The sequence below is a fragment of the Pogoniulus pusillus genome, chromosome 35, assembly GCF_015220805.1.
Source record: "Pogoniulus pusillus isolate bPogPus1 chromosome 35, bPogPus1.pri, whole genome shotgun sequence".
Lineage (NCBI taxonomy): Eukaryota > Metazoa > Chordata > Aves > Piciformes > Lybiidae > Pogoniulus > Pogoniulus pusillus.
Window position 1 is genome coordinate 11399041 of NC_087298.1, and position 283291 is coordinate 11682331.

The 283291-nt window shown below is 53.6% G+C and overlaps 1 protein-coding gene across 2 annotated transcripts; it reads right to left on the reverse strand.

Moving 5' to 3' along the window:
- Positions 1-42355: 42355 nt before the first annotated feature.
- On the reverse strand, positions 42356-199768 carry RXRA (retinoid X receptor alpha). 2 transcript variants are annotated; one of them, XM_064171014.1, is made up of 10 exons: positions 199313-199762; positions 89889-90154; positions 82439-82589; positions 81622-81801; positions 67057-67226; positions 60035-60164; positions 54309-54441; positions 52338-52429; positions 50234-50339; positions 42356-45315 (listed from the first exon to the last, which is right to left on the reverse strand). In XM_064171014.1, the coding sequence occupies exons 1-10, from the start codon at positions 199338-199340 to the stop codon at positions 45168-45170; spliced, it is 1404 nt and encodes a 467-aa protein (XP_064027084.1). In that variant the 5' UTR covers positions 199341-199762; the 3' UTR covers positions 42356-45167. The 2 variants fall into 2 exon arrangements, with proteins under 2 accessions (XP_064027084.1, XP_064027085.1); XM_064171015.1 differs by lacking the exons at positions 42356-45315; positions 50234-50339; positions 52338-52429; positions 54309-54441 and adding an exon at positions 59614-59909 and having other exon boundaries at positions 199313-199768.
- Between the last annotated feature and the right edge of the window lie 83523 nt (positions 199769-283291).

Sequence of the window (283291 nt, forward strand, 5' to 3'; positions counted from 1 at the left end):
CAGCTCTTCCTCTCAAACATGAGCCACGGTGAAAGAAAACCCTGGGAAGCTTCTCAGCAGCACCCACTGCTGCTGCTGGGCACAACCCCCCCTCCCCCAGCACCACCATCCATCAGCCAGATCCTCTCCAGGCCTGTGGCCAAACCAGCCCCACAGCTTTGCTTCCCCTCAGCCATTTCTCAGCCTTAAGTGGGCTTTTGAAAAGGAAAAAGTGAGAAATGAGCTGAGAGCACTGGGACTGCACAGCCTGTCCTGCAGGGCCAGATGTGGGAGTTCTCCCTGCCAAACTCCTTGCTGGCTTCTTCCCCCCAGCATCCTCTTCTTGGAGGATGCTTCCAGAGGCTCCTCAAGGTGTGAGCCTGTCACACTTTCGGTTTTTTCCCTTTCCAGGGTGTCAAAGAGCCCAGGAGAAGAGTGAGTTTCAGTTCAACAGTCCCACAAGGGTAATCCAGAGCCATCACACAGCACCTTCAAAGCTCTCACCTGGTCAAGCCAAGGAGGAGTGATGCTGAGGCTGCTCTTCACCAAACAAGGACTCAGCATTTTCCCTGCTGTTTTGTGGGGCAGTTCTTCCCAGATTTTGGAGCTGGAATTCAGCTCACAGCAGCAATGGCAGAGCTTAGCTCCATCACAGCTTCCACACAGGAACCATCTGTGTACTCACCAGCAAGCAGCCGAGGCCACAGAAGGATGTGATGGGGTTTGGGGCCTTCACTCCATGGGTATTGAGGGGCTGGAGAGGGTCCAGAGAAGGGCAACAAAGTTGAGGAAGGGTCTGGTGAACATATCTGGAGAGGAGCAGCTAAGGGAGCTGGGGGTGTGCAGCCTGGAGAAGAGAAGGCTCAGGGCAGACCTCATTGCTCTCTACAGCTCCCTGAAAGGAGGTTGGGGTGAAGTGGGGTTGGTCTCTTCTCCCTGGTATCAGCTGATGGAGAGGAAATGGCCTGAGATGTTGCCAGAGGAGGTTTAAGCTGCATATTAGGAACAAATTCTTTGCTGCAGGAGTGGTCAGGGATTGGCACAGGCTGCCCAGGGAGGTGCTGGAGTCCACATCCCTGGAAGTGTTCAAGAAACCTGTGGCCATGGCACTTAGGGCCATGGCTTAGTGGCCATGGTGGGGCTGGGTTGATGGTTGGACTGGGTGAGCTTGGAGGGCTTCTCCAGCTGGAAGAATTCTGTGATTCTGTGTCCAGGAGGGAAGGCTTTGCATGGGCAAAGGCTAAGGGGCAGGAAAAGCTCATCCCGGCGGGGAGGACATGGTACTTTAGGACACAGTTTAGTGACCATGATGGTCTTGGGTTGGTGGTTGGCCTTGATCTTTGAGGGTATTTTCTAACCTTAATGAGTCTATAAATTATAGAGAGAGATAGAGGTGGTGGATGGAGAGATAGAGATGGTGGATGGAGAGACAGAGGTGGTGGATGGAGAGATAGAGATGGTGGATGGAGAGATAGAGGTGATGGATGGAGAAATAGAGATGGTGGATGGAGAGATAGAGATGGTGGATGGAGAGATAGAGATGGTGGATGGAGAGACAGAGGTGGTGGATGGAGAGATAGAGATGGTGGATGGAGAGATAGAGATGGTGGATGGAGAGATAGAGGTGGTGGATGGAGAGATAGAGATGGTGGATGGAGAGACAGAGGTGGTGGATGGAGAGACAGAGGTGGTGGATGGAGAGATAGAGATGGTGGATGGAGAGATAGAGGTGATGGATGGAGAAATAGAGATGGTGGATGGAGAGATAGAGATGGTGGAGTCCCCATCCCTAGAGGGATTCATGTAAGGTGTGGACATGGCACTTTAGGACACAGTTTAGTGGCCATGGTGGTGTTGGGTTGATGCTTGGCCTTGACCTTTGAGGGTATTTTCGAACCTTACTGAGTCTATAAAAGAGAGAAAGAGGTGGAGAGAGGGAGAGCAGGGCAGGAAAAAGAGGCTGGAGGAGGTGTGAGAGCAGCAGGCAGACACAAAGCCCCAACCTCGAGGCTGCAGCAGGCAAACATTTTGCCTCTCCTTTCCCTCTCCAGGATCACAGACTCTTGCTGGCTGCTTGCTGGGGAAAAGTCCTCATCAAAGATAATTAGCTGAGAGGGGGTTTGCTGCAGAGGGTTGCTGCAGAGGGTTTGCTTCCCCCTCTGGTTTCTTATGGCTGGGCTACGCTGTGTTGCTGTTGGCAGGAGGGCTGCTGGCTGTGGTGGAGCTCACATGTGCAGCAGGGACTGACTCATGAGATCTGGACTGAGTGGTTCAGGCTGCCTTTAAAATGGCTCAAGGAGAACATTCCCTTCTGCTGAGGCACAGCCCTGGTCACTGTGTCTCCCCAGCAGCCCACAGCAGCACCCCAGGCAGGAGCAAGGCTCGGGAAGCTCTCATCTGAGCACATGCCTGACTGGCAGAGCTGTGGGTGGGGAGCTCAGAGGGATTGGCCTGCTCCTGAGCATCCTGCACTGAGGGGATGCTGGGGGATAGGATGATGAGGGAGCAGAAGCCTGCAGCACTGGGTCCTCACTCAAATGTCCTCTGCCAGCTCCCAGCATGGTGCCCTGTCAGAGGATGGTCATGAAGTGGCTCAGAGTGGCACAGAGGCTCACAGGATGGCAGGGGTTGGAAGGGACCCAAAGAGAGCATCCAGTCCAACCCCCCTGCCACAGCAGGACCACACAATCCAGCTCAGGGCACACAGGAACACATCCAGACAGGCCTGGAAAGGCTCCACAGAAGGAGACTCCACAGCCTCTCTGGGCAGCCTGTGCCAGGGCTCTGGGACCCTTCCAGGCAAGAAGTTCCCCCTTGTGTTGAGCTGCAACCTCCTGTGCTGCAGCTTCCATCCATTGCTGCTTGTCCTGTCCCAGGCAGCAGTGAGCAGAGCCTGTGCCCCCCTCCTGACCCCCAGCCCTCAGATAGTTATAGACATTGATTCAATCCCCTCTCAGTCTTCTCCTCCCCAGACTAAGCAGCCCCAGGGCCCTCAGCCTCTCCTCCCCAGGCAGTGCTCCAGTCCCCTCCTCATCCTCGTAGCCCTCCCTTGGACCCTCTCCAGCAGATCCCTGTCCCTCTTCACCTGGGGATCAGATTTCCCTTTTCAGAGCAAGCCCCATGGGGATCCCTCCCTCAGTGCTTCCCTGCAGTCAGGTCCTGGTCCCCCAGGAGCCAGCTGCTCTCTGTGTGCACAGCCCCAGCCGCAGCCTGCCCTGCTCTGTGGGTTGTTTAATGATGTTGCTTCCTCCAGCTCTTGGCGTGCTCTGAGTGCTTGCTTTGAACTAGCAAGTGCCAAGAGTGCTGGAGGCTCCCTGGGTGAAAAAGCCACCCCTAAGGAGCCACATCCCCTGATGGTCAGGGCTGCTTAGTTTGGAACACAGAAGGCTCCCAGGTGACCTTCTTGTGGCCTTGCAGGACCTGAAGGGGGCTACAAGAAAGCTGGAGAGGGACTTTCTAGGCTGTCTGGGGGTGACAGGACTGGGGAGAATGGAGCAAAGCTGGAAATGGGGAGATTCACAATGGATGTTAGGAAGAAGTTGTTCAGCATGAGGGTGGTGAGAGCCTGGGAGAGGTTGCCCAGGGAGGTGTTGTTAGTCTCATCCCTGGAGGTGTTTAAGGCCAGGCTGGCTGAGGCTGTGTGCAGCCTGCTCTAGTGTGAGGTGTCCCTGGGCATGGCAGGGGGGTTGGAACTGGATGACCACTGTGGTGCCTTCCAACCCTGACTGATTCTATGAGTCTGTGTCCCTGGCTGTGGCTTTCCCTGGAGCCAAGGGCCAGCCCAGGGGCTGGGCTGCAGCTCTGGGAAGTGTGTAGGAGTTCAGGAGTTCAGCCATGGCCGAGGTGAAACATCTCCAATCCCCAAGACCAGCCTGGAGACAGCCTTGTCCCAGCCACTGGCTTCTCTTTCAAGTCAAACTCCCACGAGTGGATAACAGACCTGGAGCTGACCAGCTCCAGACAGGATCTGCACTGAGCTCAGCTGACAGCCAGACCCAGCATCCCACAGCCTCCATCTCCTTTGCTTTAATAACGTTTTATTCCAGAAATCAAAGAGCTGCAGGGACCCAGCAGCAGCTTTGGATATTTACTGGCAAGCACTGACCTCCATCTCTGCATCTCTCTTTCCCTTTGCTTCCCAATTTTCCACAGCTTCCCAGCCTGCAGCTCCCAGCAGCTCCCAGAGACCCCGAGTGGCTCCAAGCTACATTGCAAGCAGGCAAAGAGCCTGCTAACTACAGAGTGTTCAGCTAGAGGACAGCCTAACCTCTTGTCCTTGTCCTTAAGAAGTCCTGGCTTGTCTCTAATCAGCCCCTCATGTGCCTGCAGGATCCCTGGATATTTATACATCTGGGATTCCAGCTTGCAGGGATGTAATAAAAGGAGAAAGAGGGGGAAAAAGCCTCTTCCTCAAAAGTCAGCCTTTAATAGCAGCTCTTCCTGGGGCAGAAATCCCTTTTTGTCCCTCTTTATGCAGGGTCCCTTTGTGTCCTGGTTGTGCCCCCTTGCAGAGGATGCTCTGCTCAGAGCAAGCAGAGTTCAGGGTGCTCGGATGGCTCTGGCAGGGGCTGATTTTGGGGGTGCACTGCCCACTGGGAGGTCCTGCCCCAAGTGTGGGGCTCTTGCCAGCTTCTGCTGAGCAGCTCAGAAGTGCTCAGGGTTGCAAGGGTGAGCAGAGGCAGTGCCTGCATGGAGGGGCACAGAGCTGACAGAGCAGGGCTGCAAGGGTTGGAGCTCCTCTTCTGTAAGGACAGGCTGGGGAAGTTGAGGCTGCTTGGCCAGCAGAAGGCTCCAGGGGAGAGCTCAGAGCAGTCTTCTAGTACCTGAAGGGCCAGGAAGGCCAAGGGGATCCTGGGGGGCATTAAGCAGAGTGTGTCCAGCAGATCAGGGGAGGTTCTCCTCCACTCTGCTCTGCCCTGCTGAGACCTCATCCTGAGTGCTGCCTTCAGGTTTGGGCTTCCCAGTTGAAGGGGACAGGGATCTGCTGGAGAGAGCCCAAGAGAGGTCTATGAGGATGAGGAGGGGACTGGAGCACTGCCTGGTGAGGAGAGGCTGAGGGCCCTGGGGCTGCTTAGGCTGGAGAAGAGAAGACTGAGAGGGGATTGAATCAATGTCTGTAACTATCTGAGGGCTGGGGGTCAGGAGGGGGGGACAGGCTCTGCTCACTGCTGCCTGGGATAGGACAAGCAGCAATGGATGGAAGCTGCAGCACAGGAGGTTGCAGCTCAGCACAAGGGGGAACTTCTTGCCTGGAAGGGTCCCAGAGCCCTGGCACAGGCTGCCCAGAGAGGTTGTGGAGTCTCCTTCTGTGGAGCCTTTGCAGGCCTGTCTGGATGTGTTCCTGTGTGCCCTGAGCTAGATTGTGTGGTCCTGCTGTGGCAGGGGGCTTGGACTGGATGTTCTCTTTGGGTCCCTTCCAACCCCTGACATCTGTGAGCCTGTGAAGGGGGCTACAGGATTGCTGGAGAGGGATTGCTTGTTAGGGCTTGTAGTGGCAGGACAAGGGGCAATGATTTTACTCTAAATCAGGGGAGGTTCAGGAAGAAATTCTTTACTCTGAGGGTGGTGAGAGGGTGGAATAGGTTGCCCAGAGAAGCTGTGCACACCTCATCCCCAGAAGTGTTTAGGACCAGGCTGGATGAGGCTTTGAGCAGCCTGGTTTAGTGTCCCTGCCCATCGCAGGGGGATTGGAACTGGATGATCTTGAAGGTCCCTTCCAACTCAAGCCATGCTGTGATTCTCACTACCAACCTCTCCAAGTTCCCAGCCTAGCTTTCTGCAAACACAGTGCTCAGGCCATCACCTTGTCTGCACTGCTATCCACCCTCCTGAGCCTTCCCCATCTTGGAGAGCCAAGCAACAGAGTCAGCACAACCCTAGGAGCCATCAGCCACCCTGCACCATTCTGTCTTGGGGCTGGGTTGGCAGCCAGGGGCTCAGACACAGCCTGAACCTGCCATCTAGTGTTTTCCTCCCAGCTCCAGCTGCCAGAGCCTGCAGCAAGCAGCAAAGCTCACCCCCAGGGTTTGGGTTTGCTGCAAGGCAGGAAGAGCAGTAACAGCAATCTCAAATGGTTAACCCCACACAGCTTCCACAGCTCTCCACTGTCATCTGCTGTCTGTGTCTTCAAAAGCCAGCAGGGAGGTGGAAACCCCAATGTGATGTGGATGTGATGGGGACATCTCAGAGAGACATCTCCCACCATAGTCAAAGCTGTCAGCAGTCCCTGGGGGCTCTGGTTCCACACAACACTTAGGAAGGCTATGAGGATGATGAAGGCACTGGAGCACTGCCTGGTGAGGAGAGGCTGAGGGACCTGGGGCTGCTTAGGCTGGGGAGGAGAAGACTGAGAGGGGATTGAATCAATGTCTATAACTATCTGAGGGCTGGGGGTCAGGAGGGGGGCACAGGCTCTGCTCACTGCTGCCTGGGACAGGACAAGCAGCAATGGATGGAAGCTGCAGCACAGGAGGTTCCAGCTCAACACAAGGGGGAACTTCTTGCCTGGAAGGGTCCCAGAGCCCTGGCACAGGCTGCCCAGAGAGGTTGTGGAGTCTCCTCCTCTGGAGCCTTTGCAGGCCTGTCTGGATGTGTTCCTGTGTGCCCTGAGCTGCATTGGATGGTGCTGCTGTGGCAGGGGGCTTGGACTGGATGCTCTCTTTGGGTCCCTTCCAACCCTTGCCATTCTGTGAGCCTCTGGTAAGAGGCACAACCTAAAAGGTGCAACTTGAGGCCAGCTGTGAGAGGCCTTTTCTTCTGGAGGAGTGGGATTCTTTGTAATGGAGTTCCCCAGATGATCTTAGGGGTTTTTCCCACCAGCATTTTGATGCTTAAGTGAAGTCAGTGCCCTGTGTTGGGGTTCAGCAGAGGCAGATCTCACAGCCCACTGTAAGCAGCACAGAGAAGCCTGAAGGTAATTAAGGCTCTAACAACAAACGCTGGGCTTGGGTTTAACCTGCCAAGGAAAACCTCCTTCAGAACATCCCCACTGAGGTAGAAAATGCTGAGCAAACCTGAAATGAAAGGGGGAAAAAAAGAAAAGAAAAGGGAAACAAAAAGAAGTGATGGAGCTTTTCATTTCCTAGACTGATTTATGCTCTCCAGACAGCAGCCCAGGCTGGCACTGACAGCTTCATGCTGAGCTCCTCATGCTGCCTTCCCTACCTCACCATACCTGCAGGTGGGAAGGAAATTTGGTACACCATGGGGGGGAGGAAATTAGAAGGAGGGAGGAAATATTTCTCTCTGAGAGTTTGTTTTCTTTGGTCAATACAGGGAAGGATTTTTAGCTCCTTGTTTCATCTCTCAGCTCCCTTCCCAGCCATCAGAAGGAGAAGCTGAAGCTGTGGGGTGAGAGAGACATTGAAACCTTTCTCCTGATTTCAGCTGAGCAGGTGAGCAAAGATGGGCTTGGGGATGCAGGAGTGAATTAGCTGATGAAATCTGAGTCCTGAAGACCTTGAGTGGATGTTTTAATTGGGTTAAAAAGAGGGAGCCAGGAGCTTTAAAGCTCTTTCTGAGCTAAGTGCGCTAAGCTACGGAGCACTCAGGGGTGCTCTGATGGAGCTCCAGACCCAAGGGACCATCTGAGGAGGAAAGGTTTATGGGAGTGGATGGTGGAGAAGGAGAAAAGGAGGAGGAGAAGGAGAAAAGAAGAAGGAAGAGAAGGAGGAAAAGGTTAATGGGAAGGAGGAGAAGGTGGGGGGAAAGGTGAATGGGAAGGAGAAGGAGGAGAAGGAGAAGAAGAAGGAGAAGGAGGCAAAGGAGAAGAAGGAGGAGGAAAAGGTGAATGGGAAGGAGGAGAAGGAGAAGGAGGTGGAGGTGAAGGAGAAGGAGAAGCAGGAGGAGGAGGAGGAGGAAACGGAGGAGAATAAGGAGGAGGAGGAGGAAAAGGAGGAGGGAGAGGCAGTAGAAGCACAGAGGTAGCAGTGGGGGTTTCTCTGGAGCAAAAGTGTCTCCAGGGAGACCTTCTGGCTCTCTACAGCTCCCTGAAAGGAGGTTGGAGTGAGGTGGGGGTAGGTCTCTTCTCCTTAATTGCAAGTGGTAGGATGAGGGGAAATGGCCTCAAATTGCACCAGGGGAGGTTTAGGTTGGACTTCTCCCCTGAAAAGGCTGCCAAACACTGGCACCAAGGAGGGGGCTGAATCCCCACCCCTGGAGGCAATTAGTAGGGGCAGAGCTGTGGTGCTGAGGGCCATGGTTTAGCAGCAGCTTTGGACGAGTTAGAGAACGGTTGGGCTGAGTGATCTTGAAGGTACTTTCCCAACCAAAGCTGTGATTCTGTGATGTGGCTGACAAGGACCAGCAGCTCCAGCTCCCAGCCCTCCCCAGCTGACTTGGGGAGCTCAGCCAGGCGTGTTGTGCCCTGCCCTCTCCTTCACCCTATCTGCCTAATATCCATTCATGATTTAGGATTAGTCCTGGCTTCAAACTGAGGCTGGAGCTGTAACATGAGCTGCAGGAGCTCTGGGTAACAGCCTGTCTGAAGAATAGCAGGGAAGGAACAATATTTTCTTCAGATGGAGATCAGGGAAGCACAGGCAGGCACTGAGAGAGGGTCTGAGGGGGGTTGAGCATCTCCCATCCAACACCCAACTGATGGAAACCAGCGTGGCTCAAGATCTCTTCTGGGCACAAAGGATGTTTGGATAGGAGAATCCCTTACAAAGAGGAGCTAGAGGAGGCTGGCTGAGAGCTCTTGAATTCTTATTTGTACTTTTGCCTCCCCCTAAGGCTGTCAGTGAAGCATCTGAGGCTGCTGAGAGCATCTTGTGCAGGGTGTTTGAGGTGTATTGTCCCAAGGCTTAACCTGCATCTCCACAAACATGGCAGGAGAGGCTATTTACTGTCACCACTGAAAAAACCTTGTAAATGGTCCCAGACATCATCCCATGGGCAGTGCTAACAGGTTGGAAAGGTCAGGCTGGTAAAAACATATACACAGGAGAGCTGAGGTGTGAATTGGCTGCACGGATTGCATGTGAAAAGAGGATGTTCATCCAGCAGTCACCTTGGCAGCACAAAGCAGAGACAAGAGTCAGACTGTGCTGCAAAGGAGAGCTCACATAGAATCATGGAACCAAGCAGGCTGGAAGAGAGCTCCAAGTTCAGCCAGCACAACCTAGCACCCAGCCCTGCCCAACCAACCACACCATGGCACTAAGTGCCCCAGCCAGGCTTGGCTTCAACACCTCCAGCCACAAAGACTCCACCACGTCCCTGGGCAGCCCATTCCAGTGCCAATCACTCTCTCTGACAACAACTTCCTCCTAACATCCAGCCTGAACCTGCCCTGGCACAGCTTGAGGCTGTGTCCCCTTCTTCTGTTGCTGGCTGCCTGGCAGCAGAGCCCAACCCCACCTGGCTACAGCCTCCCTGCAGGCAGCTGCAGACAGCAATGAGCTCTGCCCTGAGCCTCCTCTGCTGCAGGCTGCATCCCCCCAGCTCTCTCAGCCTCTCCTCACAGGGCTCTGCTCCAGGCCCCTCCCCAGCCTTGCTGCCCTTCTCCAAACACCTTCCAGCACCTCAACATCTCTCTTCAATTCAGAAGCCCAGAACTGGACACAGCACTCCAGGGGTGTCCTGAGCAGTGCTGAGCACAGGGGCAGAAGAACCTCCCTTGTCCTGCTGCCCACACTGCTCCTGAGCCAGCCCAGGATGCCATTGGCTCTGCTGCCCACCTGGGCACTGCTGCCTCCTCTGCAGCTCCTCTCTCCCAGCACCCCCAGCTCCCTCTCTGCCTGGCTGCTCTCAGCCACTCTGTCCCCAGCCTGTAGCACTGCTTGGGGTTGTTGTAGCCAAAGTGTAGAACCCTGCACTTGGCCTTGTTCAGTCTCATCCCAAGGCACATCCTGGATTCTTCTCCTTCTGCTCAGTGCTCTGCACAGTGAAGCTTGCCCACATCCCATGTGCTCTGCTCACCCTGTTCCCCTGGAGATGTTGTGTATGGAGCAGCAGGGACCCAGAGCCTGCACAGGGCTTGGGTCACCAAAGATGATCCTCATGTCCCTCCCTCTGAGAGGATTTTGTGTGTGTCCATGGTGGTGTTGGGTTGATGGTTGGCCCAAACAAAACAATTCCATGATTCCATGAAATCCAACTCCAAGCTGTTAATGCCTCCACATCTCCAGTCCTGAGGCATTTGCTTTCCAGGAACTTTTGTTGTTCCCAGTGTGTGTGGAGATTAACTTTTGGCTTTGATAACCCATTAAAGCAGCAAAAATGTTGCTGTCCTTCACTAAGGCCAGAGGCTGAATCATAGAGTCCCAGACTGGTTTGGGTTGGAAGAGACCTTTAAAGCTCATCCAGTCCAACCTCCCTGCAGTCATCATAAATATCTGCAACTAGAGCAGGTTGCTCAGAGCTCCAAACCTGACCTGGAATGCTTCTAAGGTTAGGGCATCTACCCCCCCAGTCATGGTGGTACCAGCCTCTCCTCAAGCACAGATGGCAGAAAACAGAGGGTGAGTTCCACCTTGGAGTGCTTCCCACCACCACCTCCTTCCCACCACCACCTCCTTCCCACCATCACCTCCTTCTCATCACCACCTCCTTCCTTCCCATCACCACTTCCTTCCCATCACCACCTCCTTCCTTCCCATCACCACTTCCTTCCCATCACCACCTCCTTCCTTCCCATCACCACCTTCTTCCCATCACCACCTCCTTCTCATCACCACCTCCTTCCTTCCCATCACCACTTCCTTCCCATCACCACCTCCTTCCTTCCCATCACCACTTCCTTCCCATCACCACCTCCTTCCTTCCCATCACCACCTCCTTCCCATCACCACCTCCTTCCTTCCCACCACCACCTCCTTCCTTCCCATCACCACCTCCTTCCCATCACCGCCTCCTTCCTTCCCATCACCTCACCCCCTGCCCCCAGCAGCAGCCTGCACCCTCTAGGACCCCAATATCTGACTGAGAGAGAGCTGCAGGGACTGGGCAGGTGTGAGCAGGAGCAAGGGCTCTGTTTCCATGGGAGGCTTTGGCTGTGCAGTAACCAAAGACTGTGCCATCACCAGGGGCTGTGCAGTAACCAGGAGCTGTGCCATCAACAGGGGCTGTGCCATCAGCAGGGGCTGTGCCAGAATCAAGGGCTGTGTCTTCAGTAGTGGTGAGCTGAGGAATTCCAGCCAAGCATTTTTTTTCTGAGCTTCAGCAGCCAAAAGATTAGGAAATGTCCTCAAATATCCTCTTTTCCATTTTTTTTCCTCCTCCTCCAGCCAAACCTCCTGGAGGATTTCCTCTGCCCTGGTTTCTGATGAGCAAACACACACACACCACCACCCCCTGCTTGAAAAGAGATTCTCATGGGGCCAGTCCAGCAGCATCCATTTCCTCCTTGGTGTTCAAGGCAGAGATAGGCACAGAATCACAGCGTGCTAGGGGGTGGAAGGGACCTCTGGAGATCATCGAGTCCAACCCCCCTGCCAAAGGAGGTTCCACCTAGGGCAGGCTGCACAGGAACATATCCAGGCAGGTTTTGGAAGTCTCCAGAGAAGGAGATCACAGAATCACACAGAATCACAGAGCCAGGCAGGTTGGCAAAGCCCCTCAGGAGCACCAAGTCCAACCTGGAACCCTGCTCTACAACATTCCCCTTGCTCTAAGCACCACATCCAAACCACCCTGAAACACAGCCAGGCTGGGGGACTCCACCACCTCCCTGGGCAGCTCATGCCAGTCCCTGACCACTCTCTCCATGAAAAACTTCTTCATAATGTCCAATCTAAACCTCCCCAGCCTCAGCTTGAGGCCATTCCCCCTTCTTCTGTCTCCAACTGCCTGTGAGCAGAGCCCAGCAGCAGCCTCTCCACAAGGACCCTGCAGGTAGCTGTAGACAGCAATGAGGTCTCCCCTCAGCCTCCTCCTGTTCAAACTAACCAGCCCCAGCTGTTTAGATGCCCACCCAGACCATGTCCCTTCCACCACCATCCCCTGCCCCACGGGGAGATGACACCTGGAGGCTGATGGGTACCTAACCAGCCCCAGCTGTTTAGATGCCCACCCAGACCATGTCCCTTCCACCACCATCCCCTGCCCCACGGGGAGATGACACCTGGAGGCTGATGGGCACCTAACCAGCCCCAGCTGTTTAGATGCCCACCCAGACCATGTCCCTTCCACCACCATCCCCTGCCCCACGGGGAGATGACACCTGGAGGCTGATGGGCACCTAACCAGCCCCAGCTGTTTAGATGCCCACCCAGATCATGTCCCTTCCACCACCATCCCCTGCCCCACGGAGAGATGACACCTGAAGGCTGTGGGCACCTTGCACCAGGATAACTGCCCTGCTGCTGCCCTGTGAGTGGTGCCCAGCATTGGCTCTCTCAAAAGCTACTGCTCCAGAAGACTCAGGATCACTCAAGCTTTGGTTAATGAAAGCAAGTCCCTGACATGTCCTCACATCAGCTGCTTAATGAGGCTTGCTGGGGGCTGGAGCTGGTCAGGAAGAGAAAGAAAGGACACACAGCAACCCCAGATTGTCTTTTATTAGCAGCCAAGGAGGGACCTGCACTCAGTCATCACCTCCCCCAGCACCAGCAATGGTGCCTCTGAGCATCTCCTTTTGGCATGGGATGTCCTCCTCCTCATTCCCACATTGGATTTCTTCCTGTGGGAATTAGGGAGGGATGGAGATAGATAGATAGATAGATAGATAGATAGATAGATAGATAGATAGATAGATAGATATAATTTTCACTCTTCCCAAGCCTATTTTATGCCAGTTTAAGCCTGGTCAGCTGAAGGCCCAGCTCTCCTGCAGCCTCCTGCTTCAGCAAGTGCATTAAATCTGACAGCAACATCTTTATCCTTTCAAGTGGCTCTAGCCCAGCGCTGGGCTCCAGGCTCCAAACAAAGCAAGCACATCCAAACCCTCCCCAGACTGACCCAGGGGTTCAAGGCAAGGTCAGCTGGAAATTGGCTGAAAAGAGGAGCCCTCAGAGTTGCTGAACTGGAATCAGCAGCTCCTGCTTCTACCCCTCTCACCAGCTGGCCTCCCCAAAAGCAACTGTTCCCTTGATAGAGAGAGCAGGAAGAGCCCAGCCTGGGATGTGTCTCAGCTGGGAGTGACCCAGCCCCAGCTCTGTCCTTGGGGATTTGGGGGCTGGTGGCAGAAGAGGACTCGCAGGGCAGAGGAGGTTTATCTGGAGAGATACAGGAGGCATTTCCTCTTCTCCCAAGGGATGCACAAAGCACCACCAAGGCTAGGAAAGCAGGAAGCAAAAGGCCCATGAGGATCCTGCCTCCTCCTGATTCAGAAGGCTAAATGAAACACCAGAAACTGAGCTTTTGCTTTTGCTTTCTTCTTTTTCTTCTTCTCTTTTTTCTCTTTTTATTTTTAAGGTTTTTTTTTCCTTCTTTTCCTTCTTTTTCTTTTTTCTTCTTCTCTTTTTCTCTTTTTCTTATTTTCTTTTCCTTCCCTTCTTTTTCCTCTTTTTTCCTTTTTCTTCATTTTTTTCTTCTTTTTCTTCTTTTCCTTCCCTTCTTTTTCTTCTTTTTTCCTTTTTCTTCATTTTTTTCCTTCTTTTTTCTTCTTTTCCTTCCCTTCTTTTTCCTTTTTCTTAATTTTCTTCTTCTTTTGATTTTTCTTTTATTTTCCTTCTTCTTTTTCTTTTTACTTCTTCTTTTTATTTTAATTTTTCTTCTTTTTATTTTTCTTCTTCTATTTATTTTTTATTTTTAATTTTCTTTTCCTTTTTCTTTTTTCTTCTTTTTTTTTTTTTTTTTTTTTTTTTTGGCCTTGTTCCTTTTCCTTTGGAATTTTAGTTTTAATTTATATTTTATTTCTTTTTTTTTCTTTTTATTCCTCTTTTTATCTCTTTTTACCTTTTTCTTTCCCTTTTCTCCTTCTCTTTTCCTTTTTATTTTCATTTTTCTTTTTCTTTTTCTTTCCCTTTTTCTTTCTTTTTCTTATTCTCATTTCCTTTCTCATTCTTTTTTTTATTCCTTTCTCTTTCTCTTTTTCTTTCCCTATTTATTTCTTTTTCTTATTTTATTTTCCTTTTTCTAATCCTTTCTATTTTTATTTTCATTTATTTTTTTCCTTTTTACTTCTCTTTTTCTTTCCCTTTCTCATTCTCTTTTCCTTTTTCTTTTCCATTCTCTTTTCCATTTTATTTTCCATTCTCTTTGCCTTTTTCTTTTCCATTATCTTTTTCTTTTCCATTTTATTTTCCTTTCTCTTTCTATTTTTCTTTCCCCTTTTCTTTCATTTTCTTTCCTTTTCTCATTCTCTTTTTCTTTTCCATTTTCTTTTCCTTTTTCTTTTCCATTTTATTTTCCTTTCTCTTTCTATTTTTCTTTCCCCTTTTCTTTCATTTTCTTTCCCTTTCTCATTCTCTTTTCCTTTTTCTTTTCCATTCCCTTTTCCACTTTCTTTTCCATTCTCTTTTCCTTTTTCTTTTCCATTTTCTTTTCCTTTCTCTTTCTATTTTTCTTTCCCCTTTTCTTTCATTTTCTTTCTCTTTCTCATTCTCTTTCTATTTTCCATTTTCTTTTCCTTTTTCTTTCTCTCTCCCTATTTTTTTTAAGCAGCCAGCAGACCTTTCATATTTTCCCACTGACATCATCCAACATGGTTTGAATCTACAGTGACTGCTAAAGCCTCAAAGGCATAATTGCAGTTGCCTTAGGAAAGTGAACTCATCTGCTGTTCCCAAGATCCCCTCCCCCTTGCCTTTTTTTCCCCCTTCCTTTTTTTCTTTTTCATTCTTTTTCTTTCTCTCTCTCTTTTTTTTTCTCCCCTTCCTCTCTCCCCTCCTTTTTAGTATTTCTCATTCAGCTTCCAGATGTTTCCTGAGGGGAAAAAAAACATGAAGTAGAATGAGAAGCAAAGCGAGGCAAGAGGAGGGTGCTGGAGTGGAAAAAGGCCACGTGGCAGTGGCCAAAGGATGGGAGCAGAGAAAGCCACAGCCCTCATTCAGAGCAGCCTGGTGGCCTTCCAGCTGCTGGACCTTACTACCTTCAGGTCTGACACTGAACTATGCCCTCCCACCCCATCTTACCCCATCCCAGTCCCACCAGCAGCTGGCCCAACCTCTCCATCACCCCACAGCCTGGGGGTCCTGAGCAGAGTGAGGGGTGCTGGGCACCAACAGATCCCCTGGACAGATTGAACCTTCCCATTTGGGAAACCCCAGAGCCATGTAGGACTTGTGGCAACCTGCAGCCCAAGCTCTTCACCTGCCTGCCCACCCTGTGTTGAAGTGGTGACTCCTGACAGATCCTTCAGCAGCCCCTCCCTGAGCTCTGAGCACTTTCAGGACTCTCTTTAACCACCACTTGCATAGGTTGCTGATGCCTCTGTGGAGGTGCTTCCACCTACCCATAGCCCATGGGCTTGGGACTTGAGTTTGCACTTAAGAGCACCTCACACTAGGAGAGTCCAAGCACTGGAGGCATCCAAGCCCCACTGACTTTCATGTGTGATGGAGGGTAAAGAATTGATGACTGTGTTGGAGCATCAAATGGCCTGTTAGAGGCAGAGCCCTGCAGGGTGGCACTGGAAGAGCTCCCCTGTCTCTGCAGACAGCCTCACCACGAGCAGAAATGCTCAGCCTGTGATTTAGGAAGCACAGCCTAGGCATGGTTTCAATTAGGGCTGTGATTTACTGAGCCAGCTTGAAGAAGGGTAACACAAAGTCCAAAGGAGGTGGCTGAAACCCTCCCCTCTCCCTGCAGAGCTCCTTTTCCTTGGGGAAAGGGCAGAAGGAGTCACACCCTGCTGAAAATGCCTCTTCCCTCCTGCACAATCCCTGCTGTGCCACGACCAGGAAAATCCCTGGGCTCAGAGGATCAGGGCTAAGTCCCATCAGTGGGGCAGGCTGTGCTAACCCCACCTCATGCCTCTCCTTGTCCTGCAGTGGAGTGAGCTCAGTCTCCAAGGAGGGCAGGGAGTGCTGGTTGTGGTAGCCAGACCAGCCTTGCCTGCCTGCCAGACCAGTGGAGAGTTCCAGTCTGTAGTCATCTCCTTCCCTTTCAGCTGCCAGAGCAAAGGATGCAGCAGCAGCCTCAGCACCAGCCCCTTGCAGCCCAGAGACTGCTGCAGCCTCAGGAGACCTCCACAATGACACCACTTGGAACTAGATGATCTTTAAGGTCCCTTCCAACCCAAACCACTCAAAGATTCTGTGATTTACTTGCTCAGTGGACCCAGCAAAGTTGTAAGAGGATGAGGCAGGTACAAAACTGCCAGAAATGAATCAAGCTCTTCCCAGGGGCTGGAGAGAACTAGTAGCAGGAGTGGGTGGGAAGGGATGCAGCCAGCCAAGATTTGTGGAGAGTCTGGGTCAAATGCATCTCTGAGTCAACTGAAAGCCCTCAAAATTAAGTTGAACCTAAGTGTCTTCAGAGCACCAAACTCCTGAGAGTGAGGGGGTGGCTTCCAGCCTCCTGTTGGGAGTACAAATACAGCTTGTCCAAACCCATTCCAGATGTTTTGCCCTATCCAGATGTCCTCTCCTTGCTGGAGAGGAGGGAGGAACCATAGCTGCATCTCCCTGGGTGTACTGCTGAGTGAGTTTAGGCATGACAGTGAGTGCAGTGCATCCCATCTGCCTGCTCAGAACAGGCAGCAGCTGAAAAGGCTGTGCAAGTTTGCTCTGTGCCTCCCCAGTGCAGGCACCGAAAGGGTTAAATGCAATCTGCATGGGAACCCAACTGCTTCGTAGAGAGCCAAGGCCTGGGAGGGTTTGTGCTCCAGCACAGGCTGTGTTTGAAGAACCTTCTCTACCCTCGGCACACAGTTTACCATTCCCAGTGGAACAGAAATCCAGCTCCACCCAGGACAAGAATGAGACATGGCTGGAAGAGAAGGAAATTTGGCCCCTGAAAGGCTCTCTTGAGTTTCTAGATAGTCTGTACTGCTCCTCAGCCCAGGCCAACCAGATGTTACTATTGCAGGATATTGCCTGGCTCCACACCAAAGCCTCCCTGTCTGCATCACTGGCCACGGTCAAGAGATGCTCTGGGTTCTGCTCCAGAGAACTGATCAAGACTGACACCCCCCCCCCGAAACGGGCATCTCAGCCCCCCTCATAAGGCACCCACTCAGCTGCAGCCTGCAAACCCCATCCAATACCCCCCAGCACAGCAGCTGGCGAGGTCAGGCAGTGAAATAAAGGAAGGAAAAAAGCCAGAGAGAGAAGGAAAGAGACAGAACACGTCTGGAATTCGGGTCAGGGAGCGGCAGAGTCACAGAGGCAGCATTTGTAAAGCCTTGCACAACCTCCCTGCCTTACAGTGGGACTTGGGTTTGGCAGCGGTTTTCACCTCAGATCCCCCTCCCGCCGTCCTGCTGCTCGGGACGGGCGCTCACGCAGACACTCGTGGGTGCTTCCTGGCCACTGCCGATCCCTCAAGGCAGGGACCGGAGAGAAAAGAGAAAGAAAGGAGCGACTTTGGGGGAGCCCCGAACGATGGCAGGGGGTGGAGGGATGCAGCCCGGGCGGCGGGAGGGGGCGCTAGGACCCTGTCGTCAAGCCCGGGCGCAGCCAATGAGAGGCCGCAGTGGCGGGGGCTGAGCGGTGCTACGGCGCCACCTGGTGGGCACGGCCAGGAGCGACAAGCGGCACCTCCGGACCCCCGCCTGCGGCACCGAGCCGGGCAGGGAGCGGCTTCGGCTGCCTTCAACCACTTCCACCACCCCGGGGGCAGAGCCACAGCCCAGAGGGCTTCCTGGGCTTCAGTGGTTGGGGGGGGTGAGGGTTTTCTGAGGCCTCAATGGTTTGCAAGCTAAAATTTGCTCGCATCCGTGCGGTGCAGGAGCGGAGTTCAGGGGAGTTCTTTCGGCTTTGTGCTCTTCCTACACCCGATGGGAGCCTCAGGTCCCACGTTGCAAGGTTTTGATTCCGCATATGAAGCTATCGTCTTGTTAGCAAGCCACAGGCTTCCTCCACTCCTCCCCAGAGCTGCTCTGCAGCCGCTGCAAGTTCAGACCTGCTCGCACCAGGAAACGAAGTTGGTCAAGAGCAGCATCCTGAGACTTCCAGAGAAACCAGCCCGCAGCCCATCCTGCTCCCCCACGCTGCTTTCCATACCCTTATCCTCTCCAGATCATGCAAATCGTGTAGCCGAGGCAGACCCAGGGAGGTTCCCTTCCCTTGTGACGCCAAGCTGATCTGCTGGATTTTTTTCTTCCAGGCTGAATGGTTGGGTTTGGGTTTGTGTTGTTTTTTTTCCCATGGGAAAAAGAGAAGTGTTGTTCACTGAGCAGGAGTGCAAAGAGCAGCCCTCTCTCCCCCAGAGTCACAGAATAGTAGAGATGCTGAAGTTTAAGAGACCTTTGGCATCACCAAGTCCAGCTGCTCGCTCAGAGCTCGCAAACCCACCCTAGCATCTAAGCCACTGCCCCTAAACCACATCCCTCAGCACCACAGCCATGAGTCTTTTCAACACCTCCGTGGATGATGACTCCACCACCTCCCTGGCCAGCTTGTTCCAATGCCTTTCTGTGAAGAAGTTTTACCCAGTATCAATCCTGGCACTACAAGTGGCAGAAACCTGTAGCCAGGTGGGGTTGGGCTCTGCTGCCAGGCACCCAGCAACAGAACAAGGGGACATAGCCTCAAGCTGTGCCAGGGCAGGTTCAGGCTGGATGTTAGGAGGAAGCTGTTGTCAGAGAGAGTGATTGGCATTGGAATGGGCTGCCCAGGGAGGTGGTGGAGTCTTTGTGGCTGGAGGTGTTGAAGCCAATTCTGGCTGGGGCACTTAGTGCCATGGTGTGGTTGGTTGGGCAGGGCTGGGTGCTAGGTTGTGCTGGCTGAGCTTGGAGCTCTCTTCCAACCTGCCTGATTCTATGATTCCATGAAACCAAATCTCTGTGGTGGACTAAATTCATCAGCACCAAAGTCAGAGAAGAGTCAGAGAGTGGTGAGGTTTGGAAGGGACCTCTGGAGATCATCCACACCAACCCTCCTCAGGAGAATGGAGACCATTAGTGTAATTCAGAGCTGTTGGAGGGGGGAAAGAAAGACAAACACAGCTTCAGCTGTGAAATCCTCCAGGTGAGAGAGATTTAGGTCTACCCGTGGGGAGGTGAATGGTGAAACTGCACTTCTGAGCTCTCAGTCTGGAGTTTGGCTGCACACAAGCTGCAACCAGTGAGAATTTGATGGAAGGGAGTGGAATATGCTGAATGTTCCAGCAGATGAAGAGTGAAGAGACAGAGGCACCCATGAGGAGGCTGATCACAGATCTTGCTCCTCTACATAGGCTGTTTAAATCAGCAGAAATAGGGAGTTGCCATTTGAGGGAAAGAAGATGAGGTCAGAAAGGAGGATTCTGAACTGAAGAAGTGATTTTTGGGGTGAGAAGTAAGTGGCCTGGGAGGAAAAGAATTCCCTCAGGCTGCAGGAAAGATGGAGGCTGGCAAAGAGCTGGAGATGAAGGAGCTGCGTGGGGATGCTCGGGGAGCACAGGGGGGAGCATGTGAGCCAGTGTGAGGGGAGGAGGTCAGGTCTGGCTGAGCGTCCAGAGCCACCCAGAGCTGTCCTTTGCTCTGTCTCAGGGTCAGTGCTCCACAGACCTTGTGCTGGTTTCTACCTAGATGGAGAAGTGAGGGGCTCCTCTCTCTGCTCCAGTTCCTCCTCAGACCCCTTGCCCTGGGGAGGTAAAGGTTGGGAGGTGACTGCTGGGGAGCAGCCCTGGGGAGAGGGAGCTGGGAGTGCTGGGGGAGAGCATCCATGGCACAGCAATGTGTCCTGGTGGCCAAGAGGGCCAAGGGGATCCTGGGGGGCATTAAGCAGAGTGTGCCCAGCAGATCAAGGGAGGTTCTCCTCCACTCTACTCTGCCCTGGTGAGACCTCATCTTGAGTACTGCCTTCAGGTTTGGGCTCCCCAGTTAAAGGGGGCAGGGATCTGCTGGAGAGGGTCCAAGGGAGGGCTATGAGGATGATGAGGGGACTGGAGCACTGCCTGGTGAGGAGAGGCTGAGGGCCCTGGGGCTGCTTAGGCTGGAGAAGAGAAGACTGAGAGGGGATTGAATCAATGTCTATAACTATCTGAGGGCTGGGGGTCAGGAGGGGGGGACAGGCTCTGCTCACTGCTGCCTGGGATAGGACAAGCAGCAATGGATGGAAGCTGCAGCACAGGAGGTTGCAGCTCAACTCAAGGGGGAACTTCTTGCCTGGAAGGGTCCCAGAGCCCTGGCACAGGCTGCCCAGAGAGATTGTGGAGTCTCCTCCTCTGGAGCTTTTCAAGGATGTGTTCCTATGTCCCCTGAGCTGGATTGTGTGGTCCTGCTGTGGCAGGGGGCTTGGACTGGAAGCTCTCTTTGGGTCCCTTCTAACCCCTAACATCCTGTGAGCCTGGGATCCTGTGCCCTGGCTTTCTGCCCAGATGCTCTTCCAAGTCCTCAACCTTCAGGTCACTGCCCATGTGTCCTGCCTGTCCCTGGACTCCCTCTGCCTTGCAGGCCAAGTGGAGAACTACTCCAGAGAGACAGACATAGCAAGTACCACCCCCAAAATCCCTCAGGCAGAGTCTGAGCCCTGCAGACCTCCCTGTGCTGTGCCAGAGGACATGTATTTAGGAGCCAGCTCTCTGAACCATGGCTTCTTATGATGATGCTTGAGTTGAGGCTGTGGAATTAGCCTTCAGCCTTTAGTTTAGTTCCTTAGGAGCTGAGTTTTGACTTTTCTAACCACTTCTCTAAAACCCTATAAATAAATCCCATTCTGTGCTCTTGAGTCAACATTAGCCTAAACCCCACCCTGCTTAGAGCTCCTGTCAGGCAAGTGAGGCAGCCTTGATAACTGGAGAGAGAGAGATTTATAAAGGCACCATATGGGAGCTTGTCTAAGAGTTGTAACTGATCAGTGAGCAGCAGAAATACTGCATGAAAGCCTCAAAGGTTCAGCTCCTTGGAGGGCCCTGCAAGTGCAGCAGCTCTGCTGTTCACTGCATCCCAAAGGCTGCAGCAAATCACCATTCTCATCCCCAAAGCTCTCTGAGGGGCTTCTGCTCCTTCTCCCCCTGGAGCAGCAGTGCTGCTCACTCCAGGACTTGGATTGATCCAAGGAAAGCAGAGCTGGGCTGTGTAGGTGCAGCTGTTCAGCTGCCAAAGCTTTTTGTTTTCTTAGGGCTCCAGGAAGAACTCCTGGCCTGGGATCTGTCTAGACACTGCAGGCAGGTATCAGGCAGGGGTTGTTTTCGTGGCAATAGCTCTGAGTGCTGACAGCCAGTCCCAGGTGAACAGGGAGTGGAGGAGAGGCATAGAATCATAGAATGATAGAATCAGGCAGGGTTGGAAGGCACTACAAGGATCAGCCAGTTCCAACCCCCCTGCCATGCACAGGGACACCCTAGCCTAGAGCAGGCTGCACACAGCCTCAGCCAGCCTGGCCTCAAACACCTCCAGCCATGGGGCCTCAACCACCTCCCTGGGCAACCCATTCATAGAATGTTACAGAATCATAGAATCAGACAGGTTGGCAGAGAGCTCCAAGCTCAGCCAGCACAGCCTAGCACCCAGCCCTGCCCAACCAACCACACCATGGCACTAAGTGCCCCAGCCAGGCTTGGCTGCAACACCTCCAGCCACAAAGACTCCACCACCTCCCTGGGCAGCCCATTCCAATGCCAATCACTCTCTCTGACAACAACTTCCTCCTAACATCCAGCCTGAACCTGCCCTGGCACAGCTTCAGGCTGTGTCCCCTTGTTCTGTTGCTGCTTGCCTGGCAGCAGAGCCCAACCCCACCTGGCTACAGCCTCCCTGCAGGCAGCTGCAGACAGCAATGAGCTCTGCCCTGAGCCTCCTCTGCTGCAGGCTGCACACCCCCAGCTCCCTCAGCCTCTCCTCACAGGGCTGTGCTCCAGGCCCCTCCCCAGCCTTGCTGACCTTCTCCAAACACCTTCCAGCACCTCAACATCTCTCTTGAATTGAGGAGCCCAGAACTGGACACAGCACTCAAGGTGTGTCCTGAGCAGCGCTGAGCACAGGGGCAGAAGAACCTCCCTTGTCAAGAACTTCCTCCTAACATCCAGCCTACACCTCCCCTGGCACAACTTGAGGCTGTGTCCCCTTCTTTTGTTGCCTTTTGCCTGGCAGAAGACCCCAACCCCACCTGGCTACAACCTCCTTTCAGGTCTGTCCACAAAACCTCCTCCTTCCAGACCTGAGGCTGGAACCAGCTTAGAAGAGTGCAATAAAATCCTCTCTTTTGAGCCCATAGTGGCAGTGCAGAGCAGCAGGCAGCATCCTGCACACCTCAGACAGGAGCTGTTGAGTTAATTAGAAACGTCCATTTGATACCCAGCCTGAGCAGGAGGGTGGAGGGGGGGGGTTGGGGGTGGGGTGGGGGGAATGCCTGCATGCCTCTGAGGTTTAATAATTGATTTGTAATTTATTTGCCCATTAATTCTCCCCCTCTCAGAGCACAGCCAGGAGCCGGCGCAGCTCTCGTCCATCATCCTGCACACCAGCAGCAGTCCCTGCTCCCAGCCAGCTGTCAGGGGGACAGGCTGGGGCCTCCTGCAGCCTGGAATTAGTTACTTACTTCAGAAGCTGCTTTATTATTATTATTATTATTAGTAGTAGTAGTAGTATTCCTCTCCAGGAGCCTGCCTGCCTCTTGAGGAAGATAAACAAAGGGTTTATTTCATGCAGGCTCAGGCCATGTGTCATAGAATGATGGAATCAGGCAGGGTTGGAAGAGAGCACAAGGAGCTGCCAGTGCCAACCCCCCTGCCATGCCCAGGGACACCCTACCCTAGAGCAGGCTGCACACAGCCTCAGCCAGCCTGGCCTCAAACACCTCCAGCCATGGGGCCTCAACCACCTCCCTGGGCAACCCATTCCAGCCTCTCACCACTCTCCTGCTCAACAACTTCCTCCTCACCTCCAGACTCACTCTCCCCACCTCCACCTTTGCTCCATTCCCCCCACTCCTGACACTCCCTCACAGCCTCAGAAGTCCCTCCCCAGCTTTTTTGGAGCCCCCTTCAGATGCTGGAAGGCCACAAGAAGGTCCCCTGGGAGCCTCCTCTGCTCCAGCCTGCACAGCCCCAACTCTTTCAGTCTGTGCTCACAGCAGAGCTGCTGCAGCCTCTGAGCATCTTCCTGGCCCTGCTCTGGACACTCTCCAGCACATCTCCAATTGTCCCAGGGGCTCCAGAGGTGGATGCAGCACTCCAGGTGGGGTCTCAGCAGAGCAGAGCAGAGCAGAGGGGCAGAATCCCCTCCCTGGCCCTGCTGGCCACACTGCTGCTGCTGCAGCCCAGGCTCTGCTTGGCTTTCTGGGCTGCAAGTGCACACTGCTGGCTCCTGCTGAGCTTCTCCTCCAGCAGCACCCCCAAGTCCCTCTCCTCAGAGCTGCTCTCCAGCCTGGCACTGCCCAGCCTGGATCTGTGCTTGGCATTGCTTTGACCTAGCTGCAGGACCTTGCCCTTGGTCTTGTTGAACCTCCTGAGCTTGGCTTGTCAGCAAACACTCCCCCAGCACACACACATACACTACCACCACCACTACCTCCAGCTCCAGCTCCAGCTCCAGCAATTATTGATTGGCCTTGCATGAGGTTTGCCTGTTCAAGGTAAAATGTTTTGGCTGTTGCAGGCATCCTGCTTCCAAGGCTCCATTCCTGGTGGTGCAGGATCGGGGCTGACCCAGCTGCTGGGAGCAGGTTTGGATTCAAACAGAGGTTGCAGCACTTTTCCCTCACTGTCACCAAGGATTAAAACGGGGGGGGGGGGGGGGGGGGGGGAGGGAAAGAAAGGGATTTCAGGGGGGTGCCCATTCCCAGCTAATCAGGGAGAAAATGTTTGTAGTCAACTGCTCCTTTCTGTGGCCACAGGCCCAGGAGGTTGCAGGCTCACTGCTGTGTGCTCTCATGCCTTGGTTTTGCCATATGTTTTCTGAATCTTCAGGGCTGGGTCTGAGTCATAGTTTTCAAAGCTGTTTTCTGCAAAGCAGATTAGAAACCTTCACTGTTTTCCAGAAGAAAGCAGTTATCCCAGATGTCTGGGAGATCCTGAGGTCCTGGAAGCCAGCAAGAGCTCTCATGGGCTGGTGGACACTGAGATATCCAGGAGCAAGCAGGACAAAGGAGCAAAATGCCAGCAGGATGGAGAAGGGACCAGCTGGCAAGTGGGAAAGGACCTGGAACAGTCAAGGTGGACATTTGACAGAGGTGAGGATCACACTGGTGATAGAGACATGCAGCTCACACTCTTGCTGGGGAGGAGAGCACTCTGCTCCTACCCAGTGCTGCAGGGCAGAGGCAAGCATCTCCCCTCCTATCTCAGCAGCCTTTGCCCTGTTCCTACTGGCCTGGAAAATTCTGGCTGGGAGAAATTGCTGCCATGATAGCATCGAGGAGTGAGTAGGATCAGGGTAGGAGTGGAAACTCCCCACATGGGCATGGCAGAAGCCAGGCAAAGCCTCCCCTCCCCGAGGAAGGCTGGGAAGCCCAGAGAGGGTTTTGGCAGGAACAAGCTCACAGAAGCAGCCAATCTCCATGTGTGAAGCCTCCCATCGAGCTGCTGCTATAAATAAGGCTGAGGGATTGATTGCCATAAATCATACCCCTGCTGACATGCCAAGCTCTCATCAGCAGCAGGGATGCTCCTGTGGCTGGTTGTTCTCCCTTGGCAGGGGCAGGAGGGAGATTAGTCACTCCTTGTGCTTCCTGAAACCTCCTCCTCTCTCCCCCACAAGAGGCTGGCTTGAAGAGAAGGAAGGATTTGAAGCTCCTGGTGAAAAGGGCTGTGACAGGTCATAATCACTGAGCTCCTCAGATTTGTAGGCTCAAACCTGCCTGCTCCCAGGGGGAGTGTTGCCATCAGCAAGGTTTCTGCTGATTCTGGGCAGGAGAAAATGAGTTTCCAAATCATCTTCCTTTGAGGTGAAAAGCCTCATCCCTACCGTGGCACGGAGACTGGATGGGAAGCTGAGCGAAGCTGTGGTGTCTGCTCCCACCAGAGCTGGCTTCACCCTTGGCCACAGCCTGACCTGGTGCAGCAAACACTCCAGGTGAGAGCCCTGGAGCAGGATTAGTCCTCCTGTGCTCTGCTTGCATGCAGCACCTGGAGAATGATGCTCCTCAACAGCACAGAACCCCCCCAAAGCTCTCCACAGAGGCACAGCAGGGCTTAGTGGCTACAGCCTGGAGCTGAACAAAGGAATCATGGAATGGTTAAGGTTGGAGGGGACCTCAAGGCTCAGCCAGTTCCAACCCCTTGCCATAGGCAGGGACACCTCCAACTCAAGGCCTCATCCAACCTGGTCCTGAACATCTCCAGGGAGGTTGTGGTGTACAGAAGCACAGAATGTGATCATAGAATGGTTTGGGTTGGAGGGAGCCTTGAAGATGGTAGAATCAGAATGGTCTGGGTTGGAATGGAGCTTGAAGATCATAGAACCATAGAATGGTTTGTGTTGGAAGGGACCTTGAAGATCCTAGAATCAGAATGGTCTGGGTTGGAAGGGAGCTTGAAGATCATGCAACCATAGAATGGTTTGTGTTGGAAGGGACCTTGAAGATCATAGAATCAAAGTGGTCTGGCTTGGAAGGGAGCTTGAAGATCATAGAACCATAGAATGGTCTGGGTTGGAAGGGTGCTTGAAGATCATAGAATCAGAATGGTCTGGCTTGGAAGGAGTCTTGAATATCATAGACCACAGAATGGTTTGTGTTGGAAGGGATCTTGAAGATCCTAGAATCAGAATGGTCTGGTTTGGAAGGAGCCTTGAAGATCCTAGAATCAGAATGGTCTGGTTTGGAAGGACCCTTGAAGATCATAGAATCAGAATGGTTTGTGTTGGAAGGGACCTTGAAGATCATAGAATCAGAATGGTCTGGTTTGGAAGGACCCTTGAAGATCATAGAATCAGAATGGTTTGTGTTGGAAGGGACCTTGAAGATCCTAGAATCAGAATGGTCTGGGTTGGAAGGAGCCTCCAAAGGTCATTTATTCCAAGCCCTCCTGCCAGAGCAGGCTCACCTAGAGCAGGTTGCACAGGACAACCTGGGAGCCCTTTCAAACCTTTTCCCACAGACTTCCTTTTCTTCAAGTTCAAACCATTCTGGGTTGAAATCCTTCTCCTCTTTGCCATGCTGCAGGAAGCTTGCTCCTGGCTGGATATTTTCAGACCTGAGAAATGTCACCCTCAGCTGCCTTGGGCACATGTAAGTACTGCAAGGAACAACCCATATAGACATCCTGTCAATAGCACCAGCCTCAGATGGACTCCCTGCAGCCCTGGCAGAGTAAATTACAGCCTTCACCCCACCACACACACACCCCACCTGGCTGCTTATTATTGGCTTTCAACTTTATTGCCTCTTAAGGTAAAATGGTTCAAGTGACAACAGCAAATAGCCAGCCACAAATTGTCTCTCCTCTTGGCCTTTCTCCTGCTGCTCAGCTGGCTGAGAGGTTTGCAGAGCCCCCAACAGCCAGCCAAGGATGCTGGAAGAGGCTGTGTGCATCCAGGAGGCTTCTCTAAATCCCACCCATCCCTTCTGCCTGCAGGCAGGAAGGGGCCAAGGAAGGACACAGCAGTTGGTCCCATTCCACCCTCTCACACCAGCACAAACTCCTCCTGTGTGGGAGCATCTCATATTGTTAACAAATAGACTCAAGGTTAGTGAACCTTATTGATGAATGAGGTTAATGACTCTTATTAATGGATCTTATTAATGAACTAAAGGGCCACGAGGATGAGCAGAGGGCTGGAGGTGCTCTGCTCTGAGGAGAGACTGAGGGAGTTGGGGCTGTGCAGGCTGGAGAGGAGAAGGCTGCCAGGGGACCTTACTGTGGCCTTCCAGGATCTTAAAGGGGCTACAAGAAAGATGAGAAGGGACTTTCAAGGCTGTCAGGGAGTGATAGAACTGGGGGGAATGGAGCAAAGCTGGAGGTGGGGAAAGTGAGGTTGGAGGTGAGGAGGAAGTTGTTGAGCAGGAGAGTGGGGAGAGGCTGGAATGGGTTGTCCAGGGAGGTGGTTGAGGTCCCATGGCTGGAGGTGTTTGAGGCCAGGCTGGCTGAGGCTGTGTGCAGCCTGCTCTAGGGTAGGGTGTCCCTGGGCATGGCAGGGGGGTTGGAACTGGCTGCTCCTTGTGGTCCCTTCCAACCCTGCCTGGTTCTAGGATTCTATGATTAATTAACACTGGAACAGGTTGCCCAGAGAGGCCTCATCCCTGGAGACATTCACAGTCAGATGTGATGGAGGCCTGCTGGATGCAAGAGGGGTTGGGCAAGATGCCCTTCAAGGGTCCTTTCAGCCCAGTGCACTCTGTGGTTCTGTGTATTTAGAGACCAGAGAGCCCACAGCTGGCTGGATCCTGGGAATGGCTCTACACAAGGGGAATGTTTCATGTGATTCATCCCTTGCCAGCACCGCAGGTCAGCCCCTGAGACCCACCCAGGTCACTCCTTGTGTTGAGCTGGAACCTCCTGTGCTGCAGCTTCCATCCATTGCTCCTTGTCCTGTCCCAAGGAGCAAGGGAGCAGAGCCTGTCCCCCCCTTCCTGACCCCCAGCCCTCAGATAGTTATAGACATTGATTCAATCCCCTCTCAGTCTTCTCTTCTCCAGACTAAGCAGCCCCAGGCCCCTCAGCCTCTCCTCACCAGGCAGTGCTCCAGTCCCCTCATCATCCTCATAGCCCTCCCTTGGACTCTCTCCAGCAGATCCCTGTCCCTCTTCAACTGGGGATTTAGAGGCAGCACTGAAGATGCTGAAGGCAGCACTCAAGATGAGATCTCTGCAGAGGTAGAGTAGAGGCAGATGAGAACTTCCCTAGATCAGCAGGTGGAGCCCAGATTGCCCCAGGCAGGGGTTAATCCGTGGGGTCTTTGGGGAGCCACCCCCACCCCCCCTGCAGAGAGCAGGAACAGTGCACAGCACGTTCTTTGCCATAAGGAGGGAAACATTTCTGGAGCAGGAATAGACAGGCCAGAGCAAGCTTTTCTCATCCAACAGGAGTCTGACAGGAGGATCTGGTTTCAGAGGATTAGGTCATGTCTTTGGATTGCCCAGGAACTCACAGCCTGCTGCTGCTGCTCAGGCAGCAGACTGGGAGGGGAGGCAGATGGATGGGGATGGCCACGGACACACAGGAGCAGCCCTCCCCACCTGGCCCTGCTCAGTCTCCTCACTCCATCTCTGTGTGTGGGCAGGGAATGGAGCAGGGCTGGAACAGGGGTGGAAAAATGATGGAGCAGAGATGAGGTAAGGATGGGGCAGGGATGGAGTGAGGATGGAAAAGGGATGGAGGAGAGATGAGACAAGGATGGGGCAGAGGTGGAGTGAGGATGGAAAAGGGAAGGAGCAGAGATGAGACAAGGATGGGGCAGAGGTGGAGTGAGGATGGAAAAGGGATGGAGCAGAGATGAGGCAAGCATGGGGCAGAGGTGGAGTGAGGATGGAAAAGGGAAGGAGCAGAGATGAGACAAGCATGGGGCAGAGGTGGAGTGAGGATGGAAAAGGGATGGAGCAGAGATGAGGCAAGCATGGGGCAGGGATGGGGCAGAGAACATGCAAGGATGGGGTAGGGATGGAGCAGGGACAAAACTAGGGTGAGGCAAGAATAGGGCAGGGATGGAGTCAGGATGGAAGAGGGATGGAGCAGAGATGAGGCAAGCATGGGGCAGGGATGGAGTGAAGATGGAAAAGGGATGGAGCCGAGATGAGGCAAAGATGGGGCAGGGATGAAGCAGAGATAGGGTACAGAACATGCAAGCATGGGGCAGGATTGTTAGAGCAGGTCCAGAGAGGGACACAGCAATGATACAAAGGCTGGAAACTCTCTGCTGTGAAGCCAGGCTGAGAGGGATGTTCAGTCTGAAGAAGAGAAGGCTCTGGGCAGAACTTCTGGTGGTCTTTCAGTGCTTAAAGGGCTGAGCAGAAAGGTGGGGACAGACTTTTAGCAAGAGCTGTTATGACAGGTCAAAGGGTGATGGATTTAGCCTGGAGAGAAGAAAGAAATTTATCTACACTGAGGGTGATGAGATTCTGGCCCAAGCTGCCCAGAAAGATGAGACCTGCCCCATCCCTGATCCCATTCCAGATGAGGTGGTCTGGGGTTTACAGCAACCTGCTCTAGTTGCAGGTGTCCCTGCTGACTGCAGTGGAGTTGGCCTAGAAGAGCTTTAATAATCACAGAATCAACCAGGTTGGATTGGAAGAGAGCTCCAAGCTCAGCCAGCACAACCTAGCACCCAGTCCTGCCCAACCAACCAGACCATGGCACTAAGTGCCCCAGCCAGCCTTGGCTTCAACACCTCCAGCCACAAAGACTCCACCACCTCCCTGGGCAGCCCATTCCAATGCCAATCACTCTCTCTGACAACAACTTCCTAACAACACCCAGCCTAGACCTGCCCTGGCACAGCTTGAGGCTGTGTCTCCTTCTTCTGTTGCTGGCTGCCTGGCAGCAGAGCCCAACCCCACCTGGCTACAGCCTCCCTGCAGGCAGCTGCAGGCAGCAATGAGCTCTGCCCTGAGCCTCCTCTGCTGCAGGCTGCATCCCCCCAGCTCCCTCAGCCTCTCCTCACAGGGCTCTGCTCCAGGCCCCTCCCCAGCCTTGCTGCCCTTCTCCAAACACCTTCCAGCACCTCAACATCTCTCTTGAATTGAGGAGCCCAGAACTGGATACAGCACTCCAGGTGTGGCCTGAGCAGTGCTGAGCACAGGGGCAGAAGAACCTCCCTTGTGCTGCTGCCCACACTGCTCCTGAGCCAGCCCAGGATGCCTCTGGCTCTGCTGCCCACCTGGGCACAGGTTCCTTCTGTTCTATGATTCTAAGTGGAAGCTTCTTGAGCTCCCAGAAGGGGACAGGGAGCCCCAAGAGCAGGCTCCAGCCTGCAAAGCTGACAAGCAGAGAGGCTCATGAGGGTGGTGGGAAGCTGCAGTGGGTGGACAGGGCTGGGTGGAAGCACCCTCCCCACTCTGCCCCTGCATCTCTTGGCTGCCCTTGAGCCAAGCAATTCCCCCCTCCTCCTTTCTCCTTCTCCCCTGCCTCCCTGGTGAGCTCACCCAAGGCAGCCCCCAGCACGGTGAAGGACGTGGCTGTGTTTATGACAAGGTAGGAGGCTTTTATGTCCTAAATTAAAAGGCCCAGCCAAAATGAACACCAAGAGCTGTGTCCTCAGGAATCACAATGACTCAAACACAAGCTTTTTAGAAGGAAATAAATTAAATGACTTGGCTGAATCACTCATTGAGCTCTTCTACCTTTCCCAGCCTCCTCTTGCATCTTCATTTCATTTTCTCCAGCTCAATACCCACCAGAAAAGAAAGGCAGGAGGGAAAAAAAAAACCCAAACAACAACCACCCAAACCTTCTGATACAACTCCAGTGAATTTCCATCTGACCCTCTCCTTGGGTTTGAGGTTGAGTGTTGAGTGAATGAGCTTTAAAAGCATCTTTTCATTTAGTCTTCCACAAAGCAGAAAGGAGGTGGGGGGGGGGGGGGGGGGGGGGGGGGAAGGCAAAGCAGGCAGCCAAGAATCATACCTCACTTTGTCAGTAGAAAAACAAGATGTGGGCTTAGTGGAATTGAGTCTCCTTGGAGCAGGGGATGGAAAATCTTGCCTGTGAAGCCAAACAAGGTTTCATTGCCAGTGGTGGAAGGGAGAGAGGTGAATATTTTTGTGGCTAGGAGTTCTCGCCTGTGCCTTGGGATCCCAAGATCCCAGGTTTAGGCGAGGCTTTGCTTTAAGCATCTCCTTAACCCTTTGTGGTGGACTCAGGCAGGGGCTTGTGTCTCCTGTAGGAAAAGATGGGTGGAAGGAGTCGGGGTTTAGGTGGTGGGCTGGTGACTGGGGCAGCTGGGCACAGCAGGGGAGTGCAGAGCCAGGAGGGAAATGGCAGGGGCAGGGCAGAAGTGGCAGGGGCAGGGCAGAAGTGGCAGGGGCAGGGCAGAAGTGGCAGGGGCAGGGTAGAAATGGCAGGGGCAGATCAGAAGTGGCAGGGGCAGGGTAGGAATGGCAGGGGCAGGGCAGAAGTTTCAGGGTCAGGGTAGAAATGGCAGGGGCAGGGCAGAAGTGGCAGGGGCAGGGCAGAAGTTTCAGGGTCAGGGTAGAAATGGCAGGGGCAGGGCAGAAGTGGCAGGGGCAGGGCAGAAGTGGCAGGGGCAGGGTAGAAATGGCAGGGTCAGGGCAGAAGTGGCAGGGGCAGGGCAGAAGTGGCAGGGGCAGGGCAGAAGTTTCAGGGTCAGGGTAGAAATGGCAGGGGCAGGGCAGAAGTGGCAGGGGCAGGGCAGAAGTTTCAGGGTCAGGGTAGAAATGGCAGGGTCAGGGCAGAAGTGGCAGGGGCAGGGCAGAAGTGGCAGGGGCAGGGCAGAAGTTTCAGGGTCAGGGTAGAAATGGCAGGGGCAGGGCAGAAGTTTCAGGGTCAGGGTAGAAATGGCAGGGTCAGGGCAGAAGTGGCAGGGGCAGGGCAGAAGTTTCAAGGTCAGGGTAGAAAATTCAGGGTCAGGGCAGAAATTTCAAGGTCAGGGCAGAAATTCTGGGGTCAGGACAAAAATTTCAGAGTCAAGATAGAACTTCCAGAGCCAGGACAAAAATGTCATAGTCAGAATAGACCTTTGAGGGTCAGGATAGACCTTTGAAAGTCAGGACAGAGCTTTGAGAGTTGGGATTGAGATTTCAGAGTCAAGATACAACTTTCAGGGTCAAGACAGATATCTCAGAGTCAGGATAGAATTTCCAGTCCCAAGGCAGAAATTGCAGAGCAGGGACAGAGATTTCAGAGCCAGGACAAGGAAGAGGGAAGGAAATGAAAGTGACCAACAATGAAGCAGCTTTGAGGGACAGAAAGCTGATCAGCAGCCAGGCTGGGGGAAAGGCTTCAGGTCCATGCACAGCTCCAGGGACTTCACAGCCTTCCAGGAGGCTGTCAAAAGTGAGCAAGAAACCAAGGGGATGTGGAGCTGGACAGCTGGAGAAGGATCAGGGCAGGGGGAGAAGGACCAGAGGAGAGGGAGAAGGACCCAGGCAAAGGGAGGTGGAGCTGGGCAGTCAGAGAAGGACTCGGGCAGGGGGAGAAGGACCAGAAGAGAGGGAGAAGGACCCAGGCAAAGGGATGTGGAGCTGAGCAGTTGGAGAAGGACTCGGGCAGGGGGAGAAGGACCAGAGGAGAGGGAGAAGGACCCAGGCAAAGGGAGGTGGAGCTGGGCAGTCGGAGAAGGACTCGGGCAGGGGGAGAAGGACCAGAGGAAAGGGAGAAAGACCCAGGCAAAGGGAGGTGGAGCTGGGCAGTCGGAGAAGGACTCGGGCAGGGGGAGAAGGACCAGAGGAGAGGGAGAAGGACCCAGGCAAAGGGAGGTGGAGCTGGGCAGTCGGAGAAGGACTCGGGCAGGCGGAGAAGGACCAGAAGAGAGGGAGAAGGACCCAGGCAACGGGAGGTGGAGCTGAGCAGTCAGAGAAGGACCCGGGCAGAGGGAGATGGAATCGGGCAAGGGCAGATGGAGTGGGGCAGTGGAGGAGGAAGCCCGGGCAAGGCGAGAGGGCCCCGGGCAGGGCTCGCTGCGGTCGGGAGGTGGCAGCAGCACTTTGCTCTTGGCTCGGACGGGCCACGCCGGACCCTCGGGGCTGCCCCAGGCGCGGTCGTGTCCCTCCCGTCCCGGGTCTGGGCATTATCCTGGCTCCTGGAGCTGCTGGCTCGCAGCCTGCTCTAAATTCAGCCTCTCTTCTTCAGCCTCCTGCCTTCCACGCTCACTCCCAGCAGATGAACCACCTCGGGATCTCTATCCAGCTCAAAGTCCCAGCAGGATAACGCCTGGAGCTCCAGCAGCCGTTGCCCCGGGGAGCTGGGGATGGAGAGAGAAGCACCTAGGGCAAGGGAAGGTGCTCAGCTGGGTCTTCAGGGGTGGCCTCGCTGCCTGGAGCCCCAAATGGTGGCTGCCTTTGGAAGCCAGCTCCTCCCAGCTGCCTGTGTGTTGGTCTCTAAGTGCCCCCAGCTGCTGCCCGTGGGCAGGGCAAGTGGAGGCAGCCTGGGGCACCCCCGGGGGTGGGCATCTCTATGGCTTGGTGATGCCATGGAGAGATGACACTTGGAAAATGCGATGCTGAAGGCCAAGGTGCCCTTTGTGGCCCCAGAGAAGGGGGGGGAGGGCTGAAAGGCTGCCCTGACCCCGGCCCCTGGGGCCAGTTGGGGTGAAAAGGCTACTTGAGAGAGGTCAGGAGGAGAAAACTTAACCTGCTTTGCTTTGGCAATTATGAAGTGACAAATTACCAGCCAAAGAGCTCATCTGTCTGTATTTATTTGTAGAGCCCCTCCTGGCTGCAGACACAAGGCACAGAGAGGCCCAGGATCACAGCCCTTCTCCTAAGGACGTCCAAACACTCTGCTGACACCTCACTCCATCTCTGTCAGCACTGGGGATGCACAGACATGAAATGGCCAGCCTGGTGCCACTGAGCAAGAGGCATTTCCAGGAGACAGCCCTCTTCCTCTCCTCTCCCTCTTCCTCTCCTCTCCCTCTTCACCTCCTCTCTCCTCTCCTCTCCTCTCCTCTCCTCTCCTCTCCTCTCCTCTCCTCTCCTCTCCTCTCCTCTCCTCTCCTCTCCTCTCCTCTCCTCTCCTCTCCTCTCCTCTCCTCTCCTCTCCTCTCCTCTCCTCTCCTCTCCTCTCCTCTCCTCTCCTCTCCTCTCCTCTCCTCTCCTCTCCTCTCCTCTCCTCTCCTCTCCTCTCCCATCCCACCCGACGTTTTGCAGGGGAAGACGAAGTCCCCTCCTGACTCCACACCTCCACCAGCTCCAGGTTTAAGGAACCCTGGTACAGGGAAGCTCCTGACAAAGCAGGGATCTCTGGAGCCCTCTGTGTGTGCCATCCCCGAGCTCCACATCTCCGTGCCGCTCCCGGGGCAAGGGCGAATCCTGCGCAGAGCCAGCCCCGAGACACAACAAAAGCCCTAAGCCATTGCGTGTGAGAGAGCTTTAACTGCAGCACAACCACCCTCTGCTATCAGGGAATCAGGACAGGAGTCAAAACAGGCACTTTGATCCCTGCAGAAGCTGGAGAAACAGCAATGAGTTGGCCAAGGTACAAACCTCCTCCTCCCTTCCCGGCAGTAAAGGAAGGGGACCAAAGCCTTGCCCCAGAGCTGGGTTTGGGGAGGGAGGGGGGGGCTGGGGGAAAACCTTCTTGGGATTAAGGTGTGTGGGGGGGTTGGACACAGCAACAAGCACAGCAGAAATCACTCACAAGAGGGAAAAAAGAAAAGTAGGAAGATTCAGTAGCCAGCTTGGCTTTGACTTCTTGCTGTTATTAGCATCTTTATATATAGAAGCAACCCCAATTTTATAGAGGATAGAAGCAAATATAGAAGCCAAGTGTGGGTTTGGAGCCAGCGAGCAGCAGGAACCCAGCCAGCCCCTAGGGCCAGGACAAGCATCCCAGCAAGCTCCCCCCTCCCCCATGGATCTTGGCTCCTTCCAGCCTGAGAGATGAGAGAGGAAAGAAAAAACCCAACAATAACAACCCAAACCCCAAACCAAACAACAACAAAAAACACCCCAAACCCAACAACCAAGCCTCAGGAAGGGAGGTCAATATTTACTCTCCAAACACAAACTGCTGCCTGGAGGTTAACAAGACACAGAACCACCCTTTGCCAGCCTGGTTGCTCCCAATCCCTGGGGTATCCTTAAGCTGAGCTAGGGTGGGGTGCACCAGTAGGGCCAGCCTCACTTTTGGGGAGCAGCAGGTTGGTGATGAGATGTCTAAAACACCTCCCCCCCCCACACACACACACACTCCATACCCCTTTGCCCTCCACCAGCCACCTCCCAGGGCGTCCCAAATGAACCAATCCATTGTGGCCAAGTAGCCAAGAGCCAAATCGTCGCTAACCGAATTGAGACTCTGATTTTTCCTGCTCTGTTTGCCCAGCTCTGAGGCAGCCAGGGGAGGATTTATCTGCTCTGTAAACCCAACAGCAAGTTCGAGCTTGTTTGTACCTGGCAACAAACCCAGGTTAAGCTAAGGCCAGCGCTAACGGCTCCTGTTCCCCAGCTGGCTGCACTGGAGCTCCCCAGCACCTCCCCATGCAGCAATGATCCTGCAGCCAGACACCCATGGGATTCCAGGAGGGATGAGGAGGGGGACTCTGCAGCCTGGAGAAGAGAAGGCTTGGAGGAGACCTTGGAGTGGCCTTCCAGGATCTGAAGGGGGCTCCAGGAAGGCTGGAGAGGGACTATTGACAAGGTCTGGGAATGGCAGGAGGAGGAATGAGTTTGAAGTGGCAGAGGGGAGATTGAAAGTGGATGTTAGGAAGAAGTTGCTTGCAGTGAGATTGGTGAGACACTGGCACAGGTTGAGGGTGCTGAGACACTGGCACAGGTTGAGGGTGCTGAGACACTGGCACAGGTTGAGGGTGCTGAGACACTGGCACAGGTTGAGGGTGGTGAGACACTGGCACAGGTTGCCCAGGGAGGTTGTGGAGCACAGAATTTTTTCTTCCTCTTTTTCATTATGTCTTTTTTTTTCCCATTATTTCTTCTTATTTTTTCATTATTTCTTCTTTTTTCCCATTAGTTCTTCTTTTTCTTTCCATTATTTCTTCCTTTTTTTATTATTTCTTCTTTTTTCATTCTTTTTTTTCCCATTACTTCTTTTTCTTTCCATTTTTTCTTCTTTTTCATTATTTCTTCCTTTTCTTTCCAATATTTCTCCTTTTTATTTCCATTATTTCTTCCTTGTTTTCAGTTTTTCTTCCTTTTTTCATTGTCTTCTTTTTTCCTATTATTTCTATTTTTATTATTTCTTTTTTATTACTATTTCTTCCTTTTCCCCCATTATTTCTTCTTCTTTTTTTTCCCATTATTTCTTCTTTTTCTTTCCATTATTTCTTCTATTATTTCTTCCTTTTCTTTCCAGTATTTCTCCTTTATTATTATCTCTTCCTTTTTTTTTCCATTAGTTGTTCTTTTTATTTCCATTATTTCTTCCTTTTTTTCATTATTTCTTCTTTTTTCATTCTTTTTTCCCCATTACTTCTTTTTCTTTCCATTGTTTCTTCTTTTTCATTATTTCTTCCTTTTCTTTCCAATATTTCTCCTTTTAATTTCCATTATTTCTTCCTTGTTTTCATTTTTTCTTCCTTTTTTCATTGTCTTCTTTTTTTCCATTATTTCTATTATTCAGTATTTCTTTTTTATTACTATTTCTTCCTTTTCCATTATTTCTTCTTTTTTTTCCATTATTTCTTCTTTTTTTTCCATTATTTCTTCTTTTTCTTTCCATTTCTTCTTTTTTATTATTTCTTCCTTTTCTTTCCAATATTTCTCCTTTATTATTATTTCTTCCTTTTTTAAAATTATTTCTTCTTTTTCTTTCCATTGTCTCTTCTTTTTTTAATTATTATTTCTTCCTTTCCCCCATTATTTCTTCTTCTTTTTTTTCCATTATTTCTTCTTTTTTTTCTTTTTTAAATTATTTCTTTTTCTTTCCACTATTTCTTCTTTTTTTGTTATTTCTTCTTTTTTATTATCTCTTCCTTTTCTTTCCAATTTCTCCTTTTCCTTCCAATATTTCTTTTTTCATTATTTCTTTTTCTTTCCATTATTTCTTCATTTTTATTATTTCTTCCTTTTCTTTCCAATATTTCTTCCTTTTTTTATTATTTCTATTATTATTTCTTCCCTTTCCCCATTATTTCTTCTTTTTTTCATTATTTCCTCCATTTTTCCATTATTTCTTCTTTTTCTTTCCAGTGTTTCTTCCTTTTTTTTCATTATTTCTTTTCCTTTCCATCATTTCTTCTTTTTTATTATTTCTTCCTTTTCTTTCCAATATTTCTTCCTTTTTTTCATTATTTCTATTATTATTTCTTCCCTTTCCCCATTATTTCTTCTTTTTTTCATTATTTCCTCCATTTTTCCATTATTTCTTCTTTTTCTTTCCAGTGTTTCTTCCTTTTTTTTCATTATTTCTTTTCCTTTCCATCATTTCTTCTTTTTTATTATTTCTTCCTTTTCTTTCCAATATTTCTTCCTTTTTTTCATTATTTCTATTATTATTTCTTCCCTTTCCCCATTATTTCTTCTTTTTTTCATTATTTCCTCCATTTTTCCATTATTTCTTCTTTTTCTTTCCAGTGTTTCTTCCTTTTTTTTCATTATTTCTTTTCCTTTCCATCATTTCTTCTTTTTTATTATTTCTTTCTTTTCTTTCCATTATTTCTTCTTTTTCTTTCCATTATTTCTTCTCTTTCCATCATTTCTTCCCTTTTTTCATTATGTCTTCTATTTCCTCATTATTTCTTCTTTATTTTTTTCATTCTTTCTCCTTTTTTCCCCCCCTTTATTTCCCCCCCTCCCCCAATTCTGCTACAATCATCAAAATATGGCATTTCCAGCAGCAATTTTCTCTTTCTCTCTCTCTTTTCTTGTTTTCTCTCTCCATTTTGGTTGTTTTTTACAGTGGACAATAATACAGGGCAGTGATTTCACAGTAAAACAGGCCTGCAGGAACACCAGATACATGTGACAAAGACACCCCCACCCCACTCCCAACCCAACCCAACCTCTCCCTCATCTTCCTCTTAACCCACCAAAAAAAAATGGTTTTGGGAAGTTGGAGGGGGGGAAAAAAGAGGGGGGGGAAAACCAAACAACAAACCAAAAGCAAATAAAAATGCTCATTCCAAATAAAAATGATCTTAAAAGAGGCTCCATAGGAAGCCTTTAAAACAGCCCAAAGTCTCTCTCTCTCTCTCCCCTCCAGATTCCCCGTCCCTGTGGCTCATTTTCTTCCAGAAAGAAAGAGGAAGAAAAACAAACAAACAAAAAAAAATTCCAAACCCCTCAAGCAAAACAACAAAACCAAACCCAAATAATAGAGAAAGTTTATAACAATCTCTGGAGGAGAAACAAAACCAAACCCAGAAAGCAAAGAACAAAAAATAGCCAAGAATACAGAAAGGAGAAAAATCCCATTTGTACAAAAATAGATTTTTAACTTTATTGAGGCTTTAGAGGTTTTTTTTTTCTTTTTTTATTTTTTTTTTTTTTTTATTCTGTCATTCTGAATTTTAATGTTTGGGGTTTTTGTGTCTGTTTGTGTCTGTCTGATTGCTTTTAATCTCTGCATCCCATAGCCAAGGCATCCATCGCTAAGTGTTGGGAATTGCTAAAGCTATTTAGAGTTGGATTGGGTGTTTTTATTAACTCAAAACCACCTCTTGCTTGAAATTTATATGGGAAAAAAAAAGGAGAAAAAAAAAGGGAAAAAAAAAGAAGGAGGAAAAAATGAAAAATAAAAAAAATGAAGGGAAAAAAAAAGAATCAAAAACAAGAAGAAAAATCAAGAGGGAAAAAAAGAGAAGAAAAAAATAGGAGGAAAAGAAAAAGTGAGACAAAAAAAGAGAAGAGAGTCAAACCCAAGAAGAAAAATAAAGAGGAAAAAAAAGAAGAAGAAAAATAGGAGAAAAAAAAAAGAAAAAGAAAAAAATGAAGGGGGAAAAAAGAGTCAAAAACAAGAAGAAAAATCAAGAGAAGAAAAATAGAAGAAAAAATTAGGAGGAAAAGAAAATGAAAAAAATAAGGAAAAAAAAGAATCAAAATCAAGAAGAAAAATAGAGGGGAAAAAAAGAAGGAAAAAATAGGAGAAAAAAATAAAAAGAAAAGAAAGAAATGAAGGGGAAAAAAAAAAACAAGAAGGAAAATCAAGATAAAAAAAGAGAAGAAAAATTAGGAGGAAAAGAAAATGAAAAAAATAAGGGAAAAAAAGAGAATCAAAATCAAGAAGAAAAATAGAGGGAAAAAAAAAGAAGAAAAAACTAGGAGAAAAATGAAAAAAAGAAGAAAAAAAGAGAATAAAAACCAAGAAGAAAAATCAAGAGAGGGAAAAAAAAAAAAAGAAAAAACTAGGAGAAAAAAATAAGAAAATAAGAAAAAAAAAGTATCAAAACCAAAAAGAAAAATTAAGAGAAAATAAAAAAAAGAAGAGAAAAAAAGGAGAGGGGAAAAAAAAAACACCCAAGAAAAATGAGATTAAAATTAAAAAGTAAATAAGAAGGAAAAAAAGATACTAAGAAAAAAATGGAAGAAAATAAAAAAGAAGGCAAAAATTAAAAGAAAAAAGAACAAGAAGAAAAAATGGAAAAGGAAGAAAAAATGAAAAGAAAAAATTAAAAAGAATAAGAAGAAAAAAATGAAAAGAAAAAAGAAAATAACAAGAAGAAAAAAATAAAAGGTAAAAGAAGAAAAAAGCAAAAAAAGAACAAGAAAAATGAAAAAAAAAGAAAAGCTAAAAAGAAAAGAAAAAAGAACAAGAAAAAATGAAAATAAAAAAAGAAGAAGAAAAGAAAAAATAACAAGAAGTAAAAAAAAAGGAATAAGAAAAAGTGAAAAGAAGAAAGAAAAGAACAAAAGGAAAAAAAAGAAAGAACAAGAAGGAAAAAATGAAAAGAAAAAAGAAGTAAAAAAAGAAAATAACAAGGAGGAAAAAAATGAAAATAACAAGAAGGAAAACAAAAGAAAAAATAAAAAGAGTAAGAAGAAAAAAAAGATAATTAAAAAAAATCAACATAATAAAAAAAGCAATAAAAAGCCAAAAAGAAAGAAGGAAAAAAAAAAGGCATCTGAAAATAGATGCAGTTCCTTTGTTTTGAGGAATAAAGATGCAGGTTTGGCATCTGCCAGGTTGGAAAGGGTTTGGGACACGATGGACTTTGCTTACAAGAAGCAACAATGACAACAGCAACAAAATAAAGAAAAGGAAAGAGAACCAAAACTTAAAAAGAAACAAAATTAAGATAATGATCATTAAAATGAACCAAAAAAAAAGAGAAAAGAAAGAATTGAAGCAAAAAAGAAGCCCAGGAGAAGTCTGCAACTGCCACGGTTAGAATCTCTGTACATGTGAGTGAGGCTACCTATAGTGGCCATATCTACAGTACATACAATGTACATGCACACAGAGGGAGCTGCCAAGAGCAGGGCCACTGATGGGGACAGCATCAGCTCTTGAGCCACCAGCTCCAACCCTTTCCCTGCCCAGCAGCTGAACCCCACCAGGGATGCTCCAGTGCTTGGCCCCAGTGAACTCCGGGGTTGGGGTGAGGATGGGCAAATGCTGGTGAAGCCACTGGGGAGCTCAGGGCATGCTGCAAGCTCCTTACACCCACTGGTGCTGGGAGGATGTTTGTGAAGCCACTGAGGAGCCCAGGGCATGCTGCAAGCTCCTTACACCCATTGGTGCTGGGAGGATGTTTGTGAAGCCACTGGGGAGCCCAGGGCATGCTGCAAGCTCCTTACACCCATTGGTGCTGGGAGGATGTTTCTGAAGCCACTGGGGAGCTCAGGGCATGCTGCAAGTTCCTTGCACCCATTGGTGCTGGGAGGATGTTTGTGAAGCCACTGGGGAGCTCAGGGCATGCTGCAAGCTCACTACACCCATTGGTGCTGGGAGGATGTTTGTGAAGCCACTGGGCAGCTCAGGGCATGCTGCAAGCTCCTTACAACCACTGGTGCTGGGCAAATGAAGATCTTTCACTCATAGCTCCACATCTTGACTCCCACCCAGCAGCAGTGTTCAGCTCTTGGGTCTGGATGGACACTCAGGAAGCTTGGTGTGAGCTCCTGACACCTATGGGTGCTGGGAGGATGCCTGTGAAGCCAGCAGGGAGCTCAGAGGATGATGCAAGCTCCTTACACCCACTGGTGCTGGGAGGATGTTTGTGAGACCACCAGGGAGCTCAGGGCATACTGCAAGCTCCTTACATCAACAGGTGATGGGAAGATGCTTGTGAAGCCACCAGGGAGCTCAGAGGATGCTGCAAGCTCCTTACACCTATTGGTGCTGGGAAGATGCTTGTGAAGCCACCAGGGAGCTTAGAGGAAGCTGCAAGCTCCTTATACCCATATGTGATGGTGGGGATGAAGGTCTTTTACTCACAGCTCCACAACTTGGCTCCCACCCAGCAGCAGTGCTCAGCTCCTGGGTGCAGAGGGATGCTCAGGAAGCTTGCTGTGAGCTCTACACCCACAGATACTGGGCAGATGAAGGTCCTTTGCCCTGAGCTCCACATCTTGGCTCCCACCTGGCAGCAGTGCTCAGCTCTTTAGGTGTGGATGGATGCCCAGGAAGCTTCAGCATCCTCCAAAGGTGTCCCACATGGGCACGCTGGGTTCAGCTGGGGTTGAGTTGGAGCTTGGGGGAGAAGGCAAAGAAGAGCATCCAGGGTGGCAGGCAGCTGGCTGAAAAGCTGATGTTTGTGCTATCTTTAGACAATTAAAGATTGTCCCAGCAATAAAACAAAAGGGAAAGGAACCCACAACATAAAAAAAAGGATAAACATCATAATGAAGAAAAAGAATCACCCTAATCAAACCAGAGTGTTGCAGGAGTACTAAGACCTGCTTAAATCCAAGTCCTACCCCTCTAACAAATAATGTGCCTCCTTTTACCCTCTTTGACCCATCTCTCCCCTCTTCAAATGAGCATTTTGAGAAGCAGTTGTGATGAGGACCCCAAAAACCAAACCCAAACCATAAAGTTAAAATAGTCCAAAGTGTAGAAGAACTGAAAGAGTCAAAGTCATGCTTTAAGGCTGCTGTGGCAGATGTGACTGGATGCACAAAAGCTCTTTTTACCCCTTCAGCTGAGGAGGGTTGGGCTGGTGATGTTGGAGGTGTGGGGAGGGTTGGGCTGGGCTCTAGGGGTCTGCTGGCATCCTGAAATCCCCAATGTGGCTGCCACAGGACATGAGAAGAGCTCTGTTGAAAGCTGAGCTGCAGCAAGGTGGAGGTTCCCTCCACACCCTGCCCAAAGCTGAAAGCCCAGGGCAGTGCTCAGCCTTTCACCAAATCCCTCAGCTCAGGGAATGGATTGAGGATCCAGCAGGGAAACTGAGGCATGGAGCCCAAGCAGCCTGCCTGAGAGCAGCTGGACCTCAGAGTCTTGCCCTCTGCACCATGCTACTTCTTGGGGCCATCTCCTTTGTTTGTGGCATTCCATTTCATTCAGGTTTTTATGAGGTGAGATGGGATGGGATGGGCTGGGATGAAGTGGGACAATGGGATGGCCATGAGATGGATGGAATGGAGTAAGATGGCATCATGGCATGGCATGAGATGGTGACAGAGCATGGCATAGGACTGCACGAGATGGATGGGACTGGGAGGTGTCCCTGCCTATTTGGGGGGGTGGAACTGGATGATCTTTGAGTACCTTTCTAACCTAAACCATTCTATGATTCTATGAATGAGATAGGATGAGGATGGGATGGGATGGGATGGGATGGGATGGGATGGGATGGGATGGGATGGGATGGGATGGGATGGGAGCTCCTGCACTGCAGCCTATCAGTGCCCAGGGCTGCAGCTCACCAGCCCACAGCCCTTCCAAGCCACCACAGCTCAACACTCAGCACCAAGCAGCCTCTTCCAAGCCATCAATCAGGAAAAAGTGCTTCCACCCAACAGAGGACATCAGATTTATTCCAGTGCACTCTCCATCAACTCTCCCCCAAGCCACCCTCCTCTTCTCCAGCAAGTGAGCTCCAGGCTCCTTCCCAAGGGGGGCTTCCAGTTGCCTGTGGGCTGCTTCGGCTCTGGGTTGAGCTCCAGGTTGCTGGGAGCGAACAAGCAACCTCCCTGCAAGCCCCCTACCTCCTGTGCCAGGCTGAGGCTGGCAAGGAACAGGCTGCTCGTGTTTACTGGCAGCCTTTGCAGATTTCATCTCTCCTGCCTCGTGTTCTTGGCAAAATCTTGCAGGGTGAAGCTGTTTAATAATATTTTCGGCGGCGTGCAGGCTGCTGGGGAAACACAGCCAAAACAGTTCCCTGCCTCGGTGCATTTGCCACTTCAGGCCAGCCTAAGGGGAAGTGCTGACCTGAAATCCTCAGTCCCTCCCTCCCCCACCCCCTTTTCTGTAGCAGTGAGGTGGCCTGGTTCAGTGCAAGGGGATGGAGATGGGCACGGGAGCTGCCGAGCAGGGTGGCGATGAGCTGGTGAGAACTCTGTCCCTTCCAAAAGTGAGGTTTGGAGAGGGGTAGGCATGGGCCATCGACCTTGGTGATACTGTGATACTGTGATACTGTGACCTCCAGGCACAAAGGAGGTGGCTGAAGAGCCAGCTACGAACCCACTCGTGAGGAGCAAGGAGAGGAATCCCATCAGGACCTGTTTGAAAGCACAGAAGGCAACAAAGTGCTGGCCCCCAGGCAACTGCAGGCACCCACCCCACGGTGTGTTCAGGACAGTCCATCCTGCCAAGGGGGGACAAACCCCTCCCCACAGCCCTCACTCCTCCCTCTGCTCTTTCTCCAACTCCTCTTCTGTTTTTTTGGTAGGGCTCTGGAGACAGCTGATGAGGGTGAGGTGGGAAGCTGAAGGGGAAACATTCCCTGATCTCATCTCCCTGGAGATTCCCATCCCACGGAGAGTGAGCACATTCCTGGGACTCTGTCCCAAATCCCCAAAGGCCTCTCCATCTCCCTGCTGTCTATCCCCAGGCTCAAGGAAAGGACCATGCTAAGGCCAAGGTGCTTTAGGTGCTCTCAGCATCCCAGTTAGGGCAGGGAAGGAGGTGCACACTCTCCACACGGGCAGGGGGTGCTGCCACATCACCCCACCCAGCCAGGACCTCTCAGCCTCCACATCCCTGCTCAGAGCAGGAGATTCACAGGCAGGGGGGAACCCTGCTCTTGCTTTACCACTCATTAAAAGCCACAATTACCAAGCCTGGCCAAGCACTCCCACTAATTGTTGCCTTGCAGTGCTTTGCACGGCAGTTGCTGAATCAACAGGAGCAGGCTCCGGGGCGAGCAGAAAACCTCATGTGAGGAGAGGGCTTGTTGGCCCCACTGGTACCCAGGGCTGTTGTGTGCACACCATGCAGGTGCTGAGACCATCGAGCCCACTCCAGCAACTGGAAATGCTCCTCCAGCCTCCAGGTCAGGATCAAGAACCAAGAAGGAGCCACTGCTGGAAGCTGGAAGTGAAGCCAGCAGCTTGCACTGCTCCAGCGCTGGAAGCAGAAGCAGGCTCTGGAGGATCAGCTGGGCCAAGCCTCATGAGCAGGACCATACTGGGATGCTGGATGCAGTGCTGAGGGCAGGGGTCCCCAGTAAGACCCTGCAAAGTGGAGGGAGGGCCACGTTGAGTCCCTGGCAGCCTTAAAGCAAGCTCCAGCTGGCTCGTGTCCACGCAGGCAGCTCCACAGCAGGCGCAGGAGGCATCTTGGGGAAGAGCAGCGATGCCCCAGCTGCCCAAAGAGCATCTTCCAGGTTCTGCTGCCCCTCTCTGCAGGGAGGGTGAGGCAGTGCCCCAGCATCCCGTGCCACCAATCACCTCCTTATTGGCGGGGCAGGGGGGTGGTGGTGTGGTGTGGGTGGGATTCAGGTCCATCCCAAATCCTCTGCTTGGAATGGAAAGGAGAAGGCTCTGCACAGCCAGGGGTGACTCACTGGTGGGGCACGGGCTGGGTGGTGGCCTCTCCCTCCAGGATGGAACTACCCAGACTACTGAGAACAGTTAGAAACCAAAAATAGAATTATTTGTTTTTGTTTTGTTTTGGTTTTTTTTTCCTTGCTTTTTCTCTTTTCTTTTTTTTTTTATCCTCTTTTTTTTTGTGTGTGTGTGAGAGGTTTTTTCTTTTTTTTTTTTCTCTTCCTTTCTTCTCTTGTTTCACAAAAAATAACCAAACAAATCTCCATCCTCTTGAAAATGGCCAGCTGCAAATCCAGCGAGTTCCAACCACTCCCCAGCAGCTTGTCCAAACCCCCACACACTGCCCCAAGGGCTTAGGACCATCCCTTGGGCTCCCCACCCCACCCTCCCCCTCCCCACCAAAAAAAAAACCCAACAAGGTGGGGATGTAGATGTGTGGGTGGGTGGGGAGGGTGATGCCAAGCCCAACCAGCAGCTCACCCCAAACCTGATGGCAGGGCAGGGGGGGCTGGGGCAGGCAGGGGGCAAGCTCTCTCCGCTCCCACTTGTCTACATCTAGCGCAGGGAACCAGCGAGCAGGTCTTGAGATGCAGCAGTGACAGCAAACTGGACAAGGGTGAAGGCGACGAGGGGGGGAGGGGGGTGAGGATGGCACGGGGTTGGGAGGGGTGGGGGAGGTCGCCCCTCGCCGGGTGGTGCCCTCCAGCACTGGGGAGAGAAGAAAGGAGGGATGGGGCTGGGGGTGGGCAGCAGAGGAAAGCAGAGGGAGGGCTTCCCCTCCCCCTTCCGTGAGCCCCCGGCCGGGCGAGGGACTGACCCAGCAGCAGTTCCCTAAGTCATTTGGTGAGGTGCTTCCAGCATTTCCATCAGGAAGGTGTCGATGGGTGTGTCACCTATTAGCTTGAAGAAGAAGAGGTGCTCCAGGCATTTCAGGCCGATGGACCGCAGGGCTGGGAGGCGCAGCAAGAGCTTTGCAAACCTGGGAGGTGAGAGACAGGACACAGGTCAGTGCTCCCCTCCCTGCCACGCACACTCCTTCCCCCCAGCCTCCAAAGCGTCTGTGGCTGCTCCTGCTCAGAAGGGCTTTTGCTACAGCCAGAGCTGTGCAGAGAAACCACAGGGTCCCTTCGGTTGGAGAAGACCTTAAGGTCACCAAGTCCAACCACTTTGGAGCTCCAGCTACAAAACCATGGCCCCTGGCACCACATCTCTGCAGCTTTAAACACCCCCCAGGCACAGGGATTTAGTCACCTCCCTGGGCAGCCTGTGCCAGTCTTTGAGAGCTCTTTCAGTCAAGAAGTTCCCTCTAATCACACAAGGAACCAGGTGGGAAAAGACCTCTGAGATCAGGGAGTCCAACCTAGCAGCTAACACCTTCTCATTAGCTAACCCATGGCACTGAGTGCCTCATGCAGCCTCCTCTTGAACACCTCCAGGCACAAAGACTCCACCACCTCCCCGGGCAGCCCATTCCAATGCCAATCACTCTTTCCATGAAGAACTTCTTCCTGCAGCCTGAACCTGCCCTGGCACAGCTTGAGGCTGTGTCCTCTTGCTCTGTCCCTGGCAGAGGAGATCAACCCCCCCCACCCCCGGGCTACAACTTCTTTTCAGGTAGTTTATATCCAAACCTAAACCTCCTCTGGTGCCACCTGAGAGGCCCTTGGCTCAGCAGTGCCCCTTTCCCTGCAGGCAGGCACTGGGCACCTCTCAGGCAGCTCCAACCAGCCAGCACTTGGGCTGCTGAGCCCAAGTTGCAGGAAGCCAACTGGCAGCCAGGCTGGAGGCACTTTGGGGGTGATCCAATGGAAGGAGATGCAAAAGCTGGCAGAAGTGCTACAAGCAAGCCGGGACACAGGGTCCTTCCCTTCCCCCTGCCCAATGTGGGGCTCTCAGGAGCCCCAAGCAGAACAAAAGCTCTTTCTCTCCTGCCTGGCCTGCCCAGTGGAGACACTTGTCAGGTCACACCTTGCATGATGGCTTCACAGCCAGGCAGGGGAGAGCCAGGGGGGCTGGGGAGAGCTGACAGCTGGCTGTGGGGAAGCAGACCAGCCCAAGGGCCAACCAGTCACACTGGGAAAGGGCTGCTGCGTGCTGCACTCTGAGGGCACCGGGAGGCAGTGGAGCCAGAAGAGAGCCACCAGCTCCTCGGAGGGTGCTGTGGAAGCAGCCCCATGGTATCCTCACCCTGCTTACCCACGCCCCAGGGTGCGGGCAGCAAGCCCAGGAGCCGTGGGATGGATGTTTTAAACTGGGGGAAAGGCCTTGCAGTGGTCAGCAGCAGGTTTGTTTGGTTTTCCTGCTGCACAATCGGGGCTTGAACATCAGCAAAGGCTGAAGGAACCCAGGGAGTAGGGGACTGTCTAGAAAACAGAGAGAGAGAGACACACACAGAGCACAGGCACACAGCTATTTCACATGCACACTCTCTTCTCTCTCCCTGTTGGCTTTATTTTCTTCTGCTGAGCTGGCGAGAATGGTGGGAGCCCAGCCAGGAAAAACAAATCAGTCCCTACCATCCCATTCAGGAAGTTTCACTTTAAACCAAACCAGATGATGGCTCCAGCCCTTGGATGTGTTTAACTGTGAGATAACCAGCCTGCAGCAGGGCAGAGAGCAGCCCCCGACTGCCCCACGGCTGCTGCGTGTGGCACGTAGGCACCTGGCAGGGGGGCTGGGGCAGGGCAGCGTGGGTGGGCTCTTCCCAGCAATGCCTCCAGCCACCTGGGTGCTGCAGGGAAGCTCCCTGTTGGTGTTGGCACTGTGCTCTCAAGCTCGGGATGGCTGAGGACTGGGCTGAAGGGACCTTCAAAAGTCATCTAGTCCAACCCCCTCTGCAGTAATCCTAATGCTCTGGGGAAGAGGAATCAGCCTGAGAGTTGGTCTCACAAACCAGCCCTGCTCTGGGCACTGCATCCCCTTCCTCACTGCAAAGTCAAACACACTCAGTGCTGCCTTCAGCCCCAGAGGCTGCCGTCGGCCCCAGTGGTTATCTTCAATCCCAGTGGTTACCTTCACCCCCAATGCTGCCTTCACCCTCAGTGGTACCTTCAGCCCCAGTGGTACCTTCCACCCCAATGCTACCTTCATCCCCAGTCTCAGTGATAACCTTCAACCTCAATGCTGCTTTCTATCTCAGTGGTGCCTTCAACCCCAATGCTACCTTCACCCTCAGTGGTACCTTCAGCCCCAGTGGTACCTTCAACCCCAATGCTGCTTTCACCCTCAGTGGTGCCTTCAACCCCAATGATGCCTTCACCCTCAGTGGTACCTTCAGCCCCAGTGGTACCTTCAAACCCCAATGCTGTCTTCACCCCCAGTGGTACCTTCAGCCTCAGTGATACCAATGCTGCTTTCACCCCCAGTGGTACCTTCAGTCTCAGTGATACCAATGCTGCTTTCACCCCCAGTGGTACCTTCAGTCTCAGTGATACCAATGCTGCTTTCACCCCCAGTGGTACCTTCAGTCTCAGTGATACCAATGCTGCTTTCACCCCCAGTGGTACCTTCAGTCTCAGTGATACCTTCAACCCCAATGTTGCTTTCACCCTCAGTGGTACCTTCAGCCCCAGTGGTACCTTCAACTCCAATGCTGTCTTCAGTCTCAGTGATACCTTCAACCCCAATGCTGCTTTCATCCTCAGTGGTACCTTCAACCCCAATGCTGCCTTCAACCTACCTCTCCCTGCCACGTGCCAGCCATGAACACCCAAGAAACCCCTCAATGGAGCATCTGTTTTAATCTGCCAGCACACTGGTACCCAAGGGGAGGGGAAAAACAAGTCCAACATTACATCTCAATGTATTACAGTCTTGAGCTGTGCCAGGGGAGGTCTAGGCTGGATGTCAGGAGGAAGTTCCTGGCAGAGAGAGTGATTGGCATTGGAATGGGCTGCCCAGGGAGGTGGTGGAGTGGCTGTGGCTGGAGGTGTTGAAGCCAAGGCTGGCTGGGGCACTTAGTGCCATGGTCTGGTTGGTTGGGCAGGGCTGGGTGCTAGGTTGGGCTGGCTGAGCTTGGAGCTCTCTTCCAACTTGGTTAATTCTATTCTATCTATTCTATTCTATCCTATCCTACCCTATCCTATTCCATCCTATCCTACCCTACCCTATCCTATCCTACCCTATTCTATCCTATTCTATTCTATCCTATCCTACCCTACCCTATTCTCTCCTACCCTAACTTATTCTATCCTATCTTACTCTACTCTATCCTATCCTATTCTATCTTACCCTACCCTATCCTATTCTATCCTGTCCTACCCTATCCTAGGGCATGATCATAAAGCCAGAGACCCATTTTGATTGGAAGAGCCCTTTAAGACCACCGAGTCCAGAACTGCCAGATCACCACTAAACCATGGCCCTCAGCACCACATCTCCACAGCTCTGAAACCTTTCCAGGGCTGGGGACTCCACCACTGCCTTGGGCAGCCTGATCCAGGGTTTGACAACCCTTTGGAGGGGGCAAAGTGCTGTGCCCACCGCATCCACTGCTGCAGAAACCATCCTTTCTTCCACTCCACCCTCCAGCCAGGCAAACCTGGGAATGCAGGTGAGATGCAAATCCCAGTTGCTGGGACTGGTTTTTCCCAACATTCCCAGCTCAGCAGCAGTGTGCACCAGCAGCAGCTCCCAGTGCTTTGCTTGGCTGCTCAAAGGGCTGTCAGTCACTCAACTGGCAGTTGCCAGCTTCAGGCTGTAACTGGGAAAATGCGCCCACTCAGCTCTGGAACAGTCCAGGAAAGCATTCCTAATTCCCCCTCCCATTCCCAGCTGGATTGGGGGAGGAGGGGAGGGGAGAAAAGAGCATCAATTGAGGCTTTCACTTCCCAGCAATGATGCTCATCTGCCACCGAAAATTAACTCCGTGTGTGTCTTGTTTGTGCTGTGGTTTGCTGGCCGTGGTTGCCAGAGGGGAAATGATACCCCCTGCCCCCAGCTGCTCAGCCCACTGCTCAGCCCATGCCACAGGGGGCTCCCTGGGGCTCCTCAGGGCTCCCTGCAGCTCCTCAGGGCTCCTCCAGGTTCCTTAGGGCTCCTCAGGGCAGCTCTTTGGGGTTCCTTGGGATAATACTGGGCTCCTCTGAGCTCCTTAGGGCTTTCTGGGGCTCCTCAGGGCAGCTCTTTGGGGCTCCTTGGGATAATATAGGGCTCCTCTGAGCTACTTGGGGCTTCCTGGTGCCTTCTGGAGCTCCTTGGGGCCCCTTAGGGCTCCTCAGGGCTCCTCCAGGTTCCTTAGGGTTCCTCAGGGCAGCTCTTTGGGGCTCCTCGTGATAATATAAGGGTCCTCTGAGCTACTTGGGGCTTTCTGGGGCTCCTCAGGGCAGCTCTTTGGGGTTCCTTGGGATAATATAGGGCTCCTCTGAGCTCCTTGGGGCTTCTTGGTGCCTTCTGGAGCTCCTTAGGGCTCCTCAGGGCAGCTCTTTGGAGTTCCTTGGGATAATAAAGGACTCCTCTGAGCTCCTTGGGGCTTCCTGGTGCCTTCTGGAGCTCCATGGGGCCCCTTAGGGCTCCTCAGGGCTCCTCCAGGTTCCTTAGGGTTCCTCAGGGCAGCTCTTTGGGGCTCCTTGGGATAATATAAGGCTACTCTGAGCTCCTTAGGGCTTTCTGGGGCTCCTTAGAACAGCTCTTTGGGATCCCTGGGATAATATAGGGCTCCTCTGAGCAACTTGGGGCTTCTTGGTGCCTTCTGGGGCTCCTTAGGGCAGCTCTTTGGAATTCCTTGGGATAATAAAGGACTCCTCTGAGCTCCTTGGGGCTTCTTGGTGCCTTCTGGGGCTCCTTGGGGCTCCTCAGAGCAGCTCTTTGGGGCACCTTGGGATACTATAAAACTCCTCTGAGCTCCTTGGGGCTTCCTGGGGCTTTGTGGGGCTCCCAGGAGAAGAGCAGAGGCTCACCTGCCAGGCTGGTCAGGGTATTTGTGTTTGCAGTATGCCTCTAGGGACGCGTACACCTTCTCCCGCAGCGCCTCCACCTCAGCTGGGTTGGAGAGACCTTTGGAGTCTGAAAGGCAACAAAAGAACCATCAACCAAAAAGCCATTTTCCAAACATCCCTCCCAGTCTTCCCCCACCCCCCAAGGCTTTCCAGGTAGGCAAGGACCTCCCTGTCCACTCCATCAGCCCTCTCCATCCCTTCCCAGCACCACCAAAGCAGGGCACGGTGTGGGTGCAGGGTACCTAACACCCCTCTTGGGGAGCATCCAAGCCCTGAGAGGTTCACTAGATCCATCATACCCCAAACCTCAACAGTTTGGGCTCATTCCATTGGTCACAGACCTCGATTTAAAGGGTTTCATTTCCCCTCAGGTGCTGAGCTTGTGAGATTTCTCCCTCCAGCACAGGCTAAGTGGAAAGCCTCAGGGCAGCTCCCTCCTGACCTGGTTTTGGTAGTAGGTGAAAGGGACACTCAAACTATCAATATCCCCAAGCACAGGCACCACAGGAACTTCTCCAGATTCTCTTTCTTTTGCCATAAATGGCTCATCCCAAATTACACACAATAAATTACTGCTGGTTGCAAGTAGTGAAGGGGAGAGGAGAGGGGAGGGAAGAAAAGCCAAGCAGAAAAACAAATCTAAGAAGGAGCAATAAACTCTGGCCTGGCTTTGGTGGGAAAGGCCAGAGAGAGAGCTGAGCTTGGGCACAAACCATGCTCCTGTGAGAGCAGGGAAGGCAAAGGGTGGCTGCAGATGTGGAGGTCTGACCTTGGCCTGAGCAGCTCTAAAATCTAGAGAACCCCTTCAATATTGCTGCACAGGCTGGGGGGGCTCCTTCCTGCTGCAGCAAGGTTTTGCTGCCTGAAACACCAGAGACAACTCCTGGCACTGAACCACCTTCTTCTTCATCTTCTCTTGGGCAGCTGGGGCCAAGAAGGGGATGCAAGTGGTGTGAAACCTCCTGGAGTCTGTAAAACTAAGCAAGCTGCAGACCAAAAAATGAAGTTCTTGTGTATTTTATGAGCATGTTTGATGCCTTTTGCCCTCTCCAGGTCTGTTTTTTTTTCCCCAGAAGCACAGTTAATAAAAGTCTTTGGATGGTGAGGTCAGGAAAGAGAGGACCACAAGCTCCAGGCTCCAGGTTTGCTCTAAGCCATACTCTGGGACTGCTAAATGATTTTTTTTGCTCTTGTTCAGAGACAACAGCCTGAAGCAGCTCAGCTTTGCTTTTTACAGGGTTGGCTGAAGCACTGTCAATAGGAAAGCCCAAAGCCCCTCAAGCTCAGCAGAGAACTGAGCTCATCAGCAGGAGTCAGCTTCCCAAGCAGCATTTTCCACCTCCTCGGGTGATGGCAGCCAAGTCCTGGCCAAGGCTGAGCCCTGCAGGGAGCTGTATTTTGGACCATGAAACTGTGCAAAGGAGTTGTTCAGTCTGGAGAGGAGAAGGCTTCCAGGTGACCTTATTGCGACCTTGCAGGATCCTAAGGGGGCTACAAAAAAGCTGGGGAGGGATTTGTTAGCCTCTCAGGGAGTGATAGGGCTGGGGGCAATGGAGCAAAGCTGGAAATGGGGAGAGTGAGAGTGGATGTGAGGAAGAAGTTCTTCAGCATGAGGGTGGTGAGAGCCTGGAAGGGGTTGCCCAAGGAGGCAATGGAAGCCTCATCCCTGGAGGTGTCTAAGGTCAGGCTGGATGAGGCTGTGGGCAAGCTGATCTAGTGTGAGGTGTCCCTGGGCACGGCAGGGGGCTGGAACTGGTTGCTCCTCGTGGTGCCTTCCAGCCCTGACTGACTCTGTGAAAATACCTCCTGAAAAGGGAGGCTTAGAGAACAACCCTGGGCAGGGACCAGACCCACCTCTGACCTGCAAAGGACACGCTGGAAGGCAGCAGAGGCACTGAGCAGCACTTAGGCTGACTTCCATTCTTGCCTCTCCTCCTTCTTGCCCTGTCCTCAGGGGGTTAGGTGCCCCTGGTTGTTTTCAAGGGAGCTTTACTAGGTGAGCAAAGGAGCCAGCAGGACACAACATCAGGCAGGAGAGGAGTGGAGAGAAGGTAAGAGCATGTACCAGGGTTGAAGAGGACAATGGCTCGCAGGCAGCCTAGCTCTGTCTTGTCCATCTGCATGTCTCGCATTTTTGACACCAGTTCTGTCAGTACTCTGCAAAGGACACACAAATCACAGGCAATCAGCAGTCAGAAGGTAGGGGTAGGGAAGGGGAAACCACCACCCAGGTGTTAGCTCCAGTGCAGGGATGATGAAGGGCCATGGGACACTGCTTTGCTCAGCCCAGCTCGAAGATATGCCCTCATTTTCCTCCTGTATCAAAAAATAGCTCATTAGGAACATCAAGAGCTCCTGTGGGGTGCAGGAGGCAGCAGAAAGAATTGGCTCTGTGCATTCATTCAGCAAGAGGAAGGCTTTGGGCACCTGAGAAAGCTGCCTAAAAATAACAAAGCACTACAAAGCAAAACCCCTGCACAAACACAACCCAACAGGTACCTAAAAGCAATTTCCTCTGCTGGTAGTTTTTATGGCTCCCTCTGCTCCTCCTGCAGGTGCTGCTCTCGAAATGATTTTCCCACTGATTGCTCTGTTTGGAGCCTGTTAGATCCTGCACCTAAACCATGATCTTGCACTTTGTGACCTCATAGGAAGCCAAATGATGTCACCCAGGTGCAAAGGACAACTTTCTCTCCAAGCTAACCACAAACCACCACACCAAGCCCAAAGAAAGAGGTGATTTGGTTTCAATGAAGTCACCTCCAGATGAGGCTGGGGCAGAGGAATGAGAGATTTCAGTGGTGCCCGGAGCCACACTGTGTGTCAAAGCCCCCTGAGATGTCTGGTTTGAAAACACTTTCCCCAAAGCAGGAGATTAAAGAGCCCTGGGGATCCCCATGTGGAAGCTGCTGGGTATTTTGGGGGCTTTTTCATCATGCAAATAAAATCACGGCTTGGTCCAATTAGAGATGAAAAGGAGGAAAGGAGCAGCCTCCTCGTAACATTAGAAGGCATCTGGAGCCCATGAAAGGGGGCTTTGATTTGCCCTTTCCCTGGCTATTTTGGGCTGTGGGTTTCTGCAGGTTTAAGAGGAAGGGAATTCATGTCCTGCAGTAAGGGCTAGGATGTTTCCATGCACGTGGTGTGATGGACATGCCTCAGCCCAGGCTCCTCCAGCCGTGAGCCCAACACGTCTCCATCCAGCACCTCAAGTAGGTGGCAATGAGGGTGACAGGAGAGAGGTCAGTGTAGAGACAAAGAGTTGGGGAAGGCTAGACAAGGTGGCTTGAGGTGTGTTACCATCCATCATCCATCCATGCCTCCATCCATCCCCCATTCACATCCATCTTCATCCATCTACCCATCCATCCTCCATCTTCCATTCATCCTCCATCCATCCATCTTCCATCCATCCTCGAGCATACATCTACCCATCCATCCTCCATCCATCCATCACCCATCTTCCATTCATCCTCTATCCATCCATCCATCCATCCATCCATCCATCCATCCATCCATCCATCCATCTATCTTCCATCCATCCTTGAGCATACATCTACCCATCCATCCTCAGTCCATCCATCCATCCATCCATTCCCCATCTTCCATTCATCCTCCATCCATCCATCCATCTTCCATCCATCCTTGAGCATACATCTACCCATCCATCCTCCATCCATCCATCTCCCATCCTCCATCCATTTATCACCCATTTTCCATCCATCATCCATCCAACTATCACCATCCATCTTCCATCCTCCATCCATCCACCCATCACCCATCCATCTACCCATCCATCCATCACCCATCTTCCATTCATCCTCCATCCATCCTCCATCCTTCCATCCATTCATCTACCCACCCATCCATCTTTCATCCATCATCCAACCTCCATCCATCATCCCATCACCCATCCATCTACCTATCCATCCATCTTCCATCCACCCATCCTCCATCCATCCCCCATCCTCCATCCATCCATCCTCCATTCTGCATCCACCCAGCCCCTGCCCCCAGCCTCCCTGCCCGTGCCCACCTGTCGAAGATGGCTCCGACGCCAGCGCTGTGGGCGCTGTTCCGGTGCACGTGGAGCCCAGTGGCCAGCAGGATCCCATCCTTCACGGCTATGGAGCGGTGGGAGAAGGAGGCAATTAGGAGCTCATTCCACCCTGGGGAGGAGAAAAGAACCAGGTTAGAGCCAAGGAATGCTAAGGGAGGTTTGGGACTCAGTGATGCCACCTCCCTGGTGCTTAGAAAGAGAGGAGGAGGTCACTCGAGAGCCACTTTTGCTTCAGTAACGTGGCTGGGAGTGGGAAGGGAGTCAGGAGCCAATCCTGTCATGGATGTCAAGGGAAGGGGAAGAAAGTGTTAAGGAGCAAATGTCCTACAAATATAACAGTAGTAAGGGAAGCAGCTTCCTCCATGAACCTTGCAGGCACCAGAGCAAACACCTCCCTGGAGGTGCTCAAGACCAGGCTGGCTGAGGCCTCGAGCAGCCAAGCCTAGGTGAGAGATGTCCCTGCCCATGGTGGGCAGGTTGGATGATGGCTGATCTCTCTGCCCTGCTTCTCTCACCATGAACCTCTCAGTGAGTGTGGAGCTCTACATTCCCCTTCTGACCTCCCACTCCCTGCCTCTGAGCAATTAAACAACCTCTTAAAGCTTTCTATCAGCTAATTGGGTTCATTGTCAAGCCATAATGAGGCACAAAAGTTCATTCACCATTATTCTGTGTAAACTGGGACCATGGGAACTCTGGCTTGCAGGTTGCTGCTTCTGTTGGTGCTCAAGGATATGATGGAGTAGCAGCCCTGGTGGAGTTAATCATAGAATCGTTAAGGTTGGAAAAGGCCTCTAAGATCACTGAGCCCAACCTTCAACCTAACACCTCCATGACCACTAAACCATGTCCCCAGGTGCCATGGCCACACACTTCTCAAACACCTCCAAGGATAGGGACTCCCTGAGCAGGCTGTTCCAATCCCTGCACCAAAGTGTTCCTCATCTCCAGCCTAAACCTCTCCTGGCACACAATTTCAGGCCATTTCCTCTCCTAACCTGGTACTAGGGAGGAGAGAACAACTCCCACCTCACCTCAGCCTCCTTTCAGGGAGCTGTGGAGAGCAATGAGGTCTCCTCCCAGCCTCCTCTTCTCCAGACTTTATTCCCTCAGCTGCTCCTCCCCAGCCCTGTTCTTCAGACCTTTCACCAGCTTCATTGCCTCAACAACTTGTGGCCAGGAGGGGCAATGCCATTCTGGGGTGGATTGGAAGGGCTGCGGTTAGTAGGTCGAGAGAGGTTCTCTGCCCCTCTACTCTGCCCTGCTGAGGCCACATCTGCAGTGCTGTGTCCAGTTCTGGGCCTCCCAGTTCAAGAGGGACACAGAACTGCTGGAGAGAGTCCAGCACAGAGATGCTGAAGGGAGTGGAACAGCTCTGTTAGGAGCAGAGCCTGAGGGAGCTGGGGCTGTGCTGCTGGGAGAGAGGAGACTGAGAGGGGACCTCAGCAGTGGTTATCAATGTGGGCAGATGAGTGGCAGGAGGCTGCAGCCAGGCTCTGCTAGGGGATGCCAGTGCCAGCACAAGGGGCAATGGTGGAAGCTGAGGCAGAGGAAGCTTCGTTTAGACAGAAGGAGGAATTTTTCCCACTGTGAGGGTGACAGAGCCTGGCACAGGCTGCCCAGGGGAGCTGTGGAGTCTCCCTCTCTGGAGATATTCAAACCCTGCCTGGATGTGTTCCTGTGTGATCTGCTCTGGGTGCTGCTGCTTTGGCAGGGGGGTTGGACTGGATGAACTTTGCAGGTCCCTTCCAGCCCCTGACATTCTGGGACGCTGTGTAGAACTGTTGGGAAATTTGCAGGGTGAACATTTGGGTGACTTTCAGCCAGGAACAATATCTTCAGTACCACAAGATGAGCTCTTCTGCAACACTTCCACCATGTGGCTCATTTACCCAGCCTGAAAACATCCTGGGCTGCAGCACAGCTTGGCAAGGTGCAGAACCATCAGGACATTTGATGTTATTTTCTTTCCCCAGGCTGGAACAGTGACACAACAACAACAACAACAACATCATCATCCTTCAGCTCCTCTCCTGCCAGCCAAGCTTGTCTTTTCTCCCTGGCTGGAAGAAATACAAGGTCCATGTGTGCTGTATTTACCTGCTCTTGCAGGGGATGGGTTGTGCCATCAGAAATGTTGACAAGGAATAAAGTTCACTCTTTCCTAAGTGGCCACAGGATGTTTCCACCCCTCTCACAGGAACATTTATTTGGCTATTTACTGGGCGAGACCTGGCACTTGCAGAGGAATTGCAACACTGTGAAACCCAAGGAGGATGGAGGAGAAGACATGGAAGTGCACCAGGAGCCTGCAGCAACTCTGCCCTGTGCTTCTAGGGCACCTCTCCAGACCCCACCTGGAGTACTGCATCCAGCTCTGGAGCCCCTGGGACAAGAGGGATGTGGAGATGCTGGAGTGTGTCCAGAGCAGGGCCAGGAGGATGCTCAGAGGCTGCAGCAGCTCTGCTGTGAGCACAGCCTGAAAGAGTTGGGGCTGTGCAGGCTGGAGCAGAGGAGGCTCCTAGGGGACCTTCTTGTGGCCTTCCAGCATCTGAAGGGGGCTACAAAGAAGCTGGGGAAGGACTTTTGAGGCTGTGAGGGAGTGTCAGGAGTGGGGGGAATGGAGCAAAGGTGGAGGTGGGGAGAGTGAGGCTGGAGGTGAGGAGGAAGTTGTTGAGCAAGAGAGTGGTGAGAGGCTGGAATGGGTTGCCCAGGGAGGTGGTTGAGGCCCCATGGCTGGAGGTGTTTGAGGCCAGGCTGGCTGAGGCTGTGTGCAGCCTGCTCTAGGGTAGGGTGTCCCTGGGCATGGCAGGGGGGTTGGAACTGGCTGCTCCTTGTGGTGCCTTCCAACCCTGACTGATTCCATCATTCTCTCTCAGAGCCAGACCCACACAGAGGTGCAGCTGGTGCCTCCTGCCAGCCATCACACACAGACCCACAGCAGCTCAACACACAACCTCCTCATGCAGCTCCAACCAAAGCTGGCTCACAATGTCCCTTCATGGCTTTCACAGCTCTGCTGGCACCCAAGACCCATGGCTCTGCACAGCCCCAGGGGTGCCCAATCCAGCCTCCAGCTTGCCACGAATACAATGAAGTAATGAGGTTCCCAGATGCCACCAACATCTCTGCTGGGCTTATTCCAGCTAAGGAGTGATGGATTAATCAGCATCCTCCAGCTGAATGACTCCCATTTAGAGCTGGGATGTTTTAGCTCAAAGGAGGAACCTATTTCTCCCTAATGCATCCTCAAAGAGCTGTTGAGATAAAGAGGCAAGGGAAAATTAGGAATGATGACAAGCAGGAAATCTGAGCTGGAGATCAAACAAGTCTCCCCAAAGAGTTCTGCACTTCAACCCAAGCTCTGGAGAAGCAGAGCAGATATGTTTGACTCTTGGGACTCCCTGATGGTGGCTGCAGGCTGTGGGGATGCTTTGGGGTGGGGGAGGGCACCTGGCAGCACAGTAACCATCTTGTTAATCCATCTCAGCACCAGCTTTGCCCACCAGCCCTCTAGAAGGAAGTGCAGCTGCAGAGATGTGGTGCTCAGCACCCTTGGTAGAGATGCTGAAGGTTGAAGGAGGTTCTCCTGCCCCTCTACTCTGCCCTAGTGAGGCCTCATCTGGAATACTGGGTCCAGTTCTGGGCTCTCCAGTTCAAGAGAGAAAGGGAACTGCTGGAGAGAGCCTAGAGGAGGTTACAAAGCTACTGAAGGACCTGGAGCAGCTCTGTGAGGAGCAAAGGCTGAGAGCCTGCAGAAGAGGAGCCTCAGAGGGGAGCTGAGCAATGCTCAGCAAGAGCTAAAGGGTAGGGGGCAGGAATCCTGTCAGTAATCTCCAGTGACAGGACATGAGCAATGAGCACAAACTGGAACCCAGGAGGTTCCACTTGAGCAGGTGGAGAAAGTTCTTTGGTGTGAAGGTTCTGGAGGCCTGGAGCAGGCTGCCCAGAGAGGTTGTGGAGCCTACTTCTTTGGAGAGCTTCCAATCCCCATGTGGGCATTGTGATCGTGGGCAAGCTGCTGGGAGTGCCCTGCTTTAGCAGGGGGGATGGACTGGATGATCTCCAGAGGTCCTTTCCAACCCCCACACCATTTAGTGATCCTGAGAAAACATCAGGTTTTGGTCCTGCCTCAGCCAGAGCCAGCTTGGGAACAAGGAAACCCAGGGCAAACAGGCTTAAAAAGTTTGGTTTCCTTCTCTTCCAAACATCTCAGGGAGGGAAGATTTTTACATGATGCAGGATGAGAGCAAAGCTGCTGCCAGCCCACCCAGCCCTGCTCCTCCACAGCTGCGTGCTCCACTTAATTCTGCCTCCAAGGATGCATGACTGAACCTGAGTGATGCTGGTAGCTAAATTTTAATACTTCAATATTTCATGGGCAGCTGTTCTCAGCAGGCTGCTCTCCCCCACTCAATAATAGATAAAGCCACTGGTTAAAAAGACTTGGGGGAGGTTATCTGAGGCCCCAGTGGAGATGACTGGAGCAGGCAAGCCCATTGGAACCACTCCAGAGGCTCAGCCCACCTCACGGCCATGAGATCAGAGCCAACAGGGAATCTGCAGCCCCCTCTCTTTCCCCATGGAGTGGCCTCTGCAGGAGGCTAGCTTGGAGCTGGGTCACAAGGGGCACCACCAGCAGAAAGGAGAGAACATCAGGTCAGAAAGCCTCCAGGTCAGCTTTCCTCTAAAGAGAAAGGCAAACCTTGAGCTGCTGCTGTGGCTTTTGTTTCCCCTTCCCTTCAGTACTGCGAGGAGTGGAGGTTGGTGTCTCCTATTGCCAAGCAGGTCGCTGGGTGCCACCAACAGCTACCAAAAGCCCCCTCCCAGTCTCACCTGGCACGTGGAGCCTGTCACTTATGGGAAGCCACTTTACCTGTCCCACTGTCCCCTTCCTTTAAGGGGTTAGCATCAAGCCAAAGCCCTTGGAAGCACTTAGCTGACGACAGGAGCTACGCAAAGAGCTTCATGCAGAGATGTGACGCTGAGGGACACACTTAAGAACCAAGCTTGGTAGAATTTGATGACCTTCAAGGTCTTTCTCAAGCAAAATGCTTCTGTGACTCTATGATTGCATGCCTGAAAAGCAGCTTTATTGCCCCTGCTCTTCATTTCTTGCCCTCCCTGGTCTCTGTGCACAACCTGCCAGCAGCAAGGGCTCGGATTTATTCGGTGGAAGAAGAATCCTTTCCACAGCTAAACTGCTTTTCACTTCCCACAGCATCTGCTCCTGCAGACCTCCTGCCACACAAGGAAATTTAAAAGGAGCCCAGAGAAAATGTGATTTTCATCTTGGTGGGTGGGAGAGGGAGGGCAATGTAGTTCTCTCCCCTCCCTGGTTTTAATTACCATCAAACGTTCCAGCGCGAGGAAATTTCACGGAGACCCAAACCCAAACCTCAGCCTGGGAGGAAGGCAGTGTGGAACTCCTTTGGTGCCAAACACCCAGCACCACATCTCCAAGCACCTCACACTCATCAGGCTGGGGCCATTTTTTGCTGCTGTTGAGCTGATTGGCAGCTGGTGCAACGTTTTGGATCTCGTGCCGCAACGCATCCCTCGGGGGCTTTTTAAACTCTGTTGAGCAATTGAATTATCAGAGGCTATTACTCAGAATCAGTTAGCAGCTTGCAAGTGGCTGGGGCCTAAATCTAAGTGGAATACACAGTGATGGAGCCCACGTGGGGCTGGCTCTCACTCACCTGCTCTGAGCAAGATGACCTGGTCATCCAGAGGCAGCTCGGAGAAATGAGGGATCCTCTTGGCCCACTCCACCAGGGTGAAGAGCTGTTTGTCTGCTGCCTGGCAGATGTTTGTCACTGGGTCGTTGGGCTGCAAAGGCAGGAAGAGGTCAAAAAGGTTCAGAGAAGCACAGAATCAAGCAGGTTGGAAGAGAGCTCCAAGCTCAGCCAGCACAACCTAGCACCCAGCCCTGCCCAACCAACCACACCATGGCACTAAGTGCCCCAGCCAGCCTTGGCTTCAACACCTCCAGCCACAAAGACTCCACCACCTCCCTGGGCAGCCCATTCCAATGCCAATCACTCTCTCTGACAACAACTTCCTAACAACATCCAGCCTAGACCTACCCTGGCACAGCTTGAGACTCTGTCCCCTTGTTGCCTGGCAGCAGAGCCCAACCCCACCTGGCTACAACCTCCCTTCAAGTAGTTGTAGACAGCAATGAGGTCACCCCTGAGCCTCTTCCAGAGAAGGCAGAGAAAGACTGAGAGGCTGGAAGAGCAGCTGAAGGAGTTTGCTGCCTCCCCAAGCTGGGAGACCCCCAGAAACAGCCATTACCAGTCCCAGGGAAAGCAAGTGACTTGGTTTCTCCACCATGTAGTTTAAATGCATTTGAACCAGCTTCACAATGGGTACCAGGAGTGCTGTGACCCCAACATCCATCAGCCTGACTGAGGACATCAGCCCAGGGAAGGCTCCTGCACCCATGCTGCACACACATCCCCTGTGCCAGCACCTCCCAGCTCCATAAAGCAGCACCAGAGGGGGCATGGGGGGGGGGGGGGGGGGGGGGGGGAAGGAGAGGAAAAAACTCCTTCCTTTGAAATATTATCCAGTAACAAAAACCATCTGCTCTGCAGGAGGACAGTCAGCCTAAACACACCAAATCCCTGTTTAAAGGAACTGCTAACAGCTCAAGTGGGCTTGTGATTAGGAACTGGAAGAGCCTATCTAACCCTGACAAAGACAAACCTTGCTAGTCCAAGTGTGTAGAGAGGGTTTGCCTCTCTGGACAGGGATCTATGAGCTCCTCTACAGATCCCACCATAATCCCTGCTGATGCCTACCAGCTCTGACTGCACAATTATCTTTCTGCCATGTCCTTAAAAGAGCAGTTTCCAACTGGGAGGAGGAGCATTTACCTCACCCCTGGCTTGCAGGGGGATGTGTGAATTCAAGAGGCAGAGCAGGCACCAACACCAGCCTAACCTCCTCCTCCTCCTGCAAGTCTCAGTTTCAGCAGGACAAGGCCATTCCTCACTAGGAGCTGGCTGCAAAGTCCCCTCCCAGGCTGGGCTGCCCAGGACCATGCTGCTACCATCCCTCACAGCCATGCCTCAGACCCCTCTCCAGTCCCCTCCCCTGTTCCCTGGCAGCAAACACAAACTCTGTGCCTCAGTGATCAATGTCTCCTACTCTCCAGGCTTAAAATAACCAGCATCTGGCAAGCCCTGGGGCCTTCAGAGTATTTTCACCTGTTGCCTGCAGAGATGGATGGGAAGGGGCTCATGTTCAGCAGCCCTGCTGAGGAGCATCGTTCTGGGGATCGTCCCTCCTTGCTCTGCCTGACCCCAGCAGCTCCTCAAGGGGTGCAAGGACAGAGAAGTCTCACCCCAAGGGAGCTGAGGGTCTTCCCAGAAGAAGGAGATGTGAGCAGAGACCAGGCTTTTCTCCAAGAGAGGGAGATAAGACAGGATTTCCTCCTGGCAGCAGGAAAAACCCAATCAGGGTGTGAGGAGGGGCTCTGCAGGGTGAAGTGTTTCACTGGAAAGCAGGGAACATCAGCATTCAGAGCAGGGGGAGAAGGGACACGTGTGGCTCAGGCTGTGGGAACACCACCAACTTCAAATCATCCCAGTTTGGTCAGCAAGCTGGAGCAGCCAGCTGGAGAAGCTGGTATCCTGGCTTCTGTAAAGCAGGATGGGGATGGAGTGGCACACAGCTCATGGGAGACCCCAAGCTCCAGCAGAACCTGGCCCACACAGCAACAAGTGCCTGCACAGCCCCATGGAAGGGGCATTTGGGGAAAGACCATAGAATCAGGCAGGGTTGGAAGGGAGCACAAGGAGCAGCCAGTTCCAGACCCCCTGCCATGCCCAGGGACACCCTACCCTAGAGCAGGCTGCACACAGCCTCAGCCAGCCTGGCCTCAAACACCTCCAGGGATGGGGCCTCAACTACCTCCCTGGGCAGCCCATTCAAGTGCCAAGTTTGACAAAGTTTTTAGCAGGAGTGGCTTCTGGGTAGGTTGTTACCAGCCAATGGAGAGGGACTGCTCATGAGGGTGTCTAGGGACAGGCCAAAGGGGGAATGGTTTGAAGCTGAGGCAGTGCAGGGTCAGAGTGGAGCTGAAGGAGAAGTTCTTCAGTATGGGGAGTGGTGAGACTCTGGAACAGGCTGCCCAGGAAAGCTGTGGCTGCCTCCTCCCTGGGGGTGTTCAAGGCCAGGCTGGATGAGGCACTTAGTGCCATGGTCTAGTTGACTGGCTAGGGCTGGGTGCTAGGTTGGACTGGATGATCATAGAATCACAGAATCAGCCAGGTTGGAAAAGACCTTCAAGCTCAGCCAGCCCAACCTAGCACCCAGCCCTGCCCAACCAACCAGACCATGGCACTAAGTGCCCCAGCCAGGCTTGGCTGCAACACCTCCAGCCACAAAGACTCCACCACCTCCCTGGGCAGCCCATTCCAATGCCAATCACTCTCTCTGACAACAACTTCCTCCCAACACCCAGCCTAGACCTCCCCTGGCACAGCTTGAGACTGGATGTCTTGGAAGTCTCTTCCAACCTGGTTGATTCTATGATTCTAAACCTTGAGCAGCCAAGTCCCTGCCTACGGGGGGAAAGGGGTTTAGAGTAGATGACCTCTGAGACTCCTCCCAACTTGATCCACTCTAGGATTCTATCATCTTGTCCTGATGCAGCAAGCCTTGTTCCAGGTCCCCCAGCCCAACTGGCTCACTGCTGCTCTGCAGGCAGCACAAGCTGTACCCAGCCTGCACAGAAAGCCTCAGCCAGGGACCCAGCTTTTAATTACACCTCAGATGGCAGTTCCTGGAACCACCACGGTGCTTCCTGGCAGAAGTTAATCAGGGGAGCTTGAGAGGCAGCTGAAAGTATCATGCCTGCAGCTGAAAGAGCTGTTTCCAGGCGTGGGGGTTGGGGGGAGGAGGGAATCTGCAAAGTGCTTCTAGAAAGCCTCCCCGTGCAGGGGGTAAGCAAATCCCCTCCCGCAGCAAATAGCAAGGGCACAGTGCCGGAGTGTGACAGGATGAAAGGACACACAGGCACCTGATCCTGCTGGAAAACCAGAGCTTGGAGACCTCTTCCAGAAAATGGTGACTTGAAACCAGCAGCTCAAAGGCCAATTAAGAGCTAATGGGGATAAGAGCTCTCAGTTACAGGCTTTGCCTTTCAGTGGCCAGGAGCCCATCCGAGGTGGTGCTTACACTGCTGGAGCCCAGCTGCACGGCTGCTGGGGGCACAGGGCAGGGGCAAACTCATCCTCCTGCCTTCATCCTGCTGCCCAAGGGCTGCCAAGGAGAAGTGGTGGAGTCTCCTCCTCTGGAGACTTTCAAACCCCACCTGGACACGTTGGTGTGTGGCCTGCCCTAGGTGATCCTGCTTTGGCAGGGTGGGGGTTAGACTTGCTGATGTCCAGAGGCCCCTTCCAGCCCCCAGCCTGCTGGGATTGTGTGATTCTGTGGTTAGCAAGGGGCTGGAAGAGGCTCTGACGTTGATCAGGCTTAAAAAAAATCCTTGAGGGGAGCTGCAGCCAGCATTGTGCTGAGTGGGAAACAAACCCCAGAGAGGGAGCTGAAATAAATGGCTTGGTCTGGCACTGCATCTCCTCAGCCTCTCGGAGCAAATTGAAAGCTGGTTCCTGCATAATTCAGCGTGCATTACCCTGAACAGGGATGTGTGCTGCATCTAAATAGAAGCAGGAGGCTTGTTGAAATGCCCCATTATTGTCAAGCAGCTTCTGTCGGGGAGGTGACATTTGTAGCAGGTTTAGCAGATGTATGAGATCAGCAGCTGGCAGTGACGAGGCCACCGGATGAGGAGAGGGAAGACAGAGGAGCTGCCCTCCTCCCAGCCCTCCCCAGAGAGCCCTGTGATGGAAGGGCAGACAAATGCAGTCCCTCATAGACACCAGGTACAAAACAATCTGTTTCCTATTAGCCTGCTCTGTTGGGTGCTTTTATTTGTGGCCCTGCACCAAACACTGCTGGGGAGTTGCAGTTCTCGCAGGGACATTCGTTACAGGGAGGGTGGTGAGACACTGGCACAGGCTGCCCAGGGAGGTTGTGGGCACTGCTGCTACAGCAGGGATATCTTCAACTACATCAGAGCCCCAAACGACCTGACCTGGGATGGTTCCAGGATCATAGAATCAGTCAGGGTTGGAAGGGACCACAAAGATCGCCTAGTTCCAGCCCCCCCCTGCCACGGGCAGGGACACCTCACACTAGATCAGGTTGCTCAGTCAGGGTTGGAAGGGGCCACAAGGATCATTTAGTTCCAGCCCCCCCTGCCATGCCCAGGGACACCTCACACTAGAGCAGGCTGCACACAGCCTCAGCCAGCCTGGCATTAAACACCTCCAGGGATGAGGCTTCCACCATCTCCCTGGGCAACCCCTTCCAGGCTCTCACCACCCTCACGCTGAAGAACTTTCTCCTAACATCCAATCTGAATCTACCCACTTTGGCTTTGTTCCATTCCCCCCAGTCCTATCACTACCTGACACCCTAAAAAGTCCCTCCCCAGCTTTCCTGTAGGATCCCTTCAGATACTCAAAGGCAACAAGAAGGTTGCCTCAGAACTTTCTCTTCTCCAGACTGAACAGCCCCAACTCTCTCAGCCTGTCCTCACAGGAGAGGTGCTCCAGCCAGATCTTCAACTACATCAGAGCCCCACACAACCTGACTCAAGGATTTGGTGCAGTAGTGGCCATGGTAGAGTTAGGTAATGGTTGGACTTGATGATCTTAAAGGCCTTTTCCAGCCACAGTGATGCTGGACTGGGCTGGGAGTGAGGTGTGTGTGACAAGAGCTGGCTGAAGGTGGAGGTGGTTTGCAGTGGTGAGTTAAGGTCCCAACCAAACCAGGAGGTTTAACACATATCATGGAATCATAGAATCAGGCAGGTTGGCAGAGAGCTCCAAGCTCAGCCAGCACAACCTAGCACCCAGCCCTGCCCAATCAACCAGACCATGGCACTAAGTGCCCCAGCCAGCCTTGGCTTCAACACCTCCAGGCATGGTGACTCCATCACCTCCCTGGGCAGCCCATTCCAATGCCAATCACTCTCTCATCCTCCAGGATGAGGGACAAGGATTTGAAACTGGATCATGTTCAGGTTGAACCTTAGGAGGAAGTTCTTTACAACAGGGGTGGTGAAATACTGGAACAGGTTGCCCAGGGATGTGGTTGAGGCCCCATCCCTGGAGACATTCAAGATCAGATTTAATGTGGCCTTGGGCAGCCTGATCTCGCTGGAAGTGTCCCTGCTGACTGCAGGGGGCTCGGACAGGATGACTTTGGAAGGTGCTTTCCAGCCCAGTGCAATCTGTGAAGCTGTGAATGGGGTTGTCTGCCACCTCTCTGGGCACCCTGGGCCAGTTTCTCACCACCCTCTCTAACTCCAGCTTTAAAAGGGGAAGGAACTTGAAAGCAAACTTCTCAGCAAACTTGCCCAGGTGCTATCTTGCCCGGAGCCAAGCAGCTCTATCGTTCTGCATCTGAAAAGTCACACCCACCTTTTACAGCTCTTATCTCTCTGCACTTCAACCACACAAGGCTGTTTACCGGCTTGATTGGACTCTGAGCTCTTCAGAGCAGGGTGTCCTCCTGCCTTTTAGCACTAAGGGCTGTTAACTGCAAGAAGATCTTTCTGGGAGCCTTTCTAATTCCTCCTCACGCTGTCTGTCCCTTCCCTGCAGCTGTGAGACAGCAAAGCAGCAGTGCTGGTGGTGGAGCAGGGGAAGAGGGATTTGTTTGCACAGAATCCCAGCGTGGTTTGAGTTGGAAGAGACTTTCAAGACCATTTATTTCCAACCCCCCAGCCATGGGCAGGGACACCTTCCACTAGAAGAGGCTGCTCAAAGCCTCACTCAGCCTGGTCTTAAACACTTCCAGGGGTGAGGTGTCCCAGGTGAAGAGGGACAGGGATCTGCTGAGGAGAGTCCAAGGGAGGGCTATGAGGATGATGAGGGGACTGGAGCACTGCTTGATGAGGAGAGGCTGAGGGACCTGGGGCTGCTTAGTCTGGAGAAGAGAAGACTGAGAGGGGATTGAATCAATGTCTGTAACTATCTGAGGGCTGGGGATCAGGAGGGGGGGACAGGCTCTGCTCACTGCTGCCTGGGACGGGACAAGCAGCAATGGATGGAAGCTGCAGCACAGGAGGTTGCAGCTCAGCACAAGGGGAACTTCTTGCCTGGAAGGGTCCCAGAGCCCTGGCACAGGCTGCACAGAGAGGTTGTGGAGTCTCCTTGTGTGGAGCCTTTGCAGGCCTGTCTGAATGTGTTCCTGTGTGCCCTGAGCTAGATTGTGTGGTCCTGCTGTGGCAGGGGGGTTGGATTCAATGATCTCCTCGGGTCCCTTCCAGCCCTAACATCCTGTGAGCCTGTGAACTCCTGTGAGCAGCCTGTTCCAGTGTCTCACCACCCTCATAGTAAATAACTTCTTCCTGATGCCCAGTCTAACTCTGCCCTGCTCTAGTGTGAAACCACTGCCCCTATGCTAAGCTCACACATGGTACCCACAGCAGAAGTTGCACTTCTGAGCTCTACTCTTTTCCCATGAGATATCTGCAGAGCAGGTTGGACTGGATGACCTTTGGAGGTCCCTTCCAAGCCAGAGCACTTGATGACTCTCTGAAGCCCTCTCTGCCCTGCGCCAGGTGAAGCCTGACGTGCCCAGCACCATCCCTGCTGCCCCAGGTGCCCAGGCTGGGGTTGGGGCCAAGGTCCCTTACCGAGCTCGGCGTCAGGCCCATGTTTGCCTCAATGTATGTCTCTGTCTTTGGCTCCACTGCCAGCTCAGCTTCCAAGATCTTCTCCACGGGCATGTCCTCGTTGGCGCTGCTTGTGGACTCCACCTCGTTCTCGTTGCGGTCCTTCCCCCGCTGCCTCTCCTCCTGCACAGCTGCAAGGGGACAGAGAAGGGACAGTGTGACTCTAGGGCTCCTGGCCACAGTGTCACAGGCTGAGCTGGGACCCTGCTGGAGTCATGAAGACCTAAAGCATCCTCAGACCTCATCTGATGTCTTGTCCTCCAACCCAACCCTTCCACCAGTATGGTCGGTGAGCCTTCAGCGTGGATAGTCCAGGAAGGTTTGGGGGAAGCCATTGAGAAGCTTTGGCCTGGGAGAGCTGCTCCATGTGTGCTGCTGTGGGAGCAGGGCAAGGGAAGCTCCCACTCAGACCTGGCCTCTGCTGGGAAACTGCCCTTTGGTCCTGGAAACCAAAAGGTTAAAGACAAGTGAGGAAAAGCAAAGGAGGCAGCACCAGGGGAGAAGGAAATGAATGGGTGAGAAGAGACAACAGAAAGAAAAGAGAACTTGAGTCACTTTGAAGCAGTCAGCCCAAAGTTCAACCACCTTCTGGGGCTCTTTAATGCTGAACATCAACAGAGGTCATCTGGTCCCCTGCTCCAGCAGCGATGCTGGAGGCTGCAGGGCAGAAGGGTGGTACCGTGGGACAGGAGCTGGGGCAGGGATGTGCCTGCAGACACTCTATGCAAACCACCCATCCTGTCTTTGTCTGTGGGCAACTTCTGAACAGACAGGAGAGACCTGTCCCAAAGCCTGTGTGGCAGGAGTAACCATGCCAGAAGCATGTCACATGCTGATGAGTTAAGGTCTGAGCGGGACCCAGATGAAAAGCAGCTATTAGATGCTAACGTTGCTATTCATCAGCCTCCTTTGAAACCAGCAGCAGGTTTTCCCCCACACCTGGAAAGCAGCTGTGTGCAGGCAGCTACACCCCTGACTTTCTCAGCCATACCCTAAAAAAATCACAACCTCTTCCACTGTTTTCCCACAGGATGTTTCAGCAGCCCAGGCTGGCTGAGAACAGCCCAAACAGCAGGAGTTGGAGCCATAGAACCACACAAATGTTGAGCTTGGAGGAGACCTTTGAGATCATCAAGTCCAACCACTCACAGTCCCACCACTACTGCTGAGCCACCACCACTAAACCATGTCCCAGAGCACCATGGCCACAGGTTTCTTGAGCCCCTCCAGGGATGGGCACTCTGCCACCTCCCTGGGCAGCCTGTGCCAATCCCTGACCACTCTTGAAGCAAAGGAATTGTTCCTAATTTCCAACCTAACCCTTCCCTGGCACAATTTCAGGCCATGTCCTCTCCTATCATCTCATACTAGGGAGAAGAGATCCACCCTCACCTCACTCCAACCTTTCAGGGAGCTGTCTCCCCTCAGCCTCTTCTTCTCCAGGCTAAACAACCTCAGCTCCTTCAGCTGCTCCTCACCAGATCCTTCATCAACTTTGCTGCCCTTCTTGTCCTGTCACTTGCTGCACATAAGAGACTGGCCCTCAACTCAACCTCCTTTAAGGTAGTTGTAGAAGGTGATGAGGTCTCCTCTCACCTCACTCTCAGTGAGTTTCCATCACTGCTCATGAAAGACAGGGAGGCTGTAGCCAGGTGGGGTTGGGCTCTGCTGCCAGGCAGCCAGCAACAGAAGAAGGGGACACAGCCTCAAGTTGTGCCAGGGCAGGTCTAAGCTGGATGTTGTCAGGAAGTTGTTGTCAGAGAGAGTGATTGGCATTGGAATGGGCTGCCCAGGGAGGTGGTGGAGTGGCTGTGGCTGGAGATGTTGAAGCCAAGCCTGGCTGGGGCACTTAGTGCCATGGTCTGGTTGGTTGGGCAGGGCTGGGTGCTAGGTTGTGCTGGCTGAGCTTGGAGCTCTCTGCCAACCTGCCTGATTCTCTGAGTCCTCCATAGACACTGATGCCATTAACCCAGCTCTGGGGCTGGTTTCCACCACTTACCCTCCCCTCCTGCAACAGCCTCAGTGTTTGCTCCACCTCAACAGTGCTCAGGCTCTAAAACCAAGATGGTTTGGGTTGGTTGTTGTTGCAAACTGCTCTCAAGTTTCCAGGCTGCAGAAGCTCCACAGGACCAGGCCAACCTTTTCTGCTTGGTCTGCCAGAGCCAGGGAGAGTTCTGCTGTCAGTCCTCAGATTTGGCTGGTGGCTTTTGTCCACCTGGTGCTGAATCTTCCCTTCACTTCTTCAAGCCAACATAAAATCCTCTTTAAATCTTCCCTCCCCCTTCCACTCCACTCTTTCAATCATCAAAAATAATACCCCAAAATTGTTGCTTAATGCCAACCCTTCTTCAACAGCCCAGATGCATCACTGCTCCTTTGGGAGCATTAGGAGAGATAAAACACCTCCTAAAGAAGAGAAAAGCCAAAGAGAAAAGCAGAGCCCTGGACAAATGGGATCTTAGAAAGTGACTCAAATGCCAAAGGCCTGATGCAAAGCCACAGCAGGTGCCAAGGATAAAGGTGCAAAGTGTGGCTGCTTGCTCTGAGATCAACCACCCCCACCACTGGGACCACTCTTCCAGGAAGCTTTGTTAGTCCAAAACACACAGAAGGGGAGGGGTGGAAGGGACCTCTGGAGATGAGCCAGAACAAACCCTGTGCTGAAGCAGGGCACCCACAGCAGCAGCCTGCCCAGGGGCACAATGCCCAGCTGGGTCTGGAAGCTCTCCACACAAGGAGACTCCACAACCCCTCTGGGCAGCCTCCTCCAGGCCTCCTGCACCCTCAAACCAAACAAGTTTTTCCTCATGGAAACACCTCCAGGGACAGGGACTCCACCAGCTCCCTGGGCAGCCTGTGCCAATCTCTCACCACTCTTGAAGCAAAGGAAATTTTTCCTCATTTCCAACAGGTGGAACCCTCCTGAGTTCCAGTTTGTGCCCACTGCCTCTTGTCCTGTCCCTGGGCACCACTGACAAGAGTCTGGCCCCATTTTCTTGCCCCCCACCCTTTAGCTCTTCAGCAGAGCCCCTCTGGGGCTGCTCTTCTGCAGGCTCTGAGCCTTTGCTCACTACAGAGATGCTCCAGGCTCCTCAGCATCTTTGTAGCCTTCACTTCACTCTTTCCAGCAGTTCCCTGCTCCTCTAGAACTGGGGAGGCCAGAACTGGCCTGAGTACTCAGAGAACATTATCTGCTCTGCTACTCCTACTCATCAGACCCCACCTGCAGTCCTGGGTGCAGTTCTGGAGCCCCCAACACAAGCAGGACATGGAAGTGTTGGAGCCAGCCCAGAGGAGGCCACCAAGATGCTGAGAGGGCTGCAGCAGCTCTGCTGTGAGCACAGGCTGAGAGAGTTGGGGCTGTGCAGCCTGGAGAAGAGAAGGCTTGGAGGAGACCTTGGAGTGGCCTTGCAGGATGTGAAGGGGGCTCCAGGAGGGCTGGGGAGGGACTATTGACAAAGGCTTGGAACGCCAGGAGGAGGAGGAATGGGTTTGAAGTGGCAGAGGGGAGGTTGAAAGTGGATGTTAGGAAGAAGTTGTTTGCAGTGAGGGTGGTGAGACACTGGCACAGGTTGCCCAGGGAGGTTGTGGAGCACAGAAGCACAGAATGGGATCAAAGAGCTTGGAGCTCTCTTCCAACCTGCCTGATTCTATGAATTCCATTCTAGGAAAGTCTCTAAGAGCTTCTTAGCAGACTCCTCCAGGTCTCTGATCTCCACTGCCAGAAGCCAGGTGGTAGACACCTACAGTTTGCTTCAGTTAGGATTTGCCCAGCCCTGCTGAGGACCTGACAAGCTGCTGCTCCTTCTTAGCAGAGCTGCTGAGGGACACGTGGCCATTTCAGCAAAGAATGGGGACTGTGTTTCTTGTTTCTAGGAGAAAAGAGCAGGTGGGGTAGTGGGAAGGAAAGAAGGAGCAAGGACCTGAATAAATCAGCTGGGACCTTTGTGTGAAGGGAAAACTTCAGCAGTTAGGAGAACACTCACCAGAAACTGGACACTAGGAACAAGAACTTTGCTATGAGGGTGGTGGGACACTGGAGCAGGTTGCCCACAGAGATGGTGGAAGCACCATCCCTGGAGACATCCAGGCTTGATGGAGCAACATGACCTAGTTGGGCACATCCCTGCTGACTGCAGGGATGAGCTTTGAAGGTCCCTTCTAACCCAATGGATTCTATGATAAAGACCTCAGATCTTATCCCTGGAGTCCACTCCCCTACACTCACTGAGGATCAGTCAAATAAGCCAGGGTGGAGGTGGTCAAAAAAACCCCAAAGCCTTTTTACAGAGAGTGTATGATTTGGGAGCTGAGTTTGAGGAGTAAGAAGAACACTCACCAGAAACTGGGCACTAGGAACAAGCTCTTTGCTATGAGGGTGGTGGGACACTGGAGCAGGTTGCCCAGGTAGTAGAAGAACCATCCCTGGAGACACCCAGGATTGATAGGGCTCTGAGCAATGTGATATAGTTCAGCATATCCTTGCTGACTGCAGGGATGAGCTTTGAAGGTCCCTTCTAACCCAATGGATTCTATGATAAAGACCTCAGATCTTATCCCTGGAGTCCACTCCCTTACACCCACTGGGGATCAGTCCAATAAGCCATGGTGGAGGTGGCCACAAAACCCCAAAGCCTTTTCACAGAGAGTGTTTGATTTGGGAGCTGAGTTTCCTTGTGGCTTTGGTGGAGGTTTTAATAAGAAGGGGGGAAAAAAAAAACCAACAACCCAACAACCAAAAACTAAACCAAAAGAGAGAGAATTACAAAGGTGGCAGCTGCATGGCAGCTGGCCTGGTGACAGGGAAATGGGAATACCTTGTTCCTCTTGGCTTCCCAGAAGTCTTGTGTGCCAGGATGGATGCTGTTCCATCCCTGGAATACAGGAAAATTTACAGACAGACATCATTAGAGCATTTGGGTCTGGTTGCTTCTGTTGGGTTTTTCTCTCCAATGGGCTAAAGACACAAAACCAGAGGGGTTCTGTGGCTGCTCCTCCAACCCAGGTCCTCCCCTGGGGGCACAGCCAATGTGTAGCCCAAAAAAAGAAAAGAGAAAAGGAGAAGTATTCTCAGGTCCAGGGAGGCCACAGGATGATGCTTCTCCCTCCTGTCTTACACATGGGCTGAGCACAGGGCACAGAGGAGCAATTGGTTCCAACTCAAGGGGCTTGGTTCTGCTGCTGTCTCCCTTCTCTTGCCCATCATTGATGCCCTCTGCTGCCCTTCTGCTAGATGGGTGGGTATGGAGTTTCTGTCCAAGGGGACTTTGGGAAGAGGATGAAACTCCAGAGTGCCTGTGATAAAAAGGCACTTGTGAGTGTCACCTATGAGAGCCTTTCCAAACCTCAGGTGGGGACTCTTCACCTTTCCTGCAATGAGATGGCAGTAAGGAGGTGAAGAGCTGGAGAAGACATCCCCACTGCTGCTCACCAAGGGGAGAGAAGGGCTGGCAAGGGTTCTGCAAGACCACCATGACCCTCCCATCTCCCATCACACTCAATTATTGCCTCAGCAGATGGTTTCATCCAGACAAACCAACAAGAGCAGCCCATGGCCTTGTCCTGTTCCACCTCTCCACTCAGCCCACAAGGTGTTAGATGCAATCTGCTCTTTGGACCATGCTGTTCCCACCACTGCTAAGGGGTTTGTTTTTTAGTCATGAGGGTGGCAGAGCATTTGATCAGCTCAGATGCAGGAGGTGAGCTTGCTGCAACCCAGAAATCATTCTCCTGCCAGGCAGAGCATCCCCAAGCTGAGATCATCTTCCCCATGCTCTCCTCTCTGCCTCGAAGGCTGTGCCAATGCTTCTGGTTTGCTTCAAGGAGACTTTGCATGGCCCAGAGGTTTGTTTTTTTCTGGGCTGATTTTCTTAACAGAAGGGAAACATTTTAAACCTTGTAAATCCACTTGAGGAGAGTGGGGGGGGAGAAGAGAAAAGAAAAGATAGATGTTGTAGTCAGAGCTGTGAGAGGCAGCCCCACCTCCGCCAGCGATGTCTCAGCAGAGCCAAGGACAGAAGCCTGTGTTTTCCATGGCACCTGATGAAGAAGCTCTTGGGTTATTCTGCTTGATTTGGCCTGTACTTGCCTAAGGCTGCTTGCTGTCATCTCTCATCTCCAGCTTCTCCAGCCCATCTGCACCTCCCCAGGCCATGGTACAACAAGGTGTGGAGCCCAAGGTTGCCAGGGCCAGTTCTCGGTGGCCTCTTTTGCCTTGAAGGTTTTTGTCCTGTGGATTGCAGCTGAGCCTCAGCTGCCCAGGTCCAAGGGATGATGTGCAAAAATGCCAGCTCCATCCCCTGCTGGTGTGCACCCCAACACTGGCCACCTTGCCTTCATGGTGCAGTATCTGAAGGCTTCATATGCAGGTCTGAATCCACTGCAAAGTGAGCAACCAACCTAGGTCAGATGCCCAAAGCAACCAGTGTGGGCAGCTGAGGTGCAGGAAGGAGCTTCCCAGCAAGATGGTCCTGAGGCTCTGGGGAGGACTTGGAGGACCACAGGCTCACAGGATGTTAGGGGTTGGAAGGGACCCAAGGGGATCACTGAGTCAAAGATCACATTCTGTGCTTCTGTGCTCCACAACCTCCCTGGGCAACCTGTGCCAGTGTCTCAGCACCCTCAACCTGTGCCAGTGTCTCAGCACCCTCAACATGTGCCAGAGTCTCACCACCCTCAACCTATGACAGTCTCTCACCACCCTCACTGCAAACAACTTTTTCCTAACATCCACTTTCAATCTCCCCTCTGCCACTTCAAACCCATTTCTCCTCCTCCTGCCATTCCAAGCCCTTGCCAGTAGTCCCTCCCCAGCCTTCCTGGAGCCCCCTTCAGATCCTGCAAGGCCACTCCAAGGTCTCCTCCAAGCCTTCTCTTCTCCAGGCTGCACAGCCCCAACTCTCTCAGCCTGTGCTCACAGCAGAGCTGCTGCAGCCCTCTCAGCATCTTGGTGGCCTCCTCTGGACTGGCTCCAACACTTCCATGTCCTGCTTGTGCTGGGGGCTGCAGAACTGCACACAGTAGAAGATCAGATCCAACCCCCCTGCCAGAGCAAAGTCACCCAGGGCAGGTCACACATCCAGATGGGGCTTGAAAACCTACAGAGAAGGAGACTCCACAACAGTATCACAGTATCATCAGGGCTGGAAGAGACCTCACAGATCATCAAGTCCAACCCTTTAGCACAGAGCTCAAGGCCAGACCATGGCACCAAGTGCCACGTCCAGTCCTGCCTTGAACAGCTCCAGGGACGGCGACTCCACCACCTCCCCGGGCAGCCCATTCCAGTGTCCAATGACTCTCTCAGGGAAGAACTTTCTCCTCACCTCCAGCCTAAATCTCCCCTGGCACAGCCTGAGGCTGTGTCCTCTTGTTCTGGTGCTGGCCACCTGAGAGAAGAGAGCAACCTCCTCCTGGCCACAACCTCCCCTCAGGTAGTTGTAGACACCTCTCTGGGCAGCCTGCTCCATGTCTCTGCCACCCTGACAGCAGAGAAGACTCTCCTCAGGCTGAAGTGGAAGCTCCTGGGTTGCAGCTTGTGCCCACAGCCTCTCTGCCAGGACACCACAGAGGAGATGCAGGTCCCCTGGAGCCAGCCCGGCTCAGGCAGGGAGCCGCTGACGCCCGGAGGCAGCGCCGGGGGCCGGGGAGGCAGGAGGCAGAGCGGGGCCAGGGCTGCTGCGTTCCCAAGGGCTGCTCCCTGCGAGCCAGCCAAGGGAGCATGAGAAAGGGCTCCTGGTGGAATTTCCTGCTCGCTCTGCGAGCTGCCCCGGCTGCCAGCAGCGCTGGGGCCAGGACCTCCTCACGCCACACAGCGATGTGCTGCCAGGGCAGGGACACTGCTGACCCCCCCCCCGGGACACCAGCAGCACTGCAGCCCAGCTGCATTCACCCCCAAACCCGGGGGGGTTTGCTTCCACAGGACCGAGAAAAGCTTAGGTTGGAAGGGAGCTCAAAGCTCATCCAGTTCCAGTCTCAAGTTGTGGCAGGGCAGGTCTAGGCTGGATGTTGTTAGGAAGTTGTTGTCAGAGAGAGTGATTGGCATTGGAATGGGCTGCCCAGGGAGGTGGTGGAGTTGCTGTCCCTGGAGGTGTTGCAGCCAAGCCTGGCTGGGGCACTTAGTGCCATGGTCTGGTTGGTTGGGCAGGGCTGGGTGCTAGGTTGTGCTGGTTGAGCTTGGAGCTCTCTTCCAACCTGCCTGATTCTGTGATTCTATAAGGACAAGGATAAAGCTCCTGGCTGGCAATGTGGGTGGGCAGCAGCAGTGAGCTGGGATGGATTCATTGGGAAGGAGACCTTCATTTTCCCAAATCAGGTGGATAACACAGGAGAAACTCAAGAGCTGCTCAAGAATCAAAGTTCAGCAAGATCCAACCTCACTTCCAGGTCTAGGACAACAATAAGACACCTCCAGACCAGTCACAGGAGGGGGACACCTCCAGACCAGCCACAGGAGGGGGACACCTCCAGACCAGCCACAGGAGGGGGACACCTCCAGACCTGCCTGCCACAGGAGGGGGACACCTCCAGACCTGCCTGCCACAGGAGGGGGACACCTCCAGACCTGCCTGCCACAGGAGGGGGACACCTCCAGACCTGCCTGCCACAGGAGGGGGACACCTCCAGACCTGCCTGCCACAGGAGGGGGACACCTCCAGACCTGCCTGCCACAGGAGGGGGACACCTCCAGACCTGCCTGCCACAGGAGGGGGACACCTCCAGACCTGCCTGCCACAGGAGGGGGACACCTCCAGACCTGCCTGCCACAGGAGGGGGACACCTCCAGACCTGCCTGCCACAGGAGGGGGACACCTCCAGACCTGCCTGCCACAGGAGGGGGACACCTCCAGACCTGCCTGCCACAGGAGGGGGACACCTCCAGACCTGCCTGCCACAGCAGAGGGACACCTCCAGACCTGCCTGCCACAGCAGAGGGACACCTCCAGACCTGCCTGCCACAGCAGAGGGACACCTCCAGACCTGCCTGCCACAGCAGAGGGACACCTCCAGACCTGCCTGCCACAGCAGAGGGACACCTCCAGACCTGCCTGCCACAGCAGAGGGACACCTCCAGACCTGCCTGCCACAGCAGAGGGACACCTCCAGACCTGCCTGCCACAGCAGAGGGACACCTCCAGACCTGCCACAGCAGAGGGACACCTCCAGACCTGCCACAGCAGAGGGACACCTCCAGACCTGCCACAACGCACTGAATTTTCAGGTTTACAACAAGAGAGAGCCTTTATCTGGGGACCTGGGGAGGGACCACCTGAGGATGACAACCCAGACACCTCCTGCACCAGCTTTCTGCCCTGCTCCAGAGCCTCTCCTGGGTGCAGTGCCAGCACCAGAAGCTGGTAGCAAGCAGCACTCGAGAGCTCTTGTGGAGTGACAAAGATCCCATCTGTCACACTCTGAAATAATTGGCTGATCGTTATGAATTCATTTGGCATTCACTGTGCTAATGTTAATCAAGATGAATTAATAGAGTCCTCACACTGTATGTGCTCCCTGGGGAATTCCACCACCACTTAGAAATTAATTAATGGGCCTCTAATTTTAATGGTGCTGCCCAAGCAATCACCGCTAGCGGCTGGCAAGAGGCAGGTAGCTGCCTGTAGGATGGCAGCACACTGGGGGCATTGCTGCTGGTGCTGCCATCCCTACAGAGCCCAGCTGAGGTGCTGGAGGGCTCTGAGAGCAAAGTGAGTCTCCAGTTGCTGGTGTAGGGCTCTGGAGGTGAGAGGTATTGGGGATGTTCCACATCTGCCTACATCCTCTGCCCTGGTGAGACCTCATCTTGAGCGCTGCCTTCAGCTTTGGGCTCCCCAGCTGAAGAGGGACAGGGATCTGCTGGAGAGAGTCCAAGGGAGGGCAGTGAGGATGATGAAGGGACTGGAGCACTGCCTGGTGAGGAGAGGCTGAGGGCCCTGGGGCTGCTTAGTCTGCAGAAGAGAAGACTGAGAGGAGATTGAATCAATGTCTGTAACTATCTGAGGGCTGGGGGTCAGGAGGGGAGGACAGGCTCTGCTCACTGCTGCCTGGGATAGGACAAGCAGCAATGGATGGAAGCTGCAGCACAGCAGGTTCCAGCTCAGCACAAGGGGCAACTTCTTGCCTGCAAGGGTCCCAGAGCCCTGGCACAGTCTGCTCAGAGAGGCTGTGGAGTCTCTTTCTCTGGAGCTTTTCAAGGCCTGTCTGGATGTGTTCCTGTGTGCCCTGAGCTGGATTGTGTGGTCCTGCTGTGGCAAAGGGATGGGACTGGATGATCTCTTTGGGTCCCTTCCAACCCCTGACATTCTGTGAGCCTGTGATCTGGGTCTCTCCCCTGAGAAGCAAGTACTGCTTGGAGCCTTCTTGGCGTCTTTTCAGCCACTTGGGTCTCCAGTGGCTGCAGATCACTTTCCTCCTCCTGCTGCACACCTCCCCTGAGATCCAGCCCACTCCATAGCTCTGCCCATCTGCAAAGCATCCAGAGCAATGCCACACAAAACATCACCCTGCACCATGCCTCTTAAGAGTCCTCATCCCTGGAGGTGTTTAAGAGGAGGCTGCATGAGGCACTTAGTGCCCTGGGTTAGTTAATTAGAAGGTGCTAGGCTGGACTCAATGATCTCAGAGGTCTTTTCCAACCTGGTTAATTCTGTGTTTTGTAGACATCTCTCACACCAGAGGTCTTCTCTTCCCCACCAAGCTGGAAATGGTACAATCAGGACAAGGAAGGCAGGAGAAAGGGAAGGGCAGAGGACAAGGAGTGGAGAGATCTTGCAGCTGCTCTGTGGCCATAGATTCAAGAAGCATCTTTATTTTGTCCCAGAGAAGCCTTCTATCAAGAGAACTGTTTTGGGTGAGCATGGGGAAGGGGCAATGAGCACCTCAAGCTTTCCTGGTGTTGTTCTTTGCCTCCCCAAGCCAATGCAGTCATCTCTTCCACTCCTAACTATGAGCTCCCTCCAACTAGGTTTCTACCTAGAGTCACACTTGGCTGAGCTGCTGCCTCCTGTGCAACCCCTCCTTGCTTGGGGCAGAAAGCTTCATTTCCAAGCACCTAAGGGTTAAGCTCTGCAGGGACAAGAAGGTTCCCTGGGTGCCCACTCTCACCTTCCAGCCCACTGCAGTCTCTCCACACGTGGAGCAGAGGTGGCTTTGACATTTGAAGACCCTCCACATCTCTGCTCTTTTTACAGTTTCACAAGTGAGGAGAAAGCAGCAGCTGAACAGAGAAGAGGTCAGCCTAAGTCAGGAGGCCCAACACCCATGGGTGATGTTAGAGTGACCATCAAGCCTACTCCTACCTAGCCGGGGGGCCACCAGGCCCCCCAGCCTTTAGATCCCCTCCACCAGTCACCCAGTGTGCACCAAGGGCACTCACCAGTGTGATGAGAGATGAGGATCCCTCTGCCCAAATGGGCAAACTTGAGGCTTCTGCCTTTCCTGGGGCTGATTATATAGGGCAGTGGGTAGGGAGGGAAAAGTGGTCCCACCTGGGGTGGGAGGAGACTCAACAGCCCCCAGGTGCTCTGAGTTTGGGGGAAAATGTGGGCTGTGGGTGGGGAAGGTGATGGTTGGTTGTGTGCTCAAGTCAGAATTGCATGTGATGAATCCTGAGTCTCCTGGGGGTGGCTCAACACCTGCCTGCAAGGGGAAGTGGGCAGCAAACTCCTTGGTCTGCTTTCCTTGTGTGCACAGCTCTTGCTTGCTGTTAAGAACTGTCCCAAGCTGGAAGTTGGGTAGATTAAAACTGGGTGTTGGGAAGAAGATCTTCACCGTGAGGATGGTGAAGACACTGGCACAGGTTGCTCAGGGAGGTAGTGGAAGTCTCATCCCTGGAGGTTTATAAGGCCAGGCTGGATGTGGGTCTGAGCAAGCTGATCTAGTGTGAGGTGTCCCTGCTCATAGCAGTGGGGTTGCAGCTAGGATGATCCTTGAGGTGCCTTCCAGCCCTGACTGACTCTATGATTTTGGGTCTGCTCAACCCTCCAGCACTGCCCTGTTCAATCAACAAGCCAAACAAGTCTAAGTGCTCTCCAAAGAGACCCAGACTAGAGCTGCTCACCATCATCCACAGCCACTTGGTTGAGGGATGGATTTATCAGCTGGTCAGGGAGGCAAGTGTGGCTCTGAAGATGTAAGAGGAGAAGGCAGCAGAGAACTGAGCAGCACCAAGGGGGTCATTTTCACCTCACGCCTGATAAAAGCCTCTTCTGCCAGCAGCTCAGAACTGACACGGTCAGCATCTGAAAAGAGCCCTTAACAGAGGCACTGCCAGGCAGTTTTGGCTCCTACATTTGAATTCCAGTAAAGAGAGAGAGATCTTTCAGGAGACTGAACTTCTTTCTCCTCCCCAATGAGAGCAAAAACCTCAGCATTGCTACGGCTTAGAGAACGCTACTGAGGCACAGCAGCCAGAGCCTGGCACTGATGCCCAAGGAGTGGACTCTGACAAGCAAAATGGTAACTCCCCAGGTTTCCTGTCACCCACCACTGAACTCAGCCTCGACAGCTTTCAGCCCTCTGCTTGAGAAAGGGAAGAGCTCAAGGTAGTTGTCAGCGCTGCTCCCAGCACGTGGCAGCTGGTGCCAAACTGGGAGCACCAAGTTCCAGGGCAGTCAACGACCTCAGGAGCACTCTCTGCTTCCATAGCCCATCCCTGCTCCCCAGTGCTGGGCTCATGCCTCTGGGCACTGTTTCATTGACTTACATGCAGCCATCCATCACCCAGGGACTGTTCTGGGACTGCTTTCACAGAATCACAGAATATTTGGGGTTGGAAGTGACCTGTAAAGGTCTTCCTGTCCAACCCCTCTGCAGTGAGCAAGGACACCTGCAACCAGTATCAGAGAATGGTAGGAGCTGGAAGGGACCTCCAGAGACAATCCAGTCCAATCTCCCTGCCAAAGTAAGGTCACCCAGGGCAGGTCACACAGGAAAGCATTCAGGTGGGTTTGGAAAGCTTCCAGAGAAGAAGACTCCACAACCTCTCTGGGCAGCCTGCTCCAGGCCTCCAGCAGCCACACGGTGAAGAAGTTTCTCCTCATGTTGAGGTGGAATCTCCTGGGCTCCTGCTTGCACCCATTGTTCCTTGTCCCATCAGCAGGCACTCTCCAAAAGAGCCTGGCACCTTCCTCTTGACCCCCACCCCTCAGATATATACAGACGTTGATCAGATTCCTTCTCAGCCTTCCCCTCTCAGAACTAAACAGCCCCAGGGCTCTCAGCTGTGTTTCACAGGAAAGACATTCACAGCATCCCAGAATGTCAGGGGCTGGAAGGGACCTCCAAAGCTCATCCAGTCCAACCCCCCATGCCAGAGCAGCAGCACCTAGAGCAGATCACACAGGCAGGGTTTGAACATCTCCGGACAGGGAAACTCCACAACCCCCTTGGAGAGCCTGTGCCAGGCTCTGTCATACTCACAGGGAGAAAATTCCTCCTCATGTCTAAATGAAACTTCCTCTGCCTCAGCTTCCACCCAGTGCCCCTTGTGCTGGCATTGGTTATCACCCAGCAGACCCTGGCTGCAGCATCCTGCCACTCACCTGCACACACTGATAACCACTGCTGAGGTCCCCTCTCAGTCTCCTCTTTTCCAAGCAGCTGAGCTCCCAATAGCCTGAGCTCCCTCAGGCTCTCCTGATAAGAGAGATGTTCCATCCAGCTGGATGATGCTCAGAGTTCCCTTCTGACCCCCACCATGTTGCGGTGCCCTCAGTGCAAGAGCATGGCACACAGGAACACATCCAGGCAGGTCTGCAATACCTCCTGATGCCCAGAGCTCCCTTCTGACCCCCCCCATGCTGTGGTGCCCTCAGTGCAAGAGCATGGCACACAGGAACACGTCCAGGCAGGTCTGCAATACCTCCTGATGCCCAGAGCTCCCTTCTGACCTCCACCACGCTGCAGTGCCCTCAGTGCAAGAGCATGGCACACAGGAACACGTCCAGGCAGGTCTGCAATACCTCCTGATGCCCAGAGCTCCCTTCTGACCCCCACCATGTTGCGGTGCCCTCAGTGCAAGAGCATGGCACACAGGAACACATCCAGGCAGGTCTGCAATACCTCCTGATGCCCAGAGCTCCCTTCTGACCTCCACCATGCTGCAGTGCCCTCAGTGCAAGAGCATGGCACACAGGAACACATCCAGGCAGGTCTGCAATACCTCCTGATGCCCAGAGCTCCCTTCTGACCCCCACCATGCTGCAGTGCCCTCAGTGCAAGAGCATGGCACACAGGAACACATCCAGGCAGGTCTGCAATGCCTCCAGTCCCTTCATCACCCTCAGAACCTAGAGCAGGTTACCCAGAGCCCCAAACCACCTGCCCTGCAATAGTTCTGGGGATGAAGCATCCCCAACCTCTCTGGCCAACCTTCCTCCATGGGCTCTGGAGGCCAGAGGAGGCTCTGGCTGCGGCGCAAAGGGGCGAGGCACAAAGACATCCGCAGCACCTTTGGTCAGGCACCGACGGCAGGCAAGGTACCCTCAGCAGCAGCCAGGGATGGGGGTGCTGGGGCAGGCTGTGCCTTACCTTCCCTCTTCATGCCCATGGCAAGACACTTCTGGTAGCGGCAGTACTGGCAGCGGTTGCGCTGGCGCTTGTCGATCAAGCAGTCCTTGTTGTCCCGGCAGGTGTAGGTCAGGTCCTTCCGCACCGTGCGCTTGAAGAAGCCTTTGCAGCCCTCGCAGCTGTAAACCCCATAATGTTTACCTGCAGGGGGAGGTGAAAGGCATTCACTGAGTGTTCCAAGTGCTACCAGCTTCCCTTTCCACCACCACCACCACCAGCACCGCCTCTTTGCTCGCTCTCAGCACAAAGAGGGCTGCAGCAGCTCTGCTATGAGGACAGGTTGCAAGAGTTGGGGCTCTCTGCAGCCTGGAGAAGGCTTCCAGGAGACTTTGGAGTGGCCTTCCAGTATCTGAAGGGGGCTGCAAGCTTCTGAACAGCAATCTGAAGGGGAACTCTTCCAACCTAAACCCTTCTATGATTCTATGGTTCAGAGGTCCCTCCCAACCCCTAACATCCACCTTCTTCACCTCCCTGATGTCTCATCTTCAGACAGGCTGTGGGTCTAACACCAGTGCTGAGCACAGACCTGGGATCTCTTGGCTCAGCTCAGAGCCTGCCCCAGACCAGATGGGCTGGGGAAGATTGGTCAGTGAGGGACTTTTCATCTCCTCCCCTAAGGGTTTAGGCAGCTTCTCTCCAGGTGGAGAGTCCCTGCTTGTGCTTGTTGTGTGCAGACAGCCATGGAAACCCTCCCCATGCTCTCCCAGGGCATCCACACCTAAGCAGAGTCCAAGCTCCCTGCTGTGAGCCCCTCCTGGATTCTAATCTTCAGCCTTACCTGAAGATCTGTCCCCACAGATGGCACATATGTGCTTGGTGAAGGAGGCCATCGTTCCTGAGGGGTGTGCTGGCACTTTGAGGACTCCATTGAGCCCTAGGGGTGGCTTGATGTCTTCTGAGCTGCTGACAGGGTTCATGGGTGAGTTGAGCTGTCAAGAGAGAAGCAGAGTGCTCAGTGAGGAGTCAGGGCACAAGGATGTGGGGCCAAGATAGCCTCACCAGCAGAGCTTACCCCAGCACTCAGACATGGGGCAGGAAGGCCAAGCAAGGACCAAGTATCACTTAAAACATCCATCCACAAAACTGAACCAAGAGGATGATTTGGGCATGACTCCAGAGACCTCATCTTCTGCCCTGGCATAAAAGCTGCTGCAGCCCTGAGCTGCTGGCAGATCACAGAAGCATAGAATTAACCAGGTTGGAATCACAGAATCACAGAACCAAGCAGGCTGGGGACTAAGCTGACCAGGGAGGGCAGGTGAGGTGTGTGGACAGGCTGCTGGAAGGCTGGAGCTTGCAGGCAAACGTTCCAGCTGAGGCAGCTGTGGAAAGCCAGGCCCTGCTGCAGCTGGGATCTATTTATTTGCTGTGAAGCTTTCCTTTGGCGAGCTCCTGCTGAAAGGATGTCTGTAAATTGCAGAGCTAAGGCACAGTGTCCTGCTCCTTGTCACCAGAGTGAGTGCCTGCTCCCAGCCAGCAGCTCTCTCATCAACCATGCCTGCAAATCATCTCCTTCCTCTGCATTCTGAGGTGGCCTGAAGCCAGGCTGGCTTGTGAGCACGGGCAGGAGGCTGGCAGTGCAGGAGGAGCTCATCTTCCCCTTCAGTCGTGCAGGAACATCCTTCATGGGGTGGCCAATGTCAGTCCTGTGTGGCTCCTGGCAGTGCACAGGGGACTGGCTCTGTCCTTGCTCCTGGGCTGGCTCAGGAGCAGTGTGGGCAGCAGGACAAGGGAGGTTCTTGTGCTCCTGTGCTCAGCACTGCTCAGGACACACCTTGAGTGCTGTGTCCAGTTCTGGGCTCCTCAATTCAAGAGAGATGTTGAGGTGCTGGAAGGTGTTGAGAGAAGGGCAGCAAGGCTGGGGAGGGGCCTGGAGCACAGCCCTGTGAGGAGAGGCTGAGGGAGCTGGGGGGGTGCAGCCTGCAGCAGAGGAGGCTCAGGGCAGAGCTCATTGCTGCCTGCAGCTGCCTGCAGGGAGGCTGTAGCCAGGTGGGGTTGGGCTCTGCTGCCAGGCACCCAGCAACAGAAGAAGGGGACACAGCCTCAAATTGTGCCAGGGCAGGTCTAGGCTGGCTGTTAGGAGGAAGTTGTTGGCAGAGAGAGTGATTGGCATTGGAATGGGCTGCCCAGGGAGGTGGTGGAGTCTTTGTGCCTGGAGGTGTTGAAGCCAAGGCTGGCTGGGGCACTGAGTGCCATGGTGTGGTTGGTTGGGCAGGGCTGGGTGCTAGGTTGTGCTGGCTGAGCTTGGAGCTCTCTTCCAACCTGCCTGATTCTATGATTCTGTGACCACTAAACTATGTCCCCAAGTATCACATCCACACATTGCCAGCAATGGGGACTCCACCACTTCCCTGGGCAGCCTGTTCCAATTCTATTCCAAATCCACAGAGAGAAACTGAGGTGTGGACATGTAGGATTGGTAAGGGACTGATAAAGGTGAGAAGCTCACAGCGACCCTGCCCAGCCTGGGAGGGCTGAGAGCAGATGGAGGAGCTGTGCTTGGCCAGCTCAGGATGGATGCAGTGCTGGCTGTGAGCACTGTGGCTGCCCTTCTGGAGCCCAGCCTGCCAGGGCCTGTCTCTGAGCCTCCATCCCTGCCAGCTGCTTAAAAGCAGGTTGGATGCACAGGATTTGTGCTTGGGTTTGTTGTGTTTCTCTCCTCCTAATAGAGACACTCTCAGCAATTGCACTTGTCACAAATTAATTCAGGGAAGTCCCAGGGCTTGTGATCTGTCAATTAGAGCAGCACAGCAGCTCCTCTGCCTTCACAGTCTGCAGGCTGCTGGGGAATATTTGGCAGGCTGATGACTAACAACGGCAGAACAGAACAAGGTAAACCCACCCTGGAGAAATGGGATGGATCTGCCTCCCTCTTCCTCCCCTGCCTGTGCCAGCTGATGAAGGAAAGGCAGCCAGCAACCCAGTGCCACCCAGGGATACCCTCCTGGGCTTCAGCTGCTGTTTGTTTAGGTTGTGATAGGGCAGAGAGGGAAGGGATGAGCAGGTTCCCAGGCAGCAGCAGCAGCTCTCTCTGGGGATCTGTGGGTCCCCAGGCACAGAGCTTCTGTCTGTGGGGAGAAAAGGGCTGCAGGGGCTGTCAGCACTGCTGCAGCACATCCCTGCATGGCTCCAGGGTCACCAGCTCCAGCAGTTCCTTCCAGTACAGCTCCTGGGACCGTTTCCCAGGTGGTGATGGTGTCACCAATTGCTGCCACATGGGAGGGCGGGCAGAAGCCATCAGCTGCTTGCTGAAGCCTTTCACCACCACTCCCTCCAGGCCCAGCAGCCCACAGAATCCACCCAAGCAGCTTTCCAAGACAATCTGGAGGAGGGGAGCAACCACAGACTCAGAGAATTGTTTGGTTGGCAAAGCCCTCTAAGACCATCCAGTCCAACCACCAACCCAGACCCACCATGGCTACCAAACCATGGCCCCAAGTGCCATGGCCACAGGTATCTTGAACGTCTCCAGGGATGGGGACTCTGCCACCTCTCTGGGCAGCCTGTGCCAATGTCCCTGCACTCTGGCAGCAAAGAAATTGTTCCTAACGTCCAACCTAAACCTCCCCTGGTGCAGTGTGAGGCCATTTCCTCTCCTATCACTTGTTCTCTGGGAGGAGAGACCAAGTCCCAGCTCACTCCAACCTCCTTTCAGGTAGCTGTAGAGAGCCAGCTCTCCTTTCAGCCTCCTCTTCTCCAGACTAAACTTCACTTCCCTCAGCTGCTCCTCATAAGAGTTGTCCTCCAGACCCCTCACCAGCTTTGTTGCCCTCTTCGATGGGCAGAGCAGTCCAGGAGCAGCCTCTCTCTGCACCAGCCCATGAGGGTTGGGGGTCCCCCTTGCCCTCCATGGCTCCATGCATCAGCAGGATGCCCCAGGCTGAGCTGAGTCAGCCCTGGGCTGGGCTGGGGGAAGTCACTGGTTCCTCTCACACATCACCAGCCCCAAACCTCAGCGGGGGGGACCACGTGCACCCACGGTTCCCACACCAGCCTGGCGCCTGCCCTGTCCCTTCCCCTCTTGGCTGGCAGCCACCGAGCGAAACTGGCAGCACGTGCAGGCAGGCAGGAGGCAGAAGGGAGGCAGCAGCCCTCCCATGCCCCCTCTACCCCCCACCCTCCTTGGCACAGCACTTCTGCTTCAGGACAGGACAACCCAGCAAAGAAACAGGGAGGAGGGAGGAAGCAAACCTCTGCTTCCCTGCTGACACCAGGGCTGCTCAGCTGCTCTGCCTTCCCAGCTCAGCTCGTGGCACCAGGGACCCTATCCTGTCCCTTCTGGCAAGCAAAGCTTTACTCCTCCTGCTACCAAAAGAAAACCCCCCAATTCCCAACTTCAAGCCCTTCTCAGGTCCCTCAGGCACCCTTACAGAGGACAGCAGCTCTGGAAAAACCTAATCCTGCCTCTGATCTCTCCCCGCTCGCCCCAGGCACTCCCGAGCTGCTGACAGCAATGCCTGCGGCGGCTGAGCCAAGGCAGCCCTGGGAGCCACATCCAAAGTCCTTCCCTTTCAGCTCTGACTGAAAGTCCTGCTCCATTTCCCCCCTGTTTGCCTTATTTTTCTCCTTTTTGGGTTAAGAGGGCTCAGATAGGTAAGAGGTAAGATAGGTAAGACAGGCTCAGATAGGTAAGACAGGCTCAGAGAGGTAAGACAGGCTCAGAGAGGTAAGAGGGCTCAAAGGGTGACAAAGCTGGTGAATGGCCTGGAGCACAGCCCTGTGAGGAGAGGCTGAGAGAGCTGGGGGGGTGCAGCCTCCAGCAGAGGAGGCTCAGGGCAGAGCTCATTGCTGCCTGCAGCTGCCTGCAGGGAGGCTGTAGCCAGGTGGGGTTGGGCTCTGCTGCCAGGCAGCCAGGGACAGAAGAAGGGGACACAGCCTCAAGCTGTGCCAGGGCAGGTCTAGGCTGGATGTTGTTAGGAAGCTGTTGTCAGAGAGAGTGATTGGCATTGGAATGGGCTGCCCAGGGAGGTGGTGGAGTCTTTGTGGCTGGAGGTGTTGAAGCCAAGCCTGGCTGGGGCACTTAGTGCCATGGTGTGGTTGGTTGGGCAGGGCTGGGTGCTAGGTTGGGCTGGGTGAGCTTGGAGCTCTCTGCCAACCTGCCTGATTCTATGATTCCATGATATGTGTTAAACCTCCTGGTTTGATTGGGACCTTAACTCACCACTGCAAACCACCTCCACCTTCAGCCAGCTCTTGTCACACACACCTCACTCCCAGCCCAGTCCAGCATCACTGTGGCTGGAAAAGGCCTTTAAGATCACCAAGTCCAACCATTACCTAACTCTACCATGGCCACTACTGCACCAAATCCTTGAGTGTTATATCTAGATGGCTTTGAAATGCATCCAGGGATGTCACTTCCAGGGATGCCCTTCCAACCTCTCATATCCTGTGATCCCAGCACCCAGGGATCCACTTCCCTGGGCAGCATGCTCCAGTCTTTTATAACCCAGTCTTGCTCTTCAGCCAACAAGCCTTTGACCACCCAGAGAACCACATCTCCTCCTCGGGGCGGGTCTGGGGGCTCCCTGGGTGCTGGGATCACAGGATATGAGGGGTTGGAAGGGACTCAAAGAGATCATGGAGTCCAACTCTCCTACCAGAGCAGTTCCACCCAATCTGACTTGGAAGGGATTTGGGGATTGCTTGTGGACACCATGCAAGGCCCTGGGAAGTGCAGGCAGTGTCAGCGGGAGGGCAGTGGGAGTGCTCTGAGCATCCTCCAGCGCTGGCACCAAGAGCTGCTGACTCCTCACCTCCGCTGGCCCACAGACAGCAGAGGGGCAGTGCTCCAGCTTCTGGGAATCTGCTGGCTCCTTCCCACCCCAGCGCTGGCAGAAGCTGGGGGCTGAGCAGGCCCAGCCCGTGGGACCCAGCACACCTCGCACTCCCCGTGCCCTTCTGCTCTGCTGGCTTCCCGGGGGCGATGAGGCATGCTCTGATGGCAAGTGGCATCTGCCAGCTGACTCAAAGCACCTTCCATCAGTGCCAGCCCTGCCCGGCCACGGGGGCCACACGCCTCATTACCCCCTGAGCTTTGCCGCCCGGTGCAGTGCCAAGGGTGGGGGCTGTGCTCCCCTCTGAGCATCAGCCCTGCTGCCTCCCTCCCTCCTCCTCCTCCTCCTCCTGCCATGCTCCTCGGCGAGCCTAGGTAGGCACCTCTGCAGGGGTGAGGACAAGGACCTAATGCGCCCAGACAGGGAGCAGATGGCAGGAGCCATTAGGCTGAAGACCTCCTAACTGTCACCTCCAGGAAAACCACTTAAGACAAGTCCCTGAGCAGAGGGATGAGAGGGTTGGAGCTGCCAGCTCCTTCCTCAGCACCATCTGACCATGCTCTCAATTCCCCTTTCTGCCCCATGGCTGCATTTTATTTCAGTTCCCTTGGCTCCTATGCAGCAAAGCCCTCCTGGAAGGGGGGTGGGGAGGGGCAGGCATCACCCCTTCCCCATTTCCTCCCCTGCTTGTGGCTCACCCCTGTGTTGCTTCACATGCCCCCTTCCCACTCCTTCCCCACCACTCTGGTGCTCTCATGGCTAATTCCACTCTGCCTGCTCATTCCCAGGGGCTCTCTCAGTTCTCTCTGCCTTGGCCATGGGATGGGAGGTGGTGGCACATCCACCCCCCTCATCTCCAGCACCAGGCAGTAGGACCTGGGTGGACCCAGCAGCACCAGGATGCAGGTCACCATGCAGCCATGGGGGTCATGGGATGGGAGGTGGTGGCATGTCCACACTCATCACCTCCAGCACCAAGGAACAGGACTCAGCTGGACCCAGCAGAACCTGGGAATGGGACCTAGGTGGACCCAGCAGCACCAGGATGCAGGTCACCATGCAGCTATAGGGATCATGGGATGGGAGGAGGTGACACATTCACCTCTCTAATCTCTGGCAGCAGGCAGCAGAACCCAGCTGGACCAGCAGCACCAAGATGCAGGTCCTCACACATCTGTGGGGGTCATGGGATGGGAGGTGGTCACATATCCACTCCCCTCATCTCCAGCACCAGGGAGCAGGACCCAGCAGCATCAGGCTGCAGGTTCCCACACAGCTATGAGGATCATGGAGTGCATCCTGGATGGACAAAGCCCACCAGAACACAAAGCAAGCTGCCACCTCTCTGGCCATCATGGACATGCTGGGGCCTGAAGATGTTGCTTGAGGGGTGCCTAGGGATGGGAACTAGCCCAGCCCAGCCCTCCTCAGCCCCTGGGTAGATAAGACCATAAAAAAGAAGCCAAACTCTGTTATCTCTGGAAATAAATCAGGCCAATATTTAAAAATAAAGGTGCTGGCAGGTGCTGGACTTCCAGGGAGGGCTGGGAATAAATAAAGCCCCAGCCAGTGGCAGGTGGTGGCCAATTCCTTAAGCTGCCCTTTTACTAAACATACCCTAGGAGCAGCCAGCAACAGGTGGCAGGGGCTGGCCAGAGAGCCCCAAGCCTGCTATTTTTAACCCCAGCTTATCTCTCCCTAGTGGGAGCCTTTTTTTGTTGTTCTACATAATCTTCAGCCAGAGAACATCAGCCCTTCCCCTGCCAGAGAAAAGCCACCCCAGGGCACCCCTCGGTGTGTGCCACAGGGACCACAAGCTGGCACCAGAGGCACTGGGCCCAGAGAGTGGTGGTGAATGGTGCCACAGCCAGCTGGCAGCAGTGCTGGGCACTGTCCTGTTCAATATCCTTACTGATGATCTGGAGCAGGGGATTGAGTCCAGCAGCAGTGAGGTTTGCAGATGACACCAAGCTAGGAGCAGCTGTGGAGCTGCTGGAGGGTAGCAGAGCCCTGCAGAGGGACCTGGCCAGGCTGCATGGGTGGGCAGAGGCCAAGGGGATGAGACTGAACAAGGCCAAGGGCAGGGTTCTGCACTTTGGCCACAACAACCCCAAGCAGCACTGCAGGCTGGGGACAGAGTGGATCTTTGATCACATTCTGTGCTTCTGTGCTCCACAACCTCCCTGGAGGTGTTCAGGACCAGGCTGGATGAGTCCTTGAGGGACCTGTTCTAGCGGGAGATGTCCCTGCCTACAGCAGGGGGGTTGGAACTGGCTGAGCTTTGAGTTCTCTTCCAACCTAAAACCATTCTGTGACTCTATGAGCTTGCCTCCTGTGAGCTAAGCCTTTGAGCAGAGAGACCAGAGCTGATTCTGGCTCAGGAACCCCACGGAAGTGGCTTCCCTGTGGCCAAACAGGCAGCAGTAACATCCCCACCACCTCCCCCCTTACCTGTGGGCTGCTGGTGCCGAATCCCAGGCTGGGGGTGGAGGGGACAGACATTGAGTGTGGGCCCATGGGGGAGCTGATGACGGAGAAGGGAGGTCCCATGCCATTGATGGGCGAGCTCAGGGTGCTGATGGGCGAGTGGAGCTGGCCTGGGGAGCCCAGCGAGGAGCCGATGCCAGGCCCGAGGGGTGGGTGGAGGGAGGGGGTGGCCATGGGCCCCCTGCTCGTAGGAGAGTTCAAGGATGTGGAATTCACTTGGCTGGAGAAATCTGAAAGAGAGGAAAAGAGAGAACCAGAGTTGAGACTCCCACCTAGGGCAGGTTCTGACCTCTCAGCAGCCTCCACTCCCTGCTCTGCCAAGAGGCTGCTTGCAACCTGCCCTCCCGATTCCCAGTGCAGCCTCCACCTTCCTAACCACCTTCTGCTGGGGTTATCTACAGAGGGGCTGAGAGCATTCACACTCTGAAAGGCAATCATTGCCCAGGGAAGCTCTGCACACCTCACCCCTGGAAGTGTTTAACACCAGGCTGGATGAGACACAGGACTTTGCACAGCCTGTGCCAGTGAGAGGTGTCCCTGCCCAAGGCAGGGAGTTTGCAGCTGAATGATCTTGAAGGTTCCTTCCAACTCAAACCATTCTATGATCCTAAAATCCCTGCCCTCCTCCACCTCTCTTATCTGCTGTAGCCCAGCTTTAAGCAGCATCACTGCTTCAGCTGAGGCACGGTGGGCACCATGCCCACCATGGCAGCAGACAGATGCCCTCCACGCTGCAGGATAAATCAGGCTGATGACAGATTTAGTGCAGCTCGGTGGTGGGACCACCTCTGTGCATCTGCACTTGTGCTTTGTGCATCCAGCCAGGGCACACAGCGTGTGCTGGGCAAGGCTGTGTGTGCTGAGGAGGAGGGAATGTGTCTGAAGCTGCCCAGGGAGCAAGGAGCAGCTCTCAGCAGGCAGCAGCAACAGCAGCAGCAGGAATGGGCTGTGTCTGTCCATGCCCCAGCAGCTCCACGGTCCCTGGGGAGCAGGAGGAGGGGGAGGGGGTGGGGGGAGGCGGGAAGGGGGGGTTAAAAATAGCCTCTGATTCTCCCGAGAGGAGACATGGAGCCATTCCTGGCACATTTCCTCCCCATCCTGTCACGCTGCTTGCAAAACAATCCCGAGTGAGGAAGGGGCTGGCTGTGGGGAGAGGCTGACGGAAGGCAGCATGGGCAGGGGCCCCAGCATTTACCAGCACTCACCCCAACACCCATCAGGACCTCCCAGTTTACACCAGCAAAACACAGGGCCAGAGAGGGGGAGGCCCCAGCATGGCTGCATGGCCAGGGGCTCTTTGGGGCGGGGGGAGCCACTGCTTTTTGCCATAGACCCCAAAGTTAACTCAGTTCTGGGAAACGCTGTCTCCAGGCACCTGCATGGGGTCAGCTCTCTCCACAGGACTCTGGAGCCCTTAGGATATGAATGTTACAGGGTGGGAAAGGTGCTTGCTGAACCCAGAGCAAGCCCAGCCCCAGGAATGCTCCCTGGAGATCCACCAGGGAAAACCTAGCACCAGAAGGCAAAGGTCCAGCAAGGCAGAGATGCTCCTCTTACAAAGCCATGCAGTGCACATCCCACTGCTGCACCCAGGGTGCCATCACAGCTCCTAGCATCCCAATTCTGCACCCACAGTCACATCACTGCACCCAAAGACCCATCACAGCTCCCAGCATCCCACTCCTGCACCCAAAGTCCCATCATTGCACCCAGAGTCACATTATTGCACCCAAAGTCCCATCACAGCTCCCAGCATCCCACTCCTGCACCCAAAGTCCCATCATTGCACCCAGAGCCACATTACTGCACCCAAAGTCCCATCATTGCACCTAGAGTCACATTACTGCACCCAAAGTCCCAACACTGTACCCAGAGTCACCATCACTGCACCCAAAGACCCAACACAGCTCCCATCATCCCACTCCTGCACCCAAAGTCCCATCATTGCACCCAGAGTCACATTATTGTACCCAAAGTCCCATCACAGCTCCCAGCATCCCACTCCTGCACCCAAAGTCCCATCATTGCACCCAGAGTCACATCACTTCACCCAGACTCCCATCACACTCCCAGCATCCCATTCCTGCACCCAAAGTCCCAACACTGCACACAGAATCCCATTGCTGCTCCAAACATCCAACCAGCAGGAGAGGAAGGGGCAAAAATGGAGACTGGCTCCAGGACTGGGACACTGCCAGCCATGGGTGTCCTGTCCCATAGGGGACAGACCCTGTGCTCCAGCCAGGTTCCACTGCTGAGCCTGTGTGCTGGCACTGCTGGCCCTGGCAGGTGTGACTGTGGTCATGGCAGGGGACAGGAACCCTGTCCCTGTGGTCTGTCCATCCCTGTCCTCGGGGTCTGGTCATTCCTGTTTCTAGGGTTTGTACATCTCTGTCCCCAGGGCCTGGCTATGCCTACCCCAAAGGTCTGACCAGTGATGTCCCAGCAGGTTTTGGCCACCTCTGTCCCCAGGGTTTGGCCGTCTCTGTCACCAGGGTCTGGCTATCCCTGTCCCCAAGGTCTGGCCAACTCTGTCCCCAGACTCTGGCCATCCCTGCCCCTAGGCTCTGGCCATCCTTCTCCACAGGGTTTGGCCATCTCTGTCCCCAGGGTCTGGCCATCCTTGTCCTCAGTGTCTGGCCAACCCTGTCCTCAGGGTCTGGCTACCCCTGTCCCCAGGCTCTGACTTCACATCAGCTCTCAGGATGTTGACAGAAAACAGTCCCTGGCCACCACATCACCTGTGGCTGAGTGCCATGCAGGTGACCCAAGAGGAATCCCCAGAACCCCCTCCTGGCTCTGGGCTCTGCTCCTGGGCTCTGGCACAGCAGGGAGGTGCTTCCTGGCTCTCTGGGTGGTGGTGACCGAAGCAGCTGGGAGGGGGAGCAGGGCTGGGTGCTGGGCTGAGGGCTGCATCCCCACCATCATCCCAGGTCCCAGAAGACAGGGAGGAGCTCATTCTGCAGCCACTGTGTGCCTGGGTACGGGGTCCCAGCCAGCCCTTCTCTGCAGGACCTCCAGAAATGCCCCACGGGCCAAAGTGATGGATGGAGCCCTTCCAAGGAGGCAGTGGATCCCTAGCCAGGGGAAACAGGCACTTGACCTGCCAGCACAGTCCTTCCTTTCAAAAGCTCCTGACTCCTTAAGGCAGGGGAGGTCACAGGCAGGTCACTGGCAGCCAGCCCATGGCTACTCCAGCACATCAGAAAGCAAAGCACGCGTGGGGCTGGCACCTCTCCCCACATCCCCATCCCCTGGGTACCACAGCAGCTCCCCGTGCCCAGCTCCCCTCACCCATCCTGTTTACACACTTGGCTGTTCCCAGCAGACACCATCCCCAGCACCCAGTGAGGAACTGGGTGTGTGTGGTAAGGGCTGGTCTGGAGAAAATAACTCAGGCAACAACAACAAAGAGGAAAGGAGGCGAGAGGAGGAGGAACCCTGCACTGAACGAGCCCACGGGGGGAAGTGTGTGCAGGCACGGACACATTTGGGTGTGTTTTCACCCAAAAACCCTTGGCTAAACGCTGTGAAATCTGAACCAGACCTGAACTCCTTCAGAGCATCGTGACTCAGAGCAACCCCTCAGACACTGGGGTGTTTCCACTGCTCAGCCAAATGCTTCCTCCTCCTCCTCTGCTGCCTTCAGTCCTGCTCTGAGAGCAGCATCGGTGGGAAAGAGAATCCCAGAATCCCAGCATGGTGTGGGGGAGAGAAGAATCAGATGCATAGAATCAGAGAATCAAAGAATCATAGAATTAAAGAGTCATAGAATCAAAGAGTCAGAGAATCAAAGAATCATAGAACCACAGAATCAAAGAATTATAGAATTAAAGAGTCATAGAATCAAAGAATCATAGAATTAAAGAACCATAGAATTAGTCATAGAATCAAGGAACCATAGAATCAAAGAATCATAGAATTAAAGAGTCACAGAATCAAAGAATCATAGAATTAAAGAGTCACAGAATCAAAGAATCATAGAATTAAAGAGTCACAGAATCAAAGAATCATAGAATTAAAGAATCATAGAACCACAGAATCATAGAATCAAAGAATCACAGAACCATAGGATCACAGAATCATAGAATCAAAGAACCAATCAGGGTGGGAAGGGACCACAAGGATCATCTAGCTCCAAACCCCCTGCCACGGGCAGGGAAGGGACCTCTGGAGACCACAGGATGTCACAGGGTGTCAGGGGTTGGAAGGGACCCAAAGAGATCATCCTCAAAGAATCACAGAATCAAAGAATCATAGAACCATAGGATCACAGAACCAAAGAATCAAACAATCAGTCAGGGTTGGAAGGGACCACAAGGATCATCTAGTTCCAAACCCTCTGCCATGGGCAGGGAAGGGACCTCTGAAGACCACAGGATGTCACAGGATGTCAGGGGTTGGAAGGGACCCAAAGAGATCATCCTCAAAGAATCACAGAATCATAGAACCAAAGAATCATAGAACCATAGGATCACAGAACCAAAGAAGCACAGAATCACAGAATCCCCCATGCTGGCAAGGTTGGAGATGACCTCTGAGGCCCCTTCCAACCTGAGCCCTTCTGTGGTTCTATGATTCTAAGGTTCAGTGGCCATGGTGGTGCTGGGTTGATTGTTGGCCTCAATGATCTTAAGAGCTCTTTTCCAAGCCCAACACATCTCTGACAGCAGTATACACAGGAGAGGTTTTCCCAGATGCCTTCTCAGCTCAGGCAGTGGGAGCCTCCCCATTTTCCCTGCCTAGCTTTGCCATGCAAAGCTGCTGTGTGTGACCATCTCTGCACCAAAATAAACTCCAGGTCTGTTTCTAAACAAGAGGTGGGGGGAAAGGAGCTCTCAATGCATTTCCCCTCCTGCCCCACCCATAAATTGCAGCTCTTTTCTCTGTCTCTCCTTTTGTTTAAGCACAACAACCTCCATCTAGCTCATCAAATGCCCCATGGCAGCCAGAGGATGGCAAACAAGAGCTCTTCAGCAGCTAAAGAATTTGCAGTGAAGCTTTGTGGTTTAATCTTCTTTTTTTGCTCCTTTTCTTTTTTCTCTCCTCCTCCTCCTTCTCTCTTTCTCTCCACTCTTAAACCAACCAACCACAAGATTTGGATGGGAAATTTCCCCCCCAAAGAAAAAGACTTTTAGGGCAGAAGTCACCATCCCTGGAAGTGCCCTAGAAAAGCCTGGCTGGGGCACTTAGTGCCATGGTCTGGTTGATTGGGCAGGGCTGGGTGCTAGGTTGGGCTGGCTGAGCTTGGAGCTCTCTTCCAACCTGCTTGATCCTATGATGCTATGATCCATCTCAAGCAGTCTGAGTTGTGTAGCTGCAGGGAGCTGGTTCCATACCTTCAGCTCAGCTCCACAGCAGAGGAAGATGCCAGGGCTGAAACCATCACACGAAGGCCTGAGCCAGTGGGTTTTGATCTGGTCTCCAGATAAAAAGCTTGGGTCTTGTTTTAACTCTGGCAGTCTGCTGAGTGCTATCCTTTCCCTTAGCAGATACCTGCCCTGGCAAGATCACAGACACTGAGGGCACCACAGCATGGTGGAGGTCAGAAGGGAGCTCTGGGCATCATCCAGCTGGATGGAACATCTCTCTTATCAGGAGAGCCTGAGGGAGCTGGGGCTGTGCTGCTGGGAGAGAGGAGACTGAGAGGTGACCTCAGCAGTGGTTATCAATGTGTGCAGGTGAGTGGCAGGAGGCTGCAGCCAGGCTCTGCTGGGGGATGCCAGTGCCAGCACAAGGGACACTGGGGGAAGCTGAGGCAGAGGATGTTTCACTTAGACATGAGGAGGAATTTTCTCCCTGTGAGGGTGGCAGAGCCTGGCACAGGCTGCCCAGGGGGGCTGTGGAGTCTCCCTCTCTGGAGATATTCAAACCTGCCTGGATGTGTTGCTGTGTGATCTGCTCTGGGTGCTGCTGCTCTGGCAGGGGGGTTGGACTGGATGAGCCTTGGAGGTCCCTTGCATCCCCTCACATTCTGGGATGCTGTGTTCCAACCTCCCTGATCAAGCAGAGGCACCCACAGCAGGTTGCCCAGGCTCACCATGGCCAGGTGAGGTTGGAAGCTCTCCACCCAAGCAGACTCCATAACCTCTCTGTGCAGCCTGCTCCAGGGCTCCAGCACCCTCACACCAAAGGTGCTTGATGGTTGGACTCAACGATCTGGGAAGGCTTTTCCAACCTAACCAATTCCATGATGCATCTCAGATGGCCAGGTTGGAGCCACTGGGAGCTGCTCTTGCTGAAAGCATCCGATTCCCTCCCCCTGCCAGGCCTCACAATAGCCCCTGTTGCATTTTAACACCCAGTGCACAGGACTCTGGAAGCCTTGCTGCTTGGCCAGGGTACATCTGCAGCTGCCCAACAGCTCAGAGGAGCTTTTGCTGACAAGGCAATATCAGGAGGGGGTTGTGATTTTAACATTTCTAGACCACAAAATGTCCCAGAGCAGAAACAATTACAACAGCACAGAGCTGCTGCTTTTTCTTTCCCCCTCTCTTCCTTCCTTCCTTCCTTCCTTCCTTCCTTCCTTCCTTCCTTCCTTCCTTCCTTCCTTCCTTCCTTCCTTCCTTCCTTCCTTCCTTCCTTCCTTCCTTCCTTCCTTTCCTTCCTTTTCTTTCTTTCTTTCCTTCCTTCTTTCTTTCTTTCTTTCTTTCTTTCTTTCTTTCTTTCTTTCTTTCTTTCTTTCTTTCTTTCTTTCTTTCTTTCTTTCTTTCTTTCTTTCTTTCTTTCTTTCTTTCTTTCTTTCTTTCTTTCTTTCTTTCCTTCTTTTCTTTCTTTCTTTCTTTCTTTCTTTCTTTCTTTCTTTCTTTCTTTCTTTCTTTCTTTCTTTCTTTCTTTCTTTCTTTCTTTCTTTTCTCTCTTTCTTTCTTTCTTTCTTTCTTTCTTTCTTTCTTTCTTTCTTTCTTTCTTTCTTTCTTTCTCTCTTTCTTTCTTTCTTTTCTCTCTTTTCTCTCTTTCTTTCTCTCTTTCTTTCTCTCTTTTCTCTCTTTCTTTCTCTCTTTCTTTCTTTCTTTCTTTTCTCTCTTTCTTTCTCTCTTTCTTTCTTTCTCTCTTTCTTTCTCTCTTTCTTTCTCTCTTTCTTTCTTTTCTCTCTTTCTCTCTTTCTTTCTTTCTTTTCTCTCTTTCTTTCTTTCTTTCTTTCTTTCTTTCTTTCTTTCTTTCTTTCTTTCTTTCTTTCTTTCTTTCTTTCTTTCTTTCTTTCTTTCTTTCTTTCTTTCTTTCTTTCTTTCTTTTCTCTCTTTCTTTCTCTCTTTCTCTCTTTTTTTTCCCCAGGATAGCTCATTTGTACCAGAATAAACTGTACCAGCAAAAGCTTTCAGCAGTATAATCTTCATTGATGTTTAAGAGGCTTTGCCAGTAAAACTACAGTGACCCAGCTCTGCTGGAAAACCTGCCCTCGGATATCCAGGGAGTTCACTCAGCAGCTTGGTGGCTTCACAGCCTGCTCCTGAGAGATGGGAAGTCAAAAACCTCTGCACCTCTCAAGGCACAAGGTCCAAGAGCTGTGGGGTTTTTTTTCTGCTGCAGACCCAGGATACAACTCTCTAACCCATCCCAGTGAGATGAGAAGGGAGCTGTGGGGCTCTGGGGAGCAGTCATGGTGCAAGTACCCCATGCACTCAGCCCTGATGCCATTTGAGGTTTGGGAAGCTGCCTGCATCCCTCTCCTTTCTCCTTCTTTTTTTTTTTCCTCCCCTTTTCCCCTTTTTCTCAGCACCTCTTCCTCCTCAACCAGAAAGCAAATCCATTCTGGGTAGGAAACAGCAGGAAATTCTAAATTTGGGTTGCCCCTCCCTTTCCTTAAGGCAGCTCTCTGCATTCAGGCTGTGGGGCCACCTTCGGAGGGGATGGAGACCAGCAGCTCAGAGCAGGCTTTCTTTCTCCTCCTCCTCCTCCTCCTCTGCTCTCTCAGACTGGAGGTGAGGAGGAAGTTCTTCAGCATGAGAGTGGTGAGAGGCTGGAATGGGTTGCTCACCCCATCCCTGGAGGTGTTTAAGGCCAGGCTGGCTGAGGCTGTGTGCAGCCTGATCTAGGGCAGGGTGTCCCTGCCCACGGCAGGAGGGTTGGAGCTGCCTGATCCTTGTGGACCCTTCCAACCCTGACTGACTCTGTGATTCCAAGTTGTCATCTTGCTGCTGGCCAGGTTCCAAACCCTGACACCCCAATTGCACCTGAGCACTGCTCCTTCTCTCAATGCCTCTGCTGCTGGTGAGTTCCCCTCAACAAACTCAAAAGTCATCAGCCTGTTACTTTCATTCCTCAAATGCAGGGCAGAATTCTCCATCCTGCTGCTTTCCATTCTAGGAACCTCGACTGATGAAGCTTTCCACCTCCTCCCTTTCCCTTTGCAGCCAGCAGAGTGGCCAACAGCCTGTGCCCACCTAGGAAGTGGGATTCTGAGAGCAGCAAATGTGGGCAGGACCCGGGGGGGGGGGGTTGACTGCAGCTTCCACTTGAAAAAGTGCCATGGGAATGCAGTGACCACAAGAGGTCAGGTCCTCACTTTTGTCCCCGATCAAAAAAACCTGGAGTGAACAGAGTGTTTACAGCAGATGAATTTAAATAGCCCCTGGCCTGCCCTCTTGAGTAAGTTTGCTCAGCACAGCTGAGAACTGAAGCAAGGATGGAGCAAGAGCTGCCTGCTGCCCTTCCAACGCTGCCTGCTGCCATGGACCTGAGAGTGCCAGACCTGGGCCAGCTCAGAGAGGTGATCTGCATGGGGCAACCTGGCTGTTACCCTCTAAAAAAGCCCCCCATGGCTCCAAGAAACAAGAATCATCCTGTGGCCCAAACACACCCAACTGCATTTATAGCAGAGCAGGAGAGGCAACCAAACCCCTGGTGGTTGCCAGGCAGGTGGAAGAGGCTGAGATGACAGAATCATGGAACACATCAGGTTGAATCACAGAATCAGGCAGGGCTGGAAGGGAGCACAAGGAGCAGCCAGTTCCAACCCCCCTGCCATGCCCAGGGACACCCTACCCTAGAGCAGGCTGCACACAGCCTCAGCCAGCCTGGCCTCAAACACCTCCAGCCATGGGGCCTCAACCCCCTCCCTGGGCAACCCATTCCAGCCTCTCACCACTCTCCTGCTCAACAACTTCCTCCTCACCTCCAGGCTGGGGTTGGAAGGCACCCTCCAAGATCATCTTGTCCAACCACCCTGCACTGAGGAGATGCATCTCCAACTAGATCAGGTTGCTCAGGGTCCTAACATAAAAGTCACTTGGATTGGGTTTTCTCTTCCTAGTTCTAGACTTGAGGGTAAAGACCAACCCAGGAATGTCCCCCTCTGACCCCCTCCATGTCTGCCCAGGGCACAGCACACAGAAATGGATCTTTTGGGGAGGGGGGGAGGACATTTAAATTAATCACCAGGTGCAGCTTCTCTTCAGGAACCTGCCCCAGGGCTTGGGAAAGTTCCCTTCAGCACTTCACTTTCCCTGGGTGTGAGCAGCGTGGGGATGGTGAGAAGCTGGGGTTCAGCTGCTCTCTGCTCTGGGTGGCTTCCTCCTCCTGCCCAGTTTCACTTTGACCAATCTAAAACCTCAAAGCCACACAGCTTCTCACCCCCTCAGCTCCCTGCTCCTGCCCCCAGCCAGCTGACATCTGATGGCAAGACCACTTGGCACAGCCACTGCCAAACCCAGCCAGGAGCAAAGGCATGACCAGCATTGGGGGTTCCCTTCCAGGGGTTTTCCTGGGATGAAGGAAATTTGGAAGCATCCTTCTACCTGCTGCCATCCCAGTCCCTTGTAGGTGGGGCATCAGCATGTCACCTTGCAGGGTTGATGGGTTCTGGCATGGTACCACAGTGCCCAGCAGCAGCTTTGCCATGGCACTTTGCACACCAACCTCTTCATCTCCCAGCCCATGCTCCTCTCACTGGAGCTCAGGGAAATCCCTGCTCTCTTCCCAGAAAATGAAGGAGAAGAAGTGCAAAACCAGCCCAGTGCTAGGCCATGGCATAGGGTGGACAAGTGGCATCCACCCCAAACCTCACCACAGAGCTGGCAGCTTCCCTACCCCTGGGGCAGAGCTGAGACACTTCCACCCCTGCAGCTCCAATGCTCCTTCTCCCTCTCTGTCCTGTTTCACCTTCTCCTCCACCCTTCAGACACAACTTTGCAGGTAGCATCAGACCTCCCTGCCCCAGAGCCAAGGAGAAGGACAACTCTGTGCTTACAACCACGGGCTCAGGATGGCACTTGGGGGTCCCCCTCCAGGCAACCTGCTCACCATAGCTCCCATTTCATGGCAGCCCAGCTTAAGCACCACAGAGTCACTTTTGGGGGGGGATACTCACCCCATCACCTGCTGCAGCCTGGATGCCCAGAGGCCTGGTGACCCCACACACACCAAAAAATGGGCTTTGCATGCCAGAGGAGGAGAAGCAGCCCCACTGTGGCCATGTGTGTGCTGGGGAGGCACAGACCAACCACGCTCAGCTGCAGCAGCAGCAGCAGCAGAAGCTCCTTCTGCCTTATTTTTTGCCTTAAAACCCTCTCAGGAGCCCTGCCCACTGTTGGAGAGCCACTGGCAGAGCTGGAAGCCTGCAAGGGCTCTTCCCATCACCAAAGGGGAAGGCTTCAGAAGAACCTTCCAGAAGCCACTCTCCCCCATGGCTCTCCTGCCCATCACTGACAAGCTCCTCTTCCTCCAGCACTCCCAGCTTCCTGCCCCATGCAAGCCCCCAGCACCATCCATCTCTCTGCCCACAGAGGACCTCATCACACCCACAGAGAACCCTCCAGCCACGGGGGAGCCTCCACCCATCTTCTTTTGGTCAAGAACATGAGGCAAGCTCCAAACCCACCCCTTCTCCTGGGGTGCACCTTCCAAGAACACAGGGCAACCTCCAAGCCCCAACCTCCACGGCAGCAGCTGGGGAGGAGAAGGCAAAAGCAGGAAGGCAGAAGCTGGAAGCCTGCAAGGGCTCATCCCATCTCCAAAGGGGAAGGCTTCAGAAGAACCTTCCAGAAGCCACTCTCCCCCATGGCTCTCCTGCCCATCACTGACGAGCTCCTCTTCCTCCAGCACTCCCAGCTTCCTGCCCCATGCAAGCCCCCAGCACCATCCATCCCTCTGCCCACAGAGGACCTGAAGACACCCATGGAGAACCCTCCAGCCACGGGGGAGCCTCCACCCATCTTCTTTTGGTGGGCATCTTCCAAGAACAGGGGGCAACCCCTGACCTCCCCCCCCCTCCCATGGCAGGAGCTGGGGTGGGGAAGGCACAAGCAGGAAGCATGAGCAAGCAGCTGAGCTGTGACATAGGCAAAGTGTGAGGAGCCCCTGGGAGAGAAGGCAAAGGCAAAGCAAAGCCCAAGGGGAAGGGAGGGGGCAGCCCAGCTCAGCTCAGCTTAGCTCTCCCTCTACCCCCTCCCCAAGCCTGGCATGGGTGGGGGAGGCAAGCAGGAGGGGAGGAGAGGAGGGGGCTGGGGGAAGGGTGCAGCCAGGCAAACAAGGCTTTTGCTGACGAGGCAGATGTGACTCAATCACACGCTTGTGCAAAGATGTCACAACAGTGCTGAGAAACGAGAGGCTCGGATTTCAGCCCTGAAGGGCCAGCGCTGGCCCTGCCGGTACAATGTGCTCTGTTCTGCTGTCAGCAGCTCCGCCAGTGCCCCTAATTTACTGGCTGGGAACCCACTGCAGGAGCAGGCAATAATAGGTGCAGTGTGGAGGCTGCTGCCAGCCCAGGGGACTGCTCCAAGGGCTCAATGGGGCAGCTCCTTTCTGCTGGGGTCATTATGGGCACAAGCAGCCTTCCTAACCCCCCCACTAAAAAAAGGGAGGGGGTGGGGGGGTTGTTGGCCTTCTCCTTGTGCTTTTGAGGTGCCTGGCACAGCTGGCATTGGTTTGATTCCTTGCTAGGAGGGTGGCAAGGCACTGGAATGGGTTGCCCAGAGATGTTGTGGTTGTGTTTAAGAGCAATCTGATCTTAGAATCACAGAAGAGATGTGTTGGGGTTGGAAAAGAGCTCTTAAGATCATTGAGGCCAACAATCAGCCCAGCACCACCATGGCCACTGAACCATAGGATCACAGAACCACAGAAGGGCTCAGGTTGGAAGGGGCCTCAGAGCTCATCTCCTCCAACCTCCCCAGCATGGGCAGGGACACCTCTCAGCAAGACTCAGCTGCTCAAGGGCTCATCCAACCTGGCCTTCAACACCCCCACAAAGGAGGCAGCCACAGCCTCCCTGGGCAGCCTGTGCCAGAGTCTCACCACCTTCAGACTGAAGAGCTCTTTCCTCAGGTCCACTCTAACCCTGCTCTGCCTCAGCTTCAAACCATTCCCCCTTGGCCTCTTTCTAGACACCCTCAGGAAAAGTCTCTCTGCAGCCTTCCTGTACCACAGAACCAGGCAGGTTGGAAGAGAGCTCCAAGCTCAGCCAGCACAACCTAGCACCCAGCCCTGCCCAACCAACCACACCATGGCACTCAGTGCCCCAGCCAGGCTTGGCTGCAACACCTCCAGCCACAAAGACTCCACCACCTCCCTGGGCAGCCCATTCCAATGCCAATCACTCTCTCTGACAACAACTTCCTAACAACATCCAGCCTAGACCTGCCCTGGCACAGCTTGAGGCTGTGTCCCCTTCTTCTGTCCCTGGCTGCCTGGCAGCAGAGCCCAACCCCACCTGGCTACAGCCTCCCTGCAGGCAGCTGCAGGCAGCAATGAGCTCTGCCCTGAGCCTCCTCTGCTGCAGGCTGCACACCCCCAGCTCCCTCAGCTTCTCCTCATAGGGCTAGATCTAGTGGGAGGTGTCCCCATCCATGGCAGAGGGTTGGGATGACAGAATCATAGAATCACAGAATGTCAGGGGCTGGAAGGGACCTCCAAAGCTCATCTGGTCCAGCTCTCTTGCCACAGCAGGATCACCCCAAGCAGATCTCACTGGAATGGATCCAGATGGTTCCTGAATATCTCCAGAGAGGGAGACTCCACAGCCCCCCAGGGCAGCCTGTTCCAGGGTTCTGTCACCCTCACAGGGGAAAAAATCTTCCTCAGGTTCACATGGAACTTCCTGTGCCTCAGCTGCCACCCACTGCCCCTTGCCCTGTCACTGGGCATCACCTAGAAGAGGCTGCCTGGCATGAGATGATCTTCAAGGTCCTCTCCAATCCAAACTATTCTGTGGTTTGCCAGTGGGTTGTGGGCAGCTGTCCCCAGCCCAGCTCTCTGCCCTAAACGCCACAAGGTTAGGAGCTCCTGGGCTTGCATCTCTCCATCTTCTGAGATGGCCCCAAGCACCCTTAAAGATGAGGTTTAGGTTGGGCACCAGGAAAAAGTCTTTCTTACTGCAACAGTGGTCTAGGATTGGCACAGGCTGCCCAGGGAGGTAGTGGAGTCCCCATCCCTGGAGGTGTTCAAGACACCTGTGGCCATGGCACTTGGGGACATGGTTTAGTGGCCATGGTGGGGTTGATGGTTGGGCTGGATGATCTTGGAGGGCTTTTCCAACCTTGATTCTATGTAAAGAGAAGTTGGAGGGGCTCAGGACTCACTGCAAAGCACAAAGTCTGAGCCACCCTCCATGTGATCATCCCCTGCCACTAACCTTCTCCAAACACAGCCAGGAGCAAGGCTGGCCATGCCAAGAGGGAAACTGTCCCTGCTGGCACCCTTCCTGCCTCTGAAGAACATCAGTGAAGCTGAATCAGCAGCAAAAGCTGCCTGCAAAGACACTCACTCTGCAAAGGCAGAGGCTTGCACCCAAGGGTCTCCTCAGCTTCCTCTGATGGGCATCATCAGCATGGGCACACAGCAGTGGTGGCACCTGGGTGCTTCCCCACATCCACCCATCCCATCCTGGCAGCTGAGGAGCTCTGCTCAGAGCCCCTCACCCTCCCAGCCAGTGCTGACCTTCGCAGCCTCCCTGACTCCATCCTCTTCCCCAAAAGGAGCTGGTGAGAGCAGAAGTGCAGTGGTCCCCCAGGTTGCTGAGGCTCATTATGGCCTTTTAATTACAGTCAATTGCAGTTTTATGGGCTTATGGGCAAACTGGAAGTGAGCTAATTGCCCTTGAGGGGGTGCTAGGCTCTGAGCTATGCAAAACCAAGCAGGATCCAGCCAGGCACAAGAGGAGCTCGAAAGCATTAGGCTTGCTCTGGCAGCAAGAGGAGAAGTTTCACTTCACACTGAAGCTCCCCCCAGACCTCATGGAAATGAGCCACCTGTGTGGCATGTGCCAGGCTCCTGGTGAACCCAAATCATGCACTGACCCAGCATCCTCATCCATCCCACCTGCTGCCTCCTACCCCAGCACCTGGGTCCCATCAGCATGCCAGGGTCTGATCACAGAATCAGAATTGGTTTGGTTGCAAAAAGGCCTCTAAGGTCATCAGGTCCAACCATCCACCCAGCACCACCATGGCTATTAAACCACATCCTCAAGTGCCATGCCCACCACATCTCTTGGACACCTCCAGGGATGGGGACTCCACCACCTCCCTGAGCAGCCTGTGCCAGTGCTGGAACAGATGGATGTGGAGAGTGGACAGAATCTAGGACTCAAAGCTGGAGCTAAGCAGGCTTCTCTCCAGGGGAAGCTGCTACCTTCAGCCCTAAAGTAGTCCTCTCCAAAGCAGGCAGGGGCAGAAGCAACCAACAGAGTGCAGCTCCCCATAGCTGGCAAAGGGACCCAGCAGCTCCCTATAGAGGCTGCAGCAGCTCTGCTGTGAGCACAGACTGAAAGAGTTGGGGCTGTGCAGGCTGCAGCAGAGGAGCCTCCCAGGTGACCTTCTTGTGGCCTGCCAGCATCTGAAGGGGGCTACAAAGAAGATGGGGAGGGACTTTTGAGGCTGTGAGGGAGTGGCAGGAGCAAAGCTGGAGATGGGGAGAGTGAGGCTGGAGGTGAGGAGGAAGTTGTTGAGCAGGAGAGTGGTGAGAGGCTGGGATGGGTTGCCCAGGGAGGTGGTTGAGGCCCCATGGCTGGAGGTGTTTGAGGCCAGGCTGGCTGAGGCTGTGTGCAGCCTGCTCTAGGGTAGGGTGTCCCTGGGCATGGCAGGGGGGTTGGCACTGGCTGCTCCTTGTGCTCCCTTCCAACCCTGACTGATTCTAGGATTCCATATATTCTCCCTCCAGGGTATCTGGAATGAGCCAGATCCTGAAGAGCAGGAGCAGCTCATGGCTCTCCTTGGCACCAGCTCTGAGATCTGTGGGCTGATCCCCACGTCCCCCCTCACTGATGGGTCCAAGAGGCACAGAGCTCCAGGATGCTGGGGGAAGTTCTCCATTATCCATGTTCTGCTAATCACAGAGATGGACTGGAGCTGCTGCCAGGAGCACCTCCACTCTTCCCAGCTGCTCCTCTGCTCCCATCAGCACTGAGAGCAACCAACCACCAGCCCACACCTACATTTCAGCCCACCTACTTTCAGAGGTGCAGGATCTCTCTGATGGGACAGGCTCCATCCTGGGCATCTGAGATGGCAGCAGGAGGTGAGAGGGAGGAGGATCCTGCCACGTATCTCCTTCTACATCTGATTTCCAGGAAGAGTGTCCTACAAACCAGAGGCCAGACAGGTTCTATTCTGGTGCCCTGCACACTTGTTAATCCAGATTGGAGCTAATTACAGTCATTCACTTGCCATAATGGCCTTTAATTGATCCAATGGGGCTGCTGCTGGTGCTTGCTGCCAGCCTGCAGCTGGCATCTCAACACCCCAAAGCTCTGCTGCCACCATGGCCAGCAAAAGGCCCTAATTGGTTTCCCAGGAGGTCCAGTTTTCCAGTCAGCCACTTCTGGCACTTCTCCTTAGGGATGCTGAATGGCAGCAAGGCCACAAGGCTCTTCCCATCTCTCAGCTGAGATCCTGTAAGCCTGGGCTGGTCATGAGGTGTCACAGAATCAGGCTGGAAGGGACCTCAGAGCTCATCTCCTTCAGCCCCACCAGCAAGACTCAGCTGCTCAAGGGCTCATCCAACCTGGCCTTGAACAGCCTTGGGGGGGAGGCAGCCACAGCCTCCCTGGGCAGCCTGGGCCAGAGTCTCACCATACTGAACAACTTCTCCCTCAGCTCCACTCTAACCCTGCTCTGCCTCAGCTTCAAACCATTCCCCCTTGGCCTGGCTCTAGACACCCCCAGGTAAAGTCTCTCTGCAGCCTCCCTGCAGGCTCCCTTCAGGCTCTGGCAGCAGCTCTGAGGTGCCCCTGGAGCCTTCTCCTCTCCAAGCTGCACCCCCCCAGCTCCCTCAGCCTGTGCTCACAGCAGAGCTGCTCCAGCCCTTGAAGCACCTTTGTGGCCTCCTCTGGCCTCACTCCTTCAGCTCTGTGTCCTGCTGGGGACAGCAGCAGTGAGAAGACATCTCCTGAGCATCCTGCAGGCATTGCTGTGGGAGCTGTGCTAGGGAAGCCCATGGGGAGCACCATTTTCCAGCTCTCCTCCTCCCAGCCTGTGCTCAGTGGCTGCTTGGTCAGCAGAGCCCTGCAGGTCCCTTCCCACCAGCATCTTTGTGCTTTAATGCTCAGGGAGCTGGAAAGCCAAACACCACCTGGGGTGCCAAATCAGCCTTCCCTTCCCATCTCAACTCCTTCTCCACACCTCCACCAATACCTGCAGCATGCTCCAGAGTGAGTCATTTGCCTCAGGGGCAAACCACCCACTTGGTGCACCAAAGCTGGAGGTCCAGGAGAAGGAGCTTGAGAACTGGGTGACTACCCAAGTGGCAAGATAGGGAGAGCAGCTGTCAGAGCCAGGCCACTTCCAGCCTGAGCAAGTTCCTTATGGAAGCTGAGACAGCCTAGGACCATTTCCCAAGAGAAAGAAGCTGCCTCCAGTCTTACATGACCTGCCCCAGGTTCAGTGACACAAGCTGGGTAGGAGGAAGGTTTAAGGCCCTTTGATACCAGCTGTGTGGCCAAAAGGATGGGCAGGAGGGTTGGTGGTTGCTGCCCCTTGCAGGGACAGGGAAGAGGCTTGGAACAGCCTTGGAAAAGCCTTTTCCAAGCAGGCTGCAGCAAAGGATGGTCTGCCTGCAAGCTGCCTTTGAGCTTCAGCTTCTGGTTCAAATCCAAAGCTAATTAGGCTGCATCAAGTCCAATCAGATAGCTTGGGCTAATTGAGCCAGGCATAGATGGGTCAATGTCCAGCAGGTCTCTGTGTTCCAAGAGTTTTGTCAGCCCACAGATAACTACCAGGGCCTGGGAAGGGGAAGGACTCTTCCAAAAATGTTCTCTTCCCATACTGCCAGAGCCTGCATGCAGCCCCAGGTTAACCCTTCAGACACCACCAGCATCATCCTCCTCATGCCTGAGGAACCCCAATGGGTGAAGAAGCCTCAGTGGCAATGCTGGGGCAGGGCTAGAAGTGAGTGAGTGGAGGAGGAAATGAGTATCCACTACACTGTCACCATCCCTCCTGGTGTCACCCACATGCCACCCATCACCTTGGCAGCAGACTCACCCAACCAAACCAGGAGAGCAAAGCAGCTACTGAAAAGCCACCACGGTGCAGATGGTGCCCCCTCCACACACCTACCACCACCTCCTCCCCAAAGCTGCCTCAGATGTGTCTGACCCAGACTGCAGAAGCAGGGTTTGGTTGAGGCTTTCTTGTCTCTGTGAGCCAACCTGGCTGCCAGCAGAGGGGCAGCAGCCTGGGCACCTGGCATGCCTGGGCACCACGACCTAGCTGGAGTCAAATGAGGAGCATGGGGGAAAGCTGCAGAACAGGCAAGGCCTGGGCTCAGGGAGAGCAGTGAGGAAGATGCAGTGAGGGGCAGGGTGTGACATGAGCTGGACAGGAGCAGCTTGGAGCCATGGAAAAGCTCCACATCATCCTGTGGCCAGATGCATGGCACAAGCCAGCAGCTGAGGCTGCTCCTGAGGCTGCAGGCACAGCCACCACCTGGAGCAGAGCACAAGTGACAACACCCAAGGGCAGAGAGGAGGAGCAGGGATTTCAGGAAGGCTCCAGATTGCCCTTCCTGGGGCAGTTCCCAGCCCCTGCCAACTCCTGACTTCCACAGCAGACTACAGCAAGGAAAAGGACAATGTCCAGCATCCTAAAACCCACCTGCTTCCTTTTCTGCTCTGACCCTGCCTTTCCTTTTGGGCCTGAGCATCATCCAGCTGGGCAGGAAGATGGCAGCCTCAATCCTTGTGACTACAGCAACACCACAGACTCATAGAATGGGTTTGGGTTGGAAGGGACCTTCAAGCTCATCCAATTCCAACCCCCCACCATGGGCAGGGACACCTCTCACTAGCCCAAGCTGCTCAAAGCCTCATCCAGCCTGGTCTCAAAGATTCCCAGGGATCAGGCATCCACAACTTCCCAGAGCAACCCATTCCAGTGTCTCACCACCCTCACAGCAAAGGACTTCTTCCTAATCATAGAATCAGTCAGGGTTGGAAGGGAGCACAAGGAGCAGCCAGTGCCAACCCCCCTGCCATGCCCAGGGACACCCTACCCTAGAGCAGGCTGCACACAGCCTCAGCCAGCCTGGCCTCAAACACCTCCAGCCATGGGGCCTCAACCCCCTCCCTGGGCAACCCATTCCAGCCTCTCACCACTCTCCTGCTCAACAACTTCCTCCTCACCTCCAGCCTCACTCTCCCCATCTCCAGCTTTGCTCCATTCCCCCCACTCCTGACACTCCCTCACAGCCTCAAAAGTCCCTCCCCAGCTTCTTTGTAGCCCCCTTCAGATGCTGGCAGGCCACAAGAAGGTCACCTGGGAGCCTCCTCTGCTGCAGCCTGCACAGCCCCAACTCTTTCAGGCTGTGCTCACAGCAGAGCTGCTGCAGCCTCTGAGCATCCTCCTGGCCCTGCTCTGGACACTCTCCAGCATCTCCACAGCCCTCTTGTCCCAGGGGCTCCAGAACTGGATGCAGTACTCCCAGTGGGGTCTCACCAGAGCAGAGGAATCCAACCTAACTCTCCCCTGCTGCTGTTTAAAGGCTGAGTGCAAGCCCAGTGTCCCCCCTCCTCTCCCAGCTGCTGGGGAAAGGCTGTTCCTGCTCAGCTGACAAACAGATGAGACATTTCATTAATAAACCCCAGCTTCTCCTCACACCTCTGATTAGATCTCCCTGGTTGGATCCCTGCTCAGCTTACACGTTCCTCTCAGTTACATATTCCCCTCTCTTTACACCCCCACTTATCTCCTTTACCATGCAAATCACACAGTGGGCCCTGGGATTTTTTTCCCCTCCCCAACTTGCCCAGCTCCAATAGCAATAAGAGAAGAATCAGTGAACTAAACCTCAGCATGGTTGGGTCTCCTCCAAGCTCATCTCCCAGCAAAGCCATCTGGGGAGGGGGGAGTTGAGATGGATCCTGTTGAACCCCCACCAATGCTTGCCTCCAGCACCAATGAGTTTGCAAATCTCAGCATGCTGGAGTTGGAAGGGAGCTCTGGAGATCAGCCAGTCCAAACCCCCCTGCCGAAGCAGGGCACCCACAGCAGCTTGCCCAGCAGCACAATGCCCAGCTGGGGTTGGAAGCTCTCCACACAAGGAGACTCCACAACCTCCCTGGGCAGCCTGCTCCAGGCCTTCAGCACCCTCACACCAAGAACATTCTACTCCTCCTCTTCAGATGGAACCCCCTGGCTTCCAGTTTGTGCCTGTTGATCCTATCACTGGACACCACTGGCAAGATTCTGGCCCCATCCTCTTGCCTCCCACCCTTTAGTCCTTGCTGAGCACTGCTCGGATCCCCTCTGGGGCTGCTCTTCTGCAGGCTCTCAGCCCCAGGGCTCTCAGCCTTAATTAATTTTCAAACCCTTTGATTTCCTTCTTGCTCAGCCTGGGCCAAATCCTTACTGAGGCTTCACTGGAGACCTTTCTCCCCCAGGAGACCCTGGGTGCAGCCTGAGCTGAGCATCGCTGGAGCACTTTGGTTGCTGCACACTGACGGCAGCAGCAGCGCTGAGAGACCCTAGGCTGGCTCCCCCCTCCCCACCCCTGCCCCTCTGGCAATTAAGGCAATTGCTTGCATGGAAACCTAATTATATTAGGGAAGTATTTAGTAATTTTTAACCATTCTGCTGGTGGCACAGCCCCCTCCCCCTCCTGCATTCCAGCAGCACTGGGCAGAACTTGCAGTGCTGGATTCCCATCCTCCTCCAATGCTGTTTTTTAGGAGGGGAGAATGAGGAAGAGCAGCAAGATGGTGTGTGGGGCAGCTGGGGGTTGGAAGGGACCTCTGCAGATCCTCTAGTCAAACCTTCCTGCTAAAGCAGGAGTATCCACAGCAGGTTCCCCAGGATGGCAATGGCCAGGTGGGTTTGGAATCTCTGCAGAGAAGGAAGGAGACTCCACAGCCTCTCTGGGCAGCCTGCTCCAGCACCCTCAAAGTCAGACAGTTCTTCCTTATGTCCACCGTGGAGAGCTTTACACTATGGAGAGCTCTGCACTATGGCAAGCTTTGTCCCATGGAGAGCTTTGCACCATGGAGAGCTTGGCACTGTGGAGAGCTTTGCACCACAGAGAGCCTGGCACTATGGAGAGCCTGGCACCACAGACAGCTTTGCACCATGGAGAGCCTTGCACCATGGAGAACTTTGCAACATGGAAAGCCTGGCATTATGGAGAGCTCTGCACCATGGAGAAACTGGTACTATGGAGAGCTTTGCACCATGGAGAGCTTGGCACTGTGAAGAGCTTTGCACCACAGAGAGACTGGCACTATGGAGAGCTCTGCACCATGGAAAGCATTGAACCATAGACAACCTGGCACTATGGAGAGCTTTGCACCACACAGGGCTTTGCACCATAGAGAGTCTGGCACCATGGAGAGCTTTGCACCACGGAGAGCTCTGCACCATAGAGAGCCTGGCACCATGGAGAGCTTGGTACCATGGAGAGCTTTGCGCCATAGAGAGCCTGGCACCATGGAGAGCTTTGCACCACGGAGAGCTCTGCACCATAGAGAGCCTGGCACCATGGAGAGCTTGGTACCATGGAGAGCTTTGGACCACAGAGAGCCTGGCACCATGGAGAGCTTTGGACCACGGAGCACCTGGCACCATGGAGAGCTTTGGACCACAGAGCGCCTGGCACCATGGAGAGCTTTGGACCACAGGGAGCCTGGCACCATGGAGAGCTTTGGACCACAGAGAGCCTGGCACCATGGAGAGCTTTGGACCACGGAGCACCTGGCACCATGGAGAGCTTTGGACCACAGAGCACCTGGCACCATGGAGCGCCTGGCACCATGGAGAGCTTTGGACCACAGAGAGCCTGGCACCATGGAGAGCTTTGGACCACGGAGCACCTGGCACCATGGAGCGCCTGGCACCACAGAGCACCTGGCACCATGCAGACCCTGGCAGCACAGCTTACTCTGGCACCATGAATCATGCTGTGCCATGAAGAGCACTGCAAGAGCCCCTCGTGCTTGCTCCCTCCTGCAGCCCCATCCAACCCAGAGGCCAGGGGCCAGAGGAGGCTCCCCCAGCCCATCCCTGTGCCCCCCATTCCCACGCCTGGGGCTGGCTTGGCCCCCAGCTGTGCCTTTAAGAGGCGAGCAAGGCAGCGCCAGGGCCCAGGGCTGGCGTTTTCCAGAGGACCATTCATTTGCCAGCATCACATGCTCCACAGCTGCAGCCTGGCAGTGATTTATACTTCTCTGAAGTTCATCAGAGGGAAAAGTACTTTCCAGGCTCGGCCTATTTCCCTCTCCCTCCCTCCCTCCCCACCTCCCCTTCCCTTCTCTCTTCCTCACCAGCCTTGAGCTGCTCGTGTCCAGCGCTCAGCCCAAAACCCAAGGCTCCATCCATCACCCCTGCCTGTCACCCCCCTGCCCTCACCACCCAGCCCAGGCACTCCCCTTCTCCCTCAGCATCTGCAACCCAAAGAAAACTTCCTCTGCCTCTCTCGTCCCCGTGACCCACTGATGAGAAAGTCATTCATTAACAAGGGGCAGCACCGATCCGGCTCTTCAACCAGCCAGGGGGCTGCTGCTGAGCCCTTTTCCTCCCCAGCCCCAAGTCCTGCAGCCAAAATAAACTGGCAGGCAGAAGGGGCCGGGTGTCCCCTCCTCCTGCCCCCACTCCCTCCTTCCCTTCCCTCCTTGCACGCCGTCCTCTGGGGAGGTTCAAAAGTTCAAGATTTTCACATTTCCCTAACGTTGTCTCAGGAAATTGCTGGAGAAAGAGAAGCCAAAAAGGCAAAGCGGCGGCGGGAGGCAGCCCAACAGACCAGCCATGGGCAGGGCTGGGCGTGCAGCAGGAGTGGTTCCCACCCAGCCTCATCCCCACCCCACGTTTCATTGGGTGGTTATGGTTTTGTTCTAGCTCTGGAGCTTTCTTTGCAGGCTGTTGAGTCTCCCAGAGTTACCCTCAAAGCAAGACAAGAAGCAAGGCGCAGACTTTGGACACTGGAATGGGCTGCCCGGGGAGGTGGTGGAGTCGCCGTCCCTGGGGCTGTTCAAGGCAGGACTGGACGTGGCACTTGGTGCCATGGTCTGGCCTTGAGCTCTGTGGTAAAGGGTTGGACTTGGTGATCTGTGAGGTCTCTTCCAACCCTGTTGATTCTGTGATACTGTGATACTGGCTCCCCCACCGCTGCTCCAAGCAGAGCGGTCCAAGTGGTGCCAGATGACAGAATGGGTTGGGTTGGAAAGCACCTCCAAAGCTCATCCAGTCCAACCTCTCTGCAGAGGCATTCTTTGTGGTTTTGACTTGTTCCTTTCCTTTTTTCAGGTTGGAAGAGAGCTCCAGGCTCATCCAGGCCAACCTAGCACCCAGCCCTAGCCAATCACCTAGACCACAGAATCAAGCAGGTTGAAAGAGAGCTCCAAGCTCATCCAGACCAACCTAGCACCCAGCCCTGCCCAAGCAACTAGACCACAGAATCATAGAATCAGGCAGGTTGGCAGAGAGCTCCAAGCTCAGCCAGCACAACCTAGCACCCAGCCCTGCCCAATCAATCAGATCATGGCACTAAGTGCCCCAGCCAGGCTTTTCTTGAATACCTACAGGGATGATGACTGTGATGCTTTGGGAGTTACCTGCCCCCCTCCCAATCTCTTATGAAATCACCCAGACTAGACTCAGCCAGCTGAAAGTTAAGGAATGAAGCTTTATATTCACAGCTTAGCACAATATGACAATGTGAACAGTGTGGGCAGCAGGACAAGGGAGGTTATTGTGTTCCTGTGCTCAGCACTGCTCAGGACACACCTGGAGTGCTGTGTCCAGTTCTGGTCTCCTCAATTCAAGAGAGATGTTGAGGTGCTGGAAGGTGCCCAGAGAAGGGCAGCAAGGCTGGGGAGGGACCTGGAGCACAGCCCTGTGAGGAGAGGCTGAGGGAGCTGGGGGGGTGCAGCCTGCTCAGGGCAGAGCTGATTGCTGCCTGCAGCTGCCTGCAGGGAGGCTGTAGCCAGGTGGGGTTGGGCTCTGCTGCCAGGCAAGCAGCACCAGAAGAAGGGGACACAGCCTCAAGCTGTGCCAGGGCAGGTCTAGGCTGGATGTTAGGAGGAAGTTGTTGTCAGAGAGAGTGATTGGCATTGGAATGGGCTGCCCAGGGAGGTGGTGGAGTCTTTGTGGCTGGAGGTGTTGAAGCCAAGCCTGGCTGGGGCACTTAGTGCCATGGTCTGGTTGGTTGGGCAGGGCTGGGTGCTAGGTTGAGCTGGCTGAGCTTGAAGGTCTTTTCCAACCTGGCTGATTCTGTGATATACAAGCAGTTACTTACAATATTTACAGCTCTATACAGCAGTATACAAGTTAAAAGTAATACAGAAACACAACTTCCCTCCCAGGGTCCCCAGGAGGGGCTCCCAACCACCCTTCCATCCCTCTGTCCCTGTGTCTGCCTTACACACAAGGTGAGGTTGGAGGATCAGCAAGGTGGGGGTTAGAAAGCAGAAGGATTAGTTACACAGAAGCAGCTCAGGGAGGAAGCACAGGCATCAACCGTGGCAGAGACACACACACTCTGTCTTATCTGTGTTCTGTGTCCTTGTTTTTATACATCTCAGCAAGCCTAGGAGTGAAGTAGACATCACCACTGTTTCCTTTTCACAGCTTATCATCTAATTGCTCCAATTTGCCTCAAACCAGCACAGCAACTCCACCACCTCCCTGGGCAGCCCATTCCAATGCCAGTCACACTCTCTGCCAACAACTTCCTCCTAATAGCAAGCCTATAGCTCCCCTGGCCCAACTAGATCAGCATGCCCAGAGTTCTGTCAAGCTTCACCGTGAATATCAGCAGGGATGGAGCCCAAACTACCTCCCACAGCAACCTGTTGCAGTGTCCCAGCACCCTCCTAGTGCAGAACTTGCTCCTAACATCCACTCTGCTCTAGTTTGAAGCCATTGCCCTCATCCTGTCACTGCAGGCCTTTGCAAACAGTCTCTCTCCATCCTGCTTGTAGCTCACTTCAGCTACCAGAAGGCTACTCTCAGGTCTCCCCAGAGCCTCTCCTTTACCAGTCTGAACAATCCCAGCTGCTTCAGCATGTCCTTGGAGCAGAGATGCTCCAGATGGCAGGAGATGCTCCCATGAGGACAATGGCAGCACTCAGAGCACCAGCACTGCCCCAGCTAGAAGGGCTGGTGCTGCCAAAGGGGTTCAAAGCATCATCAAGAGCATCACCCACCATGATGCCTGGGTCCTGGGTCCCCAGAGAATTACACCTTGGCCCCACATGTGAGTGCACAGGGCTCCCTGCAAACACTGTCCCCAGCTCTTGACCTGCTTTTGGCTTCCTTTCCTCCTTCCTCTCAAAAGCCTTTGGCTTTGATGTCTGCACAGACCTCAAGAGTCGCTCCAAAGTGACCGAGCTGCACCTGTGGGGGGAGTTCCATTCAAACCAGGTTCATGGGAAAGGTTCACAAAGCTGACTGCAACTCTTGGCAAACCTGAATTTGGGGTTGTAATGAAATCTGAAACTCGACTGCTTTGATGTGGTTTGGGTTGGCTTTTTTGCTGCTGTTGTTGCAAAACACTTGGTGGAGCAGCTTGGGGCGAGAGCACCACAACCCAGTGCATGACAGAGAGGAATCCAGATACAGCCTGGCAGAGCTCAGCCAGCAAATGATTAACTCTCCTTGGAAGGCACCTCATGAGTGTGGGGGCTGGATCTGTGCCCCCCACATGCTCAGGGCCACGGGGCTGAGCTCTCAGAACCACAGAATTGTTTGGGTTGGAAGAGACCTCCAAGAGCATCCAGTCCAAATATCAACCTGGCACCACCATGGCCACTAAACCATGGCCCCAGGTGCCATGGCCACAGGTTTCTTGAACCCCTCCAGGGATGGGGACTCCACCATCTCCCTGGGAAACCTGTTTCAGTGCCTGGCCACTCTGGCAGGAAAGAAACTGTTCCTAATATCCAACCTAAACCTCTAGGCACAGGCAAAAGATCTGAGGCAGGGAGATCACTGTGCACAGGTGCAGCTCTGGTAGCAATGAAGCTGTGGTCATGGTGAGAAGCCTGACTATGCTGGCATCTGCATAGGCATGCACTCCAAGGCATGCTGACAGCTACCTGTGGGAGCAGGACGATTGCACCCATCGAGCTCCTGAGGTCCACCACATTCAAACAGGGCAGCAGGCACCTTTGTGCTGCAAAAGGCAACCTCAGCTGATGGCCAAGAGGGGCTGGGAAACCTTCTTGCCCCAGCATTGCTTTGTTCCTTCCAAGGATGCAGTGTGGAGGGCTGGGGTTGCTTTGCTGTGGGTAGTTTTAAGTTCTTGGGAGTGTTTGGAGTTGAATCTTCTGCTCTGGGTCTGCTTTGAGCTGTGTTCTGAGCTGTGCTCTGGATCCACCACCTTGCAGCACTGTAGAGCTGGCCTGAAGCGTGGTGAGAGCTTACCCACACTGCAAGGTCAGCTAAGGGAGGGGAAGAGGAATGAGCTCACCCATACTGACTCCACTGTTGCCAGTGGGAAAGTGGTGATGAGGACAGCCCCTTGAAAAGGAGCAGCATAAGCATCCCAGAGTATTGATTTCCTTGAGGGAAGGTGATTCTCCCTGATGAGCTCTTCACAGGTATCCATCACCCTCAGCCCCCATTAACCCCTTGCACTTGCTGTTTGAAAGCTCCTTTTCCTCAGGGTTACTTGCCAGTACCTAATGCATCTAAGGAGGTTTCTGAAGGCAAAAGCAGCACCTGAAGTCTCCATATATGCAAAGGTGACAAACTGGCCAAGCAAACAGCAGAGAGAAACCTGCCTGCACCCTTGGTCCTGCTGAGACACAGTACCAAAGGCTCCTCCTGTGCTCTCATGACCTGCTGGCATCACCCAGACCATCACAAGGGGGATGATCAGTATTTGCACACCCATCTCTCAAGCTATGCATGGTGACCATGGCCAGAATGGGGCCAGGGGATGGGACCAGGCTGAGGAATGGTGCTGCAAGCAGTGGGCATTGCCTTGAGAGAAACTGCACCCCAAAGGAGAGAGCAGGATGCCCAGCCCCAAGGTCAAGGAAGGAAGCCAAGGAGCCCTTGGAGGGCTGAAAGCTGCTAACAGGCTGGGAAAGCCTCCAGCCCTGAAATGTGCAAGCACAGGGCTTCCTCAGCCACTGTCCCCCCTGGTGCACACTCCTGGTTTGGGTTGGAAGGGACCTTTAAACCTCATCCAGTCCAACCCCCCTGCAGTCAGCAGGGACATCTGCAACTAGAGCAGGTTGTTCAGAGCCATGAACAACCTGACCTGCAATGGTTCCAGGGATGGGACAGCTCCCACCTCTCTGGGCAACCTGGGCCAGGGTTTCACCACCCTCAGTAAAAGAAAATGTCATCCTTCTCTCTGGTCTGAACCTCCTTCTTCTAGTTTCAAACCATCACCCCACAGCCACTGCCCTTTCTGCAGCCCCTGGCAGCCTTTGCTGTCCCATCCCTGCATCACACCTCTGCAGCTCTCAGCCCCCCTCACGCCCACCTCCTCCTCCTTACCTCTCTGACTCATTTTCCTCCTTTTCAAGCTGCCCATTTCAAAGTCCTGCTGCAACTCCCCAAGACACAGAATCATCACAGAGTGGGCTGGGTTGGAAGGGAACCCCCAAAGGTCACCTAGTCCAACTCTTCCACAGTGAGCAGAGACATCTCCAACTAAATCAGGTTGCTCAGGGTCCCATCAAGTTTGCCCTCCAGAGATGGGCTCTCCACCACCTCCTTGGGCAGCCTGTTCCAAAGAACCTCCTCCTAATGTCCAGCATCCCAAGCAGGTTCCTGGCTGCACAGAAACCAGTTGAAGCCTTGACTGACCTGTTCTAGTGGGAGGTGTCCCTGCCTATGGCAGGGGGATGGAACTGGCTGAGCTTTGAGGTCCCTTCCAACCTAAACCATTCTGTGATTCTATGACAGTGGGGCCAAGGAGCAGCACTGGCAGCGTTGGGTCATGCTCTGAACAGGGTCCAGGCTAGGTCCAGGCTAGGAAGAGATTCAACTCATTCATACTTAAACAATAAATATTAATAATAATAATAATAATAATAATAATAATAATAATAATAATAAAGTCATTTCTGCAGAGCAGCTCTTTCAATACAGGCTGATTAATGTACTCATAATGAGCAAGGCTAAAGATTTTCCAGCCACCTAATTAGAAGCCTGCTTCCTTTCCAGACATGCCCAAGTCCCCTTGGAAAAGGAAACGTGGCCTCCAACCCTACCTCAGTGCTGTGGAAATGCTGCCCTGTGCCCTGGTGATTAATCAGGCACTCAGGCTCCCCAGGGCACCATCTGCAATTCCTGACCCCTGATATCCCAGCGCTGCCTCCTTGGTGTCCCTTGCTGATCCCAGCAGCAACCACTCCCAGAATCAAGGAGAGGCTTGGCTTGGAGGGGACCTTAAAGATCATCCAGTTCCAGCACCTCTGCCACGGGCAGGGACACCTCCCACTAGACCAAGCTGCTCAAAGCCTCATCCAGCCTGGGCTCAAACACTTCCAGGGATGAGGCATCCACAACCTCCCTGGGCAACCTGCTCCAGTGTCTACCACCCTCAGAGCTGCCCTGGAGTCCTGTATACCCCAAAATCTCTCTCCCTCGGTGGTCTGAATGGGAGAGGAAAAGGCAAGAAAAACCTGTTCCCCCCTGCCCCTGCCCTGCAGGCGTGGAGGAGCAAAGAGCCCTTAGGCACCAGGGGAGCCCTGCAGTGCCCATGGGGGCAGCAAAGAGCCCTTAGGCACCAGGGGTGCCCTGCAGTGCCCACGGGGCAGCAAAGAGCCCTTAGGCACCAGGGGTGCCCTGCAGTGCCCATGGGGGCAGCAAAGAGCCCTTAGGCACCAGGGGTGCCCTGCAGTGCCCGCGGGGGCAGCAAAGAGTCCTTAGGCACCAGGGGAGCCCTGCAGTGCCCATGGGGGCAACAAAGAGCCCTTAGGCACCAGGGGTGCCCTGCAGTGCCCCCTTAGGCACCAGGGGTGCCCTGCAGTGCCCATGGGGGCAGCAAAGAGCCCTTAGGCACCAGGGGTGCCCTGCAGTGCCCGCGGGGGCAGCAAAGAGCCCTTAGGCACCAGGGGTGCCCTGCAGTGCCCATGGGGGCAGCAAAGAGCCCTTAGGCACCAGGGGTGCCCTGCAGTGCCCACGGGGCAGCAAAGAGCCCTTAGGCACCAGGGGTGCCCTGCAGTGCCCATGGGGGCAGCAAAGAGCCCTTAGGCACCAGGGGTGCCCTGCAGTGCCCGCGGGGGCAGCAAAGAGCCCTTAGGCACCAGGGGTGCCCTGCAGTGCCCATGGGGGCAGCAAAGAGCCCTTAGGCACCAGGGGTGCCCTGCAGTGCCCGCAGGGCACTGGTTTCAAACCACTGCCCCTTATCCTATCACAAGCCTTTGTCCAAGTCCCTCTCCAGCTTTCTTGCAGCCCACTTCAAGCACTGCAAGGCCACTGTAAAGACTCACTGAAGCCTTCTCTTCTCCCGTTTGAACAGAGCCTGTCCCTGCAGCAGAGATGCTCCAGCACTCTGATCATCTTCATGGCCTCCTCCTGACCTTCTCCAGCAGATCCATGTCCCAGGAGCTCCAGAGCTGGACACAGCACTCCAGCTGGGGTTGGATGAGGCCTTGAGCAAGCTGTTCTAGTGGGAAGTGTCCTATGGCAGGGAGCTGGAACTGGATGACCCTTGAGGTCCCTTCCAACCTAACCCATTCCATGATTGTATGGGGTCTCATCAGAGCAGAGCAGAGGTGTAGAATCCCCTCCCTTGCCCTTCTGGCCACACATCTTTTGATGCAACCCAGGACACGTGCCAAGAGCCTCATCAACCAGCACCCCCACGTCCTTCTCTGCAGGGCTGCTCTCCATCCACTCATCACTCAGCCTGTATCTGTGCTTGGTGCCAGCCAAAGGGTGCCAGGGGAGAGCCTAAGACGCTGGGAAGGAGAAAGGGACAGGCCAGGGGTGTGGGTATGGGCAGCTCGTCCTAGAGATGCTGGCGCCCACCACCCCTGCTGCTGTGCTTCTCTGCTGGGGCCTGGAATTCCCAGCAAACACTAACTTCATTATTGATTTGTGCTCATTTGTCATTTTTATAACCTGGCCAGCACTGCTCCTGAAGGCTGTGACTAATTCCACTTCCCCAGGCTGCAAGGGGCCAGAGCTTTTAACTCTTTCAGGACAGGCTCTGCTGCCTGCTTCGCTGCTGGCAGACAGAATTGCTCAGGGTTTGGCAGGGGAGCAGCCAGGACTGAGCTCAGGAGCAGGCACAGCTCAGTGGGGGTCCATCAGGGCTTTCACTGGGTTCTGCAGCACTCTCCTGTTCCTTTCTCAAACAGAAGGACACAGAGCTGCTGGAGTGAGGCCAGAGGAGGACACAAAGATGCTCCAAGGGCTGCTGTGAGGACAGGCTGAGGGAGCTGGGGGGGTGCAGCCTGCAGAGAAGATTCCAGGGGGACCTCACAGCTGCCTGCCAGTCCCTGGAGGTGTTCAAGCAAAGCCTGGATGAGGCACTTAGTGCCATGGTCTAGTTGACTGGATAGGACTGGGTGCTGGGTTGGACTGGATGAGCTTGGAGGACTCTTCCAACTTGACTGATTCTATGATTTAAGCAGAGGGAGCAGTAACAACTCCTGAGTGGCTCTCACCAACCTCTACCTGCAACTCAAGCTGCAGACATCTCAGGCTGGATGGAACAAGCCTTGTCCAGGGCAACGAGGAGAACCTGCAGTCATGTGGGGAGACTCCTGCCCTCCCCATCAGAGCAACCAGCAGCCACCAGGGGAGAATTCCCAAACACTGGGGGAGGATTGATGGCACCACAGCTCCTTCCCTCCTTCCAGACACTTCCCAGGACAAAAGGAATCAGGATCAAACTCCCAGAGGAGAAGGTCCATTGAGTTAAACGCAGCAGCTGCTGCTTCCGAGGGGTGGGATATGGGGAGCACCAAACATGACATCTGCAATTATGGAAAGCCAGATAAAGAAAATCAAATCTCATGCTTCAGGGCATGGGCTGATGAGTGGAAGGGTCAGGAAGGAATTTCTCTCCCCTCACACAGCAGTGCACAATTGGGTCACTGCATCACCGGGTGCCACAAGTCCTTGATTGTTTCTCCCTTCCCTTTCTGAACCTCTGAGGTCTCATCACTGTCAGAAGAGCTGCTGTGGGTTGGAAGGGACCTTAAAAGATCATCCAGTTCCACCCATCCTGTCATAGGTAGGGACACCTCCTACTAGATCACGTTGCTCAAGGTCTCATCCAACCTGGCTTTGAATGTTTCCAGGCTTGGAGCCTTCATAACGTCTCTGGCCAACCTATTCCAGTGCCTCATCATCCTCCTGGGGAAGAATTTCCTCCTCATATCTCATCTAAATTGAGCTTCTTCCAGTTTGACACCATCCTGTCACAGAATCACAAAATCAAGCAGGCTGGAAGAGAGCTCCAAGCTCAGCCAGCACAACCTAGCACCCAGCCCTGCCCAACCAACCAGACCATGGCACTAAGTGCCCCAGCCAGGCTTGGCTGCAACACCTCCAGGCACAAAGACTCCACCACCTCCCTGGGCAGCCCATTCCAGTGCCAATCACTCTCTCTGACAACAACTTCCTAACAACATCCAGCCTAGACCTGCCCTGGCACAGCTTCAGGCTGTATCCCCTTGTCATGTTGCTGGGTGCCTGGCAGCAGAGCCCAACCCCAGCTGGCTACAGCCTCCCTGCAGGCAGCTGCAGACAGCAATGAGGACACTCCTGAGCCTCCTCACTCCATGCTTTTGCAACAAGTCCCTCTCCAGCTTTTCTGTAGTCCCTCTTCATGTACTGGAAGGCTGCTCTAAGGTCTCCCTGGAGCCTTCTTTTCTCCAGGCTGACCAACCCCAACTCTCTCAGCCTGGCCTCACAGCAGAGGTGCTCCAGCCCTCTGATCATCTTTGTGGCCTCCTCTGGACCTGCTCCCTCCTGAGGGAGAAATGGCTTCACCTGGTGTGACAAAGCCAACACTTCTCCTACCACCCACCCCACTCCAGACCAGCATCCCCAGTTTCAGTCAGATGCTAGCATGAGGACCACTCAAAGCTGGTTCTTTTGCCTGTCCTCTTCATAGAATCAACCAGGTTGGAAGAGACCTCCAAGAGACAAGTCCAACCTATCATCCAGCCATATCCAATCAACCAGACCATGGCTTCTTGGCCTGCCTGTCCCCTCTCAGCCTTAATTACTTCTACTCCAACCCTCCCAATTACACCAAAAGCTCCTCTGGACAAGGTAATTTCTTGTCCTTGGGTCTGCAAAGTGCTGTGAACACCTCTGGCACTACTTGAATAACAAGCAGCAGTAACAAAAATCATGTTGGCTGGAATCAGAAGTGCACTGAGAAGGGGCTGGATGGAGAGAGGTGAGCAGAGAGCATCCAGGGTTTTGCTAGCAGAGGTTGGGAAGCATTTGTGGTGGCAGTGGTTACTTTCACTTTACACCACGTCCAGCAGCCTTTCTCCTCCTTCAGCAACTTCTCCCTGCTCAAAGTCACTCAGCTGGGAGGATCTAACCACAGGGAAGAGGTCTGAGTTTCAACTTCAAACAAAGGGAGTAAACAAAGGCAGAGATGGTCCACGACATGTGGCTAGCTGTGTCCCAACCTTGCTAAGCCAGGCTTTGCCAAACCACAGCCTGTGGAATCCAGACAAACAGTCCCTGGCTTTCTCCTGCTGCCAAGCAAAGATTCAGCAGCAGTTTAACACCACCCAAGAGTGGCATTTCCAGATGTGCTCTGTGCTGGTCTTACTCTACACCTGCATCAGCCAGCAGCCTCCCATGGACAAGGAGGTCAATGATCTCCTGGGGTGCACTATGAAGAGTGCAGCCAGCAGCTCAAGGGAGGTTCTCCTGCCTCTCTACTCTGCCCTAGTGATTACTGGGTCCAGTTCTGAGCTCCTGTCTTCTAGAAATAAAGAGAACTACTGGAAAGAGTCCAATGGAAGCTGCAAAGATGCTGAAGGATCTGAGGATCTGCAGTTCTACAGGACAGAGCCTGGCACTGAATTTCAAAGGGTCTATAGCTCCACAGGTCAGAGAAGCTGGGACATGGCAACACTGCTGTCCTGCACACCCAGCAACCCACAGGTGAGCCCAGCATCTGCATCAAGAACCACATCCCCCTGGCCAACACCATCCACTTGACACTGCTACCTCATCATCAGGCTAATTCTGGAGCTTAGTGCAAGATAAGTTGTCCCAGAAGGGTGTAAATCAGCCTGGGGCAGGCAAGGGGTGGGTGTTGAGCTCTGAATCCCATCACTATCCAGCAAAGCCCACAGCCAGGCACCGCAGGGCAGTGACTCACATCTGCACCACCTCTGGGATCCAGCCCTGGGTTGCCAGGGAGAAAAAAAAACCACCAACAACAACAACAAGAAGAAAAAAGGTGGAATCAAGAGTATGAAAACGTATTGAAAGGGAATTGGCATGCCCAGACTTGGTCCCTACCATCCAGAAGCTGAGCCAAAGCAAAGACAGCAGGTTCTGAAAGCTGGGATGGGACAGCAGGAGTTGCGGCATCGCAAACATGCTGTAGACAAGTGGGGGAATGATCTGCAGGGGAATGTTTGAAGGAGCCTGTGGTGGCTTGCTTGGGAAAAGGGGAGGGGGGAATGAGTTAAAAAGGAGACAAAGAAGCAAAAGAAAGAAAAGAAGAAGGGGGGGGGGGGGGAAAGCAGCTCTGGAAGTGGCTGGGTGCTGCGGCGCAGGGCTGCGTGTGACAGCAGCTCTCAGCAGCACGAAGAGCTCCCTCCCCGCGGTGCCTTGCTGGGGCTGGACACAGTGGCCAAGGCTTGGAAAACAAAACCAAAGGAAGTGGTGGACGAGGCCAGGAGCCAGCTGGCAGCTGTTGTGCACGGGGAAGCACACCCTGCTGGAGATTGGCAGAGAAAGACAGCACGGGGCTGAGGATGCTCCTGCCAGGGCAGTGATAGAGAGAGGAGGCTGCGCTGGGGCTGCACTTTGACTTGGTTTCTGCTCTCAGCACCACTTTGTGCCCTCGGGTTTGGTACCTCAGTTTCCCCTGCAGTCTCCCCAGAGAAGTGAAGCTTTGCCTGTCTGCATCCACCTCTCCATCTCTCAACTTGGCAGCCACATCCAAACCCACCAAACTGCAGCGCTTGCACGAAGCCAGGCAGCTGCAGCCACCACGCAGAGGAGCCTCACCAAAGTGTCCTCCTCCAGCACCACTGATGCCACCAGGTCTCAGAGATCATGCAGGAGCAGAGAGGAGGCCACAGCCCCTTCCTCACCAAGCTGTCCTCCTCCAGCACCACTGATGCCACCAGGTCTCAGAGCTCATGCAGGAGCAGAGAGGAGGCCACAGCCCCTTCCTCAACAAGCTGTCCTCCTCCAGCACCACTGATGCCACCACATCTCAGAGCTCATGCAGGAGCAGAGAGGAGGCCACAGCCCTTTCCTCATCAAGCTGTCCTCCTCCAGCACCACTGATGCCACCATGCTCATGCAAGAGCAGAGAGGAGGGCACAACCCCTTCCCCTCCTGCCCCATCTAGAATGGTCCCAAGCTGGCAAAGCAGCTGAGAGCAAGCTGGGAACAGCATCAGTCGTGCTGGGAACAAAGCAGTGGTTGTGTCATGGTCACTGAGAGAGCTGGGAGGGGAGGCTCCTTTCTGAGCAGAAAGGCTTGGAGGGCTTATTTTCTATTTCTTTTTTGTGGCTTTGCCTTTTTTTTCCTCCCCCTTGTTAACTAAAAATGTCAACAAACCCAAGTCTGTTCACAGAAAGAAAAAGAAAGGACTTAAAGGGATGAATTCAGTTCATGTTTGAGGAGAAGGAGGGAAACAACAATGGGAATTCTCAGAACCAGTTTTGTATTGAAACCAGTTCTTGTTTTCTGCTCCTTTGCAGGGGCACGAAACTCTCTGCAGAGGCTGAAATCAAACAATATTGTTCCAGGTGATCCTTTCTAGGTGTTAGGTCTGTGTGGGAACATCATGCTCCAAGGTCTCCCAAGAGAAAAGCATTCCCCTGCATAACCCTGGTGCTCTTTATCCTTTGCTTCCCCCCTTTTTGCATCAAGAGAAAGCCAAGAGGAAGGAAAACAACAGAGTGGCCCAGCATCCTCAGAGACACAGCTCTGCTTCTCTCCACCAACCCAACCAACCAAGGAAGAGCTTGAGAGAACTTAATTCAACCCATCCAGATACTTTCCCCAAACACTTTAGGGTCTGAGCTCCCAAGGGCTGTGGTTTGGCCCTTGTAGGAAGGGGCTTCCAGCAAACTCCATCCAAACCTTGAAGGCAGGAGATAACATCCCCATGACCCACTAAGGCCACCTCATGGGCAGGACCTGGCTCTAGGAGCAGAATCCAAGTGGGCAGCTTCACCCAAACCATGCCATGGCAGTCTTGAAGCTATTAGAAACTCATAGAATCAACCAGGTTGGAAGAGACCTCCAAGCTCATTCAAGTCTACCTATCACCCAGCCCTGTCCCATCAACCAGACCATGGCACTAAGTGCCTCAGCCAGGCTTTTTTTGAGGAGCCAGTGGATTACTGAGCTCCAGAAGATTAATACAATCCTCCCAAAGAGAAGGAAAAGGCACAGGCTGAGCCATGAATCAAGGCTTACACCACTGTGAAGAGGTGTCCAGGGTCAGCTTGGGAAGTTTGGGCTCTGTAGCTCCAACCAGCATGACACAAACGATGCCTCCCTTCAATCCCCACCACCTCTCCTCCTCCATCCCCAGCCAGAGCCCTCGGAGCTGCCATTTGCCACAAGCCTTGACTCAATCTGCTTCAAATTACCAGGACAATGCTGGCCCCTGAGTGGAGATGTAAAGTGGCTCAAATTTATTGTCATTTTAAGCCGTCCCTAAAACTTGCTCAGACATTGCTGGAATATTTCCTCCTCCTTTAAGGCCCTCCAACAACTCAGCAAGCCAGCGAGAGGGACACGAGGCCAAGCAGCAGGAGATGACTGGAGCCAGCTGCCTTTGCTTGCTGGGGCATGGGAAGGGAGCAGGGAGGCTTCCCGAGGTGATGCTGAGACAGGAGCAACGTCCCCTGGGACACAGGACACGCAGGGAAGGATGGGGCCGAGCGGCTGCCGAACCCAGGCTCTGCCTGCTGGCTGCTGGAGGGAAACAGCACAGGGCAGAAAGGCTTTGCTGGTGGCAGGCATGGCTGAAAGCCTGCAAAGAGCAGCTGGGCTGGTTTTTCCCACTGCAGAACCATAGAATCCCAGCATAAGTTGCCAGGGATCTCTGGGGATCATCCAGTCCAAACCCCCCTGCTAAAGCAGGGCACCCACAGCAGCTTACCCAGGATCATGATGCCCAGCTGGGGTTGGAAGCTCTCCAGACAAGGAGGATTCACAACCTCTCTGGGCAGCCTGCTCCAGGCCACCAGCACCCTCACACAGAAGAACTTTCTTCCCCTGCTCAAGTGGAACCTCCTGGGTTCCAGTTTGTGCCCACTGCCCCTTAGCCTGTCCCTGGGCACCACTGGCAAGATTCTGGCCGCACACTCTTGCCCCCCACCCTTTAGTCCTTCCTGAGCATTGCTCAGATGCCCTCTGGGGCTGCTCTTCTCCAGGCTAAACAGCCTCAGGGCTCTCAGCCTTTGCTCCTCACAGAGGCACCCCAAGCCCCTCAACAGCTTTGCAGCCTCCACTGGACTCTCTCCAGCAGTTCCCTGCCTCTCTTGAACTGAGGATCCCAAAACTGGACCCAGCACTCCAGATGTGTCCTCAGTAGGGCAAAGACATGGAGGAGATCTCCCTTGACCTGCTGGCCACACTCTTCTGAGTGTACCTCAAGACACCCAGTGCAGCCTGGGCTGTACTGAGGCAGCTGTGCCAGCATCTGGTGCCCAGCAGATCCCTGCTGGCATCCCAAGGCAGGCAAGGAGCCCCTGTGACAACGCTGTCACACAAAGTGCACCTGTGAAACTGTTACAAGAATTAATTGATCATAGAAGTACAGTAATTGGAGCTTGCAAATCACAGATAATTACCTTTTATTAGTTCCTGTAGATAATCCATTATGCACTGATTAGGCCTGAGTAAGGATCTTATCGTCCTCCTTTGATTAATGGCAGATTATGGATATTAAACTCCAACAGGAACAGAGAACCTCACTATTTTCTTTCTTGCCTTAAGACTATGTCACCAGATGAGTTATGGGCAGAAGTTTGCAAGGTTTCATCCCATGGGAATGGCAGGCACAGTCCAAAATCCCTCTAGATCTTGAGGAAGGGACCCAAGGAGATCATCCAGTCCAACTCCCCTGCCAGAGCAGGACCATACAATATAGCTCAGGGCACACAGGACACATCCTTGAAAGTCTTCAGAGGGAGACTCCACAGCCTCTCTGGGGAGCCTGTTCCAATGCTCTGTGACCCTAACAGTCAAGAGGTTCCCCCTAATGTTGAGCTGGAACCTCTTGACTGTTAGGGTCACAGAGCAATGGGTGAAGTGCTGCAACTTACACCCATTACTTCTTGTCCTGCATTGCAGGACTCAACTGCTGTTCCTGCCATGATTAGAGGGACTCAAAGCCAGGTTGGATGTGGCCTGGAGCAACTTGGGTTGGAAGGAAGCATCCCTGTGGCAGAGGGCTTGGAAATGGATGACCTTTAAGGTCCCTTCCAACACAGACTCATAGAATAAGTCAGGGTTGGAAGGGACCACAAGGATCATCCAGACCCAACCCCACTGCCATGGGCAGGGACACCTCACACTAGATCAGCCTGGCCAGAGCCTCACCCAGCCTGGCCTTAAACACCTCCAGGGATGAGACTTCCATCACTTCCCTGGGCAACCCCTTCCAGGATGATCCTATGAGTGTCCCTCATCAGAGCCATCACATCCCACCTGAGGAGGATCCTTAGAATCACAGAATCACAGAATCAAGCAAGTTGGAAGAGAGCTCCAAGATCATCCACTCCAACTTAGCATCCAGCCCTGGCCAAGCAACCACACCATGGCACTAAGTGCCTCATCCAGTTTTTTCCTGAACACCTCCAGCCACACAGACTCCACCACCTCCCTGGGCAGCCCATTCCAATGCCAATCACTCTCTCTGACAACAACTTCCTAACAACAGCCAGCCTAGACCTGCCCTGGCAGAGCTTGAGGCTGTGTCCCCTTGTTCTGTTGCTGGCTGCCTGGCAGCAGAGCCCAACTCCACCTGACTACAGGTGGGGGTTGACCTCTTGGTGGGGTCCTACCCATAGCACTGAGGTTCCTCTCCCCCCCCACCCCTCGCTTTGCAGAGCAAGGAGCCCAGAAGCAGGACGAGGGTCAAGCACCTCTCAATCTGCCTGCAGGCTGCAGGAGGCTTTCTTTAAGAGGAATAAATAAAAAATAAGGCTGTGATTATCTGAGGCCACTCTCCAGCTGCCACCCAGAGACAGACCAGGGGGGGAGCTGGTTGGGTGGGGGGCAGCATTTTTCAAGTGAATAAACAAAGCAGAGCGGATGTGACAATGCAGAGGCACAGGGACAGATTCTTCCTCTCCTCCTGGCCAGATAACCTCCTTATCAGCAGCACAGAGAGGATTAGGGAGAAAAACAGCAAATATAGGCAATGGGAAAGGGAGGGAGAGGGTAGTGTGGGGGGGAAATATTCAGTGAAGCTTGTTGAAGGGGTAAGAGAGAGTAGGCTGCATCCAGCCTATTCATCCTGCATGCTGCAGCCTGCCAGGGCTGGGGATGAATGGGATTTACTGCCCATTAAAATAAAGCCTGGGCTGGAGTTTATAAACAACCTTGCTGCTGGGTGGGAGGTTGGACATTTTTAGTTCATTAAGCAGGCAAATAATCCCTTGTCACTGTTTTATTGTTGTGAGGTTTATTTACATGCAGGGTTTGGTGTTGGCTGTTTTTTTTTGTTTGTGTTGGTTGGGGTTTTTTTTTACCCCTTCCTCCTCCTCCTCTTCCTCCTCCAGCCAGCAGCAAGTCAATGTGCACGTCTGAAGCATGGCTTCAGAGCCTGAGCTTGCTCTTCCTGTGGCTCTTGGCCAAGCTAACTAAAATAATCCTGTTTATCTATTAGGAGAAATAAAAGGAAAGGTCCTTTACAGTAAAAGGAATTTGATTTCTGCCTAAAAAGCAGTTGTGAGTGAATGGGGGTTTTGGGAGCTGCACTGCTGGGGCACAGAGGGAACCTCCACAGCCAGCCTGGGAAGAGAAAGAATTGAACTCCAGGGATGGATTATCTCCAGAGGTCCCTTCCAACTCCTACCATTCATAGAATCAGAGAATCAAGCAGGTTGGAAGAGACCTCCAAGATCACCCAGTCCAACCTAGCACCCAGCCCTATCCAGTCATTCTGTCACAAGCTCATCCAGTCCAACCTAGCACCCAGCCCTATCCAGTCATTCTGTCATTCTGGGCAAGTCAGAGACATCAGCAGTGATGACCACCAGGTCCTAGCACGGTCTGGGACACCAGCAAAGACAGGGAGTGGGTTGCCAGCACCGTCAGAGACCCTTTGCTGCTCAGCCTGGCATGTGAAGGTGCCCAGTGGGAATGCAAAGTGGACCACTTGCCCAAGGCTGCTGGTTTAGAACAGAAGACCTTTCCCTTGGTTTTACAGCCACATTTTAGCTGCCTGCCTAGAAAGGCTACTCCTGCCTGGGAGCCTCTGCTTGTGCAGGGAGGGCAGCACCTCGCAGGGGTGGAGGGGGACGTGCAAGCAATTGCAGGAGGTGCAGAGGGTGGCATGGCTCCAGAGGAATGCTGGTGGCACCTCCAGCTGCACGTGGCTGGCAGGACTGGCCTCCTTCCAGCAGCTGGCTGGGGTAGCAGGAGATGCTGCTGGCCAGCTCTGCCCTGCCCCTGGCCCCGCACCAGCAGGCAGCCAGCAAACTCCTTCAGCAGTGGAGAGAAACCTGCACAGCAGGCAGGATGCTGCTGGCTGCAGCACCCTGGAAAAGGCTGGGAGAGGTGGGGCTGTTCAGCTCGGAGAAGAGAAGGCTCTGGGGAGAGCTTCTGGTGGCCTTTCAGTGCTTAAGATGGGGACAGTTCACAGCTTGTTGTGACAGGGCACGGGGTGATGGTCTGGAAGTAAAAGAGGGAGATTCAGACTGGAGACAAGAAGAAAGTCTCCTCTCAGCTGAACTGCAGCCTTGGTGTTGGACACTATAGAGTCACAGAACATCAGAGGTTATAAGGGATCTCCAGAGATCACTGAGTCCAACCCCCCTTGCCAAAGCAGGATCACCCAGGTTTGCCACCCTCCTGACCCAAGCTTCCACTGCAGTGCCAAGCATCTCAGAGATTCACAGAAAGGTTCAGAAGGGACCTTAAAGACCATCTAGGTCCAAACCCCTGCCATGGGCAAGGACACCTTCCACCAGCCCATGTGGCTCAAGGCCTTATCCAACCTGGCTTTGAACACCTCCAGGGAGTGGACATCCACAGCCTTCCCTGGAGGTCTTCAAGAAAAGACTGGATGAGGCACTTGGTGCCATGGTCTGGTTGACTGGATAGGGCTGGGTGCTAGGTTGGACTGGATGAGCTTGGAGGTCTCTTCCAACCTGGTTGATTCTATGATTCCTGGGCAACCCATGCCAGTGTCTCACTCCCCTCACTGTAAAGAATTCCTTCTCTCATCTCCAGTCTCATTCTGCTCTCCTCCAGCTTCAATCCATTCCCTCTCACCCTACCACAACCTGCTTCCATCCCTGCATCCTTCCCTGCCTCCCCCAGCGACGCCACACCTTAACTCAGCTCCAGCAGCACCATGGTTCCCCGGGGGGGTTGGAGAACTCCCCTCCTGCTGCTCTCTAGATCCTAAAGCACTGGAGCAGCAGCAGCAGGCCAGCATGCAAGCCATGATATCATTCACTCACTATCAAAAGCTCACACAGTGGCACTTAATTACAGCCCCCGGAAGCGCAGCCTCCCTCCATCAATCACCGAAACCAACTCAGGGATGCTGCGCTGAACGCAGGGGGTGGGGGTGGGGGGGGTGAAATAAAGAGCTTACAGTTTCCCACTGCGTGTCCCCTTTAGATAACAGATGCTCTCTTCTTAACCTCTCACTTCATCAGATCAGCTCCAGCTGTGTTTGGATCAAGTGCACAGCCTGGCCCGCGGCCAGCCTGCCTGCTTCCCTGCTCCGGTGCCAGCTCCGGCCCTCTGGCTCCAGGGTTGGCTGTGCTGGGGTGGCAGAATCACAGAATTAAGCAGGTTGGAAAAGACTTCTGAGACCATCAGGTCCAATCTACCACCTAACAGAATCACAGAACCACAGAACCACAGAATCAAGCAGGTTGAAAAAGACCTCTGAGATCATCAGGTCCAAGCTATCACCTAACAGAATCACAGAACCACAGAATCAAGCAGGTTGAAAAAGACCTCTGAGACCACTGAGTCCAATCTGTCACCTAACAGAATCACAGAGCCACAGAATCAAGCAGGTTGAAAAAGACCTCTGAGATCATCAGGTCCAATCTACCACCTAACAGAATCACAGAGCCACAGAATCACAGAATCAAGCAGGTTGAAAAAGACCTCTGAGACCACCAGGTCCAATTTATCATCCAACAGAATCACAGAACCACAGAATCAAGCAGGTTGGAAAAGACCTCTGAGACCACTGAGTCCAATCTATCATCCAACAGAATCACAGAGCCACAGAATCACAGAATCAAGCAGGTTGAAAAAGACCTCTGAGACCATCAGGTCCAATCTATCATCCAACAGAATCACAGAACCACAGAATCAAGCAGGTTGAAAAAGACCTCTGAGACCACTGAGTCCAATCTGTCACCTAACAGAATCACAGAGCCACAGAATCAAGCAGGTTGAAAAAGACCTCTGAGATCATCAGGTCCAATCTACCACCTAACAGAATCACAGAGCCACAGAATCACAGAATCAAGCAGGTTGAAAAAGACCTCTGAGACCACCAGGTCCAATTTATCATCCAACAGAATCACAGAACCACAGAATCAAGCAGGTTGGAAAAGACCTCTGAGACCACTGAGTCCAATCTATCATCCAACAGAATCACAGAGCCACAGAATCACAGAATCAAGCAGGTTGAAAAAGACCTCTGAGACCATCAGGTCCAATCTATCATCCAACAGAATCACAGAACCACAGAATCAAGCAGGTTGGAAAAAACCTCTGAGACCACTGAGTCCAAGCTATCACCTAACAGAATCACAGAGGCACAAAATCACAGAACCACAGAACTACAGAATTGAGCAGGTTGGAAAAGACCTCTGGGACCATCGAGTCCAAGCTACCACCTAACAGAACCACAGAATCAGAGAATTAAGCAGGTTGGAAAAGACCTCTGAGACCATTGAGTCCAAGCTATCACCTAACAGAACCACAGAATCAGAGAATTAAGCAGGTTGGAAAAGACCTCTGAGACCATTGAGTCCAAGCTACCACCTAACAGAATCACAGACTCACAGAACCACAGTCACAGAATTAACCAAAAGCCATTAGAGAGGTGGGAACCCCAATGTGATGTGGATGTGATGGAGACATCTCAGAGAGACATCTCCCACTGTAGACAAAGCTGTCAGCAGTCCCTGGGGGCTCTGGTGCCACACAACACTTAGGGAGGCAGAATCACAGGATCACAGGATTAACTAGGTCAGAAAAGACCTCTGAGCTCATCGAATCCAACCTAGCACCTAACACCTTCTAATTAACTAAGCCATGGCACTAAGTGCCTCATCCAGCCTCCTTATTTTAAACACCTCCAGGGATGGGGACTCCACCACCTCCCTGGGCAGCCCATTCCAAGGCCAATCACTCTCTCTGGCAAGAATTTCCTCCTAATATCCAGCTTCAACCTACCCTGGCACAGCTTGAGGCTGTGTCCTCTTGTCCTGTCCCTAGGTGCCTGGCTACAACCTCCCTTCAGGTAGCTGTAGACAGCCTGAACCTGCCCTGGTGCAGCTCCAAGCAGTGTCAGGGGAGGACAGGAGCCCTCAGTGCATACATTTTACCCTATTCCTGCTTTCAACGACCTGAACTCATTCATAAAAGCATCTTAGTGGGACCGAGGCTCCCAGGGAAGGGCATGAGCAGGCTGGGAGCTGGTGGTGATGCAGGAAAGCCTCACGGGGGATGTTTTTTCCCCTGTGCACTGTTAGTAAACAGCTTCTAAAGACCATGCTGATAGCTCCACGTCGTCTGGGCCATAAATCATGGGAGAAATCCCCCACCCCCTGCAAGGATGCTCTCTGCTCCCTGCCTCGGCACACACCACCCACCTCCCTGTTTATTTGCAAGTGTCACCTCCTCCTCCTCCCCCCTGGCTCGCAGCCTGCAGCCCGGCCCGGTGATGAATGGGGCTGCACCAGCATCAAAAGGAGATTCCTCACCACCAAGCCCCACCAGCAGCTGCTGCAGCCTGGGTTTGAGCAGCCCCCACCCCGCGCTGGGCTCCCCATCGCTGCCCTCCCCATCGCTGCCCTCCATCACCTCCCTCCAACCTCTGCCACATGCACCCCCACACACACACATGAAAGGAAGGGGTGCTGGAGGGTTGGCAGTGCCCAGGTCCTCTTCACCCACCTGCAAACGTGCCTGGCAGCCCAAGGACCTTAGTGGAGATAAAGGCTTTGAGAAATCCCCACTGCTTCTAATCCCCCAATAGCATAAAAATAATGAAGCATTATCTCCTCAGGCCTTAGCTCAGTAATTACCCAGGGGATGGCTTAATAAGGAAGGGACACCCACCTGCCAAATACAGCCTAAGCCTGCCTCCTGCCCAGTTACACAACGCCAGGCTGGCCATGCTGCTGGCTCCCTCCTTCAGCCCTCTCGGACCAAAGCAGGCAGGGAAAAGGGAGCAGGAGCAGCCCTGCCTCCAAACTGGGGGGGTCTGAAGGAGCCCAGATGCCCAGGAGATCCAACTGCTTCACCAGACTGAGGGGTGTGAAGCAGCCCAAGTGCCCAGGAGACTCAACAGCTTCTCCAGAGCAGAAGCCATCACTGCCCCAAATGCCCATCCTGGGCACAGCTAGGAGGAGGCAAGTCCTGTCACAGGAGAAGCTGCCAGTCCCCAGATACCCTGGCACAGCCCCAAAACCTCAGCCAGCACTGGCTCGGCCCACTCACAGGCTCTCCCCACACCCCTTGCCAGCCTGGTCGATGCCGTGCCACCTCCTCCCCACATCCTTCCTGCCAGCCCTCCCTGGGCACACCTCAATGCCCCAGTTGTGACAGGCAAGAGAGGGGGCAGCAGTTAAGGAAAGGCTCAGAGATGGGTTTAAATCCCATCCCAGCAGCCTCCCCTGCAGTTGCTGAGGGATGTTTCTAGCCCATCTTGCAAGACAAACATTTCACCACAGAATCACAGGGTGGCAGAGGCTGGAAGGGACCTCTGCAGCCCACCCAGTCCAACCCCCCTGCCAAGGCAGGGTCACACAGGAACAGGTCCAGGTGGGTTTTGAATCTCTCCAGAGAAGGAGACTCCATCACCTCTCTGGGTAGCCTGCTCCAGTGCTCCACCACCCTTAAATTCAAGAAGTTCCTCCTCATGGTCAGATGTAACTTCTGATGTGCACATCTGTGCCTGTTACCCCTTGTCCTGTGGCTGGGCACCGATGAGCAAAGCCTGGCCCCGTCCTCCTGCCACTCACCCTTGCAGTAGCAATCAGCATTGATCAGATCCCTCCTTAGTTGTGTGAGGGGAGGTTTAGTTTGGACATGAGGAACAATTTCTTTGCTGCAAGAGGGCTCAGGCATTGGAACAGGCTGCCCAGGGAGGTGGTAGAGCCCCTGTCCCTGGAAATGTTTGAGCATGTGGCACTTTGGGACATGGCTGAATCACCATGGTGGTGTTCAGTGGACAGTTGGACTTGATGAGCTTAGAGATCTTCTCTAACCTTAATGATTCTGTGAAACCTAACAGTGCCACTAAGAGTTTCAGGGCAGATCCTTCCACTGTCATCTGCTCCAACATGCACTGCAGGGGAGGCTCAGGGCAGAGCTCATTGCTGTCTGCAGCTCCTTGAAGGGAGGCTGTAGCCAGGTGGGGTTGGGCTCTGCTGCCAGGCAGCCAGCAACAGAAGAAGGGGAATGGGCTGCCCATGGAGGTGGTGGAGTCACTGTCCCTGGAGCTGTTCGAGGCAGGACTGAACGTGGCACTTGGTGCCATGGTGTAGCCTTGAGCTCTGTGGTAAAGGGTTGGACTTGATGATCTGTGAGGTCTCTCCCAACCTCAGTGATACTGTGATACTGTGACACAGCCTCAAGTTGTGCCAGGGCAGGTCTAGGCTGGATGTTAGGAGGAAGCTGTTGGCAGAGAGAGTGATTGGCATTGGAATGGGCTGCCCAGGGAGGTGGTGGAGTGGCTGTGGCTGGAGGTGTTGAAGCCAAGCCTGGCTGGGGCACTTAGTGCCATGGTGTGGTTGGTTGGGCAGGGCTGGGTGCTAGGTTGTGCTGGCTGAGCTTGGAGCTCTCTGCCAACCTGCCTGATTCTATGATTCTACAATTCAAACCTGACTGCAAGGTGGTTTTTTTGCCATGTCAAAGGTCTACCCACCACAGAGATGTTTTTGCCCCCTCCCCATCCTTGCAGCCCTTTCCTGCATCCCTGCCCCAACCCAAAGCCTGAGCAGCAGAGCTGGGGCAGGGCTGGGAGCGGAGCCCATGTGCGCCCTGCCGGCTTCGGGCAGCTGGAGCGTGAAAAGCCAGAGCAGGGAGCTCTTGGGTTACAGCTTCCCAGCAAGCACAGCAGGGCCAGGACGGGCTCTGACAGCTCCTGGCTGCTCCCTGGGCACTGATATCTGCAGATCTTTTACAAATAAATATCATTGCTCATTATCTCGGCATTAAAGTTACATGCTGGGCGAGATGGGGACTGAGCTTTCTCTGGCTAATCTAAAACGGATGCCAGCGTTTTCTATTATTAATCTCCCAGGTTGCAGGCTCCCTCCCCCCCCCCCCCTCTTGTCACTGCCAGCTCTGCCTCTGCCACTGCCACCACCCCCCCTGCCCCCACAGGCATGGTGGAACAGCGTGACAGACCCTCTGTGCTTGCTCGCACACGGCTCAGCGCCTTGGCTCCCAGGCTGAGCTCAGCTGCTCCTGGCAGGGGTAAAAAGCTCTTCTGACACCCAGGGCATTCCCTAGGCTTTGGTTTCACTCAGCCCATTCCCACGTGCAGCCACGGTGAGGATGAGCAAGTGGTGGTGGAGCAGAGGGGGTTCCTCACGCTGCAAAAGCGAAAGGCATGAAGGCTGGAAGAAGCCCCAGGCTGTGGAAAGAAACCTGCACAGCAGGCAGGATGCTGCTGGCTGCACAGTATTACAGTATCACAGTATTATTAGGATTGGAAGAGACCTCACAGATCATCAAGTCCAACCCTTTACCACAGAGCTCAAGGCCAGACCATGGCACCAAGTGCCACGTCCAGTCCTGCCTTGAACAGCTCCAGGGACGGCGACTCCACCACCTCCCCGGGCAGCCCATTCCAGTGTCCAATGACTCTCTCAGGGAAGAACTTTCTCCTCACCTCCAGCCTAAATTTCCCCTGGCGCAGCCTGAGGCTGTGTCCTCTTGCTCTGGTGCTGGCCACCTGAGAGAAGAGAGCAACCTCCTCCTGGCCACAACCTCCCCTCAGGTAGCTGCAGACAGCAATGAGGTCTGCCCTGAGCCTCCTCTTCTCCAGGCTAACCAATCCCAGCTCCCTCAGCCTCTCCTCGTAGGGCTGTGCTCAAGGCCTCTCCCCAGCCTCGTCACCCTTCTCTGGACACACTCAAGCATCTCAGTGTCCCTCCTAAACTGGGGGGCCCAGAACTGAACACAGCACTCAAGGTGTGGTCTAACCAGTGCAGAGTACAGGGGCAGAATGACCTCCCTGCTCCTGCTGACCACACCATTCCTGATGCAGGCCAGGATGCCACTGGCTGCAGCACCTTGGAAAAGGCTGAGTTGGAGGTGTTCAGCCTGGAGAAGAGAAGGCTCTAGGGAGAGCTTCTGGTGGCCTTTCAGTGCTTAAAGGAGCTGGTAAGCTGGACAAGAAGTCCTTCGAGGGTCTCTTCCAACCTGATGCTTTCTATGCCTCTGTGGTAAGAAAGCTGGGAGCAGACTTTAAGCATGGACTCCTGTGGCAGGGCAAGGGGTGATGGTTTAAACTAAAAGAGGGAGATTCCAACTGGAGAGAAGGAAGGCATTTTTGATGCTGAGAGTGGTGAGACCCTGGCCCAGGTTGCCCAGAGAGGTGGCAGATGCTCCATCCCTGCAACTATCCCAGGTCAGGTTGTTTGGGGCTCCAAGCAACCTGCTCTAGCTGCAGATGTCCCTGCTAACCGCAGGGGGGTTGGACTGGGTGACCTTTAAAGGTCCCTTCCAGCCCAACCCACTCTATGATTCTGTGGCCCAGAGAGCCAGGAGCTCAGGAAGGCTCACCTCAAGCCTTTGGCTCAAGAAGCCTGCAGGGGAGATGTATGCTCAGTGAGGGCCACCAGCCCCAGGGAAGATCTCACAGTGGGAAAATCATCTCACAGCATCATCTCTCCACCTGGGCTTTACCACCAGGTTTTGAAGTCTGGAAAGAGAGAGACGACTGAGACACAATGAGAGCCAAGCCACAGACCTCCTTGGGGCACAGAGGGGATGAAGACAGCCACACAGGCTGCCCTGGAAACAGCTCCTATGCCCAGCACAGCTCTGCCTTCCTCTGCTAAAAACCTCTTTACACAAACAAAACCAAGACCAAAACCTCTTGGTGCTTAAGCTGAGCCCAAGCTGGAGCTGCTCAGGAGCAGATTGCCAGCCACAGCATCCCAATGTGCCACCTGGATCCCACGGGGTTTGACTCCCACACCCTGCTGAATCCAGAGCTCCTGCTCCAGCACGGCGTGGAGCTGAGCTGCAGCAGGATGTGGCCAAGCCCACACACATCAGCATCTCCAGCAGCAGCTTCCTGCAAAGCCAGAAGATACTGAGTCACTGGCACAGAGCTGCCCAGCTCAGCCTCTGCAGCTGGAGGGACCACGAGCACGTTTGCAAGACAGGGCTCAGCAGCAGCTTCAGGACAGGGAGGGTCCTCAGCCCCACCTGGGCTAAACACAGGGCTTCCCATAGCCCAGCACCACTCCACATCACAACTCCTCTCTAGTGGGCATTGGCCACTGAGATGGGGATCAGAGTTAGATGTCAACATGCTAAGAGGAGCAAGACAGCAGTGGAAGAGCTGCTGACCAAGGTTGAGCTGAGCCTACTGTGGAGCAGGGAGGCTTTAAGAGGTCCCCAGCAGATCAGCTCATCCCTGCTACCTACAGCTCACATCATCCCCAGCACCCAGGGAAACCCCACTGGATGTTGATCTTCGACAGAGAAAGTCCCCAGGTGTCCCCAGAAGTCCCCAGGGTGCATATACAGGAAGCTTTCCCTCCTCAAATCACCCACAGAAGGGACCAGGGCAGAAACCAAAGCAGCTTTTCCTGTTTGCCCAGGAGGATTGGGCCAGCTTTGGTTGGGGCCAGTGCCTGGGACCCCACTCCAAGCACCAAGAGAAGACTGAGAGATGATCTTATTCATGTTGATAGATATCTGAGGGCTGGGTGTCAAGAAGAAGGGGTCAGATTCTTTTCCATGATGTCCTGTGATAGGACAAAGGACACAAACTGGAACCCAGGAGGTTCCACCTCAACAGGAAGGAGAACTTCTTTGGTGTGAGGGTGCTCAGACTGCTCAGAGAGGCTGTGGAGCCTCCTTCTTTAGAGGCTTTCAACCCCCATCTGGATAGGTTCCTGTGTGACCTATCCTCAGTGATCCTCCTCTGGACTTGTTCATCTCTGGAGGTCCCTTCCAACCCCTACCACTCCATGACTCTGTGATCCAGTGGAACCCTGAGACACTGTGAGGTGACAGCAGCCACTAGCCTCTCATCCCAGACAGGGTCACCTCCCCTCCTCCCTTCACTTCTCCTTTCTGGAGAACAATTAAACTTCAGTCTTCTCACCACCCACACCAGACCCTGACCACAGGCTTGCTGCATCCTCTCTAGCTCCCAGCCCCTGACATCACATCTGACCCATGACCAGGGGCCAAACCCCATCCTCCAGCTGACTTATCACAGTCCTACAGGACCAGGCTGCCTCGTGCCTGGCACTTGCTCACCAAGGGGAGGAGGGGGAGGACATTTCCCTGCATCTCCTGACGTCACACAGCCCACGTTGGGAAATGAATTGCCACATCCTTTGGTCCATCACCTGCTGCCTTCAGCATCCCCACAGTAAACCCTCAGAGTGGGGTGAAAAAAACCACACAAAAAAGCACATCCTGTCACCATCTCACCATCCTCCTTCTGCTCACTTGGCTTCATCCAGAGGATTCATAGAATCATAGAATCAAGCAGGTTGGAAAAGAGCTCCAAGCTCAGCCAGCACAACCTAGCACCCAGCCCTGCCCAACCAACCAGACCCCAAGTGCCCCAGCCAGCCTTGGCTTCAACACCTCCAGCCACAAAGACTCTACCACCTCCCTGGGCAGTCCATTCCAATGCCAATCACTCTCTCTGACAACAACTTCCTCCTAACATCCAGCCTAGACCTGCCCTGGCACAGCTTCAGGCTGTGTCCCCTTGTTCTGTTGCTGCTTGCCTGCCACTGTCTCACCACCCAGTTCCAACCCCATGCCATAGGCAGGGACACCTCCCACTAGAACAAGTCACTCAAAGCCTCATCCAAGCTGGTCCTGAACACCTCCAGGGAGGTTGTGGAGCACACAACCTCCCTGGGCAATCTGTGCTAGTGTCTCACCACACCCAACCTGTGCCAGTGTCTCACCACCCTCAACCTGTGCCAGTCTCTCACCACCCTCACTGCAGAGAACCCATTCCTAACATCCAGTTTCAATCTCCCCTCTGCCACTTCAAACCCATTCCTCCTCCTGGCATTCCAAGCCCTTGTCAATAGTCCCTCCCCAGTCTTTCTGTAGCCCCCTTCAGATACTGCAAGGCCACTCAAAGGTCTCCTCAAAGCCTTCTCCTCTCCAGGCTGCAGAGCCCCAGGGCTGTGCAATCCTAGCAGGGCTGTGGTGGTTCAACCTGGAGTAATCTTGGGAGAGATTTAGCAAAACAACTCTTGAAAAAGAGTTTCCTCATCCTGCCTGCTCTGGGGGGGTACCAGAAGAAGGGATGGGTTTGCCACTTGTCCTCTCCATCCCATCTCACCCTCCTTGGCAACATAGGAATGAAGGGAGGGGGAATAAAAAAAAGAGGAAAAAAGAGAAGAGAGTCCCAAACCAGACCTGTTGCAGCACAGAGTGGTTCAACTGTGGGAAGAGAAACCTTCCCAGCCTGCAGCCCTGGGCATGCCTGAGCCTCAGCCAAAGGACAATGGAGCCACAAGGAAAGGGAAAGCAGGAAGCCAGGATTCAATGCTCCATTGCAAAAGGGTCGATGGTCTTATGCCAAAGCCACCATGCAGAAAGGGCACAGGGATCCCTGTCCCCTCTGGGGACAGCCCAAACCTCCCTTGAGGCACAAAGCAAAGTGATGTAGGCACCCCAGGGGACACTGCCAGGGTCCTCTCCAGCAGAGTGATGACACATCTGAGACTGGGAAACAGGAGAGATGCTCACAGCATGCAAAACCGACTCGGGGGTCCCTGCAGCCCAAGACCACCTCACAACCCTGGAGGCACAAAGCAAAGGGCACCTCGCAGGGTGGAAAGGGACCTCCAAAGGTGCCAACCCTCCTCCCCCTGCACTGAGCAGGGGCATCTCCAACCAGGTCAAGCTGCCCAGGGCCTCAGCCCACCTCGAGACACGACACAAGATGATTTAGGCACCTCGAAAGCTCTTAGGGACACCACTGGGCTGCTCTCCAGCACAGCCTCCCACCCAGGGTGATGATAAACCCATGACTGAGAAACTCTGAGCCTCTGCCACAGACACCAGGAGCGTTTCAACAGCTTGGCCTCTCCCCCTCCATCCCTTGTCACTGCTGTCACCGAGTCCCCTTCCTCCCTCCTACTCCTTTCGATTAGCAGCCATCGACCTCCTCCCCCTGCGGAGCTGACATTAATCCGGCGATGTTTGTTTAACAACAGCTCCCATTGATCTGGAGCCTGATCCCCCAAGTCAATACAGCCTTTTGACAGGGTCTGGAGAGCAGGATCCAGCTCTGGAGTGGCCCAGCCAAGCTTAAAAAGGGCTGCTGGGGCTGATAGGATCAGTCGCTGTCAGTGCTGCTCTGGGACCCATTAGGTTTAATTAGCTGATGATGCTGTAGAGGCCACACAAAACAATGAAGGGGATTGATCCCTCGTGTGACACTATTGACAGTGGAGCTGCATCTGGGATCACTTTGGAGCCAGATGAGGTCTACAGGGTCTATAAAATCCTTCCCTGGTTTGGAGTTGTTTGGGTTTTTTTGTTTGGGTTTGGGGTTTTTTGTTTTCTTCCCTTTCCTTTCTTTTCCTTGAATGTTCAAATCTCATCCTGGTGGACCTGGCAGCTCGAAAAGAAGAGCTCAAAGAAGGAAACCCCCCCCAAAAAAAAAAGAAACAAAACAGGTAAAAAAAAGCCAAAAGTCAGCTGCAGGGAACCCTCTCTGCTCCCTGTCAGGGTACATTTAACCAGTCCCAGCTAAAGACCCTCCAGTGCATTGCACATCACTGCACGCACGCCTGCTTCCAGGTCACTGCCATTACCCCCATTTCACAGGCAAGAGCCTTGCTTTCTCCTTGTCCTCTGCTCAGAAGGGCACATCCATCCCCAAACCACCTGCTTTCTGTCTGTGCCACCCATCCCAGCCACAGCAAGGCACTGGGGCACCACAAGGAACACCCTGCACCCAAGAGGGCATCCCACAAACAGCAGCACGCTGCAGGGAAAGCTCTTGGGTTTTCATCTGCCCTGCTGCCAGCATCTGGCTGGGCAGCTCTGTGAGTGCCCCACAGGCAGCAGGGATTTATCCTGGGGGAATGAGGAGCTGACAGCTCCTTTACACCCCAGGTACCCACCCCACATAGAATTGTTTGGGTTGGAAAAGACCTCCAAGATCATCGAGTTCAACTTCTCAACTAAGACCACCACGACCACTAAATCAAGTCCCAAAGCACCATGGCCACACATTCCCTGAACACCTCCAGGGATGGCAACTCCACCACCTCCCTGGGCAGCCTGTTCCAACCCCTCACCCCTCCTGCAGCAAAGAAAGTTTTCCTGATCTCATTGCCTTTCACTGAACCTGCTCCAGCTCCTCAATGTTCCTTCTTGCAGCGAGAGGCCAGATGTGCAGCCTCATCAGTGCTGAGCAGAGGGGGACAATCACTTCCCCACTCCTGCTGGCCACACCACTGCTGACACAGACATGGATCTGGAGTATTTGCCAGCCTGAAGAAATCCCAGGGAGATAAACCCACAGCCACTATGAGGAAGCACAGCCACAGTTCTTGGTGCAGACACCTTCCAGCAGCACTGGGGAACCACACAGCTTTCACCCGCCCTAAACTCCCTTCCTTAAACCCCAGCACTTAGCAGATGGAGCACCACATCCCTGGGCATATTGCTGCCCAGGGTTGCAGGTTTTGCCAGCCCAGAAAATGGGGCCAGGAGCCAAAAGCTCCCCTGAGCTGGCAGGGAGTGCCCACGGAGCGTGCAAAGAAGAGCATTTACATGGCATCTCTTCTCTCTGTCTCCCAGCAGGCAGCAGAGCTGAGGATCACAGTGGAGCATCCCTTGCCTGCAGCAGCTCCTGCCTGCAGAGATCAATGATGATGTGAATCACAGCAGCCCTGTAGAGAAGGACTTGGGGTGCTGGGGGATGAAAAGCTGGAGATGAGGCAGCATCGTGTGCTCACAGCCCAGACCCAGCCATGGCCTGAGGACTGATCCCCAAGCGGTGTGGGCAGCAGGGGCAGGGAAGGGTTTCTGCTCCTCTGCTGCACTCTGCTGAGACCCCCCCCTGCAGTGCTGGGGCAGCTCTGGAGTCATAGAATCATAGGATCAGTCAGGGTTGGAAGGGATCACAAGGATCATTTAGTTCCAACCCCCCTGCCACGAGCAGGGACACCTCACACTAGATCAGGCTGTCCAGAGACCACAGCAATGATGGGAGGGCAGGAGCCCCTCTGCTCTGAGGCCAGGCTGAGAGAGTTGGGGTTGCTCAGCCTGGAGAACAGAAGGCTCCAGGGAGACCTTCTGGGGGCTACCAGTGCTTAAGGGGGCTGATAGGAAAGGTGGAGAGGGAGCATAGTGATGGGCCAAAGGGTGATGGTTTGAAACGAAAAGAGGGAGGCTTAGACCAGACAGAAGAAGAAATTTTTGACACTGAGGATGATGAGACCCTGGCCCAGCTTGCCCAGAGAGGTGGCAGATGCCCCATCCCTGGAACCACTCCAGGTCAGCTTGTCTGGGGCTCTGAGCAAGCTGCCCTAGTTGCAGATGTCCCTGCTGACTGCAGGGGGGGTTGGACTGGATGACCTTTAAAGGTCCCTTCCCACCCAAACCAGCCTGGGATTCTACAACCAACCCTTGGGAAGTCTCATCTCTCTCTTCCATCCCCACAGCAGCTAGAAAAGCTCCTTCAAAACTCCCCCAAATGCCAGGGCAGATAAAACTCAGCCCCACAGCCCCCCAGGGGGCAGGCAGCTGGAAGCTGGCAGGGCTGCGGGCAAGCGCGGCGGGAGTGGGGGAGCAGATGCCAACCACCCGGCTCTGACGGCTGACACCCTGGCCTAACACTTTCCAGATGTGGCTGCAGGAAGACAGAAGCAGAGCTGTTCCCTGCTGAGGAAGCTGGAAAGGCTTGGAGATAATGTGGAATTCCTGAACGGGAGCCAGAGCTGGCCAGGACACAGGGCTAGAGCCAGGGAAAGGCAGCGCGCCGGGACCGAGCCAGAGCTGCTCTCTCTTTTGTGTGTGCGTCTCTGTGTCTGTCTTGTGTGGGGTTTATTTCAGGAGCCCTCACATGTAAAAGGCCTTAATTTATCCTCTGTGTGGGTTGATGGCTGTACCCAACACACAGGGAACATTTTCTCCATCCCCTTGTGTGTGTGATAAACAGGAGCTGAGGAGAGGCAGGCAACAGAGGCTTTTTCTTCCCCGGGATAAATAAGCTCCCAGCAGCTCCCAGAGTTTCTTGGCTTGGAGGTTATTATTATTATTATTACTATCATTATTTTTTGTCTCCTTCTCCAGGAGGGAAGCCTTGGCCATTTTGACAGGTTTCCTGCACGGCTACCAGGCAGGCTTGGTAGGAAAGGTGGTGGCTGCTGCTGCTGCTGCTGGTCCCTGCTTTGCTTTGCAACATCTTCCTCCTCGAGCAGCAATGATGCTGCTGTGGTCCTGTCTGCAAGCCCCAGCTAATGGAGAACCACAGAACACAGAAGCACAGAAAATAGACTTATAAAATCATGGAATCATAGAAGAGAGACTCCTAGAGTCATAGAAGATAGAGGCATAGAGTCATAGTAGAGTCATAGAACCACAGAGAACCATAGAAGACAGAGTCACAGAATCATAGAACCAGAGAAGACAGAGTCATAGATTCATAGAACCATAGAAGAGAGTCATAAATTCATAGAACCATAGAAGACAGTCACAGAACCACAGAACCATAGAAGACAGAGTCACAGAATCATAGAACCAGAGAAGACAGTCATAGAAACACAGAACCATAGAAGACAGTCCCAGAATCATAGCACCATAGAAGACAGAGTCATAGAAACACAGAACCATAGAAGACAGTCCCAGAATCATAGCACCATAGAAGACAGAGTCATAGAAACACAGAACCATAGAAGACAGTCCCAGAATCATAGCACCATAGAAGACAGAGTCACAGAATCATAGAATATAGACTCACAGAGTCAGGGTCATGGAACATAGAACACAGAACCACAGACTCATAGAACCCTAGAAGGAGTCCCTGGGCAGCCTGTTCCAATCCCTGACCACCCTTGCAGCAAAGAAACCTTCCCTCATGTCCAACCTAAACTAAACCTCCCCTGAGGGTTGAGGCCATTTCCTCTCCTTCTATCACCTGATACTAGGGAGAAGAGCCCAACCCCTACCTCACTCCAACCTCCTTTCAGGCAGCTGTAGAGGTCTCCCCTCAGCTTCCCCTTCTCCAGTCAGTCCAGGTCACACCAGCAGGTGGTTTTCTGGTCCTCCAGCAGGCTGCCAAGCAGAGGCCAGGCTGTGGATCCCCCAGCACCATCCCTGACTCCATCAATTCACTCTGCAGCCCTTACGCAAGGGATATAAAAATATCTGCATTATACCTATGCAAGCACGTTGCATAACTCACCACTTCCATCTGTCTTCAGTGCAACAGAGCCATTTGGGGGTGCCCTGGGCGAGGGGTGACACTGCCCAGCACATCCAGCTGCCCTGGTGACAGCAAAGCCACTGAGCAGAAGCATGAAGCCCCAGCAGCACAGCCACTGCTCCCAGCAGCCATCCGCAGCCCGGAGCCGCTTCCTTCCCTGGTGTATTTGCACAGCTGGTCCCGATGGGAGTCCAGTGATAAACTGGGGATAATGGACTCCAAGTGGGATAAAAATGGATGTTTGCTGAGAGCCAAGGAAAGGACCCAGAGCTGGAGACGAAGCAAACATCAGGGAGTTTGCCTCTAAGTCAGCTGTGCCCCACAACATCTGCGCTCAGGTGTGGAAACAAACCCAGCATGGGGAGGCTCTGCCCAGCACAGTCCTGCTCTGGCTGCTGCAAACAAGTGTGGGGTTCCCCCAGGCACCCCAAGCTGGCTGCCACCTTCACTAGGACAGGCACCACACACATTCCTCTGTTCTGCCCAGCACAGTCCTGCTCTGGCTGCAGCAAACAAGTGTGGGGTTCCCCCCCAGGCACCCCAAGCTGGCTGCCACCTTCACTGGCACAGGCACCACACACATTCCTCTGCTCTGCCCAGCACAGTCCTGCTCTGGCTGCTGCAAACAAGTGTGGGCTTCCCCCCCAGGCACCCCAAGCTGGCTGCCACCTTCACTGGCACAGGCACCACACACATTCCTCTGCTCTGCCCAGCACAGTCCTGCTCTGGCTGCTGCAAACAAGTGTGGGGTTCCCCAAGGCACCCCAAGCTGGCTGCCACCTTCACTGGGACACGCACCACACACATTCCTCCCAGAGTGCCAAGTCCCCAGTAGCCCAAAATCCACCTCTTTGTGCCTCCCAGGGACCCAAGGAGGTTCCTGAAGCTGGCACAGAGGTGCCCAAGCCAAGGTTTAAGATGGATAAAACTCACCCCACAGCCCTCCTGCACACCAGGACAGGGCTGGGGCACAGGCATGGTGGCATCTATGACCACCATGGCTAAGTCACTGCCTCAGGGCCACTCCACCCTCATTTGGTGCCCAAACACTGGCTGGCTCCTGGGTGAAATGAACCTCACAGAGCCCAGGCTGAGCCTGTCACCAACATCAGGGAATTCTTGCCAGTTGTGGCCCAGGCAAACATCTTGGGAAAACAGCATTACCTGGGGCATTCCAACACTTTCTTTTCTCAGATGGAACCATCTGAGAATAGCTTCCAGGACCATGGATGGGCTTTGGAGCACGTCCAAGAGGTGAACAGCCACAGGGAATCAGGAGGGTTTCTTGGAGCATCAGTCCAGAGTTCAGGTCAGTTGGCAGGTGGGGCAGAAATGGGGTTGCCATGGGCACAGCCATTGCAACAGGTTGCCCAGGGAGGTTGTGGATGCTCCTTTCCTGGAGCTGTTCAAGGCCAGGCAGGATGAGGCCTTGAGCAACCTGGGCTAGTGGAAGGAGTCCCTGCCAAAGGCAGGGGGTTGGAATTGGATGATCTTGAAGGTCCCTTCCAGCCCAAACCATTCCATGACTCCATGGGTGGCATGGGGCTGAGCCCACAGCAGTAAAGCACCAATGACTTCCACCAGGTGCCCTACAAATGCCTCCACGTTGGCAGCTCCTGGGAACTGGGCTATCCCAGAGGGGCTGATGGCTATTCCCATTTGTAATCCATCTGATGGGGAGCTCAGGCATCCACCAGTCCAGCAGTTTGGTACATTCCAGGCTTCCAAAACATGAATGTCACTTCAGGATGTGCCACATGCCTTGGGTGCAGCACTGGGGAGACCTCAGTGTTGCTGGTTTGTCACCCATTTCCTTGCAGCACTGCTAATAGTCCCTGGACACCTGTGGGAATGGGATGGCTGAAGGCATCATGAAGAGGCTGGGGCACACTTCCACTCAAGGGATGCTTCAGAGTCTTTCCAGATGAGCAGCTGGAGGTACTTTGGTCCAAAACCCCTCCAGTGATGCCTGGGTGACAGCTGAAGGGTTTCCTGTGTGCTCCACACTCACTTCTGCAGCGCTGCCCCAGGTGATGCCCATCCCATGTCACAGCACAGTCAAGATGGAATAAAGAAGGCAAGTCCCCTCACTGCCTACCAAACCAGCCCAAAGCAGCAAGGGCTGTGGCTTTTGTGGCAGTTGGTAACACCAAAACACCTTCCAGGAGGTCTTTGAAGAGCTGGAGCCAAACTGGTGGGGAGACCCTGGGAAGCAGCCATCCCATGGACTCAAGGATCTTGAGCAACCTGGACTAGTGGGAGAGTCCCTCCCAACCTCTACACTTCTGTGACTCTGTGTCCCTGCCCATAGCAGGGGGATTGCAACTGGGTGATCCTTCCAGCCCAAATCATTCCAGGACTGTAATGATCTTCACACTGCCACCTACAACCTGGGCAGCAGGAGGCACAGCAGCAGCCACCCCAGGGTGAGCAGCACCCACCTGGAGACCTCTGGGGACACTTAATCCATCCATAGTGTCCCTGCCAGTTACCTCTTTTTTTTCCCTAAGGAATGGGCAATGGATGCTCCTTAGCAGGCAGCTCTGGCACAGCTACCCCCACCCCACCCTTCCCTTCTCCCCCTGGGATGGTTTCCTCCTGCTTACAGAAGCAGGTGAGCGGGGATGGGGCAAGGGGGAGGCTAAAGAGCAGCACCACCAGCAAAGGTCACCATTAATGATTCTCCCCACGGATCACACAACTCCCCTTTTAACCTCTGCTAGCTGAGCTGAAGCCCTTGAATCATCCAGCCCAGTGCCCCCACCCCAGCTCCCCCCACAGCTCTGCCTGTAACACCACTCCCCCTGGCTGAGCCATCCCCCCGTGCCCTGGCAGCATCCCATGGGATCAGCCTCACACCGCAGCCGCTGCCACCGCCGGCATCCTGAGGATGTTGAAAGGCAGCAGAGCTGAGGCTGATGGGCATGAAGGTCAGTGGAGAGGGAAGGTCATCTGCAGAGCTGGAGCTGGCTGCTGCCGGGGACAGCAGCGACCCTGGCGTGCCACAGCCCTTCCCAAACCCTGTCCTGGGGGGTGGCTGCAGCACAGCTCTCTCCACGCACAAACAGAGCCTTGCAAATGCATGGCTGGGGGAAGCTGGGAGGACAGCAAAGCCACCTCTGGCTTCACCCTGAACAACACTGCTGCTACCTTCGGGTTCCATCTCTCCTCTTTTCCCTGCTGCCCAGGGCAGTGGTGGAGTCCCCACCCCTGGAGGGACTGCAAAGCCATGGAGATGTGGTGCTGAGGGCTGTGGTTTGGTGGTGAGCAGGCAGTGCTGGGTTAGTGGCTGGACTCAGGGATCTGAAAGGTCTTTCCCCACCAAAATGATTCCATGATTTTCACTGAGGAAGCCACAGAGCTTGGTCAGCTCCTGCTCTCCCACCTCTGCCTCCAGGGAAGGTGTGGGGCAACAGGAGGAACCAAGAAGCTGCTTAGAGTCATAGAATGGCTTAGGTTGGAAAGAACCTCAAGGATCAGACAGTTCCAACCCCATGCCATAGGCAGGGACTCCTCCCACTAGAACAGGTCACTCAAGGCCTCATCCAGCCTGGTCTTGAACACCTCCAGGGAGGCTGTGGAGCACAGAAGCAACCAGTGTGATCTTTGATCACATTCTGTGCTTCTGTGCTCCACAACCTCCCTGGGCAATCTGTGCCAGTGTCTCACCACTCTCTCTGTGCCAGTATCTCACCACCCTCACTGCAAAGAACCCTTCCCCAGCATCCACTTTCAATCTCCCCTCTGCCACTCTAAACACATTCCTCCTCCTCTTCTCATTACCAGACCTTGTCAATAGTCCCTCCCCAGCCTTCCTGTAGCCCTCTTCAGATCCTGCAAGGCCACTCCAAGGTCTCCTCCAAGCCTTCTCCTCTCCAGGCTGCAGAGCCCCAACTCTCTCAGCCTGCCCTCCTAGCAGAGCTGCTCCAACCCTCTGATCATCTTGGTGGCCTCCTCTGGACTCACTCTAAAGGAGCAGCAGGATGTGCTTCAGAAAGACCTGGTGCATGAGAATACATCCAGCATGAGCAGCCACCCTTCCAGCCAGCCACAGCCATCCCATCCCTGTTTCACTGCCAGGGGGAAACTGAGGCATGGGGAGACCCTACCAGGGCTCACTGCTTGTTGAAGACTGCTCTGCAAAACTCACCCCTGGGAGGCCAAGGTCATGTTGCCAAGCCCAGCAAGGAGAGTTGTGCCCCTCAGCAGCTTTGGACAGCCCAGCCTCATGCCCACACCTCTCCTCTGCTTCTCCACTTGCTTCTGTGCACACAGGGCAGAGGGAGGGTGTGATGCTCACGTCCACCCTGTGGTGCCCAGCCCTGCCCACCCTGCTGTGTGCGTGCACACAGGCGTGCAAAGCAGCTCCTAATCCCCTCTGCATCTGCTGCTCCTGGCTCATCCTCACGTGAGCAGCCTCACACCACCTCCCAGAGCCAGAGCAGCAACACCGAGTGCCAGCCTCAGCTCCCCACCCCTGCCCACAGGCACCCCGCACAGGGAAGGTTGGGGGGCAGGCATGTGCCCAGGGGAGCACGACTCCTCAGCCCAGCTCTGCACCTCAAGGCTTGGCCCTGGGTTTGTGCAGGAGAGCTCTTGGCCTCACCAAGGATGTGGGTGGATGGGGAAGGCAAAAACCAGCATGAGACACCAGAGGGGGATGCAAGGAGGGATGGGCAGAAGCTTGCATCCCAGGAGGTCCAACCTTGATGCTCTTCCTCCCCCTTCAAATGAGAAGCTCACTCTTTCTCCTCTGCCCTGGGAGCAAAGCACAACCCCTGAGGAGAGGCACAAGTCCACCACGTGTCCCAGCCCTCCTCTGACACCTCCTCCTGGGCGGTGTGTGAGAGACTCTGGGGGGGGCTCCAGCTGAGAGGCTGTCACTTGTGATTTGTGGTGTTAATATTTCAGGCGTGGGGAGGGAAGGGGAGACAACAGCCAGCAAGAGCCAGCCCTTGGAAGTCAACTAGCAGGGTTATAGCTGAAGGCAAAGCAATAACACTGATGGATCTGAGGACCTGGGGTGGCAGAGGCTGGAGGAGGAGGAAAGGAGAGAAGAAAGTAGATGAGGGAAGGTGGCAAAGGTTCTGCCTTCACACGAGGCTGCCATGAGCTCGTTAGAGCTGTTTCATTAATTAGCCCTACTCTGCCCCAGGGAGGGAGCATCCCACCATTCCAGAGGGAGACAGGGCTGGCAGGAGAGCCAGGCAGACATGGGATGAGGTGATGAAAGAACCCCATTACTCCCTGGGAGCTCTGCTGGGTTGGATTCCTGGGGCTGGGAGCATTTTCCTACTAGCTCTCTGCTACTGGAGGGTGCCAGCAGCCATCTAAGCATCCCATACAGCATCCAGAGCTCCATCCACCCCATACAGCATCCAGAGCTCCATCCATCCCATACAGCAACCAGAGCTCCATCCACCTCATACAGCAACCAGAGCTCCATCCACCTCATACAGCAACCAGAGCTCCATCCAGCCCATACAGCAACCAGAGCTCCATCCACCTCATACAGCAACCAGAGCTCCATCCACCTCATACAGCAACCAGAGCTCCATCCAGCCCATACAGCAACCAGAGCTCCATCCAGCCCATACAGCAACCAGAACTGCACCCATCCATCCCCATCTCTTCTCCCAGGCACCCAGCAACAGAAGGGGACACAGCCTCAAGCTGTGGCAGGGCAGGTCTAGGCTGGATGTTAGGAGGAAGTTGTTGTCAGAGAGAGTGATTGGCATTGGAATGGGCTGCCCAGGGAGGTGGTGGAGTCTTTGTGCCTGGAGGTGTTGAAGCCAAGCCTGGCTGGGGCACTTAGTGCCATGGTGTGGTTGGTTGGGCAGGGCTGGGTGCTAGGTTGTGCTGGATGAGTTTGGAGCTCTCTTCCAACCTGGCTGCTTCTATGATCATGACAGCCTCAACCATGCCGTGACAGCCTCAGCCCCCCAGCCCCCAGCGCGGCGCTGTCCGGCTCGACAGCCAGAGCCCTTTGTAAGACATGCACCACTTGAGAGGCTTAAGGACAAGAATATCTTGATTATCCTCACCCCGAGCCCTTCAGCAGCCCCTGCTGCTCTCCAGCAGCTTAAAGGACGGGAATTACTGACGGGAGCATCCCAGATCCCTCCCCAGCATCCCTCCCTCCCGCCACCGGCTGTGCCTCTCCTTCCGAGGGACAACAAATATCCCTCTCACCCCACACTTCTCCCCCCTCCTCCTTTAATCACCACCTCCCTGGTGCTTTTCACACCTTCCCCCAGCACTGAGCCATGTGTGACTGGCACCAGGCCACTGCCAGCCCCGCTGCTGCCATGCCCAGACGGGGACATTTTGCTGGGAAAAGGGCAATTTAATTATCCTGTCTTCTGTTCCCTGACAACACAGGAACGTGCTGCTCAGCCACGGAGAGCACCACGCAGCCAAACAGTCATCCTGCCTGGGAGCTTCCCAGGGATGGCTCCTCACTTCCTGGCAAACAAAAAACCCATCCAACCCAATACTGTTCCCTGCAAGAGGCATTGGAACAGGCTGCCCAGGGACGGTGGAGTGACCAACCCTGGAGGTGCTGAAGAAACCTCTGGCCGTGGCAACTGGGGGCATGGTTTAGTGGCCGTGGTTTAGTGGTCATGGGGGTGTGGGGTTGATGGTTAGACTCAATGATCTTAGAGGGCTTTTCCAACCAATTCTGTGAAAGAGAGGCTGGGGAACACGAGCACATGGGGATGATGGGGTTAAGGCCAAGCCTCAAAGCTCCAGGTCACAGGATGCTAGAGGTTGGAAGGGACCCAAAGGCGTCATCGAGTCCAACCCCCCTGCCAGCAGCCACCCAAGCTGCCATCCATCCATCCATCCCATACACCCACACAAGCTGCATCCACCCACCCATCCCATACAACAACCAGAGCTCCATCCATCTATCCCATACACCCACCTAAGCTGCACCCATCCATCCCATACAGCAACCAGAGCTCCATCCATCTATCTCATATACTCACCTAAGTTGCACCCATCCATCCCATACAGCAACCAGAGCTCCATCCATCTATCTCATATACTCACCTAAGCTACACCCACCCACCCCATACAACAACCAGAGCTCCATCCATCTATCTCATATACTCACCTAAGTTGCACCCATCCACCCCATACAGCAACCAGAGCTCCATCCATCTATCCCATACACCCACCCATCCCATACAGCAACCAGAGCTCCATCCAATGATCAAAGATCACATTGGGTGCTTCTGTGCTCCCCAACCTCCCTGGAGGTGTTCAGGACCAGGTTGGATGAGGCCTTGAGTAATCTGTTCTAGTGGGAAGTGTCCCTGTCTATGGCAGGAGGTTGGAACTGGATGAGCTTTGAGGTCCCTTCCAACCTAAACCATGCTATGATTCTCAGATTCTATGATCAACTTAAGACCACCAAACCATGTCCCAAAGTGCCATGCCCACACCTTGCTTGAACACCTAAGGATTGCATTGGAAGCCATCAAGCAAGGCAGGACCAGCTGGGACAGGGAGAGAGGATGCTGCTGGGAGCAGGTCCAGTACCGTGGAATGGGCAGGAGGATGCAGGTGGTGCTGGTGGTCCTGCCTGGCCAAAGCCCTGCAGGAGCTGTCTGAGGTTGATGCCTGAGCAGCAAGTGTGCCATGGTGTTTGTTGTGACAGTGGCTCTGTTAGCACAGAGGAGCCAAGTCACCTTCCCAAGGACATGGTGCAGACACCATAATTAGTCCTTTAATGAAACTGCCTGGCTGGGAGAGAGAGGGAGAGGGTGGGAAAGGGTGGAGGAGGAGCTGGAGTGGTAGGGAAAGACAATGGCAGGAGGAGCACTGGAGGCTGAGAGGAAGGTGTGAGGATGGAGAGCAGCAGGAGAGCCCAGCCTGATGGCCTGGCAGTGCTGGGTTAAGGGCTGCACTCCATGCTCTGAAAGGCCTCTTCCAACCCTAAGGATTCCATCATTCCATGACTCCACTCAGGATGACAGAGGGGGCCCTGCAGCCCATGCATCCCTGCAGCCCATGCATCTCTGCAGCCCATACCTGGCACTAAACTGGGTGGCCCAAGGCAGTTTTCTCTGCTCCCCAGTGCTGGTTTGGGCAGCAGCCATAGCTCTGCTTTTTGCAGCACTGCCCAGCCCTGCACCAGCTCAGCTCCCTGAGGAGAAGCAGCACAGCCACCCCCATCCTGCTGCTTCATCTCCCATGCAAGCAATGAGTCACCAAGCACTCCAAGGGCTGCACCATCCCCGGCGCAGGCAGACGGCAGCCGCAGTGCCCCAGCACCGCTGCCCAGCCAAGGACAGAGCAGAGTGGCCTGGTGCTGCCCCACCTCAGCTGGCAGCTCAGACCCCAGCCCCCCAATGAGTGGCCTGGGTTGTGCTCGAGCTTACATTAACTGGTTGTGATGGCTGCTTCTAAGGCAGTGCTGCAGGGAAAGGCCTGGCTGGGGACACCTGCCCCTCACCACGGCAAGGCAGCAGGGGGGCCATGGGGCCACCGACCCTGCAAGGCCACGGTTCGGGTGCCCCCTGCCTGACCCCCCCCTCCCCTCCTCCCCCCTGTGCTGGCTGGAGTCAAACTGACCCAACACCTGAGCAGGGTTGATGATGGCCAGAGGGGCTGGTGATGCAGCCAGCCAAACGCTCCACCTGCTCCCTGCGCTGCGCTGAACCCAGGCTGGCATCCAGCTGAGCCTGCCCAGGCTCCCGCAGACAACCCAGCACCAGCAGGGCTACTCTGCTCACAGAGTGAAGCAGACCCCCCCACACACCAAACAGGGCACCACCCCAGGGCTCCATCACCCTACTCTTGCTAATTGGCACATCAGTTTTCACTGTCCCACAGTCAAGGGCTAGCTCCAACCGCTCCACATCCCCCCCACCAACACACTGCTGCATCCCAAAGACCAGGAGAGGTGGAACCAAATGGCACAGAATGCCAGCATGCTGGGGTTGGAAGGGAGCTCTGGACACCATCCAGTCCAAACCCCCTGTAAAAGCAGGGCACCCACAGCAGCTTGCCCAGGACCACAATGGCCAGATGGGGTTGGAAGCTCTCCAGAGAAGGAGGCTCCACAACCTCTCTGGGCAGCCTGCTCCAGACCTCCAGCATCCTCGCACCAAACAAGTTTCTCCTCCTGTTCAGATGGAACCTCCTGGGTTCCAGTTTGTGCCCACTGCCCTTTTCCTGTGATTGGGCACCACTGGCAAGAGTCTTTCCCCATCCCCTTGCCCCCAAGCCATTAGCTCAGCATTAGTCAGATCCCCTCTGTCCCTGCCACTTGGGGTAATGCACAGCAATGCCAAGTCAACCCCTGGGCTTGAAGCACAAATAGCCCCAGAAGAAGCCGGTTGCCACCATGGTACCCAGCAGCATGACCTCACAGAGCAGCTGTGCCTGCCAGGGCAGAAAGAGCAGCAGGAAACCCTGCAAAATGGGGAGACCCTGCAAAAGGGAGGTACTCTGCAATAGGGAGGATCCTGCAAAAGGGGAGACCCTGAAAAAGGGAGGACTGCATAAGGGGGGGGGCTTGCAAAAGGGAGGATCCTGCAAAAGAGGAAACCTTGCAAAAGGGGGGGCCCTGCAAAAGGGAGGACCCTGCAAGAGGGGGTAACCCTGCAAAAGAAAGGACCTTGCAAAAGCGGGGACCCTGCAAGAGGGGGGAACCCTGCAAAAGGGGGCACCCTGCAGGACGGGAGACCCTGCAAAAGAGAGGACCCTGCAAGAGGGGGAACCCTGCAAAAGGGGGGACCTCACAAAAGAGAGGACCTCGCAAAAGGAGAGACCCTGCAAAAGGAGGGTACTCTGCAAAAGGAGGGTACTCTGCAAAAGAGGAGACCTTGCAAAAGAGGGGACCCTGCAAAAGGAGGGTACTCTGCAAAAGGAGGGTACTCTGCAAAAGAGGGGACCCTGCAAAAGGAGGGTACTCTGCAAAAGAGGGGACCCTGCAAAAGGAGGGTACTCTGCAAAAGGAGGGTACTCTGCAAAAGAGGGGACCCTGCAAAAGGAGGGTACTCTGCAAAAGGAGGGTACTCTGCAAAAGAGGGGACCCTGCAAAAGGAGGGTACTCTGCAAAAGGAGGGACCCTGCAAAAGAGGGGATCCTGCAAAAGAGGGGACCCCTGACCTGCAGCTCCACAGGGTTCATAAGGCACACTGGAGGCCATCAGTGGCACTGGCCTGGGCAGGAGCAGAGCCCCTGGCACATCTGCACACAGCCGAGCGAGGAGGACCACTCTGCCCTGCCTGTCACGCACATCCCTAGGAGCCGCCTGAAGAGCAGCTGAGCAACCAGAGCCCAGGCTCCGAGGGTGGCAGCAGTCGATGTCCTTCGAGATGTTTGGGGGTTGTTGGTTGGTGGGTTTGGTTTTTTTTTCCCTCCTTCATCAGGTCCATTGTCAACACTTAAAAATGTGCCTCTGACACCCTGGGGATGCTTCTTCCTGAGGCTGTCTGAAGAGCAGGAAAAATGCAGATGATTCAGCTCCAAAATTACCGCCCGTGGGCTGCAAGCCTCTCCTGGCTATTCCTGGGCAGGAGCTCAAAGCTGCCTCTGCTTCTCTCCCTCCTCCTCCTCCTCCTCTTGAAATCAGCACAGAAGAGCAGAATCCATTCCCTTTGCTATTATTATTTCCTGCATTCCTGCTAGGAACACACTTTTCTCCCCGAGGGAAAGGGATGGAGCTCTTGGCATGGTTGCCCACTCCCCAGGGCCGTGGTCACTGCCCATGCTGGCCAGCAGCCTGGCGTGCCAGCGGCGCCGGGCACGCGAATGCCAGGAAGGATGAGGACAACCCTGTCAGCCCTTTCCCATCTGCCAGGAGGATTTGCACCAGCTCAGTGCCAGGGGGTTGGACATCATCACATTGCTGCTGCTGCTGCTGCTGCTATTTTCTCTCTGTTTTCCTAGACATTCCCACTTCCTCCCATCACCCACAAGATGGTTTCCAGGCTTCGATTCTCTTCCTTACGGCAACAAAAATCCCAGCCAGGAAACCTCAGCCCACTCACCCAGCTCTGAGAGGTGGGGAGAATCCCAGCCCCTCTGAGCTGGTCATTTCACTGGAGCAGGCTGCCCAGAGAAGTGGTGGAATCTTCTCCTCTGGAGGCACCTGCCTGGATGTGTCCCTGGGTGACTTTCTTTAGGTGACCCTGCCTTGGCATGGGGGTTGGACTCAGTGATCTCCAGAGGTCCCTTCCAACTCCTCCCATTCTGTGATTCAGCTTGATAAAAAAACTTGGGACACTCTGACAAAGCAAGACCTGGGGCTCAGCTGGGTCCATGGCTGCACAGTCCTCAGCAGCATCTCTGGATACCCAGGACACCAGGAATCCCAGAGTCACAGAATGCAGGAATCATACAACAATTTGGATTGGAAGGGACCATTAATATCATCCAATTCCTACCCCTGTGCCATGGACAGGGATACTTCCACAAGAACAGATGGCTCAAAGCCTGGAGAAAAGGAAAGGAGAGGGAAGAGACAAAGAATTCCCCAGTGCACCCCAGCACAGGCAGGGCTGGAGCATGGGATAGATCAGAGAATCACAGAATCAGGCAGAGTTGGAAGGGACCACAAGGAGCAGCCAGTGCCAACCCCCCTGCCATGCCCAGGGACACCCTACCCTAGAGCAGGCTGCACACAGCCTCAGCCAGCCTGGCCTCAAACACCTCCAGCCATGGGGCCTCAACCACCTCCCTGGGCAACCCCTGCCAGCCTCTCACCACTCTCCTGCTCAACAACTTCCTCCTCACCTCCAGCCTCACTCTCCCCACCTCCACCTTTGCTCCATTCCCCCCACTCCTGACACTCCCTCACACCCTCAAAAGTCCCTCCCCAGCTTTTTTGGAGCCCACTTCAGATCCTGGCAGGCCACAAGAAGGTCCCCTGGGAGCCTCCTCTGCTCCAGCCTGCACAGCCCCAACTCTTTCAGGCTGTGCTCACAGCAGAGCTGCTGCAGCCTCCGAGCATCCTCCTGGCCCTGCTCTGGACACACTCCAGCATCTCCACAGCCCTCTTGTCCCAGGGGCTTCAGAACTGGATGCAGTACTCCAGGTGGGGTCTTACCAGAGCAGAGTAGATGGATGCTGCTCTCCAGCCTGCTCCAGCAGCTGGCACAGCAGGGCTGAAGAAGGGGACAGTCTCTATCCAGTGGTGTCCTGTGACAGGACAAGGGACAAGAGATACAAACTGGAACCCAGGAGGTTCCACCTCAACATCAGGAGAAACTTCTTTACTGGAGGGTGCTGGAGCCTTGGAACAGGCTGCTCAGAGAGGCTGTGAAGTCTCCTTCTCTGGGGACATTCAAGCCTCACCTGGATGCATTCCTGGGTGACCTGCCCTGGGTGACCCTGCTATGGCAGGAGGGGTCGGACTGGATGATCTCCAGACATCCCTTCTAAGCCCTACCATTCTATGACTCCATCACTCTCTGAAGCTGCACAAGGCACAAAGCTTCTCCCTAAAACACTGAATTTATTCATCAGGGAAAAGACAGAGCATGGGAGTTGGGTGCTGGAGAGGAAAAGGGGGAGGAAAGATTTGAGAAGCAAACACATCCCTATCGACTCCAACTCAACACATGAAATGATTGCACTTAAAGCTTTTCATGCCTGGCAGGGAGGTTGAAACTGGCTGATCTCTGAGCTCTCTCCCAACCTAAACCATTCTATCCTTCTATGATCATAGTATCACAGTATCATCAAGGTTGGAAGAGACCTCACAGATCATCAAGTCCAACCCTTTACCACAGAGCTCAAGGCCAGACCATGGCACCAAGTGCCACGTCCAGTCCTGCCTTGAAGTGCCCCAGGGACGGCGACTCCACCACTTCCCCGGGCAGCCCATTCCAGTGTCCAATGACTCTCTCAGGGAAGAACTTTCTCCTCACCTCCAGCCTAAATCTCCCCTGGCACAGCCTGAGGCTGTGTCCTCTTGCTCTGGTGCTGGCCACCTGAGAGAAGAGAGCAACCTCCTCCTGGCCACAACCTCCCCTCAGGTAGTTGCAGACAGCAATAAGGTCACCCCTGAGCCTCCTCTTCTCCAGGCTAACCAATCCCAGCTCCCTCAGCCTCTCCTCGTAGGGCTGTGCTCAAGGCCTCTCCCCAGCCTCGTTGCCCTTCTCTGGACACGCTCAAGCATCTCAATGTCCCTTCTAAACTGGGGGGCCCAGAACTGAACACAATACTCAAGGTGTGGTCTAACCAGTGCAGAGTACAGAGGCAGAATGACCTCCCTGCTCCTGCTGACCACACCATTCCTGATGCAGGCCAGGATGCCACTGGCTCTCTTGGCCACCTGGGCACACTGCTGGCTCATGTTCAGGCGGGTATCAATCAGCACCCCCAGATCCCTCTCTGTCTGTCTGCTCTCAGCCACTCCGACCCCAGCCTGTATCTCTGCATGGGGTTGTTGTGGCCAAAGTGCAGCACCCTGCACTTGGAGCTATTGAACCCCATCCCATTGGACTCTGCCCATCTGTGCAGGCGGTCAAGGTCCTGCTGCAGAGCCCTTCTGCCTTCCAACCCAGCCACATCTGCCCCCAGCTTGGTGTCATCTGCAAACTTGCTGATGACTGACTCCATGCCCTCATCCAGATCATCTATGAAGATGTTAAAGAGGATGGGGCCCAGCACAGATCCTTCCTCCTGAGCCAGCCAGGGAGGGTTCCTTTAACTCAGCAGCCAGGAGGAGGCTGTGGGAGCAAGCAGGCGCGCTGCAAATCCAACCGTGCGTCATTCAGCTGCTCCTTTCTGATTGTTAAAAATTCATTAATGAGAGCAGATTGGTATTATATCACTGCCTTAATTAAAGAGGGCCACGGAACAGCATTTTAAATAGCAATGTCATTTTCTAATTGACACAGCTCTACATTAGAAAGAAAAATACTTAACCAGAACTTGAAACCCGGGGCCGGGGTTTTTTTTTAGTGCCGAAGGCAGGGCTCATTTTGGGCTTCAATTTTTAATCTCCTCCTGCAATATTTATGGGCAAGGAAAGGGATAATGTTTCTCCAGGTGTACAGTTCCCTTCCTCAGGCAGAAGGAAGGATTCAGCATCCTGGGAAGATGATTCTTCGGCCTCCTCTCATGCAGGAGCCTGTGGCTGCCGCTTTCCCTGAGATGCAGGAGACCCCAAGCCCTGCTCAAGTCATACAATCAGTGAATCAAGAAGGTTGGAAGAGAGCTCCAAGCTCAGCCAGTCCAACCTAGCACCCAGCCCTGCCCAACCAACCAGACCATGGCACTAAGTGTCTCATCCAGTTACTGCTCCTTTGCCTTTGACTAAACCCAAAGGGAGCTGCTTCTTCACCTTTCTTTCATGCAGGAGCCTGTGGCTGCCACTCTCCCTGAGATGCAGGAGACCCCAAGCCCTGCTCAAGTCATACAGTCATAGAATCAAGCAGGTTGGAAGAGAGCTCCAAGCTCAGACAGTCCAACCTAGCACCCAGCCCTACCCAATCAATAGACCATGGCACTAAGTGCCTCATCCAGTCACTGCTCCTCTGCCTGCATCCTTTGGGCTAAACCCAAAGGAAGCTGCTTCTTTGTCTTCCCATGCAGGAGCCTGTGGCTGCCACTCTCCCTGAGATACAGGAGACCCCAAGCCCTGCTCAAGTCACTGCTCCTCTGCCTGCATCCTTTGTGATAAACCTCATAGGCTGCACCAGGTTGAAAGGAATCCTCAAAGGTCATCTTGTCCAGCCCCTCTGCAGTCAGCAGGGACACCTCCAGCTAGGGCAGGCTGCCCAGGGTCACATCCAGTCTGATCTTGAATGCCTCCAGGGATGGGGCCTCAACCACTTCACCAGATAACCTCACTTGATTTGAGGCCAAAAGGTGCTTTTGTGGGTCACTTTCTTGGGCCAAGTATTTGGCCCATGGTGAGGTCAGTGTTGGCCTCTTCTCCCAACTAAATAATGACAGGACAAGAGGAAATGGCTTCAAGCTGCACCAGGGGAGGGTTAGGTCTGATCTTAGGAACAATTTCTTCCCTGCAAGAGTGGTCAGGTGTTGGAACAGGCTGCCCAGGGAGGTGGTGGAGGTGTTTAGCAGACAAGTAAACGCCCCTGCATACTGCAGAGGGGGTTGGACTAGATGACTTTTGGAGGTCTTTCCCAATCCAAACCATTCTATGATTCTAAGACTCTAGACAGGACATGGTCTAGTGGTCATGGAGGTAGAAGGTTGGACTTGAAGTCTTAATGAATCTATGATTCCCTACCAAGGGCAAAGGGATGTCCAAGGCTGAGCATCCCTGTGCCAGCATCACCTGAATCAGCCCTTGCTGGGCAGGCACAGGGATGTGGCACAGGGGCTGCAGCACAGCTCAGGCAGCAGCCAAAAGCATCCTGTGTCTGGCCTCGCTCAGATGCCAGACCTCTGCCTCTCACACACACACACTCAAATCTCACTGCCTCTATTTAAAGTCTTTCAGACACAAACCTCCTCCAGCACTCACTTAAGAGCAGAGATTCCTCCTAGTTTCCATGTAGTAACAAAAAAAACCCCAACCTGGTCATCACTTCAAGCAGCAGGGCAGCAGAGCAGGGGAGCAAACAGCTTCCGACGCCTGGACGCACATCCCGCTGCGAGGCAGCCTGCTCCCCTCTTCCCCCACCCTGCAGCCTGAGAAACCAGTCCCTGCTCGTGCCAGGGAGAGATTTTTCCACCAGCATGAGTGGAAATTAGTGGCATTAGTCCACGCCTGCACTTCCCCAGCCAGCCAGAGTGAAGTCAGAGAGGAGTCGTCCCTGGGCCAAGTCCCTTGGAAGCAGGAGCACCGCGCTTTGGCCACGCAGCTCAGCACAAGCACCAGGGCAGGGTGAGCCAGAGGACAGGTTGCTCAGAGGCTGAAACCCTGGGTCTGCCTCTCACTAGCTCTCCTGACGACCTTTTGGATCTTGGAGACAGCCCCACCACCCTGCCTCAGTTTCCCTTCTTGCCTGGCTTGCTTTCCCAAGGTCCTCTCACAGCATCCCCAGGCGCGGGTTGAGGCGAGCTGGGAGGTGTGGGGGTGCCATAGGTCCAGGGTGCCCCTCGTGCTCTGCCTTCCCACAGCAGCAGCTTCCAGGAGCAAAAAGGTCATCAGCCCACAGGGTGCTCTGGCATCACTGTGGTAAGTTTTTTAAAGGGGAAAAGATTTGGAAAGCCAACAAGAGAGACCCAGAGTCACCTATCATCCAGTCCAACCACAACCTAACAGCTCCCTCCACGCAACTCACAGACCATGTCCCTAAGCTCCTCATCCAAAGGTCTTGTAAACCTCTCCAGGGATGAGGACTCCACCACCTCCCTGGGCAGCCTATTCCAGTGCCTGGTGAACCTTTTGGGGAAGAAACTGTTCCTAAGTGCAACCTAAACCTCCCCTGGTGCATCTTGAGGCCATTTTCTCTTGTCCTATCACCTGTTACTTGGGATAAGAGATCTCAGCCCATTCCAACCTCCTTTCAGGGAGTTGTAGAAAGCCAGAAGGTCTTCCCTAAGCCTCCTCTTCTTCAGGCTCAACAACCCCAGCTCCCTCAGCTGCTCCTGATAGCACTTGTGTTCAAGACCCCTCTCATCAGCTTTGCTGCCCTCCTCTAGACACACTCCAGCCACTCAACATCCTTTTTGCAGTGAGGGGCAAACATCCAACTCCTCTGCTCCTTCTCCCTCCTCTCCAAGGGAGGGATGCTCACCCCATGCACTGGGTTGGAAGGAACCCTCAAAGGTCATCTTGTCCAAACCCCCTGCAGTCAGTAGGGACACCTCCAACAAAATCAGGCTGCCCAGGGCCACATCGAGTCTGACCTTGAATGTCACTAGGGATGGGGTCTCAACCACAGGAATGGCAAATGCAGGAGCTGCCATCACACACAGCATGCTCAGGGAGGTGACAGCACACCCATGGGACTCACATCCCACTGCAGGAGGGTTCACTCCAACCCCGTCCCTATCCAAGCATCCCTCCAATGCCATGTGCCCAGCTCCAGTCGCTTCCCCTGCCGTGGCTGAGGGTGAGGCTGTCCAGCTGGCTGGCAGAGGATGTGGCCAGGCTGTTTAATCAGGGAGAGGGACTGGGCTGTAATTTCTTCTGATCAAGTATTACAGATGCTACATTTGGAGCCATCTGGCAGCAGGCTGAGCTTCCTGCCTCTGCTTCTCGCGGGAGAAGAGGGCAGAGAGGGATCAATAATTGAACACAGGGCAGCAGGGAAGGCTGGGGTGGGATAAGGAGCAGGGCAGGAGTTCCCATCTCCCATCCCTCATGATGCCATGCTGGGCAAAGGGTGGGAGCAGGGAAGAGCATGTCAGTGTCCCCAGGAAAAGCAGAGTGACTGGGGCAGGACCTGCTGAAAGCCAGGCTGTGTCCTGGCAGGGCATGGACAGAGCCCCCAGGCCACCCTCCTCAGCTGGAGAACCCTGCCAGAAGGGAGAAGCTCCTTGCTGCCTGCTGCCCCACGCACCAGCCCCAGCACAGGCATCAGTCTGGATCTACAGGGCCCTCAATCCCAGTCATGGCAGTGGGGAAAGCATCCACACCCATGGAATCATGGAATTACAGAGTCATAGAACTACAGCATCATGGAATCACAGCATCACAGAACCATGGAATCAGAGCATCATAGCATCACAGAACCATGGGATCATAGCATCATGGAATCACAGAACCATGGGATCATAGCATCATGGGATCATAGCATCACAGAACAATGGAATCATAGCCTCATGGAATCACAGAACCATGGAATCCTGGCACCACAGAACCATGGAATCATAGCCTCGTGGAATCACAGAACTATGGAATCATAGCATCATGGAATCCTAGCATCACAGAACCATGGAATCATAGCCTCATGGAATCACAGAACCATGGAATCCTAGCCTCATGGAATCACAGAACCATGGAATCATAGCATCATAGAATCATGGAACAGACCTTAACACTGAGCACCACCATGGCCTAACATCTCCCTGCACAGCACTCTCAAACCACCCAACTGTCAGCATCCCAAAGTGGGGAGAGTTCAAACCCAGAGGCAGCAGACCCCAGCCAACCTCACACCCTAAAGTCATCCACCCCCAGACCAAGGAGCTGGAGGCTCTGCAGACAAAAGGCAGCTCTCTTGGCCTCACCAGAGCCTGAGCAGAGCTGTTGCAGGGTTCAGCACATTAAAAATAACTGAAGGGAAGGGCTCTCACTTCATTACTTTCGACAGAACTGGGTCTTGGTCACGCCAAGTATCTGCTGGGGAGCAGCCACAGCACCGCGCAGCGCAGCCCTCCCCAGCACCGCTCAGGTGTGAAGCTGAGCAGATGAAAGGGGGCTGCAGGGGGTTTGCTCTCCCCTTCTCCTTGACCTGCTGTTGCAAAATGTACAGATCCCTTCCACCCAGCACCCTTTGCATCCCTGCTCCTGCTCTGGGACCACTTCTCTCCACGCTGTGTTTCAGGGAGATGGGGATGTAGGCACCCCCAGGAGGGCTGGGCAGCATGGCACGAGGCAGAAGTGTCCTGCCTGAGCAGGATGGCAACGATGCTGGCAGTGGGGTGTGGGATAACCTGCCCTGGCTGATGTTTCTTGCCCCAGTCCAGGGCCTGCACAGATCCCAAGCACAAATAGAGGCTGTGGCTTGAGTGGGGAGAAGGACTTGGGGGTGTGAGTTGATGAAAAAATCAACACGACCTGGGGATGGTCACTGGCAGCCCAGAAGCCAACTGTGTCCAGCAGGACAAAGGAGGTGATTCTGCCTCTCTGCTCTGGTGAGACCTCCACCTACAGACCTGTGTCCAGTCTTGGTGCCCCCCAACACAGGAACTATTGCAGCAGGTCTAAAGGAGAGCCACGAAGATGATCAGAGGGTTGGAGAACCTCTCCTACAGGCACAGGCTGCAAGAGCTGAGGCTGTCCAGTCAGGAGAAGAGAAGGCTCTCTCTGGGGAGATCTCACAGTACCTGAAATGAGCTTCAGGAGAGCTGGGGAGAGACTTCTGACAAGGGCTGGGAGTGACAGGATGAGTAGGAATGGATTGAAGCTGGAAGAGGGCAGATGGGGATTAGGAAAAATACAGTGAGGACAAGAAAACACTGGAACAGGTTGCCCAGGGGAGTTGTAGATGCCCTCCCTGGAGGCACCTAAGGCCAGGTTGAATGAGTAAGTTGGTCTAGTGGGAGGTGTCCCTGCCTATGGCAGTGGGGTTGGAAGTGGATGGCCTTTAAGATCCCCTCTGGCTCAAACCAGGCTGTGATGCTCTGCAAACCACAGAGAGTTAAAGGCTGGCTGGGGCCCTGAAGCATGAGCTCCATGCATATGTAGCTCCTGTAACACAATTATACATTAATATATAACTAACAGCCATGCTAATACAACATTACAGTAGGTAGATTATCCCATCTCCTGTCATTTATTATTGTTAGTTGTAATCCATTAGTGTCCACAGCTGAACCCAGGTCAGAGTGCAGCATCCTGGCACGCTTGCACTCACCCCAGCAGGAGTGGGTGGGTGGATGAAGACCCTCCTCTACGAGGGCCAAATCCTGCCCTAAGCTCCTGCACTGAGATCTGCCTCTTCACTGGGCCCCTTGCTGCCTGTGCTGGGGGAACACATGCCAAGAAACAGGATAATGCCACAAGGTTTTGCCCACACAACACTGCTGGCTCAAAAGGCTGGGGACAAATTGGTTGAGGGGCTCAGAGGGTATCTGGCAGGGGAATCTGATAGGAGAGGTATCTGGTAAGGGGTATCTGGCACTAGAGGTATCTGTCAGGGGTATCTGGGTGAGGTATCTATCTGGCAAGGGTATATTATCTGGCAGGGGTAACTGGCAGGGGTATTCACCTGGCAGGGGCATCCATCTGGCAAGGGTAACTGGCAGAGGTATCTAGCAGGTGTATTCACCTGGAAGGGGTATTTTATCTGGCAGGGGTATCCATCTGGCAGGGGCAACTGGCAGGGGCATCCATATGGCAGGGGTATCTAACTGGCAGGAGTATCTATCTGGCAGGGGTATTCACCTGGCAGAGGCATTTTATCTGGCAGAGGTATCCAACTGGCAGGGGCAACTGGCAGCCCCAGGGCCAGGCCTCCACTTCACCATCACCCCAGAGCCATCCCAGTTGCCTTTGAAGGGAAGGAATAAAGCCCAAGTGGTTTGGCAGAGGCACCAATCACTCCTGCTGGACACCACCCTCCCTACCGAGTCATCCCCCCCCAAGTCAATTTACATTGGTATTAAATCACCCAGGAAAATGAGGAGCATTATTACTTCCCTGCAATTCAGTACGTGTACTGTGCTTCCCCACCACTCACCACGGAGGAAAACATCCCAGCAGCTCCAGTTTAACTGTTTCTGCCCAGCAGTCCCCCACCCCAAAGCATCCCCTTTGCTGTAGACTGGAAATGAAACAGGGTTGGCCTTTGGAGGAGGGAAATGGGAGAGAAACCAGATGCTTGGAGAGAAAATGTGGCAGGCAGTGATGCTGCTGCTGCCTGGGGAAGGGGGACCATGAAAGCAAATAGCAGAGGATACTGGCATGGGCATCTCTGGACACACTGATGCCTGCAGCCCCACTGATTTGGGCCTTAAAGAACAACTCCACCAGCTCTAATCTGCTGCTCTTCTCTACAAGCATTAATCACCTTGCTCATGCAACCATCACAGCTCTCACCAGCCCCAGCATGGGCATCCCTGGACACATTGATGCCTGCAGCCCCACTGATTCAGACCTTAAGAGGAACTCCATCATCTCCAACCTGCTGCTCTTCTCCACAGGGATAGACCATCCCAGTTCTGCAACCACCACAGCCCTTTCTGGCCCTCATCATGGGCCTCTCTGGACACAGTGATGCCTGCAGCCCCACTGATTCGGACCTTAAGAGGAACTCCATCAGCTCTAATCTGCTGCTCTTCTCTACAAGCATTAATCACCTTGCTCATGCAACCATCACAGCTCTCACCAGCCCCAGCATGGGCATCTCTGGACACACTGATGCCTGCAGCCCCAGTAATTTGGACCTTAAGAGGAACTTCATCATCTCCAACCTGCTGCTCTTCTCCACAGGGATAGACCATCCCAGTTCTGCAACCACCACAGTGCTTCCTGCCCCCCAGCATGGGCATCTCTGGACACACTGATGCCTGCAGCCCCAAAGATTTGGACCTTAAGAAGAACCTCACCAGCTCCAACCTGCTGCTCTTCTCCACAGGGATAGATGATTCCATTTGCTCAATCACCACAGCCCTCCAGGAAGCTGGCCCAGCCCCAGGGAAGCTGAGTGGGGAAGCAGAGGCAGATCTGTATGCACCACAGCAGCCAGGAGATCAATAGACATTTATATCCATCCTTAAAGCCATCTCATCCTGCCATGTCTGCTGCGTGCAAGATTATATCATCCTCTGCTGCTACAACACAAGCATCTAAAATCAACATCAATTTATTTATGGTCTCCACATGATACAAGGAGATCTGTGTGAGAGCAGGAAATGTATCTTCAGAGAAAGATAAACCTCTGCATGCACCAGAGGGGACCAGAGGGTTTCCCCAGAGCAGCTGCCTCTATGTGCATGTGTGTGTGTGTGAATCCTGGTTGGTGCTGCAAGCAGCTAAGGTTTATTGTGGCTATTTAGTAAGGTAAAACAAGAGGAAATATCTCTCCACCCCCACTCCCCATTGCCAGAATTAATATTTGCTTGAAGGGAAAGCCCAAAAGCTCCCAATGGGATCACATCTCTGTTCTGTTGGGCGCTGGGGATAGAGAGCCCTTGCTCTGAAGAGCACTTAATCTGCCTGGGTCAGAAAATTATAGCCCAGGGATGAATGCTCCTATGATGGAAGCATTTCCCAGGGATGAGTGCTGACTCTTTGCAGAGTCTGATCAATGTGGAGCATAGTTCCTGTGGCCACAGCAAGGAGGAAAAAGAGGAATGTTCATTTTGCTATTACGTTCCCACAGCTCTGTGCTCCCCTCCCGCTAAAACCAGGACAAAAGCACGGTTTGAAACCTCTCTGCTTCCTCCCTCCCAATGGGAAGACTCCAAGTTTCAACCACACTCTTTGCAAGTCAATTAGCTGTGTCCTAGACAAGGACCAAAAATCAAGTGACTTGCCCACAGCCATGCAAAAGGACGACCAGAGCCTGTGCCTCCCTGTGCCATGCCCAAGCAATGATCCCCAGCGCTGCCTGCAAACCTTCCACTGCGACTCTCCAGGCCCTTCTGCTTGGAGACCTCCACCCTGCTGCACCAAAACAGGGCACCCTGGGTGCATGCATGGCTGCGTAGTGCTGGCAGGGCACCTGTCAGCTGCTTGCTCCCCAGCACAGCCCAGTGAGCAAAGCAGGCTCTAAACTGGGCATAGTCCCAGTCTTACATCTGCCTGTCCACAAAGCCCAACTCTCCGCCGGAGGGACCTGCACTGAGCCAGCCTCTCGGTGACCCAGGAGCAGAAAGCTTCCAGGTGGATCACTCTGCAGGGACGTCGGTGGCACAGGGAGGATCAAGGCTACACTGGGATGCTCGTGGTACAGGAATGTCCACGGCACAGGGATGATGGCAGGGCCAGGATGCTCATGGCACAGGGATAACGGCAGCAGAGCGGTGCTCACGGCACAAAGATGCTGACAGCACAGGGGTGCTCATGCCACAGGGGTATTGGCAACACAGGGGTGCTCCTGGCACAAGGATATCCATGGCACAGGGGTGCTCATGCTACAGGGACACTGGCAACACAGGGATGCTCATGCCACAAGGATATCCATGGCACAGGGGTGCTCATGCCACAGGGACACTGGCAACACAGGGGTGCTCCTGACACAAGGATATCCATGGCACAGGGGTGTTCATGCTACAGGGATACTGGCAACACAGGGATGCTCTTGGCTCAAGGATATCCATGGCACAGGGGTGCTCATGCTACAGGGATATTGGCAACACAGGGGATGCTCATGCTACTGGGAGATTGGCAAGACAGGGATGCTCCTGGCATAGGGTTATCCACAGCACAGGGATGCTCTTGGCACAGGGATATCCACAGCATAGGGGTGTTGATGCTACAGGGATACTGGCAACACAGGGATGCTCCTGGCACAAGGATATCCATAGCACAGAGATGCTGGCAGCAAGCAGAGCCTTTGGGAAACACGTTGCCATCAAGCTCCAGCTCTGTAAACACCCAGCTCACTCTTTCCCCTCCCCTCTCCCGGCTCTCCCCTCAGTCACCTCCATGCAGATCTGCTGGCTCAGCACGGCAGCACCTGCCCCCACTCCACACGAGAAGGAGAAGCCCGGAGGAGCAGGGAAGAGGAGAGGGAATCCCCTCAGCAGGCAGGCGCAGAGCCCCGCTCGCCCCCCACCGCCTCCCCCGGCTCCTCGGGGGGCAGCCACGCTGCAACTTTGGATTTCCCAGGCTGCCTGCAAAGGGCCTTTCCTGAATTCCTCTGATGCCTGCAGCACTTCTGAAGTCCTGTTTTTCCACTCCGGCAGCATCAACCTCTCTTCCCCACCCCCCCCCCCTCCCCCCTCCATCCCCCTTTCCCCTCCCATTCCCTCCTTGTTTTTCCTTCTCCGGCTGCTGACCCAGATTTCATAATGAATGAATCCATGCAGCGCTCTTCAGGCTTTAATTATCTCCCCCCACACACACCCTCCCCAACTTTTTTCTCATCATACATTATGCATCAATAAAACAACAACAAGAAGGAAAAAAAAAAAAAGAAGGAAAAAAAAAAAAAAAAAACACAGCAAAACAGAGAAGAGAGACTCCCTCCCCCCCCCCCCCCAAAAGACACCACAGCACAATTCACTTCAGCTCGAACGGTTAATTCCTAGCAGCACACCAGAAAGGGAATCAAACTCCCAAACCCCCAGCTGCTGGAAATTGCAGCTCTCCTTTTAGACCTTTGCATTAGCATCAGGGGTTGCAAAGGAGCAGGTTGGAAGAGGTTGGTTGCAGCAGCAGCAGCTTGGCTGAGCCAGCAGATGACAACTGCAGAAAAAATAATGTCTCTTTCTCCGGCAAAAGCTTCGGTGGAGGGGGGGGGGGGAGGGTTGGGGTTTGGGTTTTTTTAGGCTATTTACAGTCAGAATCTGCACATTCACCGCACGCAGCCTGCTCCTTCTTCCCCTCCTCTCACCCGCAAGCCAGCTCTGCCACGGTTGGTTTGCGGGTGAGAGGAGGGGAAGCATCCCTGTAGCATCAGCATCCCTGTAGCATCAGCATCCCTGTAGCATCAGCATCCCTGTAGCATCAACACCCCTGTGCTGTGGATAGCCCTGCGCCAGGCTCAACCCCAGAGGGCTCAGCCCACCGTGACTCAGTGGGTGCCATCCCCCCCCACGGGGCCACGCTCCCTGAGTGGGCAATGGCTTGTGCCAGGGGTGAGCCCAGGCGCCGGCGCTGCCTGGCTGACCTGGAGGCGCTCTGCAAACGCTCATGAATGAAGGCTGTCGGCAGCCCCAGGGAAGGTTATTATTAGCCAACCCGGAGGTCTGAGCAGCAGGGAGATGTTTTCCTCTGCGCTCTTGCTGGCTCGGCCCCCCTGCTTTCAAGCCCTGGCACTAGGTGCCCTGGCACATCCCCTGCAAGGAGGTTCGCAGCTGCGGGGATGCTCTCCTCAATCCTCGATGGCCTCAAGGTGTGCAGCAGAGGAGGTTTGGCTTACATGTGAGAATGAACTTCTCGACTGAAAGGCTGCCCAAGGAAAGTGGTTGAATCCCCATCCTTGGAGGTGGCAGAGCTGTGGTGCTGGGGGGCACTGGTTTAGCACCAGACTTGGTAGAGTTAAGAGAATGAACTTGATGATCTTAAAGGACTCTTCCAACTAAAACAATTCCATGATTCTATCCCACAGAGATGACCCAGAGCAGATTATTGCCCTGGCACCACAACAGCTGATTTTTGGCACAACCACGGCCATCTCCTCTCAGTGAGGAGGTCCCAGAGGATGAGCTGCTTAACCACAACCCCAGCTCCTGTCCATCTCCTGGCTCTGCCCCAGCCAAGACTGGATTTCCCTGTGCCTCTCCTCCACTCCTGGATGTTCCTCAGCCCACAGCAGAGCCAGCACAATGCTCCCTGAAGAAATGGAGTAGCCACAGGAGGGCCCAGAGGCCCAGGCTGGCTGGAAGTGATGCTAATGGCTGGTCCATGAGCTCAGAGGACAAGCAAAGGGGTGGCAGGAAGGGAGCGTGCAGCAGCTCCCTCTCGAATCACACATCCATCCCTCCCCTCTGCTCCCCTGCTGCTACCTCCTGCTCCAGGAGCACCTGTCTCTGGGCTGAAGCATCCATCCTGCAAAGAGCTCAGCACCTTTCCAAGCCTGCCCTGACCCATGGCATCAGCAGGATCAGAGGAAGACTTTCATGGGATCCCACCCTAAGCAAGGGTGATGCTGAACGGGGGAGCACCCTACCAGCTCTTCTCAGCAGAGCTGGGGCAAGGGGAAGAGAAGGAAGAAACCCACACACACTTCCCCAGGACCATAGGGATGTCAGTGGAAACCTCCTGGCTCACAACCAGCAGGATGCTCTCTGTTTTCCCAAGGGATAAGATTTTAATCCCACCAATCCCCAGACCAGAGGTGAACTCATAGGGGATGCCCCACACCTGGGGCCTCTGCCAGCTATGCCCACACCTCTCCCTACCAGGCAGGGTCATAAACTTTCCCCTGCTTCTAAGACCAACTCTGAACCAATTTTGACCTTCCCAACTGAAATCCCAGCCCTGCTGTGGGCAAAAGCAGCTTAAGACTATCAGGATGTGACCATCTCTGTGCCAAGCTCTCAGCACAGCCCTGCTCAGGCACATCCCTTTAGGGAAAAAAAAAGCCAAGCAAACATACAAAAGATAACACACAAGCAAACACACACACACACACACAAAAAGAGCCCAAATTTGATCCTGTTGCACTGAACTAAAGGCACCTTTGACCTAAATTCCCACCACAGGCTGGAATTCACCCTCAGCAGGCAAAGGATTACCAGGAGAAAACAGCCACGCATGCATGGAGAGACACAAGCTCCAGCTACACACTCCCTGAGCACAGGGGAAGGAATCATAGAATCATAGAATCAACCAGGTTGGAAGAGACCTCCAAGATCATCCATCCAACCTATCACCCTGCCCTATCCAATCAACCAGACCATGGCACTAAGTGCCTCAGCCAGTCTTTTCTTTAAGACCCCCAGGGACGGTGCCTCCACCACCTCCCTGGGCAGCCCATTCCACCTCCCTCTCCCTTCATCTCCCCCCAGCAAACCCTACCCAGGTCTAAAAGTGTCTGAATGTCTCAATTTATGTAAAGTGGAGCTAATTTGATGTGATCAGATGATCTGAAAGCAGCCTACCTCTCTCTCCCATCCCAGGCGCAAAGCCTGCCAGCGGAGCTATGGGAAGCGTATGGAAAAACATCTCCAAGCACAAACACCCACCCACTGCAGGAGCTGCTGAGCTTCAGAGGGGGAATCACAAGAGAGGTTTTAACCAAAAGAAAACAGCCCTCTGTGTGTGTGTGTGTGTGTGTGTATATGTGTGTGTGTATATTTCTTTTATTACTCCTTTTTCGCCTCCAAAATCCACAGCCAGAGCCTGAAGCTCTGCCTGCATGCATGCCTTGCATTTTTTCCTGCTTCCAGCAGCTCCAAAGGCAGCTTGCACAACCCAGAAGTATTCCCTCCCCGTCTTTAAGAGCAGGTTTGCATCCCCTCCGAGCCAGCCAAGCTCTCATAGGTGAGGAGAAGCCCTGAGAGCCGCAAGCAGGGTCTGGTGAGTGCTTGTTAGGGGACCATGCAGCTCCTGTGCTACAGCTCATCCTCTAGCTTGGGGATGCCTCACTCCTGTTTAAGATCAGGCTGGATGAGGTTTTGAGATCCCCTCTCAGGCTACTTGCTTCCAGGCTCTACAGCCCCCAGGGCTCTCAGCCTTTCCTCCTCAGAGATGCTGCAGTCCCCTCATCATCTTCACAACCTCCACTGGACTCTCTCCAGTAGTTCCCTGTTTGTCCTGAGCTGGGGAGCCCAGAACTGGACCCAGTGCAGCAAATATGGCCTCACCAAGGGAGAGCAGAGGGCAAGGAGACCTCCCTTGACCTGCTGGTCACACTCTTCTTAATGCACCCCAGGACACCTCATCCCTGGAAGTGTTTATGACCAGGCTGGATGAGGCTTTGAGCAATATGGTCTAGTGGGAGGTGTCCCTGCCCATGGCAGGAGGGCAGGAACTGGCTGAGCTTTAAGGTCCCTTCCAACTCAAACCACTCCATAATTCTAACCTCGCTCATCCTCAGAGTTTGTCAACACCTTTGCAAGAGGTTTCCAGGGGAGAATGGGGAAAAGACATGACAAAGTGCTGACAAGCTCACTGGAGGTGTTCGAGATGCCCTGCAAGCTGTCAGCCTCCACTCAGCATCCTCCTGGGGCTGCAGGGACCCCAGGGCAGGCAGCGGCCGGAACGACACCGTCAGGTCACGCTGGGCTGAGTCACCTGAACCTACCAGTCCTCATCAATCCTTCTGGCAAGAGGAACAAATCATCCTGAGGGAAAGCTGCTTTTGGAGGCTGTTGAATTGCTTTTGGCACTGCTTGGAGAGCTTCAACTGGCTAGAAAATCCCAAGCATTTTAATACAGCCAGAATGTTTGCTCCCAGCATGACTCCCCCAGCCAGGCGACGGCAGCCAGCCCATCCCCAGGACACCTCTCCACTGCCTTTTTAATGCTGGGGGTGGGAAGAATCAGGCAGGGTTGGAAGGGACCACACAAAGCAGCCAGTTCCAACCCCCCTGCCATGCCCAGGGACACCCTACCCTAGAGCAGGCTGCACACAGCCTCAGCCAGCCTGGCCTCAAACACCTCCAGCCATGGGGCCTCAACCCCCTCCCTGGGCAACCCATTCCAGCCTCTCACCACTCTCCTGCTCAACAACTTCCTCCTCACCTCCAGCCTGACTCTCCCCACCTCCAGCTTTGCTCCATTCCCCCCACTCCTGCCACTCTCTCACACCCTCAAAAGTCCCTCCCCAGCTTTTTTTAGGACCCCTTCAGTTCCTGGAGGGCCACAAGAAGGTCACCTGGGAGCCTCCTCTGCTCCAGCCTGCACACTCCCAACTCTTTCAGTCTGTGCTCACAGCAGAGCTGCCAGGTCCCTCTGCAGGGCTCTCCTACCCTCCAACAACTCCACAGCTGCTCCTAGCTTGGTGTCATCTGCAAACTTACTGATGCTGGACTCAATCCCCTGGTCCAAATCATTAATAAAGATACTGTACAGGATTGTGCCCAGCACTGATCCTTGGGGCACACCACCAGTGCCAGCTGCCAGCTGGATGTAGCACCATTCACCACCACTGGCCCTCCAGCCAGTTCTTGACTCATATCAGAGTGAACCTGGTCTCTCTGCTGCCTCCTTTCCCAGCCTCATCCACCTCCTGTGTTGCTTTTGGCCAGCAGCAGCCACATCTCTTCCTTGGGGGCCACCTCCCAGGTGGGCAGCCAACACCAGTTGCCTGTTTGCCCTTGGCCCAGGGGAAAACACCTCATTACTTCACTGTTTGGTTTTGGTTTCCCCTTTTCCTTTCTTCTATTTTAAGATCAGGGACCTAAAATTAGCTCTGCTCACACAATGGGCCCCTTGAGATTGAAAATCCTTTTGCCTTTCCCATCAAGCTGACAAAAATAAGTTGCTACTTGCAGAAGTCCTACAAAATTCTCAGGCCACCACAAGGAAAGTCAATAAACAAACAGTAAACACAGCAGGGCCAAACCACTCTGTCCTGAGGGATTGGGAAAGAGCTCTACCTAGAATCATGCAGTGGTTTGGGCTGGAAGGAACCTTAAAGATCATCCAGTTCCAACCCCCCTGCCATGGGCAGGGACACCTCTCATTAGCCCAGGTTGCTCAAGACCTCATCCAGCCTGGCCTTGAACAGCTCCAGGGTGAGGGCATCCACAACCTCTCTGGGCAACCTGGTCCAGTGTCTCACCACCCTCACTGTCAAGAATTTCTTCCTCATATCCAGTCTAAATCCACCCTTTGCCTGCTCAGAGCCATTCCTTCTCATCCTGCTCAAACCCTGCTGCCCACCTCCTGCCAGCCAGCCCCTCTACCTCTGCAAAACCCTCACCATGCTGCTGCTGCTTCTGAGTACCACAGCAAAAGTACTGCCAGTGTGGGTGGTGGCTGCCAAGAGCATCACAGCTACAGCTGCATCCCCTGCAAACACCCATGGGGACAGAGCAGGCTAAGAGATGCTCAGGTTCCAAACTCCTTGGAGTGTGGTTTGCTTCTCAGAGCTGCAGCTAAGAGCCTGTGCTGGGATCTGATCTCGAAGCCCCAAGTGGCTGCTCTCCACATCAGCAGCAGGAGAATTAGCCCCCAGCACCAGTCACAGCCCTGATGCTAACACCCCTTGACTTGGGGTGCACAGCTGCTCCACACCTCAGCATCCCCAGCCTGTGAGGTAGTGTAATTGCAGGGACTTAACACACAGCAAAACAATTAGTTAATTGTAAAGCACAGTGCCCTGCAGTTAATTAATTGTAATTAACTCATTAGCTGCATCCTGACCTGCTAAGCCCAGCTTTAAGCTGTGTCCTGCTAGGCAGGGGCTGGTGCATGCTCAGTGTGCTGGCCTGAGCTGATGCTCTGCAGGGTGTTTCTGCATGGCTGCAGCAGGCTGCTGAGCTGTGCCACCAGCACCCTGCTCGGCCCCAGGGGTGGCTTGGGGGGGTTTGTCCTCAGCAGGGGTCCCAGTCACAGCGCTGAGCAGTGCCCCAGCTGCACATTCAGCAGGCTAGGGAGGTGGAAGCAAACACCCATCTGGCACTGGCTTCCCTGACATATGCTTCCCAATCAAACCTGCCTGCCTGCAGCTTGCTGTGAGGGCAGGAACTCACCTTCCCCCGTGACATCCTACAGCAGCCCCCAGCCCTCTCCACAGCATCCCCCCAGCCAGAAGGCAGCACAGCAAGAACTTGCCAACATGGTGAGGCATCATAGAACTCCAGGTGGGAAGGATCTTGAGAGTCATCTGGTCCAAGCCTCCTTAGGGAAAAGCTTAAGTGGCCCAGCAGCCTGCCCAGCTCAAGCTTCGAAAGCCAGTGCTGGGACTCAGCCATCACCATGGAGGAAGCCACAGCAATGACCCAAGGGCTAGAAGCTCTCTCTGCTGTGAGTGCAGGCTGAGAGAGTTGAGGTGGTTCAGACTGGAGAAGAGAAGGCACTGGGGGGACCTTCTGGGGGCTTTTCAGCCTGGAGAAGAGAAGACTGAGAGGTGATCTCATCAATGTCTATAACTATCTGAGGCCTGGGGGTCAGGAGGGGGGGACAGGCTCTGCTCACTGCTGCCTGAGATAGGACAAGCAGCAATGGATGGAAGCTGCAGCACAGGAGGTTCCAGCTCAACACAAGGGGGAACTTCTCTACTGTAAGGGTCACAGGCACAGGCTCCCCAGAGGGGTTGTGGAGTCTCCTTCTCTGGAGCCTTTCAGGGTCTGTCTGGATGATTTCCCCTGCAATCCTTAAGTGTGCAAGCAAGGTGTGCACATGGCACTTTGGGACATGGTTTGATGGCCATGGTGGTCTTAGGTTGGTGGCTGGACTCAGTGGCCTTAGAGGTCTCTTCCAACTGAAGCAATTCTATGATTCCCCCTTCAGAATTCCATGCTCCATGTAAAATTGCTCTGTGCTGGCCACACAGCCCCCAGGTGGGGCTGGGCACTTGCTTTGAGCTGGGAAGAGGCTTTGCAGCTGGACAACAAAAAAAAGCAAATGTTTTTCCTCCTTCTCTGGATTATGGAAGAACAACCCCAGAGAGGTTGGGGAGTCTCCTTCTCTGGAGCCTTTCAGGGCCTGTCTGGATGTCTTCCTGTGTGCCCTGAGCTGGATTCTGTGGTCTTGCTCTGGCAGGGGGGTTGGACTGGATGGTCAGTTCGGGTCCCTGACATCCTGTGAGCCTGTGATCAGAAATCTGGGGACCAATTTTAGCAGGACCTGCTGTGACAGGACAAGGGGTGATGGTTTGAAACTGAAAGAGGGAGATTTAGCCTAGAGAGAAGGAGGAAAGTTCTGATGCTGAGGGTGGTGAGACCCTCACCCAGGTTGTCCAGGGCGGTGGCAGATGCCTCCTCCCTGAACCACCCCAGGTCAAGTTGTTTGGGGCTCTGAGCATCCTGCTCTGGTGATACATATCCCTGCTGACCATGGAGGTGGATGGACCAGTTGAGCTTTAAAGATTCCCTTCCCACCCAAACCATTCCATAACTCAACAACAACAACAACAACAACAATCACCCCACAGCCACCCCCCTTGGCACAACCTCCCCTCCTCAACCGCCCTTCCAGGCACGAACCCCTCACCGGCACCACCACGACCAAGCACAGCCCAGCCCCAGCCACCCCACGCCAGCTCCCTGGGCAGCCCCAGCACACGAGGACCACGTCCTTGGGAGCAGCCAACAACAACAAACCGGAGTGTGAGCCACAAAGGGAAAAGAAACTCGCCGAGGAAACAATGTCCACAGCTCCGCCGCTCGCCGGCTGTAAATAACGCGGCGCAGGGGCTCGGTTTATTTGCTTTAATTAGCAAAACACAGCCCAGATTGTCCTGCTGCCTTGGGCCAGCTCCATCATCCCCCCCCCCAGCAAAGGGAAGCAGCTCCCACAGCCTGCAGAGCCACCAGAGGCGAAAGGAACCTGCTGTGCATCACCAGCTCCCACCCAGCTCTACCCGGCTGAGCCAGGCTTGGGTGCAGGAGCAGCTTGGGCCAAGTCAATGGCTCAGCTCCATGGCTGGGAAGGGAACAAACACCAGGAGAGGGAAATATCACACCCTTCAGTGTGCATCCCAAGGGAATCATATTTCTAGGTCCAACAGTCCTGCATGCTGGAAGCTATGAGCCCTTCTGTTTAGCACCTCTCCCTTCCATTCTGTCTCTCTCCTTTCCATGTATCTCTCTTTCCTTCTATTCAGCTCCTCTCCTTGCTATTTAGCCTCTTTCCTCCCTTATTTAGCCCATTCCCTCTTATTTGGCCCCTCTTTTCCCCTTTTCCCTTCTATTTTCCCTCTCTCCCTTCTGTTTAGTCCCTTTCCTTTCCATTTATTCCCTTTTCCATCTATTTAGCCCCTCTCCCTTTTATTTAGCCTACTTCCTTTCTATTTACCACCTTTCCCTTTTACTTATCCTTTTCCACTTCACTTTAGCCCCTTTCCCTTCCTTTCAGCCCCTCTCCCATTCTCCCCTTCTCTTCAGCACCTCTTCTTCTCTTCAGCCCCACTTCCCCTCCCTTCAGCTACTCCTCCCCTTCCCTCCAGTTCTTTTCCCTTTTTCCCCTCACTCTCTCAACCAGATGTCCTCAGCGATGTCCCCATCACTGCTGCTCTTCTCCTGACCCCCCACTACCATTGCTCCACACTCCTGCTTGTGCACATCAGGGCCAAGCTGAAGACATCTCCTCAAACTATTTTTTTTTTAATCAGAATGAAGTTTCCCTCCTCTTGTTTTCTACTCCAGACCTGGTCTGGAGGATCCTCACCTCCCAGCACATTCACCTTGGCTGACATCGGGTCAGGAGAATCACAGAAGCAGGCAGGGTTGGAAGGGAGCACAAGGAGCAGCCAGTCCCAACCCCCTGCCATGCCCAGGGACACCCTACCCTAGAGCAGGCTGCACACAGCCTCAGCCAGCCTGGCCTCAAACACCTCCAGCCATGGGGCCTCAACCACCTCCCTGGGCAACCCATTCCAGCCTCTCACCACTCTCCTGCTCAACAACTTCCTCCTCACCTCCAGCCTCACTCTCCCCACCTCCAGCTTTGCTCCATTCCCCCCACTCCTGACACTCCCTCACAGCCCAAAAAGTCCCTCCTCAGCTTTTTTGTAAGCCACTTCAGATGCTGGCAGGCCACAAGAAGGTCACCTGGGAGCCTCTTCTGCTCCAGCCTGCACAGCCCCAACTCTTTCAGGCTGTGCTCACAGCAGAGCTGCTGCAGCCTCTGAGCATCCTCCTGGCCCTGCTCTGGACACACTCCAGCATCTCCACAGCCCTCTTGTAATGAGGGCTCCAGAACTGGATGCAGCACTCCAGGTGGGGTCTCAGCAGCGTGCACCTCACAGCCTCCTCTTCTCCAGGAGGCTACGTTAAGCAACCCAAAAGCTGAGACCAAAAACCTTCAGACACAACCACATTTCTTACGATTTTTTTTTTTTGTTTGTTTGCTTTTTTTCCTTTTTTCCTCCTCTCAGGCCAAAGTTCAGTCCCCAAATGGTAAGAGAATCCAGGAAAAATGTGGCAGGCCCAGCTGGTGGCCAGCTTCCAGCACGAGCACCTCCCTTTGGAGGAATCCAGCGAGGAATCTCGATTAATCCACCCAGGACACACCAACATTTCTTCCTCATATTATTGGGTGGTTGTGCTTTTTGTTGTTGTTGTTCTTATTCTTATTCTTCTTCCCCCTCCTTATTTTTTTTCCTCCTTTTTTTTTTTTTTTCCATCTGCTCAGCAGATTTCATGTTTGATGGGAAAAAGTTTGCAGCCATGTGGGGACTGAGCCAGGGACAGCCAGAGGGAAGACATCCCCCCCCCAATCTACACACACACACTGCCCAACTCCCTGCGTGCTCCTGGCACCCAGCCCAGGGACTGCAGGTAGGAGCAGCTGGAGAAGGGACCTGAAGCCACCAGGTATGTGTTCAGCACTCAGAGAATCATAGAATCAAGCAGGTTGGAAGAGAGCTCCAAGCTCAGCCAGCACAACCTAGCACCCAGCCCTGTCCAGTCAACCACACCATGGCACTAAGTGCCCCAGCCAGCCTTGGCTTCAACACCTCCAGCCACAGCCACTCCACCACCTCCCTGGGCAGCCCATTCCAGTGCCAATCACTCTCTCTGACAACAACTTCCTAACAACATCCAGCCTAGACCTCCCCTGGCACAGCTTGAGGCTGTGTGCCCTTCTTCTGTCCCTGGCTGCCTGGCAGCAGAGCCCAACCCCACCTGGCTACAGCCTCCCTGCAGGCAGCTGCAGGCAGCAATGAGCTCTGCCCTGAGCCTCATTCCTTGACACCATCTCTAATGACAGGGCCCCCTTGGCTGCTCGCTTTCACAAGAGCCCTGAGCTAACTTCCTGTTCCCATCTCTCTGCAAGAGCTTCAGGAGGCTCTCACTCTCACAAGCAGAGGGAGGCAGGCACTGCCAGAGCCCTCCCCAAGGGTCAGGGCACTAACTCCCAGCTGTGACATGCCAAATAATCTCCCAAATTCCAGCCTCTGTTTCCCACTGTCAGGCAGAGGAGCAATAAGTGACGCTGAGACCCAACCCACGCTGCCAGGTGCCAAGTGCCCCAGAGGCTCCCTGCACACAAAGATGCTTCAGGCTCTCTAAATGCTTCACCAACCCCAAAACCACTGCTGCTCTCTCCAAAATCCTCACCCAGAAGCCCACTGAGCACATCCCAGGGCAAAGCTGCTGGGGAAGCCCCACGATGCCCGGGGATGCAGACCCTGCTGCTGCCCACCAGGCTGTGTGGCCAGCAGGTACCCCCTGACATCAGCTTTGCTTTCCTCCCACCAAAGCAGGGTCCAAAGCCTTATCTCTACATTCTAAAGCCTAAGTTTAAAGTCAAGATTCATTCTAAGAGCTCAAAGAGTCATTCTTAAGCCCTAGGGCTGTGGCAAGAGCTCCATCACACCTCTGCCCCACCAAGCCGCTTCTTCCTGAAGGAGCTTCCTCTGCAGGGTCACAGTTTGGGGGTTTTGTTGTTGTTTTAAGCATAAACTCATTAATTTCAGCCTACTGAGGACTTTGCTGGCTGTGGATCACTATTGTTCACTTCAAGGAGACACAGCTCATTGTTCACAAACTCTACAGGCCATGAAAGGATCCTCTGATGAGAGGTGGTGGGTGCAGGAGTGGGGCAGCTACCCCTTGGCTCATTTGGCAGCATCTGGAGGGCTCCCACCCCACTGCCCATCTCTCCCTGGAGGGCTCCCACCCCACTGCCCACCTTTCCTTGGAGAGCTCCCACCCCACTGCCCACCTCTCACCTTTCCCTGGTGGGCTCCCGCCCCACTGCCCACCTCTCACCTTTCCCTGGTGGGTTCTCACCCCACTGCCCACCTCTCACCTTTCCCTGGTGGGCTCCCGCCCCACTGCCCACCTCTCACCTTTCCCTGCTGGGTTCCCACCCCACTGCCCACCTCTCACCTTTCCCTGGTGGGCTCCTGCCCCACTGCCCACCTCTCACCTTTCCCTGGTGGGTTCCCACCCCACTGCCCACCTCTCACCTTTCCCTGGTGGGTTCCCACCCCACTGCCCACCTCTCACCTTTCCCTGGTGGGTTCTCACCCCACTGCCCACCTCTCACCTTTCCCTGCTGGGTTCCCACCCCACTGCCCACCTCTCTCTGGTTTTCCAGGCCAGACAGATCACTCTACTGCAGGTTTTCCCTATCTCCATCACATTTTCCTGCTAACCCACCCCTGGAGCAGCCCATCCTTGGTCTGCACAGCTCGGGCACAGGCTGAGAACCCCACGGGGGTTCAGAGGACCCCTCCTCTCAGCCCCACTGTGCCACTGCTTGATTTTTGACTCAAGTCACGAGGCAGGGCGAATGCTGCTGGAAATAAATCATCAACCACCCCAGCAATAAAGCCCTCAGCTTGGACTTTGCAAGCACAGGACCAGCAGCCAAGCCACCACTGCCCCATTGCTGGCAGGGTGATGAAGCAGGTCCTGTGCCAAGCCTGGACACACTGCAGGTTGTCACTGAGGAAATGATGACATGGTCATAGCAGGGAAGGAAAGACAGCTGTGAATGCAGCCTGTGGGGCCAGCTGCACAGCCCAGTACCACCAGGAAAAAGTGATGGAAGGGTTGTGGCAGTCCCCTCAGATGCCCACCCAAGCCAAGGGTAAAAGGGGAAAGCAAATCTATGCCATCTCTCTCTCCCATCAGGTGCCAGAGTGGTTCTCCTGTAAAGACTGAGCAATGTGGGCATGACAACAGAGCCAGCAGCACTTCCCCAGCCCTCATGAACCCACACACCACTGCCTGGACACCCTGCTCCTCCAAGTCCACCCACCTGGACCTTGGTCTTGGTCAAGGTTTTGTAATGCCAGGAGGAGAAGGAATGGGTTTAAAGTGGCAGAGGGGAGGTTGAAAGTGGATGTGAGGAAAGGGTTCTTGACAGTGAGAGTGGTGAGAGACTGGCACAGGTTGAGGGTGCTGAGACCCTGGCACAGGTTGAGGGTGGTGAGACCCTGGCACAGGTTGCCCAGGGAGGTTGTGGAGCACAGAAGCACAGAATGTGATCATTGATGACATTCTGTGCTTCTGTGCTCCACAACCTCCCTGGAGGTGTTCAGGACCAGGCTGGATGAGGCCTTGAGTGACCTGTTCTAGTGGGAGGTGTCCCTGCCTAGGGGTTGGAACTGCCTGATCCTTGAGGTCCCTTCCAACTTAAACCATTCCATGATCTTGAGCAACAAAAAGCATCTCTGCTCTTGCAGAGAGGCTCTAACCCTCCTTCTGCACCAGGCAGCAGCATCAGGCTGCTGCATCCACACCAGGGTCCCTGTGGTCCCTGCATGGCTGACAGCAGAGGCATGTTCTCCCTTTCTTCTCAGGGAGGATTAGACACACTTCTTTTCTCTCATTGCTTTTCAAAAGAGAAGCTTTTTATCACTGCTGATCCCTTGGGGGAAAATCTCTCTCTCTCTCTCTCACTTTCTCATGCTTTTATAGTGTGGACAGCAAAGAAAGGAACTTTTTCCCTCATCTCAATCTCTCTGCTGACAAGGCGCAGCGAGCCTGATGGATGCAACACCTTTCCCTGCACCCTATTGGGAGGTCCCTCCACCACCTTCCTAGTGTCACAGGCTGCCATCACCCAGAGCTGAACCCTGGAGAGCATGCAGCAAAACAAACCAAAAAGTACAAACCAAAGCCCTGGCTCAGTTCTTTCAAAAGCCAGCTCAGCCCTTGCGAAATCCCAGCAAGAACAAAAGCTGCAAACCCAGCTGAAGGCAGCTACAGGTGCTCTGCCCTTGCCTACCTGCTCCCCACTCTCTGACGGCTGCAATTAAATTTTCCAGCCTATCTTAACTAGATTTATTATTTATTTATTTCCCCCTCCCCCCCCCCAGCTATTTCTCTCTCTCTCTCTCTTCCTGCTTGCTGCAGAAGAGATCAAGGCAAAGAGAGGAAACCAAAGCTTGGAGCTGGCCAAGCTTCAGCCAGGCAGAGCTGTTTTAATAGCCCAGTGGCACGCAGAGAAGAGCTGAGAACCTGCTTAAGTTCACACACACATAGAATGGGTTGAGGTGGAACTTGACCAGATTGCTCAAGGTCTCTTCCAGCCTGGCCTTGAACACCTCCAGGGAGGGGCCATCCGCGACCTCCCTGGGTAACCTGTTCCAGTGCCTCCCCACCCTTGCTGTAAGCCTGCAGAGGATCAGCTCTAAACCCAACCAAGTGCAGACAGTGATCCCTCAAAGGGCTGCCAAAAGCTCCAACTACCTCAAGGTGAACTCGTTTTGTTCTCTCTCAGCCCTCTCCACCACCAAGCTCAGGGCTGAGGTTTACCAGGTGGGTTTTTAACCATCAAACCATAGATCCCAAAACTCTTTCTGTTGGAAGAGACCTCTAAGACCATTGAGTCCAACCATCCACCCACCACACCCACTAAGCCATGTCCCAAAGTGCCACATCCACACATTTCTTCAACACCTCCAGGGACAGAAGAGTTGGAACTAGATGATCTTTAAGGTCCTTTCCAACTCAAGCCATTTCTCTGATTCTATTTATGCTTTTTTTTCCCCCCCCTCTGTGTTTTTAGGGCATCCCTTGAAAACCAGGGAGGAAGTCATCCAAAAGAAGTTTGCTCAGATATCCAGAAGAAGTTTGCTCCAAAAGAAGTTTGCTCTGGCCAGCCTGGGTGGCCCTGCCCGTGGTAGGGAGGGTTGGAACAAGATGATCCTTGTGGTCCCTTCCAACCCTGACTGATCAGTTTGAAGAAGTGAAATCAAAACAGAACTAAATTGGGGGGGGGGGGGGGGGGGGGGGGGGGGGGGAGAAGAAAGAAAAGAACAAAACCCTCCTGAATCCTAATAAATCACACATACACACACACAAAAATTGGAGAAATCTGGGCATGCCTCCAAAAGGCCACTAAATGGATGATAAACAAACCAAACCCAGGGCTGCCTGCTCATAAAGGCTTCCACGCTGGGAGTTTCCCCCCTGGGAATCACTGCCACTGAGGACACAGCTCACGGCACACAGGGAGCTTTTCCCTCTTTCCCTCTTCCCAGCAAAGCCTCCAAAGATGCCCATGATGCCATCCCCACGCCAAGGTGGGTTCCACAGACACAAATCTTGCTCTAAGTCTCTCCCCATCCCAAGCTGAGCACCGTCCTGTGGGGTGCTCCCACGTCCCTGCCCTTGCTGCGCAGCCATCGAGCGCCCTGTGAGGCAGAGTTGGGGTTGGTTGGAGTCATGGCAAAGCTCCAAGCTTCTCCCATGCAGGCATCAAACCTGCCCTAAGCCAGCAGCAGGGGCTCCCAGACCCACCCAGAGCAAACAAGACTCACAACTCGTAAGGTGGAAGAGAAGGGGGGAAAAAAGAAGCCAGCAGCAAAATGAAAGCAAGGGACAGGGCAAGGATGAAGATGCTGAAATAACCCCTCCTGGGCACCCAGGTGCTTGAAGCAAGAGGCAAAGCCAGCATATGGAAGAGCCAAAGAGCAGCCAAGTCTCCTTTCAACCTTCAGCTGCAGCTCCCCATTGATATGGATGCTGTAGAGCGATGCCCACTCCCTGCCCACCACACAGGGTTCATCTTTCCAGGCCACGCAGCAGGAGGGAGCACGAAGAGAGGCTGGCAGGAGACACATGCTGGGCCCCAAGGAGGACACTTTGGTGACCTTGCTGCAGGTATTCTAGGGGGGTTGCTCATAATGCCTGGCACAGCTGGGTTGATGGCTGAGGGGATGACACAAAGCCAGAGGATGGGTGAACATGTGCAGCGATGACCCCAGCACCATCCAGCACAGCTCCCATCGCCCCCACGGCAGGGACCTGACCCTGGGTGGGCAGCTCACCCTCTGCCCGATCCTCTCTCTGCTTTCCAGTGGAGATTGCTAGGAAAGAGTTAAAAGTTTCTAAGCTGGGCTCTGCTGAGGACTCCAGTTAAAAGTCCACCGGGCATTTTCCCATCGTGGACTTTAGCCCCGGAGCGCAGCGGTGATAACGCACCAGGAGGTGCCAGCTTGGCACCACGGGACCTGCCACTGGCTGCTCCACCACCACCTCAGCAGGATGGGGGGGTCAGCCAGGTGGGCAACCCCTGTGAAACACACTAGGGGCCCACAGAGGACAGAAAACTGCAGCCCAGCCTTGCAGCAGCCTTTTGAATGAGGTTACACAGAGCATCTGCAGGGTGGGGAGCAGGGGGAGCACTGCAGGGCGCCAGGTGGGAGATGACTCACCTCCTACAGGCACCATTTGGCTGCCCCAAGGAGCCCCTTTCAACCACCTCCACCCCACACCAACCATGCACAGAGGGGCAGAGCCTAGAGAATCCTCTCCCAGGGAAATGACCACTGGGCTGCTCTCCCAGCTGGAAAAAGCCAGGCCAGGTTTCTCCTCTCCAAGGTTGTCTGCAAAGCCTCTTTCATCAGGACCACACATACCATCTTTTAAAAGTTGGGTGATGTAACCAAGCAGTAGTTAGGATGCTGCAAACATGCCCAAAGCTCCATCTCTTCCAGCTCCCAAGCACACTGTGTACTCCATAAAATAATTGCCATGATGAATAGCTCCTCAGAACGTTCTTCTTCTGCAGCTACTGATAGGGCCAACTATTTGGATGGAAAAGTCCTTCTAAGTCCTCCTTCAAGGTACATTCAGGATCTTCCCTCTTCACAGAGTAAAGCTGGGAAGGCCTCAGTCCTGCCCCAAGCCATCCCACCATGTGGTGATGGGGATGAGCAGATCCCTCTCCCTCAGGCCAGCCACTTCATCATCATCATCATCATCATCATCATCATCATCATCTTCATCCTAAAGTCAGCAAATCACCCACGGGGCCATCCCAGCCCTCAAGCTAACCAGTTGTGATCTTGAACCTGCTGGATGATCCCATGGGGTCCACACCAGCCCTTGCAAAGAGAGGTTCTTCTGCTGAAGGGTTACCATGAGCGAGCAGCACTGGGAGGTTCAGATGCTCTGCTTTAGAAACACAGCTGCAGATTGAATCACTCCTTTGCAAGTCCTCATGTGCCCAGGATTTCCACACTGACAATTGCAGGGGCAGGACAAAGCCCTGGCTTGGTTGGTTGGTTGATTGGGTGGTTGTGTTTTTGGGGAGAGTCACTCTCACTGTGGCAATTTGTCAAGGTGCATCCCATGCACGCTGGCTTTGCCCTCCCTTCCCACTCAGAGCAAGATTTCACCCCCAGCCAAGCTCTCTGGGTGCTCCCAAAGACCCACAACTGAGCCACCAGCACCAGCCAAGGAAGAGCTCATGGAAATGGTGGCAGAGAGGAACCTGGGCTCAGCCCTCAACTGCAGCCTGAGGGACCTCTGAGCATCCAGCTGTGTGAGGAGAACCTGCAGGACCAGCAGCTCCCACCCCACGGGCACCTCCTGGCATCCACAACCAGCCCCATGGCAGCACAGAGAGACCCCGATCCACATCCCAACCCAGCACAGGCACTCTGCCACCCCAATGCACTCCTACCTCCCTCTAAAGAGATTGTTTGGGGTCCCCACATTTTGGCCAGGGACTGGGAGCATCTCTGCTCTTGAAGAAGAGCCAGGATAAGCTCCACCCTCCATGCCACAGCCACGCAGGCTATGTCCTGGGGTTCATCTCGTGTATGCCCAAGGAGAGATTTTGGGTTCCCTCAAACACCAGCTGCTGCTGAGCCACACCAGAGTGTGACCCCAGGCTAAGCTGGCAGCCATTGTCCAGGAGCAAATGTCCCTTCTCCAGGAAGCAGATCTGGGGGGGATGCTCTGATCAGCCTGAGTGGAACCTCCCCATCTGCAGAGGTGAGGGACTCTAGATGGGCACCATGCTGCCACCTGCCACCCAGGCCTTGCTGCAAGAACTCCCTGCCCTGCAACATTTCCTGCACACACCTAAAGCCATGAAACCTCCCTGGAGATGCCAGGCATGGGTTTTCTTGCCCACCCAGCCTCTGCTCCCATGGCACAATACCCAGCCCAGCACAGTGCCACCCCTTGGCAACAGCAGCAGGGGCAGAAGAACAACCAAGAGGAGAAAAACCAAGTGCCTGAGCTGAACAAAGCCCGTGGTGACCCGTGGCTTCCCATTGCCACAGCCTAAACCTGCCCTACAGGTGAGGCAGGAAGAGGGAGAGTCTTGCCATGAGGGAGGGAGCTGCTGGCTTCACCCCACCCCCAAGAAGGATGAAAGCCTGAGGCAGAGCTGCAGCAGAGCTCCAAAGCAAAGCCCTGGCGCTGCAGGGCATGGCAGCACCACTACCAACACACAACTCCAAAGCCAGGCAAACCCCCCCGAGGAGCTAAATCCATGCCTCCCAACCCTGCAAGGAGCAGAGGAACCTGCTGGCAGGGTGCAGTTTGGGGCACTGCCACGGTAGGGAGGGTATCTCAGTGGCAAGTCCCTGCATGGCAGCTGCCTTCACCTGCAGCAGGTCAGCCAAGCCTCCCCAACACATGTGGGACTCCTGCTCCCAGCAAGCCCCCCCCTCTGGAGCCCTTTTTAGATAGAGTCTCAGATATTTGCAAACAATTGGTATCAGCCAGCCTGGGGCCAGGCTATCTGAGGCAGGGATCACTAAGCCTTCCTCAGTGTTTAAACAGGAGGCTGAAGCTCATTGTCCCAGGAATCTTAACTCTTCCCGAAGCCATCTCTGATGCCCAGTCCCTGACCAGGAGCACAGGCTGGATGGCCAGCACGGCTCACCTGCAGAAAACCAGCCCAGGGAGGATGGCAGTGGAGAGGACTGGGCTTTAGGGCTGGGATTCAGGGCTGCCCCCCCAGCAGCACAGCTTCCAGCATCCAGCCCTCAAGTTCTTCTGCTCCCTGCCAGGCTGTGTTCCTCTCCTGGGGCTACCTGAGCATCCTCATCCTCAGAGAGAGAGAGCACACCGCAAGTGCAAAGCAGGAGCTGGCACAGCTCACTCACAGTGTGTCCACCCAGCAGATCACAATTTGCTTAGGGGTGCAGAAAGCTTTGGCTTTAGCAGGTTTGCCCTGACAGGAAGGGAGCCTGGGTGGCCTGTGTAGGTACAGGAAACCCCTTTTCTATCACACACATCACACTGCTTCCTCTGGATTTCTTTAACCTTTCACTCTCAGCCTGATTTATGCCTTCACACTGATTTCTGCAGCCCTGCACTTCCCTGCGCTCCGCTCCCGGTGCTGTGGCTTCACAGCAGCAAGAGCTGGATGCTGGCAGAGCCTCAGCATCCCTCTGCCCAGAGCTGGAGCAATCTCTGCAGGGAAGCCTCCTTCCTTTGCCTCTCTCCGAGGTTTCTGCAGCAGGCAGCAAGGATGTGCCCGCGCTGCTGGGCTCGGTGCTGTGCTGTGCGCCAGGGCTGTGCAGCCAGTACGCAGCTCCCAGCCACCCGTGGGATCCACACTGCTCTGCGTGTGATGGGGAGGCAGTGGGAAAGCACTGGAGCAGCTAATCTGGGACCTCTGAGGCACATCCCACTAAAGGAAAAGTCAGAGATGGAGGTTTGGCTGCAAAGGTGGCGAGCCCCAGGCTCAGCAACACAGGCTCATGGGATGTCAAGGGTTGGAAGGGATCCAGAGAGATCATCCAGTCCAACCCCTCTGCCAGAGCAGGACCATCCAATCTAGCTCAGGGCACAGAGGAGCACATCCAGACAGGCCTTGCCAGTGAAGGAGACACCACAACCTCTCTCGAGGTGTTAGATACATTTCATTTTCCTTGCAGAGGGGCAAAGGATCCACAACCAGCTCAGTTCTGAGCCTTCTGAACAGGGGAGCAGCAGACTGAGGATGCTGGGGGAACCCAAATGCTGCCACCCACTCCCCATCCCTGGCATGAGCCAGGCCAGCTGGAATGCAGCAGGCAGCATTCCATGGAGAAGGGGCATCCTCAGCACTTGGAGTGGTGCCCTGCAATGCCTTCAGAGGCAGGAGGGCATGAGGATGGTGGGGACAAGACTCCTGGGGATGCCAGCACAAGAGAAGCAAAACATCAGACTGTGCTGGGAAGCACTTGAGCTTCTCAGGAGTGGATGGGGCATGTGCCTCTGCTGAGGCCAAAGGCTCTGGGGACACACCAGAGCAGGGACAGTGACACAGAGCCCAGGAGAAGCATTCAGGAGGGAGTCTGGGCAGGAATCAAAGTTCAGATCAATTCTCTAGACCTCAAATTCGGGGCATTTTCAACCTGTGCAGCTGGATAAATATGAAGAGTGGGAGAGGGTGGCCTTGGAGCCACCAGCAGAAAGGATGGATGAGGGCACACGAGGCAGCCCCAAGCCAGGTTTTCCATCCCTGCTCTCATGTCCTAAAGCTCCATGCAATGGTCCCATCCTTACAGCTGCCCCCATCCAGGGAGGGGACAAACAACAGAAAAAGAAAACTCCTAAAGCAAGAGCAATCCAAGAAAGTGACTCTTTGTCCAACCTGCATGGGCCATGGCAGGTCACTCCCCACCTAAAGCCATCCACTCCCAGCCAGGCTCCAAAGCTGCACAGGTTACCAGTTTGGTATCTGCCTGAGCACAAAAACAGGCAAAAGAAGGATGGAAAGAGTGGCAGCAAGGGAGAGGGGCTGCAATGAAGCACAACCACCCCTAAACATGGGAGAGGGAGCAGGGGGGGGTTCACAGCAGGCTGCCCCACACCTCCCTTCCAAGAGCTGCTGGGGCACATGAAGGCAAAGTCTGCAGCCGAAGTTGCTGTGCGTGCGCCCAGCGAGGGGAGCGAGATGTCATCGTTTGCCTGCATCTGCCTCCCCCAATTTTATTTAGTTGCTTTCTGCACCATTTCATGCTCATTCTGCTGCTGAGCTAGACAATTGCTTTATAACTCTAGGGTGCAATTTCCCTGTCTGTGAGCCACACGAGCACGCACGCACACAGGGGCTGCACTGCGCCGGAGCAAAGGGAGCTCTGCCTCCCCTCCCTCCCTCCCTCCCTTTCCTACCCAAGCCCTGATGCTTGGGAGCTTGGCTTGAAATGGGTTTTGTTAATAAACACTCCTAAAAATAATACAAAAGGAGAGAGAAAATTAAATTAAAATGCTAAGTCACCATTCTTGATGTAGTCTCATTCACAAGGAGTGAGTGGATTGAGGGGGAGGGAAGAGCAGACCCAGAAGGTAGCAGCACCCCATTAAGGAGGAGGATGAACTGGAGGGCAATTTGCTCTCTTATGCTAAGTGAACGTGGAGAGATGGAGCCTGGCAGGCTGGAGGGCAGGAGTGCTGGGAATCACTGCTGGATTTGGATAGCCAGTTGCAAAGCACACTCAAACAAGTGCAATTTGGGAGGGGAGGGAGGGGGGGAGAGAGGAGGAGATAAAAGGGAGGGTTGGCCACACAGGTGCAAAGCTCTGAGCCAGCCCTTTGCAACTTGATGAAGTTGCCTGGACCCTCACAGGGACCTCTGCTTTCACCCCACAATCCTGTCCCACCCCTAAGCCTCCCTGCCCAGGGCTGCAGCGTGAGTCGAGGCAGCTGTAGGGTGTGAGAGGGTCTCCAGAAGCAGCCCCAACACGGATGCCACAACACAGCATGGACAAGCATCTCCAGCACAACCTGCTGCTGATAGGTTGTTATCTGCTGCTGGCCAGGACCTGCTCGCTGGTGTTAGAGGCCACAGCTCCTTGTATGAGGCACAACCCACAGCTTCCCAGGCCTGATAAAGTCCCACAGCTATCAAAAACTGGGGCAGGGAACTTAGTGGGGGCAGAAGGGCAGTCCAGCAGGGTCTGGTGAGGGTGATGGATGGGGAAAGGAGGAAGAGGGGGAAAAAAAGAGGGAAGAGGGAGGTCTCTCTCTCTTTATTCCCCAGCAGTCCCAACCCACACATGGGTAGAAGAGAACAGCATCATAGAATGGGAGGGGTTGGAAGGGACCTCCACAGGGCATCGAGTCCAACCTCCCTGCCAAAGCATGGCCAGGTCACAGAGGAATGCATTCAGGTGGGTTTTGAAAGGCTCCAGAGAAGGAGACTCCACAACCTCCCTGGGCAGCCTGCTCCAGGGCTCTGCCACCCTTACAGTGAGAAAGGGTTTTTTTTTGTTCTCATGTTGAGATGCAATTTCCTCAGGGAGAGGCTGCTGCTCCCCAGGGCACAGGGCTGGGAAGCCACAGCGCTGGCAAGCTGCTCACACCCATCCCACACCAGCCTGGGAGCAGCCAAAACAACCTCCCCAGCTCCATGCGATGCCCCCAGGTCTGCTCCTGCCTCCCTCTGACCCCGCTCTGCTCTACGCCCCGTGGTGCCTCTGCCATCTCTCACCATCTACCCCACTCAGAGCCAGCCTGCTCCGTTCCAAACCTGTGCCAAGCCTCCAGCTGGATCTGGGCTGGAAGCTCACCCCTTTTCTCCCAAGCTTCTCTTCTCCTTCTTGCTTCACCCCTGCCACTCATTGCCTCATTTCAACTCCGTAATGGGCACGTAGGAGATGCGCTGCCCACAACCAAATTGTCTCACTGCAGCCCACAGAGTTCACAGAGAACAAGACAAAAACACAACAAAACCAAACCAAAACCAACACAACTCCCCCCTCCAAAAAAAAAAAAAAAATAAAAACCAACCAACAACCTTTCAGCACTTAGTTGTCAGCCAAAAATGGAAAAACAACAATCAGATGTTTCTGCCTTCATGCCCTGCACTGCACAGCCAGCTCGAACTAGACAGGGCATCCTTCATCCCTCCCTAATCCATTCCTGGCAGCCCCAGCACAAAGGATTTGTTCCATGAGCTAAGAGGGCTGTAAAGCTTGGGGGGCTCCAGGGTTGCTCCCAACCTCCTCCCCCCTGCCCCTTTCTTCTTTTTTCTCCTCTTTTTTAAAGTCTGTAAACACTGAAAAGCAGCCAAAACTCCACCAAAAAGGAGCCCACGAAAAGTAACAACCAGCTGGGACCCCATTACCATTTTATTGCCCCCCACACACCACTATTGCACCTTTTCATCTCTTTGCTCTGCAGCGAGCTCGCAGCTGAAGCAATTCAAAGGAAAGGCTCAGACAAGACCCAAACCTCAACACATCAACAACCTCTTACTGAAGGGCCCAGCAAAACTATGAGATTAACTCCCCCCACCCCCCAAAAAAAAAAACAAAGAAATAAAGGAACTCAAACAGATCTATTTGGCTTTGAAAGAAGGAACAATGCCCATGGGAGACAGGAATCATGGAACTGTTTGGGTTGGAAAAGCTCTCCAAGATCGTAGAGACCAACATTCAACCCAACCCCACTATGGCCACTAAAGCATGGCCCCAAGTTTAAAGCATGGCCCCAAGTTTCTTGAACACATCCAAGGATGGGGACTCCATCACCTCCCCAAGCAGCCTATTCCAAATCCCCTTCCACTCATGCAGCAAAAAAATTGTTCCTCATCTTCAACCTCATCCTCCCCTGGCACAACTTCAGGCCATTTCCTCTCCTTCTATCACCTGAGAAGAGGGAGAAGAGACCAACTCCCACCTCACTGCAACCTCCACTAGTGCAAAGAAGAGACCCAAGCCCTGCTCCTCCTGGTGCTTAATAAATTGAGGGTGTCTCTTCCTTTCTTTTAGGTCTGGCAGCTCCTACTCTCCACACAGCCCCCAGTGCTTTGCTCCCAGGTCAAAAAGCAGTTTGGGGTTCTTTTACTGGCTGCCAGAAGCTGAGACCCTCAGACCTCCTACTTGAAGATGTCCCTGCTCGCTCCAGGGAGGTTGGATGAGGTGACCTTTGAAGGTCCCTTACAACCCAATGCAAAGGTGACCTCTGAAGGTCCCTTACAACCCAATGCAAAGGTGACCTCTGAAGGTCCCTTACAACCCAATGCAAAGGTGACCTCTGAAGGTCCCTTACAACCCAATGCAAAGGAGACCTCTGAAGGTCCCTTACAACCCAATGCAAAGGAGACCTCTGAAGGTCCCTTACAACCCAATGCAAAGGTGACCTCTGAAGGTCCCTTACAACTCAATGCAAAGGTGACCTCTGAAGGTCCCTTACAACCCAATGCAAAGGTGACCTCTGAAGGTCCCTTACAACCCAATGCAAAGGTGACCTCTGAAGGTCCCTTACAACTCAATGCAAAGGTGACCTCTGAAGGTCCCTTACAACCCAATGCAAAGGTGACTTCTGAAGGTCCCTTACAACCCAATGTAAAGGTGACCTCTGAATGTCCCTTACAACCCAATGCAAAGGTGACCTCTGAAGTTCCCTTACAACCCAATGCAAAGGTGACCTCTGAAGTTCCCTTACAACCCAATGCAAAGGTGACCTCTGAAGGTCCCTTACAACCCAATGCAAAGGTGACCTCTGAAGGTCCCTTACAACCCAATGCAAAGGTGACCTCTGAAGTTCCCTTACAACCCAATGCAAAGGTGACCTCTGAAGGTCCCTTACAACCCAACGCATGCTGTGATGTTTAAGCCCACGAGATCCACCCAGAGCTCAGATCCCAGACGGATCTGCTCCACGGGGCTGGAAGCTGCCATCCCGGCTGAGGTTACTCAACCAACCCCACGCCCTGGCTCCGGGCCCCGTTCCCAGTTCAGACTCACCCTCCTGCCTCAGTTTCCCACCCCATATCTGTCCCATCAGGGCAGACTCTGAGTTTCCGAGGCAAGATCCCATCCCCTCCTGATGGGCAGAGCCAGGAGCTGGCACCACCGGGAATTAACAGCCCTAAGGTGCAACCTTGAAACTTTTGATCGTGGGATTAAAATAAAACACTTAAAAAAACCCCAAAACCAACAAACCCAAACAGCAAACCAAAGCATTTGAAGCTTCAGAGGGGGTCTGTTTGAACAGGATTAGTTTTTAACTCCACACCAACCAACACTTCCAAAGCAAAGGGAGCAGCGTTTGGGCTTCGTTCGAACCTCCTCTTCCCACGGAACCGCTCCCTGGTTTGATCTCCAAGTGGCACCCTCCAGATTGAAACTCTCCCTCCTCTCCCCAATCAAACCAACCTTAGGTTGTTCTCCTTGACTTTTGCTCAGGCTTTCACTCAGCAAAACCTTGTCAGAAGAGAAAATAAAAGGCCAACTTCTCCCAGCCAGTTTCCAGCTCAACAATGGGAATGTTTTTCCCAGGCTAAATGACTTCTGCCTGAAAAAAAAATCTTCTAGCACTCAGTGCTGGTTGGTGTTGAGTTGAAGTTGGGGGGGGGGGAAGAGAAATCCTTCTGCAGGGTTTCTTTTTCTTTAATTTTCCTTTTTTTTGTTTTTTTTAATAATAATTTATTATTTTTGTTCAAACTCTAAACCCTACAAATGCCTATTTGCAGTATCATTTCGTCTGCCTTGATGTTGGAGCAGCCTTTGGAGAGAGACACAACCGCTCCTCCCTCCTCCTCTGTCCTCCAGGCACACGCTTCCCTTTGAGGAGGAGGAGGAGGAGGAGGAGGAGAAGGGAGAAATAACATAAAAGACAAGCAAAGAGGAAAATGTCAGAAAGCTGCTTTTTGTGTGTGTGTCAAACGTTCAAAGTTATTCCAGAGTCTAGTCTTTAAATGTAATAAAATACAGCAACTCCTGACAAAACCAATTAAAGCAAACCCACCCAGCCTGCCTCCCCTATTGCTTCGCAGCTCTGCTGACTTTTGAGGGCCCACCTGGGCCTTTTAGGAAGCAATTACGGAGCTGCTGGGTTGCATCCTGCCCCAGCAACCTGCTGAGCATCAATCCCTTTGCTCTGTGCCTCGAAGGGAGGAGAGACCCAGTTCCCTCCCAGCCAAGGGAGGTGATGCTGGGGAGCTGCGCTGCGGAACGGAGCCAGAGAACAGGATTAATTAGAGCCCAATTAGGTTATTCAGCTCCAAAGGAAGGTCCCTGTAATACCCCACTGATTTGAGGTGCCCTCAGCTTTGGTTTCCACTTTCAGCCCAGCTTGGTGGAGAAGAGCCCAGCTTGGACCTGAGCATGGGGGCAGGAATCTCCCCAGCATCCGCAACCCAGCTGTGGTACAGACCTCCCTCAGCATCCCTGCTCCAGCACTCTGGGTGAAGCCCCTCGCCAAGGGCCACCACCTCTTGTAGTGTCACCACCTCCTGCAGCAGGGTCCTGAGATTATTTATAGCAAAGGATTGATTTGGTGATTCCAAGCAGGGATATTTATAGCAAAGAAATGATTTGGATGATTTCATGCAGGGATATTTACAGCAAAGGAATGATTTGGATGATTTCAGGCAGGGATATTTACAGCAAAGGAATGATTTGGATGATTTCAGGCAGGGATATTTACAGCAAAAGAATGATTTGGTGATTCCAAGCAGGGATATTTACAGCAAAGGAATGATTTGGATGATTTCAGGCAGGGATAATTATAGAAAAGAAATTATTTGGGTGATTTCAAGCAGGGATATTTACAGCAAAGAAATGATTTGGATGATTTCAGGCAGGGATATTTACAGCAAAGGAATGATTTGGGTGATTTCAGACAGGGATATTTACAGCAAAAGAATGATTTTGGTGATTTCAGCCTTGGGGAAATCCTCTGCTCCTACATAACCCCCCCCCCTCAAAAAAAACCCCACACACTGAGATGCTCACAAGAAGCCCAACTAAAATACATCCCAAACCCAAGCTCCTTGTCCCTTAGCAGCCACAACTCCACTGCTGGGTTGCTTGTATTACCCACCCTGCCTAAAAGAAATCCCAAACAGAATCCAAACTACAGCCAGGGGTGGCAGAGCCCTGCCATATGGGAATCCATCCCTGCTCCTTAAAAACAATCCTACAACACCACCACCACCAAGAAGAAAAAAAAAACAACCCTGTTTTTAACTCATTTCTTAATAAATATGTATTTTTCTCCCTCAAAATGTGGGTGGGATGAAGCCAGGGAGTATTTTCCAGTGAAATGTTTTGATTCTCCTTCTTGCCTTTTTTTTTTGGGCTTCTTCTTTTTTTAAGTTATTATTTATTTGAATTCCCCCTCCCCCCCCCCCCCAAAAAAAAAAAGGAGCAAAATGCCAATAATAATATTTGCAAGGAATAACTCAAATTCTGTGGCTTGCTCTCCTTTCAGTAAATAAAATCCCCTCCACACAAGAAACACAAGCAGCAGGATGATGTGGGGTAAAGTCAGGGACCCTCAGAGGATTCATTTAACTGTCACAGATCAGATGCTAATGGGAAAAAAAAGGAAAGGAAGAAAAAAGAGGGGGGAAAAATTCCTTCCCAGCTTGTTCAGCACATGTTGACTGGGAGAGGTCGAGCCCTACTCTATGCTTCAGCAAGAGAGACTGGGACGTAACAAGACATCTCTTGCTCCTAGGAAGCCACTCTCAAGCAGCCCCCATGGAGCCAGCCAGCGTCTTCCAGATGGATCCATCTCCTCCAGATGGAATCCAGAGGATTCCTCCTCTCTCCCAGGGATGCTCAAGCAAGCCATGCTACTCAGCAGCATTCAGGATTTTGCCTCCAAATGGATTTTCCTACCAGCTGCGAGCTCCTGAAGCTAAAAGAAGCACAGGCGAGGCTCACGCTGAGGTTCTGACCCCAAGGTGGGCTCCCACCCACCTGCCTTGGTTTTTTGCACAGCATCCAGTCTCATCCCAACCTCCTCCTCAATGGCAAGGCCAAGGGATGCAGGATGAAGACATAGAATCATAGAATCAACCAGGTTGGAGGAGATCTCCAAGCTCGTCCAGTTCAACCTATTACCCAGCCCTGACCAATCAACTAGACCATGGCACTAAGTGCCTCTCATCTCAGGGATGCTCACACTCCTACCCTCCCTTCCACCCAAAGCAGAGCCCCACACTCCAGGTTGTTCCCACCTTAGCTGGTCTCAGGGGAGGTTGTTTTGATGTTTTCCTCAGACTCCCTCCTGCTCCAGCCCCAGCAGGGCCATGCAGGGCCAGTTCTCACCCCACATCCTGAGCAGCTGCAGCTGGCCCTGGCACAGCTTTGACAGTGGGAAGGAGGACTCACAGAGGTTGCAACCTGGTGAACTGACTTCCAGGAGGGAAGCATCAGCCTCAGATACCCATTAACTGTTTCCTCCCTCCACGAAGCTGAGCCTCGAGGGAGGGTTCCCAGAGCTGACCATCCCCTTTTTGCTCCCCAGGAGCTGCCACCTTCCTGGGGACAAGGCAAAGAAGAACACAAAGCAACGAGAGGATTGCAGTGGGCAGAGCCTTGGGAACAAGCAGCTACCCAAAGAGCTAAGCTCTTGGTTTGCACATCAGTCAGGCTGGCCCCATGCAAAGCATGACCTCAGCACCTGCATCCCACCAGGACAGAGATGTGGAGCCCCCACCCCCAGCCTCACAAGCACTTTGCTTAATGGCTTTTCCTCAGTTTTCCTCCTCTTGGGGATTTGGCACAGCAAAGCTCCCTGCCCAGAAGAAGGAAAGCAAGGCAGCCCTGACCATCCACAACCTAGTACCAGGAGACCTGTTGTTACTACAGAATCAGCATCACAGCATTAACCAGGCTGGAAAAGACCCTTGAGATCACCGAGTCCAACCTAGCACCTAACACCTTCTAATTAACTATCCCAGGGCACTAAGTGCCTCATCCAGCCTCCTTTTAAACACCTCCAGGGACAGCAACTCCACCACCTCCCTGGGCAGCCCATTCCCCAGGTGGCCTCTGAGACAGCATCTGCAGGACCCCACGCTGCTGACAACCCTCAGCCCAGGCTGTGGTGGTACCATACAAGAAGGCTTCATGGGACAGTGCCCACAGACCCCCCCCCAGCCAGGCTGGGGATTGTCCCTCCGGGCAGCAGCATCCTGCCCAGGAGATGCCTGGGAATGTGGCTGTCTTCATGGGCAGCCTCTGCCTGGCATCTGGCAGCAGCTCCCGAGGGGAGCAGGAAAATGAGATACTACTATTAAAAGTGCCCAGCGTTGGCCACGCTTCCACCCATGACATCAGCAGGGTTATCCGAGTCTAACCACGGGCAGGACAGGGCCAGGAGGCTCCACCAGGTTATCCTTTTTAGGCCAAACTCTGCTGAGCTTTTGATGGGGCCACTCGGTAACGAAGCCTGATTTTGCCCCCCCCCCCAGCTACTCCTGTTCTGCTGCTCAGGCCCATACTGGTGTGCAGGCAAACAAACTCCACAAGCTTGGGCTATATTTTTTTTGTCTTCAACCCCCCCTTCCCAGCCTCGTCTCACAAATGCCAGCTCCCAACCATGACATGGGATGGGGCTGGCAGCACACTCTGACTCGCTGCCAAGTGGGGACATGGGAGGCCCCATGGCTCCACCAGCTCCGCTCTGGTTTCACTGGGAAGGACTCTGCTCATGCTCCTCCAGGCTCCTCCAAACTGCTCACACACTCGACCTGCTCAGAGCAGGACCAAGACCTCCTCCTCCAAAACCAGCAGCACCCTCTGACCTTGCAGCCAAAGCCTATTTTTCTCCCCCCCCCTCCCCGCCCCAAGCAATCAGTGACTTTATCAGTGGATATATAAAGTTTAGCACCACAGGCAGCAGACACAACCCCAGACCACACAGACCCAAGCAGCTCCCAAAAGAGGCTGAATTTTCTCCTCCGCCAGCAAGGCAAAGTTGAACCCCCCCCACCCTGGGGTCCTGCCCTGCTCCTTCCCTGGCTGCTGGCAGGGTGCTGCGAGGCACGGAGGAAAGGTGCCCGCTCCTCACGTACACGCACAGATGCATGGCACACACCGAGGAACGAGCAGATAAATCAGTTGGGTTTCACCTGCACCACCACGAAAAACCCTTATGTGAGCCAGCAGCGAGGGGACAGCCGATCCCCCCCGGCCCCCTTCCATCCCCATCATAGCCAGCCCCACTGATAACACGAGGTAGTAGCAAGCACCTACAGCAGAAGAGGAGAGTTCAGGGCTGAAAGCAAACACAAGGATACACAAAAGGGCCTGATCCTGCCCGTTTCAAGCCAGCCTTGGGACTGCCTTCTCCTACAAGGGCACCAAAGCAAACGTAAAGCTCACAACAGCCCTCCCCCCCCCCCCCGAGATGAAACCACTGCTCGGTGGCAGGAGATCAGCACTTTCTGCTCCAGTGAGAGGGGTTTGGGTCCCCAACACCTGCACGGGGTCCACCCAAAAGGAGTTGGTGGAATAAGACTTTCTCCTTGGGGGGGGGACACACACACACTGCAGCTCAGATGCTTTTAGCCCAAGAAACAACTCTGGGTAAGTTGAGCCCTCAGCATTCTTCACCTGGCAGCCCAGTCAAGGTGGGATGCTGCAAAACGATGATTTTTGGGGGGTTGGGGGGAGATGCCAACCGAAGATCTATCATCTCAAGGGACCAGGTTCTCCCTGCCAAAGCCTCCCTAAGATCCCAACAGCGCTGGAAACCCTGCCAGGGTCGGTGGGGGTGAGCTGGGCTGAGAACCTCGCAATGATGCCTGCGTTTATTCCGTGCTTAGAAAGCAACAGCTAAAATCGTAGTTTTCAGACAAAAGCACCCAAAGAGCCACTTAAAAAAGAGAAAGGCGGACACAAAAACACATCCCCATGAGCTGGCGAGAGGCTGAGCGCTGATTTAAAGCCTAAAGAAGCCAAAAGTGGAGGTGCCCACTGGGCATGGGCTTGCTCGGCTGGCAGCAGCGACAGAGAGAGCAGGATTGGGACTTGGCTAAAACTTTTCTTCTTCCCCCCTCCCCTCCAAAAAAAAAACAACCCAAACCCTGAGCTCTGCAATATCACTTCTCCCAAAAACCAGACACACAAGAGGCATTTGCTCTCACAAGCCAGGACTTGACTCAAACCATGGCAAACTCCGGCTGGAAATCAGGTTTTAAAATGGAACTAAAAAAGTAGAAGGGGAGGGATTGGAAAAAACAAAAAATTAATAATAAAAGGATATAAATATCATAACAATAAAAAAATTAGATCTAAAAAGGAAAGGGGTTCCCCCCAGTGCTTTGGGTTGTGGGATGATGTGAGTGTGGGGGGGTGTTCTGCTTCTTCCCCTCCTCAGCTCGGCTGAGTTTGGGGGGGGGGGGGGAAAGAAGGAAATAAAAAAAATTAGTAAATATTATTTTAAAAAATTGATTTAAAAAAATAATTTAAAAGGAAAAGAAGCGGAAAGAGGGGAGGGGAAAAAAAACTAAGAGGGAGAAGCAAAGGTTTCGAGCTGCCAAAGCCTCCTGCAGAAGTAGCGCTGGGTGGGGAGGGGGCTCTCCCCGCTGCCCCGTTTGAAAACAACCTCCCCCCCCCCCCCCCTCCCAGTTCCATCCTCAGTCACACCAAAAACAACCACGGCAAAACCAGAGCCGATCCCCCCCACCCCCCCCCCCCTCACCACCACCACCACCAAAAAGATTCACCACCGGAATCAGGCGGAGGGAGCAGGGACACACGGGGCAGGCCCGCCCGGCGCTGACACCGACTCTCTCCCCGCTCCGACCCCCGCGGCTCCCGGGACCCTCCCCGGGGCAAGGGGCTCAGCGCATCCCCCGCTGCCTCCCCGGGCCGAGCGCTTGGAGGGGCAACGGCGGAAGGGGAGCAGGTTAGGAGCTTTTTTAATTGAATTTAACCAGCCCCAACAGCACCACCAACACCACCACCGCCACCACCACCCCCCTCCCCCGCGCCTTCCAACACCACCACCTCAGCCCCGCCGTAGGAACGGAGAATGTTTTTCGGAACAAAACTCACCCAGTGGCAGGAAGTGTTTGGTGTCCATAGCTGGTGCTTAACTCATGCCAAAGGGGCTTGGTGAAGAGCGGCGGAGAAAAAAAAAACACACACACACACACACGGAGAGAGAGGGTGTGCGGAGGGGAGGGGAGAGAAATCAAAGCGAAACGGGCAGAGGGAGGGGGGAAGGGGGGGGGGGGAATAACGCAGGGGGGAAAAAAAAAAAAGGAAGAAAAAAATAAAAAACAACCAACCACCCAAGGGGCGGAGGAGGAGAGGAGGAGGAGGAGGAGGAGGAGGAGGAGGAAAAGGAGGAGGTTGCAGCTCCGAGGCCGCGGAGTTGTTGCAAACTCCCAACAATGTAAGTCGGGCGCTCGGGCTGCGATCGGCTCCGCGCCGGGGCCCCGAGCAAGGGGGGGAGCGAGAGCCGCGACCGCCCCGCAGCGACCGCTGAGCCCAGCGACCGCCCCGCTCCGGCCCCGCAGCCGCCGACCGCCCGCCCCTTGGCCCGCCTACTGACCCGCCCCGCAGCCACCTACCGACCGCCTCCTGCCCACCCCCTTCGCCCGTCCCGCAGCCACCTACCGACCGCCCCCCTCGGCCGCCCCCTGCCCTCCCCGCAGCGCCGCCCGGTGCCCGCCCCACCGAGGGCAGAAGAAAAAGCAAAACCAAGCCCGCAACGGTCCTTCCATTTATTATGCGTTTGGAATTTTCAAGCGATGAGGGAAGAGGAAAATTAATTAGAAAATATTCATTCTGGAGGGATGCTGAGAAACATCAGCCCCGCAGAGCCCCCCCCCCCCCCCGCCTCGCCAAGCCCCCGCGGGACCCTTCACACCTCTGTGTGCGTCTCCCCCTCACGCACACCCCAGATTATGTCACCCAGCAGCAAAATTTATTTCGTTTCCTGTAAATGAAACACAAGGAATAATTGTTGGCTCTGCCTGCAAACTCTCCCGATTCTCTGCACTGTGGGGGCCACCCCACCAGCAACCTTAACCCCCCCCCAGCATCCTGACTGCCACCTCTCCAAGCTCCTATGACACCCTTTAACCTCTGTGGTTGTCCCCCTCAGATTATGTTGCCCAGCAGCAAATTTGTTTCCTCTCCCCTAAGTGAAGCACAAAGAATAACTCTTGGCTCTGCCTGCAAACTCTCCCTTTCTCTGCACTGTGGGTGCCACCCCACCAGCACCCTGACCCCCCAACCCCAGCACCCTGAATTCCACCTCCCTGAGCTCCTATGGCACCCTCTAACCTCTGTGGTTGCCCCCCTCAGATTGTGTTGCCCAGCAGCAGATTTATATCCTCTCCCCTAAGTGAAGCACAAAGAAAAACTCTTGGCTCTGCCTGCAAACTCTCCCTTCTTACAGGCACCCCAGCAGCACCATGACACCACCCCACCCCCCCCCCCAGCACCCTGAATTCCACCTCCCTGAGCTCCTATGGCACCCTTTAACCTCTGTGGTTGCCCCCCTCAGATTGTGTTGCCCAGCAGCAGATTTATTTCCTCTCCCCTAAGTGAAGCACAAAGAATAACTCTTGGCTCTCCCTGCAAACTCTCCCTTCTCACAGGCACCCCAGCAGCACCATGACCACCACCCCAGCCCAGCATCCTGCCTCCCACCCCCCAGCTTTAATAAATGCTGCTCAGCCCATCAAGAATGTGCATTAGTGACTTGATGGACCAAAGCCACTCCGCTGTGCATGAAGCATATTAAGCATCCACATCGACCCTCGCTCGCCGTGAGCGTAACGTGCATAACAAACAGGCTCAGCCCCTGGCTCCAGCTGCTCACACACCTTTCAGGTCATGCAAAGAGCCTGAAGTGACACCAAGGACAACTAATGGTGTAAGGAACTCCCAGGGCAAAAGCTCAGCTCGCCTGCAGTGAGTGGAGGAAGGGGAAACCAAAGGGTAGCTCAGGAGATCCAAGGTACCCACCCTATCCTCGTTTGTGACCAAGGAAGAAGGTTTGAAGGGCAAGGAAGCTGCTGGAGGGCCTGAAGAACAAGTCTTGTGAGAAGCAGCTGAGGGAACTGGGGTTGTTCAGCCTGGAGAAGGGGAGGTTAAGGGAAGACCTTCTGGCTCTCTACAACTGCCTGACAAGAGGTTGGAGCCAGGTTGGGTTTGGTCTTCTCTCTCTGGTATCGAGCGATAGGTAAGAGGGAATGGTCTCAAACTCCACCAGGAGAAGGTTAGGTTGGATATTGGGAAAAAAATTCTTTCCTGCAAGAGTGGTCAGGCCTTGGAATAGGCTACCCAGGGAGGTGGTGGAGTTCCCATCCCTGGAGGTGTCCCAGAAATGACAGTTCAGGACACGGTTTAGTGACCATGGTGGTGTTGGGCTGATGGTTGGACTTGATGATCTTAGAGGTCTTTTCCAATCAAAACAATTCTCTGGTCCTATAAGCTGCCACCACCCATGGGTGCAGTGCTACCACCAGCAGGCACCATCTCAGCTTTGCAGAGCAATTCCAAGCCTCTTATCTCCCACAATTTAGCCTTTAATTGGCAAAGCCTCTTGTGTCATAAATATTACCAATCTGACACCTTCTCCTGTGAAAAAATGAGGCCTCTTATCTTCTGCTGCCACCTCCCTGGCTATCACTTACTGGTCTACCTCACTGGTCTACCTACTGGTCACTGCAAGGTCTGAAGCCATGCAGGAGAAGACCTGGAAAGGCTCTAAAACTTGATTTTCCTCTTACAACTGATCTCATTGGGTCTGCCCGTGGATTGGATCTCACCTTTCCTCTTGGCCAAACCCCCCCACACAGGTGGTTAGATGAAGGAATACCCTACAGGATGCCAGCAGGAACCAGCTCAGGACCCCTTCCCTGCCTCCTGCCCAACACAGCAAGTGACAACATTGCAATTTGTCAGCTCTGATTACAAGGTGAAGAAGATGAAGATGAAGAAAGAAGAAAGAAGAAAGAAGAAGAAAGAAGAAGAAGGAGGAGGAGGAGGAGGAGAAGAAGAACCACCCAGGAGGACCCATCCTGCATCAGGCAAGTGGCTGCAAACTGACTCTCACCCAGAGCTGGAGAAGTTAAAACAAAATAAACCAGCTTGCATCCTTTTTATCCTCAGCTCCTGTAATTTCAGCATGTCCAAACAGATTTTGGTGTGTGTTTATAACAGGTAACTTCATTTGCTCCCGGGCTGGGACCTTAAATGCCAAGTTTCATCTCCAAGTCAGTTTTTATGGCTGAGTTACATTAAGTCCTGGGAGAAAAGTAGGGAGGAAGGGACATGAATAAGGATAGAAGTTGAGGGGTCATTAGGAAATGCAGGTCCAAGGCTTCCAAGAGTGGGTCAGCAGGGCAAAAATCATTGATCTTGTGGACATCTGCCAACAAATGCCAGCAGCAAAAAGGTTTGATGGACAAAGCACAGCTCATCGTTGAGCCAAGAAGGGAATGCTCAGATGGGAGCAGCCCCAGCAGTGCTGGGGGGGGACAATCACAAGCTTGAGCATGTCAAAGAATGGTAGAATGCAGTGAGTTGGAAGGGACCTCTAGAGGCCATCCAGTCCAACCCCCCTGCAGCAAGCAGGGACCTCTTGAACCAGATCAGTTTGCTCAGAGCCCTATCAAGCCTGACCTTCAATCTTCCCAGGAATGAGGTCTCCACCACCTCCGTGAGCAACCTGTTCCAGTGTTCCACCACCCTCATAGCAAAGAGCTGCTTCCCTATGGCCAACCTAAGCCTACCCTGCTCTAGTTTCAGACCATTGCCTCTTGCCCTAGTACCACATGCACCGGTAAACAGTCCCTCCCTTGCTACCCATGGAGCTGAGGCAGCCTGCTGGTGTAAAGGGCTTGCAAGAATCTGGCCCCAAACCTCAAGATCCCAAAGCAGGCTTGCTCTTGATGGCTGCAGCAATGCCAAGGTTGGCAGGGCCATGGCTGCAAATCCACCTCTGTAGACTCCACCAGATGAAATTACCATAACTAGGACATTTCACGCTCCTCTCCCATCAAGCTGTTTAGAGCAAATTAAATTTCTCCCTAACCAGCTTGTAACAGTTTGCCTTAGATGTGGATCTAAATGTTAATTGCAGTGACAATAACAGGTCTGATCCTGCACTCCTTATTTGGCTAAAACCTCCCACAGAAGCCAAAGGAATTTTGCCCCAGAGAAGACAGCTGGATGCAGTCCCACATTTCCAGTCTCTTGGAGATGCCAGAAGGTAGCAAGGAGATTTTTGTGGTGTTACAAACCTTCTCTTTCCCTTTCTCCCCCCCATCTCCCCTCAATTCTTTAATGCACTATTAATTTAATAAGCTCTGCCAGGCTGCCTAATGCTCTGCTCGACTTCGGCTTTGCACTTCCCAGCTCAGGACTTCAATCATCATGGGAGGGACATGAAGATAATTTTTGCAGGTCATTGGCTCATACATCTGCTTGATGAAGGGATGCTTGAAGGTCCTGCACTGTCTAGAAAAGCTGCCCTATGAAGCTCCAAGCAGCTCTTGTTCTCTCTGCCCATGGGTAATGCAAATACCCTTCAGCCTGGGGTCCTAAAGCAGGCCAGATTAGGTGATGGGATCACTTGAGGTCCACCTGTCCTCATCTCAACTTTCAGCCCCATCACTCAGCTCCAGCTGAATTTTGGGAGCTGCTGTCTTCATCAACACCTAAGAATCAATCAGGCAAAGGCTTCTCCCTCCATCCCCACAATCCCACTCTCTTACCAGGCTGCTCAAGGCCTTTGGGGCAAAGGGATCCAGGTGTGTGTGGGCATCTTAGCATGAGGTAGGTGCTGAGTTGTTTTGGTGGAGGCTGAATGCTGAGACTGCATCCAAACCTGAGCACTTAGGCCCAGAAAGGGGATTTGGAAATCACAGCCTGCATTATTTTTTTCCAAGTGATTCCAGCTTATCTTGTCCATATCCCAGAATTATCTGATGGGACAAAAGCAGAACCTGCTGAGATTTTCCTCCTGCTTTGTGCCCTCCTGCACAGTTAGAAAAAAGAAAACCCCACATTTTATTTCCCTCCTTGGCTGCATTTGATTGCAGATTAAAGTAAAAATAAATACCAAGTCTGGGTGAAAAGGAAGGGAAGAACTTCACAGGCTGTGTCTGGGCTCTGTCTCCCTCAGCACAGGCTGCAGTGGGTGGCCAGAGCTACCCTGATGTAGGAGAGAGGAGAGGTGCACCCAATGATCTGGAGCTCATGACCAGAGCCACAAAATCATCTGTTTGGAAGAGACTTTAAGGTCACAGAGTCCAATCACAACCTAACACTTCCATCACAGCTGTTAGACTGTCCCTAAGCTCTTCATCCAAGCATCCCTCCTTGAGAAGACACAAGCAATCTGATTCCATGCGAGCTGAAAACCAAACCCAGCCAAGCAAAGACCTCTTCCATTCACATGGACTTTGTGGGGCTCCTCCAGGCTTGCCCTCAACTCCATCAGCCTTCTGCACTGCAGATTCCAGGACCTTGAACAGTTTGGGTGCTGCAAGACCAGGACCTGTCTGCCCCAGGAGACACAGAGGCAGCTGAAGTGTCCATGCACCATGGAAATCTCTGCCTGGGGCATCTGCACTGCAGTCTTCAGGACCTACATCTTGTTCTCAGGGACAAGAGGAGCTCACATGCTGCCTTTCCTCCCAGTTCCAGCCAAGCCAAGAGACACAGCAGGACTCTAAAGGACAGGTCAGAGGCTATAACACCGCAGAAAGACCCAGGAGCCTGAAAGTGGAAGTAGTCCCCAAGCACACAAGTCAGCAGAGCCTTGCCAGGACCTCTCAACATCCATCAGACACATCCAAACCATCCTTCCAAACCCAAAGGGCTGCTGGGGGTGGGACTCCTGCTCCTCAGGGAGTCCCTCCACACGCAAACCAGCAACAACTCTGAAGCTTGAGACGTGTCTCCAAGTGCTGGAGATCCAAACTGCTTTGTTTTCTTCCTCCCAGCAGCATTTACCAGGCTGCTGATGTTTGTTTATGAAGTGAAACACAGATGATTTATTTGATCTGCTGGAGCTGGAGAGCCACATTCCCACGCCAAGGACAGGCAGGGATGCTGCATTCTCCCCTCTTCTGAAGCCTGCTCAGATAAAACAGTGCAGTGCAGAGTCAGAAGTGCTGTGCTGCACTCTCAGCTGCCTCCAAACTGGACATTAAATGCTTATTAGAGACCTCCTGACTCCCAAGCTGTAAAGTTGCATTTGTCCTTGTCTGTCTCTGCATACAGAGAGAGGCTTAATAAAGTGTTTGAGCAGTTCAAACAGGTTTGGGGAAGAGGTCTCAAGGCACCCAAGCTCCTGTCTGGATCTGGCTTGAATAATCCTAGGAGAGGTTTCCTCCTCTTGTGCTCTGCTGGTAGATTGGGTTTAGCATGTCTCACCTGGTTTGCAGGGACAGTGACTTAATTAACTGCTTTGGGGGGAAAAAAAAGAGTTCTTCAGATGGAAAGTCTGGTTCTGCCTTTTGCAACACCTGGAGATCTCTTTATGTCATCTCATCACTCAAACCAGGGCTTGGCTGCCAAGAAAGCCAACACAGAAAGCATTAATGGATTGGAGATGAAAGGCAGAGAACAAACTCTGAGCTTTATGGCTCTGTGGGGAAGGAACATGGAGCAACTCAACTCCAGTGAGTGGGACACCAGCCCACATGGAGCATCTCTCACCCAGTGAGGGGGACACCAGCACACATGGAGCATCCCTCACCCAGTGAGTGGGACACCAGCACACATGGATCATCCCTCAGCCAGTGAGTGGGACACCAGCACACATGGAGCATCCCTCACCCAGTGAGTGGGACACCAGCACACATGGAGCATTCCCAGCTCCACTGAGTGGGACACCAGCACACATGGAGCATTCCCAGCTCCACTGAGTGGGACACCAGCACACATGGAGCATCCCCAGCTCCACTGAGTGGGACACCAGCACACATGGAGCATCCCCAGCTCCACTGAGTGGGACACCAGCACACATGGAGCATCCCCAGCTCCACTGAGTGAGACACCAGCACACATGGAGCATCCCCAGCTCCACTGAGTGAGACACCAGCACACATGGAGCATTCCCAACTCCACTGAGTGGGACACCAGCACACATGGAGCATTCCCAGCTCCACTGAGTGGGACACCAGCCCACACAGGACATCCCCAGCAAGTGAGACATGAGCCAAAACCTCACCTGATGTGAACCAGCAGCGCACTGACCAAACCTGAGCACCTGAGCACCAGCTGAAACTCATCCCACACTGCTACAAGGAGGCTGTGCCTCGACTGCTGCTCAGCCTGATGGCAGAGAGGCTACTTGATGCACCCCAGGGCTCGAGGACCTCACCCAGTCTCTGCTAGCCTTTCTCCTGATCCCTGCATACAAAACACCCTGCAAATGAAGTGTGAAGATAATCTGCTTTATCTTGGGCATTTATTACTGCTGATTGTTGGATAAATCTCCCTCCCTTCACATCCATATACATAAGGTGGACATAAATATGCAGTACCCCCAGCAGCACCCAGAGCCTTTCTGACGATGTCAATGTAGCCCCCATAAAGACAGTGGGAAATGATTCATAATGTTTATATGACAGACATGATATGAACTGTAATAGCCTGTTGGGATGGGGAATATCCATAGGTCTCTGTCAGCCACAAATGTGATTTAAATATTATATATGTGGCAACTGTAGCATTAGTAATATGAGAGCTGTTATTGATAGTGGTCATAAACTGCAGTAGTTTTGCACTGAAGAATGTGAAAAATAATCTAGTGGGTTTCCTAATGGTCTTGCCAGCCAAGGCACTGAAAGGAAGTGTGCTTTCCATGCCTCCTTTTCTTCAGTGCCTCCCCCCATCCTCCCCAAATTACCACCTGAGTCCGTATTTTACTCGGCTGATGTCAGATCGTAGCAGCTCATCCTCCTAAGGCTGGCTGGAAGGGTGAAAAGGGTCCCTGCAGAGCCCTGGGGTTGTTGGTGAGGTTGCTTGGAGATGCTGTGGGTGCTTTCTTCAGCTGTACTGAGCAGGAAGGAAAGGGGCAACAAGAAATCACAGAGAGAGACTGATTGACATTGGAATGGGCTGCCCAGGGAGGTGGTGGAGTTGCTGTGCCTGGAGGTGTTCAAGCAAAGCTAAGAACTTCCTAACAACATCCAGCCTAGACCACCCCTGGCACAGTTTGAGGCTGTGTCCCCTTCTGCTGCTGCTGGCTGCCTGGCAGCAGAGCCAAACCCCACCTGGCTACAGCCTCCCTGCAGGCAGCTGCAGGCAGCAATGAGCTCTGCCCTGAGCCTCCTCTGCTGCAGGCTGCACCCCCCCAGCTCCCTCAGCCTCTCCTCACAGGGCTCTGCTCCAGTGTCAATCCAGCATCACTGTCCCACAGCTAGAGGAGCTGCTGTCTACAACTACCTACAGGGAGGCTGTAGCCAGGTGGGGTTGGGCTCTGCTGCCAGGCAGCCAGCAACAGAAGGGGACACAGCCTCAAGCCGTGCCAGGGTAGGTCTAGGCTGGATGTGAGGAGGAAGTTCCTGGCAGAGAGAGTGATTGGCATTGGAATGGGCTGCCCAGGGAGGTGGTGGAGTCTTTGTGGCTGGAGGTGTTGAAGCCAAGGCTGGCTGGGGCACTTAGTGCCATGGTGTGGTTGGTTGGGCAGGGCTGGGTGCTAGGTTGTGCTGGCTGAGCTTGGAGCTCTCTTCCAACCTGCCTGATTCTCTGATTGTATGATTTTGAATGGGAGCCATCTAAGTGGGATCAGGTGTTGCATGGAGAGCTCAGGAGTTAACTGGAGATGCTGCACCTGCTTGTGTCAGGGTGTGTGTAGGTGTTGGGGGGAAGGGAGTAGTCTCAGAGCAGGTACCCAGCTGCTAGCTGCATCCTTTCACACCCCAGAGAATCTCTCAAGGCAATGATAGATGCTGCAGACAAAGCAGACTGCTGGGCAAAGCATTGATCAGCTCCCTCCTGTGCAGCCTTAACAAAACAAATTAATTAGGGTTGGCCCAGTGGGCCCATGCAGAGGAACCCATTTGTGCTTTCATCTCTGTCTTTGACAAGGGTTCTCCTTGCTCTGCCTGCTAACAAGAGGGAAAGGCAGATGTGGGCTGCCCTATCCCACTGCTGTCCTCAGGGATCTCATCCTCCCCTCCCCAGGGTCCTGTTTGGATATGTTAAAGCAAACTGGCACTGCAAGGCCACTCCAAGGTCTCCTCCAAGCCTTCTCTTCTCCAGGCTGCACAGCCCCAGCTCTCTCAACCTGTCCTCAGAGCAGAGCTGCTGCAACCCTCTCAGCATCTTGGTGGCCTCCTCCAAACTGGCTCCAACACTTCCATGTCCTTCTTGTGCTGGGGGCTCCAGAACTGTACCTACTCCAGAACTGTTTCAGCTGGGAGAGACCTTTAAGATCGAGTCCAACCATGAACCCAACACCACCATGACCATTAAACATGTCCCAGAGAGCCATGGCCAGAGGTCTCTTGAACACCTTAGGGATGGGGACTCCACCACCTCCCCGAGCAGCCTGTTCTTCTGTCCTGTCCTGTCCTCCTGCCTGATCTCCTCCCACACCTTTGTGACTTTGCCAGCAGAGTGCATTTCACACATGAAGCAAAAGTACACTTGAAAGGGAAGGTCTGGCTGTAATCTCACGATGCTTTTTCTACACCATTTGCATTGCAAGGGAGCTGATCTTCCTCTTCCTCATCCTGAGCATGGGCCAGACACTGCTCCAGGGGGGGAAAAAAAACCCTAAACCCACCCATGGACCTATTCCTGCTGTCTTTTTTGCATGGGCATAAATCAGGGATTTACTCAGTTGTGAGAAGTGGAACTGCCCCAGTGTAAAACCAGTGTGAGATCAGAGTTACAGTGCTATAAAAGCAGTGTGAGGCTGGAATCAGCCCTGGTGTATTACAGAGGTTGGTTTGAGGAAATCCCAAGGAAAGGGAAAAAAAAAAATCAGGTTGAAATTGGGGAAAAAAAAAAACATAAACAGAACAAAAAACAACCCAAGAACTGCCTCCCCCCCCAAAAAAAAAAGACCAAGCCACTGTATGTGATTTCCTGATGGTTTGGAGAATCAAATCCTCCAGGCCAGCACTCTTTATTCCTTCCTCCTGTGAGGATGCCTGCACTGGTGAGCACTTCTGCCAGCACAGCTTTGCTCTGTTAGCTCTCTTCTGGGTGAAGCAGCTGTGAGATGCTGGGGAGGAAGATGCCACATGAAAATAAATTGGATCGAATTAGGGAAAGAACTGAAGTCATCTCTGCTCTGTCCTCACAGTAATCCCTTTAGGTCTGTTCCTTGGGTGCTTCAGAGGGGATTTGCATTACTATCCTGTCAGCATCCACAGCTCTCCTTTTCTCCCCTCCCCTCTCCTCTCCTCCTCTCTTCTTCTCCTCTTCCCTCTCCTCTCCTCTCCTCTCCTCTCCTCTCCTCTCCTCTCCTCTCCTCTCCTCTCCTCTCCTCTCCTCTCCTCTCCTCTCCTCTCCTCTCCTCTCCTCTCCTCTCCTCTCCTCTCCTCTCCTCTCCTCTCCTCTCCTCTCCTCTCCTCTCCTCTCCTCTCCTCTCCTCTCCTCTCCTCTCCTCTCCTCTCCTCTCCTCTCCTCTCCTCTCCTCTCCTCTCCTCTCCTCTCCTCTCCTCTCCTCTCCTCTCCTCTCCTCTCCTCCTCTCTCCTCTTCTTTCCTTTCCTCTTCTCTCCTCCTCTCTCCTCCTCTCCTCCTCTCCTCCTCTCCTCCTCTCCTCCTCTCCTCCTCTCCTCTCCTCTCCTCCTCTCTCCTCTCCTCTCCTTTCCTCTTCTCTTCTCTCCTCCTCTCTCCTCCTCTCCTCTCCTAACTCGATCTCTTTCTGTTGTTCTTCCCGCAGACACAAGCAGACTGCGTGGAGACATCAAGAAGATTTTCACGGGGCACTTGGCTTCCCTGGCAGGTTGGATTAAGCTGCAATTTGTTCTCCACTGCAAAGGAGCAACAATGCTTTAATGAGATTTTTTTTTTCTCTCTCTCTCTCTCTTTGAGGGGGGGAGGATGTGAAGTAAGGGAAGGGGAAAATAAATACCATCTTGTAAGTGAAATAATGATGCGTGAGGGCTGAAATCTAATGAGGAGCCTATCAGTGGCAATTTGAGTTGCTAATGGAGCCTGGGCATTGATATGCAATGGCAAAGCAGGCTCGGAGGCAGCCAAGGCAATTCCAGCATCCTGGACCTGCTGGAGGCTGGGACAAACTCCCCATCCAGAGCAGATCTCTGCTGCCCTGAAATTGGAGGTTGTGTTTCCAAAAGGATGAATTGCAGAAAGTCCCAGGGCCTGTGCTGTAAGTAGGTCAGCCTGGATGCTCATCACCATGGTCTCATATGGCCTCGCAGGCTCTGTGCCCTGCGGTCAGGATGCAGAGCAAGCAGTAAATAGCACACGGCCAGGGGGGTCAAAGCTTCATCCCCCTTACTAGGCTCAGTGGAAGGGACCTGACGTGGAAATTGGCTGCAGAGACACAGTGCAGATATGCCCCAGGGTGTCCCAGATACTCCTCATCCTGCTGAGGGATGTTCTGGGAAGGATGCTCTGGTCCATCCCTGCTTCCATTCCCACTGAATCTGTCAGAGCAGACTCCTGTGCTCCCTTGAGCAAGCCAGGGAGCTGCTGCTGCTGCTGCTGCAAAATCTTCCCTGCATTATCCCAGGGAAATCACCATCACTGCCACAAGGCAGAAGTAGTCCACTCCCTGATGATGGCAACCAGCCCTGCTCCTCTCTGCAGCCCCAGCTGCACTGAACATCAGCTGGAGGGAGAGGCTGGGGGGCACTGATGATGGTTTTTCCTTTTCTGTGTTGGTGAAAAGATCAGAATCTGTCAGGAAAAGCTGGGAAAACTCCAGAGCCATCCCCCAGACTGGGACAGTTCCCAAGGAAGGACATCTTGCCCTGCCTGGCTCAGCACAGGAGATCAAGAGCAGAAGGCTTGAGAGAGTTGAGGCTGTTCAGCCTGGAGAAGAGAAGGCTCCAGGGAGACTTTAGAGAATCCTCCCAGTACCTGAAGGGAGCTACAGGAGAGCTGGGGAGGATGAGGGACAATGGCTTTGAGCTGGAAGAGAGGAGGTTTACACTGGAGATTAGGAGGAAGTCCTTTATAGTGAGGGTGGTGACACCCTGCAACAGGTTGCTCAGGGTGGTTGTGGATGTCCCCTCTCTAGAGGTCTTCAAGGCCAGGTTGGATGAGGCCATGACCAACCTGGGCTGATGGGAGGTGTCCTTGCCTATGGCAGGGGGTTGGAACTGGATGACCTTGATCCAACCCAAACCCTTCTCTGACTCTCTGGGCTGGTGACAGGTGTCCTTGCCTATGGCAGGGGGTTGGAACTGGATGATCTTGAAGGTCCTTTCCAACCCAAACCCTTCTCTGAATCTCTGACTCTCCAAGCTTGGTTTTCTCCTGCTGCCCCAAACCCTGCACTGTGCATTTCTCCATCTCCTCCTCTGGAGTCTAGGAGGGTTTCTCTGCTGAAAGTACAGCTTCAGCTGACTGGAATTTCCCTGCAGGCAAGAAAGTGCACCAGAAAATCCCCCCCTTGACTCTGCTACACACACACAAGGTGCAAACACGGGGGGGCTGCAGCTGCACAGCCCTTGAGATGGCTGTGAGCAGGTCCAGCACCACGAGTCTGCTTCCCACACAGCTCACTCTCATCCTGCCTGCACAGCCCTGGTCCTGTACCACTCCACGAAGGTGGAGGATTGCTCCTCCCTTTGCCTTTGGAAGAGCAATCCCTGACCCTCTTCACATCACTCCTGGCTGCTCTCCCCTCAGGGTTTGCAGGCTGTGGGTTGCTGCTGGCCAGCTGCTGACACTGCAGGTTTCCCCAAGAGAGATGCATTGCGTGGATCTCCAGTGTAAATCATCAGACAGCCCAACATAAACATTGGGAAGGAGATGGCAGAAGGAAGGATAAAGAGAAGCCTTGGGAAGGGGCAGGGGGGGTGGAGGAGACAGATCCTGGTGCCATTTACACCATGGGAAATGGGACATCACTTCCCAGCCTGAAGTGACCTTGGCTGAGTCCTCTGCATTTACTCAGCTTTTGCAGCAGGAGCCACCCCCTGAGGTCTTGCTTAGCGTGTAAGGTTGGAATGTCAAGGCAGCCTTCTCCCAAAATGTCTTGAAATCTTCTGGTTTCCTACCCCCAGCCTCATCTGCTGGCTCCCAGGGCGCCCTCAGGGGTAGGAAAACCCACCTGGAAGCAGAGCAAACAGCACAAGGGCAATGGGCTGGCCCTGGCCACGCCAGAGCAAAGCAGCCCTGCCAGACCTCCTGCTGAGGGCAATTGGCAGAGCTCAGCAGCACTGAATTACCCCAGCTGGGGACTTGGCCCATTAACATCTCTTCATTAAACCTGTGCAGTTTGCAGTCATGAGCAGTACCTTTTTTAATGAGCTTGCAAGATTTTAGGTGGCCAAGCCAAGCTAATCAGAGCTGCTGGGGGGGTTGCTGCAGGATCCTAGAAACCTTGAGGTTGGAAAAGGTCTTTGAGCTCCTCAGATCAGATCTTCCTAACACCACCTTGGCCATCAAACCGTGTCAGAGAATCATAGACTCAAGCAGGTTGGAAGAGAGCTCCAAGCTCAGCCAGCACAACCTAGCACCCAGCCCTGCCAACCAACCACACCATGGCACTAAGTGCCCCAGCCAGCCTTGGCTTCAACACCTCCAGCCACAAAGACTCCACCACCTCCCTGGGCAGCCCATTCCAATGCCAATCACTCTCTCTGACAACAACTTCCTAACAACATCCAGCCTAGACCTGCCCTGGCACAGCTTGAGGCTGTGTCCCCTTCTTCTGGTGCTGGCTGCCTGGCAGCAGAGCCCAACCCCACCTGGCTACAGCCTCCCTGCAGGCAGCTGCAGACAGCAATGAGCTCTGCCCTGAGCCTCCTCTGCTGCAGGCTGCACACCCCCAGCTCCCTCAGCCTCTCCTCACAGGGCTGTGCTCCAGGCCCCTCCCCAGCCTTGCTGCCCTTCTCCAAACACCTTCCAGCATCTCAACATCTCTCTGCAATTCAGGAGCCCACAGCTGGACACAGCCACATCTCTCTGTTCTTTGCACACCTCCAGGGATACTGAGTCCAGTAAAAAACCAAACCCAAACCCAAAACCTGCTTACAAATAAGAGCAGTTTTGGGATGGTTGCTTCATTCCACAGCTCTCTCTTTCTCTCTCTCTCATCTCTCCTGCTAAACCTTCTCTGGTATTCAAGCAAGCTCGATAGGGTCCTGCTCCTTGCTTGAAACATCAATATCCCTAATAAATAGAAATAACAAGTGAGCTAAAGGGCCAGAGCAGCATGGGCTGCTTTATGAATTAATGTAGTGAAAAGTGGCCATTTTCCTCCAGCTTTTATATACTGCAGGCACACACACGAACCTCATCCACATTTATTGGACATCAGTGCCCTGATATAAAGCTGGAGCGAGGCTCTCACCTAATTATTGACTTGCTACAGCGTGCCAGGGAAGAAGTAGGGGAGGCCCCCTCACCTCTCCTCCTGGGGCTTGCAGAAGTAGTCTTTATCTCTCTCTCTGGGTGGATGAAATCATCTCTTCCAGACAGGTTTTTTTCCCTTGGTTTGAATTCCCTCCCAGCCCCAGAGCCAAGAGCGGAGCAGGAGGCTGCAAGGTGCTGCTGCGGGGAGCTGGAGCTTGGTGTCTGCAGGGGTTGGAGATGGAGTTTGCAGCTTGGGGGTTGCAGGGGTTGGAGATGGAGTTTGCAGCTTGGGGGCTGCAAGGGTTGGAGATGGAGTTTGCAGCTTGGGGGTTGCAGGGATTGGAGAAGGAGTTTGCAGCTTGGGGGTTGCAGGGATTGGAGAAGGAGTTTGCAGCTTGGGGGTTGCAAGGGTTGGAGATGGAGTTTGCAGCTTGGGGGTTGCAGGGGTTGGAGATGGAGTTTGCAGCTTGGGGGTTGCAAGGGTTGGAGATGGAGTTTGCAGCTTGGGGGTTGCAGGGATTGGAGAAGGAGTTTGCAGCTTGGGGGTTGCAAGGGTTGGAGATGGAGTTTGCAGCTTGGGGGTTGCAGGGATTGGAGAAGGAGTTTGCAGCTTGGGGGTTGCAGGGATTGGAGAAGGAGTTTGCAGCTTGGGGGTTGCAAGGGTTGGAGATGGAGTGTGCAGCTTGGTGTCTGCAAGGATTGGGGACAGAGTTTGCAACTTGGTGTTTGCAGGAGTTGGAGTTTGTAGCTTGGAGTTTGCAGGGATTGGAGAAGGAGTTTGCAGCTTGGTGTCTGCAAGGATTGGGGACAGAGTTTGCAACTTGGTGTTTGCAGGAGTTGGAGTTTGTAGCTTGGAGTTTGCAGGGATTGGAGAAGGAGTTTGCAGCTTGGTGTCTGCAAGGATTGGGGATAGAGTTTGCAACTTGGTGTTTGCAGGAGTTGGAGTTTGTAGCTTGGGGTTTGCAGGGATTGGAGAAGGAGTTTGCAGCTTGGGGTCTGCAGGGGTTAGAGATGGAGTTTGCAGCTTGGTGTCTGCAAGGATTGGAGATGGAGTTTGTAGCTTGGGGGTTGCAGGGGTTTGAAGTGGAGTTTGTACCTTGGGGGTTGCAGGGGTTGGAGATAGAGTTTGCAACTTCCTCGCATCCTGTCCCTTGTTCCTTTGGAGAAGAGACCAATTCCCCCCCTTTTCTCCCTTTCCCCATTTCCCCCTTTTCCCCTGTGTTTCCTTCCCCTCCTTTTCCCCCTTTCCCCATTTCCCCCTGTGTTTCCTTCCCCTCCTTTTCCCCCTTTCCCCATTTCCCCCTTTCTCTCTAATTTTCCCTTCCTCCATTTTCCCATTTTTTCCCATTTTTTCCTTTCTCCCCTTCCCTCCCTTTCCCCACCTCCCCCTTCCCCCCAGTTTCCCTCTTCCCCCCACATTTCCATTTTCCCCACTTTTTCCTTTTCCCCCTTTCCCATTTCCCCTTTCCCCCCACACTTTCCCTCTCCCCCATTTTCCCATTTTTTTCCCTTTCCCCTCATTTTTTCCCTTTCCCTCTTTCCCCATTTTTGCCTCCTTTTCCCAGTTTTTCCCTTTGCTTCCACCCTCCTGCTCTGCATTTCTCCAGCCTCAGGAGCCCCTGGGGTAGGAGTAGGTCAGGGGCTGGCCACAGCTCGACTCCACTGCTGCCCCCAGCCCCTTCCCTGGGGAAGAGGACCTTGGGATTTGCCATGGGGGGCCCAGCCCTGGCCAGCAAGGGGCTGACAGAGCCATACAGCCACTTGTCACCCTGCCAGTGACAAATCAGCCTGGGCTGACAAGAACGGATGGACTCACTTCCCAGGCTGATTTGGGGGGGGGGGGGGGAGGAGAGTGAGGCTGGATGGAGACCCTGCAGGTGGGGGTGTGGGAGAGATGCTGGTGGTGGCACCGAGGAGGATGGTGAGGTGAAGACTCAGGTGGTCAAATCCTGGCAGCCCTGCACTGAGGTTGGCATTTGGGGGCTGAGCTGGGGCAAATTTAATAAGTCTTATGGTGGCCTCTTTCCAGAGCTTGGCTTAATGGGATGCCAGGGCCCAGAGGGTTGCCTCAATCTGCTCAGTCCTCAGGCCAGGGGAATCATCCATCTTGCTCTAACCCTATTTTAAAAAACTAGAAAAGGGAAGAAAAGGAGGGGGTGGGGGAGGAAGAAAAATGATAAATCTGTTCAGGGCTTTTGTTTGCCTCTGATTCCTGTAAAGGACAAACAAAATTGAAATCAAAGCCAGGCCCATTTTTCCCCAGCTTGGTGTTGCCATGGGACAGAAAGCCTCCAGTTCTCAAGAGTGAGGAGGGGAGAGAAGGGGGGGTGGAGGGGAGAGAAAAAAAGCCCCTCATTAACGTTATGAGTTGCATCTGTTCCTCGGGTCTGGGTCACTTCCAGCCCACCAGCTCTTCCCTGCCTGCCTCCCCCACCCCCACACATTCCCATCACTAATTTATTTGGAGATCCATGCCCTCAGAAATCAAAGGGGAGAGCCAAACTCCCTGCCTGGGCAAGGAGACAATGACCGCTGTGCTGAGAGCATCCCAGCTCAGAGAGCATCAGGGACATCCCAGCTCAGAGAGCCCTGTGGAGCTTCCCAGCTTCGAGTGCCAGCTCAGAGAGCACCCAGTCTCTGAGAGCATCCCAGCTCAGAGAGCAGCAGGGAACATCCCAGCTCAGAGAGCCTTGTGGAGCTTCCCAGCTTGGGCAGCAAGCTCAGAGAGCACCCAGTCTCTGAGAGCATCCCAGCTCAGAGAGCAGCAGGGAACATCCCAGCTCAGAGAGCCTTGTGGAGCTTCCCAGCTTGGGCAGCAAGCTCAGAAAGCAGCTAGGCTCTGAGAGAATCCCAGCTCAGAGAGCCCTGTGGAGCTTCCCAGCTTGGAGAGCCAGCTCAGAGAGCACCCAGACTCTGAGAGCATCCCAGCTCAGAGAGCAGCAGGGAACATCCCAGCTCAGAGAGCCCTGTGGAGCTTCCCAGCTTGGGCAGCAAGCTCAGAAAGCAGCCAGGCTCTGAGAGAATCCCAGCTCAGAGTGCATCAGGGAACATCCCAGCTCAGAGAGCCCTGTGGAGCTTCCCAGCTTGGAGAGCCAGCTCATAGAGCACCCAGACTCTGAGAGTATCCCATCTCAGAGAGCATTCCAGCTCAGAGAGCATCAGGGAGCATTCCAGTTCAGAGAGTTTTGTGGAGCTTCCCAGCCTGGAGAGTCAGCTCAGAAAGCACCCAGGCTCTCAGAGCATCCCAGCTCTGAGAGCATTGAGGAACATCCCAGCTCAAAGAGCTGTGTGGAGCTTCCCAGCTTGGAGAGCATCAGGGAAGATGCCAGCTCAGAAAGCATCCAGGCTCTCAAAGCATCTCAGCTCAGAGAGCAGAGAATCAGTGAACTGTTTGAGTTGGGAAGGAGCTCTGAGGTCACTGAGTCCAATCATCAACACAACACCACCACGGCCACTAAACCATGTCCCAAAGGGCCTTGGCCACAGCTTTCTTTGACACCTGTGAGGATGGGGACACCACCACCTCCCTGGGCAGCCTGTTCCAGTCCTTGATCACTGCTTCAGTGAAGAAAATTTTCCTAATATCCAACCTGAATCTTCCCTGGTGCAACTTGAGGACACTTCCTCTTGTTCTGTCACCTGCTACTAGGGATAAGAGACCAACCCCATCTCACCCCAGCCTCCTTTCAGGGAGCTGTAGAGAGCAATGAGGTCTGCCCTCAGCCTCCCCCTCTCCAGACTGAACACCCCCAGCTCCCTCAGCTGCTCCTTGCCAGCCCTGTTCTCCAGACCCTTCACCAGCTTCACCCTTGATCACTTCCCTGTCCTGCTGGCCACGCTAATCCTGACCCAGGCCAAGATGCTGTTTGCCTTCTTGGCCACCTCCTGGAGGGCATCCTGACTTGGGGAGCATCCTAGCTCTCATGTGGGCACAAGAGGCAGAGGACAGTGGCCTGAGCTGAGTACTGGGGCAGGACACCTGCTCTGGAAAACAGGAATAATAATCCTGGATTGCTGCTGCAAGAGGCAGGAGAAGGAATTCCTGCTTGGACAATGCCACGGGCAGGAGGGGTTTGGAGCATCACTGCAGGATGTTGACCCTCTGCACCTTCTCCTGCTGGGACCTCTGACCTGCCAGACCCAAGCCTTTAGCAAACCAAATGAACCAACCTCCTGCCCAGCTCCTTGGCTCTTTCTGTGCTCAGGGAATTCATCTGATCAGGACTCAGTGCTATTGACCACAGGCAGGAGGGTGGGGAGGAGTAAATAAAGCTCCCTGGTGTAACACACTGCCATAAAACCATGTTGGTGCAGCAGAGCAGAGGCTCTCCAGGACTTTGCAGGGTAAAGGAATTTGCTTGATATTTCCAGCTGCAGGTGATAAGGGACCTGCAAAGTGAAACACAGGAGACAGCACAGGGCTGGGAGCCATAAAGCAAAGAGCTTCACAGTGAGAAGCAGAACCAGAGTGGGGAGAGGAGGATTTTCTTACCCAGCCGCAGCTCCTATCTACCCAGCTCTTGTTTCCAGGCTATTTATAACCCAAGTGCTGGGTGAAGCTTGCTCCTTGTGTGCACTCAGCCCCTCTGTGCAAGGCTTCCTTGCTAAAATGCACCCAGTCCTCCAGAGGTTCAGCTCCCAGAGCACAGGGAACCAGCAGCCCTGATCATTAGGGGTTCATCTGCACCAGGCATCAGTCCAAAGTGAGGGTTTTTGGGGGGGTGGAGGGGAGCAAGGAGTGACACAGAGCTGCAGCAAGGCAGGAAGGAGGCAAATGGGGATTTTTAGCTGCTGTAGACCAGAGGTTTGGTGCCTGCTGGGCTGGTGGTCTGTGTGAGCCAGGCACGGGAACACAGCTGCCTCAGTGCAGGAGGCTCCAAGCTGGTGCATGGCTTGGATGGGATGATGGCAGGGCTGTGCCATGCTGAGCCATGCCCTGCTAAACCATGCTGTGCCAGCTGCACCATGCCATGTCATAGAATCACTGTGGCTGGAAAAGGCCTTTAAGATCATCCAGCCCAACCATTACCCACCTCTGCCAGGGCCACTGCTATACCATATCCTTCAGCACCATACCTAGGTGGCTTTTGAACCCATCCAGGGAGTGGTGACTCAACCATTGCCCTGGGCAGCCTGTTCCAGGCTTTCAGAAGCCTTTCAGTGGAGTTTTCCCTAATGTCCAACCTGAACCTTCCTTGGCATAACCCAAGGCCATTTCCTCTTGTCCCATCACTCGTGGCTTGTGAGGAGAGGCTGACCCCCATCTCTCTACAACCTCCCTTCAGGCAACTGCAGAGAGCCAAGAGGTCTCCCCCCAGCCTCCTTTTCTCCAGGCTGAAGACCCCCAGTTTCCAGCTGCTCCTCGTGGGACTTGTTCTCTAGATCCTTCACCAGCTTCCTTGCCAAACTATGCCATGCCACCCCAGCTGGGCACACTTTCACACATCCCAGGCCAGCAGCACAGCTCAGCTGAGGTTCATAACCTGAGAGAAGCATTTGCATGGTGCTCATGGCACTGGTCAAAGCTTGGCATGAGCAAGGAGGGGAGGTTGTGCACGAAAGGCTGCTCTGGTGACACCAGGAGCTGGCAGGTATGGGTTTGCTGGTTGGTGTGTGAAAGGCTTCAGAGCCTTGATTGCAAACACTATAAACAGGGCTGGGGTTCTCTGAGTGTCAGAACAAAAGGCTGTTTCATTATCATTAAACCTCTGTGGCTGGGTGTCTGGCTTTTTATTGCAAGCCAGGGCTTTCAAAAGCTCCTGAAATGTTAATGTCACCTTTAAAACAACAGTGCTGAGGCCTTTGATCAGCAGAGCTGGTCACTTCTTGCAGCTGAAGGCAGCCCCAGCCTCTGACTGATCTGGGGGTTTTAATATTTCCCCCTTCCCCCCCAGCAGTGGGAAGGGAGCAGAGCTTTGAGCAGACCTGGTTGCTGAGCCCACTCAAGGGTCTGCTGCCCAAAGATGTTCAGCACTGGGGTTTGTGGCTCTGAGTGATGGAGGAGAGCATGGCATGGCCAGCATGGCTGGTCCTGCAAGAGTGCCTCAAATACACTGTCCCTGCCAGGTTTGGGGGGACAGGAGAGAGGTCTTTTTCTACCCCTGCTGGCATGGGCCAGCAGGATTCTGCTGGGGAAGATTGAGAGGACCTGATCAGTGTTTACAAACACCTTAAAGGGGGGTGTGAAGAAGAAGGGGCCAGGCTCTCTTCAGTGATGCCTGTGATAGAACAAGGTGCAACAGGCACAAGCTGGAACACAGAAAGTTCCACCCCAACATGAGGGAAAACCTCTTTGGTGTGAGGCTGCTGGAGGCCTGGAGCAGGCTGCCCAGAGAAGTTGTGGAGCCTCCTTCTCTGGAGGCTTCCAAAACCCACCTGGATGCCTTCCTGGGTGATCTGCCCTGGGTGACCCTGCTCTGGCAGGAAGGTTTGGACTCAACATCCAGAGGTCACTTCCAACCCCACCATTCTACCATTCCATGATTCTCCAGGAGATGTGGTTTGGTGCCACCAGCAGCACCCACTTGTCTTTACAGTATCACACAGTATCACCAAGGCTGAAAGAGACCTCATAGATCATCAAGTCCAACCCTTTACCACAGAGCTCAAGGCCAGACCATGGCACCAAGTGCCACGTCCAGTCCTGCCTTGAACAGCTCCAGGGACGGCGACTCCACCACCTCCCCGGGCAGCCCATTCCAGTGCCCAATGACTCTCTCAGGGAAGAACTTTCTCCTCACCTCCAGCCTAAATCTCCCCTGGTGCAGCCTGAGGCTGTGTCCTCTCCTTCTGGTGCTGGCCACCTGAGAGAAGAGAGCAACCTCCTCCTGGCCACAACCTCCCCTCAGGTAGTTGTAGACAGCAATGAGGTCTCCCCTGAGCCTCCTCTTCTCCAGGCTAACCAATCCCAGCTCCCTCAGCCTCTCCTCGTAGGGCTGTGCTCAAGGCCTCTCCCCAGCCTCGTCGCCCTTCTCTGGACACACTCAAGCATCTCAATGTCCCTCCTGAACTGGGGGGCCCAGAACTGAACACAGTACTCAAGGTGTGGTCTAACCAGTGCAGAGTACAGAGTACTTTGCTGCCATTGCCTCCCTGTCACTTACATTCTGAGGAGCCAGGGAACAGAACCACCTCAAAGCCTTCTCCCTTCTCCTGGCACAGACCCCCCACACCCATCGCTCCTCGTCCCTTCACCCATCCGCTGCCTCTGTGCCCAGATCTTGGCCATCCCCACACCCATGCCCACGCACACAGGCACCTCACTGCCTGCTGCTGAGCTCGTCAGGCTGGGGACAGGGTCACACTCATGGCTCCATGAGCTTCAACGCCAGGGGGAAAGCAGATTTCAGGTTCAATGAATGCCAGCGGCGGCAGAGGCGGCCGCGCCGCTGCTGGTCTGGGTACAAGGATATGTTTGCAGAGATAAGTGTGAGTGTAACCTGATGACACAAGTTGCCTGCTTCCAAATGTCAGGCAAAGTTCACTCAACCCATGTGAAACGAGTTAAAATTTAACAGAAATCCTGCAAAGTGCTGCCTTGGAATCGCAGCCAGGATGGGGAGTGGAGAGGGGGGAAGCCTGTTCAGGCACATCCCAGATTTGCCTGAACCATGGGATTCATCTTCCCTCCCCCCCACCCCCCCCAAAAAAAAAGGAATATAATAACAATAATAACAAAAGGAGGTTGATTTAAAGGAGGTGGCTGCTGCTAAATATGTGTGCACCCCCTCCTTCCTCTCTCTGCAAGGAGAGAGCTCTGTCTGAAAACTTCTGAGTCATTCTGCAGCGGGTTTGATGTGTCAAAACTGGTTTAAAAAATCTCAGCTGAAGGCAGCAGCGAGAGGAGAGCTCAGCTCCAGCTCCAGCTCCAGCTCAGGGACAGGGCAGACAAATGCAAGGGGCTGCAGAGCCGAACCACATCGTGCTGCACAGCCAGGGCGAGAGATGCTGGAGCTAGACCCTTGCATTAAGAAGGGAGGAGGGGGGGAATAAAGGGGGAGGAGGGAAGAGGCATTTTGGCTTCCTGAGGCTGCGATGTGGCTTTGTGTTGTTTTTGACTCTTTGCTGGCTGCTAATTCGCCCTTTGTCCTGGCATGGTGGGGTGCAAACTCCTTCAAGCTTTAGAAATGGAAAGTCGTTTTGTGGGTTTTGTCCTCCCTTTCTATAGCTCGTGGTAGGGAGCTCAGCCCTCAGAGTCCTCCCTATGTGGTCCTTGGGCCGAGCAGGCAGCCTTGGCCAGATGTGAGCAGCAGATGCCATCTCAGCCTCACGTGGACTGGGCAGCCTGCACATCCCACATTTCAAAGCAGTCATCTCACCACAACTTCTCCCCCCACCCCCACCCCTTTCCACTTTTCCTTGGCCAAATCCTGCTCTACTTCAGCATCCCAAGCCAGCTGCCGAAACAGCCGTGGCACGGTGAGGAGGAGGAAGAGGAGGAGAGATGAGCTCTGTGTGCTGGCACACTTGGAGGGTTTTGTCCCAATCTTTTCCATTTAGGGAGTTTATTGCACCAGATGATTGACAGAAGTGGATCTCCATCCTGGTTTGGACCAGCTAAAGGCAACCCCCAGCCCAAGCTGGCTTTGAGAGCAGCATCCCCATGGGTGGACCTGGGACTTGGCTCTGTTTTATCCTCTGCTCCCTGTCAGTGGAATAAACCTGAAGGCTTCCTTGTGATCCTAACGATCAGGTGCTTCTGGCTGTCCCCCTGGGGCAGCCACAGACATCCAGGCTGTCCCTTGGCCACCAAAGGCTTGGGGGAAAGCTGCAAGGGGTGAGTGAGACCCTTGTGTGCTTTTCCTCTGCCAGGGCTTTCCATAAGGGAGCTAAAAACAAGTTTAGCACTTAATGCTCTGAAGAGTAAACACTTAAATGCCCTATCATCTGCCCAAGTGCTTTGTTTATTATTCAGAGAAGCCAAACTGAAGCAGTTTTCCATGGAGATGTAGTACCTCCTTCAGATTAGCTCTCTTAATTAGATCCTGGCTGCACAGTGCTCTGCTCTGGAAGAGGTGCTGATGAGGGAGACTCCAGCCATGGCTTCCAGAGGCTGAGCCTTGGCTCCAGCTGCCTCTGGGCAGTCACAGCATTTTGGGAGGAGACCACTGAAGCTGGACATCTTGATCTGTGCTTCAAGGCTGCTGATTAGCAGAGGGGACACAGGGACAAACACAACATAGAACGGTTTGGGTTGGAAAGGAGCTTTAAAGCTCATCCAGTCCAACCCCCACACAGTCAGCAGGGGCATCTGCAACTTCAGCAGGTTGCTCAGAATTCCACACTGCCTGACCTGGGATGTTTCCAGGGATGGGGCAGCTCTCACCTCTCTGGGCAAACCTGGGCCAAGGTCTCACCAGCCTTAGTGTAAAAAATTCTTCCTTGTATCTGGTTTAAATCTCCCTCTTTGAGACCATCACTTCTCCTTCTGTCTAAATCATAGATCATGGAATCACTAAAGAGTAGAGTCACAGGCTCATCAAATCACAGGAGCACAGAATCACAGCAGCATAGAATTATAGGATCATAGGATCACAGGATCATAGAATCATAGGATCATAAAATTACAGGAGCTCAGGATCACAGCAGCACAGAATTATAGGATCATAGGATCATAGAATCACTAAAGCATAGAGTCATAGGCTCATCAAATCACAGGAGCACAGAAGCATAGGATTATAGGATCATAGAATCACAGGATCATAAAGTTACAGGAGCTTAGAATCACAGAAGCATAGAATTATAGGACCATAGGATCATAAAATCACAGGAGCTTAGAACCACAGGAGCACAGAAGCATAGAGTTATAGGATCATAGAATCATAGGATCATAAAATTACAGGAGCTTAGAACCACAGGAGCACAGAAGCACAGGATCACAGAAGCATAGAGTTATAGGATCATAGAATCATAGGATCATAAAATTACAGGAGCTTAGAACCACAGAAGCACAGAATCACAGAAGCATAGAATTGTAGGACCATAGAATCATAGGATCATAAAATTACAGGATCATAGAATCATAGGATCATAAAATTACAGGATCATAGAATCATAAAATCACAGGAGCATGGAATCGCAGGAGCACAGACTCACAGGAGCACAGCAGCATAGAATCACAGTAGCATAGAATTATAGGATCACAGAATCACAGATTGTAAAATCCTAGGATCATAAAGTCCTGGAATCATGGAATCAGACTGATTTTGGTGGGGAAAGACCTTTACAGCTCACCCAGTCCAGCTGGGAGCAGAGAGGAGCCAGCGTTCCCTCCCTAGTTACGCCAGGCTCTATGACAGCTACCAGCCCACTCACACCAGCAGGTACAAATCTGACCCTCAGGAAGGGCTGACAGCATTACAAACTATTCATCCCTGAGCTTAAAAGCAGGTTGGGAAGGAAGCTGCTGGTTCAGGTCCTAAATACTGGCAAATGCCACTCTTGAATGGTGACTGCCACGAGCGGTACTCCCCGGAGCATAAAATCTCCAGCCTTCCATTTATAAGCTATTAAAGCTGTTACATCCCATAATGGACATCCTCGGGTGAAGAAGACAAACAATGGAAAATGCTGAAACACAACCACAAGGCTAGACACAATAACAGACACTGCAGAAGAAGGATGTGACACGGGGAGACAAACAGGAGCAGAATTTATGTCACTGGAGATTACAAGGGCATCGTATATCAGCGCCGCAGACGGGCGCCCAGCGCCAGGGCTGGCCTCACCTTGCAGAGCAAGAGCACAGGGAATCCAGAATGGACGAGGGGGGAAAGCAGAGCTGAGACTCACTGACAGCCACCCCTGTCTGGGGACAGCCAGGCAGGGTTGGGAGCAGAGAGACGGAGGTGCCAAAAGCCAGACAGTGGCTGCATGCCTGCTGCCTGGCGCAGCAATGAAAGGTGATGCTTGCTGGGTGGAAGTCCTAGAAGGGTTTGGGCTGGAAGGGACAGAATCACAGACTGTCAGGGGCTGAAAGGGACCTTGAAAGCTCATCCAGTCCAATGAAAGTTCATCCAGTCCAACAAAAGCTCATCCAGTCCAATGAAAGCACATCCAGTCCAGCCCCTCCACCAGAGCAGGAACACCTACACCAGATCACACAGGGATGCCTCCAGGCAGGTCTTGAATATCTCCAGACAAGGAGACTCCATGACTCCCCTGGGCAGCCTGCTCCTTAAGTCCCTCTAGTTCCAAACCCCTGCCATGGGTAAAGGCACCTCCTACTAGACCAAGTTGATGAAAGCTTCATCCAGCCTAGTTTTAAATGCTTCCAGGGATGAGGCATCCTGGGGTGCACTAATAATAGTGACCAGTAGGTCCATGGAGGTTCTCCTGGTCAGGCCACAGCTGGAGTCCTGGGTCCAGTTCTGGGCTCCCCAGCTCAAGAGGGAGAGAGACTGCTGGGAAGAGTCCAGTGGAGGCTACAAAGCTGCTGGGGAGCCTGGAGCAGCTCTGTGAGGAGCAAAGGCTGAGAGCCCTGGGGCTGAGAGCCTGCAGAAGAGCAGCCCCAGAGGGGAGCTGAGCAATGCTCAGCAAGAGCTAAAGGATGAGGGGCAAGAGGATGGGACCAGACTCTGCTCAGTGATGCCCAGGGACAGGCCAAGGGGCAATGGGCACAAATTGGAATCTGGGAGGTTCCATGTGACCAGGAGGAGAAAATTCTTTGGTGTGAGGATGCAGGAGGCCTGCCCAGAGAGACTGTGGAGTCTCCTTGTGTGGAAAGCTTCCAGACCCCACTGGCCACTGTGATCCCAGGCAAGCTGCTGTGGGTGCCTCTGCTTGAGGAGTGGGGTTGGACTGGATGATCTCCATCAGTCCCCTCCAACCCCACCGTGCTGTGATTCTGAGATTCTGTGCCAGCCTGCCCCAGGTGCCAGGCTGTGAAGCAGAGATGAAGGGCTGCCTCTTGCTGTGTTGTGCTTGGCAGGCAGGATAAGCCCCAGCAGCAGCCCAATATGGAAAGGAATTTAACCATCATCCTCAAGAAGGGTGACTATAGAAAGAGAGGGGTCCTGCAGGACTTGGCTGCTCTGCTCTAAGTTGCTTGCAACTCCCAGCTCTCATTATTTCACTCTGAGTCAGTCACACTTCAGAGTAAAAAGTGTCCTACTTTCCAACGACTCAGTGCAAAAGGAGCTTTCAGTTCCTCTTGCTGTGTGCTCACGTTTCCAGCCAGAGCAGCAGCCCTGCTTTGGATGCTTACCTTCTGCTCTTGAATTCCACCACCCCAAACGATGTTTGGATGAGGAGCTCGACAGTTGTGCCCCAGGAGAAGCTGGGCTATGGTTGGCCTCCATGACCTTGAGGTCTTTCTGGTGATTCTGAGATAAAAGAGGGAGGTTTGGGCTGGATACAAGCAACTTTTTTTTTTATACTGAGGGTGGTGAGAGACTCTGACCCAGGTTGCACATCCTGGGACCACTCCAGGGCAGTTGGGACATGACTCTGAGCAACTTGCTGTAGCTGAAGATGTCCCTGCTGGCTGCAGGGGGCTGCACTAGATGAGCTTTAAAGGTCCCTTCCAGGCCAAACCAGTCTGGAATTTTGTGCAAATCAGTGTTGATCTGTCTAGTCCCAAAGCTGTAAATTGCCCTGCTGCCTCAGCTGGCAGTACTACCAGGGCAAGATTACTGCACTGCTGGATGAACTCATCACAGAGCATCACAGCCCTTCCTTACGCACTCCCCTTCCCCGAGTGCATCTGTCACAGGCTGCACGGTGACCAAACACCCTCAACCTCCTCATCACAGATGAAAAATGCCTTTTCTTCTCCAGCCACACAAAGCCACAGCTCTGCCTTCTTGCTCAGAGGCCAGCAGCAGCCCAGCCCTTTTTTGCCCTTTCCTTTCCTTTCCTTTCCTTTCCTTTCCTTTCCTTTCCTTTCCTTTCCTTTCCTTTCCTTTCCTTTCCTTTCCTTTCCTTTCCTTTCCTTTCCTTTCCTTTCCTTTCCTTTCCTTTCCTTTCCTTTCCTTTCCTTTCCTTTCCTTTCCTTTCCCTTTCCCTTTCCCTTTCCCTTTCCCTTTCCCTTTCCCTTTCCCTTTCCCTTTCCCTTTCCCTTTCCCTTTCCCTTTCCCTTTCCCTTTCCTTTCCTTTCCTGCCCTTTCCTTTGTCCCTTTCCTTTCCTTTCATTTCATTTCCTTTCCTTCCCTTTCCCTTTCCCTTTCCCTTTCCCTTCCCCTTTCCCTTTCCCTTTCCCTTTCCTTTCCTTTTCTGCCCTTTCCTTTGCCCCTTTCCTTTCCCTTTCCCTTTCCCTTTCCCTTTCCCTTTCCCTTTCCCTTTCCCTTTCCCTTTCCCTTTCCCTTTCCCTTCCTTTTCTGCCCTTTCCTTTGCCCCTTTCCTTTCCCTTTCCCTTTCCCTTTCTCTTTCCCTTTCCCTTTCCCTTTCTCTTTCCCTTTCCCTTTCCCTTTCCTTTCCTTTTCTGCCCTTTCCTTTGCCCCTTTCCTTTCCTTTCCTTTCCTTTCCTTTCCTTTCCTTTCCTTTCCTTTCCTTTCCTTTCCTTTCCTTTCCTTTCCTTTCCTTTCCTTTCCTTTCCTTTCCTTTCCTTTCCTTTCCTTTCCTTTCCTTTCCTTTCCTTTCCTTTCCTTTCCTTTCCTTTCCTTTCCTTTCCTTTCCTTTCCTTTCCTTTCCTTTCCTTTCCTTTCCTTTCCTTTCCTTTCCTTTCCTTTCCTTTCCTTTCCTTTCCCTTCCCTCCCTCTCATACGCAGAGATATTGCATTCATTCATCTCGGGGGCCGCAGTCTGCTCGCAGGCTGACAATACATTATGGTGATGTAGGTCTTCATTCCGTGCTGTCAGGGACTAGAACAACTGTATCTATTACCCAGGAGGCCAACCAGGGCAGCTTTTCCCCAGCTCACCTACCTGCAACTCAGGCTAACCCAACTGGAGGGGTCCCCCTGCCCCCATCTCCTACCCTTGCAGCTTCTCTTAGCTCTGCTCCATCTCTCACCCCTGCCCGGAGGGTGCTGGGGGGAGGTGGGCTCTGGCTGGTGGGCTGGAGGGATGGGGTGGCTGGGAGATGGATGGCCCCAGGCGTTGCAAACACAATGAGGTAATTCCACCCAGCAGAGCCTCATCAATCCCCCAGCTCCCGCGCGGTGTCCCCACGGCTCGGCCACGGCTCCGCTTTGCTGGGGCCATAGCCCAGGTGTGTGGCTGTCATGGAGATAAAAGAGGCTTAATTAAGACCCAATAAGCTAAGTGATTTGTTATCTCAGTGCAATATATTACTCCAGCCTATCGATCCCAGAAATGCACATGTGTGCTAGAGCCTCCAACGAGGCTCCATCCCTCCCCAGCCGCTGTCTGCTGTGCCCTTCCCACCATCCACCAGCCCCAAAAGCCTGCCCCCAGGAGCAGGCTGGGGACAGAGACCAGCCTCTAATGTCTCCCCACTGCTGAGCATAGCCACAAAAATAGCAGGATCTGATTGTCCCAAGGGACAAACTCACTGAGATGTGGTGATGCCCAGCTCTGCCTGAAGCCCAGAGCCAGCCTGCCCTGGTCAGGCAGTGGCAGCACAACACAGAGGTTCAGTCTGCTGGGTTGCCTCCACAACATGGGTGTCCTCACTCTGCAGCCAAGCCCATCCTGATCCATTCTGGGGTCCTGCATGGCTGCAGGGTCTGCCAGAACATGCTGGGATGCCGTTTGCAGGAGCCAGCAAGCTGCCATTCCAAAGGGGACCATGCCCTTGCTCGGTGTCACAGCCAGCAGGCGCCCAGGAAGATTCCCCAAGCCAGGAGCAGGTCTGGAAGAGGAGAGCAAGGGGAAAAACCAGTTCCCATAATGGGAATGGGAAGCCCCAAGGTCATGACATGTCTCATGCTGAAGCAGGGCTGCTGTCCACCAAGCAGGTCAGCAGGATCCTGCACCCCCAAGCACAACCATGCCCATGACCTTCACTCTTCAGAGCGCTGCACCTCCCCCGGCGCTGCCCAAACCCTCCCTCCCGAGCTGCAAATCAAGCCATTTATTTCTCAGAGCTTGAAGGCAAGGGGTGAAGGGGAGAGGGAGGGGAACCCAATTCATTTAACATTCGAAATGTTAAACTGCTCAAGAAGTTCTTTGATCTTTTGAGGTTTTGCTGCAAAGGGAACACCCTTTCCCCATTGGTTTACTGAGTCACGCTTATTACTTCAATGCAGAAATATCCTTTATGTCAAGTGTATAAATATCCAGCTCTAAGCTTCAGAAGCCTTTTCCTTTTTGCCTTTTTTTCCCCTGTCTGTCTCTTTTTTTTCTTTTTCTTTTTTTTTCCTTATTTCTTTTTTTTTTTTTCTCTTCTCCTTCTTTTTTTTTCCCCCCTCGGAGAAGCCTGTTTCATGCTCTCCCCAGAGCTTCCCTTTGCTCTCCCTCACAGTAGCTTCCCAGCAGCAAATCTGGGTACTGTGCAGGGGTGCACCCAGAAAAGTGGCTCCCCAGGGAGCACCTTGCTCAGGTCACCTCTGCCCCTTCCCCATATTTCTTGACCCTGCCCTGGTCACCTCTGCACCTTCACCAGATTTCTTGACCCAGGTCACCTCTGCTCCTTCCCCAAATTTCTCGACCCTGCCCTGGCCACCTCTGCTCCTTCCCCAAATTTCTTGACCCTGCCCTGGTCACCTCTGCTCCTTCCCCAAATTTCTTGACCCTGCCCTGGCCACCTCTGCCCCTTCCCCATATTTCTTGACCCTGCCCTGGTCACCTCTGCTCCTTCCCCAAATTTCTTGACCCTGTCCTGGCCACCTCTGCTCCTTCTCCAAATTTCTTGATCCTGCCCTGGTCACCTCTGCCTCTTCCCCAGATTTCTGGCAGCCCATCAGACAGAAAGCAGGAGGGAGGAAGGTGGTAGAAGAGCCAGCTTGGCATTGCAGCTGTGTTTCTCAAGGAGAACCCCAGGGTGCTCCTGTTGCAGGGATGCACATCTCTGCTGGGATGTGCATCTCTTCTCACAAGGAACAAGTGGTAGGGCAGAGGAAAGGGCCTCACGTTGTGCCAGGGCAGGTTAGGTTGGATGTGAGGAGCAATTTCTTCCCCAAAAGGGTTGTCAAGCCCTGGGGCAGGCTGCCCAGGGCAGTGGTGGAGCCCCCATCTCAAAGCCATGTAGATGTGGTGCTGAGGGCCGTGGTTTGGTGGTGCTGGGTTATGGTTGGACTCAGTGATCTGAAAGGTCTCTTCCAACCCAAACACTTCAGTGGCTCTGTGCAGAAGCTGCCCCAAAAGCAAGGGCTGAGCAATGGTTGTGCAAACAGGCATTCATCCTCCTGCTGAGCCCCAGATCTCCTGCCGTTTCTGCCCACGTCTCTGGCGCCTTCTGGCCGTGGCTCAGGTTCAAAGTGGCCACAGGTGCGGAGGAAAGCCCTCGGGCAGAGCCCCTGCTGGCACACGGTGCCACTGGCACCCACATGCCTGCCACCCAGACCTCCCACAGCAGGGTCTGGAGCCAGGCTGCGCGGCTGCTCCTTCCCAGCTGCCCCACAACTTGGCCTAGAGCTACGTCTGCAGAGGAGCTTGTTTAGGCAGTACTGATGGCAGGCAAGTCGCAGCTTGAGGAGCAGCGCTGGGGCTGCAAGGCAGCAGCCTCCCCCAGGAGCCTGCCTGCTTGCTGCCGTGGGGAAAGAGTCAGCATTGCCCCTGCACCCCAGCTCAGCCCTGCAAAGTGGAGGGCAGCAGCCACCTGCCTTGCCTTGGCTTCCAAGCAGGGTGGCAGACACCAAGGGGGAGTGGGGGAGGCTGTGCCAGTGCCAAGGGCCATGCCAGAGAGAGCAAGGCATGTGCTAACCATGACCTGCCCTTGTGTTCTGAAAGCCCCCAGCATTCAGCACACCACGAGCCTCACTCAGGCCTGAGCACCCTCTGCAGCTGATTGCTAACAGCTCCCCAGAACACAGCAGCTTTCCCTCTCTGGAAGACTTGCCAGGGCCACAGGTTTTCGGACACCTGTCCCCTTCCCAGCTCTCACTGCAAGCCAAGGCTACATGCTCCCTCTCATCAAGCTTGGAGCTACCTCAGCCATCACTTCTGAGCACCACCAAGCAGATCCCTGACCAGGGTCTCAGTCCTGCCTCCCCGAATGAGGAATTACATCAGGAATGAAAACCTGACACGCCAGAGCAACAAGCAGAGACCTCACTGGGCAGAGGGATAAGAGCTTGTTCCATGCCACAGCTCGTTCAGGGACATTTGCCCACTCTGTGCCCACCATTCCTCTGCAGCACAGACCAGCCTGGTGGGCACACACTGACACCAGTCCCTCCTGCTAGGTGGTGTGTTGGATGCTTTTGCTGGCAATGGCACTTCCAGCTGCCCTGCCCTGGCAGCCACTGCTCCAAGTGGACCCTGGCAGTGGCACTTGCAGCTGCCCTGCCCTGGCAGCCACTGTTTCAGGTGGACCCTGGCAGTGGCACTTCCAGCTGCCCTGCCCTAGCAGCCACTGCTCCAGATGGACCCTGGCAGTGGCACTTGCAGCCACCCTGCCCTGGCAGCCACTGTTTCAGGTGGACCTTGGCAGTGGCACTTCCAGCTGCCCTGCCCTAGCAGCCACTGCTCCAGGTGTACCCTGCTCCATCCCTGGCCATGCTGCTGGGTCTGCTGGCTGACAGCTGTGCCTGTGCCCCTGCCTGCCACCCCACCAAGGAAGAGGGTGTGCTCTTTCCTCCTTTTTTCCTTCCTTCCCCCCCCCCCCCCCTTTGAAGGAGGTCACACCCTCCCCTTACATAACCAGCAGCCAGCTCTCAGCAAAGCAAACAAACTTGACATTCACATAACCTGCCCTGCTCTCTCCAGCAGGGATTATTAAGTCATTAGAGTCTGTTAGCAGATTTTCCCAAATACCTTCTGCTTCTTCCCAGGGGCACCTTGATGGTTAATGATCCCAAACTACCTCCTGGGCTTCGGCTCACCCAGCCCAGCAACCTGCTCCAGTTGCCCTCAAGGGCTGAGAGCCCTCTGGAGATGGGGAGGGGTGTGACAGCATCACAGAGTGGCAGGGGCTGGAAGGGACCTGCGGAGGTCATCCAGTCCAACCCCTCTGCCAAAGCAGGATCACACAGGAACACATCCAGGCTGGCTTTGAAAGTCTCCACAGAAGGACACTCCACAACCCCTCTGGGCAGCCTGCTCCAGGGCTCCAGCACCTTCACAGTGAAGAAGTTTCTCCTCGCATTGAGATGGAGCTTCCAGCATCCCAGTTTGGGCCTGGTGCTCCCCATCCTATCACAGACTCCACTGGGAAGAGTCTGTTCCCCTCCTCTTGGCACCCACCCCTCAGATAATCACAGACACCAGTGGAGAGAGCCTGTCCCCATCCTCTGGGCACCCACCCCTCAGATAGTCACAAACACCAGCGGGGAGAGCCTGTCCCCATCCTCTGGGCACCCACCCCTCAGATAGTCACAAACACCAGCGGGGAGAGCCTGTCCCCATCCTCTGGGCACCCACCCCTCAGATAGTCACAGACACCAGTGGGGAGAGTCTGTCCCCCTCCTCTTGGCACCCACCCCTCAGATAGTCACAGACACCAGTGGGGAGAGTCTGTCCCCATCCTCTGGGCACCCACCCCTCAGATAGTCACAGACAGTAATAAGATCACTCTCAGGAGTGCCCTTTAAGAAACTCCCCCTGTAAGGGTGGCAGCCTAGAATGGGAGAGACTCAGCAGAGAGGAGAGAGTGGCTGCAGCCGGGGGAAGGGAAGGGAAGGGAAGGGAAGGGAAGGGAAGGGAAGGGAAGGGAAGGGAAGGGAAGGGAAGGGAAGGGAAGGGAAGGGAAGGGAAGGGAAGGGAAGGGAAGGGAAGGGAAGGGAAGGGAAGGGAAGGGAAGGGAAGGGAAGGGAAGGGAAGGGAAGGGAAGGGAAGGGAAGGGAAGGGAAGGGAAGGGAAGGGAAGGGAAGGGAAGGGAAGGGAAGGGAAGGGAAGGGAAGGGAAGGGAAGGGAAGGGAAGGGAAGGGAAGGGAAGGGAAGGGAAGGGAAGGGAAGGGAAGGGAAGGGAAGGGAAGGGAAGGGAAGGGAAGGGAAGGGAAGGGAAGGGAAGGGAAGGGAAGGGAAGGGAAGGGAAGGGAAGGGAAGGGAAGGGAAGGGAAGGGAAGGGAAGGGAAGGGAAGGGAAGGGAAGGGAAGGGAAGGGAAGGGAAGGGAAGGGAAGGGGGCGATGCTGCCTCCCGGCCGGCTGCCGCACGCCCAGCGCTGCTGCTCTCCGCGGCTGAGCTGGCCGCCCGCGGCGGTGTTTCTCCCGGGTAAGTGTATTGCCTAACTGGAGACAGAAGCAAAAATAATCATAAAAGAACCAGTCAGGCAGGCCAGTTAAGTAGCGAGGAGATAGATAGGTTTCACCCACCTGCAGCCGGCTTGCCCTCTCGTTCTCAGGCTGAGCAGCCTGCGTGGCAGCAGCCCTGCTGGGAGCAGCAGGACCACAGCCTGCCCCTGCCCTCCCCTGGCCCCGCAGCCACCACGCAGACACCCAGCTGGGCAAAGCCACTCAGGAGCACCAAGTCCAACCCAGGAGTCACCTTAAACCATCTCCCTAAGCACCACATCCAAACCACCCTGAAACACAGCCAGGCTGGGGGACTCCACCACCTCCCTGGGCAGCTCAGTCCAGTCCCTGACCTCTCTCTCCATGAAAAACTTTTCCCTAATGTCCAATCTAAACCTCCCCAGCCTCAGCTTGAGGCCATTCCCTCTTCTTTTGCCTCCAGTGACCTGTGAGCAGAGCCCAGCAGCAGCCTCTGCACAATGTCCCTTCAGGTAGCTGTAAATGACAGCAATGAGGTCTCCTCTCAGCCTCCTCTTCCTCACACTAACCATGCCCAGCTCCTCATAAGCTTTATTCTCCAGGTCCTTCCTCAGCTTCCCTGCCCTCCTCTGGACCTGCTCCAGCACCTCCACATCTCTCTTGTGTTGTGATGCCCAAAACTGAACACAACACTCAAGCTGTGGCCTCACCAAAGCCAAGTCCATGGGGACAGTCACCTTCCTGCTCCTGCTGGCCACAGCACTTTTAATCCAAGCCAGGATGCCATTGGCCTTCTTGGCTGCCTGGGCACACTGCTGGCTCACATTCAGCTCCTGTCTATTACAACTCCCAGATCCCTTTCTGCCAGGCAGAAAGCAACATCAGCTCAAAAATCCCCCAAAATGACTTTTCATCAGGCTTCTTCTAGCAAGTTTATGTTGCACAGAGTCCTAGCATCACAGAATGCCAGGTTGGGAGGGGGGAGAGCCCCCAAGGATCATCTGGTCCAACCTTTCTAGGCAGCAGCAGAGTTGAAGGGAGCTGGCCCAGCATCCTGTCTCAAAACTGTCCTCTGCTTCCCTTGGGAGCTGATTCCAATGTCCTGCTCTCCTCCTGGTGACCAATTCCCTTCCAATTAGAAATGTTTGGTGCAGGCAGTTGTTGTAGATGTAAGGTCATAGAATGGTCTGGGTTGGGAGGGACCTCCAGAGGTCATCCAGTTAGCAGGGATATCCCCAACTAGTTCAGGTTAACCAGAGCCCTGTTGAGCCTCACCTTGAATATCTCCAGGGGTAGGTCCCCAGCCACCTCCCCAGGCAAACCCCTACAAATCTGTGATTCTATGAAGGGCCTGCAGCTACAAACCAAGGCACAGGCAAAGTCCAAGCAGACTTCTTGTGTATTTAGCCTCATGGAGTTTAAAAGCAACCTTCTGCAGCATCATGGAATATTTCCAGCTGGAAAGATCATAGAGGCCAGCTCATACATACATCTAAAAGTATTTGGGATTGATTCAGTGATTGGTGGGGAGGGTATAGAATAGGGCTGCAAAGATGATCAGGGGATAAGAAGAAAGGCTGAGGAACTTGGGACTTTTTAGCCTGGAAAAGAGGACATTGAGGGGTGGGGGGGGATCTTATCAGTGCTGATCAACACTTAAAGGGTGGGTGTCAGGAAGACAGAGTCAGGCTTTCTTTCAAGGGTAAAAGGTAGCAAGCACAGGAAGCTCCATCTAAGCCTGAGGAGGAGCTCTTTTACTGTAAGGGTGGTAGAGCACTGAGAGAGGCTGCCCAGAGAGGTGGTGGAGTTGCCATCTCTGGAGTCATTCAAAGCTGCCTGGATGCCATTCTGGGCAGCCTGCTCTGGGTGGCCCTGCTCTGGCAGGGGAGCTGGACTCAGTGATCTCCAGAGGTACCTTCCAACCCTTACCACTCTCTGGTGCCAAACCCCTCATCATTTTTGAGTACCAGTAAAACCAGCTGCAATCACCAGCTGGTAGCTACCAAGCAGGAGCTGTGTCCAGAAGCAGACTTTCTGTTCAGACGAGCTGACACTTGGGTCCCCATGACCCCACAGCCCCTGCACAGAGGTGGGGAGGCTCAAGCTTTCTACCCCGAGACACCTTTCTTTTTGCTACCCTGAAGAGCTGCCTGATTTCCCAGGCAAGTGCAAGCACCTCGGTGATGTTGGCAGACACCAGCCCTGCCTTGCCTTAAACCATCTCCCTTGATGTGATGCCCTGCAGGTCTGGAGCCTGAGGGCACCCTGTGGCCGTGGGGGCGGAGGGCGGTGCCTTTGCTTCGGGAGCTGTGCTGGCTCCCCCGGGATGGGCTGCAAGATAGGGAAAGCAACCCTGATACAGGCTCTGATCTTCCCACCCCAGCCTGCAGCTACTCAGATCCACGGCTGGGCTGTGATCACAGGTTCACAGCATCACACAAGGGTAGGGGTTGGAAGGGACGTCTGAAGATCATCCAGTCCAACCCCTCTGCCAAAGTGAGATCACCCTGGTCAGGCCACACAGGAATGCATCCAGATGGGGCTTGAAAGCCTCCAGAGAAGAAGACTCCACAACCTCTTTGGGCAGCCTGCTGCAGGCTCCATCACCCTCACACCAAAGACGATTCTCCTCATGTTGCAGCTTGTGTCCACTGCCCCCTTTCCTGTCACAGCAGACCACTAGAAAGAAATGGAGCCCTCCTTCTTGACACCCACCCCTCAGGTGTTTATAGGTGTCCATAAGGTCTCCCCTCAGCCTTCTCTTCTCCAGCCCCAGGCCTCTCAGCTTTTCCTCATCAGATAGGTGTTCCAGTCCCTTCATCTTCATGATGATAGAGCTGGGTTTACAGGTGGGACCTAAGCCTGCTTTGGCTGGGTCCACCCCACAGCTCCCAAGACATGCAGTGGAGCCCTTGTGTCACATCCCCTGGCAGGGACCAGTAGTCCCTAGGGGTGACCATCCCTGAAAGAGGCAGGAGAACCAAGGAACCAGCAAGTCCCAAAGTTGCTCTTGGAAGGAGATTTGTCACATAAGCCTGTTTGCTTCCAAAATAAATCTCCCTCTAAGGCAGGTAAATCTCAGGCAGGATCTGTAAGATACCCTAATGTGGCATTAAGCTGAAGTTAAGGTTATATTCCTCCAGGGATGCCAGATGGGATTTGCTTTCCTTGAAGACAGGACACGTATTTCAACTCTAATGGGTTGATGGAGCCCCTTTTTCTCTTGTAAATATAAATGGGGAGGGTGGGGGAGAGCTGTTAAATAAATGGAGGGGTTTTACCTGAACCTTTTTCCCCTGTCATTGGTTTGGGCTCTGCTAAAGACCTTTGTTTTCTCAGCGGAGAACTCGCTCAATCATTCAGAGAGGGAACTAAATGCCTTTTGAGAACATAACCTTTATTTTCCAGATAAATGGTTCACTCAGAGCAATTTGCATGTGGGAAGGTAGTAGAGAGAGCACAGGAGGGGGGGGAAAAAAGAGAGAGAGAGAGAGAGAGAAAAGTAGTATTTAAAACCCAATAGCAGTGTAGGTCATGGTACAAACGTCTGCGGCGCAGACTTCTCTGGGGCTGGGAAGTTAGGGAGCTCAGGGCGATTGGGAAGGGCTGGGGAGGGTTTGTGCAGCAGCTCTGCTGAGGGCTGAGCAAGTAGATGGGGGAGGCTCTGAGGTGACCTTATTGTGGCCTTCCAGATTCTGAACTACAAAATAGCTGGGGAGGAGCTTTTTAGGCTCTCAGGGGGTGACAGGAGTGGGGGGAATGGAGCAAAGCTGGAGGTGGGGAGAGTGAGGCTGGAGGTGAGGAGGAAGTTGTTGAGCAGGAGAGTGGTGAGAGGCTGGAATGGGTTGCCCAGGGAGGGGGTTGAGGCCCCATGGCTGGAGGTGTTTGAGGCCAGGCTGGCTGAGGCTGTGTGCAGCCTGCTCTAGGGTAGGGTGTCCCTGGGCATGGCAGGGGGGCTGGCACTGGCTGCTCCTTGTGCTCCCTTCCGACCCTGCCTGGTTCTGTGATTCTCTGATTCTAATCCATACTGGTCTAGATGAAAGGGGCTGGATGCTGTGAAGATAGAGGCAACCAGACAACAAGCTCTGCAGGTGCTTCTCACCAACCAAAGCTCACTCTGCAGCCTCCCTCCCAAAGGCAAACTCAACCCAGCCCCTCTCTTGCCTTCTCTCTCTGTCTCTTCCCAATGTTGATAGCACCAGAAGTGTCCTAGTCCCTGGTAGCTGCCACACAGATACCAGCAGCACTCATCCACCTGTTGCCTGAGGAAGGGACTCTGCCAGAGTTCAATTCCCTCAGCAATGCCAACCAAGGGAGATGCTGCAGCCACAGCAACAGTGAGGAACAGACTGCTTGAATCACTGAGTTCCAGTGACTTAGAGAACTGTAGAATTGTTTTGGTTGGAAAAGACCTCTAAGAACACTGAGTCTAACCCCTCCAAGATCATTGAGTCCAACCCCTCTAACACCATGGGGTCTAACCCCTCTAACATCATTGAGTCTAACCCTTCCAAGATCACTGAGTCCAACCCCTCTAACACCATGGGGTCTAATCCCTCTAAGATCATTGAGTCCAACCCCTCTAATATCATTGGGTCTAACCCCTCTAAGATTATTGAGTCCAACTCCTCTAAGATTATTTGGAGGTGTTCAAAAAAGGACTGGATGGGGCACTTAGTGCCATGGTGTAGTTGATTGGACAGGGCTGGGTGCTAGGTTGGACTGGATGATCTTGGAGGTCTCTTCCAACCTGGTTGATTCTGTGATTCTATGGAGTCTCATCTCTCCAAGATCATTGAGTCCAAGCCCTCCAAGATCATTGCATCTAACCCTTCTAAGATCATTGAGTCCAACTCCTCTAAAATCATTGTGTCCAACCCCTCCAAGATTATTGAGTCCAACCCCTCCAAGATCACTGAGTCCAACCCCTCTAGAATCATTGAGTCCAACCTCTCCAAGGTCATTGAGTCCAACCCCTCCAAGATCATTGAGTCCAACCCTTCTAAGGTTATTGAGTCTAACCCCTCCAAGATCATTGAGTCCAACCCTTCTAAGGTTATTGAGTCTAACCCCTCCAAGATCATTGAGTCCAATCGTGAACCCACCACCACCATGGCCATCAAGCCATGTCCCAGAGTGCCATGCTCATGTTTCTTGAACACCTTCAGGGATGGAGACTCCACCACTTCCCTGGGCAACCTGTTCCAGTCCCTGACCACTCTTTTCTTCCAGCACTTTCCCTAAACCTCTCCAAATCAGAACAACCCAAAACTTCCCAGAGTGACTCCTTATCCACCTGTATAAGCTGAGAATAAACCTTCTCATCCAAATCATCTAACACAGACCAGAATTACTCCTCCCAGCCTTCTGGGGGTCTGCACATCAGGACCTGTGAACCACAACCACCTCCCCTGAAGTGCAAAAGGACTCTTTAAGGCATCGCTCTCCTTAGCCCAGCTTCTCTGCCTGCTCTCGGGTGGAGGAGGCAGAGCCAGAGCCCTGGGAAAGGCTCTGGAAGCCGCCAGGAGCAGCTGCAGCAGAGCCTGGTGCCAACTCCAGCTGCTTGTTAATTAGGGTAACATGTTGTCTCATGTAGGCACCTCCGTGAAGACGCTGTATTAGCTTGATAAGTATTTAACACTTGGCACCGGAGGGAAATTTCCACTTAGCATCCAGCAGAGCTGAAGCAGCAGGGAGGGAGGGGTTGGGGGGGGGGGGGGGGGGAAGGTGGCACAGGCAGGGCATTGAGAGAGGGCACGGGCAGGGCACGGGGTGGCACGGGCCAGGAGGTGGCTGGGGATCCGGCCGCGGTTTGTGCTGCTGGCAGCGACGTCGGGCAGGAGGCGAAGCTTTTGTAGCCTTTGCCATCCCACTGGGAGATTAAAGGGCCAGGGCTGGCCCCATGACAAAGCCCAGCACTGCTCTGGGTTTAATGGTCCCTGGAGCCTTGGTGCCTTCCTTCAGCAAGCTTTGCTTGCTCGCTCTGCGTGACCGCCCCGCTGAGCTCACCTACTGTGCAGCAGTGAAGGAACCCTGCAAACACTCCTTCAGGTCATGAGACATCTTCATCCCCAGGGCTGCCTTCCTCACCCTGGCAGAAAGGGCCTGACACATGCCTGGAGATAGTAGGTTGTCCTCAGAGCCAAGGGAAAGAGGAGCTGAGCCCCAGACGGTCTGAGAAGCTCTGCAGAAAAATAGCTATGGTTGCAAAAGTCACTTTTTGGTAAGCAGATTTCCCTCCAGCAGGGCCAGTTCTGGGGGGGAAGGGAAGGTGGGGGGGTGAACAGATCCTTCTTGGCCTCCAGGGCTCAGCCCAGCCACACAGGTCCTGCTCTCAGCTAGGACAGAGCTAATTCTATTCAGTCTGGAGGCCAAATGGGGACCTTCTTAATCTTTATAGCTCCCTGAAAGGAGGTTGGAGTGAGGTGGGAGTTGGTCTCTTCCCCCAAGTCACAAGAGACAAGATGAGAGGAAACAGCCTCAGGTTGTGCCAGGGGAGGTTTAGGTTGGATGTTGGGAAAAGTTCTTTACTGAAGCAGCAACCAAGCCCTGGAACAGGCTGCCTGAGGCAGTGGTAGGGTCCCCATCCCTGGAGGTCTCCATATGAACATGGCACCTGGGGACATGGTTTAGTGGCCATGGTGGTGCTGGGTTGAAGGTTGGACTCAGTGATTTCAGAGGTCTTTTCTTCCCACCAGACCAATTCAATGATTCTTCAGTAACCCCTGACAACTTTACAAGCTGGGGTGAGGAAGTTGGTCCCAACCCACTGAGTGCTCCCCAAGCCTTGCAGAGGACCATGGACAGCTTAGCAGCACTACCTCTTTGTTTCACTATCAGGTCACATTAGCATTTTCCATGCACTTGAGTGCAGATCAATCCTTTGCCTGCATCAGAATCAGTGTTCCTGAGGCAGTTGTTAGCACAGGGCAGGTGAGTCAGGCACTGAAGCATTTTTGCCTCCTACCCTCAAGGCCTGAGATACAGAACTCACCTGAGCCTCCTGCGTGTGGTCCCACTTCAGGGCTTTCACAAACATCATTAGCAATCCACCAGCCAGTTCAGCAGCAGCCCACAGCCAAAGCTGTCACCTCCTCTTTGGTGTCCCAGCTTGGGAAAGCAGCCTCAGCACCTGGGAAAAGCAGAGGTGGCCTCTGCTCACACCACACAGGGGATGCAGCGGTCAGGGATGCTGAGGAGGGGGCTTGGCCCTCGCCCACAGCATTTGGGTCACCCTCAGCAGGTTGGCTGAGCACAAATCTGTCCCCTCTGGTGCTTGGGCAGTGGCTCCACACCAAGACCATCACCTTCCTGCTGGCTGACTGGGAAGATGGTGGCTTCAGGAAAGGGAGTGGAGCTGCTCTGCTGTGCCAAGGGATGGGCATCTTCTCTCAGCTGGATCTGCAGGCACCCAACACAAGGAGCTGGCTTCTGGACCTGGCTCCCTGCACCTCCCCAAGATCCTGCACCTCAGAGCTAGTGGGGGGGGACTCTGTATGGTCTGAGGCTGCTAAGCAGAGCTCAACTCACCCAGGGACCACTGGACACCACAAGCCAGCAGTTCAGATACACCTCCCCCCCCCCCCCCCCAAATCTCTGTGCAGCCAAGCAACCTGACCCTCCCTTCAGGCTGTCTGCCCCAGAGCTCCCCCACAGAGCAGCCCTGGGCTTGCCTCCTCTTGCCTTTCAGCTCTGATGGGTTATGAGAGGGGATGTTTTGTTGATAGGTGGGGCTGGTTGCAGCTGGAGGTTTGTCTGTTCAGTCCCTTTGATCCCCCAATTCATCTCTCTACCCCATCTCCTCTCCCTGTATCCCCATGGAATGTAACTCCATCCTTCCCAGCATCATGGCATTTCACCTTCCTGCACACTGGGCTGGTGCTGGGGAAAAAGTTGAAATGCTTAGAGGTGATGTGGGCTGCAGGTTCCTTTATCTGCCCAGCTGCAAAGAAGGAGCTACAACCCAGCAGCAACCCTAGGGAGCAGAACACAGAACCATAGAGTCACAGAATTAATCAGGTTGGAAAAGACCTTCAAGATCATCAAGTCCAACCCTTCATACAGCTTGGAGCATGGTGGTGGAGAGTGCATGGACCATACTCCCTCTCCCTGCTCACCCTGTGCATTCCTCCTCATCTTTGCACATATTCAGTGCTTCATTGGTTGATAGCCTTGAGGAAAATGTTCTCCATGCTGTACCTTCTCCCCAGTCTTCACTGGCAGTGAGGAGGGTATCCAGGCTACCCCTGAGTTGGGTTGGAAGGACCCTTCAAGAGCATCCAGTTCCAACCCCTCTGCTATAGGCAGGGACACCTCCCACCAGCCCAGGTTGCTCAAGGCCTCGTCCAACCTGGCACTGAACACCTCCAGGGTTGGAGCAGCCACAGCCTCCCTGGGTAACCTCTCCCAGTGTCTCTCCACGCTCACTGTGAAGAATTCCTTCCTAATCTCCAGTCTCAATCTCCCCTCTTCCAGCTCAAAGCCATTGCCCCAGCATGGACCCCACTGCTGAGTCAGGCTGCAGGGGCAGCAGAGGCAGAAGAGCTCCTTCTGCACCTCCTGCCCAAATCCTGCATCTCTGCCAGCACCACTCTGCCCTGGTGTGACAGCACAGCTCTGCTGCTCCTGGCTGCCTGTGGCCATGGAAAATATCAGAGTATAACTTCAGTAGAGCTTTGTCCTGTAATGAGGCTGCAACTAGCTCGTGGCTCCAGAAACCTTTAGCAGGGAGAACATGGCCTGGCTTAGGAGCAGTGTGGGCAGCAGGACAAGGGAGCTTCTTCTGCCCCTGTGCTCAGCACTGCTCAGGACACACCTGGAGTGCTGTGTCCAGTTTTGGGCTCCTGAATTGCAGAGAGATGTTGAGGTGCTGGAAGGTGTTTGTAGAAGGGCAGCAAGGCTGGGGAGGGGCCTGGAGCAGAGCCCTGGGAGGAGAGGCTGAGGGAGTGGTAAGGAGCTGCCCCAGCACCATGGCAAGCTGAGTCTTAAAACTGGCCAATGTAGAGGACTTCACTGCTCCCCCTGGGAGCTGATTCCAGTGTCCAACTGCTCTCAAGGTGACAGATTTTCTCCTGGAGCCCAATGGGAATCTCCCCAGCAGTAACTTGTCCCCAGTCTTCTCCATGGGGCTCCTTCTGAAAGGAAGACTCTGTCCCCTGTAGCCACCCTTCATGTGCTGGTCCATGCTAATCAGGTCTCCCCTAAGCCTTCTCTTCTCGACACTGACCAACCCAGCTCTCTCAGCCCTGCTTCATATGCCAGATCCTCCAGCCCCCTGATCATTCTCATAGCCCTTCTCTGGACACATCTAAACTTCATCCAACTCAGAGACACCACAGAAGAGTAGCAACACCCAAGTGCCAAGCCCCACGAGCCAGGACCGCGCGTGGAGGGGAGAACCTCCCTGTGGCTCGCTGTTTGAGCCGTAGCAGAGATAAAAATCCCACTGGCTCGACCTAGGCAGGAGCTGTCAGGCTCCAGCTCTGCTCTGAGGAGATTAGCCCAGTGAGCCTCTGTTTGCTTTCTTGGCTTTAAAGCACACAAAAGCCCAACAAAAACAGACTTTGTTTACTGCTCGTGCCCTAAACCGCTTAGGCAGTGGGAGATGAACTGGAAGCTTAAACCAGCTGCAGAGTTAGAGACAGATGTGGCTTCAGCTGGCCGAGTTAGGCACCTCTGAAACCTGAGGGTTATTAATGAAGGTGCCTGCTGAACCATAACGAGCTGGTGTAATTACCTCTGCCTCAGCATCCCCAGCTCCTGCTGCGGAGAGCGGCTGGGCTGTGAGCGCCCAGCGTAGCGGACGTGGGGTCTGGTGGGGGTGAGTGAAGAGGTGAAGGTCATTGCCCATGATGACAGCTCTGCAGCTCCACTGGGTGGCTGGGGAAAGATAACAAACCATCAGGGGTCACCACAGAAAAGAGATGAAAAGGCTTCAGAAGTGAGGAATAGTGGTGTGTGAAAGGTGATGCCTCCTCCCAACGGCAAGCTTTTGGTCAGAGCCCTCCAGTTCCAAGGATGCTCCAGCACTGAGGATTCATCAGCACCAAGGATGCATCAGCACCAAGGGACCAGCCACAGTTGCACCAAGATGCATCTCTGCAGGGTGAGCATTGTTCAGGAGGCTCCTTCTCCACAACCCAGGTGTTCCTTTCCCAGTTCAGACCAGTGCAAGGAGCACAAAGGAGGGATTTACTCCTCCCAAAGCATCCTAAATCTCTCTCTCTAAAACCCACTTCACTGCTCACCCCCAGATGAGCACTGGAAAAGCAATGTTGGGCATCTGAAGCTGCAGGCAACCGAGAGCCCAGAGCCTGAGGAAAAGAAAGAAGTCTACACCAGGCCACAGTGCTGCTGATGACCAGGAAGGCCAAGGAAGAGGAAGCACAGCATCCAGAAAGGGATCAAACAAAGGATGGCATCTAGGAGGGGCTCATGGAGCAGGGTGACTGTGCAGAGGACCTGGTGACCCTTTCCAGCAGGAGCAGATCCACATCATAAAATCATAGAATCACAGAACCAAGCAGGTTGGAAGGGAGCTCCAAGCTCAGCCAGCACAACCTAGCACCCAGCCCTGCCCAACCAACCAGACCATGGCACTAAGTGCCCCAGCCAGGCTTGGCTTCAACACCTCCAAACATGGGCACTCCACCACCTCCCTGGGTGGCCCATTCCAATGCCAATCACTCTCTCTGCCAACAACTTCCTCCAAACATCCAGCCTGAACCTGCCCCTGGCACAACTTGAGGCTGTGTCCCTGCATCCTCCTCCCCTCGTCCCCCACCGCAGGCACAGCCCTGACGGCTGGAAGTCAGCGCCTGGCCAAGGAGAGCCTTGGCTGGGAGCTTTTCACACCTGGTTTTGTCTCTCTGAGCTTCACACCACTGAGTGGCTGTGACCTCGGGAGGGAAGTGTATCAGCTCCATTTCCCAAATATCAGCAAATTGTGTGAGAGAAAGAGATATGCTAGGAGGGCAGGCTGCTCAAACCATTACCATCCTTCTTAGTACCACTTAGCTGAACTGTTAAAAAGATCCAGGGCTCCCAAAGACAATTAAGCTCAAGGGAAGCCATAAATCTCAATAAACATCAGGCCAAGTTTTCTTCACTGCTTGAAACAACAGATATAATTTCATTGGTTACTGAGCTCATGATCCCAAAGGGATTGCAGATAAAAAGCCACTTATTCAAAACACCAAAGCCAGGCTTCTCCTGTCTCTCAGGCTACCGAGGGGTCAGATTTCCCAGCATGGGAACGTGTGCCCTGTGCTCTGCAGAGCTGGAGTTTGACTGGAGAGAACCTTTGCAGATTTATGGTGTCTGCAGCAGGCTGCTGTGACCTGCTGACAAGGTCAGGCTGGAGCACCTGCCCGTGAAGGTGGCCCTGCCCGAGGGGATGTAACCATGCCAGGCAAGGGGACCAGGCTGCTGGAGACAGCTCTCCATCCTTGGGCACCATATGGACCCTGGGGAGGTGGTGGAGCACTGGTTGGGTCACGCCTTAAGTTCTGTGTCCAGTTCTGGGCTCCTGAATTCAAGAGAAATGTTGAGGTGCTGGAAGGTGTTGAGAGAAGGGCAGCAAGGCTGGGGAGGGGTCTGCAGCACAGCCCTGTGAGGAGAGGCTGAGGGAGCTGGGGGTGTGCAGCCTGCAGCAGAGGAGGCTCAGGGCAGAGCTCATTGCTGTCTACAACTACCTGAAGGGACATTGTAGCCAGATGGGGTTGGTCTCTTCTGCCAGGCAGCCAGCAATAGAACAAGGGGACACAGTCTCAAGTTGTGCCAGGGGAGGTCTAGACTGGGTGTTAGGAGGAAGTTGTTGTCAGATAAAGTGATTGGCATTGGAATGGGCTGCCCAGGGAGGTGGTGGAGTCCCCATCCCAGGAGGTGTTTAAGAGGAGGCTGCATGAGGCACTTAGAGCCATGGTCTGGTTAATCAGAGGGGTTAGCTGATAGGTTGGGCTCCATGATCTCAGACATCTTTTCCAACCTGGTTGACTCTGTGGTCCTGGGACTCGATGGAGCCTTTGTCCCCACTTCTCTCACTTTTCACCTTCCCCTTCCAGGTGAAGTGAGGCGAAGGTGGATCTCTGCTCTGGGTCTGTGTACACACCCGCAGGAGACAAAGTCCTGCACAACCAAGGCTGGGAGGAAGATGCTCTGTATCTCAAAGCTGGCTATCACCCTTATTATTGTCTGTGACTGTGATCTCCAACATGCTTGAGGAGCCTAAACAAGCAACTTAGAGAACATCATCTCTCCTGGCTGTCCCAGGAGCAACCTGGCAGCTCACCCTTGTGCCATCTATGCAGCCCAGCACCAGCCTAATCTATCCACATGCTTCTCACTGCAGAGACCAGAGTGTTTCCCAGTGCAAACCTCATGCCAAGGAAGCATTCCCCATCCCCAGATCTCTAGGCCAGCCTTGCAGATCTTTGGGGATTGTTTTTTCCCCCCTGGCAGGCTTTGCCTTCACGGGGCTGGGGCCCCTCTTTTGACAGCTGCCTGCAAGGTCGCTGCCTTCCCCAAGTGCTGCTTTCCCTGCGCTTTGATTTAAGTTCTTGCATGCTTCTTTGTATTGATTTCTCTCAGATGTATTTTATGGGGAATAAGCACTCAAACCAGAAGGCCAAGACCTCCTGCCTTGTGTGCAGCATAGTAATGGATGAGCTCCTTCTCATGCTCTCTCCCCCTCTCCCTCCCCTTCAGCCCCACTTCTCTCACCTTTCATTTAATCCACTTCCAAACGCACTGAGGTGAAGGGCAGCAAAGGCACCAACACGTGAGGCTTCTCAGCTCTGGGTGCTTAACTCAGCCAAGCAGAGGAGGACTTCAGGAGGGCTGTTTTCAGGGGAGAGTAGAAAGGTTTCCCCTACCTCTTTACAGGAGCTTTGGCTGCAAAACTATCTCCCACCTTGCAGGGATGATGGGAGGGAGCCCCTGGCTCTGGGCAGTCCTAGCACCCCAAGCTCAGCAGGAAATGCAACAGATAGGTTTAAACTGGCACAGGGAAGATTTAAACTGGATGTTAGGAAGAAGTTCTTTCCAGTGAGGGTGGTGAGACACTGGCACAGGTTGCCCAGGGATGTTGTGGCTGCTCCCTGCTTGTAATGACAAGAGGAGGAATGGGTTTAAAGTGGCAGAGGGGAGATTGAAAGTGGGTGTTAGGAAAGGGTTCTTGACAGTGAGGGTAGTGAGACACTGGCACAGGCTGGGGGTGGTGAGACACTGGCACAGGTTGCCCAGGGATGTTGTGGCTGCTCCCTGCTTGTAATGACAAGAGGAGGAATGGGTTTAAAGTGGCAGAGGGGAGATTGAAAGTGGGTGTTAGGAAAGGGTTCTTGACAGTGAGGGTGGTGAGACACTGGCACAGGCTGGGGGTGGTGAGACACTGGCACAGGTTGCCCAGGGAGGTTGTGGAGCACAGAAGCACAGAATGTGATCAAAGATCGCATTCTTTGCTTCTGTGCTTCACAACCTCCCTGGAGGTGTTCAGGACCAGCTCGGCTGAGTCCTTGAGCAACCTGTTCTAGTGGGAGGTGTCCCTGCCTATGGCATGGGGTTGGAACTGCCTGATCCCTTGAGGTCCCTTCCAACCTAAACCATTCTGTGACTGTGTGATACTCTCTCCTCCCTGCTCAGCCTCTGAAACCCTGAGGATTCATCCATCACCTGCCTCTGGGGTCTGCTTGGTCACTGGGCAGTGCTTTGAGAGCCTTAAGAAGAGCACTCAGTTTTCACTCATGGCAAACACACCCTGTCACCATTTAGAGCCTGAAAGCTGGAGGTAGTGGAGCCAACCCCAACCTAAACTCTTCTCCCCGAGCTAAACCCATCTGGATGATCCCAGAGCTCTCCATAAGATGGTAGCAATTTTGTCTTGACTATTTCTTTCTTGCTGTCTGAGGCCAAATGCATCTAAACAGCCCAGGGAAGGCTCTTCTGTCACAGATCCAACCTCAGAAGCAGCAGAGCCATGCAAGGTCTCAGGGGAGTGCCTGATCTATCAACATTTCCAGCCCAGTGGTTTATCAGCATCCAAGATGTGTGCTCTGGGGTTGTGCATCCAGCACAGCTGGAGGTGCCCTTGGCCCTGCAGTGCTGATGCCCTAGTTAAAAACCTAGGCTGGTCCAAGACCCAAGGTAAGTCTCCACCAGAAACAAGGAGCAAACCCTCAGACCTGAGCCAATCCTTCAGGGTTGGGTTTGGGGTTTTTAATCCCCTTTTGTTAGCAAACAAACCATCTGTGCTGCCTATTGCCAGCACCAGGTTTCCCCCCAAATTCCTGAAATAAGGACACTGCCACACAAAGGAGGAATCCAACATCTCTGCTGTGCAATCTATTTCCATCTGACAGCAGGAGCCTAGCTGGGGAGCCAGGCTTTGGAAGGCAGCCCTCCCTCTCTACACTGGAGGGAGGGAAAAACCCATCATTATTGGGTCTTTTTTTTCCCAGTGAGCTGCAAAGCTCTTTCTCAACTGAAACCTGAGCTTCCCATCTCACCACGTGCTGCCAGGAGCTAGAGCCTGCAGAAGACCAAACACTTTGAAACTCTGGATAAGACCATTAGAGTTGCTTAATTTCCTTTATGTCCATCTGTTTCAGTTCAGCTCAGTTGCTTCTGTCCCAGACAAGACATTTGGCTCTTCTAAATAAATCTTATAGCCCATTTGGATTAAAGACTTTCTTGAGGCAGCCTCTGCATGTAATCCCCTCTGATTTGCATCTCAAAGAAATTGGAGTTAAACCCAAGTAAGAACCATAGGCAGAGTGCTTGGAATTGCTGGGCTGTGTGACCCACTCACGAGGTCCCCTATGGATAATGGTGCTTTTGTTTCACATTTATCACCAGCTCCAGCCTCCTGATGGGCTGTGGTCACACCAGGCACCCTCCAGGCCTTTGCAGGCAGACAGGGTGCAAACAGAACTGACTGGTTTTGCTTCTTGTCCAAGGCTTGAGTCTTGCACCCTGCGAGCTGGGAAGGCTGCGGAGAAAGTGTGAGATGCGCTTTAGGAAGCCTGGGATGAGAGCTGCTGCCTGGGTGATGGAGGAGATGGGTGACAGATACCATCCCAGCTCAATCAGGTTCAGTGTTCTTCTGCTCATTAGCTCTTAATAGGTATTTTTCACACCGAGGGAGAGCTGAGAGCCTCTGCTCAGGCAGCAGCGCTTGCAAGCGATGATGAGAGCACATTGATCAACCTAAGAGGCACCACTCACAGGGGTCATGGAATCAGTGAATTGCTTCTGTTAGAACAGCCCCTTAAGATCATTGAATCCAACCATAACCTAACTCTACCAAGTCTGGTGCTAAACCATGTCACTCAGCAGCACATCAACAAAAGGAGGACATGGAACCGCTGGAGTGGGTCCAGAGGAGGGCCCTGAAGATGATCAGAGAGCTGGAGCACCTCTCCTGGGGACAGGCTGAGAGAGCTGGGGCTGTTCAGCCTGCAAAGGAGAAGGCTCCAGGGAGAAGTTGGAGCAGACTTCCAATACCTGAAGTGGTCTATAGGAGACCTGGGGAAGGACTTTTGACAAAGGCTGGGGTGAGAGGATGAGGGGAAAGGGATTGAAGCTGGTAGAGAGGAGATTTAGACTGGAGATTAGGAAGAAATTCTTTCCAGCGAGGGTGGGGAGACACTGGAACAGGTTGCCCAGGGAGGCTGTGGATGTCCCCTCCCTGGAAGGAGTTCACAGCCAGGCTGGACGAGACCTTGAGCAACCTGAGCTAGCAGGAGGTGTCCTTGCCCAGGGCATGGCAGGGCTGGAACTGGATGGTCTTGAAAGTCCTTTCCAACTTCTATGATCTCTGTCTCTTTTCAACACCTCCAGGGACAGAGCTTCCACCACCTCCCCGGGGGAAGCCCTGTTGCAGTGTTTGGAAACCCTTCCAGTGAAGAAGTCCCTTCCAACACCCAACCTAAGTTCTCTGTGGTGCTTTCCAAGGAGCCCTTCCCTGGAAACAGTATCTCCTCTTTTTTGTTGTTGCTGCAGAGAGGCTGGGTCACAGGACTCTGGGCTGCTATTCCTGGCAGTGACGTAGCTGCCCTGCTGCTTCCCAGGCAAATGCTTTTCCCCTTTCCATGTCCCAGGGTACCTGTCTGTGAAATGCGCCTTGCGCAACGCCCGAAACACGCGCCCAGATCCCCCAGATAAGAGGCTCCCTTCAAGGGTTTCTGCTGTCATGAGGCTGGCAGCAGCCCAGTTGCTCCCTAACTGCGGGACCTGATGTGGCTCTCCCACCAATTCTTCTTGCAGGCACTTTAAAGAAGGTGGGGGAAAAGCTTAGCTAATCCTCAGAACATAACGAAGTGAAGCTTTGCTCTGCCACCGCCAGTGCTGCCCAACACTCCAGCCAGCATGGGATTCAAGTAGAGGTTCCCAGCAGAGCCCATCTTGGAAGTGCTGGTGCAAACAGCCACTTCCCATTTTCTCACCTCAAGAGCAACAAACTCCTGCAAACAAAATCCCAAAGTTTAGATAATCCTGAAAGAAGTGAAGTGAAGTTTTGCTCCACCACCAGCGCTGCCCAATGCTCCAGCCAGCATGGGATTCAAGAAGAGGTTCCCAGCAGAGCCCAGCTTGGAAGTGCTGGAGGCAACAGCCACTTCCCATTTTCTCACCTCAAGAGCAACAAACTCCTGCAAAAAAAATCCCAAAGTTTAGATAATCCTGAAAGAAGTGAAGTGAAGTTTTGCTCCACCGCCAGTGCTGCCCAACGCTCCAGCCAGCATGGGGTTCAAGTAGATGTTCCCAGCAGAGCCCATCTTGGAAGTGCTGGAGGCAACAGCCACTTCCCATTTTCTCACCTCAAGAGCAACAAACTCCTGCAAAAAAAAATCCCAAAGTTTAGATAATCCTGAAAGAAGTAAAGCAAAGTTTTGCTCCTCCACCAGCACTGCCCAACGCTCCAGCCAGCATGGGGTTCAAGTAGAGGTTCCCAGCAGAGCCCAGCTTGGAAGTGCTGGAGGCAACAGCCACTTCCCATTTTTTCACCTCAAGAGCAACAAACTCCTGCAAAAAAGTCCCAAAGTTTAGATAATCCTGAAAGAAAAAAGTGAAGCAAAGCTTTGCTCCACCAACAGAGCTGCCCAACGCTCCAGCCAGCATGGGATTCAAGAAGAGGTTCCCAGCAGAGCCCAGCTTGGAAGTACTGGAGGCAACAGCCACTTCCCATTTTCTCACCTCAAGAGCAACAAACTCCTGCAAAAAAATCCCTCAACTTACATAGTCCTCATTAAACATGAAGCAAAACCTTGCTCCACCACCACCACCACCACCACCACCAGCAGCATGGGACGCAAGAAGAGGTTTCCAGCAGAGCCCTTCTTGAGGCTACTTCCCAATTTCTCAGCTCAAGAGGCACCAAATCCTGCCAAAACCACAGCTTAGACAATGCTCATTGAAAACTGAAGCAAAGCTTTGCTCCATCATCACCACCAGCATGGAATTCAAGAAGGGTTTTCCAGCAGAGCTCATCACAGCCTCCCTTTGGCACCAGGATCCCAAGAGGAATGGACGCAGAGGTTGGTAAACCTCTGAACATCCTCCCAAAGGATGTTATTAGCTCCTCTGTGTGATGGGAAACTGAGTCACAGAGCAGGTAGGAGGTTTGGATGGCAGCCCTGAAGCTCCTGTGGTTACATCAGAGGAATAGATCCACAGCACCCAGTGGGGTGCAAGCAGGAATCCCAGCTGCTGGGGCACAGCAGACACCCACACTCCCCTCTAATGATAATAATTAATGATGGGGGAGGAAGGGGCAGAGCAGAACTGCTTCAGCCTGAACCCTTACCCAGAAAATCCTCTTCTCTGGGTGAGAACACTTGTTTACCACAGAGGAGCAAAGGGGTAGAAACAAGCTGAACCCAGCAGGGACCATCACTCCTTTCACCTCTACCGTTGCTTCAGCTCCAGATGAAGCATCTCCAGAGACACTACAGAGCCATTAAAAGCCAAATTCATTTCCAGGGCTGAAACCACCTCCCTGTAACACAAGCTCTTTTGCAGCTGTGGTTCAGTGTGGCACCTGAGAGCTGTGAGGTTAATGACACAGGGCTGTCAGCAGCCTTAATTATATTCCCATTTTTCCATCCCCTGATTAGCTTTAGAGCTCATCTGGTGTCAGAAATTTGGTGCCTTAGCTTTGACAAAAGTGTTTCATTATTACTTAATAAAGGGGCAGAAAGGGAGGGCAGGGCTTTGAGCTCTGCCTTCTCAAAGCTTCTACTTTTTTAGGTGTGGGTCTTTTTTTTTAACTTCATCTCCCCCAAACTGCCTAATTTCAGACACTTTGGGCTGCCCCCATTCTCAGTGCCCCCCTCCCATTGTCAGCAGTCCCCACTCCACCTAAGAGTGCCAGCTGGGATCTACCTTCCAGCACCTCTAAACCTGATTCTGATGCCCCCCCATAAGCATGCCCAGCTCAGCTGGGAGCCTGCTGCTCCCTGTCAGCTGACTGCCAATGAATAAGAATCATTTATTACTCTTAGATCACTTCTAATGTTGGCCAGGTGTTTTCAGGGGTTAAAGGGAAGAAAAGAATGAAATAGAGATTATAAAATGATAATAATAAAAGCACAGGCTTTGAACCAACAGCTCCAAAGGGCTTAAAATCTAAAGCAGGGCTTAGGTGCTTCATGAGATTCAATTTCCTTCAGCCCTCAGTGAAGCTAATTAGCTTGAATACTAATAAAAATGGGGAGAAGGAGCCTGGGAACTTGTAGCTCCTTCCCTAAAAGCACAGTGAAGACCACACTTGATTCCAAGCCTCAGCTGATGTGCCACCAGCAGCTCCCTGCCCTGGCTCAAACCTTCCAAGGCAGGTTGGTACCCAGCTGCTAGTGACAGGGATCAGGGTAGGTTGGGGGCTGAGCTGTTGGAAGGCAGTGAAGTGGGAAAGGCTCTGGAGGGGTCTTAGTTGATGGGAGAGTGACCAAGAGCCAGCAATGTGCTCTGGGGGCCAGGAGGGGCAATGCCATTATGGGCTGGATTAGAAGGGCTGTGGTTAGTGGGTTGAGAGAGGTTCTCTGCCCCTCTACTCTGCCCTGCTGAGACCACATCTGCAGTGCTGTGTCCAGCTCTGGGGCCCCCAGTTCAAGAGGGACACAGAACTGCTGGAGAGAGTCCAGCACAGAGCCACAGAGATGCTGAAGGGAATGGAACAGCTCTGTTAGGAGCAGAGCCTGAGGGAGCTGGGGCTGTGCTGCTGGGAGAGAGGAGACTGAGAGGGGACCTCAGCAGTGGTTATCAATGTGTGCAGGTGAGTGGCAGGAGGCTGCAGCCAGGCTCTGCTGGGGGATGCCAGTGCCAGCACAAGGGACACTGGGGGAAGCTGAGGCAGAGGAAGTTTCACTTAGACATGAGGAGGATTTTTTTTACCCTGTGAGGGTGACAGAGCCTGGCACAGGCTGCCCAGGGGGGCTGTGGGGTCTCCCTCTCTGGAGATAGTCAAACCTGCCTGGATGTGCTCCTGTGTGATCTGCTCTGGGTGCTGCTGCTCTGGCAGGGAGCTTGGACTGGATGAGCTTTGGAGGTCCCTTGCATCCCCTGACATTCTGGGATGCTGTGACTTCCCCCAAAAACTTGGCAGTCCTCAACTCTTCATGTTGGAAGGAACCATCAAGCTCATCAAGTCCAACTCCCCTGCAGCCAGCAGGAACATCTGCAGCTAGAGAAGGTTGCCCAGAGCCCCAAACAACCTGACCTGCAATGGTTCCAGGGCTGGGGCAGCTCCCATCCCCCTGGGCACCCTGTGCCTCACCATCCTCATTATGAAAAACATCTTCTTTATACCCAGGCTGAAGCTCTCCTCTTTTCCTTCCAGCCCTCTCCTCTTTTCCTTCCAGCCATCACCTCTTACCCTATCACAATGCATTTTCTCCTGCAAAGGTCTTTCTTTCCTTCTGCAGGTAACTCCTAGAGTGGAACTGGGGCAGGCAATCCCAAATTGTCTTTGGAACCTCAACAAGCTGGCACTGCTGAGAGTTTTAAACCCACTGAGTTGGGTGTTCCTTTCCATCTGACCTGAGAGTCAACCCCTCTATACACTTCCCACGTTTAGGAACATTCTCCCTGCTTCTGTGACACTGGGATGGGACCTGCCTAGAGGAGCAGTCCCATGTGGTGGGGTTTATGGTGTAGGTTTGTTGCTAGTCTAAGGGCTTGGCCATCTCCATGGCAGCTCCTTGAGCTGAAGGACTCTCTCCATGGCTTTAGCCTTGACCTGTGATCAGTTGGAAACCATAAAAAAGTTTCCAGCGACTCCAACCACTTAATGTTTAACTTCTGTGGTAGCTTCTGGAGGCTGATACGAGCTCATTTTGGCTTTGCAAAGGTGACTTGGCTGGAAGGAGCTGCCTGCAGATCATTAGCAGGGCTGTTTCTCATCCCAGTCCTTCGCTCTTTAATTGCCCAGCAGAGCAGCGTGAAAGGTTCCCAGCTAAATGCTGCGCTTTGAACCTGAAATCTGCCTCGTTTAAGGCTTTGTTCCAGCAGAGCAGTGGTGATGGGAAACGAGCTGAGAGCAACTGAGCCCATTCCAGTGGCTCCAGTAGTGACAAGGATGGAGGTTTGGCTCAGAAGTCACGGAATCATAGCAGAGAATGGCTCAAGTTGGAAGGGACCTCAGAGGTGACCTCCTCCAACCTCCCCACCATTGGCAGGGACACTTCTCAGCTAGATTTGGCTGCTCAAGGCCTCATCCCACCTGGCCTTGAACATCCCCAAGGGGGGAGGCATCCACAACCTGCTCTAGTTGCAGATGTCCCTGCTGATTACAGCAGTCTGGACTAGATGGCCCTTAAGAGTCCTTTCCAACTCACACTGTTCTGTGATTCCATGGTGAAATAGTTCTTCTCCTTCTGCTTCCCTCCCACCTGGAGAAAATATCCTTCTCTTTGGGGGGAAAACCCAGCTGGGACAGAAATTATCTCCCTCAGTCTTGCCAGGGAAACTAATGAAGTGCCTTAGAATGCACCAGGTTGGAAGAGACTCTAGAGGTCTTCTAGTCCAAGCCCCCCTGCAATAAGGAGGAACAACACCAACTAGACCAGGTTCCTCCACACCCCAAAAAGCCAGATGGGGCTTCCACCACCTCTCTGGGCAACCTGTTCCAGTGTCTCACCACTCCCATAGCAAAGAATCTCTTTCCTAATGTCCAATCTACCCTTTTCCAGCTTCAAGCCACTGCTCCTTCTCCTAGTTCTGCATGCTCTGGTAAGCAGCTTTCTTGCAGACCCCCTTCAAGTACTGCAAGGCTGCTATAAGGTCACCTCGGAGCCTTCCCTTGTGGTGTCCCACTCTGAGGTGACCAAACCTACAGCAGGTTCCTCTGGATGGGGAAGGGTTTTGCTCCAGGCACCATTCAAGGTGGCAGCAAGGCCAAGCCACCTTCTTGTGGCTTTCCAGTGCCTGAAGGGGGCTACAAAAAAGCTGGGGAGGGACTTTTGAGGCTGTGAGGGAGTGGCAGGAGTGGGGGGAATGGAGCAAAGCTGGAGGTGGGGAGAGTCAGGCTGGAGGTGAGGAGGAAGTTGTTGAGCAGGAGAGTGGTGAGAGGCTGGAATGGGTTGCCCAGGGAGGTGGTTGAGGCCCCATGGCTGGAGGTGTTTGAGGCCAGGCTGGCTGAGGCTGTGTGCAGCCTGCTCTAGGGTAGGGTGTCCCTGGGCATGGCAGGAGAGTTGGCACTGGCTGCTCCTTGTGGTCCCTTCCAACCTTGCCTGATTCTCTGATTCTCTGATTCAAAGGTAACCTGGCCCCATTCCCTCTCCAGGGCTGGGTAAGGAAGGGCAAACACTAAAGCTGGGGGGGGTAGGGGGGTGCAGTGCCTCTGTGCTGCTCGTTTCATCCAACCCACCCAGGCTAATAACTATTAATGAGAGCACACAGCCACTTCTTCCCACTGTAAATCCCTGCCAGCCATAAACTGGAAGGGCCATAAAAGGGAGTTGACAGTGAAGCCACCAGGCTCTACCTGTCTGCATCCTTGGCTTTGTTGCAGCTGGCAATAAAGTCACCTTTTATGATAGCTCATACCCTGCCCTCGAGATAACATACAATGCCCAGGACTCCTCCAAGAAATGATGCAAAGAGCCATTTGTTGCCCTTTGATTTGCTGCAGAGCCTCTTGGAGGTGGGAAAACAAAGAGATCCAGCTAAGAGGCTCGGAGTTCCCTGGATCCCAGCCTGCCACTGAATCACAGCCGTGTGCGGTGCCACCGAGTAACAGCCTGGGTAATTGGACAGCAGAAATGTTGCTCTGCCCTGCAAGGGGGGGGGAAATCCAGGAAACAGTGGGGGGGAAAATGTAAAGCAGAGGTTTGAGGTTGATTAAGAAACAGCACAAGGCCTGGAGCAGCTTAGTTGAGAGGTGTCCCTGCTCATGGCAGGGAGGATGCAGTAGATGGTCTCTAAGGTGCCTTGCAAGCTGAGCCCTTCTGGGGTCTCTCAGAGAAGGGGCAGAGTGCTGTGGTGGTCTGATGGGCTCAAGGACAGGGACTGGCTGGAGAGGGGACAGAAAAGGGCTGCAAAGATGATGAGGGGACAGGAATATCTCTCTTATGAGGAAAGACTGAGAGAATTGGGGCTGGGAAAGGGTGCACTGAGGGGAGATCTCAGCAGTGATGATTAGTGCTCGAAGGTGGGTGGCAGCAGGATGGCACCAGGCTTTGTTCAGTGGTGCCCAGTGACAGGACAAGAGGTCATGGCTGCAAACTGGAATGTTAAGAAGTTCCATCTAAACATGGGGAGGATCTTCTTCATTTTGGGGGTGATGGAGAGCTGAAACAGGCTGCCCAGAAAGGTACTTGAATCCCTATCTCTGGAGGGGTTTCACAGCTGTGGTGCTGAGGGCTTAGCCCCCCAGCCTTGGCAGAGTTAGAGAGTGGTTGGACTGGATCACCTTAGAGGGCTGAAATGATTCTATGGCAGTGCCATCAGTGCTTGGCATCACTGGGCAGCACAGTGCTGATCCCTCACCCTGCTCCTGCTCCCAGGATAGCAGGAGTGGGGAAGGGGTGGGGGGGTGCCTGGGGTGGGTTTCAAGCCTTAGAAAGGAACCTGAAGTCCTTGAGCTTGCAACACCTTTTGAGAGGCACCAAGAGGCTCATTAATTCAAGCCGAGTGGAAGGGCTGCTGCAGACAGAGGGGATGAACTCATGGGTTTTATTTAGCTGAGTGCTTAGGTATGATTGTTCTGAACTGCAGTTCAACCCTGTCCTCTCCTCTGTCTCACGGTGTTAAAAGTAACAAGTCTATCACCTCTGGAGCCATTTCTCTGTCGTTCTTAGCCTCGCTGGAGCTAGCAGTGTTTAGCTGGAGGGCTTCATCTCTTTCAGACAGCCACCTGTCAATTATCTGTCTCCTCCATAAATAAAAGCAGTGGCTGGTGGCTTGCTTTGTTTGGGGAGGGTTTTTTTCCCCCCTAGCTGTAAAAAGCAGCTCTCCCTCTGTTTGCAGTAAAGCTGATGGCACTGTGTTAGCAGGAGGCAAAGCTCTTTTTTTTCCCCAGCCAGATCCATACCTGATTCCAACACTGCAGGTTGGGTTTTCTTTCCAGTGGCAATTTGACTTCATGCTGCTGCCTTCCTGCTGGGGCTGCTGTGAGGCACCTTCACAGAGTCACAGAGTCACAGAACCAGAGACACAGAACCACAGGATCACAGAACCACAGGATCACAGAACCACAGGATCACAGGATCACAGAACCACAGGATCACAGAATCACAGAACCACAGGATCACAGAACCACAGGATCACAGAATCACAGAACCACAGGATCACAGAATCACAGGATCACAGAGTCACAGAACTACAGAGTCACAGAGACAGAACCACAGTCAAAGAGTCACAGAATCAGTCACAGAACCACAGAACCACAGAGTCACAGAAACAGAGACACAGAACCACAGAGACACAGAACCACAGAGACACAGAACCACAGAGACACAGAACCACAGAGTCATAGAACCACAGGATCACAGAACCACAGGATCACAGAACCACAGGATCACAGAATCACAGAGTCACAGTCAGAATCACAGAGTCACAGAGTCACAGAGTCACAGAACTACAGTCAGAGTCAAAGAGTCACAGAATCAGTCACAGAAACAGAGACACAGAACCACAGAGACACAGAGTCACAGAATCAGTCACAGAACCACAGTTACAGAACCACAGAACCAGAGTCACAGAACCAGAGACACAGAATCACAGTTGCAGAATCACAGAGCTACAGAATCACAGAACCACAGAGTCACAGAAGCACAGGATCACAGAACCAGAGTCACAGAATCACAGTCACAGAACCACAGAGTCACAGAACCACAGAATCAAGCAGATTGGAAAAGACCTTCGAGATCATCAAGCCCAACCTATCACCTAACCCTTCTAATTAACTCAACCCTGGCATCTCTTAAACACCTCCAGGGATGGGGACTCCACCACCTCCCCTGGCAGCCCATTCCAATGCCAATCACTCTTGCTGTGAGGAACTTCTTCCTAACATCCAGTCTGAACCTGCCCTGGCACAACTTGAGGCTGTGTCCCCTCGTTCTGTTGCTGGGTGCCTGGCAGAAGAGAACAATACCACCTGGGTACAGGTAGTTGTAGACAGCAATGAGCTCTGCCCTGAGCCTCCTCCTGTCCGAGCTAAGCAACCCATTTCTTGCTGTAAGCACTCATGGCCTGGGGGCTGTTGCTGGACCAGCATCTGATAGGTGAAGACTCATCTTGGTTGCCAGATGCATGGGACAAGTGGTCACTTCCAAGCAGCCTGCTGACCCCAGTGTGGCATTTTCTGGGCACTGGATCATCTCCTCAATCCCAGCATTGTTCAGCACCAGACCTGGACTCAGCAGCTGCAAGCTCCAAAACTAGACCCCTTCCAGGCTTCCCTCTACAGACAAGTGTGGGACCTGGCTCAGCTGGACACTTGCACCCATAGGCAGCATCACTGCCCCCTCCCAAGCACTAATAGCCATAAGTACCACTGGCACACAGCAGACAGCAGAGAGGGTTGCCCACTTCCTCCTACATCCTGCCACATCCCAAGACAGGGGCAAGCTCTGCCTAACTTCTCTGAGTCACATAAGTAGATACTCAGAATGTGAGTTTGGGGTTCAGAAAAGATCCCAAACACCAACCAGGATGTGGCCAATGGACCTGATTCTCTCTTTGCTGGGTTTTCTCCATTGGAAAGGATGAATGTTGCAGTGGAAAATAACCTCTGACTCCAAGGAGGGGATGGTTCACCAGCATGGAGTAGTGAGGATGGGCAGAAGGGATGCTGAGACCCCCTTCAATAAGGGGACCAAGGATGTAACCAGGAGGCTGCAGCTGCTCTCCCAGCATAGGGCTTGTGTCTGCCCCACCACTTCCCTGCCCACCAAGCACTAACCCACCTGTCTTAGTGCCACCCTTCTCACTGTGCATTAACCTGCAGCCAGCTCCAGCACTCTCATCCCAGCCCAGGACACCTTCCCCCAGATTTTCCCAGTTGGATTGACAGTCCAGACCCACTCTCAAAGTCAAGGGGAGAAAAACAAGGTGCTGGAAGCACTGAAGCACCAGGGCTGGAGAATATTCTGCAGAGGAATTACTCATTGGTTTTTGTGGCTCTTTTACAGAGGCAGAGAGAGAGAAAAGAAACTGATGTCATGGGAGAGATGAGCCAAGCCATCTGACTAATGCACCTCACTCCTGATCACTGACATCCTGCCCCCTCTCTCCCCTTGCTCCACCCAGCCCTAGCCTGGGCTCAGCTACCACTGCCTGACCCAGGGCTGTGAGAATGCACTGGGACAGCAGGTTGGCTGTTTCTATCATTCTATCATTCCATCATTCTGTTTCATTCCATCATTTCATCGTTCTATCATTCCATCATTCTGCTTCCATCATTCCATCATTCTGTTTCTATCATTCTATCATTCTGTTTCTATCATTCTATCATTCCATCATTGTTTCCATCATTCCATCATTCTATCATTCCATCATTCTCTTTCTATCACTCTATCATTCTGTTTCTATCATTCTATCATTCCATCATTCTGTTTCATTCCATCATTTCATCATTCTATCATTCCATCATTCTCTTTCTATCACTTTATCATTCTGTTTCTGCCATTCCATCATATCATCTGCCTCTGAAATCAAGCACCTCTGAACACACCCCACCTCCCCCCAGGCTAAAATGGGAGCTCTGAGAAAGTTGAGAAGCCCAAACAGCCTCCAGCCAGGCTTGAGGATCTCCTGGGCTCTTTGCCTCTCACCACTCTCCTGCTCAACAACTTCCTCCTCACCTGCAGCCTCACTCTCCCCACCTCCACCTTTGCTCCATTCCCCCCACTCCTGCCACTCCCTCACAGCCTCAAAAGTCCCTCCTCAGCTTTTTTGGAGCCCCCTTCAGATGCTGGCAGGCCACAAGAAGGTCACCTGGGAGCCTCCTCTGCTCCAGCCTGCACAGCCCCAACTCTTTCAGGCTGTGCTCACAGCAGAGCTGCTGCAGCCTCTGAGCATCCTCCTGGCCCTGCTCTGGACACTCTCCAGCATCTCCACAGCCCTCTTGTCCCAGGGGCTCCAGAGCTGGATGCAGGACTCCAGGTGGGGTCTCAGCAGAGGGGGAGAATCCCCTCCCTGGCCCTGCTGGCCACACTGCTGCTGCTGCAGCCCAGGCTCTGCTTGGCTTTCTGGGCTGCAAGTGCACACTGCTGGCTCCTGCTGAGCTTCTCCTCCAGCAGCATCCCCCAAGTCCCTCTCCTCAGGGCTGCTCTCCAGCCTGGCACTGCCCAGCCTGGAGTTGTGCTTGGCATTGCCTCAACCCAGCTGCAGGACCTTGCACTTGATCTCGTTGAACCTCCTGAGCTTGGCTTGTGCCCACCTCTGCAGCCTGTGCAGCTCCCTCTGGCTGGCATCTCTTCCCTCCAGCCTGTCTGCTGCACCAAATGATGCTCTAAGGTCTCCCTGGAGCCTTCTCTTCTTCAGGCTGCTCCACCCCAACTCCCTGAGCTTTTCTTTGTAGGAGAAGTGTTCCAATCAGCCCTTCCCACTGAGCTGCTCCTTTCTCCTTCTGCACTCCAGAGCTGCCAGTAGCCAGCAAGGCCATAGCAAACATTACTCATCCACATCCAGTACTCACCAGCTCCAGCCCCTATCAATCTTGCATGACACACATGTTTACCACCAGTGGGAGGGGATTTATATATATATATATATATATATATGTGTGTGTGTATTTTTTTTCACTGCAGTCTGAGTCTCTGTTTCTGGGGCCAGAGGAATTACTCCCCTGCTGCTTTCATGGCATAATAAACAGCATGTGTTGTACCCTGCATAAATTTAGCTTCTCATCTGATGAGCAAAGGGGAAAAAAATAGGGTTGCTTGGTTAGTTGGGTTTTTTTTCCCCCCCTTTTCCCTGTCCCTAACTGTAGGGATGAAGGCTTTAGGTTCATCCATAAAGGGATTGCTTGGTGAGAAGTGAGAACAAGGCACAGACGGGCACCCAGCTAGGAAAACACAGAGCCCTCCCGAAGCTACCCAGCAATCCTGCACTAATCTGCTCAGTTGCAGGCACAAATATAACTCAGGGACAATAAATAAACTAACAGGAGTTAAATAAGTTCAGCTTCTTAACCTTTGGACAGATCAATCCCTGCGTTATCTCATTTCTCTGTTGTCGTTCTCCATCCCCCACCCCTGTGTCTCCTTGGCTGCTTCTCCCTCCCGCGCTGCTCGTCGGTGTTGGGCAGAGAGACAGGAGGGGCAAATGCAGTGAGGGGAAGCTGGGAACTGGAAGCAGAGGCTGAAAGCCCCAGCTCTGTGAGAATCAAACCACTAACCACTTCCCTTCTGAAGCCTGCCTTGGGCTGTGTGTGCCTAGTGCAGGGGCTTGGCTGCTGGCTGTGCGCGGAGACACAGAAGTGTTTGGGTTGGAAGAGACCTCTGAGATCATCCAGCGTAGCTACTACCCAGCCTGACACCTGGAAGAGACCTCTGAGATCATCCAGCATAGCTACTACCCAACTTGACACCTGGAAGAGACCTCTGAGATCATCCAGCATAGCTACTACCCAACTTGACACCTGGAAGAGACCTCTGAGATCATCCAGCATAGCTACTACCCAACTTGACACCTGGAAGAGACCTCTGAGATCATCCAGCATAGCTACTACCCAACTTGACACCTGGAAGAGACCTCTGAGATCATCCAGCATAGCTACTACCCAGCTTGACACCTGGAAGAAACCTCTGACATCATCCAGTGCAGCCACCAACCAACCCAGCACCTGGAAGGGACCTCTGAGATCATCCAGTGCAGCCACCAACCAACCCAGCACCTGGAAGGGACCTCTGAGATCATCCAGTGCAGCCACCAACCAACCCAGCACCTGGAAGGGACCTCTGAGATCATCCAGTGCAGCCACCAACCATCCTAGCACCTGGAAGACACCTCTGAGATCATCCAGTCCAGTTATCAATCCCACACCTTGAAGAGACCTCTGAGGTCATCCAGTCCAGTTATCAATCCCACACCTTGAAGAGACCTCTGAGGTCCTCCAGTCCAGCTAACAAACCAACACCTGGAAGAGACCTCTGAGGTCATCCAGTCCAGCTAACAACCCAACACCTGGAAGAGACCTCTGAGGTCATCCAGTCCAGCCACCAACCCAACACCACCATTTCCCCTAAACCATGGCCCCCAGTGCCATGGCCACAGGTTTCTTGAACCCCTCCAGGGATGAGGACTCCACCACCAACCTGGGCAGGCTGTTCCCATCCCTGACCAATCTTTCCATAAAGAATTTGTTTTCCTAATATCCAACCTAATCCTCCCCCAGCACAATTTCAGGCCAATTCCTCCTGTCCTATCACCTGATGTTGCATCTCACAAGGTCCTGTCTCTTTAGGAGGATCAACAAGCCCCAGGGTAGATGTGTTTAAATATCCCAGGTCCTGCCTGTCCCCACCTGCATTTCCCACTCCACCAAACTGGGAGTGACCCAGCTCAGGTAGCTGTGAGGTGAGATCTGGGAGATAGTGAGTCCTGTGTGTGCTGGAAGGGAGTTCATCATGTCCTCAGCATGACTCATCTGCTGCAATGAAAAACACTCATGGGGAAAGTATGATGTGGCCAGGAGCATCTTAGCAAGCTGCTACCCAGCAGATGCCAGGCTGGAAGGGGACAGTCCTGTGAATCTGAGCTTCTCAGTGCATCCCCCTGGCACAGTGGGAACAAGCTGGGGGTGTGCAGCCTGCAGAAGAGGAGGCTCAGGGCAGAGCTCATTGCTGTCTGCAGCTCCCTGAAGGGAGGCTGTAACCAGGTGGGGTTGGGCTCTGCTGCCAGGCAACAAGGGAACACAGCCTCAGGTTGTGCCAGGGGAGGTCTAGGCTGGATGTTAGGAGGAAGTTGTTGTCAGAGAGAGTGATTGGCATTGGAAAGGGCTGCCCAGGGAGGTGGTGGAGTCTTTGTGGCTGGAGGTGTTGCAGCCAAGCCTGGCTGGGGCACTTAGTGCCATGGTCTGGTTGGTTGGGCAGGGCTGGGTGCTAGGTTGTGCTGGCTGAGCTTGGAGCTCTCTTCCAACCTGCCTGATTCTATGATTCTATGAATCCTTTTGGCTGGAGTAGATCTTTAAGATCACTGAGTCCAACCATGAACCCAGCACAGCCAGGCCACCACTACACCATAGAATCACAGAGTTGCTTTGACTGGAAAAGCCCTCTAAGCTCATCCAGTCCAACCCTCAACCCAACCCCACCATGCCCACTAAGCCATGGCCCCATGTGCCACAGCCACAGGTTTCTTGAACGCCACCAGAGATGCTGACTCCTCCACCTCCCTGGGCAGCCTGCTCTAACTCCTGACCACTCTTTGAGCACAGACATCTTTCCATGCCCCTCAGCACCACACCTACAGGCCTCTTCAATCCATACAGCCCCCACCTCCCTTTCCTGAGACCCATGGAAGGCTGTTTGCTCTGAGCTGGGAGAAAGGAGCTGCTTTCCAGCGCCCCCCCCGCCCTCAGAAGATGCGTTGGAGGAAATTAGCAATGAGGCACAACTGAGAAAGAGAGTTTCTTTGAATTGTTTGAGCAAGTTCAAAGCTGAGCCAGTCTGGAGGCATCTGCACACCACATGCCAGGCTCAGTGAAACACAAATAAGTCTTCCCAGGCTGGCACGGATGGAAGGAAGCTCCAGCGCTGCTCAACCCAGGCAGGATTGCTCCCAGAGCTTCTGTTCCCAAAGTGGTTGCAGAGAGAGAGAGAATAGGGCACAAGTGAGGGAAGAAAAACAACTTTTGGGGGAAAAGTGTTGAGCCATCTAAGTCATCTTCATTTTGGATTTGGTTGTTGCTTTAGTTAGCAGAATGTGGTATCCATTGTGGAGTGGGGGTTTGGATGGGAATCCAGGTTACCAAAATCCTTAGGATCCCAGCATGCTGGGGGTTGAGAGGGACCTCTGGAGATCATCCAACCCAAGCCCTTTGCTAAAGCAAGGACACCCACAGCAGCTTGCCCAGGATCACAATGCCCAGCTGGGGTTGGAAGCTCTGCAGAGAAGGCTTTGCAGCCTCTCTGGGTAGCCTGCTCCAGGGCTCCAACACACTCACACCAAACAATCATAGAATCATAGAATCAGGCAGGTTGGAAGAGAGCTCCAGGCTCAGCCAGCACAACCTAGCACCCAGCCCTGCCCAACCAACCAGACCATGGCACTAAGTGCCCCAGCCAGGCTTGGCTTCAACACCTCCTGGCACAAAGACTCCACCACCTCCCTGGGCAGCCCATTCCAATGCCAATCACTCTCTCTGCTGACAACTTCCTCCTAACATCCAGCCTAGACCTGCCCTGGCACAGCTTGAGGCTGTGTCCCCTTGTTCTATTGCTGGTTGTCTGGAAGAATTTGGGTAGAGGCTCTTGGTGTCCAGTTTGTGCCTGTTGCCTTTTGTCCTGGGAGTGAAATGAGTCTGTCCCCATCCTTCTGCCCCTCAACCTTTAGCTCTTGCTGAGCGTTGCTCACATCCCCTCTGGGGCTGCTCTTCTCCAGGCTCAACAGCCCCCCAGGGCTCTCAGCCTTTGCTCCTCACAGAGATGCAAACCTCTCTGCAATTGAAAGACAACTGTGAATGAAAATGGCAGAGAAAAGGAGGTGAGAGTCACATTCTATTTCTGGAGGGGAGAAAAAAAAACCAAACCCAACAAAACCAACCCCCAACACAACCTTTCTTCAATAAAAAGCTTCCCAAGTGACAAATGTCACCTCCCTGGACCAGGGATCAATAACCTGACACAATCCCTCTGCTCACACCAGCGCCTGCTGATCTATTGCTGTTTGCCAAAGGCTTTGCCTTCTGCCTGGCTTTACAATGTAGCTCACAGCAGAAAACTTTATAGTGTTCCAAGAGAGAAGTCAGTCGAGGACCTCAAAAAAGAGAAAACCCTCAAAGGTCCAGGAGATCTGCACCCAAACAGCCTCATGATGCTGTGCTGCTGGGCAAAAACATTCCAAGTGGAGTGGGTAAGTCCCACTCTGCCTGAGCTCGGGGAGGGAGGCATCTGCCATCAGCTCCAGCCTTTGTCAGAGTTTGTGTTTCACTCTGCAAGCCTCAGAGAACTACTGAGGCTTGAGAATTTGAGATCATCAAGTCCAGCCCATGACCTAACACCTCCACACTGCCTGAGTGCCACATTCAGTATTCCCTTAAGCATCTCCAGGGATAACGACTTCACCACCCCCCTGAGCAGTCCAGTCCAGTGTCTGATTAAGCCTTCCCATGAGGAAGTGCTTCCTAACATCCAACCTCAGCTTTGTTCCTCTGGATGTTGTGGTTGAGGTAAATGCCATGCACAGAGCAAGGTAGTTCTAGGAACCATTTAGGACCCACATTTAATAAGCAAAAATATCCCTTTGGGAAAAGAGTTGAGGTAAATGCCATGCAGGGAGCAAAGTAGCTCTAGGAACCATTTAGGGTCCACATTTAAGAAGCAAAAACATCCCTTTGGGAAAAGAGTTGAGGTAAATGCCATGCAGGGAGCAAAGTAGCTCTAGGAACCATTTAGGGTCCACATTTAAGAAGCAAAAACATCCCTTTGGGAAAACAGAGCCAGTGGGACAGCTGGAGGAGTCCACCTTCAGGACCTTCTTGGTAGGTGTGCTCTGGGTGGGTTACCCAGGCAGGAAATCCCACTCAAGCAAGGTGCCAGACTTGATCCCTGCCCAACAAACCACTCCAAAGCTCCATCTCAGCTCCAGTTGTGCCTTTGGCATCACATCCTCAGAATCACAGAACCACAGAAACAGGCAGGATGGCAAAGCCCCTCAGGGTCATCAAGTCCAGCCCAGAACCCTACTCTACAAGATCCACCTTAAATCATCTCCCTGAGCACCACATCCAAACCACCCTGAAACACAGCCAGGCTGGGGGACTCCACCACCTCCCTGGGCAGCTCAGTCCAGTCCCTGACCACTCTCTCTGTGAAAAACTCTTTCCCAATGTCCAATCTAAACCTTCCCAGCCTCAGCTTGAGGCCATTCCCCTTCTTCTGTCTCCTACTCCCTGTGAGCAGAGCCCAGCAGCAGCCTCTGCACAATGTCCCTTCAAGGTAGCTGTAGACAGCAATGAGGTCTCTCCTCAGCCTCCTCTTCCTCAAACTAAACAGCCCCAATACAACTCACATAAAACTGAGGTCAAGCAGAGGTTGAATGCCATGCCCAGCCCCATGCCCACCAGATGGCCATCCTGCTGGGCTTTGCATAAGGCAACAGCTCCTGGCCTTCAGGTAGAGACATCAACATGAACCAAAACATGTTCTCAATGCCCAAGTATCAACAGGCTTCCCAGGGGGGTGGTGGAGTCACCATCCAGTGGCAGAAGGGTTTAAAAGCTGTGTAGATGTGATGTTGAGGGATGTGGTTTAGTGGTGAGCTGCCAGTGCTGGGTTAAAAGTTGGGCTTGGTGAGCTTAAAGGTTTCTTCCAACCAAAACAACTCTGTGATTCAGGCTGCCACTTTCTGGAGATGAAAGGCAGAAGCAAGAAACAGGCTCAGGCTCATGAGCAGAGGAGCAGAGAGGTGAGAATCAAGCTGCCTGCCTCCAAATGTGGCCCCCAGGGTCACAGGATGAATGTGTGCTGCTGGTTTGAGGCTAACTGGAATATTTCAGTGAGAGAAATGAGATAATAGGCTGTGAAAAGGAAACAAAAGGTGATGGCTCCTTCACTCATGGGCTTGCTGAGGAGTATAAAAGCAAGGACACAAACAGGGATAAGAGAGTCTCTGTCTGTTGGAGTTTGGTGTCTGTGTTTTTCTCCCTGGGCTTTTGCTGCTCTGCCTGGATCTGTGTAACCCAACTCATCCTTCAGCTTCTAACCCCCCTTGCAGAGCCTTCCAGCTCACCTTGCATGCAAGGCAGACTCTGGGGTAAGGCAGAGGAGTGGAAAGGAGGTGGAAGGGTGGTTGGGAGCCCCTCCTGGGATTTCTGGGAGGGCTGCTGTGTTTCTGTTTTACTTTTAACTTGTCTGTTTCTGTATAAAGCTGTAAAATTTGTGCTGTGTTGTAACTATCTGCTTGTACCTTGTGCTAAGCTGTGAATACAGAGCCTCACTCCTTAACTGCCAGCTGGCTGAGTCTAGTCTGGGTGAATTCATTGTGCATGGGGGCAGGTAACTCCCAAACCGTCACAGACCCAAAGAGCTCATCCAGTCCAACCCCTCTGCCACAGCAGGACCACACAATCCAGCTCAGGGCACACAGGAACACATCCAGACAGGCCTGGAAAGGCTCCACAGGAGACTCCACAGCCTCTCTGGGCAGCCTGTGCCAGGGCTCTGGGACCCTTCCAGGCAAGAAGTTCCCCCTTGTGCTGAGCTGCAACCTCCTGTGCTGCAGCTTCCATCCATTGCTGCTTGTCCCATTTCCTCTCCTCTGAGAGAAGAGTTTCACACCAAGGGGGGTAAAGTACTGAACCAGGTTGCCCAGGGATGTGGTTGAGACTCCCTGCAGGGAGACATTGGAGATTAGACTTGAGGTGGCCCTGGGCAGCCTGATGCAGTTGATGCTCCTGCTGGCTGCAGGGGGGGTTGGACAAGATGCCCCTTTGAGGATCTCCTCCAACTCAATGCAATCTATGAATCAAGTGGGCTGTCAGAGAAGGCTGTTTGCAGAAGTGCTTCAGTGCTGGTGGCCTCCCATGGGGATCCTCAAGACCAGACCTTCCTAAAGTGCTCTGTGCACACCTCTGCTTTTAGGAAACTCTGACACACAGCAGAGAGCTGCAGACACTGCTGGCTCAGCTGGGCACAGCTGACTCAGATGTCTCTGACTGGCTTCACATCCTTCCCTTTCTTCCTCCTCTCTGCCCCCAAGTTTTGCATGTCTGAAGCCATTTCAGGTAAAAGATACCAAAAATGAAACTGCATTTGGAAGGTCTGAGAACTCTGGTGAGACAGCCAGGCAAGGGGAGAGACCCAAAACCCTTCTCTCCTGCCAGAGATCACAGAATGAGAGACTGGTTTAGGCTGGGAGAGACACCAAAGCTCATCTAGTTCCAATCCCCCACCACAGGCAGGGACATCTCTCACCAGAGCAGATCCCTCAAGGCCTCATTCAACCTGGCCCTGAGCACCTCCAGGGAGGGAGCAGCCCCAACCTCCCTGGGCAACCTGTGCCAGTTACCCTTACTGCCAAGAACCCTTTCCTAACACCTAGTTTAAATCTCCCCTCTTCCAATTTAAACCCATTAGCTCAGGGGAGACCTCATTGCTGTCTACAACTCTCTGAAAGGAGGTTGGAGTGAAGTGGGGTTTGGTCTCATCTGCCTATTCTCAGGTGATGCAAGCAGAAGAAATGGCCTGAAATTGTGCCAGGGGAAGGTTAGGTTGGAGATGAGGAAGAATTTCTTTGCTGCCAGAGTGGTCAGGGCCCTGTGGATCTGGTACTGAAGGACATGGAAAGATGCCTTTGATCTAAGAGTGGTCAAGCAGTGATCAAGGACTGGAACAGGCTGCCCAGGGAGGTGGTGGAGTCCCCATCCCTGGAAGTGTCCAAGAAACCTGTGGCCATGGCTCTGGGGGCCATGGTTTAGTGAGCATGATGGTGTTGGGTTGATGATTGGACTGGATGGTCTCTACCAACCAAAACATCTCTCTAAATCTCTGATTCTATGACTCTAAACCCTCTTCTGCAGGCTCCAGGTTCCAAGGCTGCTTGTGCTGAGCAGCAGCCCTCCCTGTGGCTCTTCCAAAGGCATATTCCATCAGCACTAATGGGTCTTTCCTCATAGCCTGTGTTTTCCTAGTAAATCTTCAGCCTTACATTGCATTACAGAGTTCAGCTGCTGCTAATCCTTAAAAACAATTCATTCCCAACTGCAAAGTGCAATAAAGAAAGGATAATCACTATTAATATTAGTTATTGTTATTGATTTCAGCTTTAAAGAATTGATTTTCAGTCCTGGCTGCATTTATGAGTCTCTTTGCTGAAGATGCATATACAGGGGCCACCACTATTTTTAGATCCTTGTCCCACCTCCTGCTGCAGAGCTGGGAGGAAGAGGATGGGGCAGGCAGAAGAGGGAAAGATTATGCTGGGTGAGGGAGGGAATGTCCCCGAGGCTTCACAGAACCACAGAATGGATTATAGAATGGTTTAGGTTGGAAGGGACCTCAAGGATCAGGCAGTTCCAACCACCCCTGCCATAGGCAGGGACACCTCCCACTGGAACAGGTTGCTCAAGGACTCATCCAAGCTGGTCCTGAACACCTCCAGGGAGGTTGTGAAGCACAGAAGCACAGAATGTGATCTTTGATCACATTCTGTGCTTCTGTGCTTCACAACCTCCCTGGGCAGCCTGTGCCAGTGTCTCAGCACCCTCAACCTGTGCCAGTGTCTTACCACCCTCACTGCAAAGAACCCTTATCCTAACATCCACTTTCAATCTCCCCTCTGCCACTTCAAACCCATTCCTCCTCCTCCTCTCATCACCAGACCTTGTCAATAGTCCCTCCCCAGCCCTCCTGCTGTAGGTGATCCTGATCTTGCTCTGGCAGGAGGGTTTGGGCCAGATGACCTTTCGAGGTCCCTTCCAGCCCCTGAGGTTTTGTGATTCTCTAATATTCTGTCCCCATGTTCCTCATCAGCCCCTTTAAGGCCCCCCAGAAGGTCTCCCTGGAGCCTTTTCTTCTCCAGGATGAACAACTCCAACTCTCTCAGCCTGGCCTCACAGCTTCCAAATCTTGCAACACCTCCATGGCCTCCTCTGGCCCCACTCCAACAGGGTCATGCCTCTGCTGTGCTGTGGATCCCAGAGCTGCACCCAGCACCACAGATAGGATCTCAGCAGAGCAGGGAGGCAGAATCCCCTCTCTTGGCCACAGATCTGAGCAAACAGCCCAAAACATCCTCCTTGAGCAGGAGATGAGGCTCTGGGTACCACTGGGCAGCACCTCCCCAGCAGGGCTTGAGAAAGGGATGTGGATGAGTGGGTGGGAAACATTTCACCACTTTCACTTGTAGTCAAAGCAGATGCCTGGGGGAGGGATGGTGAGAGGAAAAGAGAGAAAGGTTTCACATCCTTGGTTTTAAGGCAAAAAGGGGGGGGTTGGGTTTTATGAATCAACATTTTGCTTCAAAAGTCACTGAAGCTTTGTTGCAAGGACATAAACATTAAGAACCTCAAAAGCAGAAGGAAGAGGCTTGATTGGATGGGGCTTTGAGCTAACTGGTCTGGTGGAAGGTGTCTGAGGAGCTGACTGGGGCCTCATCCCTGGAGATATTCACAGTGAGGCTCAACAGAGCTGTGGGCAACCTGATCTAGTTGGGGATACCTTCACTGGCTGCAGAGGGAGTTGGACTGGTTGAGCTTGGCATGTCCCTTCCAACCCAGATCACTCTATGAGTCTGGGATTCTGGGATTCTAGGATCCTACAAGTCTATGTCCCTGCCCATGGCAGGGGGGTTGGAACTAGGTGATCCTGCAGATCTCCTCCAATCCAGGCCATTCTATCATTCTGTGATTCTAGGATTCTTTGGTTCTACATCCCTGCCCAAGGGATCTTGAAGCTCCCTTTCAACCCAGACCATTCTATCATTCTATGGTTCTGTGAATCTGTTCTATGATTCTATGTTCTATGATCCCCTGTTCAAGGGATCTTGGAGCTCCCTTCCAACCCCAACCATTTTCTGATTCTCTGATTCTATGTCCCTGTTCAAGGGATCTTGAAGCTCCCTTCCAACCCCAACCATTCTCTGATTCTCTGATTCTATGTCCCTGTTCAAGGGATCTTGAAGATCCCTTCCAACCTAGACCATTCTATGACTCTATGATTCCATGTCCTTGCCCAAGGGATCTTGAAGCTCCCTTCCAACCCAGACCATTCTTTGACTCTATGACTCTATCACTCTATGTCCCTGCCCAAGGGATCTTGAAGCTCCCTTCCAACCCAGACCATTCTATCATTCTGTGTCCCTGCCCAAGGGATCTCAAAGCTCCCTCCCAACCCAGACCATTCTATGATATTTTTAAGCCAACAAAAATGTTTCCATGGGCTCAAATTGAAAAGGTTCTGAAAATATTGCTTGGGAAGAAGTTTTGGAGGGTTTGGTAGGGTTGGGTTTTTTTCCATACCAATCAATCTTCTTCTTCTTCTTCTTCTTCTTCTTCTTCTTCTTCTTCTTCTTCTTCTTCTTCTTCTTCTTCTTCTTCTTCTTCTTCTTCTTCTTCTTCTTCTTCTTCTTCTTCTTCTTCTTCTTCTTCTTCTTCTTCTTCTTCTTCTTCTTCTTCTTCTTCTTCTTCTTCTTCTTCTTCTTCTTCTTCTTCTTCTTCTTCTTCTTCTTCTTCTTCTTCTTCTTCTTCTTCTTCTTCTTCTTCTTCTTCTTCTTCTTCTTCTTCTTCTTCTTCTTCCTCCTCCTCTTTTTCTTCCTCCTCTTCTTCTTCCTCCTTCTCTTCTTCTTCTTCTTCTTCTGCTGCTGCTGCTGCTGTTGCTTCTTCTGCTGCTGCTTCTTCTTCTGCTGCTGCTGCTTCTTCTTCTGCTGCTGTTGCTTCTTCTGCTGCTGCTGTTGCTTCTTCTGCTGCTGCTGCTTCTTCTTCTGCTGCTGCTTCTTCTTCTGCTGCTGCTTCTTCTTCTGCTGCTGCTGCTGTTGCTTCTTCTTCTGCTGTTGCTTCTTCTTCTGCTGCTGCTTCTTCTTGTCTTCTTCTTCTTCTTCTTCTTCTTCTTCTTCTTCTTCTTCTTCTTCTTCTTCTTCTTCTTCTTCTTCTTCTTCTTCTTCTTCTTCTTCTTCTTCTTCTTCTTCTTCTTCTATTTCTGCTTCTGCTTCTCCTTCTGCTTCTTCTTGTTTGGAAGTGGCACCATATAGAGCTCTATTTCCCCCCCAGGCTTTAAAAGGTCTCCCTCTAGATATTTTTTTTTAACACAATCTGGGAATGAAACTGGGAAAAAAAAAAATTTAAAAAAAAAACCCAACCCAACCAACCCTCCTGTGCCAAGACTGCAAAAATAATTAACTGAGCATTTAACCCAGATCATTATTTTCCCCCATTTGAATTTGCCTGCTAGATTGGCTACCACGGTCTGGGCTCTCGTTCCGTGCTATTACTGGGCTATAAATTATTGGAGCAAAGCACAGCAAGGCATCATAATGTAATATATTTTTATGGTGCCATAAAGTAATTATGTAGCAGACAACAACCCCCCCTCACCCCCCCCCCCAAAAAAAAAACCTCCTACAGAAGTGACATATTTTATGCTTAAATTATAATCACATTGAGAGCGTCTCTGCCGCTCGCTGTTTATAGAGCACAGCGAGAGCAGGGCTGCTGCTGCTGCTGCTGCTTGGTTGGGCTTCAGACAAAGAAGAGCTAGGCTAGGAGCAAGGAGATGCAGCTTGGAAATGATAGAATCACAGAAAAAAGTTGGAAAAGAACTCTAAGGTCATCTGGTCCAGCCGTCAGCCTGATGCCACCCATGGCCGCTAAACTGTGTCCAGTTCTGGGCTCCCCAGTTTAGGAGGGACATTGAGATGCTTGAGCGTGTCCAGAGAAGGGCAACGAGGCTGGGGAGAGGCCTTGAGCACAGCCCTACGAGGAGAGGCTGAGGGAGCTGGGATTGGTTAGCCTGGAGAAGAGGAGGCTCAGGGCAGACCTCATTGCTGTCTGCAACTACCTGAGGGGTGGTTGTGGCCAGGAGGAGGTTGCTCTCTTCTCTCAGGTGGCCAGCACCAGAACAAGAGGACACAGCCTCAGGCTGTGCCAGGGGAGATTTAGGCTGGAGGTGAGGAGAAAGTTCTTCCCTGAGAGAGTCATTGGACACTGGAATGGGCTGCCCGGGGAGGTGGTGGAGTCGCCGTCCCTGGAGCTGTTCAAGGCAGGACTGGACGTGGCACTTGGTGCCATGGTCTAGCCTTGAGCTCTGTGTAAAGGGTTGGACTTGATGATCTGTGAGGTCTCGTCCAACCTTGGTGATACTGTGATACTGTGATACTGTCTGCACAGTGGCTCTGGGGATGGGGACTGAGCCACCTCCCTGGGCAGCCTCTGCCAATCTCTGACCACTCCTGCAGCAAAGATCTTTTTTTTCCTCATCTCCAACCTAAACCTACTGGGTCCAGTTGTGGGCTTCTCAATTGTAGAGAGATGTTGAGGTGCTGGAAGTTATTCAGGGCCAATGGCATCCTGGGCTGGCTCAGGAGCAGTGTGGGCAGCAGGACAAGGGAGGTTCTTGTGCCCCTGTGCTCAGCACTGCTCAGGCCACCCCTGGAGTGCTGTGTCCAGTTCTGGGCTCCTCCATTGCAGAGAGATGTTGAGGTGCTGGAAGGTGAGAGAAGGGCAGCAAGGCTGGGGAGGGGCCTGGAGCACAGCCCTGTGAGGAGAGGCTGAGGGAGCTGGGGGGGTGCAGCCTGCAGCAGAGGAGGCTCAGGGCAGAGCTCATTGCTGCCTGCAGCTGCCTGCAGGGAGGCTGTAGCCAGGTGGGGTTGGGCTCTGCTGCCAGGCACCCAGGGACAGAACAAGGGGACACAGCCTCAAGTTGTGCCAGGGCAGGTCTAGGCTGGATGTTGTTAGGAAGTTGTTGTCAGAGAGAGTGATTGGCATTGGAATGGGCTGCCCAGGGAGGTGGTGGAGTCTCTGTGGCTGGAGGTGTTGAAGCCAAGCCTGGCTGGGGCACTTAGTGCCATGGTCTGGTTGGTTGGGCAGGGCTGGGTGCTAGGTTGGGCTGGCTGAGCTTGGAGCTCTCTTCCACCCTGGCTGATTCTATGATTCTCCCCATCACAATTTAAGGCCCTTTTGTCCTATCACTTGACACTAGGAAGAAGATACCCTACCCGCCCTTAATCCAACCTCCTTCCAAGGAGCTGTAGAGAGCAATGAGATCTCCTCACAGCCTCCTCCTCTTCAGGCTAAACACTCCCAGCTCCTTCAGCTGCTCCTCACTGACCTGTTCTCCAAACTCCTCCCCAGCTTTGCTGCCCTTCCCTGTTCCCACTCAAGCACCTCAATGTCTTTCTTGTACTGTGGTACCCATAACTGGACACAGAGAATTTGGGTGGGTTTGGAATGTTTGTGACAACATTTGCTGCTCATCAAGAAATGTTGCTGCCAATGTTTGCTGCTTATCAATAGGCTCAGAGTAATTTAAGTACTCCTGGGGTTGATTTCTCCTGCTGCCTGGTTGAACTTCTAGATACAGTCCCACCATGTAAGAGGGTTCCCAGGTGTTGAGATGATTCTTTTGCCTTGAGTTCACCTCTCTTGGATGTGAGAAATGAGTGAGTTACCCAAACTGACATCTGCACCTCTGCCACTTCAGCTACAAGGAAACACAACAGCCTCCCTCAATAATAACCTCAAGCCATCCTCATCCAATAACATTTCTCTACCAACTCTCATATTCTAATTACATCCAGAAGAGAATAACATCCTAAAATTTCCACTTGGAGACAAAATCTTTGCTGGGAAGAGCCTGGAGTCATGGAACTTCTTTTTTTTTTTGCCTCTAAGACAGAAGGGTTGCAGCTTGCAGGAAAGGTCAGCACCTCTCCAAGTGGGGTGTAGGGATTGTTCTCAGTGGATGGTGTCTGGTTTGGGTTAAAGCTGGCTGAGAAGCTTAAGGCAGTCACACAGAGAGGGGTCATGGATCCAGGGAGCTGCAGAAGGGGTGAGATGAACCATGAGGCAGAGATTGTCCAGGGGATTGCCCAGGGGGTTGGTGGAAGCTCCACCCAGGGGGATGGTGGAAGCTCCATCCAGAGAGGTGGTGGAGTCATCCACCTTGGATGTGTTTCAGGGTGGTTTGGATGTGGTCCTTAGGGATATGGCTTAAGGTAGAGTTATAGGTTGGACTTGGTGATCCTGAGGGGCTTTGCCAACCTGCATGTTTGTGATCCCTGGAAGTTTTTAAGGCCAGGCTGGATGTGGCTCTGAGCAACCTCATCCAGTGTGAGGTGTCCCTGCCCATGGCAGGAGGGTTGGAACTGGATGATCCTTGAGGTCCCTTCCAATTCTGTGATTGATTCTGTGTTTGTCCCATGGTTGTCCTTACACCAGAAACATAGACTCATAGAATGGTAGAATCAACCAGGTTGGAAGAGACCTCCAAGACCTTCCACCCCAACCTATGACCCAACCCTATCCAATCAACTAGACCATGGCAGTAAGCACCTTGTGGGAGCAGCTCAGAGGGCAGGCAAGCAGCAGCTCTGCAGTGAGGACATGTGGGAGAGACCCTGAGGCTCAGGAGGGCTCAGCATGTGCAAAGCAGAGGTTTCTGGTGAGTGGATTATGGCTGGAGGCTGGGAGGAAATGGTTCTGTGGTTTCAGCCCAGCTTTTCCTGGGAAGTGCCCAGCTCCCAGCTCCTGGCTCTGCCTGCATGACTCATGCACACACAGACTCCTGCAGGTGGGTGCTCAGCACCCTTCAGAGGAGGTGACATCTCCTTGCAAGTGCAGTAGGGATCATAACGAGCAGGGCAGCAAGGGGCAGCAGTTAGAAGTGAGGCTGGAGGGTGCCATGCCTGCCTTTGCTTCTCACGTGGCATGGGACCTTCACAAGATGCTTTGCTGCTCTGTGCCTCAGTTTCCCCAGCTGGATGGGAGCTGTGCATGAGGGGAAGGAGTGCAGGATGGGGCCTGAGACATTAATGCTGTGCAGATGCTGCCACTCTCAGGAGTGGTGTGAAGATACATGAGGTCCCCTGCCAAAGGCAACCAAACCTACAAAACCCACCAGTGAGGGCCTTGGTGGAGGCTGCATTTCTCTGTCTGTGTCTGCCTCTGCCCTGCACTCTGTCTGTCTGTCTATCCATCAACCATCTCTCTCTGCAGTCATCTGTGTCTCACTATCCACCTCTGCATCTCCTGCTTGTGAAATGCCTGCACCCCTCCAGAGCTGACAGCCCCTTAGAGCAAAGCCCAACTCTGACAGTTGGTGTTTTGCTACAGAAAGGTCACTTCAGCTATTTCTATGACAGAGCTGAAGCCAACTCAATATCCTTCCTGTCCTGACATCCTTTTTCAGGCTGAAGTCCTCTCTGGAAGCTCGCAGAGGAAAAGCACAGAACAATCACTAGCAATATCTGCCTTTACTTCCCCCTCCTGTGCCATATCCTTCAGTGTCCCACTGCCCAGGGGTCATGCTGGCTGGCCTTTGTGCTGGAAGAGGAAGAATGAGCTCTTAAATCATCTCCACACATGGCTGCTCTCTGGGTTTAGTCAACAAACAGCAATGTCCCCTGGTGCGTGGGCACGAGGAGGCAGCCAGCCCAGGTGGCTCAGAGCAAGGCAGCAGTGGCTTGAGAGCCTTGCCTGGCTGCTCTGCTCTCCTTTCCCTCTGCTCTTCTGGGCTACCCCATTCAAGAGAGGTGTTGAGGTGCTGGAAGGTGTTTGGAGAAGGGCAGCAAGGCTGGGGAGGGGCCTGGAGCACAGCCCTGGGAGGAGAGGCTGAGGGAGCTGGGGGGTGCAGCCTGCAGCAGAGGAGGCTCAGGGCAGAGCTCATTGCTGCCTGCAGCTGCCTGCAGGGAGGCTGTAACCAGGTGGGGTTGGGCTCTGCTGCCAGGCAGCCAGAAACAGAAGAAGGGGACACAGCCTCAAGCCGTGCCAGGGCAGGTCTAGGCTGGATGTTGTTAGGAAGTTGTTGTCAGAGAGAGTGATTGGCATTGGAATGGGCTGCCCAGGGAGGTGGTGGAGTCTGTGTGCCTGGAGGTGTTGCAGCCAAGCCTGGCTGGGGCACTTAGTGCCATGGTCTGGTTGATTGGGCAGGGCTGGGTGTTAGGTTGTGCTGGCTGAGCTTGGAGCTCTCTTCCAACCTGCTTGATTCTCTGATTCTGTGATTCTAATCACCTCAAATGAGGATGGAGCCAGGTGGGAGTTGGCCTCTTCTCACATTGCCAAAGGTTGCACCAGGGTGGGGTTCAAGTTGGAACCTGAACCTCAGCATAGAATCACAGCATCACAGTATGTCAGGGGCTGGTAGGGACCTCCAAAGCTCATCTGGTCCAGCCTCCCTGCCAGAGCAGGATCACCCAGAGCAGATCACACAGCAACACATCCAGATGGTTCTTGAATATCTCCAGAGAGGGAGACTCCACAGCCCCCCAGGGCAGCCTGTGCCAGTGCTCTGTCACCCTCACAGGGGAAAAATTCTTCCTCAGGTTCACATGGAACCTCCTGTGCCTCAGCTTCCACCCATTGCCCCTTGTGCTGTCTCTGGGCATCACCCAGCAGAGCCTGGCTCCAGCCTCCTGGCACTCACCTCTTACACATGGGTAAATACGAGTGAGGTCACCCCTTGGTTGTCTCCTCTCCAAGCTCCCAGCCCCAGCTCCCTCAGGCTCTCCTCACAAGGAAGATGTTCAACTTCCTTCATCATTGTTGTGCCTCTGTGCTGGACACTCCCAAGCAGCTCCTTGTCCTTCTTGAGCTGCGTTGCTCAAGACACAATAGCCCAGATGTGGCCTCCCCAGCAGCTGACACTAAGAGCAAGAGGTTCTGCTGGGAGAGGCAGCAAGGAGGAGAGGGCAGGGGTTAAAGTGAGGCCTTGGGGAGCTGAAACATTCCAAACTTAAGGCAGACGTGGCACTTCCCAGCCCGCCTGGAAATCAGAGACACATGTGCCCCTGCCAGGCCACCTCCTGGCAGCTGTTTGCCTGGGGCACCCACACTGCCTTCTCTCGCCTGCTTCAGTCCACTGGGGCTGAAAACAGCCTGCTCCAGCTCTGCAGGCTGCTGCAGCGTGGGGGGCTCTGCATGCTCTTATGTGGGGGGCTCTGCATGCTGTTATGTGGGGGGCTCTCTGCAGGCTGTTATGTGGGGGGCTCTCTGCATGCTGTTATGTGGGGGGCACTCTGCATGCTGTTATGTGGGGGGCTCTCTGCAGGCTGTTATGTGGGGGGCACTCTGCATGCTCTTATGTGGGGGGCTCTGCATGCTGTTATGTGGGGGGCTCTCTGCATGCTGTTATGTGGGGGGCTCTCTGCATGCTGTTATGTGGGGGGCTCTCTGCAGGCTGTTATGTGGGGGGCACTCTGCATGCTGTTATGTGGGGGGCTCTCTGCAGGCTGTTATGTGGGGGGCTCTCTGCAGGCTGCTGCAGCATGAGGGGCTCTGCATGCTGATATGTGGGGGGCTCTCTGCAGGCTGTTATGTGGGGGGCTCTCTGCATGCTGTTATGTGGGGGGCTCTGCATGCTGTTATGTGGGGGGCTCTCTGCAGGCTGTTATGTGGGGGGCTCTGCATGCTGTTATGTGGGGGGCTCTCTGCAGGCTGTTATGTGGGGGGCTCTGCATGCTGTTATGTGGGGGGCTCTCTGCAGGCTGTTATGTGGGGGGCTCTGCATGCTGTTATGTGGGGGGCTCTGCATGCTGTTATGTGGGGGGCACTCTGCATGCTGTTATGTGGGGGGCTCTGCATGCTGTTATGTGGGGGGCTCTCTGCAGGCTGTTATGTGGGGGGCTCTGCATGCTGTTATGTGGGGGGCTCTGCATGCTGTTATGTGAGGGGCTCTCTGCATGCTGTTATGTGGGGGGCTCTCTGCATGCTGATATGTGGGGGCTCTCTGAATGCTGTTATGTGGGGGGCTCTCTGCATGCTGATATGTGGGGGGCTCTCTGCATGCTGCTACAGCATGGGGGCTCTCTGCATGCTGTTACAGGGTGGGGGGATTCTGCATGCTGTTGCATGGGGGCTCTCTGCATGCTGCTACAGCATAGGGGGACTCCGCAGGCTGTTATGTGGGGGGCTCTCTGCAGGCTGCTACAGCATGGGGGGACTCTGCATGCTCTTATGTGGGGGCCTCTCTGCAGGCTGCTACAGGGGGCTCTCTGCACTCTGTTCCAACATGGGGGCTCTGCACTCTGTTCCAACATGGGGGCTCTGCACTCTGTTCCAACATGGGGGCTCTGCACTCTGTTCCAACATGGGGGCTCTGCACTCTGTTCCAACATGGGGGCTCTGCACTCTGTTCCAACATGGGGGCTCTCCCCACCATGCACCAACAGTGTGAAAGCTACCTTCAGTTTTTTGACCATAAGCACTTAGCTGTGCCCTTTTGAAATGAGCTCCAGATCCCCCACCAGCCCTGGAGCTTTCTCTCCCTCTGAACTCTGTCAGGAGCAGTTCAACATCAGGAAACTATCTGAGGGACTGTTCCACATTAGCTGCAACCCAATTATTAGCCACAGCCTGATGATATCTTCCTCCATCCCTTCCTGGGCCATGACAATGCCATCTGTGGTGCTGGGCAGGTTGGGGGTGACCAGTTGTTCTTCTGCCCTGGGGATAGCTGGTTAGTGGGCAGCACAAGAAGGAGCACACAGCAAGGTCCATCCCTGCAGCTGCTTGCACAAGCCCAGATCTGCATGGTCTGGCTGGCAGCAGAGTCCCCGGGGTGAAGTCCGGCGCTACGCTGTCAGCGGGCAAAGGGCAGGGACACTGTGGAGAGCTTGAAGCAGCCAGAAGGTCACAGCTGGGCAGGCACCCAGGAGGCAGACCTAAGGATCAGTGCTGGGCATAGTCCTGTTCAATATTTTTACTGATGATCTGGAGCAGGGGATTGAGTCCAGCAGCAGTGAGTTTGCAGATGACACCAAGCTAGGAGCAGCTGTGGAGCTGGTGGAGGGTAGCAGAGCCCTGCAGAGGGACCTGGCCAGGCTGCATGGGTGGGCAGAGGCCAAGGGGATGAGATTGAACAAGGCCAAGGGCAGGGTTCTACACTTTGGCCACAACAACCCCAAGCAGCACTGCAGGCTGGGGCCAGAGTGGCTGAGAGCAGCCAGGCAGAGAGGTCCCTGGGGGTGCTGGGAGAGAGGAGCTGCAGAGGAGGCAGCAGTGCCCAGGTGGGCAGCAGAGCCAATGGCATCCTGGGCTGGCAGGATTAGGCAGCTGAAGAGATGACAGCAGAGGGTTGAGCATGGGCAGTGAAAGCCACCCTAGAAAGCATGCAAAAACCTTCTCTTCAGAGAACTGGGCCCAACTTTTCCTTAATGAACTCAGCCTGAGGCTTTGCTGCCTGCTGAATCCAGGACTGCTAGAAAAGGACCCACCCAGAGCAACCCCCACTGCATTTTTTAGCTCTGTGATTCTCATCCCACAGCCAAACTCAGGGCATCTGGGGGGTGCTGGGGCTTGCCTAGCTGGAGGGAGCATTTCTGAACCCACTCACAGCATCCCACCAAAGGAAAAACAGTCCAGGAGGGCTGGGATTGAGAGGGTTGGGGGAGGCAAGAGAATCAAAACAGAAACAGAGCTCAGAGGGAGGGAGGGGATCTTTCCTTTTCATCCCCAGGTGAGACAGGGCAGGAGGAGGAATGCTTCCCTCTGAACCCACCCAGCCCCAAGACATGAATGCACCCACAGCCTGAGCCCCCAGGGGTGCTGCCTTTGCCCCTGAGAGGACAGGCTGTTGTGCTCCCAGTCAGATCAGAGGCACCACATCAGCTCCTGCTCAGCAGCCAGCTGGAAATGCAGCAGCTTTGCACAGGATCAGAGAATCACAGGGTGGGTTAGGCTGGAAGGCACCTCAAAGGCTCAGCCAGCTCCAACCCCTGCCATAGGCAGGGACATCTCCCACTAGAACAGGTCACTCAAGGCCACATCCAGCTTGGTCCTGAACACCTCCAAGGAGGGAGCATCCACAGCTTCCCTGGAGTCACAGCCTTGGCCAGGCTGGAAAAGACCTTTAACATCATCATGCCCAATCTTAGGCTAAGACTAACAAGTCCTATCCCTAAGCACCACATCTCCCCAACTCTTAAACACCTTCAGGGAAGGGGACTCCACCACTCCCCTGAGCAGCCTGTTCCAATGCCTGACAACCCCTTCACAGAATCATGGAATCACAGACTCACAGGATCACAGACTCATGGAATCACATAAACATGGAATCACATAATCATGGAATCATAGAATCATGGAATGGTGGAATCACAGAATCATGGAATCACAGAACCATGGAATCACAGAATCACAGGATCACAGACTCATGGAATCACAGAATCATGGAATGATGAAATCACAGAATCATGGAATCACAGAACCATGGAATCACAAAATCATGGCATCACAAAATCGACCAGGTTAGAAGAGAGCTCCAAGCTCATCCAGTCCAACCTCTCACCCAGCCCTATCCAATCAACTAGACCATGGCACTAAGTGCCTCATCCAGGCTTTTCCTGAACACCTCCAATTCTTCCTGATCTCCAATCTAAACCTCCCCTGCTGCAACTTGAAGCCTTTTCCTCTCCCCCTGTCTTTCGGTTGAACAGACCAACCCCCACTTCTCTAAAAGAAACCTCATTTCAGGGAGGTTGTAGAGAGTGAGAAAGCCTCCCCTGAGCCCTCCTTTTCCCCAGCCTAAACAAGCCCAGAGAGGTGAGAACCAGGGCGCAGGAGGCTCTCACCACCCCGGGGAGCTCTGCCAGCTCTCCTGCCCAGCGCAGCGGCGGCAGCGAAAGCAGGCGACTGTGCACCACCAAAGCTGGCAGCAGCACACCCCCAGTGCTTCCCTCCCACTCCAGACAAATCAGCCTTTATCTCCCAGCTAAGTGGGCAGGAGGTGCCTCTTCCGACCACGACCGTGCTGGCTGCTGCGAGCCAGGAGCGTGAGGCACACCACGGGCAGGCTCCATAATGCCTCTTTGTGATGGGCTTTGAGGAAGCTGCAAGGCTGGGGAAGCAGAAGGGGGTTGGCTTGAAGGGCTGAGCAGAGGCCAAAAGCCTCCCAGGAGCAATTCATGGAATGGTTTGGGTTGGGAGAAAGCTTAAAGACAGCCCCAACTCTGGAGGTGTTTAAGGCCAGGCTGGATGAGGCTCTAGATAGCCTGATCTAGTGTGAGATGTCCCTGCCCATGGCAGGGGGGTGGGAAGTGGCTGATCTTTGTGGTCCCTTTCAACCTTGACTAACTCTGTGATTCTATGACCCTGTGACTATGATTCTATGACCTTATGATTCCATAATTCTATGACCCTATGATTCTATGATCCCTTGATCCTATGACTCTGTGATTCTATGATCCCTTGATCTTATGACTCTGTGATTCTATGATCCCTTGATCCTATGACTCTGTGATTCTATGATCCCTTGATCCTATGACTCTGTGATTCTATGATCCCTTGATCCTATGACTCTGTGATTCTATGACCCTGTGATTCTATAACCCTTTGATTCTATGACTCTATGATTCTATGACCCTTTGATTCTATGACCCTATGATTCTATGACTCTATGATTCTATGAGCCTTTGATTCTATAACCCTTTGATTCTATGACCCTATGAATCTATGACTCTGTGATTCTATGAGCCTTTGATTCTATAACCCTTTGATTCTATGACTCTATGATTCCATGACTCTATGATTCTATGACCCTTTGATTCTATGACCCTTTGATTCTATGACCCTTTGATTCTATAACCCTTTGATTCTATGACTCTATGATTCTATGACCCTATGATTCTATGACTCTATGATTCTATGAGCCTTTAATTCTATAACCCTTTGATTCTATGACCCTATGATTCTATGACCCTTTGACTCTATAACCCTTTGCTTCTATGACTCTATGATTCTATGACCCTTTGATTCTATGACCCTATGATTCTATGATCCTATGATTCTGTAGTTCTATGATCCTATGATTCTATGATTAAAGATCATCCAGCTCCAACCCCCCTGCCATGGGCAGGCACACCTCCCACTAGCCCAGGTTGCTCTCAACCTGCTCTTGACCACCTCCAGGAAGGGGATATCCACAACCCCCCTGGGCAACCTGTTTGGATCTCTCACCACCCTCACAGGAAAGAATTCCTTCCTAATCTCCAGTCTAAATTTGCCTTCCTCAAGCTTCAATCCATTCCCTCTCAACCCACCAGAACAAGCCCTTGCAGTAAGTTCCCTCCCAGCCTTCCTGTGGGCCCTCTCTGTGTACTGGCAGGGATCTGAGTGTAGGAAAATCCCCAGCTCCCTGTGTCCTCACCAGTGGGATGTGAGGACAAGCTGACCTGTGAGGACACAGGTAGAAGAGTGAGCAGCATCCAGGGAGTGCTCCTGGGGACACTGCTGGTGGCAGATGTGTTGATGGAAACTGCTGCCAGCGCTGCCCTTCTGCTTCCTGCAGCAGCACCAAAACACCTTGTGAGGAAGAACTAACTTCTGCTTCATCTGGAGCTGGAAAAGCCCTCCCTCCTTTCCAATGGCTTGGAAGCATATTGATGTGGCTGCCATGGTCCTAGGCTGTTGTGCCATGTCAAAGCAAGATGCTTTGCTAACACTGAGGCAGAGGAAATGCTGATTTTTTTGCCTTCAGAGGAACAATTCCCAGCACTGTGATTTTCATCCTGGCTCGGGAGAGAAGTTTGCCCTCCCTCACTTTTATTTCTTGTCTTTTCCAAGCCCTTGTCCTTGAGGGCTTCCAAGGGGGTTAGGTTTAATCATGAGCAGGGCTGCCAGAAGGCCTTTTTGCTACTGTTCTAACCTGAAATGTCCATGGAATCAGGAGGTTATTCTGCCCTTATACTCAGCACTGCTCAGGTCACAGCTTGAGTGCTGTGTCCAGTGCTGGCCTCTTCAATTCAAGAGAGATGTTGAGGTGCTGGAAGGTGTTTGGAGCAGGGCAGCAAGGCTGGGGAGGGGCCTGGAGCACAGCCCTGTGAGGAGAGGCTGAGGGAGCTGGGGGGGTGCAGCCTGCAGCAGAGGAGGCTCAGGGCAGAGCTCATTGCTGCCTGCAGCTGCCTGCAGGGAGGCTGTAGCCAGGTGGGGTTGGGCTCTGCTGCCAGGCAGCCAGCAACAGAAGAAGGGGACACAGCCTCAAGCTGTGCCAGGGGAGGTCTAGGCTGGATGTTGTTAGGAAGTTGTTGTCAGA

What these genes read in the sequence shown, in the direction of transcription:
- RXRA (XM_064171014.1), bottom strand. Translation starts at nt 199,340, where the DNA reads ATGGACACCAAACACTTCCTGCCACTGG. An exon ending in TCGGCACCAGCAGCCCACAG is followed by an intron (nt 82,590 to 89,888) that starts GTAAGGGGGGAG and finishes CTCTCTTGACAG; the next exon opens with CTCAACTCACCCATGAACCC. An exon ending in GTCGGAGCCATCTTCGACAG is followed by an intron (nt 52,430 to 54,308) that starts GTGGGCACGGGC and finishes TGTCCTTTGCAG; the next exon opens with AGTACTGACAGAACTGGTGT.